This window comes from Schistocerca serialis, chromosome 1 (genome assembly GCF_023864345.2).
Source record: "Schistocerca serialis cubense isolate TAMUIC-IGC-003099 chromosome 1, iqSchSeri2.2, whole genome shotgun sequence".
Lineage (NCBI taxonomy): Eukaryota > Metazoa > Arthropoda > Insecta > Orthoptera > Acrididae > Schistocerca > Schistocerca serialis.
This window is the reverse complement of record NC_064638.1, coordinates 1177092393-1177380750: the sequence shown is the minus strand read 5'-3', so window position 1 is coordinate 1177380750 and position 288358 is coordinate 1177092393. Positions and strand designations below refer to the sequence as shown.

At 41.8% G+C, this 288358-nt stretch overlaps 1 protein-coding gene across 1 annotated transcript; it reads right to left on the bottom strand.

Annotated features, from left to right (window-relative positions):
* Positions 1 to 156019: 156019 nt before the first annotated feature.
* On the bottom strand, positions 156020 to 264861 carry LOC126456430 (trypsin-1-like). The gene is made up of 8 exons (XM_050092183.1): positions 264776 to 264861; positions 248853 to 248875; positions 209406 to 209491; positions 204552 to 204652; positions 186338 to 186473; positions 178177 to 178293; positions 166171 to 166326; positions 156020 to 156220 (listed from the first exon to the last, which is right to left on the bottom strand). Exons 1-8 carry the CDS (start codon positions 264859 to 264861, stop codon positions 156074 to 156076), a joined length of 852 nt encoding a protein of 283 aa, XP_049948140.1. The 3' UTR covers positions 156020 to 156073.
* Between the last annotated feature and the right edge of the window lie 23497 nt (positions 264862 to 288358).

Genomic DNA, 288358 nt, shown 5'->3' with positions numbered 1-288358 from the left:
GTAAATTCCGGCGCATCCAAAAGACCCCATTGCTTCTACTGTTTGAGAGGAATTTCGTAGTTTCAAGCGTGAATCACGTATTATTTAACAGAAGTTGAAACGAAATGACAAATTTTTTAATGGTGTACTTCTGGGAGTTCTCCAGAGCTATCTTCATTTCATGTATAAAATAGGAACAACAACAGCGAGGTACACGCAGAAGTACACCATTAATCGTAATGGACTAGCTATCGAGATAAAGAGTTCTCCCTTTATCAGTCTGAATTAATTTCGTCAAAATATTACTTTTCTGTCTGCTTAAAACACTCAGTCGCTGTCATTCTCTATCGTTGCTTTCGATATGGAGTTCCAAACTGTCAGAATATTAACATATCAGCGTTGATAGACATTGCAATAACTCATAGAGTTATCTCTAAGCACTCTCACTGAGTCTCTTTTCACATAAAAACACAGTAACAGCGTTTAACCCGATTGAATACCGTTCGTTAATTATCAAACGAAATCTGTATCTTTGTCGTCCAAAGATAAATTCTCGATACATTTTTGTACTCATCGGTCAAAATAAACCATTCTATTATTTCACACCAATCTGAATACTACCGGCTGGTCCCGGCGGAGGTTCGTGTCCTCCCTCGGGCATGGGTGTGTGTCTTTGTCCTTAGGATAATTTAGTTTAAGTAGTGTGTAAGCTTAGGGACTGATGACCTTAACAGTAAAGTCCCATAAGATTTTACACACATTTGACCATTTTTTGAATACTACCGATCACTACCAACTGACAGAGCATAGTTATAAGGAAGACATAATTATCTTATGGCCAATGTTGCAGTCCGTGTAGTCAGTAAACTCAAATTACTAGTGATTTTCGTAGGTTTTAAATCGAAGGTAAACAGCCTTTCTCACAATACGGTAAGAACAAAACAACTAAAACAAAACAAAGTCCAAAACGCCACCGCCACTTTGTACCATAACCTTACATTAACATCCATTCAAACAGAGCGATTCTAAACATCTTCAACCGTTGTCGATACGCATCCCCTCATAATCATCAGTTAAACATTCAAGCAGTAACTCGACTTTTTTAAATTGCTATGCATTTAGTACTGGTGATTCCCTGAGGTGTATAAACTTTCAAACAACCAAATCTGTCAAAGGTGCAATTTCAGTTCCTTAAAGGTAACAACTTGAAAGCGAGTAAGATAAATTTGTGAATGTGGTTGTTAGCGCCACACCTAAACCACAACCGCAATGGAGACATTACCTCACGCAATGCATCAGTACATCACATAACCCAGTAACATAAATTTTCATCCACCCTGTTACCTCTGGCAGTGTGAAAATGCGACCTAAAAGTTCATCACAGAAAATTTGACCACTGCGATACCATAAAATACCATTCCAATAAGAAACACTAACATTTGTACTAACTATCATATATACGTGACTCTCCGTCACTATAAAAATTGATGTACCCCCTCACCAAATTAAAATCTCACAAATGGCCCTTGCCACTACTAAGATATTTCGTAGGAGCTGAACTTTATTTTTCAAACATAGACAAGTAAAAATTAAACATAGGTCTTCACCGGATATCAATCCAAGTAACTAAAATCATTGGTACTCATCTTAATTTCGACTTGCCACACAGTGTATCTGCACTATAACTTGTTTGACCCCAACAGATGTCAACTCCAAATATCTGCTGAACTTCTGCCTACGATTAGCGACACACGCAATTCTACGAAATTACGCTGAGCACCCCTCTCGCGGAGGGAAACCATCAAAATTGACCAACGCATAGTACAACTTCGCTTTTTGACACTCCATTAACTATTAGAATCAGACGTCGGTGATTTCGTGAAGGGGTCATCTGTTCGGCAGTGTTGTATCATCTCTGGAGTCTGCGCTGTCCAGTGGGTGATTTCTGCTACGTCTTGCGTTTCACAGTGGACAAGGTAAAGGATGGCGGATCTAGAACATGCTCACATCCATACAGTAAACTACTTATGAGCATAATTGCGATCATACCACAGCGGTTTTTCGCAAGCGAATGTCAAAGAATTTCTCATATGTCCTTCACACAGCACAACGGATGGAGATGAACGCTGAACGCGGACCACTTAACACATTTTTATTTATCTATTTATTTCTTATTAGCCTGACCAGATCTGGTTCTTAGATCTGAAAAAGCAAACACGTACAAAAAAATTACATAAAAACACAATAATGTTAACGAACTATTAAAAAAATTATAGTAGGAATGCTAATAATAGTAGTAGTACAACTAATAATGATGATCAATAATGGACGAATTAGGAATCAGATTAATTAGCTGTTACACAACAAACTCAATAACAGAATTATTAACAAAAATAATAATTCTAAATAACAATAATAATATCACTGACAATAATAATAAATCAATGGAGGTATTAAAATGTTAATGAGTAGTATAGCCTTTTTGAAGCCTTGTTTGGTATTGGAGGAAGTTGAATGGATAATAAAAGAGGAGAGGATTGAAATTAAAGTGTCACTGGATACTAGAAATGAAGAAAATTTCAATAGAGAACTCTGTAGACAAGGGATGAGGAAAGTGATGGAGGAGGGAGCGTTGATGACCGAAGATGGGCCGTTAGCTCTCTTTATAAATTTGAAAGCACTTTAATTTCTCTCATATTTTGAGGGAGATGGTTCCAAAACCGAGTTCCTGATATACGAAATTAGTTAGAGAATGTGGAAGTGTTGTGTACTGTTACAGAGAGGATTCTACTGTGTTGAGAACGAGTATTGCCGTTGTGTTGCTCAGCCAGTAGTCAAAGATATGAAGCTAAATATAAAGGTACGTAGCGATTGACAAGAACCTGCACCAAACACGGCGTGTAGTCATGATAAATGTTCATAGCCAGGAGTGATACGGTCCGAAGTATCGTACTTCACAAATGTATCCCATGCTAGCATTCATTGCCAGTTCCAAACGATATGAACTCTCGTGTGAAAGTCCTTGGAGAATAGGTTCACCATAAACAAAAATCGGGAGTATTTGTGTTACCTACCGCGTTTCTCTTTTAAGCTAGAGACGAAATACTTTTCTATATTAGTGTAATGAATAATGTGATGCCGACACCATCTTACAGACTGCAGATGTGTTTTCAGCCCAGTGTAGGTCCTGGTCCAAAATCATCCCCAAATTCTCTGCAGAAGAAGAAAAGTCAATTTTGTGCTTATCGGGATTTGGACTGGAATAGATTCACTGAGCTGAGGAGTTATAAGTCTTTTTTGAGAGACTAAGATTGCTTGCACCTTAGATGGGTAAGTCTCAAAACTACGTTCTGCGCACTTTCTGATAAAGCAAGTAAATCAACTTTCACATTCTGGATGGCTGTGTGCCGTTTTTTTAGGCTTGCGCGTAGGTCTAACTCTAGGTCGTCAGCGAATATATGATATTTTCAATGGGAAAAAGGGTCATCACTTAATTAGCACATAACAAGAACAGTAATGACTTCAGTACTAACTCTTGTGGGAGCCCTGATAACTACATTCCTAAACTGCGACCTCTTTATCCCAATCATTACACACTGCTGGCGATATGTAAGGTATGAGTGGGACAGTTGCATAGAATAAGGCGTTACAGCGATTCATTTTCCAAAGGAAAAAGTCAGTGCCATGTGCAAGCTTTTTCCGCATCAAACTAGGCAGCCTAGTCTCAGTTACATGTATCACAATATCGCAAACATTTCGTAACGTTCACACACTTTCACAAGAGATAATATTAGATATAAGCAGATAGAGTGCACATATTCCGTCACCTGGAAGGAGGGGGACGGGCCAGCGAGAGGTGGCGAGGAATACAGCCAGTCAGCCTCTACCTGTAACATTGACGTTTTTTTTGAGCCATCAGTCTTCTGACTGGTTTGATGTGGCCCACTAAGAACTCCTCTGCTGTGTGAAACTCTTCTTCTCTGTGTAGCACTTGCAACCTACATCCTGAATTACCTGCAGAGTATATTCCAATTTCTTTCTTCCTCTACAGTTTCTGAACTCTACAGCTTCATATACAACCATCGAACTCATTCCCTTCCACTTGTCAGTGTTTTCCACATATTGCTTTCCTATCCCATTCTGCACAGACCCTCCTCATTCGTTACCTTATCCGTTCCACCAATTTTCTACATTCTTCATACTTCTGAAGCACCACACCACAAATGCTTTGATTCTCTTTTGTTCCAGTTTTCCAACGGTTCATGTTTCACTACCATACAGTGCTGTGCTCCAAACGTACATTCTTAGAAACGTATACCTCAAATTATGGCCTATGTTTGACTTTAGTTGATTTCTCTTGAATAGGAATGATCTTTTTCCAGTGTCGGTCTCTTTTTGATGTCCTTCTTGCTCCATCCATCACTGGTTATTTTGCTACACAGGGAGTAGAATTCCTTAACTTCATCTACTTCGTGACCATCAGTCCTGATGTTAAGTATATCGCTGTTCTTATTTCTGGTATCTCTCATTACGTTCGTGTGTGTCTTTGGTTTCCTCTCAGTCTATTTTCTGCGCTCGTTACACTGTTAATTCCATTCAGCAGACTGTGTAATTCCTCTTCACTTTTATTCAGGATAACAATGTCTTCAGCGAATCCTATTACTGATATCATTTCATCTTGATTTTTAATTACGATAGTGAACCTTTCTTTTACTTCCATTATTGTTTCTTGTATGTACAAACTGGACAAAATAGACGAAAGCTTACATCCCTATCGTACCCCGTTTTAAATTCGAGCACTTCGCTCTTGGTTGTTCACTATTATTAATTCCCTCTTAGTTCTTGTACATATTGTACACTACCCGTCTCTCTGCATAACCTACTCCAATTTTTCGCAGAATTCCGAACGTCTTGCACCACTTTACATTGTAGAACGTTTTATCCAGGTCGACATCCTAAGAACGTGTTTTGGTTTTTCTTTAGTCTTGTTTCCATTATCAACCGCAATGTCAGAATTACCCGTCCGGTGCCATTACGTTTCCTAAAGCCAAACTGCTAGTCGTCCAACACATCCTCAGTTTCCTTTTCCGTTCTTCTGTATATTATTCTTGTCAGCTACTTGGATGCATGAGCTAATAAGCTGGTTGCGCTATAATTCTCGCACACGTCAGGTCTTCCAATCAACCGAATTGTGCGGATGATATTTTCCCGGAACTCTGATGGTATGACGTCAGACTTACACTTTTCGCTTTCCTGTAAGCTGAGGCATCCTTCGGAAAAAACATTTATTTTTCGATTTCGTCCCATTTTTCATGTAGCCATTTTGTCTTAGCCTCCATGCACCTCCTGTTTATTTCATTCCTCAGCGACTTGTATTTCTGTATTCCTGAAATTCACTGAGTATTTTGTTACTTCCTTCTTTCATCGATCAGCCTGAGTATTTATTCTGTTACCCGAGTTTTTTCGCAGTTACTTGCTTTCTATCCATCTTTATCTTTCCAACTTCTGTGATTGCCCTTTTTAGACATGTCCCTTCGTTTTCATCTCTACTACATAGCGAGCTATTTCTTACTGCTGTATCTATAGCCTCAGAAAACTGCAAACGTATTTCATCGTTTCTTAGTAATTTCGTTTCATACTTCTCTGCAAATTGACTCTTCCTAACTAAACACTTAAACTTCAGCCGACTTTTCATCGCTACTACATTATCTGATCCTGGCTGCGCCTTACAATCCACTATTTTATTTCGGAATCTCTGTTGACGATGACGTAATCTAACTTAAATCTTCCCATATCACCCTGTGTTTTTCAAGTATACGTCCTCCTCTTGTTATTATTGGACAAAGTATTCACTACTTCTAGCTGAAGTTTATTACAGAAAGCATTAGTTTTTCTCCTCTCTCATTTCATGTCCAAAGCCCATTCTCTCCTGTAACTTTTTTCATCTACTCTTTCCCTACAACTGCACTCCATTCCCCCATGACTAATAAATTCTCATCTCCCCTTGTGTACTGTATTACCATTTCAGTACCATCATATACCTTCTCAATCTCTTTATTTTCAGCTTGCGACGTTGCCATGTATACCTCAACTGTCGTCGTTGCTGTTGGTTTGTTGTCGATTCTGATAAGAACTGTCCTATCATTGAACTGTTCAGAGTAACACAGTCTCTTCCCTGCCTACCTATTCATAACGAATCCTACTTCCGTTACATCATTTTTAGATGGTGATGAAATTACTCTATACTCATGTTACCAGGTGTCCTTCTCTTCTTTCCATTTCACTTCACTGACTCCTACTACATCTAGATCAAGCCTTTGCATTACCCTTTCAGGACTTTCTAGCCTCCCTACAACGTCCAAGCTTCTGATATTCCAACTCCCGACTCGGAGAACGTTATGCTTTCATGGTTACTCAGCCATTTTTCTCATGGTCACCACCCCCTTGACAGTCCACACCCACAGATCTGGATGGAGGACTTTTCCGGAATCTTTTGTCAATGGAGAGATCATCATGACACGTTTTTAATTACAGACCACATGCCCTGTGGCTATTCATTAAGTCATTTATTGACTCTGTTTCAAAGGACACTATCGTTTGAATCTTGTTTTGACGTTGACACACTATTGTTTTGTACGTATTTCTCTTCTGAAGACGACGGTCGGAACCGGTAAAGAGAAACAAATACGGTTTTCCTGTCCATCTGACGACTGACCTTTTTGTCCTCGTGGTAAATTACAACAATGGTGACAATCGATCTGCTACAGTGTCCATGGGCCCTGGGCTATCATTTAAGTTGAAGAAACCTACTCTCTGAGAAATATGGTATGGGGATGGTTTCTAGACTCCGTTGTGTTTCACGTTAAATATATCGTTCACACAAAATTTCTAAACGAACTTTGGGACCAAACTACAAGGTGTAAGACTTTGCTTCCGCCGTTTTCTCCCCAATATTGAAGGCTTTAATGAAAAAAGTGGTTACACATATATCATTCAAAGTATTTTCCATCGTTGGTCACTACCTTCTCCCATCTTTCGGGCAGTGTACGAATCCAGCGTCGAAAAAATTGTTCATCTTTTGAAGTGATCCACAAATTAATCCGAATTGTGACATCTTCATAAGATGGGAAGTGTAGGTCAGCCAGGCCACGCGCCATTGATCTAAACAGGTGATAGTCAGAGGGAGAAATGTCTGGAAAATACGGCGGGTGGGGTAGGACTTCCCATATTAACGTTTCCAAGTAGGTTTTGATCTCTTTTGCAACGTGGGTCGAGCGTTGTCGTGCTGCAAAATCACTTTATCGTGCCTCTCGCTGTATTCGGCCGTTTGTCTTTTAATGCTCTGCTCAAACGCATTAATTGCATTCGATAACGAGCACCTGTGATTGTTTCCCAGTGTTTTAACACCTCATAGTACACGACGCCGAGCTGGTCCCACCAAATGCAGAGCATGATCTTGGAGCCGTGAATATTCCATTTGTCCGTCGACGTGGAAGCATGTCCGGTATATCCCCACGATTTTTAGAGTTTTGGGTTATCGTAATGAAACCATTTTTCGTCCCCCGTCACAATGCGATACAGAAATCCCTTCTGTTTTTGCCTCTGAAGCAACTGTTCACAAACACACAAACGCCGTTTGATGTCTTCTAACATTCTGCGTGGTGTCTGTTGTTCTAAGTCGTGTCCCCCTACCACTTTCGCGCAACGACGCTCTCAGTGTGTTTTTTTAGGGAATTGACTAGTTTGAACCTGGGACCTGTTGCTGGTAAGGAGACGCCAGACCACACATGACATGTAGAGTTCAGAAGAGTTCAGTGAGACTAGCGATGATATAACCAAATACTTAATGAATTCAGCGTCAGCTCCACTGCACTCCCTGTAAAAGAATCTTAATACTAATTGAATTTAGTGGAAGGGGTTCAAGGCTTTCCTATTTTTAGTTAGCTGGTACAATAATGTCGAAAAAGCAGTTAAGTTTACCATTTGAAATTTTATTCTACTCACAAAACATTGTTTATAAATTGCACTATTGATAAAAGGAAATGTTTTAATACAGGATGATAAAAACCAAGTGCGTTCAACAAAAATGTGAACGAATATTTCCTGAATGGGTTTCCAAGTTCTACAATGGATCGAAGGATGACCTATGCCATATCACATCTATAATCTCGGTTTAAATTAAGTTTCACGTAAGAGAAAACTCTCAAAATGGTCTGCAGTGACCCTCAATTATCTTTAATTACTCATCTAACTTGTCGTAAATTACAGTGGCTGATGTGGCTTCTCAATAATTATAAAACAGAAAAATCATCGCGTTTCAGATTTTAACTTACGTAGCAAATGTGAATACCATGAGCTTCAATTGACGATGGACACTAGTATTACGTAAAAAGGGGATGTAACAGATGAGCCTTCTGCAGTTCTGAGTGAAGCCTTATCCGCTCAAAAATGCGGCATCCGGTGCGTTCATTACCTTGTCGGTGTTCGTCAGGGGGCGGTGGCCGGCGCAGCTCCATTCAGCTCACCGTCTCCGAAGCAACTCTCTCCTAACTTCTCGTTACTACTATTTACCGAAGTTGGTTTAAAATAACTATCTGGCTGTGTTTTCATCTGACCAATCGGGGTCTCAATGTTAACCTTAAGCTCTACCTACAAAAATTCTGTCTATCCAATGAGAAACGTTATACTTTTCGTGGTGGGGCAATGTTTTTAAAGTTTGCAACGTAACAGAGACGCGAAAAAGTCTCACGCTAAAACTTGCAGCTGGTGTGGCCCTTTTAGTGTTATCGTAAGATCTATACTGTTCTTCTGGAGGGCACTATCTTTTAACATGGGCTGGGGGGTGGTCCTGGACGTTACTTTTGGTGGTGGGGCAATGTTTTTAACGTTTGCAACGTAACAGAGACGCGAAAAAGTCTCACACTAAAACTTGCGGCTGGTGTGGCCCTCTTTGTGTTATCGTAAGATCTATACTGTTCTTCTCGAGGGTTCTAGCTTTTAACATGGGCTGGGGGGTGGTCCTAGCGGTTAGCTGGCGACGTGGGTGTCCGTCCCTTATCGTAGGGCCTTCTAGCTTAACACAGTTCTGCTCTCGGCTTCTGTTCTCGTTTCTCCCCTCGGAACTGCGTCTGTCTCACCGTGGGAAGGTATGACATGCATTTAGGCATTCTTGTGTTAGTCTGTGGTATTCCATTTGCTCACTCGTTACTCGTATTACTTTGGTTAATTTAATGTCACGATTTATTCGGAGCTATGTGACATATTACTGGATTTGCTTATCATGTCAGGGTTTTCATGGAAGGTGTGGGATTTGCCTGACACCTTACAGTCTCTCGGATTCAGATCACACGGGACCCAAGTTGCTTCTTTCTGAATCCTGCCGATAGCATTGAGATGTTTCGATATAGCTTGCTGTGTCACTCCTACTAATCGTCCCAATTTTTATTTAGTCTGACGCGAGTCTTGTCTCAGCAATGTCTTCAATTCTGCATCTTCGAAAGCTTTCTCTGTTCAGTCACTACTCCGGTCTTCGACGTTAAAATCGCCGTTCTTGAAGCGTTGAAACTACTCACGACCCGTTCTTTCACTAATAGGGTCCATACCATACGTACTTGAGAGCATTCGATGAGACTCAGTCGCTGTTTTCTTCATATTGAAACAAAGAGTAGTACCTCCCGCAAACGACGAGAATTAGGCTCGTAAACTTACATTTTCAGTAAAGTGCTGCAACAACTCACTCTACTTGAAACAATAATATCCCTATTCAATAAATACGTGTAACTTTGCTAGTAAGCGCTGCTGATTTGCTCTGAGGTCAAGGCGTGGTTTTTGTAAGAAAATATTTAATGTCGACCAACATCATACATTAACCAGAAATTCTATAACTTTCATAGCTTCGCGTAGCATGTTGATGAGGCGTGGATTTGTCGTAAAACGCAGTCGCAGCACCCATCCCAAACATTGAGATTGGCTTACAATCCACCTCTGCGCCGCAGGCATTCTGCTCGGCTAATTTATGAATCTAGGGCAACACTTCATATATGTTTACACTTCTTTTATCTTCGCAGATGTTCCGCAGAGCTCTCGCCTTTTTCTGTCTCCCTTGTGGACGGGAGACAGACACCGAAGATCTTCGCGTCGTAGCGGTCTGCGACGACGACGCAGACCCTGTACTGTTGGACCCACAGGTGAGCAGCGTCAAGGAGTGTGAAGAATGTAACACAGGCTTAGGGGAACACGGATTCTACACAATCACAGTGGTGATTAATAAACTCATCACATTTGAGATTACCGCGAGAACGTCTGCATTTTCTAAAGTTGGCACAAGTATCGCTAGCTAAAAGCGGGCAGTCACTTACTGATAGCTCTAAGGTTTACTTCTGTACTGGGCTAGAACTTAATTTTACTGGGTTACTGTTACCAGGGCTAATGGGTAATTAGATGTATCACACGGAAAACCTCGGTACAGCTTCCGGGATTCCAGCGAACTTTCTTTGATGGGAGGACGGGAACGGGTTACTCAACCTCCAGAGAGCAATTGAGGAATTACTGAGACTGAGAAGTGGGGGTTCCAACACATGGAAGCTAACAATAACTTGGAAAGCGGTGTGCTTATCCCACTGCTCTTCACACCGCATTCAATGACGCCAAGTCAGAGGATGGCTCGGCGATTGGACGGTATCCACGATCTGGGGGTGGAATCACTGTGTCGGCACGGAGGGGTGTCGGACGTGATGGAGGTACCTCTCGCCACAGGTGAACCCTGAAGAACTTCCGTCTACTATATGACCATACCGTACATTTTTGTCTTTTATACAGTCATTTATTATCTTTGGCGTCGATATTACTCTCCCAGCCTCGATTTTACCATTCCTACCACATTCTCCCACTCCTGTTAGATTACATCTTAGCTCCAGATGGACCATGTAATGCAAACGTGAATAAAGACTGACTGTTTACGAATTGCCAACTAACCACACATCTTTAACCTGAAGCCGACTATTCATTATCTGTGTTACTTTAATCTCAATTCTGATGCAACAGAACAGTAATTTCATCCACACTTAATGAAACATGATCAGAATTTGTTGAAGGATAAATGTATAGATCTTGAGGAGTGGGGGTGGGTGGGTAAGGCACGTTAAACAGCTAATCAAAATTACGAATTATTTTTTTATCACTTTGCTTTGTGGACACATTGCCGTGAGAATGAGGGTTCATGTTGCTTCATGGGACTGCACGTTCCCTTGCTGATTAGTGTCTTCAGCACAGCAGCACGTCATGTCGTGTGACCTCAGCCGCGGTCCGCCATTGACTCCCTGTCCGAACTAAACTGAAAATCGTGAAACGGATTATTCGTGTATCGGTTTCCTCGTTAAGCATCGACATATAAATGGACATGATTGAACCGAACCAGGGAGTGACACCAGTATTGAGTCAACAGTTAATATTAGCTGGTCAACATACCCGGCATTTAAGACTTCGTGTTGGCTGGGTTTGCCGTTAATTTTTCACGAAGTCAACGAGATGCTCTCGTCCGCATTGCCATAAAAACCCTTCAGCATGCCGTGTTAACCTGATATATCTCTTACACAGGAAAACGGACTTTTATGGTATCCACTGAGAAAATTACATTACTCTAGATACGTAATGATAAAAACACAGTACCTTGTATAGGAAAACATGAGTGTCTTAGACTATGGTTAAATATTGATAAATAAATAAAGTGAAAAACAATAAATGAAAACATGACGACTAAAACCAAACTCCCACAGGATTTCAACGTGGTGTGGATGCGGTTCCGTTTGGGCCCCGGTCAAGAGGAAGGTGTTCCTCCGAGGCCAGAAGAGCTGCAGAAGGTGCCGATGTCAGCTGATGCTGCAGACGTCAGTCCTGGGCTACAGGACACACAGCAGGAGAAGCGCACCATGGGAAAGGTAAGACGACATTATGGTTACCAGGGAGGGCAAGAATATTGAAGGTATTTTTTGAGCAACCTTGTTTCTTATCAGTCCACCTAATTCTTAACATTCTTCTATACCACCACATGTAAAACACTTAGATTCCTTTCCATTTCAGTTTTCGTTCGGTGTATGATTCACTGCTGTCCTCCAAATGCACATTCTTTTTGTTTGTCACCAGTGGACTTCTCTTGACCACATTTGCCCTCTTTTACTATGCTGCTTTGGTTTCTATGTCCTCCTGCAGTCTTTCATCATGGGTTATTTCCCCTCCAAAGCAGCAGCAACGCCTAAAGTCACCTCCGTCGTAATCGTGAATTTTGACGTCAAGGTTCTAGGTATTTTCATTTCCCCACTTCTCATTATTTTTCTTATTTTTCGGTTTACTCTCAATCCACGTCCTGTACTCATTAGACTGTTCATTCCATGCAACAGATCTAATCTTCTTCTTCATTTTCACTGAGGATAGCATTGTCATCAACGATATTGTTATTCATATCCTTTAATCTTGAATTTTAGACCAACTTTCGAATCTTTCTATAATTTCCGTTATTGGTTCTGTGCTGTAATGATTGTAAAGTGTGGCTGTAAGTCAGCGTCCTTTTTTACACTCTTCCTAATCCGAGACCCTTGAGATCTGTCTTTCAACTTTGGTTTATGGTTTATTCCTATGTCTCTCAGAATTTCGAATGTCTTACACCATTTCACATAGTTTTACGATTTTTCCACGTTTAATTACCCTGCGACCGTGTCTTGATTTTTCTTCAGCCCTTCTTCCGTTGTCAATCAAAATGCCAGATATTCCTCTCCACTTTTCGGTATATTATATCTATATTCTCGTCAGCTGCTTGGATTCACGAGGTGTTGAGTAAATTGTACGGTAGCTCTCGCACTTATTTACCCTTGATGTCCTCGGAATTTTATGGATGACATTTTTCCATATATCGTGTTCTTGTAAGGAGCCGATAGCATTAGAATGCACATCTACACTCTCACGAAATTTAAAGTTAGTACGATGGAGTATTTCCTTCAATGAGCGTCTTCCGCCAACGCATAACGGAGGAAGTTCTTCCACGTACTTTATGCTTCTTTAAGAATTGTAGGGAATTGTACGCACTGTCTTAGAGCAATGAATTTCATTGGTTTAGAGCTGAAATGGAAAAAAAAGAGGGCCAGGAACTTTACATTCACATCTCTTGTTTGAAAGCGCTGTTTGTGGAACACTGTTTTTACTGTTTGTAGAAGATCCTCCTAGTTGTTTAGAACCTTGTACTGCAATGTATTAATACTATTAATGTCATCTTAAACTTACGGTTTCTTCTACTTTATTTACTATTTGAGTATTTGTTATTGTTGTGTTATTCAGTACGAAGATTGGTTTGATAGAGCGCTCCGTGCTATTCTATCCTGTGCAGGAACCTTCATCTCCGAGTAACTACTGCAACCTACAACCTTCTGAATCTGCGCATCGTATTGATCTCTTAGTCTCCTCTACGATTTTTACCCCCCGTGCTCGCCTTCATTGGTGAATTGGCGATCCGTTAATGTCTCAGAATGTGTCCTAGCAACCGATCACTTATCCTAGTCAGTTTGTGCAACGAATTCGTTTTCTTCTCAATTCAGTACCTCCTCATTAGTTACGTGATCTACCAATCTAATCATCAGCATTTTTCTGTAACACCACATTTCAAAAGTTTCTACTCTACTTATTTCTTCTATTTTATGCGATTTTGGAAGTACCTCATTGTATGGCCAAGTAGTTTTCGATGTCAGTGTACCATGGAATGTAACGAATTACATTAAAACAGAAAAGAGTAATGAAGTCGACCACTCACAAGTATTTAAAGAAGATCAAAGACCGAGTGATATTACATTTCTTTTTCAGAAATAGTAGCCGTTTGAAACAGGCATTATTCCTTTCGCGTACGACGTAATAGACTCTGCACAGTGTTGATCACTCATCACTCGGACAGGGTCATCAGCACTCGACCGTTAACGATTCCGTTCTAAAGAGCGGGGGAGCGCAGTGGTTAGCACACTGGACTCGCTTTAGGGAGGACGACGCTTCAAACCCGTTTTCGGCAGTCCTTATTTAGGTTTTCCGTGATATCTCTGAATCGCTTAAGGAAATGCTGGGGTGGTTCCTTCCAAATGGCACGGCCACTGTCCTCCTCCATCCTTCCCTAATCAGAGCTTGTGCTAGGCCTTGTAACGAACCCTCTCTGTTATTGCTTTTTTTTGTTTGTTATTGCTTTTTGTTATTGTAGTTGTAGAGATATGAAATTATTGTAGCGATTTGCTTAGTCAGCCGTACTTCGGAATTTTTTGACATTAAATGGAGCCCGGAACTTGCGTAACAAATACTTCGCGTGACGTGCGATTTGCGGTATAAACAAAAATTAATTGCGGAGATGCAATCCACAGAATATTAACAGAAAAGCTTTAGAACAATGCGCACGACTGACTAGACATCTCCAGAGGATACGTACATTCGCGTACGAGTGGTTGCGATCTGATGAGAAAGATCTATCTTAATTTCTTTGTGTAAAATAATTACGTCGTAACACACTCGGAGATTGCGAACGTACAATCAGGGTAGAGGCACGTACTTTCTATTACTCCCCGTGGCCTGGGTAAAAGAATTGCAATTATTTAAATTTAAGAATATTTCTTTTTCAATCGGACTCCTATTTTTATACGAAAAGGAAGATTGCAGGTTCTGAATGTCTCGGCAAAAACACATCGAAATTAATCTTAGCGGCCACCAAAGGAAAGTAGTGAGCACAATCACGTACCTCTATTGTTGAGCAACGCCGTCGTAGAGATCGTCACCTCCATCTACAATTCGCCTTCTCGAATTAACAGAATAATTTGTACTCCATTGGTATGGGATTTAGGCTTGATCTTGACAGAAACTATAAAACACATTTTTCTTCATTTAACATCCTCATTTAACACAGACATAGACATGAAACTATACAGTACGTATTTACGCCAGTACATTTAGGCTTGATCTTGACAGAAACTATAAAACACATTTTTCGTCATTTAACACCTTCATTTAACACAGACATAGACATGAAACTATACAGTACGTCTTTACGCCAGCACATCAGAACAGGTAGTTAATACTAGAAGTAACAAGAGAAACTCGAAATTAGTCCTTTGTCTCTCAATGATAAAAAAGCTTTTTAGAGTATTCCTCTGGTATGACAGTCGAACAAATTTTCTTCTTGTATCTTTGAGATTAAATTACAACATTTTTTAGTTCCTTTTCAGCCTCTAATGACCTCGTTCTCGACAGGATGTTAAACACTAATCTCCTATTGCTCCTCCTCCTCCGATTCAGGTCTGAGCCGCGAAACAATCTATTGCACGGAAATGCAGAAATATTTTACCACTATTTCGTACCGCGATCTAAATGGCCAGTATCTCCGAGTGCAGTGAAATACCTGATAATCCACACAAGAATCGCGAACTACAAGACAGTTGTCAACATCTGGAGACATAAATAGTGTCTAGTCAACTGATAGTAATAACGCAAGATTTGCGTATTGTATTCTAAATTCAACTTACGGTCTTAGAGGAACACCCACTGCTAATCTGAAGTAGATCCTCAGCAGTGTCCTATTGCAAAGTCAAATATTCCCTTTGTCCAGAACGCTTCTTGTGTTGTACCTACATAAAATTACATATTCGCGGACAGTCTACTATTAAGCATTTCAATGTGAGTATCCGTTTTCTGTGCAGGTGGGTGACGCGACTGCTGTCTCGACGGTCGCCGTGGTGCACTCCGCCCCAGACGATGGCGCTTCCAGTGAGGGGGAGGTGCCGCCCCCAGGTCGCCGCAGACGCGGCTGCCGCCGTTGCTGGGCGGAAAGACTGGGCGAGAAGGTGGTCGTTCTGCCACACGGTCGCCAGGGCTACCGCCTGAGTAGGAGATAAAACTTTGTCATGGGGAAGGAGAACTGAAATCCTGCAGAAACTGCAAATTTATGGTCGTGTCAAAATGATACAGTTCACAACAACAACGGGGATGAGAGCTTCTAAATCTTTCCATGACATATTATGGAATAATATTGTTCGGCCGGACGCTAATAAAGAAATTATTAAAGTGTGTCGGAGAACATAGTTCAGTAAGGAGCAGAAATGTGGCCTCAAACGGGGAGATTTAGGGAGATAATTAGAACACTGGAATGGGACTATATGAGAAGACGTCTGCAGGTAACGCGACAAGATAAATTTCGAAATAAAGTGTGGAGACCAATAGAGATAACGTGCTCCGCTGCAAAATCTTTGAAGAATACAGCCCTCCACTGGTACCGGTACGTTCGAAGATTAATCAAAATTTGCGCCGAGGAAGATTTCAACGTGGAAGCCGCGCGGAAGAAAGAGGAGAGACAAGCGTTAAAATGGGAAGAATACAGACAGGAAGCACTGGGAGACCGGAAGACTGGGACAGCAGCAGCCTGTCGAGGTCGAAAACGGCCAACTGTTGGGATCATGCAAAGTCTAAGAAGAGAATAACTTTTTCGCTGCTCAGCTTCGATTTATCGTGCAAATTGGAAAAATGATACTGAAGGAAGAAAGGGTGATTTTGTGAAGTGTTTGTCACCGGTTCGTTGTTTGTCATTGATGAGGTAATTGGCAACCAGTTATGGATGACATTAAATCCAAGCCACAACGTAACAGTTGAGCTTTCGTGTATGCAGCAAGCAGTTAAACGAAGGAAATTGGTGCAGTGGAGCGTCCGTTGTTACTGGAAAGAAGTCAAAACATTTTTGGTTTTGGTGCCGCTTTCGGGGCAGTCATGTAAATTGATGTTCCTAAAGTCAGTTTTTTCTGTACTAACAAACCATTTGCTAAACACTCAATAAAATTTTCATGGTGATATAACATCAAAGTTTATTACTGGTTTTTGTAAAAATATTAATAGAGTCTTACAGCATTGGTTGTTTATGACAATGTGTTGCTATTGAATATTCTGTGAGCTAGTTCAAATGTTCAAATGTGTGTGAAATCTTACGGGACTTAACTGCTAAGGTCATCACTCCCTAAGCTTACACACTACTTAACCTAAATTATCCTAAGGACAAACACACCCATACCCATGCCTGATGGAGGACTCGAACCTCCCCCGGGCCCAGCCGCACAGTCCATGACTGCAGCGCCTTAGACCGCTCAGTTAATCCCTCGCGGCTGTGAGTTAGTATGTAACTCTCCTTCATACGGGCTAGGCGAGTCAAGCTGACAAAATGTCTATGGATTTTAAGACTCTATGACAGAGAATATCACTCTCTCGGAATAATTGCTTTGGCTTCATCCTTTCGCACCTATATGAATTTGGAATGTTTCAACTGTCATAATTTAATCGGAAATCGGCTGTCGGCATTACGTTCAATTAAATGAAGAGAATGTTCTAAACAATTACACTAAAATACGTAATTATGGCTTCAATGGCCCCTATACAAATTTCGCGCAATTCGGTTACTTCGATTTATAAAACAGCACCCACCCAACTTTCACTTAGTAATCTCCTAATAACATAAGAGAGAGATTAATTTTAAGAAAATTAAAATACCAGTCATTACTAGTAGGGTACAGATAATTATTCGCACCAACACATTTTCAAAGATATGTACATCCTATCACACCAGAGCCAGGTGGAGGAAAGAATCGAGGGAGCTGACAAAGAAGGAAGACAGGCAAATGATAAACAGCACTTCAAAGATATAAACTCGACCCACTCTCTTGAAAACAGTATGGATTTCTTTCACCAACAAGACTCCTTTCTTGGTTAAATTGCTTAGCGTATAATTCATCAGAATAATTACCAAAGTAAACTTATTAGGACAGGAAACGGAAAAACGTTAGTACTTCGTTATAAGTACTAGCTGAGAATATATTTACAGATAGGACCAGTTATTTAATTGCTGATGCTAAACTCTGGAAACAAGATATGTAGAAATTAATGAACCACTATCAGTTCACAATCCGAAAACCGTTTAATTTATAGTCAAAACCTTCGATGAATTTTAAATTTGGTACGAACCACACAGAGGTTTAGAAAGAAGGTATCACATTAAAATTGTGGGATGATACAAGATATCTTTACTTCGTGTCAAAACAAACGTGAAAAATCGCTGCGGCTAAATAAATAATTAAATTAATCACTTCTCCCTGTGTAGCAGGGCGCCAATAAAATATTTTTGAATTCCAAGGAGGAACTTGGCGATTGAAATTTCATGAAGAGATCCTCCCTCACCGAATAACGCCTTTGTTTTAATGAAAGCTATCGAAATTTGTGTGATATCCGTGACACTCTCGAACCAAAACTCAAGTAAACTACCTAGTTTTTTTCAGTGGAATTACCTACTAACACATAGTAGCACTGCATACCATCCAGTTCACCCCACCTTAGACGCGCATAGTTACAAACACGAACACACACCATTCATAGGAATTGTTATAGCTGCTAACACCTTAATTTACGCTGCATGGTTTGAAATAGGTAATCTATAATTTGGGATTACTGAAGAATAGGATACTACCCGTCGGCTTTACCAACGATTTCAGAAGTTATCACAGATAATGTATCTCACAGATTTAACAGCAGCGACGAACGTTAAGAAACAAAAGAATGCAGGACACAGAAAACAGATGGTAGACATATAACTTGTACATTCATATTGCGAACATAATGTTAAGTATATTGCTTCTTTGAGTCCTAGCACCCCATTCTTCTGTTGACCTATATAGCTCAAGTGATGAATGGGACAAGAGTTCAAAAAGGAAAAAGAAAGACGTAACGTTAGCATGGTGCACCGTAGTTGACATATACGAGTTGTATCCTGAACTTCAGCTGACCCCTATAGGTTATCTGCAGTACGGGATACAAATTTAACGCATGTCGAGTTTTCCGCCTTCGCTAGTATCAACTGAAGAATGGTCTTCAGTTGATCTATAATTATAGGTCGACTGAAGTACGGGATACAAATTTTACAGGTGATGCTTCTTTTGCCTCCGGTACTACTGACATCCTATTGTTCACCTATGCACCTGAACTATATAGGTCAACTGAGGTACGGGATAAACGACTCAAAACTATCGCAATAATAGCAGTGCTAGCGAAGGCACGGGAAAATACCATAGCAATTGTAGTCATAGCGAAGGCGAAGAAAAGCGACAACTGCAAAATTTCTATTCCGTAATACAGTTGACTACCCCTGCTTCAAGTTTTCCATATTCATAGGAACAGATAAATCCGAACCCACAAACAGAAATCAAACAACAAAAATTGTCAAGAAATAAAAACAAATCTTCCAAAATATCTCAAACTCACTAAGAATGAGAATCAGCCTTTTAGAAACACATTCATTTATTTCACTTTACAATGATAATGCTATGCCACAAAAGATAACCGATTTATTATCTACGGTTCGAAAATAAAGACACAAATATCTATGAGTAAAATATGACGTCATTGTTCAAAGCTGACGGGTTGTACCCCATTTTTCAGCTGACCCGATAATTTTGATGCAGTATTCTGCAAATAAATATTTATACTGGATAATACCACTAGTACCATATTTCCACCAAATTGTTCTATAGGTCATCGTTACACTTTTCATGTAGATGAACCAAATTTTCGAAATTTGAACTATTCATACAGAAACGAATTGCAAGCCAGCATTTCGTGGTGACACGCCTACAGTCGTGAACAAATATTTCAAAGTTGAACTATAGTGACCTGAGTTTTCAAGGCTTTTTATTTTAAATAACGTAAGGACGTATTATAAAATAAATAAAATAAAATAAAATAAAATGAAATATTAATTATTTTTATCTGTCTGATTGGCTCTCCTATGAGTCGTCAGGTTTTGATTATTCGGTATCAGACGCTTGACAATGGCTTTTTCGTAAAGGCAATGTTACTCGTAGTTGACCGTGAAATAAAACTGAAATAATCGGACTTCGTAATTAAATCGTTTCCAAAGACTGCTGCGGTAGGTGCGGACTCATAATCTAAATCTCAATATTACAATAATTTGCCAGCCATGCCAAAACGTCGTACAGAGGTGATTGTCTACTAAACAAAAAATTACACAGTTAGTTAAATCAGATATATTCAATGAATAAGCCTACAGTTCATAATCCTACTTACTTTTATAAATATAAATTCTTTTCAGAATCGAGTGCCTATTATGGTTGCAACTCGCAGTAATTTTCTATATCATGAAATATGGCGGTGTGCCAGACAATAAACTAAAATACGTGCTTCTCGCACCACTTCAACGAGAGCTCTCCTTTTTTTTTTTTAATCAAACATACGACTAACGAAAATGTACTTTTGTTTTATCAGCGACACAGCGCTGCAGTTGTGTGCCATAGGCTTTATTTATTTGTCACTGATTATTTATTTAATTAATATCTCGCGTTTCCGAGGAAACTCACGCTCGGCATGCAAATGTGCCTTTATATTGCCCCCTGAATTGCGAGGCGAAAGGACACACCTGCAGGCGAGCAATTCACCTAAAGGCACAAGAAAATCTAAGTTATCTACAACTATTTACATGACTTACATTATACTGTATATTATACACAAAATTTGAATGACGCGCGTGCGCCGAAAAAGTTCTTATGTTGGCAAAACAGAGTGCGCGCATGCGCAGAAGCGTCTGTGTAACTACGGCACTGCCGTTATTTCGTAAATTTAGATCACGCGGCACAGTATTGCAGTTCATATTGTTCGTGTGCGCGCGCATTTCTTAGTCGTTGCACAAAGAAAATATTCCACCAAGATTACATATGAAGACTACATTCTATGACAGGTAACTTAGTTTTAAAATTACAATATTTGTTATAATACAATACAACTTTAGATTGTTGAATGTTCTTAGTTACATAGCATTGCAATGAAATGCTTCAAAGAAAAATGTCCGTATTTTTCAGGTGCGTTGACCTATACACATGGTGTCGTTATCACAGTTCATATTCATCTGCTGCACAATAATTTTTTACAGGTTAGTATCGTCGTGGTAAAGTTTTTTTTTTTGATCACAGTAACATCGTTGTATAACAACGTGATTGATACATAAGCATGTCCATTTCCTATTTCCATTATAGTCGTTGTGATGCAGTTCGTTGTGACAAAAAGCATTGTTTATTACAGATCAGACGTGACCCGTCGAGTAATTAGTCCATATGCAGTTCGTTTTCGATATTCCGTGGAAGCTTGGTTGCAGAACCTCGGACGGCACATAGCTGGCGTCGATCCTTGGACAGTCCAGGTAAGCGTGTCCGTTACATTTCGAGAACATTTCATTCCCTGAAGTTCCAACCAAAATTCTTCCACCCGTCGTGTTGTTTTCTGGACAGGCACTTTGTGTCCATTTAATCCAGTTAACATCTTGAAGTTGGGTACTGTAGTAATGTCACTAGACGATGCACGAATTATGCACTTCACATATTCAGTTTTTTTTTTTTTTTTTTTTTTAAATATAGCTCACCTAAATGTTCGTGGTTACTCATCGAAGAAATCGTTCATCGCGTTAACAAAGGTACGATGCATCATGAATGTCATTAACAGTTTCTTTCACATAGGTTTCTGCGTAGTTGCAGACTTAGTAATGTACGTTAATGTCCGTGAATAGTGGTTCACTACGCAATTTTTTTTTTTTTTTAAAAAAAGTTTTTCACATTTTGGCACTCGTTATCGTTCAAATTTTCACACAGTAACAGTTACATTATACATCAGTTTAAAAAAAACATAAGTAATAATACATACACACGTCACATATTTTCTTAGCATAAACATAATACAGTTGCACATAAACATGTTTACATCATCATTACATAGCTATAGGTTATTACATTGTGTCATATTTGATTACATGAATTGCAGATATTTACATCCTCTTTAGCGGTTTTGCTGGGATATTATCGATGTTTTTTGTGATGTCATCTGAAATTAAGATAGGTTAGACACAACATTCATTACATCAGTAGGCAAGACCAGGCGTTTTCACTACTCAATAAATATTCAAAATAGTAAGAGAGAGAAAATGTTCGATTCCTCGCGTTTTGTGCGTGTGTGTAGTGTGTCTGTGTGGCCTTGACTACTGGTAGATGCTTTTCTTGCTGAGAGATGTGCGTCTAATCTATTTCTCGAAGTAAAAGATCGCTTCACAGATGACGTCTGTCGGTTCGTCAGGTGTCATAGCAAGTCAGTGGTACCTACAGTCACAAATGTTCCGTGAAAAATTTATATATCATTCACTGCTACGTAATCATAAATTTTACTTTAATATTCAGTCTTCTCGGTGGAACCGCGGCGTTGAAAGAAAAGTTCTTCTGTCTTCAACTGCGACACTGGAACCGCTGAAATGAAAATTTCTATACTACTTATAATCTATGTTGTAATTTGTTTTAGTTCTTGCCACACAGCAAGTCGTTGAGATAACGGTACGTTATATGTCTTATGGTAGAAGATCTTGTGAGGCTTAACTTCAATCTTGTACACATACGTGTTGATAACACCTAATCGTTTGGTAAAAACTTGTAAATATTTGGATAACATTTCCTGTAGTTTTATACGTTCATGTACACTGAGAGCTGTAGCTTCACTTATCTTATGATCAAGCAATGTTTTCAAGTCCATTAGCTCTGTGTCAGATGAGTGTGTTTGCATGTCTTGAATGTCTTTGTCAAGTACTAACTGAACCTTGTACCCTGTACAGTGTTTGTCATGCTTTAGAGTTCTCCTGTCCAAATCAATAATAATTACACTGCCTTTATCATTTAAAATACATTTACCTTTGGAGAAGTCTATAATGCAGTCCTTCTCGCTCATAATATCTATTCCTAATATGCAATTTGTCACAAGGTTTTGTACAACCAGGAATGGCCATTGTACGGTTCCATTACCTATTTTAACGTTTACAAAAACTTGCTTCGTAACCCTACATGACTTATTACCTAGTGCAGTAGTTATTTTACAGTTTTGGGCAGGAAACTCAGGCACAGGTTCCAATTCACACATCTTTTTATAAAAATTAAAAGATAAAACGCTCACAGCTGCACCTGTATCTAGGATAATAGTAGTTGGAATCCCACCTACTACACCAGTAGTGGATGCTAAAACAATTTCATTTGTGTTTAAACGACATTGTGTACTGTCTTGTAAAAGTTCATCTGATATATTGTTATTGTGGTTGTATCTTATAAATAAAACAGGTAGTTTTTGTTTAGAATTACTCGGCATATCATTATTCTGTTGTTCAAGTGTGGTGTCAAATAACTGATTAACATTGAAGCCGCCCCCCAAGGATTCTTCAGCCACGACCTGGGGCAAAGTAGTGACTGTTTCTAGTTTGTTGGATTATCATTTGTACTAGGTACTGACACAGATTGAGGTTGTGCATCAGGTGTCATTTCTATTATATTCACATTCGGATATTGCCTATTATGATCTCCAAACTTTTGCGGTTGTTGTTGCTGTTGCGCATTATAACTTACCTGTCGGTCGTAAGGTATGCTCCAATTTTGACCTGGTGGCTGCTGTGGTAAAGCAGAGTTTGAATGAAAGTACTGATCGTTACGAGTCCAACCTTGATGCTGTCTTGGCTCGTAGTTATTATTATTTCTATTTCTGTTTGTGTTTTTGTTATTACCTTTGTATCCGTTGTTACCGTTGCAGTTATTACCGCGGTGCCTTTTGTATGGATTGCCGCATGAAATGTTATTACTGTTGTAACTATTGTTCGTATTGGAATACGCGTGTTGATTTTGATTTCCGTACTGAGACGGCATGTGAGTTTGCTGTTTTTGTTGTACCGCGTATCCAACTGTGGGCGCGCCAGAATTGTGTTGGCAAGCCTGCATGTTTTGCATACCACTAGTGTAAACATTGTGGCTGCTGTTTTGCCGCGCGAAGCGCTGATCTTCAAGTAACATGTCAACCGAATCTAAAGCTGTTAAAAAATAATCTGAATCGTCATCCGGGATATGTAGAAGTTTTTCCTTAATGTTGAAAGGCAATTTGGCCTTCAACGCTCGGAGTATATCACGTGTTGCGACTGGTTCGTCTAAAAAATGTCCCATGTTCAAGTATTTTTCAAAATATCTGCGTAAGTTACCATTTTTACTGTTAAAAGTTTCAGGTTCTAAAATTTGTCTCCTGAGTCGCTCCTGGACGGATTGCGACCAGAATTTGTTCAGAAAGGCACGCTCAAACTCACTGTACGTGGTACATACGTCAGCTTGACTGTATGCCCAGACAGCTGCATCGCCTTGGATGTAACCGACAATATATGAAATCTTTTTCCGGTCACTCCAAGTGCGTGGAAATGCGTTACTAAAAGATTTAAGAAAAATCACCGGATGAATGGTTCGTTTCTCTGGGATAAAAGCCTGAAATTGCCTGTGTTTTATTAAGCTTTCGTCTTCCTTTGCATTATGATATGGATTTGTTCCACTGTAATTACTGCAATGCTCAGCTGGCGAGTAATTACGATAATGTTGCTGTGGTTTACCATGATAATAGCTTGTGTTTGTGGTTGCACGTCGTGGTATGTGTTGTAGTCGTGGTGTGTTTTGTTCTTGTGTGTTTGTGGTGTGCGGTATGTGTGCGTCATACTCGAATGTATATTGATTTCTGAACTGTACATTTTGACTGATATTTTCGTTACATTCAGACTGTGGTTGATCGGTGAATTGTCTCATGGGTGCAGTGACGGATTGTACTGCGTCACTAATCAGCTGTTTGTTATTAGTGATGTATTCCGCTACGGAGTCGTGCACAATTGTTGGTAAATTTTCACGTATGCATCTATCAAAATGTTTGTCTTTGTTCTCTACCCAATCATGAAATTCTTTATTAATATTTTGAAAATGAGCTGTGGCATCAGATTGTAAGATGTCAGTCAGGTGTTGTTCAACATCGTCAAATTTATTCTGCACGTCAGTAATTCGTTTTTCAAGGTTGTCGTGTACTGAAGGATATGTTTGAATTTGTTCAGTAAGAGCTTCACACGTGACATTAAGGTTTTTTAATTGTTTCTGTAAAAGTGCTACGTCATTTGTAGTCTTTTCTTGTCTCGTATTAAGCTTGGAAAATTTCGTACTGAGTTCAGTCATCTGTTCGGTCAGTGTGGCGTCTATAAGTTCCACACGTTTACACAAAGTGTCATTACATGCCTTGATTGCTATGAGATCAGATTTAATTTCGTCATTTTGTGTCTTTAACTGTTCATTTTGTGTCTTTAAGGTTGCCATGTTTTCCGCGTTCTGCATCCTTAAGGTTGCCATATTTTCTGCGTTTTGTTTCATTAGCATTTGTAACATGTTGGCAATGTTTACTGTTTGCAAGGTCTCTGCCCCCGCCGCGTCATTAGACGTGACGTCATGTATTAACATGGGCTCTGACTGAGACTTTGAAATTTTTGTGGTGGACGGCCTATTGTCAAAATTTCCGTTGACACTTGCGTCAATATTTGATGTATCGTCACTACCGGTTGCTGTCGTAAAGTCATTTTCTAACATTTGTCTCTCGTCCGAGTCGGATTGCGTCTGAATAGTACGTCTTTGCTGTTCCATTTTTGCGTATTGTTTTCTAGTTATTACCATGCCACACGTGCTATATATTTCAAGAAATTAATGTTTGACACTGGTTTTAAAATAAAATGCAGTTGAGCATGAATCGGTCGTAGCAACAATGGCTGTCTGTTAATTTAAAAATATAAACTGAATTTGAGATTATTGGTAATGGCTGCTGGCCATGTTACATGATATCGTACAGAAGTCGGCCATATTGTACACTCGTGTATTGGTATTGTTGCATACGTTATTGTTTAAGGAAAAATACTGAGAATGGAATTTATCACTAAAACTGTTATGCGGAAAAGAAACACTACAGAATTTTACTGAAAAGCTAATACACTGAATTATACGTCTGGTCAAGCCTGCTAATGCAAAGATGCTGCGTCTTACCTTATTTTGCTGGAAGCTTCTTTGCGTCTTCCCGCAAAATTTTATAATTGGCAAATATCTTCTGATTTTTTTTTTATTTCTCATATAGTCAAGTCCAGGACCAGAAGGTTGATTTTTCACATGAAACAAAGAGAACAATGTAACAAATGACAAAATAACAAGTCCGACACGCAGTCGCCAATATAAAATAAATAAAATAAAATATTAATTATTTTTATCTGTCTGATTGGCTCTCCTATGAGTCGTCAGGTTTTGATTATTCGGTATCAGACGCTTGACAATGGCTTTTTCGTAAAGGCAATGTTACTCGTAGTTGACCGTGAAATAAAACTGAAATAATCGGACTTCGTAATTAAATCGTTTCCAAAGACTGCTGCGGTAGGTGCGGACTCATAATCTAAATCTCAATATTACAATAATTTGCCAGCCATGCCAAAACGTCGTACAGAGGTGATTGTCTACTAAACAAAAAATTACACAGTTAGTTAAATCAGATATATTCAATGAATAAGCCTACAGTTCATAATCCTACTTACTTTTATAAATATAAATTCTTTTCAGAATCGAGTGCCTATTATGGTTGCAACTCGCAGTAATTTTCTATATCATGAAATATGGCGGTGTGCCAGACAATAAACTAAAATACGTGCTTCTCGCACCACTTCAACGAGAGCTCTCCTTTTTTTTTTTTAATCAAACATACGACTAACGAAAATGTACTTTTGTTTTATCAGCGACACAGCGCTGCAGTTGTGTGCCATAGGCTTTATTTATTTGTCACTGATTATTTATTTAATTAATATCTCGCGTTTCCGAGGAAACTCACGCTCGGCATGCAAATGTGCCTTTATAGTATGGACAGTGAAACTGATTTATTTTGTAAAACTCACTGAGTCACAAATTAGTTATTGGTGCCATTAAATTTTAACCACATAGTATCTGGTGCCCAAAGCATCGGCAGGTACTTTCTGGTACGTATTAGGAGATATGAATCTCACACCTATAACGAATATTTTGTAATAGAAAAACAGAGATCCAAAATACACGCCTAACGAAACTAAAGAAAAAGATGGAATGGTAGTCTTGTAGGGCGCCTGACTCTTATATGGTGCAGAGAAATGTAGATCCTGTTATTTCCACAGGCTTACTACATCTATATTCACATAAACGTCAATATTTATGTTATCAAAAACGGTTAAGCTCACTCTCAGATTATTATTATTTGACACGTTCTCCTAAGGTGGTGAGACGTAACAGACTCTGCTTCCCGAGTGGACACGATTCGTCATGGTGTGCGTTTGGCTACTAAGAGGTCCATACGCATTCAAGTCTTTGTATTCCTCTACAATACTTTTAGTCAAGTTATGCTGCACTATTCTTTGTACCCACTTCGGTTCAGTACGTTTTCTTTCGTTATTCGATCTACAGAATAAATTTACAATATTCTTCTGAAGCACAAACATCAAAACTTTCAATTCTCATTTCGACTAACCAATATATAGCGAAGATTTCACTTCCGTACATAGCTGTAATACAGACGAGTACCTTCGGAATAAACTTCGTGATATTCAAATTCATCCTTTTCAGACATAAGATTCTTGCTGCTGTCAGTCTACATTTTATATTGTCTCGACTTCGGCCACCATCAGTTACTTTGATGCTCGTGTCAGAGAAGCACCCAGAAATGGAGCCGAAAACGCAATGAAACTTCACTGGTTGAGAGAGTCCCTGGTGTTATTTCAGAGATTACGTAATGGAGTTAAATTTACAAAGAACTTTCCGGTACTATACGACTTTTCAGTTGACTTTACACATCTTCTCGTCTGGATATAGGCGCTACTTTTCTTGGAAATGTGTCATGAAGCCGTTGAAACCTCAACTGAGGCAACGCTGGCCACAACTGCTATACCTGGTCCTTGATGTTCTATGTGCTGACACATAGAATAACTTGAAGCTCGAGTTGGTCCCACATATTTTTTTGTAAAAGCCTCGTCGGCAGATTTGTAAAGGAGTAGTCACTGCTACTGTGGAATCGGATGTTGTGAGTTCGCGAAACGGCTTCTGGTGCAGTATAACGCAAAGACAATTTCTTCCTGCCACTATTACACAGCTGTGCCCCAGGATCAGGTAAGATGTTAGAAGAACGGAGGGTCTACAACACTCCAATGAATCACTAACAAAATCACACAAATGAGTGTAGGAATACATATTTAAACACAGAGATATGTACACTGGCGGAATACGGCACTGCGGTCGGTGTGGTGTCACCGCCAGACACCACACTTGCTAGGTGGTAGCTTAAATCGGCCGCGGTCCATTTAGTACATGTCGGACCCGCGTGTCGCCGCTGTGTGATCGCAGACCGAGCGCCACCACAAGGCAGGTCTCGAGATACGGGATAGCACTCGCCCCAGTTGTACGACGACTTTGCTAGCGACTACACTGACGAAGCCTTCTCTCATTTGCCGAGAGACAGTTAGAATAGCCTTCAGCTAAGTCCATGGCTACGACCTAGCAAGGCGCCATTAGCCTTACATAGTTGGATAGTTATCCTATGAAATGTCTCATCAAGAATGCTGTATTCACATCAAAGAATAAAAGATAAGTATTCGAGGAGCTGCATACTTTTCTTATTAGAGTTCACTACTTATCCTGTTCCAGAATTCACGCCCGTCTGCGTTAGATAGCGTGCATCTCGGCCTCCGCTATCTACAAGGTGTTGGCACATTTACCAACACATCAGTCGGCATCGCCTATATATGCCAACGACTGTCTGTTGCAGTTGTTAGATCAGTTACTGCCGTTACAATGGCAGGTTATCAAGATATAAGTGAGTCTGAACGTGGTGTTATAGTCGGCGCTCAAGCGATGGGACACAGCATCTCCGATGTAGCAATAAAGTGGGGGTTTTCCAGTAGGCCCATTTCAAGACTATACGGTGAATATCAGGAATCTGTTAAAGTATCAAGTCCCCGACATCGCTGTGGCCGGATAAAGAGCCTGCAAAACGGGACCAACGACGACTGAAGAGAATCGTTCAATTAGACAAAAGTGCAGCGTTTCCCCAAACTGTTACACATTCAAAGCTGGGCCATCAACAAGTGTCAGCTTGCGAACCATTCATCGATATGAGCTTTCGGAATCGAAGGCGCACTCATGCACCCTTGATCATTGCATGACAAAAAGATTTACGCTTCTCCCGAGCCCGTCAACACCGACATTATACTGTTGATGACTGGAAACATGTTGCGTGTTTGGACGAGTCTCGTTTCAAACTGTATCGAGCGGATGGACGTGTACGGGATGGTGAAAACCTGATGAATGCATGCACCCTGGATATCAGCAGGGGACTGTTCAACCTGGCGGTGGCTCTACAAGGGCGTGGCGAGTGGGCAGTTTGAGTAGTATGGGATCCTTGAAACGTCTAGATACGACTCAAACATGTGGCCCTTATATAGGCATCCTGTCTGATCACCTGCAGCCTTTCATGTCCATTCCGACGGACATTGGCAATTCCACGAGGACAATGCGACAACCCGTACGTCCAGAAAAGCTATAGAGTGGCTCCAGGACAACACTTCTGAGTTTAAACACTTCCACTGGCCGCCAAACACCCCGGAGATCAACATTACTGACCGTATCTGCGATGCCTTGCATCGTGCAATGTGTGGTTTCAGGAAAAGAAGAACCGAAGATGGCGATTGAGTAAAAATTAAAGAGTAATATATTGCTAAGCAATCCCAGTTTTGATTTTATGCCCTCTGCGTTATCTTCCTCCGCTTTGCGAAGGTAGTATAAAAGTGAAACAATGACAATATACAATTTTAGTAGGCATTCAGATGAATTCCCAAAAGTACGCATCTTCGTCGTGCTCAGAAGCATCTGACTTACTTCAATTTTTGCAGATTGTTCAAAAGGTTTTAAGGCAAAACTGTCAGGAATGGTGCATCTTGCAGTATTCCGACATCGGAAATGTGTCAACAGTGCATACCACACAAGCACACACACACATAATGTTACACCACGAATTATGTGTTAATGGAATAAGGCACAGCAGAGCCTCAATCTACTTTCCTCACCTAAATTCTTCTATCATGCTTACCAAGGGTCACGCTGATCTTTCAAAATGTATAAATTTCGAAGAAATGCGTCAGCAATACAAAGAATTCAGTGTTTATGTCAAATGTACAATGTTATTGCCCTCATATTAAATATTTTCCACATCTAAACCGTTTTATGGAGCTCGTGAAGCGTCACAATGAACTTTCAACACCTCAAACTCTGCAGTAACACGTCTGCAAGCAAAAAATGTGACGATCACCTCAAGTGTCACATTTTTATTTTACACAAACGCACACACACACACACACACACGTCAAACTGATGCATAAAACATCATTCGTGACTGTCTAAGTAGGAGTCTCAATGTTATTTCCATGCCCGAACACTAGCGGCAATAATATCTTGCTAAACAGACGCTGACATTAGAAGTTAGGCCTAACTAACGCTTGATACGTAAAATACTACGCTAAGCAGGAAAGCACAAAAACAAATACTCAGTCTGAAATAAGATCAGCCACTGGAAGGAGGTAAATAATTCCGTTACATTGGCTTACCTGCACCTCAAAATTAAGTACTTAAACATATTACTAGTTCTGTTGTAGTTGGTGAGCATTACAGCAGTACTTTTACATACAGAATACGTTAAAAGTGTTCTCAATCCAATCTGAGGTTCATAGAGCTGTTATCACCTGTCAGCTTAGAAAGCTTTTCAGTAATGTTTCAGCTAAGCAAACCATTAGAGGATGGGGAGTTGTGGTTCTTGTTTTAAGTAGACAATATAGTCGACGATATTGATATATATTAATTACTTTTTGTTACAATTGTTAGGACCTAGTAGACAAAAGCAACATCTAAGAAAGGCTACAATATAAAAAAATCAGAAATGCGGCGTCAGAGCTCTCTAAACCTGCATTACCCACAGTCAGCTATTAAATAAAACCAAAATTTGATCAAAATACGCAGTGTAAAAAAATACTCTTACTTTCAACGTAATTATAGAGAAACTGACTAAACAAAATTTAAGGACGGGAGTTCGAAACTGTTTTGATTAGATTTTTTAATGAGATACATCATTTAACGTCGTAATATTTCCATAATGCACAAGGAGCACTTCTGCTGTCTTTACATTCATCAGAAGACTGCCAAAGACAGTACCGGATCAAGAGAGAGATGAAGCATAGCCACAGATGACTGTGCAACAAAACAAAGATGGAAAGTCTATAATTCGAAAATTACAGTTGGTAAAAATATAAAACTATTTGTTATTTATCGGGCACAAACACAAACACACACACATACACACACACACACACACACACACACACACACACTTCAATGAATGTTGCTTATCCTATGTATAATTACAGATCTGTGATCATAAGCGAAAATTTGTATCTAAATGAAATAATTACGTTGTTTCTCGTATGGAAGACTTCCAATACAAAACGTACGTGGTACTACAGTTGTAATTTAATTAATCTACAAAATTAAAAAATACGCGCAACTTGTGTGCTGGCACTACTGATAAAAATTTCGGATTAAGCAGCACTTGTTATCGACCTAACTTTCTTGAACCGTTCGGCTCTCAAACACCAAAGACGTGCAGTGTGACTGGCCAGCGTTACTGCGATATGCTTCGCCATCATGTCATACCCGCCCTACAGGAGACAGAGTCATTGATCTCAACGTATATCATGCAAGGTACGGCCCCACTTCAATTCGCTTCTGAAGTTCCCATGCATCTCTGAAATACATTTGGAAACTATCGAATTATCAGCCGATAGTTTCCAAATGCTTGGCGGGCACGGTCACCTGCCTGTGTTTTCTGGTTGCGGGGCTACCTGAAGGGCAGGGCTGGGTTTACCATGGGAACATTCAAACAAGAGCTGATCTGAAGCGCAGAATATCAACAGCGGTAGCCACCATACCTACGGACATGTTTTGTTCTGCTGTGAAGAACGCAATACTGCACTTTCAGACTCTTCTGGGCACTGATGGGAGCCTTATTGAGCCCACTTTGTGTAGCAGTAATGGTACCGGAATGTAAGTGTGTGATGTACCACTGCAGCACATTGAAAGTGTTTCAATTGAATTGATCTTGCATTACTTCTCTTCCCCATGCTCTTGACATTAAAGCTACCGAGTTCGGTACTCGTGAAGTAATTATTTTCCTTGTTATATGGAAAGTTTAATGATAACCATCCGGTACAGGTAAAATTTTCAAAACACCCTACGGTGAGGGCGTGAATCCATCCAGAAGTTGTCAGCTGCACTGGTGGAGGAATGTAACACCCAGCCACAAGAACTTACCAGCCTCTTGGACAGCGTGGGAGCAAGTTGCAGGGCATCTGTTGCTGTCTGTGGTGATCACACACCCTATGAAAAACAACATCTTGTCATTTTTAATGTCCAGGGCAGGGACGGAGGGATAACCGGAGTCCAGACCCAGCCACCAAAGAACAGCACACAGTGGATGTCCACAGCTGTTGTCCCTATGTTGCCGCGTTCTGTCAACTGTGTGTGATGGTTACCCTCGGCTTGGGCAAAGTTAAACGCTACCTTATGAGTCGGCGATTGTTCTTTCAGGCCCGACCTGCCTTGGTTGGCATTTGAAGCCAAGGGGTCCGAGCCTTGAACAAAGGAAAAGTTTGAATGGTGAAATTACAAGGCAAACTGCGTCTCGTTCTTAAAAATACAGTTGTGAAGCCGTTCTGTGCCTCCACTGACGGCGCCGCGCCAACATGTGAGACATTTTTCCCATATAATGAGGAGATCTCGACATCAGTTTCCCTTGTTGCACACTACGTCCTTCTCACTCCTGTTTCGCTCTTGATAAAGCATTCCTTTGGGTTAGCAAAAGTGGTAGGGGAATGTGCTGTTTCTAGGTTTTCTGTAAAATGCGTGCCACACGCACATGTTTGTGTCTGTGTGCGTGTGTGTGTGTATGTGTGTGTGTGTGTGTGTGTCTGTGTGTGTGTGTGTGTGTGTGCGATGCAATCACGCGCTCCAATCTATTGTTCCAGTTAAATTCAAGGTACCCGTTGCCCGCAGGTAGACGCTATGTTTAGTATAACGAATACGGCTGTGATAGCCCAGTATCAGTTACGTTTTCACTGCTACAGGCGTTAATAACCTCAACACATCCGCACGGATGCAACTCTCATGCGCCATGACAGAGAGAACAGAGAGCATTAAGTGAAATACGACGAAGCAAAACAAAATTTTTCAGTTATACTCAAGGTTTCTCATGACCGTTACACGTAACAAAGGAAGTAGTACAGCAAGAAACAAACGAACTACAACATCCAGAACTAACATCAGTTTCTAAATTGACAAACTGATATTATATGGGAAGACATAAAAATAAACAGGCAGACAATATGTGGAGACATAACGGACTTGTCCCAGTAGACAGGTTCACACAAAAGCTGAGTAACCTGTACTATCATGCGCCTGACTGACAGAGAGGAAATTCGCAGAGGCTTACAGAGTGTGGATGTACATATAGACTTGGTATGACTGTAGAGACCGAGATATGAAGGTGGGAAGGACACGTCACTTTAAAATTAATAAATAAATTCTTTGATAGATTACAACATGTATGAGAATACGTAGATGAAAACCTAATGAACGGTGAATAGATGACATTCGAACAAATGCACGGACAGTCTCGACGTAAATACTTGAAGACAAATACATGGGAAAGTCTGAAGCACGACTACATGGAGCAGTGGATGTTGCCTGTTAATTCGTATCACAATATGTAGTGCAGAATTAGAATTTCTAGAAACGTTTTTGTCCTGGCTGGATGTTATGCACATTTAATAGACAGTTCTAGAGTTGTAGGGAAGAAAGATAACGCAGCGAATATATTAACGTAATATTACATATGAGCAAACAGCAGGCAGATACCAGGCTTCAAACAGTCACTACAAGGATTGTCAGTGAAGATTTTTGCAAATTGCTAGAGACATCGGCAATGCTTTGCATTTAATATTTGAAATAATGACTAAGGTGCATAGCGAAAAACAAGTTTCTTAATTATAAAATTCACAGATTTAATTCAACTGACACTAGCCATAAAAGCCTCCTCACATACACCAAGCAGTACAGACGATATTGTGCGTGGAATACGTGAGGTTACGAAAAAAATTAGGGACAGATAAGAACACACGAGGTCAAATCACTCGAAAGTCAGTTGGATTAAAAACAGTAACAGCAAACTACAGTCCTTCAGTACCGTAGCACAAGTGCATCTAACGCGCTGTCATATTCCTCCGATCTCGAAATCTTGGTCATGTAGTCTGCTTACACCAAGATCCAATGGCTCAGGTAGATTTCGGTTGATGTTGCAAGATTTGGATTTTTCAGTTGCATAAAACATTTTCAAAGGCGAAGTTTGTGTTAACTAATGGAAATAGGTTTGAACTCTAAAGTCTCGGACCTGTTTCAATTTCAATCGATAATTATAATTTTTATATTACTGACGCTGACAATCTCAAGGTGGAAAATAATTTTAATAAGTGAAGGTAGTAAGTAATAGTAAATGTAGCCCGCCCGGCTAGCCGCGTGGTCTAACGCACTGCTTCCCGAGTGGGAAGGCGTGCCAGTCCCTGTCACTAACTCGCCCGGCGGATTAGTGTCGAGCTGCGGTGTGCCGGCGAGCCTGTGGATGGTTTTCAAGGTGGTAGTCCATCTGCCTCTGCGAATGCGGGCTGGTTCCCCTCATTCCGCCTCAGTTACACTGTGTCGGCGATTTCTGCGCAAACACTGTCTCCACGTACTAGTACACTGTAATTACTCTACCATGCAAACATTGGGGTTGCACTCATCTGGTATGAGACGTTCCCGATGGCTCCACTGGGGGCCGAACCGCGCAATAACCCTGGGTTCGGTGTGGGTCGGCGGTGGGGTGGGTGAACTGCTGTGGCGTGTTGTGGGCTTGTGAACCACTGACGGCCACGGCGGGACTAAGCCTCTCCGTCGTATCTAGGTCCCCGGTTCAATACACAATACACTAATAGTAAGTGTACAGAAACAGAATATGAGTATGTCGAAACAGTAAGAAAACTTAAATGAGAGAAAGAAGATGATACCAGTTGAATGTTTTACAGATTTGGTGAATGTTTTACAGATTTGGTAAAGGGCAAGTGATACTGACATGGACGTATCTTGCCTAATAGTTTGTGATAATAGTAGAGTTTGACCATTACTATCTTGAAGAACCTACTTGAGTACCTCTTTACTGATGGATGAAGGTCAGTTTGTCTTCTTATCCCGTTATTTACGTGGCGAGTCAGTCGGGATCACAGTATAGAAATTTTATTAAATAGCGCTGTAAACTGAAACTGTAAATGATACTCTATGGAAGAAATGACTTTTTCTGCTGTTCTTTTTCCTAATAGACTGCTTGTTAAGAATTAACAGTAATGGTCGCAATAGTACCTGCTGACACTATGCAGTACCTACGGTTGCACGCACGCTTGTCCTTACGACGATAGCTACATACAAAGCATTGACGAAATGACGCTTCTCATGTAAGGACACAAGTGTTGCTATCGGAAGTTGATGTATCAGCTGTTCCAAAAGGGTCCAGTACAGTAATTATTTTTGTATGTTTCTAAGTCTCCTGTTGTTGTTGTGGTCTTCAGTCCTGAGACTGGTTTGATGCAGCTCTCGATGCTACTCTATCCTGTGCAAGCTTCTTCATCTCCCAGTACCTACTGCAACCTACATCCTCCTGAATCTGCTTGGTGTATTCATCTCTTGGTCTCCCTCTACGATTTTTACCCTCCACGCTGCCCTCCAATACTAAATTGGTGATCCCTTGATGCCTCAGAACATGTCCTACCAACCGATCCCTTCTTCTAGTCAAGTTGTGCCACAAACTTCTCTTCTCCCCAATCCTATTCAGTACATCCTCATTAGTTATGTGATCTACCCATCTAATCTTCAGCATTCTTCTGTAGCACCACATTTCGAAAGATTCTATTCTCTTCTTGTCTAAACTATTTATCGTCCTTATTTAACTTCCATACATGGCTACACTCCATACAAATACTTTTAGAAACGACTTCCTGACACTTAAATCTATACTCGATGTTAACAAATTTCTCTTCTTCTGAAAGGTTTTCTTTGCCATTGCCAGTCTACATTTTATATCCTCTCCAATTCGACCATAATCAGTTATTTTGCTTCGCAAATAGCAAAACTCCTTTACTACTTTAAGTGTCTCATTTCCTAATCTAACTCCCTCAGTATCACCCGACTTAATTCGACTACATTCCATTATCCTCGTTTTGCTTTTGTTGATGTTCATCATATATCCTCCCTTCAAGACACTATCCATTCCGTTCAACTGCTCTTCCAAGTCCTTTGGTGTCTCTGACAGAATTACAATGTCATCGGCGGAACTCAAAGTTTTTATTTCTGCTCCATGGATTTTAATACCTACTCCGAATTTTTCTTTTGTTTCCTTCACTGCTTGCTCAATATACAGATTGAATAACATCTGGGAGAGGCTACAACCCTGTCTTACTCCCATCCCAACCACAGCCTTTCATGTCCCTCGACTCTTATAGCTGCCACCTGGTTCCTGTACAAATTGTAAATAGCCTTTCGCTCCCTGTATTTTAGCCCTGCCACCTTCAGAATTTGAAAGAGCGTATTCCAGTCAACATTGTCAAAAGCTTTCTCCAAGTCTACAAATGCTAGAAACGTAAGTTTGCCTTTCCTTAATCTAGCTTCTAAGATAAGTCGTAGGGTCAGTATTGCCTCACTTGTTCCAATATTTTTACTGAATCCAAACTCATCTTCCCCGAGGTCGGCTTCTACTAGTTTTTCCATTCGTCTGTAAAGAATTTGCGTTAGTATTTTGCAGCAGTGACTTATTAAACTGGTAGTTCGGTCATTTTCACATCTGTCAACACCTGCTTTCTTTGGGGTTGGAATTATTACATTCTTCTTGAAGTCTGAGGGTATTTCACTTGTCTCATACATCTTGCTCACCAGATGGTACAGTTTTATCAGGGCTGGCTCTCCGAAGGCCGTCAGTAGTTCTAAGGGAATTGTTGTCTACTCCCGGGGCCTTGTTTCGACTCAGGTCTTTCAGTGCTCTGTCAAACTCTTCACGCAGAATCATATTTCCCATTTCATCTTCATCTACATCCTCTTCCATTTCCATAATATTGTCCTCAAGTACATCGCCCTTGTATAGACCCTCTATGTACTCCTTCCACCTTTCTGCTTTCCCTTCTTTGGTTAGAACTGGGTTTCCATCTGAGCTCTTGATATTTTCCTAAGGACCAAGTAAAGTTTTGTAGTATATATAACGACCTTTTAAGAGTTATGTTGCTAGATCAATACCTAACACTAGTGGTTATTTTCTGTACAAATTTCTCTTCGATTAATAACATCAGCCTCTTCTAAGCCTCCACACAGTCCACCTTGAACACCACAGCTACCGATCGGATATGAGTAATGGTGGGTACCTAACGTAAAGTCATGCTCATCTTTGCTTCGTTCAGTCTCTATGGACCTCAATGTTTGACTGTTTTGTTCTGTGTTCCACTGGACCCTTTGACATAACGATATGATTCAGTATTGTGAATATGGAAATGCAATTGTTACATTCTTCCAGATCCATCATGAAGGAGAGTGTTCATGTGAACCAATTATCAATAGAAGTATTGTAATAAGTATTGGAAATTTAGACTTTATAGCAGTGTAAATCTAGTGTGACGTCTTTTTGGGATTCGTCACGTCACATACAAAGGAACCTGCATATATATTTTTATATATTTTTATTTTTAATTTATCGGCATGCTTCTTTCTCTCAGGGATATTGTCTTTTCTTATCACTTTTACTTACGTGCATAAGTAAATATGAAACGGGTTCTTGAAGGGCCTCAGTTATTCATGTACCAACTTTAGATTTTGTACGTGATGACTAATATATAGTTGCCGTTAACTGAATTGGATGTAATTTTGATAATTTCTATTTATTGATTGCAAAGCAAGGCTTGAGAGAATTTCGATTGTCGCCGTGGAGCGGCCAAGATAAAACTTACTGAACTCATGGAATCTGTATAGTTTAAAAACATGAACTTTAACGTAAATTAATTACCTGTTGCGATTTAAAAAGGTTCTTATAACGAAATCTCTCGCATTTACAGTTACTGTTAACACTGAAAAATAAATTAATACTTCGGTGCGTAATGGCCGACCAGAGGCTGCATCGTAAGATGAGCTTCTCGTAGCGCAAATTACTGAATTAATGCTTATTAAAAATAATTAGCCACTGCGAGCATATGAGTTGACAACTATTACAAGGAAATTCTTTTTGTAATAATAATAACAAGTTTATTTTAGCAATAAATACGAATAACATACATAAAATATGTGTAGCCGCTCAATGGCTGCCTTCCGTGTAACAAAACAAAACAGTGTGTGTACCACCAAAGACAACGTAACGTTAGCGACAGCCCCGGACGGTGCACAAGTCCCGCCCAATCACTCCCCTCCACACCAATCCATATCCTAAGCCCGCCCATGGTCTGCCACATGTTCCAATATCAGTCATAACAAGGGAGAAAATCAGTAGTTAGTACGAAATGCAGTTTTGCCGGTACCATTGTGAAAAGAATTAGAAATATGTTCATTGAATATGCGATTTGAAAAATCATCAATAAGAAAGAAAAAGAAAAATGGTATCCCCACTGTCTTTTTTATTTCATGAGCTTTCATCTGCACTATATCAAAAAATCTGATATTTGTTAACTGCAGTGAGCGCAAATTTCCGTCACCACGCGTAGTGCAATAAATTCTGTCGGGAAATATTAATTGGTAGTATCGCCAAGGATGCAGTCCATTATCTCGATTGTCTAAAGTCAATGTTGTGCATAAACAAGGCAAAGTCGATGTCTTGGTTTGTTTCTGATTACCTCATTAAGAGTAAAGAATATAAGAATGGAATAATGTAGAAATGCGTAATGCAAGCAGTCAGATATTTGTACAGTGACATTCTTCACTAATATTTGCCTGTGTAATGGGTGAATTTTTACTTGTGAACTCTTATGACTGCTTGCTTATAGCAGACACGAGATTACTTTGAGTTCTTTTTCAGTGTTTGAGAGCTTTAGAGCTGCCTATTGTTAAACATATGTACATAATTTCGTCAGTGTCATTCGAACACATCTTCATTTTGACAGTATTACACAAACTGCTAAGAAGTACTAACAGCACAACACTGCTAGTATGAACAACCGCGGTAAAACAAAAAACGACTAAAAGAAACACGACAAGGACGAGGACTACCAAAGATCATATTGATGCGCTCTTGGTTGGTGTGGCGGGGGGGGGGTAGGTGTGGAGGGGGGTAAATGGGCGTGGTTTGTGCAAATGTCCGGGGCTGTCGCTAACGTTTCCTCAAATACGTCCTTCCTCCTTGGCCGTACAATCGCGTCTCTTTCGATACTTTTTTATTTTCATAGACATTAAATAAAGATGCTATCGCTGCATATCAGTTGTTTCAAGAACATTAACAGTATCTTTTACACTAATTATATTCATAAAATACGTAAACTACGATTTACAACCGCTAAAAATGTCAATACTTATGTGGCGTAGCGCCACACTAGGGACCGATGACCTCGGCAGTTTGGTCCCTTAGGAATTCGCACACACATTCTCATCCACAGCGGTGCTTCCTCCATTCTTATGAAATGATGACCAAGCCATCCATGTGGTTCAGTAGTCAGCTGAAAAAATTCTAGGTCCGTCGCTTTTGTGACATGTAGAATAGCACGGCAGTATTCCGTGGCGCCAGCACTGTCGTTCCTAGCTACGCGGCACTGGCGCCAGCAGACGGCAGCCATTGTGAAACATGCGGCGGATGGGATCACCACAGTGGCCACAGAGCCATATTGGCGGACTATGGGCCTAAATTCTGACAGGCCTTGAAACATATAGGAAAATCTCCTTTCCTTCCCTTTTAATGGACACAAACCCAGCACTCCTAACGACCAGTAGTACTACTACTACTGCTACTACTAATACAGTAATAATAACGAAATAATGACACTCATTTTAATTTACAAACAATCTGGTAGTGTGGGCGTATCAGTGTTGTTAGTTGTAAAACAAGTTAACTCGACGCTCCCACTTTTTCCGGCTCTTCTGATGACATTTACATCTACATCTACATGATTTACTCTCCAATTCACGTTTAAGTGTTTGGCAGGGGGTTCATCGAACCACAATCATACTATCTCTCTACCATTCCACTTCCGAACCGCGCTTGGGAAAAACAAACACCTAAACCTTTCTGTTCGAGCTCTGATTCCTCTTATTTTATTTTGATGATCATTCCTACCTATGTAGGTTGGGCTCAACAAAATATTTTCGCATTCGGAAGAGAAAGTTGGAGACTGAAATTTCGTAAATGGCTCTCGCCGCGACGAAAAACGTCTTTGCTTTTATGACTTCCATCCCAACTCGCGTATCATATCTGCCAAACTCTCTCCCCTATTACGTGATAATACAAAACGAGCTGCCCGTTTTTGCACCCTTTCGATGTCTTCCGTCAATCCCACCTGGTAAGGATCCCACACCGCGCAGCAATATTCTAACAGAAGACGAACGAGTGTAGTGTAAGCTGTCTCTTTAGTGGGCTTGTTGCATCTTCTAAGTGTCCTGCCAATGAAACGCAACCTTTGGCTATGTGGTCTTTCCATCTGAAGTTATTCGTAATTTTAACACCCAGTTGAATTGACAGCCTTGAGAATTGTACTATTTATCGAGTAGTCTAATTCCAACGGATTTCTTTTGGAACTCATGTGGATCACCTCACACTTTTCGTTATTTAGCGACAACTGCCACCTGCCACACCATATAGCAATCTCTTCCAAATCGCTTTGCAACTGATACTGGTCTTCGGATGACCTTACTAGACGGTAAATTGCAGCATCATCTGCGAACAATCTAAGAGAACTGCTCAGATTGTCACCTGGGTCATTTATATAGATCAGGAACAGCAGAGGTTCCAGGACGCTTCCCTGGGGAACACTTGATATCACTTCAGCTTTACTCGATGATTTGCCGTCTATTACTACGAACTGCAACCTTCCTGACAGAAAATCACGAATCCAGTCGCACAACTGAGACGAAACCCCTTAGCCCCGCAGCTTGATTAGAAGTCGCTTGTGAGGAACGGTCTCAAAAGCTTTCCGGAAATCTAGAAATACGGAATCAACTTGAGATCCCCTGTCGATAGCGGCCATTACTTCGTCCGAATAAAGAGCTATCTGCGTTGCACAAGAACGACGTTTTCTGAAACCATGCTGATTACGCTACAATAGATCTTCCCTTCGAGGTGATTCATAATGTTGGAATACAGTATATGCTCCAAAACCCTACTGCAAACCGACGTCAATGATATAGGTCTGTAGTTCGATGGATTACTCCTATTAACCTTCTTAAACGCTGGTGCGACCTGCGCAATTTTCCAATCTGTAGGTACAGATCTATTGGTGAGCGAGCGGTTGTATATGATTTCTAAGTAGGAAGCTATTGTATCGGCGTAATCTGAAAGGAACCTAATCGGTATACAATCTGGACCTGAAGACTTGCCAACATCAAGCGATTTGAGTTGCTTCGCAACCCCTAAGGTACCTACTTCTAAGAAACTCTTGCTAGCAACTGTTCGTGTCTCAAAATCTGGAATATTCCATTCGTCTTCCCTGGTGAAGAAATTTCGGAAAACTGCGTTCAATAACTCCGCTTTAGCGGCACAGTCGTCGGTAACAGTACCATCGGCATTGCGCAGCGAAGGTCTTGACTGCGTCTTGCCGCTTGTGTACTTTACATACGACCAGAATTTCTTCGGATTTTCTACCAAATTTCGAGACAATGTTTCGTTGTGGAACCTATTAAAGGCATCTCGCATTGAAATCCGTGCCAAATTTCACGCGTCTGTAAATTTTAGCCAATCTTCGGGATTTCGCGTTCTTCTGAACTTCGCATACTTTTTCCGTCGCCTCTGCAACAGCGTTCGGACCTGTTTTGTGTACCATGGGGGATCAGTTCCATCGTCATATCTTGGGTCTCGGCTTTCAAGAATTCGCAGTACTGGTTTTTCAGCTGAGGTACAACAAGAGCCGATAAGCGGCTGGACCATACCGTTCTTCACACATGTTTCACACACGTTTTAGACAAGGAAGTCTCATTTCAGCTGAAGTACTTCTTGCAGGAATATTAGCAATTTGGCAAAATAGTTTGATGGCTTCTGGAAGTATTTGATCCGTTTCATTCTCAAACATTCTTTTCAAAACGGCTCCCACACTGACGGAATGAAGTATTTATGCTGGGAAGAAAATACAGTCTCCATTTTGTAAGGGGATGTAAGGGGTCCGTAGGCCTTTACTATAACTTTGCACTCGGCACAGGTCGATAGGGCGAACAAGCGATTGTGACGTGTTGCGAGAGCGAGTGTCAAGATGCGCCAGAGTGGTTGGCGGGAGTGGTGTGTGTGTGGAGGCGATTATTCGAATACAGGTTTTTTTAACTGAGAAGGGTGTCACCATCGCCGTGGTTAGACCCCTAAATAATAAATAAATACCGGGAAAGTGATGAAGTATCTTTATAAAAGTGATCAGTGAAGTTACTAGTGCCGATATTTAGTTTCGCGTCTACCACGCCGACCTAACCTTGAATTGCAGTGTTGGATGCAGTGATGGATTAGCGTGTGGCGATAAATGAAGACACCCTGTGCTGAGATTAGCCGTAATTAGATATGTATGACGAAGGCAGTGGCTGTCCCCTTTTTGTGTTTTGAGAAGGAGATAAGTTCGTAATTAGTAAAACTGCGTTGGTGTTCCTTATTACCATACATTCAGTATTATAGTGTTGAACAGGACGAACTGGAAAGTAACAACTTCCGTAGCAGTCAATTCTGATTACCAGCGCCAATAGGTTCACGGTCATGTTAATAATAAATACTGGGCTGCTATTCGATCAGATCAGGTCGGGATAAACACGGAGGTGTTACAATTTCTATACGCAACAGTGAGCGACTGAAGCACGTACAGTATGTTAGCAATAATGAATCCGCACCGTCTTGGCAGAAATGCTGATAATATTGGCGGACCGAGTAGTATCGCTTAATTTAAGAAAAAGCAGCTTATCACAATGTGAAAACCTTGTTCCCAGTTGTGACACAATATTACCCAGTTCCAAGAGTTACTCGGGTTGTAGTTTGACATCAAGAGATTCCCAATGTTTTCTTCCATCATTTCAGCTCTATTCATGCAAGCTTCAGCTAGCGAAGTACTCAAGTGCATCGTGGAATTTAAAAAGTCAGTCAATTTATGTTCATTTCTTGAATTTTTTATGTAATCTATGCATCCTGTGAAAGAATTGTTGCAAAACTGTTCTTCACTTTTTTATTTTTCCGAACAAGCCTTTAAATCTTTAAAACTAAGGTTTCATAACGGAGAGAAGAAAACAAATTCAAAGTCTAGGAGCTATTTTTCAAACCACAGGCTTCTGTTGAAGTTGTTGGTCTATAAAGTCTGGACTGCTCGATAATTGCAGTTAAAACCTAAATTAGTCCAGGACTGTTTTCGTGAATGACAGATTTTTTTGGCGTTGCAGTTCCATATTGATCAACTATTTGAAGAATGCGTTTACGAACAATCTTGTCAACAATTGCTGTGCGTTTGGAAGACAGATGGAAGAACGGAGGAATATCTTGAATCATCAAGAAAAAAATTCTAACTATTTCTGTACAAGAGCAGTTCTACCCGAAAGCTGACTTTAAACGATGTGATAAACAATAAGTAAGAACTGCTTGTGGGTCAGTTTCTCAGATCTTAGCCCTCGGGCCATTTAATTCTCCTGCCAGAACTAAAGTACTATCATTTGTTTGAGCCACGAGTTAGTTCTTCATATCATAATTCCGAAACACGCCATTCAGGATAGTCAATAAAGCAGGATCAGTTCTATGCCCGGTAACGTAGTGAAATCCAGGAACATGTTCTGAATGTCGCCGTTGGAGTTCACTACTCTCTCAACAATAAAGCTATGTGACTTGTCTGAAGCGCCAGTTGCTAGTCCTTAACGCAGACATAAAATAAGGTTCAATCCTTACCTGGTTATTTTTTTATGAATTTGGCCAGCTATGGACGCATACGCTTAAGATTTATGGTCTTCCTTTTTCTTCCTTTCTTGCCAGTACATCATTTTCCCTCCAACTGCTCGTCTCTGTTCATCAGTCCACACTCTCTTGGGTCGAGGTTATGGATCATCTCCTTCATAGTTCGCGTTTTCTATCAGCAGCCTGAAGTGATTCCAGTCACGTATTATTTCTTCTGTAAAATATATCTTGTTGCCATGTTTCCTTATTGCTTCTATCCATCCTACAGTTTTTTTCAGCTTACTAACGTAATTAAAATTTTGTAATCCTTGTTTTTTCCTTTCTTTTCAAATGTTCATAAACTTTTATTCGTCTCTTCCTCAGTGTATCTGTCATCTTTTCTGTATTTTTGTATAAATCTTCATTTCTCCTGATAATCCACCTATTTTCATTGTTTTTTTCAGAACCTAGAATTTTTATTACTCTTTTTCTCACTCTTTTTTCTAGTTCCCTTAATTCGCCTTTCTTATTCTGATTTAGGCACTCTCATCCATATGTTTCTTCTGTCCTAATAACTGAACTATAATGTCTAATCTTAGCTTGTATGGCTTGATTTTTAATTGTAGTTGTTTTGTGTTAATTTTTACGCAAATTCTTTTTTATTCTTTCTTTATGTGTTGTGTTATCCAGTCCATTGGCTTGGATCCACTCTCCAAGGTATTTGAATTTATCAACTCTTTTAATTTTTATATACTTTGTTTTCATACACTTTTCTATAATATGTTTGTGTACTATATACTCGCGTTTATCATAGGATATTTTTAGCAAAGACTTTACGGCAATCTCATGTAACAGATCAAGCATAACTGTGTCGTCAGTTCGGTTTTCAGTTATCAATGCCATATGATCTGCAAAGGCTAAACATTTCACTTCAAGTTTGTTTTTTCCTTAGCCCATGCTTATACCCTTTGTGCCTCTGTTTTTTAAGGTGCTTTCCAATGGTTTTACTATTTTATCTAAAACCAAGTTAAAGAGAATTGGGACAGTCCATCACCTTGTCGAACTCCTGTTCTATTTTGAATAGTTCAGAACTATCGCCTTGAAACATAAGCCTTGATGTTGCATCTGTGAGCGTTTGTTCAACAAGTCTCTGGTGTTTTCATGTATCCCTCATTCATAAAGTATCTGGAACAGTGTTTGTCGGTCATTTGAGTTGTAGGCTTTCTTGAAGTCTAAGAAAGACACTACTGTATTATTATTTTGTATAGCTCTCATTCTCAAAATTGTTTTTAAATTAAGAATCTGTTGTGCACATGATCTACCTTTTCCAAATCCTGCTTGATAATCTCCTGTATTAGATGCTACTTGTTCCTCTACTCTTTTTAAAAGTGCTTTAGACAGTATTTTTATGTTGCTGGTAACAGGGAAATACTCCTGCAGTGAATGGTGTCAGTTTTGTCTCCTTTTTATGGAGAGGATGGATCATTGTTTGTTTCCAAACACTGGGTATGATTCCTTTTGTCCAAATGTCTTTAATTACTTTGAGAATTTTCTCCCATGTGGATAACCCCATTAGTTTCCGCATTTGTGCTACTACCCCATCCTCTCTGGGTGCTTTGTTAATCTTCAGTGCTTTCATAATCTTTTCAATTTCTTCTACTGTAGGTGGTTCCGATGGTGGAGTTTCATATTGTGGATTTGAAATTTTAATGTCAGTAGGCTCTTCACAATTTAATACATTATCAAAGTATTCATCTAAGATTTGGCAGTTCTCGTTATTGTTTCAAAACATTTTCCATTTTTATCTTTAAAATGTAAACTGGGTGACTGGAATCCTGTGAAAACTTCTTTGAAAGTCATGCAGAAGCCTGTAGTGTTGTTCCTTTTAAAGACTGAATCCATTTCTTGTAATGTGTCTTTGTCATATTTTCTTTTCACTGATCTGATGATTTTTGCTGTCTTTTACCTTTCTTCTTTAAACTCTTCCCAGTATTCACGTTTCTTAATACAGTTCCATTTTTTCCACGCCTTTAGTCGATAGTCAATTGCTTCATCACACAGCTCGTTCCTCCATCTGTGTCTTGGTATTGTTGGTGGTTGTCCCATTTCCTTAATTGACTCTATCATAGTTTCTTTAATTTCTTCCCAGCGCTTTTTTTTTCTTTTCTTTAATATGTCACAGAATTGGTCCTGATATTGCATGGGAATTTTAGTGTTTACCGTTGGATATCTTCTTGGTTTTTGTTTAGGTTTTTTTGCTTGGAACATGGTCTTTATGTCTGTAAGATAATGGTCTATGTTTACACCCTTCCTCCCACTGACATCCAAGATTTCCTTGCAGTTACGAGTCGTTATATTCACATGATCTAATTGATATTCACCTTGATTTAGATTATGTGATTCCCACGGTTTTTTCTTTCCTGCAAGTTTCCTGAAAAATGTCGACATCAGTTTTAGGTTAAATTATTTACAAAAATCTATGAGTCTTTCCCCATTTCTGTTTATATATATAAATTCACAAATATCCTCATTTATGCATTCAGCCAGTTCGTCCTATATGGAAATCCCCAGATATAGACCATTTTCTTCCAGTGTACTTTCAGATCTTCGTGTTAGTTTAGTACAACTTTAAAAATGGATTTCTGGGGACAGGCGGTTCTCCATCATAATTCAGCATGGGACCAGTAGGGTAATGGTTGTGGCCGAGGTTGGAGGCTCACCTCCTCTCGGAGATGAACGATCAGTGATGGGTATTTCTGGAGAGACACCAAAGAAAGGAGTTCTGCACGAAGATAATCTAAGACTCTCACCGCATTTTCATGTGTATCGACTCTAGATTAACCATGCTGAGCATGGTCAGATCTGGCGTGTGGACAACAACCTGTTGGAGCAGGTACCGATTTTCCTGCTGGCACACACAGCATTACAGGAGGTTGAGGAGCAGCTCCAGCAGGTCTCAAGGAGCACAATCAGAGCGATTTTCCAGTCAGTCTGGTATGCAGGTGCTCTGCTGTTCCTGCCGATACTCAGTGTAGCATGCATGGGTGCATTAAGTGGAGCTACTTGTAGTCCGCATCATAAAGAGAGTTGTGAGTGTTGAGTTGCGGCTTGTTGTATCTGTTGCACCTGCGGCTCTCCTGAGTGAATACTGCGTATTGCACGTAGCGTAGGCTGAAGTGAATATTGTGTCCCAAAGAAAGTTGTGTTATTGCGCTACACACAGCGCACGCGATTAGGCAAAATTAAAACATAAATTAAAAACTCGTTGCAACTGTGGATCTCTTCCATACTCTGTGGTATTAATGTTGATTCAGTACGGAACTTTTTATTGAACCTGCGGTTCAGTCGTATGTATTGTGATTTGGTGTATTATCTTGTAAGAATGACTTCTTTATACAAAGTGAATATGAGGAGTTTGCTAAATTGTGCCATAACAAAACGAAAACAAGACCAACAAGTAAAGTACCTTTACTGGCGTTCAAAGTAATCACCATTAGCTACAACACACTTCTGACATCAGTTTAAAGATGTTGGAAACTGTCATTACTTGTGGAATAGCTCGAAGCACCGTTGCCACGCGTTGTCGAACCTCCGCATCATCACTGATGTTGTGACGTAGTTGGGTTCCTGTGGGGGACTTGTCTGAATTTCTTGAATTAATTATTGTTATTCTTTTAAGACGATATTTTGTGTTATTCAAGGCATTTTGAAGTTTGTTCGAGCCACAAATGACAATTGGCGTTAGAGGACTGTTTTGAATCTTGGTACTAACATTACAATCCTGAGACAAAGTATTAGTCAGTGGCATGGTGTTCATCGCCTTGCCCGCCATTCAGAAGTATCGTTTGACAAAATTAAATATTATGGTGATGATTATTTCCTTTTTGGTTGACCAGGGTTTGATACATCTTCAATTTTTTACCGGGGAAGGCGTGGAAGGTGATGAATAGCATGTCACTAGTAGTAGGAAAGAATGACAATCTATTTCTTTAATTGATCACATGTGCACTCCCGCAACATACATCCCTATATCCAATTTGGTGAGATCTATGAAACGAATGATTGTATGGTCGTCTGCTAACCGCAGATAGTGAATGAGCAATATATGATCATCTTTGAGACGGTCCTTTGGTCACCTTTGGTGGAACCAAAGAGATGAAATTTACCTGAGCTTTGAGCACCTGAAATGTGGATGGCCAATACGGTAGCATGGTGGTCCCCCACCTTGACGGAGGTGCGAGATAACCTGAAGAACGGCCACGTTTCAGCACTCTGGCGCTGGATCTTGTGTTGGTAAGACCTGTCTTAGGTGTGCTCTGTAAAGACAAAAGAGTGGAGAAAATTGTATGCATGTGAAATACTTAAGAGTAGTTTGGTATAATTATTTCTGTATTTCAGGAAATTTGAAGGAGGGGGGGGGGGGAGAATTAAATGACAGGCAGGTATTATTAAGGGGATCGTAGTAATCTTCAGAAGTGACCAACGGTCACAGTGGAACCATATGTAGCAATAAGTTTAAATTCCTGCCAGTGATGGTACTAAGTTGAAATACTTCCGAGTGTCAACGTTAAGCTGAATTACTGGCGTGTGTACTATAAGTTGGAAATATTTAAGTAATGGTGTGTGCAGGACTTGAAATTAGAGACGAGTACTTCCACGTGATGAGTACTGTGTGAGTCTCAATCTGTGTATGAGATAAAGGATAAAGAGAAGTACTCGTCCATGGTACAATTTGAGGACTCACATGGGTGACGAATATGTTCTTAATATTACTTTGCAAGTTATGTTTCCGTGTGACGCTGGATTCAAACTTTAATACTCTGAGAGAGAAGCAAGGTGAGTCAGCCGTCTATCCAGCAACGTCACTTGGCTTGCATTGCACAGGAAGACGTGCATATATCCTCCAGAGTTCGTAGTAGGAAAGAAAAAAGTTACGAGTGGGGCAGTGTCGTGTGAAAGTGAGATGAATACTAATTGAAGTGGGAAAGCTGAAAGTAAAGTGATTCTAACGTTGTGGCTACTCTTTTCTTCTTCTTCTTCCGTACCCGGATGCACCAGTTATATCTTCCCTTCCCATTAATTAGCAACGTAGTTTGCTTTGTCATTGGCTTTCAAAATGTCAAAAAAATGGCTCTGAGCACTATGGGACTTAACATCTATGGTCATCAGTCCCCTAGAAGTTACAACTACTTAAACCTAACTAACCTAAGGACATCACACAACACCCAGCCATCACTCAAAATATCATATTTAGTGCATGTTATAGACATATCTGGGCAAATCAGTAGGTGGTCCAAGTCCTATATTGCTCCGCATGCACACCTATCGCTATCGCTGTAACCCCATTTAAATAGGTTTGATTTGCACCCAGTTATTCCAGTGCGCAGCCGATTTAATGACCTCCAAGTTGTAAATGGTAGTTGAAATCCTGCAGATCCCTCCTCAAGTAGTTCCATTGTGGAGTGTGGCACCATTTCTTCCGAAAGAGATAGCCGCCTTGCGACGGTCTTGGTGGCGAGTTCTTCAGTAGTTTCAATGAAACTCCTGCGGGATTTCAGCCGAACACGTTGTTTTCGGTGCATATGCATCGGGTGTCGAGGATCATCCTTTTGTTTTGATCTTTCGATCTCGGCGGCTACTTGTCTGCGGATAGTGGGTGGTGCTGTGCCCATGATGGGATAAATGGTGTCTGTGGGAGTTGGTTTGAGGCATCCTGTGGCAATACGTACAGTTTCGTTTACGGCGACGCCAACTTGCTTAGTGTGAGCAGAATTCCTCCAAACTGGCGCCGCATATTCCGCTGCTGAGATACTCAGCACCAGACCCGTGGTGCGCAAAACATGTGGTTGAGCTCCCCACGATGAACCTGTTAGCTTCAGCAGTATGTTGTTCCTGACACAGCCCTTTTTTTAGTGTTGTGACGGTCCTGCTTAAAAGTAAGTGCTCTGTCCAATGTTACTCCCAGGTATTTTGGGCTGTTTGTATGTTTCAGCTCTTCCCCTTGCCTCATGACTCGGAGTTTCCGTTTGGCTTGTTTGTTCCTAAGATGGAAGGCGGATACTTGAGATTTACTGGGGTTTGGTTTGAGATTATTGCCGTCGTAATAGGTAGCAAGTTCTGTTAAGGTTCCTGTGAGATTCTCCTCCACTTGTTCAAAGGTTTTATCCTGTGTGGCCACTGCTGCATCATCAGCATATATGAACATTCGTGTCTGGTGGCTGATGGGAAGATCAGCTACTCATTGTGATGTATGTTGCCAATGTGATGTATTTCATGTAATTTAAGTATGTGTGGTTTGCATGGGAGAGTAGCAAGAAAGGTTCAGAGGCAGTGGGTAATGAATGTTCCTTTTTGTACCGCTCGGTCTGGAGGAAATTTTCGTGAAGATGGGTGTGAGAGTCGAAGTGTGAGATATAGCAAAAGATCCACCATTCTATCCAGAAAGTGCACTGTAGCGTTAGATCATTACGAGACCATAAGATAGAGAATCACCAATGTAAAGCCATGTCCACTTGGCGGAGTTTCTCATGTGTAATTGTTGTATATAATGTAATGGTGTGTTTAGGTTATCTTTGAATCATAATAGAATTTATCGGAATAATAAAAGGTAGTGAAAAGAAAATGATTGGTGGCCTTGTTCTTCGAATAGTGTGTAATCGTGATACCCAGAGTTTATAATGTGTGCGCCATTCACATTCAGTGCGATGGCCACGTGTTGATCAAAGCCATTGGGTAAGAAAGAAAATGTATTGCCAGAGCGTAGTAAACAATCAGAGTTGTGTAAATTACTAATAGTCAGATGTGCGTTATCCGTTTCAGTAGCGTAATATTCAAACAGGAGAATAATTTGTAGCTTAATTGTGAGTACTAGAGCTCACAATCAGTCCACTCGCTTGGCAGACCACTCATCTTGCAGTCCTGACTGCTTGATGCCACAGTATGCGCATGGCATGTGGGTGCCTCTCAAGATGATTATTGTGAAGCGGAATAAAAGTTTTTGTTTATAACTCTGGTTTATTTTATTTTCTGAGACTACTCACCGAACGTTTCAGATGCACCTTGCATATGTAACTTGTACACTGGTCACGTAGACGTAAGAATGGTGAGTTGAGTAGTGTATTGATAGGTGATGTGTAGGTGATTGGGAGACGTTAGTAGCAGACAGGCTAGAAGTAGCTAGTAGAGATTTTATCCAGTATTCAGTAACAGATAACTCAATTTTCTCTTTTAAAATAAGCGACTATTGTCATAATTACTTAGGACTGCAGGCCCTAAATCGCAAGACATTACACTGTGTAAAAGCTGCCTGTGTGGGACAGTATTTAATTGTTCGTATTACTTATTATTATTATTTTAAGAGAACGTTTCGTTTTATTACACATCCGTTCAAGTTTCTTCGAACCACGAATAAGTGCTATGTCGTATGTAGTTGTCTGTGTAGAGATAGATTGAATTGTTTGTATTATTTATTACTATTATTTTAAGAAGAAATTTTATCTTATTCAAGCTCTCTTCACGTTTATTCGTGCCGAAAAGGAACTTTGGTTTTACAGTAATGTTTTCCATCTTGTTAAGTTAGTGTTTTGCATGGTAAATAAAGCCTTAATAAACTATCGAGCTCCATGTCTGCACAAGTCACAGCCACAGCCCGAATAACACTCGTCTTAAATCCCCCACTACATCCTTAAAGACTGGGTTCGTTTCGCCTTTCAGGCAGCCATTTTTAACGAGTGCAAGCAGACGCTCTTCACCTATGGTAACATCAACTGAACAACGTAGTGTGGTGCAGTGGTTCCAAATATATATTAAACTTGATGTGCCTTAGCTACCAATCTCCTCAAGGTCTCCATGAAGGGCACGTGTCTGAGTAATAATCGTGAACCAGCACAAAAAAATTCATCTCCTTATTTCAGTCTGTAGCACGCGCATACCTAATCACACATGGAAAAATTACGATCCTTAACGTATCTCCAAGCTCTGACAATTATAACGACTAGTGATAATTTCGACTTCCAGTCATATACAAACTTTACATCACATCGTTTTATATTCAGACTACTGCTAACTGCTACTGGTGAAAAATATTTCGATAGTTACCGTCTCTTCGTGTGCAATCAAGAACAGTGATATCTAGATGTTCAACTCCGGGTCATCACAGAACTTCAAACGTACCCACACCTCGCTCCTGGTTAAATAAATCGATGTTTTAGTGATATCTATTCTGACTAGAAAAGATCCGGGGTGGTTGCCAAGTTCAAATATCTTGGTGAGTCAAATCAATTTTGTTTCGTCATATCGGCTCAGTTATGTCGGTGCTGGCAAAAATTTTGATATCTAACATTTGATGGTGCTTAATTAATAATCGTTTCGGTTCTATGTTCAGGTACTCGACCAGCACAAAAGTTCACGCCAAGTCATTTCAAGTTAAGCTTGTGCACACTCTGTTACTTGTGAATCAACAGTATTGAAGACTACGTCATTTCAATTGTCTTGCTGCCTGATATTTGCACTATCAAAATGTTAACTAGCATAGCGACTCATTGTCGTACAGAGGATTAATATCTGATGGTTTCTTGTAGTAACCACCATTTTATACAGTCAAATGACTGTACCAAAAAGAGATTATAAGATTTGCAAGGAAGTCAGGTTCTGATGATGATGATGTTTGGTTTGTGGGGCGCTCAACTGCGTGGTTATCAGCGCCCGTACAATTATCCAATCTTTGCTCAGTCCAATTTCGCCACTTTCCTGGATGATGATGAAATGATGAGGACAACACAAACACCCAGTCATCTCGAGGCAGGTGAAAATCCCTGACCCCGCCGGGAATCGAACCCGGGACCCCGTGCTCGGGAAGCGAGAACGCTACCGCGAGACCACGAGCGGCGGACGAAGTCAGGTTCTGTTGGTTGCATAGAAATCAAGTGGAAACCAATTCGGGTCGTTCTGATACTTTTGACTACGATATAACCGTACATTCCTAGACACAGCGCCGTTCTGTTATTTATGAAAAAGCCTGGAATTAAAGCAACAGGCCTCTATTCTATCACTGTTGTAGTGACACACGTAATTTTTTCCTCCTGAACTTTTAAGTCAAATTTAGTAAGCATGTCAAGTGAACCGTTACAATGAAGTATAGAATATGGAAGAGACAGAATTTAGACAAAGTTTACATTGAATACCAGCTTGTTTAGTGATTCAGGTGAGACATTCCCGCGTTAACGATTTCTTAATCTACTGTTGTTAATAGTTTGAAAAATCACGATCGTGGTAAAGCAGTGACATATAACGTACGATCAATAAAAAGCTGTGGTACCGGCAAAACGATTGCAATTTTTTATTATCGGTCCAGGACAACATTCTCAACAATGAATCATCGCGTGATACGTCACGAGCAGTTGCCTGGCATCATTGCGATACTTATTCGTGACGAGTGAACTCTTTCTGAGTTGCTACTTGTGCTGTGTTAAGTGTCGTGAGCTATTTAACTAACATCTTACAGTGGTACTTGGTTTCTAAGCGTCTGTGAACTTTCTAGGGTTCCAGGAAGAAGACAGAAAACCAGTATCTCAGGAGATTCTGTCGAGGAACAGGTAAGCGAGCAGTCATTTTTACTTTCCCCTACGTACAGATGGACTTTTTCGTTGTCAGGTTAACTTGGCGGTCGTGGTGCTGTTGTAAAATTGTACCAGGTGTGGGTACGCAGCCTAAAATGGTATGTCATTTCTGCGAGTACGCTCTCATTCGTCAGCTACGTGTTACGTCACTTTGCAGCCAGCGTTGGCGTCATAGAGCACTCGCTAACGGGATTCTCGCGTCTCTTTTCATTCGATTTTCGAAACTTCATTGACGGGGTTCAAAATGAATCGAAAGAATTAGGATCTGAAATATTTGAAAGCAAATGTAAGACGGTATAAATAACATTTTTCAATATCCGAAGCTAGCTGCTGATGCTCATGACAAACACTTACAGCTTAAGAACGTCACTACGTCGAATATTTTATAGTTTTTTGTGCTACTTCGTTCAGACGAGTTTAGAGAATATTAACATAGAGATGACGAATTTTACCTCCTGATGGTGACCTGGATAACTTTACTCAAATTTGCTGACGTGGAGGCAATCCAGATAACATATCTTTTCGCGAAAGCCCGATTCATTTCATTCCACTTGGCCTTTAACTCAAAAATATAACACTCATCAAAGTTCTCCTACTTGATGAAATTAATGACTTTTATTCTTTAGACTTCGGGATACCTTGATTGTACAAGTACTGTATTGCGGATGAGGAGGCAGTCCAGAGATTATGTCTTTTCGCAGAAGACCGCTTCATGTCATTCCATTTGTCTCTTTAACTAAAAAATCTAACGCCGATGAAAGTTATCCTACTTGCATGCAAATTACAGATTTTTTTCTTTCGGTTTCATGATATCTTGATTGTACATGTACTCTTAATGATTCTATCTCACGTTTCCAACATGATATACTTGCTCCATGAAAACATGCAAAAATAATTTCCAAATATGATATTGTAGCAATCTACTCAGGTGATTGAGACGTACGTCCACCTGGATCTAGAGGAATGTTCTGTACTAGCCGTCAGTTTTCACCTGTGACGTAATGGCTGCTATGGCGTCACGTTTTGGTGCGTATTCTGAAATGAATTTGTGTGTAGCCTTACATTCTGTCTATCGTAATCTCGTTGACTAATACAGAAAGTAATTTATTAATCTCTGAGCGGGATTTGAAACTTCTCTTCAAATATTAGTAACGTCGCTAAATATGTGCCAAAAAACAGTGGGACCGAGCGGGGTGGCGCAGTGGTTAGACACTGGACTCGCATTCGGGAGGACGACGGTTCAATCCCGCGTCCGGCCATCCTGATTTAGGTTTTCCGTGATTTCCCTAAATCACTCCAGGCAAATTCCGGGATGGTTCCTCTGAAAGGGCACGGCCGACTTCCTTCCCAATCCTTCCCTAATCCGATGAGACCGATGACCACGCTGTCTGGTCTCCTTCCCCAAACCAACCAACCAACCAAAAACAGTGGAGTTTTTGTTTTGGGACAGAGGTGCAATCTTCTTTTTTGTTTTAATTTTTGCAGCTGCTCCTGTTTCGTTAATTTTGTTTCATGTTAGCTTTTAAATTATTAGATGGTTACCTGTGAACTATTAGAAGTTCATAGGTAGCCTCGATTTCTTGAACGTCAACCTATTGGCGATACTAATCCGCAACTAGTCAGCACTGATGCGTACACTGTTACCGTAATTTTAATTTCTGTGCTAGTTTTGTGTAACAGTGACTTGCTCTACGGTGATTCTTTCATTGAGTGCTGCTGTAGGCAATTATTTGACGTAGGTGTTAGCGAATTTGTAGATAGCAATTGAGTACATGCCGAGGAGGAGGTGGAGTAAAAAGAGAAATGTATTTCTTGGAATTATTGAAGAACTTCCGAACTTCCGAGTGCGTAGCTACCTCGTGAGAACAGCTTAATGTCGAAATAATGGATTGGTTTTGCCGGAGGTCTAGGTTAGAATGTAACGTGATGAGTTGGATGTGAGTTGGCAAAGCTAACGAATCCTACTGTTGTGGCACACTGATCTGTAGCGTAACCTGGTTTAGATCACACTGCAACCGTTTGGTTCGAAGTTGGCCAAGCCAACGACCGTAGCAGTGGAAAAGATTCCAGTGGTGACAGACTGTTAGGTAGCGTTGCCCGAGATCTAGGTTAGGTTGGATTCCAGCAATTTGGTTGTGAACTGGTGAAGCCAACGAACCTGGCAGCGGAAAACCTTTCTGTGGTGACAGATTGATCTGTTGCTTAGTACGAGGTCTAGGTTAGTTTATAATTAACAGTTTTCTTGTTATAGCCGAGAAAACGACAAGAGACTCACCTGTAGTGTAACATGAGATACGTGTTAGGTGTCATGTGCAAACTTCGCTGAGGTGTCGAAGAAAACGAATGCCAACGAGGATGTATGGTGTCTGGTTGATCTGTATCGTATACCATGGTATATGATGCCCTTCGCAGTATCCTACTTGTATTTAACACTTTGCTGAACATCTGGACTACGTGGTTGAGTTACGAGTTATTAGCAGTAAACTGCAGGTGATGTTATCTACGAATGAGTATTGTCATTGGCTAACAACATACTAACGGTTTAACGTTATCAGATTGTTCTGTGTGATGCTTGTTTAGCTTAATTCCAAATATGAGTCGATTCACTGTTCCCGAGTACACTAATTATGAGCTACAGTTATTCCTGAAGCAAATATTATTTACGAGAGTCATGGGAGCTATTGTAAACGGCAGCAGACTTTCGAAAAGTTGTTGTTCCTGTGAGTGTAATTCTAGTTCACTTTTTCATCATATTTTTGAGGTTTTCGTTTAGCAGCATGGTTTTTTTCCGATTACACAGGCTGCCTTTTGAGAAAATTAATGTGTATTTCTTACGTTGGTAGTTTCTGACTTTTTCAACAGATACCGGTAGTTATAGTACTCGGTAACGCTTCAATTTATTTTCCAACACTTCACCTACAGTATTTGTAAATTCTTATCGAAATCATCTTTTGTTACAAATATAGCAGAAGTGTACTTCGGAGTGGTCTCCATTTTTACCAGAATCACTTCGTTCCACTTCATATTTTACGTTCTGACGTCCATTATAGCGACAGAGCGTGATTTTACGATGAGGCCTACTGGATGACATTTTCGTTCTAAAAACTATTTCTTTCATTAGAGTATTCGTAATCCGAAAGTTTGTTTTACTTTTCATTTCTTTTCTTTCTTTTTTTCACTTTCTTGTTCTGTCCGTTACGTTGAAGAAATCTATATTGATATGAGGTCACATTGCGCATAATATTTACAGCGTTTGTCGCATGTTTCTTGTGTTTCTTAAGCCACCCGCCAAAGCCAACGACTCCAATCGAAGACCCCTCTTTATCTGCTCGCCTTTCAGAGGTTCAGCTATCCATTCTTGTTTCGCTGTTAATTTTGTATCGGCATGGCTTTTTGCTGTTGTAATTCCTAATGAACTGTCTATGTTTTCGCACCTGAATGCGATGTATTCTAACAAGTATCTGAGCGCATGGTGAGTAACGTCTTCACTGGATCTCGCTGAATCACTAATATCGCAATCTCCAAGAAAATCTTCTTCATCTGAAATATTGTGATGTCAAGTTTCGGCTCCTTTGTTTCGTAACTCACTAGGGAAAATTCCCAAATTTGGTCATTATTTCTTCTGCAGAATTTTGGTCTTTGTCCTCTTCAATGGACGCATCAAGGGACACAGGTAGATTTGTCGCATTGTCAGCAATACTAGTAGGCGTATTCTACTTTTCACCTCAAAATGGCATAGGATTACTATAAAATGCACAAAGATCATTAATTCTAGAAAAAGAATTTCGAGACTATGTTAACTCAGTCTGGCAGTCAGGATGTAGGTTGCCCCGTCGTTTTTTACGTCTGCGAAAAGTCCAAATAATTAGCTTATTAATGAAGCAAATCCTTTTTGGAACGGTTTGAGACTATTTCTGTACCCTTCTCGCATATTCGAGAAAATTTCCCAAAACTTCTTCAGGGAATTCTCTTGACTACTGAGATTGAAACCACAACTTTTAAGGGGTGTATTCTGATCATGAGTGTAACCAGAGTTCAACATATGTAAATAGTCGTTTATCAGTTCTATCATGCTTACTTCACAAGCTTTATGGAGGACAATCTCACAGATTGGGCAGTGGGGCGTGAAAATAGCCGTGCAGCCATTCTAACGTTTTGACGTGCACGACCACTCACGTTCATGTGAGCTTCCAACATGTGGCAGGTGACCGAAAGATCATTTGTCTGATGGTTAGAAGATCTTCTGTTACAGTTTTTGTAAATACAATACCGTTAGACAATGTGATTCCATCGGCAAAATAGCGATTTCTTAATAATTTTAGAAAATGCAGTATGTCGTAAAAATCATTATGCTGATCACTACTCGATTTATTGAAACGTTTTTTATTTCATTTTATGCTACATCATCATCATCATCATTTAAGGCTGATTATGCCTTTCAGCGTTCAGTCTGGAGCATAGCTCCCTTATAAAATTCCTCCAAGATCCCCTATTCAGTGCTAACATTGGTGCACCTTCTGATGTTACACCTATTACTTCAAAATCATTCTTAACCGAATCCAGGTACCTTCTCCTTGGTCTACCCCGACTCCTCCTACCCTCTACTGCTGAACCCATGAGTCTCTTGGGTAACCTTGCTTGTCCCATGCGTGTAACATGACCCCACCATCTAAGCCTGTTCGCCCTGACTGCTACATCTATACAGTTCATTCCCAGTTTTTCTTTGATTTCCTCATTTTGGACGCCCTCCTGCCATTTTTCCCATCTACTAGTACCTGCAATCATCCTAGCTACTTTCATATGCGTCACCTCAACCTTGTTGATAAGGTAACCTGAATCCACCCAGCTTTCGCTCCCATACAACAAAGTTGGTCGAAAGATTGAACGGTGCACAGATAACTTAGTCTTGGTACTGACTTCCTTCTTGCAGAAGAGAGTAGATCGTAGCTGGGCGCTCACTGCATTAACTTTGCTACACCTCGGTTCCAGTTCTTTCACTATGCTGCCATCCTGTGAGAATATGCATCCTAAGTACTTGAAACCGTCCACCTGTTCTAACTTTGTTCTTCCTATTTGGCACTCAATCCGTTTATATTTCTTTCCCATTGACATTACTTTCGTTTTGGAGATGCTAATCTTCATACCATAGTCCTTACATTTCTGATCTAGCTCTGAAATATTACTTTGCAAACTTTCAGTCGAATCTGCCAACACAACTAAGTCATCGCATATGCAAGATTGCTTATTTTGTATTCACATATCATAATCTCACCCAGCCAGTCTATTGTCTTCAACACATGATCCATAAATAATATGAACAACAGTGGAGACAGGTTGCAGCCTTGCCTTACCCCTGAAACTACTCTGAACCAAGAACTCAATTTACTGCCAACTCTAACTGCTGCCTGACTATCCATGTAAAGACCTGTAATTGCTTGCAAAAGTTTGCCTCCTATTCCATAATCTCGTATAACAGACAATAACTTCCTCCTAGGAACCTGGTCATATGCCTTTTCTAGATCTATAAATCATAGATACAATTCCCTGTTCCACTCATAACACTTCTCCATTATTTGCCGTAAGCTAAAGATCTGGTCCTGACAACCTCTAAGAGGCCTAAACCCACACTGATTTTCATCCAACTGGTCCTCAACTAGTACTCGCACTTTCCTTTCAACAATACCTGAGAAGATTTTACCCACAACGCTGATTAAAGAGATACCTCTGTAGTTGTTACAATCTTTTCTACTTCCATGTTTAAAGACTGGTGTGATAACTGCTTTTGTCCAGTCTGATGGAACCTGTCCCGACTTCCAGGCCATTTCAATTATCCTGTGTAGCCATTTAAGACCTGACATTCCACTGTATTTGATGAGTTCCGACTTAATTTCATCCACCCCAGCTGCTTTATTGCACTGCAATCTATTGACAATTTTCTCCACTTCCTCAAATGTGATCCTATTTCCATCATCATTCCTATCCCAATCTACCTCGAAATCTGAAACATTACTGATCGTATTTTACCTACATTGAGCAACTCTTCAAAATATTCCCTCCATCTGCCCAAGGCATCCACAGGATTCACCAGGAGTTTTCCTGACCTGTCCAAAATACTTGTCATTTCCTTCTTACCTCCCTTTCGAAGACTGCTCATTACACTCCAGAATGGTTTTCCAGCAGCTTGACCCATAGTCTCCAAACTGTTTCCAAAGTCTTCCCAAGATTTCTTCTTGGATGCTGCAATTATCTGTTTGGCTTTGTTTCTTTCTTCAACATAACTTTCTCTGTCTACCTGAGTTCTAGTATGTAGCCATGTTTGATACGCCTTCTTTTTCCTTTTTACAGGCTGCCTTGACTGTGTCATTCCACCAAGCTGTTTGCTTCATCCTACTTTTACACACTACTGTTCCAAGACATTCTTTAGCCACTTCTAGTACTGTGTCCCTGTACCTTGTCCATTCCTTTTCCAATGACTGTAATTGACTACATTCAACTAACTGGTACCTTTCTGAGATCTATGTTATGTACTTGTGCCTGATTTCCTTATCCTGAAGTTTCTCCACTCTTATCCTCCTACATATGGACCTGACCTCCTGCACTTTCGGCCTCACAATCCCAATTTCAATGCAGATTAAATAATAACCAGTGTCATCAAAGAATCCCCTGAAGACATGTGTGTCCTCACAGCCTTCCTGAATTCCTGATTTGTTATTATATAGTCAATGACAGATCTGGTTCCCCTACCTTCCCAAGTATACCGGTGAATGTTCTTATGTTTAAAAAAGGAGTTTGTGATTACTAAGCCCGTACTGGCACAGAAATCCAAGAGTTCTTTCCCGTTCCTGTTGGCCTCCATACCCTCTCCAAATTTACCCATAACTTTTCATACCCTTCTGTTCGATTTCCAATCCTGGCGTTAAAATCACCCATGAGCAGAACACTGTCCTTGTCCTTTACTCTAACAACTACATCACTGAGTGCCTCATAAAAACTATCCATCTTATCTTAATCTGCCCCTTCACAATGCGAATATACTGACACAATCCTAATTTTCTTGCTAGACACTGTCAAATCTATCCACATCAGTCGTTCGTTTACATACCTTATTGCAACTACGCTGGATTCCATTTCTTTCCTGATGTAAAGCCCTACACCCCATTGTGCTATTCCTGCTTTGACTCCTGACAGGTAGACCTTGTATTCTCTCACTTCCTCTTCTTTCTCACCCCTTACCCGAATGTCTCTAACAGCTAAAACGTCCAGCCCCATCTTACTTGCAGCCTCTGCCAGCTCTACCTTCTTCCCAGAATAGTCGCCATTGGTATTAATAGATCCCCATCTCATTACCATTTGTTTGCCAAGTCGTATCTTAGGAGTCCCTGGTTTGTCAGTTAGAGGTGGGACTCCGTCACCTCCAAAGGTCCGAGGCATTTTGCACTGATTGTTGCCAGCATCATATTTAAAGTACCTGGGAAGCAGGTTGCTAGCCTTACTTGGCCCGAGTCCCATTGGGTTTTACCCCTAACGGTAGAGGGACTAACCGGTGGATTTGGTAGTCTTTGCCGTATGAGCACAAAGGTGACCACGACTCAGAATATGTCCGAGATGCCCAGCCTTATTCCAAAGTAACTGGTATCCCGACTGTCGGGACCACTTACTTGGCCACTCCTACGTTGCCCGTTGTTCATGAACTAGGACATGACTACAGGAACCCACACCATGAACTACATGATTTTATAAATTTAGTACTACTTGAATGATATGTATAACTTGTGCTTCTTTCTTTACGTGTAATTTAACACATAGCTGTATGTGCTGCGTGGTTATAAAAAGGAGAAATTTTAATATCTTATGCGACAGATATTGAACAGTGTGTGCACTTCCGATTTTCCCTCAAGAATGAATCACTAAGTTTGCAGCCATTTGTTTGCTGTAATAGAATGACCAGTCAAGCTGAAACCATGTACAAAGCGTTAACTCAAAACTACGACAGTGTCCTCAGCCGGCGACGATGTTGCCACTTATGTTGTCCGAGTAGGATCCTGGCTAAACTTATTACTTCCGTTTCAGTCTCCCTCACTCCAACATTTTGTCGTTGTTTGTTGTGGTCTTCAGTCCTGAGACTGCTTTGATGCAGCTCTCCATGCTACTCTATCCTGTGCAAGCATCTCCATCTCCCAGTACTTACTGCAACCTACATCCTTCTGAACCTGCTTAGTGTATTCATCTCTTGGTCTCCCTCTACGATTTTTACTCTCCACGCTGCCCTCCAATGCTAAATTTGTGTCCCCTGATGCCTCAGAACATGTCCTACCAACCGGTCCCGTCTTCTTGTCAAGTTGTGCCACAAACTCCTCTTCTCCCCAATTCTATTCAATACCTCCTCATTAGATATGTGATCTACCCATCTAATCTTCAGCATTCCTCTGTAGCACTACATTTCGAAAGCTTCTATTCTCTATTGTCCATACTATTTATCGTCCATGTTTCACTTCCATACATGGCTACACTCCATACAAATACTTTTAGAAACGACTTCCTGACACTTAAATCTATACTCGATGTTAACAAATTTCTCTTCTTCAGAAACGCCTTCTTTGCCATTGCCAGTCTACATTTTATACCCTCTCTACTTCGTCCATCATCAGTTATTTTGGTCCCCAAATAGCAAAACTCCTTTACCACTTTAAGTGTTCTCATTTCCTTATCGAATTCCCTCATCATCACCCGATTTAATTCGAATACATTCCATTATCATCGTTTTGCTTTTGTTGATGTTCATCTTATATCCTCCGTTCAAGACACTGTCCATTCCGTTCAACTACTCTTCCAAGTCCTTTGCTTTCTCTGACAGAATTACAATGTCGTCGGCGAACCTCAAATCTTTTATTTCTTCTCTATGGATTTTAATACCTACTCCGAATTTTTCTTTTGTTTGCTTTACTGCTTGCTCAATATACAGATTGAATAACATCGGGGAGAGGCTACAACCCTGTCTCACTCCTTTCCCAACCACTGCTTCCCTTTCATGCCCTCGACTCTTATAACTGCCATCTGGTTTCTGCACAAATTGCAAATAGCCTTTCGCTCCCTGAATTTTACCCCTGCCACCTTTAGAATTTGAAAGAGCGTATTCCAGGCAACATTGTCAAAAGCTTTCTCTAAGTGTACAGTTGCTAGAAACGTAGGTTTGCCTTTCCTTAGTCTTTCTTCTAAGATAAATCGTAAGGTAAGTATTGCCTCACGTGTTCCAACATTTCTACGGAATCCAAACTGATCTTCCCCGAGGTCGGCTTCTACCAGTTCTTCCATTCGTCTGTAAAGAACTCGCGTTAGCATTTTGCAGCTGTGACTTATTAAACTGATAGTTCGGCAATTTTCACATCTGTCAGCACCTGCTTTCTTTGGGATTGGAATTATTATATTCTTCTTAAAGTCTGAGCGTATTTCGCCTGTCTCATACATCTCGTTCATCAGATGGTAGAGTTTTGTCAGGGCTGGCTCTCCGAAGGCCGTCAGTAGTTCTAATGGAATGTTGTCTACTCTCGGGGCCTTTTTTCGACTCAGGTCTTTCAGTGCTGTGTCAAACTCTTCACGCGGTACCGTATCTCCCATTCCATCTTCATCTACATCCTCTTCCATTTCCATAACCCTGTCTTCAAGTACATCGCCCTTGTATTGACCCTCTACATACTCCTTACACCTTTCTGCTTTCCCTTCTTTGCTTAACACTGGGTTTCCATCTGAGCTCTTTATATTCATACTAGTGGTTCCCTTTTCTCCAAACGTCTCTTTAATTTTCCTGTAGGCAGTATCTATCTTACCCCTAGTGAGATAAGCCTCTACATCCTTACATTTGTCCTCTAGCCATCCCTGCTTAGCCATTTTGCGCCTTCTGTCGATCTCATTTTTGAGATGTTTGTATTCCTTTTTCCCTGCTTCATTTACAGCATTTTTATATTTTCTCCTTTCATCAATTAAATTCAATATTTCTTCTGTTACCCAAGGATTTCTACTAGCCCTCGTCTTTTTACCTACTTGATCCTCTGCTGCCTTCACTCCTTCATCCCTGAGAGCTACCCACACTTCTTCTACTGTATTTCTTTCCCCCACTCCTGTCAATTGTTCCCTTAAGCTCTACCTGAAACTCTGTACAACCTCTGGTTCTTTCAGTTTATCCAGGTCCCATCTCCTTAAATTTCCACCTTTTTGCAGTTTCTTCAGTTTTAATCTACAGTTCATAACCAATAGACTTTGGTCAGAGTCCACATCTGCCCCCGGGAATGTCTCACAATTTAAAGCCTGGTTCCTAAATCTCTGTCTTACCATTATGTAATCTATCTGATACCTTCTTGTATCTACAAGATTCTTCCATGTATACAACCTTCTTTTACGATTCTTGAACCAAGTGTTAGCTAAGATTAAGTTATGCTGTTGGTAAAATTCTACCAGACGACTTCCTCTTCTGTTTCTTACCCATAACCATATTCACCTACTATGTTTCTTTCTCTCCCTTTTCCTACTCTCGAATTCCAGTCACCCAAGACTATTAAAATTTTGTCTCCCTTTACTACCTGCATAATTTCTTTTATCTCATCATACGTTTCATCCATTTCTGCATCATCTGCAGAGCTAGTTGGCATATAAACTTCTACTACTGTGGTAGGTGTGGGCTTCGTGTCTATCTTGGCCACAATAATGCGTTCCCTATGCTGTTTGTAGTACCTTACCCGCATTCCTATTGCTTTATTCATTATTAAACCTACTATTGCATTACCTCTATTTGATTGTGTAATTATAACCCTGTATTCACCTGACCAAAAATCTTGTTCCTCCTGAAACCGATCTTCACTAATTCCCACTATATACGCCATCATCATTTAACCATACAGTAAAGCTGCATGCCCTCGGGAAAAATTACGTCTGTAGTTTCACCTTGCTTTCAGCCGTTCGCAGTACCAGCACAGCAAGGCCGTTTTGGTTAGTGTTACTGTGGTGTCACCGCCAGACACCACACTTGCTAGGTGGTCGCCTTTAAATCGGCCGCGGTCCGATAGTATACGTCGGACCCGCGTGTCGCCACTATCAGTGATTGCAGACCGAGCGCCGCCACACGGCAGGTCTAGAGACACTTCCTAGCACTGGCCCCAGTTGTACAGCCGACTTTGCTAGCGATGGTTCACTGACAAATTACGCTCTCATTTGTCGAGACGATAGTTAGCATAGCCTTCAGCTACGTCATTTGCTACGACCTAGCAAGCCGCCATTACCAGTTACTATTGATATTGTAAAACATGTACCGTCGAGAGCGATGTTCACCAATTGTGGATTAAAGTTAAGTATTCCAGCAGCTACGTACGTTTTTTGTTACTCTCATTTGCTTGACCTGTTCCAGACCTCACGCCAGCCTGCGTGAGCTAAAACGCGTGCCTTTCGGCTTCCTTTCATAGTGGCCTGGCTCTCTTGCCAATCCACAACAGTTACAAGGCCAGATCAGTCCATCATCCAGACTGTTGCCCCTCTTGAGTAACCACACGTTTTTCTAGTCTCTCAACAGATACCCCTCCATTGTGGTTGCACCTGCGGTGTGGCTGTCTGTATCGCTGAGGCACGCAAGCCTCCCCCCCCCCCCCCCCCCATGGTTCATGGGGGGCGAAGCAAATTTTAGTTTCGTTTCTATCCTTTTCCACAAGAAGACATTTACTCACTGTCGTTGCGAAAAGGGAAGTATCTGTGTTGAAATAATCGTGGGGCACTCGCAGTTTTAATATGCCTTGCAGTACCAGTAACTTTTGCCTTCATTTGTAGACTGGCGTCACTTACTGAATGTTAACATGAGCAGAATTCAATGCTGTAATTTCAAGTCGCCAGAGATATAACCACCATTTTCTGTGTTCTGTGTTAACGATTGTCTCGTGACAGAGTGATCCAGTTTCCCATAGACTTCAACAAAATGTTTCCTTTATGTGTGTAACGGAAGTTGTCATGCGTTGTCCTGCTACATAGTACCATGTGAGCTGTGAAACAGTAGACAGCACGGGTCTAGTGCAGGACTTTTTCACACATTTGACTATCAGACTAATTAATTTGCACGTATAGTTACATTTAAGTTTGTTTTATGTGAAAAAGATGTTATATGGGGGTTAGTAGCTCCTACCTACCATCTTTTATACATTACTACAACAGAAATTGTTCTACGGAATATAAGTAGTTGTTGAGAAGATGTTTCCTCCGTTTGTCTCCAAATGTTACTTTGATTTATGTCATTGGGTAAGTGACCAAATATTTTCATTTCATCCCAGTGCGCCCTTTTTGTAATAAAGGCAACATTAATGTCTATTAATGAATATGGTTTACTTCTCTTCTGGGAGTGTATTTATGTTTGTCATTGCTCCATTTAATGTGTAGTGGATTCCTTACAACAGGCTTCATGACTGTGAAGAAGTAGTCAGAATTCCTTAAAGAACATGATATTGGGTGAACACTACATGTTATTCACACAATACGTTTAGGAGCTACGAGGATTTTGTTTCTTAAAGAAGAATTATCCCAGAACATTATTCCATATTACATTATTGAATGAAAATGTGCAAAATATGTCAACATACTGATTTGTCTCTCACCTAGATCTGCGGTGACCCTAGGTGCAAATTTGACTGAACAAAGTTGGTTCAGGAGCTACAAGATGAGCTTTTTCCAGTTTAATATCTCATCGATAACGACATTTAAGATTTTCAAAGTTTCTACCCTGTTTACTATTTCCTTACATGTGTTGTATTTATAAATGGTATAGTATCACTAAATGTGCAAAACTAAGCATTTTGTGTCTTTTTAAAATAAAGAGGACTCGCAGGGAAAGCGTTTTTTTTCCGGCCATCAGTCTTCTGACTGGCCTGATGCGGCCCGCCACGGATTCCTCTCCCCTGCTAACCTCTTCATGTCAGCCTATGTCCTCAACCTACGTCCTCAATTGTTTGCTGGATGCATTCCAATCTCTCTCCCTCTACAGTTTTTTTTCCCTCTACAGCTCCCTCTAGTACCATGGAAGTCATTCCCTCATGTCTTAACAGATGCCCTCTCTTCCTGTCCCTTCTCCTTATCAGTGCTTTCTACATATTCCTTTCCTCTCCGATTATGTGCAGAACCTCTTAATTCCTTACCTTAACAGTACACCTACATTTCAACACTCGTCATTAGCACCACATCTCAAATGCTACGATTCTCTTATGTTCCGGTTTTCCCACAGTCTACGTTTCACTACCATACGTAGCAGACCTACATTTTCAGAAATTTCTTCCTCAAATTCAGGTCAATATTTGATATTAGTAGAGATCTCTTGGCCAGGAATGCCCTTTTTGCCATTGTTATTCTTCTTTCGATACCCCCTTGCTCCGTCCGTCATTGGTTGTTTTACTGCTTAGGTAGCAGAATTCCTTAACCTCATCTACTTCGTGACCATCAGTCCTCATGTTAAATTTCCCGCTGTTCTCATTTATACTACTACTCATTGCGTTTTTTCTTCGATTTACTCACAATCCATCAGACTGTACTCATCAGACTGTTTATTCTGTTCAGCAGAGCATGTAGTTCTTCTTCACTTTCACTCAGGATAGCAATGTCATCAATGATTCGTATCACTGATAATCTCTCACCTTGAATTTTAATTCCACTCCTGAACCTCTCTTTTATTTCAGTCATTACTTCCTCGATGTACTGCTTGAAAAGTGGTAATAATCCTTTTAGCAACTTTGTTTATCATTCCTTCTTTTTCTGGATGCATGCTTGAACTGATTGCAATACTAGTGTCATCTCCCAAAATAACTACTTCTGTTTGTTGAATACTGGATGGCTGTTCCCTTACTTATATAATGAACAATAGTGGACCTAAGACCGAGTTGGCTAGCCCATACATGATTTCTCCCCAGTCAGAATCATGTCCTCAGAGCAAAATGGTAGAATTGCTATGTTCTACTCTCTATATTCTTTTAGTAAGATATATTATCCATTGGTTGCTTATATCATCAGTCCGAAACAACATATTTTATGTGGGAGAATACTATGATTCACATAGTCAATAGCTTGAGATAGGTCACAAAAACAGCAAACAGCACTGTTTTCTTATTTTATGCCCCTAAATTCTGGTGAGTCAACATGTAAATGGCATTCTTAGTACAGCAACTCTTCTGAAAATCATACTGTGATTTGATGCGGATATCATTGTTGGTAGGGTTCTATTCTACTGCTGTTATAGAATATATCCTCTTCTCAAAACTTTTTGAAAATAATGTCAGCAGTGAAACAGTTCAGTAGCTTTTGACAGCTCTCTTATCATCATTCTTAAAAGAGGTTTAACAGTGGCATATTTCAGTCACTCTGAATTTGATGAGAGGTATTTATCCAGCTTGCTAGTGAGATTTTCTCTTGGAGTATTCGACCCTAAACTTTCTACTATACTTATGAAATGAATACATTTGCCACCTGTGACTCATAATTTATAGCCCTTCCATTTAGTGCGATGGTGATGTTATCCTGTTCTGTGCAAATACATTTGCTACCTGTGACTCATAATTTATAGCCCTTCCATTCAGGTCAATGGTCATGTTATCCTGTTCTGTGGCTGGTTGTCCTGTCACACGTAACCCTACGTTCCGTATAGCCCTCAGTCTGCTGATGAAATTAGTGAGTTCTAAAATTATGTACATATTCCTTTAATTTTAATAAGATTTTCATTAATTCTCAGTTGTTTTTGCGGTGTGCAACAGTTGAAGGATTTCTACTTCTTCTTGCCAGAACATGAATTTCATTTTTCGTTTTAGAAGATAGTTCCTCTCTCTATTGGTCCATGGTTTTTTAAATGGCTGTTTAGTGTCATTTCTGATTAGCTTATGCAGAAAGTTAATTTCGGATGATCATTTGACTTTATCATGGAATAGATTAAATTTAATGTTACGATTTGGCTCATTATAAATTTCATCCCATGTTACTTCAATTATTCTTAAGAAAATTTGTCCTTGAGTCACTAATTATTCTGATTTCCACTGAGCTGTATCGATGCTCAAAGGTGCTGTGTTATTGATCCTAACTAAATGTTCATCACCTAAGAGAGGGCATGTCTTACTGGGTGAACAGATATTTTCTTCCTTTCAGCTTCACCAAACAAAATATAATCCATTAGTGTTCTATTGTTGGATAGCTAATTTTTGAAACCAAATTGTAGGATATAATATGGTTTCCAGGTCATTTTTCTAACATAATCGTTTAGAAAATCTACATTAAGTTCACCAAAGACTATTAACTGCTTGCTGTTGTCTGACATACAGACTCCCCAGTTCAAAATCTCCCAGTATGCATCTATATGTAGTTACAGTTGTACATAAACCAGTTTTCTGTTTCTGAAATTCTATTCTGTTTTAATACATGTATCAACTACTTTTTTCTTGTATTAGTTCTGCATGAGTAAGCCGCCAGAGTGTAAGTTTTTTGTACATAAGTTACCTAACCCTTTGGTTATATTTTGCTGATACAGGCACAGGATGTTTATCTTTCCATTGCTCTCCAAATTTTCCAAACTCACAAGAAGCTTCTAACTTGTTACTCAGTTCTCTAATATTTTTATGAAATAAGCTAATCTTACTTTTATGTGTATTATTAGGCATTTTTTGGGGCGCCTCTGACATCAGAAACCACTGAGATCTTAATTTGTGTGATGGTGCCACCCTTGCACCCCTGTATATTGTTGTCAAGAAGTTCAAGCAATCTGCCTTTCCCTAGCAACAGCCATAGCATTAATATGAGATTTCATTTCAGTCAACAGCACTTCCCAAATCTGCATTCAAATGGTTCAAACGGCTCCAAGAACTATGGAATTAACATCTGAGTTCATCAATCCCTACAGTTAGAACTACTTAAGCCTAACTAACCTGCCCAGGGCAGGATTCAAACCTGCGACCGTATTAGCAGCGCAGTTCCTCACTGAAACACTTAGAACCGCTCGGCCACAGCGGCCGGCCTCTGTATTAACACAGCTTACAGCAGTGTTAACTCACGGCTGGATATGGTGCAGCAGGACCTCCACAATGCTTTTCCTTACACTTGCAAGATTAGTTGCTACTCCCGTTTAATCCAACTCACTACTAATGCTTTAATTACCCTTCTTAGCCAGGCTCTTCTTTTATCTGCCTATTACAATAACCTGACCCTCTTTGCCAAAACATTTGCACAAATGCAGTATGTTTCATGTCACCTGATTAACGCTAGCACTTGGCTTCACAATATTTGTGACCGGGTACCCTTCTATTAATTTGACAATTTGACCTGTACCATTTCGCCTATATCCATCCCACGGCTATTACCTGGCAGGAAGCCTCTCTTCTCCCTACTGTTCTTGATACTGGCCTACATTGAGTAGATGAAGTTGAAGAGCTCTTCCCATTTCGCCCATTGCTTGGTACCTTTACCGTGTCCCTGTCCCCCTGCTTTATTTTGCCCATTAACCTAACTTGTACAAATTTCGCGCCATCTGCTTGGGCCTGAAGACCACCAATCTTTGCCTCCTGTACAGCGATTCTCTTCTCTTTTTTGAGAGTCTACAGTTTCATGTGAAAGCGTGTTTGAGATACCCATTAATGTCCATCCTAAAATCACGCCAGTGAAATTAGAAGCACAGTCTGGAGATACCACTCTTTCTCGGAGTATCCGACAGTATTATCAAAATTTTCGAAAGCTACAACACAGATGTCCCGCTTAAAAATAGAATGAAATCACTGAACACACTTTACACTACATGAATTTTTATAATTTATTAACAGCATGTTAGCCTTCGGATCTACGTTATAACGAAAAAAGTATTTATTTACTGTATCAGCAAGGCCTTTGTGCTCACTTACACGAAGTATTTGTTAATTATTCACAGTAGGATGTAATTTTACTGTAGACATACTGTATATAAACAAACGAATAGTGATAAAGTTTCCAAATCAAATAACTTAAGACTTACGCTTTTTTTCCTGAAATATGAACTTTGTAATGAATGGACACGCTCAAATTAAATTGTTGAAAAGAAACAGAACAATTCAACGGGATTCTCTGCATTAACCGTACCAAACCGTAAATGAAAGTGTGATGGCAACCGGATCTTACGATCTTTTCACGTTTTGTGGACTAATACGTAAAGGAAAGTGATGCCTTTAGTAGTAAACATAAAAACGCACTAATAAACGTATTTATGATTAATTTGTCTAAACTAATTCTTATTACATTCTAAGTAACTGATCTTTACGAGGGCGTTAAACATCGGCAGTCTCGCCTCGCGTTGGGCTGCCACCACATGAAGATAATTACGTGTATTTCTGTGAGAAAAGAAGGGTAATCATTTATTGTGCTGCCCGACTACGTCTCTTATCATCTTTTATCGGTTGCTTTTGACGTGTAGACATCAGTGCATATGAGGTGAACCTCAGTACCAGATATGGGTACTCGTAAATTCCGGCGCATCCAAAAGACCCCATTGCTTCTACTGTTTGAGAGGAATTTCGTAGTTTCAAGCGTGAATCACGTATTATTTAACAGAAGTTGAAACGAAAGGACAAATTTTTTAATGGTGTACTTCTGGGAGTTCTCCAGAGCTATCTTCATTTCATGTATAAAATAGGAACAACAACAGCGAGGTACACGCAGAAGTACACCATTAATCGTAATGGACTAGCTATCGAGATAAAGAGTTCTCCCTTTATCAGTCTGAATTAATTTTGTCAAAATATTAATTTTTCTCTTTGCTTAAAACACTCACTCGCTGTCTTTCTCTATCGTTGCTTTCGATATGGAGTTCCAAACTGTCAGAATATTGACATATCAGCGTTGATAGACATTGTAATAACTCATAGAGTTATCTCTAAGCACTCTCACTGAGTCTCTTTTCAAATAAAAACACAGTAATAACGTTTAACCAGATTGAATACCGTTCGTTAATTATCAAACGAAATCTGTATCTTTGTCTTCCAAAGATAAATACTCGATAAATTTTTGTACTCATCCGTCAAAATAAACCATTCTATTATTTCACACCAAACTGAATATAACCGGATGGTCCCGCCGGAGTTTCAAGTCCTCCCTCGGGCATGAGTGTGTGTGTTTGTCCTTAGGATAATTTAGTTTAAGTAGTGTGTAAGCTTAGGGACTGATAACCTTAACAGTTAAGTCCCACAAAATTTTACACACATTTGACCATTTTTTGAATACTACCGATCACTACAAGGTGACAGAGCATAGTTATAAGGAAGATATAATTATCTTTTGGCCAATGTTGCAGTCCGTGTAGTCAGTAAACTCAAATTACTAGTGATTTTCGTAGGTTTTAAATCGAAGGTAAACAGCCTTTCTCACAATACGGTAAGAACAAAACAACGAAAACACAACAAAGTCCAAAACGCCACCGCCGCTTTGTACCATAACCTTACATTAAGATCCATTCAAACAGTGCGATTCTAAACATTTTCAACCGTTGTCGATACGCATCCCCTCATAATCATCAGTTAAACATTCAAGCAGTAACTCGACTTTTTTAAATTTCCAAGTCTAAATATTGCTATGCAGTTAGTACTGGTGATTCCCTGAGGTGTATAAACTTTCAAACAACCAAATCTGTCAAAGGTGCGATTTCAGTTCCTTAAAGGTAACAACTTGAAAGCGAGTAAGCTAAATTTGTGAATGTGGTTGTTAGTGCCACACCTAAGCCACAACCGCAATGGAGACATTACCTCACGCAATGCATCAGTACGTCACATAACCCAGTAACATAAATTTTCATCCACCCTGTTACCTCTGGCAGTGTGAAAATGCGACCTCAAAGTTCATCACAGAAAATTTGACCACTGCGATACCATAAAATACCATTCCAATAAGAAACACTAATATTTTACTAACTATCATATATACGTGACCCTCCGTCACTATAAAAATTGATGTACCCCCTCACCAAATTAAAATCTCACAAATGGCCCTTGCCACTACTAAGATATTTCGTAGGAGCTGAACTTTATTTTTGAAACATAGACAAGTAAAAATTAAACATATGTCTTCACGGGATATCATTCCAAGTAACTAAAATCATTGGTACTCATCTTAATTTCGACTTGCCACACAGTGTATCTGCACTATAACTTGTTTGACCCCAACAGATGTCAACTCCAAATATCTGCTGAACTTCTGCCTACGATTAGCGACACACGCAATTCTACGAAATTACGCTGAGCACCCCTCTCGCGGAGGGAAACCATCAAAATTGACCAACGCATAGTACAACTTCGCTTTTTGATACTCCATTAATCAGGCGTCGGTGATTTCGTGAAGGGGTCATCTGTTCGGCAGTGTTGTATCATCTCTGGAGTCTGCGCTGTCCAGTGGGTGATTTCTGCTACGTCTTGCGTTTCACAGTGGACAAGGTAAAGGATGGCGGATCTAGAACATGCTCACATCCATACAGTAAACTACGTATAAGCATAATTGCGATCATACCACAGCGGTTTTTCGCAAGCGAATGTCAAAGAATTTCTCATATGTCCTTCACACAGCACAACGGATGGAGATGAACGCTGAACGCGGACCACTTAACACATTTTTATTTATCTATTTATTTCTTATTAGCCTGACCAGATCTGGTTCTTAGATCTGAAAAAGCAAACATGTACAAAAAAATTACATAAAAACACAATAATGTTAACGAACTATTAAAAAAATTATAGTAGGAATGCTAATAATAGTAGTAGTACAACTAATAATGATGATCAATAATGGACGAATTAGGAATCAGATTAATTAGCTGTTACACAACAAACTCAATAACAGAATTATTAACAAAAATAATAATTCTAAATAACAATAATAATATCACTGACAATAATAATAAATCAATGGAGGTATTAAAATGTTAATGAGTAGTATAGCCTTTTTGAAGCCTTGTTTGGTATTGGAGGAAGTGGAATGGATAATAAAAGAGGAGAGGATTGAAATGAAAGTGTCACTGGATACTAGAAATGAAGAAAATTTCAATAGAGAACTCTGTAGACAAGGGACGAGGAAAGTGATGGAGGAGGGAGCGTTGATGACCGAAATGGGCCGTTAGCTCTCTTTATAAATTTGAAAGGACTTTAATTTCTCTCATATTTTGAGGGAGATGGTTCCAAAGCCGAGTTCCTGATATACGAAATTAGTTAGAGAATGTGGAAGTGTTGTGTACTGTTACAGAGAGGATTCTACTGTGTTGAGAACGAGTATTGCCGTTGTGTTGCTCAGCCAGTAGTCAAAGATATGAAGCTAAATATAAAGGTACGTAGCGATTGACAAGAACCTGCAGCAAACACGGCGTGTAGTCATGATAAATGTTCATAGCCAGGAGTGATACGGTCAGAAGTATCGTACTTCACAAATGTATCCCATGCTAGCATTCATTGCCAGTTCCAAACGATATGAACTCTCGTGTGAAAGTCCTTGGAGAATAGGTTCACCATAAACAAAAATGGGGAGTATTTGTGTTACCTACCGCGTTTCTCTTTTAAGCTAGAGACGAAATGCTTTTCTATATTAGTGTAATGAATAATGTGATGCCGACACCATCTTACAGACTGCAGATGTGTTTTCAGCCCAGTGTAGGTCCTGGTGCAAAATTATCCCCAAATTCTCTGCAGAAGAAGAAAAGACAATTTTGTGCTTTTCGGCATTAGGACTGGAATAGATTCTTTGAGTTGCGGAGTTACAAGTCTTTTGGTTGGTTGGTTGTTGTGGGGAAGGAGACCAGACAGCGAGGTCATTGGTCTCATCGGATTAGGGAAGGATGGGGAAGGAAGTCGGCCGTGCCCTTTGAAAGGAACCATCCCGGCATTTACCTGGAGCGATTTAGGGAAATCACGGAAAACCTAAATCAGGATGGCCGGACGCGGGATTGAACCGTCGTCCTCCCGAATGCGAGTCCAGTGTCTAACCGCTGCGCCACCTCGCTCGGTACAAGTCTTTTGTGAGAGACTAAGATTGCTTGCACTTTAGATGGGTAAGTCTCAAAACTACATTCTACGCACTTTCTGATAAAGCAAGTAAATCAACTTTCACATTCTGGATGGCTGTGTGCAGTTTTTTTAGGCTTGCACGTAGGTATAACTCAAGGTCGTCAGCGAATATATGATATGTTCAATGGGAAAAAGAGTCATCACATAATTAGCATATAAGAAGAACAGTAATGACTTCAGTACTAACTCTTGTGGGAGCCCTGATAACTACATTCCTAAATTGCGACCTCTTTATTTAGATCGTTACACACTGCTGGCGATATATAAGGTATGAGTTGGACAGTTGTATAGAATAAGGCGTTACTGCGATTCATTTTCCAAAAGAAAACGTCGGTGCCATGTGGAAGCTTTTTCCACATCAAACTAGGCAGCCTAGTCTCAGTTACATGTATCACAATATCGCAAACATTTCGTAACGTTCACACACTTTCACAAGAGGTAATATTAGATATAGGCAGGTAGAGTGCACATATTCCGTCATCTGGAAGGAGGGGGACGGGCCACCGAGAGGTGGCGAGGAATACAAGCAGTCAGCCTCTACCTATAACATTGACGTTTTTTTTGAGCCATCAGTCTTCTGACTGGTTTGATGCGGCCCACTAAGAACTCCTCTGCTGTGTGAAACTCTTCTTCTCTGTGTAGCACTTGCAACCTACATCCAGAATTACGTGCAGAGTATATTCCAATTTCTGTCTTCCTCTACAGTTTCTGAACTCTACAGCTTCATATACAACCATCGAACTCATTCCCTTCCACTTGTCAGTGTTTTCCACATATTGCTTTCCTATCCCATTCTGCACAGACCCTCCTCATTCGTTACCTTATCCGTTCCACCAATTTTCTACATTCTTCATACTTCTGAAGCACCACACCACAAATGCTTTGATTCTCTTTTGTTACAGTTTTCCAACGGTCCATGTTTCACTACCATACAGTGCTGTGCTCCAAACGTACCCTCTTAGAAACGTATACCTCAAATTAAGGCCTATGTTTGACTTTAGTTGATTTCTCTTGAATAGGAATGATCTTTTTCCAGTGTCGGTCTCTTTTTGATGTCCTTCTTGCTCCATCCATCACTGGTTATTTTGCTACACAGGGAGTAGAATTCCTTAACTTCATCTACTTCGTGACCATCAGTCCTGATGTTAAGTATATCGCTGTTCTTATTTCTGGTATCTCTCATTACGTTCGTGTGTGTCTTTGGTTTCCTCTCAGTCTATTTTCTGCGCTCGTTACACTGTTAATTCCATTCAGCAGACTGTGTAATTCCTCTTCACTTTTATTCAGGATAACAATGTCTTCAGCGAATCATATTACTGATATCATTTCATCTTGAATTTTAATTACGATAGTGAACGTTTCTTTTACTTCCATTATTGTTTCTTGTATGTACAAACTGGACAAAATAGACGAAAGCTTACATCCCTATCGTACCCCGTTTTAAATTCGAGCACTTCGCTCTTGGTTGTTCACTATTATTAATTCCCTCTTAGTTCTTGTACATATTGTACACTACCCGTCTCTCTGCATAACCTACTCCAATTTTTCGCAGAATTCCGAACGTCTTGCACCACTTTACATTGTAGAACGTTTTATCCAGGTCGACATCCTAAGAACGTGTTTTGGTTTTTCTTTAGTCTTGTTTCCATCATCAACCGCAATGTCAGAATTACCCGTCCGGTGCCATTACGTTTCCTAAAGCCAAACTGCTAGTCGTCCAACACATCCTCACTTTCCTTTTCCGTTCTTCTGTATATTATTCTTGTCAGCTACTTGGATGCATGAGCTAATAAGCTGGTTGCGCTATAATTCTCGCACACGTCAGGTCTTCCAATCAACCGAATTGTGCGGATGATATTTTCCCGGAACTCTGATGGTATGACGTCAGACTTACACACTCCACACACCAACGTCAACAGTCATTTTGTTGTCATTTCTGATGGTATTTTATCCATCCCTTCTGCCTCCTTTCATCTTAAGTCCTCCAAAGCTCTCTTAAATTTTCATTCTAATACTGGATCTTCTGTCTCTTCTAAATCGACTGCTGTTCCCTCTTCTATCAAATTAGACAAAACATCTGTCTCATAGAGGCATTCAATGTGTTCTTTCCATCTATCTGTGCTCTCCCTTGCATTTAACAGTGGAGTTCCCTTTTCATGCTTATTGTTACCATTCTTGCTTTTAATTTATCGGAAGACTGTTTTCGCTTTCCTGTAAGCTTAGGCATCCTTCGGAAAAACATTTATTTTTCTATTTCGTCCCATTCTTCATGTAGCCATTTTGTCTTAGTCTCCATGCATGTCCTGTTTATTTCATTCCTCAGCGACTTTTATTTCTGTATTCCTGAAATTCAGTGAGCATTTTGTTACTTCCTTCTTTCATCGGTCAGCCGGAGTATTTATTTAGTTACCCGAGTTTCTTCGCAGTTACTTGCTTTGTCTTTCCAACTTCTGTGATTGCCCTTTTTAGACACGTGCCTTCGTTTTCATCTGTACTACTTAGCGAGCTATTTCTTATTGCTGTATCTATAGCCTCAGAAAACTGCAAACGTATTTCGTCGTTTCTCAGTAATTTCGTTTCATACTTCTCTGCAAATTGACTCTTCCTAACTAAACACTTAAACTTCAGCCGACTCTTCATCGCTACTACATTGTCTGATCCTGGCTGCGCCTTACAGTCCACTATTTTATTTCGGAATCTCTGTTGACGATGACGTAATCTAACTTAAATCTTCCCGTATCACCCCGTGTTTTTCAAGTATACGTCCTCCTCTTGTTATTATTGGACAAAGTATTCACTACTTCTAGCTGAAGTTTATTACAGAAAGCATTAGTTTTTCTCCTCTCTCATTTCATGTCCAAAGCCCATACTCTCCTGTAACTTTTTTCATCTACTCTTCCCCTACAACTGCACTCCATTCCCCCATGACTAATAAATTCTTTTCTCCCCTTGTGTACTGTATTACCATTTCAGTACCATCATATACCTTCTCAATCTCTTTATTTTCAGCTTGCGACGTTGCCATGTATACCTCAACTGTCGTCGTTGCTGTTGGTTTGTTGTCGATTCTGATAAGAACTGTCCTATCATTGAACTGTTCAGAGTAACACAGTCTCTTCCCTACCTACCTATTCATAACGAATCCTACTTCCGTTACATCATTCTTAGATGGTGATGAAATTACTCTATACTCATGTTACCAGGTGTCCTTCTCTTCTTTCCATTTCACTTCACTGACTCCTACTACATCTAGATCAAGCCTTTGCATTACCCTCTCAGGACTTTCTAGCCTCCCTACAACGTCCAAGCTTCTGATATTCCAACTCCCGACTCGGAGAACGTTATGCTTTCATGGTTACTCAGCCATTTTTCTCATGGTCACCACCCCCTTGACAGTCCACACCCACAGATCTGGATGGAGGACTTTTCCGGAATCTTTTGTCAATGGAGAGATCATCATGACACGTTTTTAATTACAGACCACATGCCCTGTGGCTATTCATTAAGTCATTTATTGACTCTGTTTCAAAGGACACTATCGTTTGAATCTTGTTTTGACGTTGACACACTATTGTTTTGTACGTATTTCTCTTCTGAAGACGACAGTCGGAGCCGGTAAAGAGAAACAAATATGGTTTCCCTGTCCATCTGACGACTGACCTTTTTGTCCTTGTGGTAAATTACAACAATGGCAACAATCCATCTGTTACAGTGTCCATGGCCCCTGGGCTATCATTTAAGTTGAAGAAACCTACTCTCTGAGAAATATGGCATGGGGATGGTTTCTAGACTCCGTTGTGTTTCACGTTAAATATATCGTTCATACAAAATTTCTAAACGAACTTTGGGACCAAACTACAAGGTGTACAACTTTGCTTCCGCCGTTTTTCCCCAACATTTAAGGCTTAAATGAAAAAAATTGGTTACACATATATCATTCAAAGTATTTTCCATCGTTGGTCACTACCTTCTCCCATCTTTCGGACAGTGTACGAATCCAGCGTCGAAAAAATTGTTCATCTCTTGAAGTGATCCACGAATTAATCCGAATTGTGACATCTTCATAAGATGGGAAGTGCTGGTCAGCCAGGCCACGCGCCATTCATCTAAACAGGTGATAGTCAGAGCGAGAAATGTCTGGAAAATACGGCGCGTGGGGTAGGACTTCCCATATTAACATTTCCAAGTAGGTTTTGATCTCTTTTGCAACGTGGGGTCGAGCGTTGTCGTGCTGCAAAATCACTTTATCGTGCCTCTCGCTGTATTCGGCCGTTTGTCTTTTAATGCTCTGCTCAAACGCATTAATTGCATTCGATAACGAGCACCTGTGATTGTTTCCCAGTGTTTTAACACCTCATAGTACACGACGCCGAGCTGGTCCCACCAAATGCAGAGCATGATCTTGGAGCCGTGAATATTCCATTTGGCCGTCGACGTGGAAGCATGTCCGGTATATCCCCACGATTTTTAGCGTTTTGGGTTATCGTAATGAAACCATTTTTCGTCCCCGGTCACAATGCGATACAGAAATCCCTTCTGTTTTTGCCTCTGAAGCAACTCTTCACAAACACGCAAACGCCGTTCGACGTCTTCCAACATTCTGCGTGCTGTCTGTTGTTCTAAGTCGTGTCCCCCTACCACTTTCGCGCAACGACGCTCTGAGCGTGTTTTTTTAGGGATCTGACTAGTTTGAACCTGGGACCTGTTGCTGGTAAGGAGACGCCAGACCATACATGACATGTAGAGTTCAGAAGAGTTCAGTGAGACTAGCGATGATATAACCAAATACTTAATGATTTCAGCGTCAGCTCCACTGCACTCCCAGTAAAAGAATCTTAATACTAACTAAATTTAGTGGAAGGGGTTCAAGGCTTTCCTATTTTTAGTTAGCTGGTAAAATAACGTCGAAAAAGCAGTTAAGTTTACCATTTGAAATTTTGTTCTACTCACAAAACATTGTTTACAAATTGCACTATTGATAAAAGGAAATGTTTTAATACAGGATGATAAAAACCAACTGCGTTCAACAAAAATGTGAACGAATATTCCCTGAATGAGTTTCCAAGTTCTACAATGGATCGAAGGATGACCTATGCCATATCACATCTATAATCTAGGTTTAAATTAAGTTTCACATAAGAGAAAACTCTCAAAATGGTCTGCAGTGACCCTCAATTATCTTTAATTACTCATCTAACTTGTCGTAAATTACAGTGGCTGATGTGGCTTCTCAATAATTATAAAAAAGAAAAATCATCGTGTTTCAGATTTTAACTTACGTAGCAAATGTAAATACCATGAGCTTCAATTGACGATCGACACTAGTATTACGTAAAAAGGGGATGTAACAGATGAGACTTCTGCACTTCTGAGTGAAGCCTTATGCGCTCAAAAATGTGGCATCGCGTGCGTTCATTACCGTGTCGGTGTTCGTCAGGGAGCGGTGACCGGCGCAGCTCCATTCAGCTCGCCGTCTCCGAAGCAACTCTCTCCTAACTTCTCGTTACTACAGTTTACCGAAGTTGGTTTAAAATAACTATCTGGCTGTGTTTTCATCTGACCAATCAGGGTCTCAATGTTAACCTTAAGCTCCACCTACAAAAATTCTGTCTATCCAATGAGAAACGTTATACTTTTCGTGGTCGAGTAATGTTTTTAAAGTTTGCAACGTAACAGAGACGCGAAAAAGTCTCACACTAAAACTTGCAGCTGGTGTGGCCCTTTTAGTGTTATTGTAAGATCTGTACTGTTCTTCTGGAGGGCTCTATCTTTTAACATGGGCTGGGGGGTGGTCCTGGAGGTTGCTTTTGGTGGGGGGGGGGGGGGGGGGGCAATGTTCTAACGTTTGCAACGTAACAGAGACGCGAAAAAGTGTCACGCTAAAACTTGCAGCTGGTGTGGCCCTTTTAGTGTTATTGTAAGATCTATACTTTTCTTCTGGAGGGCTCTATCTTTTAACATGGGCTGGGGGGTGGTCCTAGCGGTTAGCTGGCGACGTGGGTGTCCGTCCCTTATCGTAGGGCCTTCTAGCTTAACACAGTTCTGCTCTCGGCTTCTGTTCTCGTTTCTTCCTTCGGAACTGCGTCTGTCTCACCGTGGGAAGGTATGACATGCATTTAGGCATTCTTGTGTTAGTCTGTGGTATTCCATTTGCTCACTCGTTACTCGTATTACTTTGGTTAATTTAATGTCACGATTTATTTGGAGCTATGTGAGATACTACTGGATTTACTTATCATGTCAGGGTTTTCATGGAAGGTGTTGGATTTGCCTGACACCTTCCAGTCTCTCGGATTCAGCTCACACGGGACCCAACTTGCTTCTTTCTGAATCCTGCCGATAGCTTTGAGATGTTTCGATATAGCTTGCTGTGTTACTCCTACTAATCGTCCCAATTCTTATTTAGTTTGACGCGAGTCTTGTCTCAGCAATGTCTTCAATTCTGCATCTTCGAAAACTTTCTCTGTTCAGTCACTACTCCGGTCTACGACGTTAAAATCGCCGTTCCTGAAGCGTTGAAACTACTCACGACCCGTTCTTTCACTAATAGGGTCCTTACCATACGTACTTGAGAGCATTCGATGAGACTAAGTCGCTGTTTTCTTCATATTGAAACAAAGAGTAATACCTCCCGCAAATGACGACAATGAGGCTCGTAAACTTACATTTTCAGTAAAGTGCTGCAACAACTCACTCTACTTGAAACAGTAATATCCCTATTCAATAAATACGTGTAACTTTGCTAGTAAGCGCTGTTGATTTGCTCTGAGGTCAAGGCGTGGTTTTTGTAAGAAAATATTTAATGTCGACCAACATCATACATTAACCAGAAATTCTTTAATTAACATAGCTATGCGTAGCATGTTGAAGAGGCGTGGATTTTCTCGTAAAACGCAGTCGCAGCACCCATCCCAAACGTTGAGATTGGCTTACAATCCACCACTGCGCCGCAGGCATTCTGCTCGACTAATTTATGAATCTAGGGCAACACTTCATATATGTTTACACTTCTTTTATCTTCGCAGATGTTCCGCAGAGCTCTCGCCCTTTTCTGTCTCCCTTGTGGACGGGAGACAGACACCGAAGATCTTCGTGTTGTAGCGGTCTGCGACGACGACGCAGACCCTGTACTGTTGGACCCACAGGTGAGCAGCGTCGAGGAGTGTGAAGAATGTAACACAGGCTTAGGGGAACACAGATTCTACACAATCACAGTGGTGATTAATTAACACATCACATTTGAGATTACCGCGAGAACGTCTGCATTTTCTAAAGTTGGCACAAGTATCGGTAGCTAAAAGCGAGCAATCACTTACTGATAGCTATAAGGTTTACTTCTGTACTGGGCTAGAACTTAATTTTACTGGGTTACTGTTACCGGGGCCAATGGGTCATTAGATGTATCACACGGAAAACCTCGGTTCAGCTTCCGGGATTCCAGCGAACTTTCTTTGATGGGAGGACGGGAACGGGTTACTCAACCTCCAGAGACCAATTGAGGAATTACTGAGACTGAGAAGTGAAGGTTCCAACACATGGAAGCTAACAATAACTTGGAAAGCGGTGTGCTTATCCCACTGCGCTTCAGACCGCATTCAATGACGCCAAGTCAGAGGATGGCCCGGCGATTGGCCGGTATCCACGATCTGGAGGTGGAATCACTGTGTCGACACGGAGGGGTGTCGGACGTGACGGAGGTACCTCTCGCCACAGGCGAACCCTGAAGAACCTCCGTCTACTATGTGACCATACCGTACATTTTTGTCTTTTATACAGTCATTTATTATCTTTGGCGTCGATATTACTCTCCCAGCCTCGATTTTTCCATTCCTACCACATTCTCCCATTCCTATTAGATTTCATCTTAGCTCCAGATGGACCATGTAATGCAAACGTGAATAAAGATTGACTGTTTACGAATTGCCAACTAACCACACATCTTTAACCTGAAGCCGACTATTCATTACCTGTGTTAGTTTAATCTCAATTCTGATGCAACAGAACAGTAATTTCATCCACACTTCCTGAAACATTATCAGAATTTATTGAAGGATAAATCGCTAATAGGCGATTGATTCCCTGTCCGAACTAAACCGAAAATCGTGAAACGGATGATTCGTGTATCGGTTTCCTCGCTAAGCATCGACATATAAATGGACATGATTGAACCGAACCAGGGAGTGACACCAGTATTGAGTCAACAGTTAATATTAGCGGGTCAACATACCCGGCATTTAAGACTTCGTGTTGGCTGGGTTTGCCGTTAATTTTTCACGAAGTCAACGAGATGCTCTCGGTCACATTGCCATAAAAACCCTTCAGCATGCCGTATTAACCTGAAATATGTCTTACACAGGAAATCGGACTTTTATGGTATCCACTGAGAAAATTACATGAATCTAGATATGTAATGATAAAAACACAGTACCTTGTATAGGAAAACATGAGTGTCTTAGATTATGGTTAAATATTGAGAAATAAATAAAGTGAAAAACAATAAAGGAAAACATGATGACTCAAACCAAACTCCCACAGGATTTCAACGTGGTGTGGATGCGGTTCCGTTTGGGCCCCGGTCAAGAGGAAGGTGTTCCTCCGAGGCCAGAAGAGCTGCAGAAGGTGCCGATGTCAGCTGATGCTGCAGACGTCAGTCCTGGGCTACAGGACACACAGCAGGAGAAGCGCACCATGGGAAAGGTAAGACGGCATTATGATTACCAGGAAGGGCAAGAATATTGAAGGTATTATTTGAGCAACCTTGTTTCTTATCAGTCCACCTAATTCTTAACATTCTTCTATACCACCACATGTAAAACACTTAGATTCCTTTTCGTTTCAGTTTTCGTTCCTTGTATGATTCACTGCTGTCCTCCAAACGCACATTCTTTTTGTTTGTTACCAGTGGACTTCTCTTGACCACATTTGCCCTCTTTTACTCTGCTGCTTTGGTTTCTATGTCCTCCTGGAGTCTTCCATAATGGGTTATTTCCCTTCAAAAGCAGCAGAAACGCCTAAAGTCACCTCCGTCGTAATCGTGAATTTTGACGTCAAGGTTCTAGGTATTTTCATTTACCCACTTCTCATTATTTTTCTTATTTTTCGGTTTACTCTCAATCCACGTCGTGTACTCATTAGACTGTTCATTCCATGCAACAGATCTATTCTTCTTCTTCATTTTCACTGATGATAGCATTGTCATCAACGAATATCCTTTAACCTTGAATTTTAGACCAACTTTCGAATATTTCTTTAATTTCCGTTATTGCTTCTGTGCTGTAATGATTGTAAGGTGTGGCTGTACGTCAGCGTCCTTTCTTACACTCTTCCTAATCCGAGACCCTTGAGATTTGTCTTTCAACTTTGGTTTATGGTTTATTCCTATGTCTCTCCGAATTTCGAATGTCTTACACCATTTCACATAGTTTTACGATTTTTCCAAGTTTAATTACCCTGCGACCGTGTCTTGATTTTTCTTCAGCCCTTCTTCCGTTGTCAATAAAATTCCAGATATTCCTCTCCACTTTTCGGTATATTATATCTATATTCTCGTAAGCTGCTTGGATTCACGAGCTGTTGAGTAAATTGTGCGGTAGCTCTCGCACTTATTTATCCTTGCTGTCCTCGGAATTTTATGGATGACATTTTTCCATATATCGTGTTCTTGCAAGGAGCCGATAGTATTAGAACGCACATCTACATCCTCACGAAATTTACAGTTAGTACGATGGAGTATTTCGTTCAATGAGCGTCTTCCGCCAACGCATAACGGAGGAAGTTCTTCCACGTACTTTATGCTTCTTTAAGAATTGTAGGGAATTGTACACACTGTCTTAGAGCAATGAATTTCATTGGTTTAGAGCTGAAATGGAAAAAAAAAGAGGGCCAAGAACTTTACATTCACATCTCATGTTTGAAAGCGCTGTTTGTGGAACACTGTTTTTACTGTTTGTAGAAGATCCTCCTAGTGGTTTAGAACCTTGTACTGCAATGTATTAATAATATTAATGTCATCTTAAACTTACGGTTTCTTTTACTTTATTTACTATTTGCGTATTTGTAATTGTTGTGTTATTCAGTACGAAGATTGGTTTGATAGAGCGCTCCGTGCTATTCTATCCTGTGCAGGGACCTTCATCTCCGAGTAACTACTGCAACCTACAACCTTCTGAATCTGCGCATCGTATTGATCTCTTAGTCTCCTCTACGATTTTTACCCTCCCGTGCTCGCCTTCATTGGTGAATTGGCGATCCGTTAATGTCTCAGAATGTGTCCTAGCAACCGATCACTTATCCTAGTCAGTTTGTGCAACGAATTCGTTTTCTTCTCAATTCAGTACCTCCTCATTAGTTACGTGATCTACCAATCTAATCATCAGCATTTTTATGTAACACCACATTTCAAAAGTTTCTACTCTATTTATTTCTTCCAGTTTATGTGATTTTGGAAGCACCTCATTGTATGGCCAAGTAGTTTTCGATGACAGTGTACCATGCAATGTAACGAATTAAATTAAAACAGAAAAGAGTAATGAAGTCGACCACTCACAAGTATTTAAAGAAGATCAAAGGCCGAGTGATATTACATTTCTTTTTCAGAAATAGTAGCCGTCTGAAACAGGCATTGCTCTTTCGCGTACGAAGTAATAGATTATGCACAGTGTTGATCAGTCATCACTCAGACAGGATCATCAGTACTGGAAATGCTGGGGTGGTTCCTTCCAAATGACATGGCCCCTTTCCTTCTCCATCCTTCCCTAATCAGAGCTTGTGCTAGGCCTTGTAACGTACCCTCTCTGTTATTGTTTTTTGTTATTGTAGTTGTAGAGATATGAAATTATTGTAGCGGTTTGCTTAGTCAGTCGTACTTCGGAATTTTTTGACATTAAATGGAGCCTGAAACTTGCGTAACAAGTACTTGGCGTGAAGTGCGATTTGCGGCATAAACAAAAATTAATTGCGGAGATGCAATCCACAGAATATTAACAGAAAAGCTTTAGAACAATGCGCACGACTGACTAGACAAATCCAGAGCATACGTACATTCGCGTACGAGTGGTTGCGATCTGATGAGAAAGATCTATCTTAATTTTTTTGTGTAAAATAATTACGTCGTAACACACTCGGAGATTGCGAACGTACAATCAGGGTAGAGGCACGTACTTTCTATTACTCCCCGTGGCCTGGGTAAAAGAATTGCAATTATTTAAATTTAAGAATATTTCTTTTTCAATCGGACTCCTATTTTTATACGAAAAGGAAGATTGCAGCTTCGGAATGTCTCGGCAAAAACACATCGAAATTAATCTTAGCGGCCACCAAAGGAAAGTAGTGAGCACAATCACGTACCTCTATTGTTGAGCATCGCCGTCGTAAAGATCGTCGCCTCCATCTAAATTTCGCCTTTTCGAATTAACAGAATAATTTGTACTCCATTGGTATGGGATTTAGGCTTGATCTTGACAGAAACTATAAAACACATTTTTCTTCATTTAACATCCTCATTTAACACAGACATAGACATGAAACTATACAGTACGTATTTACGCCAGTACATCAGAACAAAAAGGTAGTTAATACTAGAAGTAGTAAGAGAAACTCGAAATTAGTCCTTTGTCTCTCAATGATAAAAAAGCTTTTTAGAGTATTCCTCTGGTATGACAGTCGAACAAATTTTCTTCTTGTATCTTTGAGATTAAATTACAACATTTTTTAGTTCCTTTTCAGCCTCTAATGACCTCGTTCTCGACGGGATGTTAAACACTAATCTCCTACTGCTCCTCAGTTCTGAGCCGCGAAACAATCTCTTGCACGGAAATGCAGAAATATTTTACCACTATTTCGTACCGGGATCTAAATGGCCACTATCTCCGAGTGCAGTGAATTGCCTGATAATCCACACAAGAATCGCGAACTACGAGACAGTTGTCAACATCTGGAGACATAAATTGTGTCTAGTCAACTGATAGTAATAACACAAGATTTGCGTATTGTATTCTAAATGCAACTTACGCTCGTAGAGGAACACCCACTGCTAATCTGAAGTAGATCCTCAGCAGCGTCCTATTGCAAAGTCAAATACTTTCTTTCTCCAGAACGGTTCTTGTGTTGTACCTACATAAAATTACATATTCGCGAGCAGTCTACTTTTAAGCATTTCAGTGTGAGTATCCGTTTTCTGTGCAGATGCGTGACGCGACTGCTGTCTCGACGGTCGCCGTGGTGCACACCGCCCCAGACGATGGCGCTTCCAGTGAGGGGGAGGTGCCGCCCCCAGGTCGCCGCAGACGCGGCTGCCGCCGTTGCTGGGCGGAAAGACTGGGCGAGAAGGTGGTCGTTCTGCCACACGGTCGCCAGGGCTACCGCCTGAGTAGGAGATAAAACTTTGTCATGGGGAAGGAGAACTGAAATCCTGCAGAAACTGCAAATTTATGGTCGTGTCAAAATGATACAGTTCACAACAACAACGGGGATGAGAGCTTCTAAATCTTTCCATGACATATTATGGAATAATATTGTTCGGCCGGACGCTAATAAAGAAATTATTAAAGTGTGTCGGAGAACATAGTTCTGTCAGGAGCAGAGATGTGGTCTGAAAAGGGGAGATTTAGGGAGATAATTAGAACACTGGAATAGGACTATATGAGAAGACGTCTGCAGGTAACGCGACAAGATAAATTTCGAAATAAAGTGTAGAGACCAGTAGAGATAACGTGCTCCACTGCAAAATCTTTGAAGAATACAGCCCACCACTGGCACCGGTACGTTCGAAGATTAATCAAAATTTGCGCCGAGGAAGATTTCAACGTGGAAGTCGCGCGGAAGAAAGAGGAGAGACCAGCGTTAAAATGCGAAGAATGCAGACAGGAAGCATTGGAAGACCGGAAGACTGGAACAGCAACAGCCTGTCGAGGTCGAAAACGGTTAACTGTTAGGATCATGCGACGTCTAAGAAGAGAAGAACTTTTTCGCTGCTCAGCTTCGATTTATCGTGCAAAATGAAAAAATGATACTAAAGGAACAAAGGGTGATTTTGTGAAGTGTTTGTCACCGGTTCGTTGTTTGTCATTGATGAGGTTATTGGCAACCAGTTATGGATGACATTAAATCCAAGCCACAACGTAACAGTTGAGCTTTCGTGTATGCAGCAAGCAGTTAAACGAAGGAAATTGGTGCAGTGGACTGTCCGTTGTTACTGGAAAGAAGTCAAAACATTTTTGGTTTTGGTGCCGCTTTCGGGGGAGTCATGTAAATTCATGTTACTAAAGTCAATTTTTTCTTTACTAACAAACCATTTGCTAAACACTCAATAAAATTATAATGGTCATATAACATCAAAGTTTATTATTGGTTTTTTTAAAAATATTAAGAGTCTTACAGCATTGGTTGTTTATGACAATGTGTTGCTATTGAATATTCTGTGAGTTAGTTCAAATGTGTGTGAAATCTTACGGGACTTAACTGCTAAGGTCATCACTCCCTGAGCTTACACACTACTTAACCTAAATTATCCTAAGGACAAACACACCCACACCCATGCCTGAGGGAGGAGTCGAACCTCCTCTGGGACCAGCCGCACAGTCCATGACTGCAGCGCCTTAGACCGCTCAGTTAATCCCTCGCGGCTGTGAGTTAGTATGTAACTCTCCTTCATAAGGGCTAGACGAGTCAAGCTGACAAAAAGTCTATGGATTTTAAGACGCTATGACAGAGAATATCACTCTCTCGGAATAATTGGTTTGGCTTCATCCTTTCGCACCTATATGAATTTGGAATGTTTCAACTGTCATAATGTAATCAGAAATCGGCTGTCGGCATTCCGTTCAAATAAATGAAGAGAATGTTCTAAACAATTACACTAAAATATGTAATTATGGCTTCAATGTCCCGTATACAAATTTCGCCCAATCCGTTTATTTCGATTTATAAAACAGCACCCACCCAACTTTCACTTGGTAATCTCCTAATAACATAAGAGAGAGATTAATTTTAAGAAAGATAAAATACCAGTCATTACTAGTAGGGTACAGATAATTATTCGCACCAACACATTTTCAAAGATATGCACATCCTAACACACCAGAGCCAGGTGGAGGAAAGAATTGAGGGAACTGAAAAAGAAGGAAGACAGGCAAATGATAAACATCACTTCAAAGATATAAACTCGACCCACTCCCTCGAAAAGAGTATGGATTTCTTTCACCAATAAGACTCATTTCTTGGTTAAATTGATTAGCATATAATTCATCAGAATAATTACCAAAGTAAATTTATTAGGACAGGAAACGGAAAAACGTTAGTACTTCGTTATAAGTACTACCTGAGAATATATTTACAGAAAGGACCAGTTAGTTAATTGCTGATGCTAAACTCTGGAAACAAGATATGTAGAAATTAATGAACCACTATCAGTTCACAATCAGGAAACCGTATAATTTATAGTCAAAACTTTAGATGAGTTTTAAATTTGTCACGAACCACATAGAGGTTTAGAAAGAAGGTATCACATTAAAATTGTGGAATGATACACAAGATATCTTTACTTCGCGTCAAAACAAACGTGAAAAGTCTCTGCGGCTAAATAAATAATTAAATTAATGTTTCACAGTTATTGCAGAAGTATGATACAGGAACACCTTCATCTATATTATTACTTTGTAAATTTCAATTAAGTGACTAGCAGAGGTTTCATCGAACCACCATCAAACTATTTCTCCATTACTCCAGTCTGCTCTTGGATAGCGTGAGGGAAATAAGAACAGCTAAATCTTTTCGTGCGAGCTCTAATTTCTCTCACTTTATTATAAAAATCACTTCTCTCTATGTAGCAGGGTGCCAATAAAATATATTCGAATTCGCAGAAGGAACTTGGCTATTGAAATTTCATGTAGAGTTCATGCCTCATAGAATAACGCCTTTGTTTTAATGAAAGCTATCTAAATTCGCCTGTGATATCCATGACACTCTGTACAGCTACACTTCTTTGAACGTTCCCTACGTACTCCTTCAGTCTCATCCGGTACGGAGCGCACACCGCATAGCAAGACTCGAGAAGAGGACGAACAAGCGTAGTGTAGGCAGCCTCTCTTTGGCATACCTGAGTATGGCACTGGGTACACATCACTATAACTGGTATGTATACTGCTTGATGATCAGATTCGATAACACTCAAGGGGCACGTGCAGCAGAAGTTGTGGATCTGGAAAGCATGTGATACGAAATGAGTATACTAATAGCAGCGATGGTTTCCCATACTGCCTAGGGCTTCTTGATAGTTTACAGAAATTAATTCGAACCAGAACTCAAGTACACTACCTAGTCTTATCTACTAACACATAGTAGCACTGCATACCATCCAATTCCCCCCACCTTAGACACGCATAGTTACAAACACGAACACACACCATTCATAGGAATTGTTATAGCTGCTAACACCTTAATTTACGCTGCATGGTTTGAAATAGGTAACCGATAATTTGGGATTACTGAAGAATAGGATACTACCCGTCGGCTTTACCAATGATTTCAGAAGTTACCACAGATAATGTATCTCACAGGTTTAACAGCAGCGACGAATGTTAAGAAACGGGCCGGCCGGAGTGGCCGAGCGGTTAAAGGCGCTACAGTCTGGAACCGCACGACCGCTACGGTAGCAGGTTCGAATCCTGCCTCGGGCATGGATGTGTGTGATGTCCTTAGGTTTTTAACCACACAGTATCTGGTGCCAAAACTATCGGTAGGTATTTTCTGGTACGTATTAGGAGATACGAATCTCACCCCTAAAACGAATATTTTGAAATAGAAAAACAGAGATCCAAAATACACGCCTAACGAAACCAAAGAAAAAGATGGAATGGTAGTCTTGTAGGGCGCCTGACTCTTATATGGTGCAGAGAAATGTAGAGCCTGTTATTTCCACAGGCTTGGTACATCTAGATTCACATAAACGTCAGTATTTATGTTATCAAAAACTGTTAAGCTCACTTTCAGATTAGTATTATTTGACACGCGCTCCTAACGTAGTGAGACGTAAGAGAGTCTGCTTCCTGAGTGGACACGATTCGTCATGGTGTGCGTTTGGCTACTAAGAGGTCGTTGTTGTCTTCAGTCCAAAATTGACTGGATGTTAGCCTACCCTGTGCGAACCTTTTTATCTCAACATAATCAACATCATCTCCATCCATATGCATTCAAGTCTTTGTCTTCCTCTACAATACTTTTAGTCAAGTTATGCTGCAAATTTCTTTGTATCCACTTCGGTTCAGTACGTTTTCTTTCGTTACTCGATCTACAGAACAAATTTACAATATTCTTCTGTAGCACAAACTTCATAACTTTCAATTCCAATTTCGACTAACCAATATATGGCGAAGATTTCACTTCCGTACATAGCTGTAATACAGACGAGTACCTTCGGAATAAACTTCGTGATATTCAAATTCATCCTTTTCAGACATTAGATTCTTGGTGCTGTCAGTCTACATTTTATATTGTCTCGACTTCGGCCATCATCAGTTACTTTGATGCACATGTCAGAGAAGCACCCAGAAGTGGAACCGAAAACGCAATGAAACTTCACTGGTCGAGAGTGTCCCTGGTGTTATTTCAGAGATTACGTAATCCAGTTAAATTTACAAAGAGCTTTCCGGTACTATACCACTTATCAGTTGACTTTACACATCTTCTCGTCTGGATATAGGAACTACCGTTCCTGCAAATGTGTCATGAAGCCGTTGAAACCTCAACTGAGGCAACGCGGGCCACAACTGCTGTACCTGGTCCTTGATGTCCTATGTGCTCACACAGGGAATAACTTGACGCACGAGTTGGTCCCACATATGTTTTTGTAAAAGCCTCGTCGGCAGATTTGTAAAGGGCTAGTCGCTGCTACTGTGGAATCCGAGGTTGTGAGTTCGTGCAACGGCTTCTGGTGCAGTACAACGCAAAGGCAATTCCTTCCTGCCACTATTACACAGCTCTGCCCCAGGGTCAGGTAACATGTTAGAAGAACGGAGGGTCTACAACACTCCAATGAATCACTAACAAAATCAGACAAATGAGTGTAGGAATGCGTATTTAAATACAGAGATATGTACACTGGCGGAATACGGCGCTGCGGTCGGCAGCGCCTATATATGCCAACGACTGTCTGTTGCAGTTGTTAGATCAGTTATGCTGCTACAATGGTAGGTTATCAAGATATAAGTGAGTCTGAACGTGGTGTTATAGTCGGCGCACGAGCGATGGGACACAGCATCTCCGATGTAGCAATTAAGTGGGGGTTTTCCGGTAGGACCATTTCAAGACTGTACTGTGAATATCAGGAATCTGTTAAAGTATCAAATCCCCGACATCGCTGTGGCCGGATAAAGAGCCTGCAAAACGGGACCAACGACGACTGAAGAGAATCGTTCAATTGGGCAAAAGTGCAGCACTTCCCCAAACTGTTACACATTCATTTTCAATTTTTGCAGATTGTTCAAAAGGTGTTAAGGCAAAAATCTCATGAAGGGTGGATCTTGCAGTATTCCCACATCGGAAATGTGTCAACAGTGCATACCACACATGCACACACATACATATGTGTTAAGCAGTAATAGCGAACTCTAAGTATGATCTGTTAATGGTATAATGCGCAGCAGAGCCTCAATCTACTTTCCTCATCCAAATGCTTCTATAATGCTTACCAAGGGTCACGCTGATGTTTCAAAATTTATAAATCCCGAAGAAATGCGTCAACAATACAAATAATTCAGAGTTTACGTCAAATTTACAATGTTATTGCCCTCATATTAAATTTTTTTCCACATCTAAACTGTTTTATGAAGCTCGTGAAGCGTCACAATGAACTTTCAACACCTCAAACTCTGCAGTAACACGTCTGCAAGCAAAAAATGTGACGATCACCTCAAGTGTCACATTGTTATTTTACACACACACACACACACGCACGTCAAACTGATGCATAAAACATCATTTGGGGCTCTCTAAGTAGGAGTCTCCATGTTATTTCCATGCCCGAACACTAGAGGCAATAATATCTTGCTAAACAGACGCTGACATTAGAAGTTACGCCTAACTAATGACGCAGGAAACGCTTGATACGTAAAATACTACACTAAACAGGAAAGCACAAAAACAACTACTCAGTCTGAAATAAGATCACCCACTGGAAGGAGGTAAATAATTCCGTTACATTGACTTACTCTTGGTGAAAGATAAAGTGCACCTGCAAATTAAGTACTTCCACATATTACTGGTTCTGTTGTAGTTGGTGAGCATTACAGTAGTACTTTTACATCCAAAATACGTTAAAAGTGTTCTCAGTCCAATCTGAGGTTCATAGAACTGTAATCACCTGTCAGCTTAGAAAGCATTTCAGTAACGTTTGAGCTAAGCAAACCATTAGAGGATGGGGTGTTGTGGTTCTTGTTTTCAGTAGACAATATAGTCGAAGATATTGATATATATTAATTACTTTTTGTTACAACTGATAGGACCTAGTAGACAAAAACAACATCTAAGGAAGGCTGCAATATAAAAAAATCAGAAATGCGGCGTCAGAGCTCTCTAAACCTGCATTAACCACAGTCAGCTATTAAATAAAACCAAAATTTGATCAAAATACGCAATGTAAAAAACATAAACTTACTTGCAACGTAAATTATAGAGAAACTGACTAAACACAATTTAAGGACGGGAGGTCGAAACTGTTTTGATTAGATTTTTTAATGAGATACATCATGTAACATCGTAATATTTCCACAATGTACAAGGAGCACTTCTGCTGTCTTTACATTCATCAGAACACTGCCAGACAATACTGGAACAAGATAGAGATGAAGCTTAGGCATAGATGACTGTGCAAGAAAACAAAGATGGAAAGTCTATAATTCGTAAATTACAGTTGGTACAAATATAAAATTATTTTTTATTTATCGGGCACAAACACACACATACACACATACACACACACACATACACACACACACACACACACACACACACACACACTCACACTTACATGCATGTTGCTTATCCTATGTATAATTACAGATCTGTGATCATAAGCGAAAATTTGTATCTAAATGAAATAATTACGTTGTTTGTCGTATGGAAGACTTCCAATACAAAAACATACGTGGTACTACGGTTGTAATTTAATCATTCTACAAAATTAAAAAATACGTGCAACTTGGGTGCTGGCACTACTGATAAAAATTTCAGATTAAGTAGCACTTGTTATCGACCTAACTGTCTTGAACCATTCGGCTCTCAAACACCAAAGACGTGCAGTGTGACTGGCCAGCGTTACTGCGATATGCTTCGCCATCATGTCATACCCGCCCTACAGGAGACAGAGTCATTGATCTCAACGTATTTCATACAAGATATGGCCCCACTTCATATCGCGTCTGAAGTTCCCATGCATCTCTGAAATACATTTGGAAACTATCGAATTATCAGCCGATAGTTTCCAAATGCTTGGCCAGCACGGTCACCTGCCTGTGTTTTCTGGTTGCGGGGCTAGCTGAAGGGTAGGGCTTGGTTTACCATGGGAACATTCAAACAAGTGGTGATCTGAAGCGCAGCATATCAACAGCGGTAGCCAGCATACCTACGGACATGTTTTGTTATGCTGTGAAGAATGCAATCCTGCACTTTCAGACTCTTCTGGGCACTGATGGGAGCCATATTGAGCCCACTTTGTGTAGCAGTAATGGTACCGGAATGTAATTGTATGGTGTACCGCAGCAGCACATTGAAAGTGTTTCAATTGAATTGATCCTGCATTACTTCTCCTCCCCATGCCCTTGACATTAAAGCTACCGAGTTCGGTACTGGTGCGGTAATTATTTTCCTTGTTATAACGTGTTAAACACGGAAAGTTTAATGATAACCACCCGGTACAGATAAATTTTTCAAAACACCCTACGGTGAGGGCGTGAATCCATCCAGAAGTTGTCAGCTGCACTGAAGAACTTGCCAGTCTGTCGGCGAGCGTGGGAGCAAGTTACAGAGCATCTGCTGCTGTCCGTGGTGATCACACACCCTATGAAAAATCACATCTTGTCATTTTTAATGTCCAGGGCAGCATCACAAATGTCGGTGACTTCAGTGTAATGATTGTCCTTAAATTAACAGTAATGTAGCACATACTGGCAGGACAGGGATCCTTCGAAAGTCTTGTTGCGGTAAAAAGGGCGCCATTTGCGGCTGTTGGACGGAGAGATAACCAGACTCCAGACCCAGCCACCAAAGAACAGCACACACTGGATGTCCACAGCTGTTGTCCCTCTGTGGCCGTGTTCTGTCAACCGTGTGAAATGGTTACCCTCGGCTCGGGCAAAGTTAAACGCTACCTTATGAATTGGGGATTGTTCTTTCAGGCCTTGGTTGGTATTTGGAGCCAAGGGGTCCGGGCCTTGAACAAAGGAAAAGTTTGAACGGTGAAAGTACAAGGCAAACTGCGTCTCGTTGTTAAAAATACAGTTGTGAAGCCATTCTGTGCCTCCACTGACGGCGCCGCGCCAACAGGTGAGCCATTTTTTCCATACAATGAGGAGATCTCGTCATCAGTTTTCCCCGTTGCACACTACATCATTCCCACTCCTGTTTCGCTCTTGATAAAGCACTCCTTTGGGTTAGCAGAAGTGGTAGGGGAATGTGCAGTTTCTAGGTTTCCTGTAAAATGCGTGCCACACGCACATGTTTGTGTGTTTGTGTGTGTGTGTGTGTGTGTGTGTGTGTGTGTGTGTGTGTGTGCGATGCAATCACGCGCTCGAATCTATTGTCCCAGTTAAATTCAAGGTACCCGTTGCCCGCAGGTAGACGCTATGTTTAGTATAACGAATACGGCTGTGATAGCCCAGTATCAGTTACGTTTTCACTTCTGGAGGCGTTAATAACCTCAACACATCTGCACTGATGCAACTCTCATGTGCCATAACAGATAGCATTAAGCGAAATACGAAGAAGCGAAATAAAATTTTTCAGTTATACTCGCGGTCTCTCATGACCGTTACACGTAAGAAAGGAAGTAGTACAGCAAGGAACAAACGAACTACAACATCCAGAACTAACATCAGTTTCTAAACTGACAAACTGATATTATATGAGAAGACATAAAAATGAACAGGCAGCCAATATGTGGACACATAACGGACTTGTCCCAGTAGACAGGTTCACACAAAAGCTGAGTAACCTGTACTATCATGCGCCTGACTGACAGAGAGGAAATTCGCAGAGGCTTACAGAGTGTGGATGTACATATAGACTTCGTATGACTGTAGAGACCGAGATATGAAGGTGAGAAGGACAAGTCACTTTGAAAATGAATAAAGAAATTCTTTAATAGATTACAATTATGAGAATACATAGATGAAAACCTAATGAACGGTGTATAGATGACATACGAACAAATTCACGGGCAGTCTCGACGTAAATACTTGAAGACAAATACATGGGAAAGTCTGAAGCACGACTACATGGAGCAGTGGATGTTGCCTGTTAATTCGTATCACAATATGTAGTGCAGAATTAGAATTTCTAGAAACGTTTTTGTCCTGGCTGGATGTTATGCACATTTAATAGACAGTTCTAGAGTTGTAGGGATCAAAGATACGCAGCGAATATATTAACGTAATATTACATATGAGCAAACAGCAGGCAGATACCAGGCTTCAAACAGTCACTACGTGGATTGTCAGTGAAGATTTTTGCAAATTGCTAGACAAATCGGCAATGTTTTGCTTTTAATATTTGAAATAACGACCAAGGTGCATAGCTAAAAACAAGTTTCTTAATTATAAAATTCACAGATTTTATTCAACTGACACTAGCCATAAAAGCGTCCTCACACCAAGCAGTACAGACGATATTGTGCGTGGTATACGTGAGGTTATGAAAAAAATTAGAGACAGATAAGAACACGCGAGGTCAAATCACTCGAAAGTCAGTTGGATTAAAAACAGTAACAGCAAACGACAGTCCTTTAGTACCGTAGCACAAGTGCATGTAACACGCTGTCATATTCCTCCGATCTCGAAATCTTGGCCATGTAGTCTGCTTACACCAAGATCCAATGGCCCAGGTAGATTTCGGTTGGTGTTGCAAGATTTTGATTTTTTCAGTTGCATAAAACATTTTGAAAGGCGAAATTTGTGTTAACTACCGGAAATAGGTTTGAACTCTAAAGTCTCTGACCTGTTTCAATTTCAATCGATAATTATAATTTTTATATTACTGACGCTAACAGTCTCAAGGTGGAAAATAATTTTAATAAGTGAAGGTAGTAAGTAATAGTAAATGTAGCCCGCCCGGCTAGCCGCGCGGTCTAACGCACTGCTTCCCGAGTGGGAAGGCGTGCCAGTCCCTGTCACTAATCCACCCGCCAGATTAGTGTCGAGCTGCTGTGTGCCGGCGAGCCAGTGGATGGTTTTCAAGGTGGTAGTCCACCTGCCTCTGCGAATACGGGCTGGTTCCCCTTATTCCGCCTCAGTTACACTGTGTCGGCGATTGCTGCGCAAACACTGTCTCCACGTACGAGTACACCATAATTACTCTATCATGCAAACATTGGGGTTACACTCGTCTGGTATGAGACGTTCCCGATGGCTCCAGTGGGGGCCGAACCGCGCAATAACCCTGGGTTAGGTGGGGGTCGGCGGTGGGGTGGGTGGACTGGTGTGGCGTGTTGTGGGCTTGTGAACCACTGACGGCCATGGCGGGACTAAACCTCTCCGTCGTATCTAGGTCCCCAGTTCAATACACAATACACTGATAGTAAGTGTACAGAAACAGAATATGAGTACGTCGAAACAGTAAGAAAACTTAAATGAGAGAAAGAAGATGATACCAGTTGAATGTTTTACAGATTTGGTGAAGGGCAAGTGATACTGACAAGGATGTATCTTGCATAATAGTTTGTGATAATAGTAGAGTTGGACTGTTACTATCTTGAGGAACCTACTTGAGTACCTCTTTACTGATGGATGAAGGTCAGTTTGTCTTCTTATCCTGTTTTTTTACGTGGCGAGTCAGTCGGGAACACAGAATAGAAATTTTATTAAATAGCGCTGCAATGTAAACTGATACTGTAAATGATATTCTATGGAGGGAATGAGTTTTTCTGCTGATCTTTTTTCAAATAGAATACTTGTTAAGAATTAACAGTAATGGTCGCAATAGTACCTGCTGACACTATGCAGTACCTACGGTTGCACCCACGCTTGTCTTTACGACGATAGCTGCATACAAAGCGTTGACGAAATGACGCTTCTCATGTCAGGACACAAGTGTTGATACCCGAGGATGATGTATCAGCTGTTCTAAAAGGGCCCAGTACAGTATTTATTTTTGTATTTTTCTCTAAGTCTCCTAAGGACCAAGTAAAGTTTTGTAGTACATATAACGACCTTTTAAGAGTTACGTTGTTAGATCAATAACTAACACCAGTGGTTATTTTCTTTACAAATTTCTCTTCGATTAATAACATCAGCCTCTTCTAAGCCTCCACACAGTCCACCTTGACCACCACAGCTACCGATCGGATATGAGTACTGGTGGATACCCAACGTAAAGTCAAATTCATCTTTGCTTCGTTCAGTCTCTATGGACCATAATGTTTGACTGTTTTGTTCTGTGTTCCAATGTACCCTTTGACATAACGATATGATTCAGTATTGTGAAAATGGAAATATAATTGTTTCATTCTTCCAGATCCATCATGAAGGAGAGTGTTCATGTGAACCAATTATCAATAGAAGTATTGTAATAAGTATTGGAAATTTAGACTTTCTAGCAGTGTAAGTCTAGTGTGACGTCCTTTTGGGATTCGTCACGTCACATACAAAGGAAATTGCATATATATTTTATATATTTTTATGTTTAATTTATCGGCATGCTTCTTTCTCTCAGGGATATTGTCTTTTCTTATCACTTTTACTTACGTGCATAAGTAAATATGAAACGGGTTCTTGAAGGGCCTCAATCATTCATGTACCAACTTTAGATTTTGAACGTGATGACTAAAATATAGTTGCCGTTAAACGAATTGGATGTAATTTTGATAATTTCTATTTATTGATTGCAAAGCAAGGCTTGAGAGAATTTCGATTGTTGCCGTGGAGCGGCCAAGATAAAACTTACTGAACTCCTGGAATCTGTATAGTTTAAAAACATGAACTTTAACTGAAAAATAAATTAATACTTCGGAGCGTAATGGCCGACCAGAAGCTGCATCGGAAGATGAGCTTGCTGCAGCGCAAATTACTGAAAAAATGCTTATTAAAAATAATTAGCCACTGCGAGCATATGAGGTGACAACTGTTACAAAGAAATTCATTTTGTAATAATAATAACAAGTTTATTTTAGTAATAAATACGTATAGCTTACATAAAATATGTGTAGCCGCTCAATGGCTGCCTTCCGTGTAGCGAAACAAAACAGTGTGTGTACCAACAAATACGTCCTTCCTCCTCGGCCGTACACTTGGGTCTCTTTCGATCCTTTTTTTATTTTCATAGACATTAAATAAAGATGCTATCGCTGCATATCAGTTATTTCAAGAACATTAACAATATCTTTTACACTAATTATATTCGTAAAATACGTAAACTACGATTTACAACCGCTAAAAAGTCAATATTTATGTGACGTACCGTCACACTAGGGACCGATGACCTCAGCAGTTTGGTCCCTTAGGAATTCGCACACACATTCTCATCCACAGCAGTGCTTTCTCCATTCTTATAAAATGATGACCAAGCTATCCGTGTGGTTTATTAGTCAGTTGAAAAAATTCTAGGTCCGTCGCTTTGTGCCATGTAGACTAGCACGGCAGTATTCCGTAGCGCCAGCACTGTCGTTCCTAGCTACGCGGTACTGGCGCCAGCAGGCGGCAGCCATTGTGAAACATGCGGCGGAGAGGATAGCCACGGTGGCCGTTGCTATAGAGAGGCACGGACAGAGCCGCATTGGCGGAGTATGGGCCTAAATTCTGGCAGGCCATGAAACATATAGGAAAATCCCCTTTCCTTCCCTTTTAATGGACGCACATCCAGCACTCCTAACGACCAGTAGTACTACTACTACTGCTACTACTAATACAGTAATAATAACAAAATAATGACACTCATTTTAATTTACAAACAATCCGGTAGTGTGGGCGTATCAGTGTTGTTAGTTGTAAAACAAGCTAACTCAAAGATCCCACTTTTTCTGGCTCTTCTGATGACATCTGCATCTACATCTACATCTACATCTACATGATTACTCTGCAATTCACATTTAAGTGCCTGGCAGAGGGTTCATAGAACCACAATCATACTATCTCTCTACCACTCCACTCCCAAATAGCCCGCGGGAAAAACGAACACCTAAACCATTCTGTTCGAGCTCTTATTTCTCTTATTTTATTTTGATGATCATTCCTACCTATGTAGGTTGGGCTCAACAAAATATTTTCGCATTCGAAAGAGAAATTTGGAGACTGAAAAAATGGTTCAAATGGCTCTGAGCACTATGGGACTTAACAGCTATGGTCATCAGTCCCCTAGAACTTAGGACTACTTAAGCCTAACTAACCTAAGGACATCACGCAACACCCAGTCATCACGAGGCAGAGAAAATCCCTGACCCCGCCGGGAATCGAACCCGGGAACCCGGGCATGGGAAGCGAGAACGCTACCGCACGACCACGAGCTGCGGGCTGGAGACTGAAATTTCGTAAACAGATCTCGCCGCGACGAAAACCGTCTTTGCTTTAATGACTACCATCCCAACTCGCGTATCATATCTGCCACACTCTCTCCCCTATTACGTGATAATACAAACCGAGCTGCCCTTTCTTGCACCCTCTCGATGCCTTCCGTCAACCCAACCTGGTAAGGATCCCACACCGCGCAGCAATTTTCTAATAGAAGACGAACGAGTGTAGTGTAAGCTGTCTCTTTAGTGGGCTTGTTGCATCTTCTAAGTGTCCAGCCAATGAAACGCATCCTTTGGCTCGCCTTCCCCACAATATTATCTACGTGGTCTTTCCAACTGAAGTTATTCGTAATTTTAACACCCAGTTGAATTGACAGCCTTGAGAATTGTACTATTTATCGAGTAATGGAATTCCAACGGATTTCTTTTGGAACTCATGAGTATCACCTCACACTTTTCGTTATTTAGCGTCAACTGCCACCTGCCACTAAATCGCTTTGCAACTGATACTGGTCTTCGGATGACCTTACTAGACGGTAAATTACATCATCATCTGCGAACAACCTAAGAGAACTGCTCAGATTGTCACACAGGTCATTTATATAGATCAGGAACAGCAGAGGTCCCAGGACGCTTCCCTGGGGAACACCTGATGTCACTTCAGTTTTACTCGATGATTTGCCGTCTATTACTACGAACTGCGACCTTCCTGACAGGAAATCAGGAATCCAGTCGCACAACTGAGACGATACCCCTTAGACCCGCAGCTTGATTAGAAGTCGCTTGTGAGGAACGGTGTCAAAAGCTTTCCGGAAATCCAGAAATACGGAATCAACTTGAGATCCCCTGTCGATAGCAACCATTACTTCGTGCGAATAAAGAGCTAGCTGCGTTGCACAAGAACGATGTTTTATGAAACCATGCTGATTACGCTACAATAGCTCGTTCCCTTCGAGGTGATTCATAATGTTGGAATACAGTATATGCTCCAAAACCCTACTGCAAACCGACGTCAATGATATAGGTCTGTAGTTCGATGGATTACTCCTACTACCCTTCTTAAACACTGGTGCGACCTGCGCAATTTTCCAGTCTGTAGGTACAGATCTATTGGTGAGCGAGCGGATGTATATGATTGGTAAGTAGGAAGCTATTGTATCAGCGTAATCTGAAAGGAACCTAATCGGTATACAATCTGGGCCTGAAGACTTGCCCGTATCAAGCGATTTGAGTTGCTTCGCAACCCCTAAGGTATCTACTTCTAAGAAACTCTTGCTAGCAGCTGTTCGTGTCTCAAAATCTCGAATATTCCATTCGTCTTCCCTGGTGAAGAAATTTCGGAAAACTGCGTTCAATAACTCCGCTTTAGCGGCACAGTCGTCGGTAACAGTACCATCGGCACTGCGCAGCGAAGGTCTTGACTGCGTCATGCCGCTTGTATACTTCACATACGACCAGAATTTCTTCGGATTTTCTACCAAATTTCGAGACAATGTTTCGTTGTGGAATCTATTAAAGGCATCTCGCATTGAAGTCCGTGCCAAATTTCGCGCGTCTGTAAATTTTAGCCAATCTCCGGGATTTCGTGTTCTTCTGAACATTGCATGCTTTTTCCGTCGCCTCTGCAACAGCGTTCGGACCTGTTTTGTGTACCATGGGGGATCAGTTCCATCGTCATATCATGGGCCTCGGTTTTCAAGAATTCGCAGTACTGGTTTTTCAGCTGAGGTACAACAAGAGCCGATAAGCGGCTGGACCATACCGTTCTTCACACATGTTTCCTACACGTCTTAGACCAGGAAGTCTCCTTTCAGCAGAAGTACTTGTTGCAGGAATATTAGCAATTTGGCAAAATAATTTGATGGCTTCTGGAAGTATTTGATCGGTTTCATTCTCAAACATTCTTTTCAAAACGCCTCCCACACTGACGGAATGAAGCATTTATGCTGGGAAGACAATACAGTCTCCATTTTGTAAGGGGTCCGTAGGCCCTTACTATAACTTTGCACTCGGCACAGGTCGATAGGGCGAACAAGCGATTGTGACGTGTTGCGAGAGCGAGTGTCAAGATGCGCCAGAGTGGTTGGCGGGAATGGTGTGTGTGTGGTGGCCATTATTGGAATACAGGTTTTCTTAACCGAGAAGGGTGTCACCATCACCGTGGTTAGACCCCTAAATAATAAATAAATACCGGGAAAGTGATGAAGTATCTATATAAAAGTGATCAGTGACGTTACTAGTGCCGATATTGAGTTTCGCGTCTACCGCGCCGGCCTAACCATGGATTGCAGTGTTGGATGCAGTGATGGATTAACATGTGAAGATAATGGTAAATGAAGATATCCTGTGCTGAGTTTAGCCGTAATTAGATACGTATGACGAAGGCAGTGGCTGTCTCTTTTTTGTGTTTTGAGAAGAATGTAAGCTCGTAATTAGTAAAACTGCGGTTGTGTTTCTTATTACCATACATTCAGTATTATAGTATTTAACAGGACGAACTGGAAAGTAACAACTTCCGCAGCAGTCAATTCCGATTACCAGCCCCATTAGGTTTACAGTCATGTTAATAATAAATATTGGGCTGCTATTCAGTCAGATCAGGTCGGGATAAAAACGGAGGTGTTACAATTTCTATACGCAACAGTGAGCGACTGAAGCACGTACAATATGTTAGCAATAATGAATCCGCACCGTCTTGGCGGAAATGGTGATAATATTGGCGGACCGATTAGTATCGCTTAATTTAAGAAAAAGCAGCTTATTACAATGTGAAAACCTTGTTCCCAGTTGTGACACAATATTATCCAGTTCCAAGAATTACTCCGGTTGTAGTTTGACATCAAGGGATTCCCAATGTTTTCTTCCATCATTTCAGCTCTATTCATGCAAGCTTCAGCTTGCGAAGTACTCAAGTGCATCGTGGAATTTAAAAAGTTTCTTGAATTTTTCATCTAAGCTATGCATCCTGTGAAAGAATTGTTGCAAAACAGTTCATCACTGCTTTATTTTTCCGAACAAGCCTTTAAATCTTTAAAACTAAGGTTTCATAACGGAGAGAAGAAAACAAATTCAAAGTCTAGGAGCTATTTTTCAAACCATAGGCTTCTGTTGAAGTTGTTGGTCTATAATGTCTGGACTGCTCGATAATTGCAGTTAAAACCTAAATTAGTCCCTGACTGTTTCGATGAATGACAGACTTTTTGGCGTTGCAGTTCCATATTGATCAACTATTTGAAGAATGCGTTTACGAACAATCTTGTCAACAATTACTGTGCGTTTGGAAGACAGATGGAAGAAAGGAGGAATATCTTGAATCATCAAGAAAAAAATTATAACTATTTCTGTACAAGAACAGTTCTACCTCAAAGCTGACTTTAAACGATGTGCAAACAACAAGTAAGAACCGCTTGTGGGTCATTTTATCAGATCTTAGCCTTCAGGCCATTTAATTCTCCTGCCAGAACTAAAGTACTATCATTTGCTTGAGCCACGAGTTAGTTCTTCATATCATAATTCTGAAACACGCCATTCAGGATAGTCAATAAAGCAGGATCGGTTCTATGCCCAGTAACATAGTGAAATCCAGGAACATGTTCTGAAAGTCGCCGTTGGAGTTCACTACTCTCTCAACAATAAAGCTATGTGACGTGTCTGAAGCGCCTGTTGCTAGTCCTTAACGCAGACATAAAATAAAATTCAATCCGAACCTGGTTATTTTTGTATTAATTTGGCCAGCTATGGACGCATACGCTTAAGATTTATGGTCTGCCTTTTTCTTCCTTTCTTGCCAGTACATCATTTTCCCTCCAACTGCTCGTCTCTGTTCATCAGTCCACACTCTCTTGGGTCGAGGTTATGGCTCATCTCCTTCATAGTTTGCGTTTTCTATCAGCAGCCCGAAGTGATTCCAGTCACGTATTATTTCTTCTGTAAAACATATTTTGTTGCCATGTTTCCTTACTGCTTCTATCCATCCTACAGTTTTTTTCAGCTTACTAACGTAATTAAATTTTTTGTAATCCTTGTTTCTTCCATTTTTGTTAAATGTTCATAAACTTTTATTCGTCTCTTCCTCAGTGTATCTGTTATCTTTTCTGTATTTTTGTATAAATCTTCATTTCTCCTTTTAATCCATATATTTTCATTGTTTTTTTTCAGAACCTAGGATTTTTCTTACTATTTTTTTCTCTCTTTTTTCTAGTTCCCTTAATTCGCCTTTCTTATTCTGATTTAGGCACTCTCATCCATATGTTTCTTCTGTCCTAATAACTGAACTATAATGTCTAATCTTAGCTTGTATGGCTTGATTTTTAATTGTAGTTGTTTTGTGTTAATTTTTACGCAAATTCTTTTTTATTCTTTCTTTATGTGTTGTGTTATCCAGTCCATTGGCTTGGATCCACTCTCCAAGGTATTTGAATTTATCAACTCTTTTAATTTTTATATACTTTGTTTTCATACACTTTTCTATAATATGTTTGTGTACTATATACTCGCGTTTATCATAGGATATTTTTAGCAAAGATTTTTCAGCAATCTCATGTAACAGATCAAGCATAACTGTGTCGTCAGTTCGGTTTTCAGTTACCAATGCTATATGATCCGCAAAGGCTAAACATTTCACTTCAAGTTTGTTTTTTCCTTAGCTCATGGTTATACCCTTTTGTGCCTCTGTTTTTAATGTGCTTTCCAATGGTTTTACTATTTTATCTAAAACCAAGTTAAAGAGAATTGGGACAGTCCATCACCTTGTTGAACACCTGTTTTGTTTTGAATGGTTCAGAACTATCGCCTTGAAACATAAGCCTTGATGTTGTATCTGTGAGCGTTTGTTCAACAAGTCTTCTGGTGTTTTCGTCTATCCCCCATACATAACGTATCTGGAATAGTGTTTGTCGGTCATTTGAGTTGTAGGCTTTCTTGAAGTCTAAGAAAGACATTACTGTATTATTATTTTGTATAGCTCTCATTCTCAAAATTGTTTTTAAATTAAGAATCTGTTGTGCACATGATCTACCTTTTCCAAATCCTGCTTGATAATCTCCTGTATTAGATGCTACTTGTTCCTCTACTCTTTTTAAAAGTGCTTTAGACAGTATTTTTATGTTACTGGTAACAGGGAAATACTCCTGCAGTGAATGGTGTCAGTTTTGTCTCCTTTTTATGGAGAGGATGGATCATTATTTGTTTCCAAACACTGGGTATGATTCCTTTTGTCCAAATGTCTTTAATTACTTTGCGAATTTTCTCCCATGTGGATAAGCCCATTAGTTTCCGCATTTCTGCTACTACCCCATCCTCTCTGGGTGCTTTGTTAATCTTCAGTGCTTTCATAATCTTTTCAATTTCTTCTACTGTTGGTGGTTCCGATGGTGGAGTTTCATATTGTGGATTTGAAATTTTAATGTCATTAGGTTCTTCACAATTTAATTCATTGTCAAAGTATTCATCTAAAATTTGGCAGTTCTCGTTATTGCTTTAAAACATTTTCCATTTTTGTCTTTAAAATGTAAACTGGGTGATTGGAATCTTGTTAAAACTTCTTTGAAAGTCTTGCAGAAGCCTGAAGTGTTGTTCCTCTCAAACACTGAATCCATTTCTTGTAATGCGTCTTTGTCATATTTTCTTTTCACTGATCTGATGATTTTTGCTGTATTTTTCCTTTCTTCTTTAAACTCTTCCCAGTATTCACGTTTCTTATTACGCTTCCGTTTTTTCCATGCCTTTAGTCGATTGTCAATTGCTTCATCACACAGCTCGTTCCACCATCTGTGTCTTGGTATTGTTGGTGGTTGTCCCATTTCCTTAATTGACTGTATCATAGAGTCTTTAATTTCTTCCCAGCGCTTTTTTTCTTTTCTTTAATATGTCACAGAATTGGTCCTGATATTGCATGGGAATTTTAGTGTTTACCGTTGGATATCTTCTTGGTTTTTGTTTAGGTTTTTTTGCTTGGAACATGGTCTTTACGTCTGTCAGATAATGGTCTATGTTTACACCCTTCCTCCCACTGACATCCAAGATTTCCTTGCAGTTACGAGTCGTTACATTCACATGATCTAATTGATATTCACCTTGATTTAGATTATGTGATTCCCACGGTTTTTTCTTTCCTGCAAGTTTCCTGAAAAATGTCGACATCAGTTTTAGGTTAAATTATTTACAAAAATCTATGAGTCTTTCCCCATTTCTGTTTATATATATAAATTCACAAATATCCTCATTTATGCATTCAGCCAGTTCGTCCTATATGGAAATCCCCAAGTATAGACCATTTTCTTCCAGTGTACTTTCAGATCTTCGTGTTAGTTTAGTACAACTTTAAAAATGGATTTCTGGGGACAGGCGGTTCTCCATCATAATTCAGCATGGGACCAGTAGGGTAATGGTTGTGGCCGAGGTTGGAGGCTCACCTCCTCTCGGAGATGAACGATCAGTGATGGGTATTTCTGGAGAGACACCAAAGAAAGGAGTTCTGCACGAAGATAATCTAAGACTCTCACCGCATTTTCATGTGTATCGACTCTAGATTAACCATGCTGAGCATGGTCAGATCTGGCGTGTGGACAACAACCTGTTGGAGCAGGTGCCGATTTTCCTGCTCGCACACACAGCATTACAGGAGGTTGAGGAGCAGCTCCAGCAGGTCTCAAGGAGCACAATCAGAGCGATTTTCCAGTCAGTCTGGTATGCAGGTGCTCTGCTGTTCCTGCCGATACGCAGTGTAACATGCATGGGTGCATTAATTGTAGTTACTTGTAGTCCGCGTTATAAAGAGAGTTGTGAGTGTTGAGTTGCGGCTTGTTGTATCTGTTGCACGTGCGACTCTCCTGAGTGAATACTGCGTATTGGACGTAGCGTACGCTGAAGTGAATATTGTGTCCCAAAGAAAGTTATGTTATTGCGCTACACACAGTGCACATGATTAGGCAAAATTGAAACGTAAATTAAAAACTCGTTGCAACTGTGGATCTCTTCCATACTCTGTAGTACTAATGTTGATTCAGTACGGAACTTTTTATTGAACCTGCAGTTCAGTCGTATGTATTGTGATTTGGTGTATTATCTTGTAAGAATGACTTCTTTATACAAAGTGAATATGAGAAGTTTGCTAAATTGTGCCATAACAAAACGAAAACAAGACCAACAAGTAAAGTACCTTTACTGGCGTTCAAAGTAATCACCATTAGCTACAACACACTTCTGACATCAGTTTAAAGATGTTGGAAACTGTCATTACTTGTGGAATAGCTCGAAGCACCGTTGCCACGCGTTGTCGAACCTCCGGATCATCACTGATGTTGTCACGTAGTTGGGTTCCTGTGGGGGACTAGTCTGAATTTCTTGAATTAATTATTGTTATTGTTTTAAGACGATATTTTGTGTTATTCAAGCCATTTTGAAGTTTGTTCGAGCCACAAATGACAATTTGCGTTAAAGGACTGTTTTGAATCTTGGTACTAACATTACAAAAAAATGGTTCAAATGGCTCTGAGCACTATGGGACTTAACTACTGAGGTCATCAGTCCCCTAGAACTTAGAACTACATAAACCTAACTAACCTAAGGACATCACACACATCCATGCCCGAGGCAGGATTCGAACCTGCGACCGTAGCGGTCACGCGGTTCCAAACTGAAGCGCTTAGAACCGCACGGCCACACCGGCCGGCTACTAACATTACAATCCTGAGATAAAGTGATAGTCAGTGGCATAGTGTTCATCGTCTTGCCCGCCACCTAAAAGTATCGTCTGACGAAATTAAATATAAACATAATGATTATTTCCTTTTTTGGTCGACCAGGGTTTGATACATCCTCAATTTTTTCCCGGGGAAGGCGTGGAAGGTGATGAATACCATGGCACTAATAGTCTCCTAGTCTCTAGACCACACTGCGAGCAACAAGTCTCATCTCCTGTGATATTCCGTGACCACTGTGCTTCCAGCGTTTCCACAAGAAGCTTCACTGACAGTTTCCAAGCGCTTTACAAGCGATATCAGAAGATGTCCTAGCTAAAGGTTGAAAGCGTACAGTACCGCCCGACATTGAAAATAGGTACAACATTCTTCGTTATTCTTGTCAGAACAACATACTTTTTGTAATAATAACTCAATTTCACTTAAGACACCGAAGCCGGATACCAGTGTAGGAAAGAATGACAATTTATTTCTTTAATTAATCACATGTGCACTCCCACAAAATAAATCCCTATATCCAATTTGGTGAGATCGGTGAAATGAATGAATGTACGGTCGTCCGCTAACCGCAGATAGAGAATGAGCAATATATGATCATCTTTGAGACGGTCCTTTGGTCACCTTTGGTGGAACCAAAGAGATGAAATTTACCTGAGCTTTGAGCACCTGAAATGTGGATGGCCAATACGGTAGCATGGTGGTCCCCCACTTTGAAGAACGGCCACGTTTCAGCACTCTGGCGCTGGATCTTGTGTTGGTAAGACCTGTCTTAGGTGTGCTCTGTAAAGACGAAAGAGTGGAGAAAATTGTATGCATGTGGAATACTTAAGAGTAGTTTGGTATAATTATTTCTGTATTTCAGGAAATTTGAAGGAGGGGGGGGGGGGGGGGGGGATTAAATGACAGGCAGGTAATATTAACGGGATTGTAGTAATCTTCGTAAGTGACCAACGGTCACAGTGAAACCACATGTAGCAATAAGTTTAAATACCTGAGAGTGCTAGTATTAAGTTGAAATACTTCCGAGTGTTAACGTTAAGCTGAATTACTGGAGTGTGTACTATAGGTTGGAAATATTTAAGAAATGGCGTGTGCAGGACTTGAAATTAGAGACGAGTACTTCCACGTGGTGAGTACTGTGTGAGTCTCAATCTGTGTATGAGACAAAAGATACAGAGAAGTATTCGTCCATGGTATCAGTTGAGGAGTCGCGTGGGTGACGAATATGTTCTTAATATTACTTTGCGTGTTACGTTTCCGTGTGACGCTAGATTCAAACTCTAATACTCTGAGAGTGAAGCAAGGTGAGTCAGCCGTCTATCCAGCAACGCCACTTGGCTTGCATTGCACAGGAAGACGTGCATATATACTCCAGAGTTCGTAGTAGGAAAGAAAAGTTATGAAGTGGGGCAGTGTCGTGTGAAACTGGGATGAATACTGATTGAAGTGGGAAAGCTGAAAGTGAAGTGATTCTAACGTTGTGACTATTCTTTGTGATGTATGTTGCCAGTGTAATGTATTTCATGTAATTTAAGTATGTGTGGTTTGCATGGAAGTAATGGTGTGTTTAGGTTATCTTTGAATCATAATATAATTTATCGGAATAAAAAGAAAATAGTGAAAAGAAAACGATTGGTGGCCTTATTCTTCAAATAGTGTGTAATCATGATACCCAGAATTTATAATGTGTGTGCTATTTACATTTAGTGCGATGGCCACGTGTTGATCAAAGCCGTTGGGTAAAAGAGAAAATATGGTATTGCCAGAGCGTAGTGAACAATAAGAGTTGTGTAAATTACTAATAGTCAGATTTGCGTTATCCGTTTCCGTTGCGTAATATTCAAGCAGGCGAATAATTTGTAGCTTAATTGTGGGTACTAGAGCTCACAATCAGTCATTGACGTTTTGCGACAAATAAGAATCAATCCACTCGCTTGGCAGATCACTCATCTTGCAGGCCTGACTGCTTGATGACTCAGTATGAGCAAGGCTTGTGGGTGCCTCTCAAGGTGATTGCTGTGAAGCCGAATAAAAGGTTTTGTTTATAACTCTGGTTTATTTTATTTTCTGAGACTACTTGGATATGTAACTTGTATACTGGTCATATAGACGTAAGAGTGGTTAGTTGAGTAGTGTATTGATAGGTGATGTGTAGGTGATTGGGAGACGATAGTAGCAGCCAGGCTAGAAGTAGCTAGTTCAAATGGCTCTGAGCACTATGGGACTTAACATCTTAGGTCATCAGTCCCCTAGAAGTTAGAACTACTTAAACCTAACTAACCTAAGGACATCACACACATCCATGCCCGAGGCTGGATTCGAACCTGCGACGGTAGCAGTCCCGCGGTTCCGGACTGCAGCGCTAGAACTGCACGACCACCGCGGCCGCCGAAGTAGCTAGTAGAGATTTTACCCCGTATTCAGTAACAGATATTTCAATTTTTTCTTTTAAAATAAGCAACTATTGTCATAATTACTTAGGACTGCAGGCCCTAAGTTGCAAAACGTTACACTATGTAAAAGCTGCCTGTGTAGAACAGGATTTAATTTTTCGTATTACTTATTATTATTATTTTAAGAGGACGTTTCGTTTTATTGCACATCCGTTCAAGTTTCTTCGAACCACGAATAATTGTTACGTCGTATGTAGTTGTCTGTGTAGGGATAGATTGAATTGTTTGTATTATTTATTACTAATATTTTAAGAAGATATTTTATCTTATTCAAACTCTCTTCACGTTTATTCGTGCCAAAAAGGAACTTTGGTTTTACAGTAATGGTTTCCATCTTGTTAAGTTAGTGTTTTGCATGTTAACTAAAGCCTTAATAAACTATCGAGCTCCATGTCTGCACAAGTCACAGCCACAGCCCGAGTAACACCCGTCTTAAATCCCCCACTATATCCTTAAAGACTGGGTTCGTTTCGCCTTGCAGGCAGCCATTTTTAACGAGTACAAGCAGACGCTCGTCACCTATGGTAACATCAACTGAACAACGTAGTATGGCGCAGTGGTTCCAAATATGTATTAAACTTGATGTGCCTTAGCTACCAATCTCCTCAAAGTCTCCATGAAAGGCACGTGTCTGAGTAATTATCGTGAACCAGCACAAAAAAATTCATCTCCTTATATCAGTCTGTAGCAAGCGCACACCTAATCGCACATGGAAATATTACGATCTGTAACGTATCTCCATTCTTTGACAATTATAACGACTAGTGATAGTTTCGACTTCCAGTCATATACAAACTTTACATCACATCGTTTTATATTCAGGCAACTGCTACTAACTTCTGGTGAAAAATATTTCGATAGGTACCGTCTCTTCGTGTGCAATCAAGAACAATGATATCTAGATGTTCAACACCGGGTCATCACAGAACTTCAAACGTACCCACACCTCGCTGCGGGTTAAATAAATCGAGGCCGGCCGGTGTGGCCGTGCGGTTCTAAGCGCGTCAGTTTGGAACCGCGTGACCGCTACGGTCGCAGGTTCGAATCCTGCCTCGGGCATGGATGTGTGTGATGTCCTTAGGTTAGTTAGGTTTAAGTAGTTCTAAGTTCTAGGGGACTGATGACCTCAGTAGTTAAGTCCCATAGTGCTCAGAGCCATTTTTTGAAATAAATCGATGTTTTAACGATCTCTATTCTGACTAGAAAAGATCCGCGGTGGATACCGAGTTGAAATATCTTGGTGAGTAAAATCAATTTTGTTTCGTCATATCGGTTCAGTTATGTCGGTGCTGGCAAAAATTTTGATATCCAACATTCGACGGTGCTTAATTAACAATCATTTCGGTTCTATGTTCAGGTACTCGTCCAGCACAAAAGTTCACGCCAAGTCATTTCAAGTTAAGCTTGTGCACACTCTGTTACTTGTGAATCAACAGTATTGAAGACAACCTCATTTTAATTGTCTTGGTGCCCGATATTTTCACTACCGAAATGTTAACTAGCACAGCGACTCATTGTCGTACGGAGGATTAATATCTGATGGTTTCTTGTAGTAACCATTTTGTACAGTCAAACGACTGTACCAAAAAGAGATTATAAGATTTGCAAAGAAGTTAGGTTCTGTTGGTTGCATAGAAATCAGGTGGAAACCAATTCGGGTCGTTCTGATACTTTTGACTATGATAATAGTTTTAAGAATCACGATCGTGGTAAAGCAGTTACATATAACGTACGATCAAAAAAGCTGTGGTACCGAAAAAGCGATTGCAATTTTTTATTATCCGTCCAGGACAACACTCTCAACAATGAATCATCGCGTGATACGTCACGAGCAGTTGCCTGGCATCATTGCGATACTTATTCGTGACGAGTGAACTCTTTCTGAGTTGCTACTTGTGCTGTGTTAAGTGTCGTGCGCTATTTAACTAACATCTTACAGTGGTACTTGGTTTCTAAGCGTCTGCGAACTTTCTCGGGTTCTAGGAAGAAGACATAAAACCAGTATCTCAGGAGATTCTGTCGAGGAACAGGTAAGCGAGCAGTCATTTTTACTTTCCCCTACGTACAGATGGACTTTTTTGTTGTCAGTTTAACTTGGCGGTCGTGGTGCTGTTGTAAAATTGTACCAGGTGTAGGTACGCAGACTAAAATGGTAGGTCATTCCTGCGAGCACGCTCTCATTGGCCAGCGACGTGTTACGTCACTTTGCAGCCACCGTTGGCGTCATAGCGCACTCGCTAACGGGATTCTCGCGTCTCTTTTGATTCGGTTTTCGAAACTTCGTTGACGGGGTTCAATATGAATCGAAATAATTAGTATCTGAAATACTTGAAAGCAAATGTAAGATGGTAAAAATAACATTTTTCAATATCCGAAGCTAGCTGCTGATGCTCATCACAAACAATTACAGCTTAAGAACGTCACTACGTCGAATATTTTATAGTTTTTTGCGCTTCTTCGTTCAGACGTGTTTAGAGGATATTAATATGGAGATGACGAATTTTACCTCCTGATGGTGACCTGGATAACTTTACTCAAATTTGCTGACGAGGAAATTTCCGCGAAAGCCTGATTCATTTAATTCCATTTGGCCTTTAACTCAAAAATCTAACACTCATGAAAGTTCTCCTACTTGATGAAATTAATGACTTTTATTCTTTAGATTTCGGGATACCTTGATTGTACAAGTACTGTATTGCGGATGAGGAGGCAGTCCAGAGATCATGTCTTTTCGCAGAAGACCCCTTCATTTCATTCCATTTGTCTCTTTAACTAAAAAATTTAACGCCAATGAAAGTTCTCCTACTTGCATGCAAATTACAGATTTTTTCTTTCGGTTTCATGATATCTTGATTGTACATGCACTGTTAATGATGCTATCGCACGTTTGCAACGTGAAATACTTGCTCCATGAAAACATGCAAAAATAATTTCCAAATATGATATTGTAGCAATCTACTCAGGTGATTGAGACGTAAGTCCACCTGGATCTAGAGGAATGTTCGATACCATCCGTCAGCTTTCACCTGTGACGTAATGGCTGCTATGGCGTCACGTTTTTGTGCGTATTCTGAAATGAATTTGTGTGTAGCCTTACATTCCGTCTATGGTAATTTCGTTGATTAATACAGAAAGTAATTTATTAATCTCTGAGCGGGATTTGAAATTGCTCTTCAAATATTAGTAACGTCGCTAAATATGTGCCAAAAAAGGGTGGAGTTTTTGTTTTGGGGCAGAGGTGCAATTTTCTTTTTTATTTTAATTTTTGCATTTGCTCCTGTTTCGTTAATTTTGTTTTGTGTTAGGTTTTAAATTATTTGGATCGTTACCTATGAACTGTTAGAAGTTCATAGGTAGCCTCGATTTCTTGAACGTCAACCTATCGGCGATACTAATCTGCAAATAGTAAGCACTGGTGCGTACACTGTTACCGTAATTTTCATTTCTGTGCTAGTTTTGTGTAACAGTGACTTGCTCTACGGTGATTCTTTCATTGAGTGCTGCTGTAGGCAATTATTTGACGTAGGTGTTAGCGAATTTGTAGATAGCAATTGAGTACATGCCGAGGAGGAGGTGGAGTAAAAAGAGAAATGTATTTCTTGGAATTATTAAAGAAGTTCCGAACTTTCGAGTGCGTAGCTACCTCGTGAGAAAAACTTAATGTCGAAATAATGGATTGGTTTTGCCGGAGGTCTAGGTTAGAATGTAACGTGATGATTTGGATGTGAGTTGGCAAAGCTAACGAATCCTACTGTTGTGGCACACTGATCTGTACCGTAACCTGAAGTCTGGTTTAGATTACACTGCAACCGTTTGGTTCGGAGTTGCCAAGCCAACGACCGTGGCAGTGGAAAAGATTCCAGTGGTGACAGACTGTTTGGTAGCGTTGCCTGAGATCTAGGTTAGGTTGGATTCCAGAAATTTGGTTGTGAACTGGTGAAACCAACGAACCTGGCAGCGGAAAACCTTTCTGTGGTGACAGATTGATCTGCAGCTTATTACGAGGTCTAGGTTAGTTTATAATTAACAGTTTTCTTGTTATAGCCGAGAAAACGACAAGAGACTCACCTGTAGTGTAACATGAGATATGTGTTAGGTGTAATGTGCAGACTTAGCTGAGTTGTCGAAGGAAACGAATGCCAACAAGAATGTATGGCTCCTGGTTGATCTGTATCGTATATCATGATATATGATGCCCTTCGCAGTATCCTACTTGTATTTACCACTTTGCCGAATATCTGGACTATGTGGTTGAGTTACGAGTTATCAGTAGTAAACTGCAGGTGATGTTATCTACGTTTGAGTATTGTCATTGGATAACAACATACTAACGGTTTAACGTTATCAGATTGTTCTGTGCGATGCTAGTTTAGCTTAATTCCAAATATCAGTCGATTCACTGTTTCCGAGTACAATAATTGTGAGCTACAGTTATTCCTGAACCAAATATTATTTACGAGAGTCGTTCTAAAAACTATTTCTTTCATTAGAATATTCGTAATCCGAAAGTTTGTTTTGCTTTCCATTTCTTTTCTTTCTTTTTTTCACTTTCTGGTTCTGTCCGTTACGTTGAAGAAATCCATATTGACATGACGTCACATTGCGCATAATACTTACAGCGTTTGTCGCATGTTTCTTGTGTTTCTTAAGTCACCCGCCAAAGCTAACGACTCCAATCGAAGACCCCTCTTCATCTGCCCACCTTTCAAAGGTTCAGCTATCCATTCTTGTTTCGCTGTTAATTTTGTATCGGCATGGCTTTTTGCTGTTGTAATTACTAATGAAATGTCAATATTTTTGCACCTGAATGCGATGTATTCTAACATGTATCTAAGCGCATAGCAAGTAACGTCTTCACTGGAGCTCGCTGAATCACTAAGATCGCAATCTCCAAGAAAATCTTCTTCATCTGAAATATTGTGATGTCAAGTTTCGGCTCCTTTGTTTCGTAACTCACTAGGGAAAATTCCCAAATTCGGTCATTATTTCTTCTGCAGAATTTTGGTCTTTGTCCTCTTCCACGGAAGCACCAAGGGACACAGGTAGATTCGTCGCATTGTCAGACAATATAAAATGCACCAAGATCATTAATTCTAGAAAAAAAATCCCTTGATGCCTCAGAACATGTCCTACCAACCGATCCCTTCTTCTAGTCAAGTTGTGCCACAAGCTCCTCTTCTCCCCAATTCTATTCAATACCTCCTCATGATCTGTCCATCTAATCTTCAGCATTCTTCTTTAGCACCACATTTCGAAAGCTTCTATTCTCATTTCCTTATCTAATTCCCTCAGCATCACCTGACTTGATTCGACTGCATTCCATTATCCTCGTTTTGCTTTTGTTGATGTTCATCTTATATCCTCCTTTCAAGACACTGTCCATTCCGTTCAACTGCTCTTCCAAGCCCTTTGCATTCTCTGACAGAATTACAATGTCATCGGCGAACCTCAAAGCTTTTATTTCTTCTCCATGGATTTTAATACCTACTCCGAATTTGAAAGAGCGTATTCCAGTCAACATTGTCAAAAGCTTTCTCTAAGTCTACAAATGCTAGAAACGTAGGTTTGCCTTTCCTTGTAAGATAAGCCGTAAAGTAAGTATTGCCTCACGTGTTCCAACATTTCTACGGAATCCTAACTGATCTTCTTCGAGGTCGGCTTCTACCAGTTTTTTCATTCGTCTGTAAATAATTCGCGTTAGTATTTTGCAGCTGTGACTTATTAAACTGATAGTTTGGTAATTTTCATATCTGTCAGCACCTGCTTTCTTTGGATTTGGAATTATTATATTCTTCTTAAAGTCCTCCTCACCAGATGGTAGAGTTCTGTCAGGAATGGCCCTCCGAAGGCCGTCAGTAGTTCTAATGGAATGTTGTCTACTCCCGGGGCCTTGTTTCGACTCAGGTCTTTCAGTGCTCTGTCAAACTCTTCTCGCAGTATCGTATCTCCCATTTCATCTACATCCTCTTCCACTTCCATAGCACTGTCTTCAAGTACGTCGCCCTTGTATAGACCCTCTATATACTCCTTACAGCTTTCTGCTTTCCCTTCTTTGCTTAGAACTGGGTTTCCATTTGAGCTCTTGATATTCATACAAGTGGCTCCCTTTTCTCCAAATGTCTCTTTAATTTTCCTGTAGCCAGTATCTATCTTGCCCCTAGTGAGATAAGCCTCTACATCCTTACATTTGTTCTCCAGCCATCCCTGCTTAGCCATTTTGCACTTCCTGTCGATCTCATCTTTGAGACGTTTGTATTCCTTTTAACTTAACTTAGGCCCCGGTTAAGTTAAAATTCGTTGTTTTTAAAAAGGCCTATGATTGCATATATCGCAAGAGCATACTAAATTTTTTAAGGGGGTTTGGCATAGCACAGAAACTCATCTATCTGATAAAGATCTGTCTGAACGAAACACGTGCAAAGGTGAAGATGGGAAATCGCGTAACTGAGGAGTTTGAAATTGTGACAGGACTCAGGCAAGGAGAAGATCGTACGCTAGACCTTCCAAGAGAACGAAGGGATTGAAATCGAAGGAAAGAGACTGGCATACTTAGACTATGCAGACGACATTTGTTTACTCTCTAGGTCGGAAGAGGAGTTGGAGTAAATGACCAAAACACTAAAGGAGGCTGCCAGCAAATTTGGGCTAAACATAAAGAAAGCCAAGACAGAGTACCTCGTTACGACGCTTGGTCATTGTCAGACTGCTGATCATCTACAATCACTGCAGGTTGGGGACCATTCCTACAAGAGAGTGCAAGATTTCAAATACCTAGGGGCACTTTTCACTGAGAACTCGTCACGTGAAGCAGAGATCAATGCCAGAATACAACAGGAAATCGATCTTACCACAGCCCAGCACAACTGCTTCGGTCCAAATATCTCTCCAGGCAATTCAAGATTCGACTGTACAAAACCCTGATTCAGCCTGTTGTTCTACATGGCTGTGAGACATGGAGTATCCGGAAACAGGACTTCCATAAGCTCCTTGTTTTTGAGAGAAAAGTGCTTCGGAAGATCTTCGGTTCGGTTCTAGATGCAGATACAGGGGAATAGAGGATCAAATACAACCAAGAGCTTGAGGAACTATACCAGCAGCCCAGCATAGCAGGAACTGCCAAAGCCAAACGAATGCAATGGGCCGGCCATGTGGCCCGCATGGAGGATGACAGATGGCCTCGGAAGCTCCTGGATTTCACACCTACAGGAAAGAGACCGCCAGGGAGACCCAAGAAGCGTTAGAGGGACGGGCTCCATGAAGGTTTAAACCAAGTGTCAGTAGATGTGGACGAATGGCGGATAGCAGCAATGGACAGAATACAGTGGAGGAGGAAACTTGTAGATGCGTGCCGTCCACTGGGCCTGATAACGTAGTAGTAGTAGTAGTTGTATTCCTTTTTGCCTGCTTCATTTACTGCATTTTTATATTTTCTCCTTTCATCAATTAAATTCAGTACTTCTTCTGTTACCAAGGAATTCTACTAGCCCTCGTATTTTTACCTACTTGATCCTCTGCTGCCTTCACTACTTCATCCCTCAGAGCTACCCATTCTTCTTCTACTGTACTTCTTTCCCCCATTCCTGTCAATTGTTCCCTTATGGTCTCCCTGAAACTCTGTACAACCTCTGGTTCTTTCAGTTTATCCAGGTCCCATCTCCTTAAATTCCCACCTTTTTGCAGTTTCTTCAGTTTTAATCTACAGTACATAACCAATAGATTGTGGTCAGAGTCCACATCTGCCCCTTGAAATGTCTTACAATTTGAAACATGGTTCCTAAATCTCTGTCTTACCATTATATAATCTATCGGATACCTTCTAGTATCTGCAGGGTTCTTTCATGTTTACAGCATTCTTTTATGATTCTTGAACCAAGTGTTAGCTACGATTAAGTTATGCTCTGTGTAGAATTCAACGAGACGGCTTCCTCTTCCATTCCTTACCCCCAATCCATATTCACCTACTATGTTTCTTTCTCTCCCTTTTCCTACTCTCGAATTCCAGTCACCCATGACTATTAAATTTTCGTCTCCCTTCACTACCTGAATAATTTCTTTCATCCATTTCTGCATCATCTGCAGAGCTAGATGGCATGAAACGTCTACTACTGTAGTAGGCATGGGCTTCGTGTCTATCTTGGCCACAATAATGCATTCACTATGCTGTTCGTAGTAGCTTACCCGCACTCCTACTTATTTATTCATTATTAAACCTACTACTGCATTACCCCTATTTAATTTTGTATTTATAACCCTGTATTCACCTGACCAAAAGTCTTGTTCCTCCTGTCACCGAACTTCACTAATTCCCACTATATCTAACTTTAATCTCTCCATTTCCCTTTTTAAATTTTCTAACCTACCTGCTCGATTAAGGGATCTGACATTCCACGCTCCGATCCGGAGAACGCTAGTTTTCTTTCTCCTGGTAACGACGTCCTCCTGAGTAGTCTCCGCCTGGAGATCCGAATGGGGGACTATTTTACCTCCGGAATATTTTACCCAAGAGGACGCCATCATCATTTAACCGTATAGTAAAGCTGCATGCCCTCGGGAAAAATTACAGCTGTAGTTTCACCTTGCTGTCAGCCATTCGCAGTACCAGCACAGCAAGGCCGTTTTGGTTAGTGTTACAAGGCCAGATCAGTCAATCATCCAGACTGTTGCCCCTGCAACTACTGAAAAGGCTGCTGCCCCTCTTGAGGAACCACACGTTTGTCTGGTCTCTCAACAGATACGCCTCCGTTGTGGTTGCACCTGCGGTATGGCCGTCTGTATCGCTGAGGCACGCAAGCCTTCCCACCAACGGCAAGGCCCACGGTTCATGGGGGGAAGCAAATTATAGTTTCGTTTCTATCCTTTTCCCCAAGAAGACATTTACTCACTGTCGTTGAGAAAAGGGGAAATAATCATGGGGCACTCGCAGTTTTAATATGCCTTGCAGTACCAGTAACTTTTGCCTTCTTTTGTAGACTGGCGTCACTTACTGAATGTGTGAATGTTAACATGCGCAGAATTCAATGCTGTAATGTCAAGTCGCCAGAGATACAACCACCATTTTCTATGTTAACGGTTGTCTCGTGACAGAGTAATCCATTCTCCCATGGACTTCAACAAAATGTTTCCTTTATGTGTGTAGCGGAAGTTGTCATCCGTTGTCCTGCTACATAGTACCATGTGAACTGAGAAACAGCACGGGTCTAGTGTTGGACTTCTTCACACGTTTGACTATCAGACTCTGAGCAGTTACTTAGTTAGAAATTTATTTCGTTACTTTCGTGTTCCATGGAACAATTTGCATGATAAACCATAAAGATGTCATACATTTCATTTTACATTCTCACTGCAAATTAATTTATACATATAGTTACTTTTCAGTTTGTTTTATGTGAAAAAGATGTTATATGGTGGTTAGCAGCCCCTACCTACCATCTTTTATACATTACTATAACAGAAATTGTCCTACGGATTATAAGTAGTTGTCGAGAAGATGTTTTCTCCGTTTGTTTTCAAATGTTACTTTGATTTATATCATTGGGTAAGTGACCAAATATTTTTATTTCATCCCAGTGCGCCCTTTTTGTGATAAAGGCAACATTAATGTCGATTAATGAATGAGGTTTATTTTTCTTCTGGGACTGTATTTATATTTGTCATTGCTCAATTTAATCTGTAGTGGATTCCTTACAACAGGCTTCATGAATGTGAAGAAGTACTCAGAATTCCTTAAAGAGATGTCTACAACATGATATTGGGTGAACACTACATGTTATTCACACAACACGTTTAGGAGCTACGAGGATTTTGTTTCTTAAAGAAGAATTATCCCAGAACATTATTCCATATTACATTATTGAATGAAAATGTGCAAAATATGTCAACATACTGATTTGTCTCTCACCTAGATCTGCGGTGACCCTAGGTGCAAATCGGACTGAACAAAGTTGGTTCAGGAGTTACAAGATGAGCTTTTTCCAGTTTAATTTCTCATCGATAAGGACATCTAAGAATTTCGAAGTTTCTACCCTGTTTGCTATTTCCTTACATGTGTTACATTTACAAATGGTATAGGACCCCTAAATGTGCAAAACTAAGTATGTTGTGTCTTTTTAAAATAAAGACGACTCGCAGGAAAAGCGTTTTTTTCCCGTCATCAGTCTTCTGACTGGCCTGATGTGGGACGCCACGAATTTCTCTCCTCTGCTTCCACTTCATATCAGCCTATGTCCTCAATTATTTGCTGGATGTATTCCAATCTCTCTCCCTCTACAGTTTTTTCCCTCTACATCTCCGTTTAGTACCATGGAAGTCATTCCCTCATGTCTTAACAGATGTCCTATCTTCCTGTCCCTTCTCCTTATCAGTGTTTTCTATATATTCCTTTCCTCTCCGATTCTGTGCAGAACCTCTTAATTCCTTACCTTATCAGTACACCTATATTTCAACACTCGTCATTAGCACCACATCTCAAATGTTACGATTCTCTTATGTTCCGGTTTTCCCACAGTCTACGTTTCACTACCTTACGTACCAGACGTACATTTTCAGAAATGTTTTACTCAAATTAAGGCAATTATTTGATATTAGTAGACTTCTCTTGCCCTTTTTGCCTTTGCTAGTCTGCTTTCGATACCCCCTTGCTCCGTCCGTCATTGGTTGTTTTACTGCCTAGGTAGCAGAATTCATTAACCTCATCTACTTCGTGACCATCAGTCCTGATGCTAAGTTTCCCGCTGTTCTCATTTATACTACTTCTGATTACGTTCTTTCTTCGATTTACTCACAATCCATACTCTGTACTCATGAGACTGTTCATTCTGTTTAGAAGATCATGAACTTCTTCTTCACTTTCACTCAGGATAGCAATGTCATCAGTGATTTGTATCATTGATAACCTCTCACCTCGAATTTCAATTCCACTCCTGAACCTCTCTTTTATTTCAATCATTGCTTCCTCGATGTACTGATTGAAAAGTGGTAATAATCCTTTTAACAACTTTGTTTATCATTCCTTCCTTTTCTGTATGCATGCTTGACCTGATTGCAATACTAGTGTCATCTCCAAAAATAGCTACTTCTGTTTGTTTAATACTGGATGGCTGTTCCCGTACTTATATAAGGTATAATAGTGGACCTAAGACTGAGTTGGGTACCCCATACATGATTTCTCCCCAGTCAGAATCATGTCCTCAGAGCAAAATGGTAGAATTACTATGTTCTACTCTCTATATTCTTTTAGTAAGATATATTATCCATTCGTTGCTTATATCATCAGTTCGAAACAACATATTTTATGTGGGAGAATACTATGATTCACATAATCAAATGCTTCAGATAGGTCACAAAAACAGCAAACAGCACTGTTTTATTATTTAATGCTCCTAAACTCTGGTGAGTGAACATGTAAATGGCATTATCAGTACAGCAACTCTTATGAAAATCATATTGTGATTTGATGAGGATATCATTGTTGGTAGGGTTCTATTATACTGCTCTTATACAATATATCCTCTTCTCAAAAATTTTTGAAAATAATGTCAGCAGTGAAACAGTTCAGTAGTTTTTGACAGCTCTCTTATCATCTTTCTTAAAAGAGGTTTAACAATGGCGTATTTCAGTCCCTCTGAATTAGATGAGAGGTATATATCCAGCTTGCTAGTGAGATTTTCTCTTGGAGTATTCGACCCTAAACTTTCTACTATACTTACGAAACGAATACATTTGCCACCTGTGACTTATAATTTATAGCCCTTCCATTCAGTTCAATAGTCACGTTATCCTGTTCTGTACAAATACACTTACCACCTGTGACTCATAATTTATAGCCCTTCCATTCAGGTCAATGGTCATGTTACACTGTTCTGTGGCTGGTGGTCCTGTCACACGTATCCCTACGTTCCGTATAGCCTTCAGTCTGTTGATGAAATTACTGAGTTCTCAAATTATGTGCATATTCCTTTAATTTTAATAAGCTTTTTCATTAATTCTCAGTTGTCTTTGCAGTGTGCAACAGTTGAAGGATTTCTACTTCTTCTTGCCAGAACATGAATTTCATCTTTCCTTTTAGAAGATAGTTTCATCTCTCTAGTAGTCCATGGTTTCTTAAATGGCTGTTTAGTGTCATTCCTGATGAGCTTATGCAGAAAGTTAATTTCGGATGATCATTTGACTTTATCATGGAATAGATTAAATTTAATGTTACGATTTGGCTCATTATAAATTTCATCCCATGTTACTTCAACTGTTCTTAAGAACATTTGTCCTTGAGTCACTAATTATTCTGATTTCCACTGAGTTGCATCGATGCTCAAAGGTGCTGTGTTATTGATCCTAACTAAATGTGCATCACGTAAGAGAGAGCATGTCTTACTGGGTGAACAGTTATTTTCTTCCTTTGAGCTTCACCAAAGAAAACATAATCCATTAGTGTTCTATTGCTGGATAGTTAATTTTTGAAACCAAATTGTAGGATATAATATGATAATATGGTTTCCAGGTCATTTTTTTCTAACAGAATCCTTTAGAAAATCTACATTTAGGTCACCAAAGACTATTAACTGTTTGCTGTTGTCTGACATACAGCACATTAAAGTATCCAGACTCCTCATTAACAGTTCAAAATCTCCCAGTATGTATCATCTATATGCACTTACAGTTGTACATGAAACAGTTTTCTGTTTCTGAATTTCTATTCTGTTTTAATACATGTAACAACTACTTTTTTCTTGTATTAGTTCTGCATGAGTAAGCCGCCAGAATGTAGGTTTTTGAATATAAGCTACCTAACCCTTTGGTTATATTTTGCTGATACAGGCACAGGATGTCTATCTTTCCATAGCTCGCTAAATTTTCCAAACTCACAAGAAGCTTCTAATTTGTTACTCAGTTCTCTAATATTTTTATGAAATAAGCTAATCTTACTTTTATGTGTATTATTAGGCATTTTGTGGGGCGCCTCTGTTAGTTTGACTTCCTTCAAAACAGGCTGCCTGAATCCTAATTATAACCCACAGAGATCGATCTCTGACATAAGAAACCACTGGGATCTTACTTTGTGTGATGGTGACACCCTTGCACCCTTGTAAACTGTTGTCAAGAAGTTCAGCCAATCTGTCTTTCCCTACCAACAACCATAGCACTAATATGAGATTTCATTTCAGTCAACAGCACTTTCCACCTCTGCATTCAAATGGTTCAAATGGCTCCAAGAACTATGGAATTAACATCTGAGGTCATCAGTCCCCTACAGTTGGAACTACTTAAGCCTAACTAACCTAAGGACATCACACACACCCATGCCCGGGGCAGGATTCGAACCTGCGACCGTATTAGCAGCGCAGTTCCGCACTGAAACACCTAGACCCGCTCGGCCACAGCGGCCGGCCTCTGTATTCACACAGCTCACAGCAGTGTTAACTCACGGCTGGATATGGCACAGCAGGACCTCCACAATGCTTTTCCTTACACTTGCAAGAGTAGTTGCTACTCCTATTTAATCCAAGTCACTCCTAATGCTTTAATTACCGTTCTTAGCCAGGCTCTTCTCTTATCTGCCTATTACAATAACCTGACCCTCTTTGCCAAAACATTTGCACAAATGCAGTACGTTTTATGTCACCTGCTTAACGCTAGCACTTGGCTTCACAACATTTGTGACCTGGTACCATTTTATTAATTTGACAATTTGACCTGTACCATTTCGCCTATATCCATCCCATGGCTATTACCTAGCAGGAAGCCTCTTTTCTCCCTACTGTTCTTGATACTAACCTACATTGAGTAGATGAAGTTGAAGAGCTCCTCCCATTTCGCCCATTGCTTGGTACCTTTACCCAGTCCCCATGCTTTATTTTGCCCATTAACCTATCTTGTACAAATTTCGCGACATCAGCTTGGGCCTCAAGACCACAAATCTTTGCCTCCTGTACAGCGATTCTCTTCTCTTTTTTGAGAGTCTACAGTTTCATGTGAAAGCGTCTTTGAGATACCCATTAATTTCCATCCTAAAACCACTCCAGTGAAATTAGAAGCAACGGACACGCTCAAATTAAATTGTTGAAAAAAAAAAACAGAACAATTCAACGGGATTCTCTACATTTACCGTACCAAAACGTAAATTAAAGTGTGATGGCAACCGGATCTTACGATCTTTTCGCCTTTTTTTTTTGTGGACTAATACATAAAGGAAAGTGATGCCTTTAGTAGTAAACATGAAAACGCACTAATAAACGTATTTATGATTAATTTGTCTAAACTAATTCTTGTTACATTCTAAGTAACTTATCTTTACGAGGGCGTTAAACATCGGAAGTCTCGCCTCGCACTGGGCTGCCACCACATGAAGATATTTACGTGTATTTCTGTGAGAAAAGAAGGGTAATCATTTATTGTGCTCCCCGACTACGTCTCTTATCATCTTTTATCGGTTGCTTTTGACGTGTAGACATCAGTGCATATGAGGTGAACCTCAGTACCAGATACTGGTACTCGTAAATTCCGGCGCATCCAAAAGACCCCATTGCTTCTACTGTTTGAGAGACATTTCGTAGTTTCAAGCGTGAATCACGTATTATTTAACAGAAGTTGAAACGAAATGACAAATTTTTTAATGGTGTACTTCTGGGAGTTCTCCCGAGCTATCTTCATTTCATGTATAAAATAGAAACAACAACGGCGAGGTACACGCAGAAGTACACCGTTAATCGAAATGGACTAGCTATCGAGATAAAGAGTTCTCCCTTTATCAGTCTGAATTAATTTTGTCAAAATATTAATTTTTCTCTTTGCTTAAAACACTCACTCGCTGTCTTTCTCTATCGTTGCTTTCGATATGGAGTTCCAAACTGTCAGAATATTGACATATCAGCGTTGATAGACATTGTAATAACTCATAGAGTTATCTCTAAGCACTCTCACTGAGTCTCTTTTCAAATAAAAACACAGTAATAACGTTTAACCAGATTGAATACCGTTCGTTAATTATCAAACGAAATCTGTATCTTTGTCTTCCAAAGATAAATACTCGATAAATTTTTGTACTCATCCGTCAAAATAAACCATTCTATTATTTCACACCAAACTGAATATAACCGGATGGTCCCGCCGGAGTTTCAAGTCCTCCCTCGGGCATGAGTGTGTGTGTTTGTCCTTAGGATAATTTAGTTTAAGTAGTGTGTAAGCTTAGGGACTGATAACCTTAACAGTTAAGTCCCACAAAATTTTACACACATTTGACCATTTTTTGAATACTACCGATCACTACCAAGTGCCAGAGCACAGTTATAAGGAAGATATAATTATCTTATGGCCAATGTTGCAGTCCGTGTAGTCAGTAAACTCAAATTACTAGTGATTTTCGTACGTTTTAAATCGAAGGTCAACAGCCTTTCCCACAATACGGTTATAACAAAACAACGAAAACAAAACAAAGTCCTAAATGCCACAGCCACTTTGTACCATAACCTTACATTAACATTCATTCAGAAAGTGCGTTTCTAAACATCTGCAACCGTTGTCGATACGCATCCCCTCACAATCATCAGTTAAACATTCAAGCAGTAACTCGACTTTTTTAAATTTCCAAGTCTAAATATTGCTATACATTTTGTACTGGTGGTTCCCTGAGGTGTATAAACTTTCAAACAACCAAATCTGTCAAAGGTGCGATTTCAGTTCCTTTAAGGTAACAACTTGAAAGCGAGTAAGCTAAATTTGTGGATGTTACTGTTAGTGCCACACCTAAACCACAACCGCAATGGAGACATTACCTCACTCAATGCATCAGTACATCATATAACACAGTAACATGAATTTTCATCCACCCTGTTACCACTGGCAGTGTGAAAACGCGACCTAAAAGTTAATCACAGAAAATTTGACGATTGCTAGACCATAAAATACCATTCCAATAACAAACACTAACATTTGTACTGACTGTCATATACACGTGACCCTCCGTCACTACAAAAATTAATGTACCCTCTCACCAACTTAAAATCTCACAAATGGCCCTTGCCACAACTAAGATATTTCGTAGGAGCTGAACTTTATTTTTGGAACCTAGAAAAATAAAAATTAAACATAGGTCTTCACGGGATATCAATCCAAGTAACTAAAATCATTGGTACTCATCTTCATTTCGACATGCCACACAGTGTATCTGCACTAAAACTTGTCTGACCCCAACAGATGTCAACTCCAAATATCTGCTGAACTTCTGCCTACGATTAGCGACATACGCAATTCTACAAAATTGCGTTTAGCACCCCTCTCGCGCAGCTGTAGCGAACAACTCTGTAGTTTCCATGCTAAATTCAAAAGGAAACCATCAAAATTGACCAACGCATAGTACAACTTCGTTTTTTGACACTCCATTAACTATTAGAATCAGACGTCGGGGATTTCGTGAAGGGCTCATCTGATCGGCAGTGTTGTATCATCTCTGGAGTCTGCGCTGTCCAGTGGGTGACTTCTGCTACGTCTTGCATTTCACAATGGACAAGGTACAAGGATGGCGGATCTAGAACATGCTCACATCCATACAGTAAACTACTTACACGCATAATTGCGATCATACCACAGCGGTTTTTCGCAAAAGAATGACAAAGATTTTTCATATGTGCTTGACACAGCACAACGGATGGAGATGAACGCTAAACTCGGACCGCTTAACACATATTTATTTATCTATTTATTTCTTATTAGCCTGACCAGATCAGGTTCTTACATTTGAAAAAACCAAACACGTACAAAAAAATTACATAAAAACACAATAATGTTAACGCACTATTAAAAAAATTATAATAGGAATGCTAATAATAGTAGTAGTACAACTAATAATGATGATCAAATAATGGACGAATTAGGAATGAGATTAATTAGCTGTTACACAACAAACTCAATAACAGCATTATTAAAAAAAATAATAATTCTAAATAACAGTAATAATAATAGTATCACTAACAATTATAATAAATCAATGGAGGCATTAAAATGTTAATGATTAGTTTAGCCTTTTTGAATCCTTGTTTGGTATTGGAGGCATTGGAATGGATAATAAAAGAGGAGTGGATTGAAATGAAAGTGTCACAGGATGCTAGGAATGAAGAAAATTTCAGTAGAGAACTCTGTAGACAAGGGATGAGAAAAGTAATGGAGGAGGGAGCGTTGATGAGAGTGAGCTCAAGAAGAGAGAACCATTCTGACCGAAGATGGGCCGTTAGCTGTCTTTCGAAATTTGAAAGGACTTTAATTTCTCCACATGGTTCCAAAGCCGGGTTCCTGATATACTAAATTTGTTAGAGAATGTGGAAGTGTTGTGTACTGTTACTGAGAGGATTGTACTGTGCTGAGAACTAGTATTGCCGTTGTGTTGTTCAGCCAGTAGTCTAAGAGATGAAGATAAATAGAAAGGTACGCAGCGATTGACAAGAACCTGCAGCAAACACGGCGTGTAGTCATGATAAATGTTCATAGCCGGGAGTGATACGGCCGAAGTATCGTACTTCACAAATGTATCCCATGCTAACATTCATTGCCAGTTTCAAACGATATGAACTCTCGTGTGAAAGTCCTTGGAGAATAGGATCACCATAAACAAAAATGGGGAGTATTGGTGTTACCTATCGCGTTTCTCTTTCAAGCTAGAGACGAAATACTTTTCTATATTTGTGCAATGAATAATGTGATGCCGACACCTTCTTACAGACTGCAGATGTGTTTTCAGCCCAGGGTAGGTCCTGGTCCAAAATCTGCAGAAGAAGAAAAGGCAATTTTGTGCTTTTCGGGATTAGGACTGGAATAGATTCTCTGAGCTGACGAGTTATAAGTCTTTTGTGAGAGACTAAGATTGCTTGCACCTTAGATGGGTAAGTCTCAAAACTACATTCTGCGCACTTTCTGATAAAGCAAGTAAATCAACTTTCACATTCTGGATGGCTGTGTGCGGTTTTTTTAGGCAACCACGTAGGTATAACTCAAGGTCGTCAGCGAATATATGATATTTTCAATGGGAAAAAGGGTCATCACTTAATTAGCATATAACAAGAATGACTTCGGTACTAACTCTTGTGGGAACCCTGATAACTACATTCCTAAATTGTGACCTCTTTATTCCGATCATTACACACTGCCGGCGATATGTAAGGTATGAGTGGGATAGTTGTATAGAATAAGGCGTTGCTCCGATTCATTTTCCAAAGGAAAACGTCGGTGCCGGTGGAAGCTATTTCCACATCAAACTAGGCAGCCTAGTCTCAGTTACATGTATCACAATATCTCAAACATTTCGTAACGTTCACACACTTTCACAAGAGATAATATTAGTTATAGGCAGGTTGTTGTTGTTGTGGTCTTCAGTCCTGAGACTGATTTGATGCAGCTCTCCATGCTACTCTATCCTGTGCAAGCTTCTTCATCTCCCAGTACCTACTGCAGCCTACATCCTTCGGAAGCTCCTTAGTGTATTCATCTCTTGGTCTTACTCTACGATTTTTACCCTCCACGCTGTCCTCCAGTACTAAATTGGTGATCCCTTGATGCCTCAGAACATGTCCTACCAACCGATCCCTTCTTCTAGTCAAGTTGTGCCACAAACTCCTCTTCTCCCCAATTCAATTCCATCTAATCTTCAGCATTCTTCTGTAGCACCACATTTCGAAAGCTTGTATTCTCTTCTTGTCTAAACTATTTATCGGACATGTTTCACTTCCATACATGACTACACTCCATACAAATACTTTCAGAAACGACTTCCTGACACTTAAATCAACACTGGACGTTAACAAATTTCTCCTCTTCAGAAACGCTTTCCTTGCCATTGCCAGTCTACATTTTATATCCTCTCTACTTCGAACATCATCAGTTATTTTGCTCCCCAAATAGCTAAACTCCTTTACTACTGTAAGTGTCTCATTTCCTACTCTAATTCCCTCAGCATCACCCGACTTAATTCGATTACATTCCGTTATATTCGATTTGCTTTTGTTGATGTTCATCTTATACCCTCCTTTCAAGACACTGTCTATTCCGTTCAACTGCTCTTCCAAGTCCTTTGCTGTCTCTGACAGAATTACGATGTCATCGGTGAACCTCAAAGTTTTTATTTCTTCTCCATGGATTTTAATACCTACTCCGAACTTTTCCTTTGTTTCCTTTCCTACTTGCTCAATATACAGATTGAATAACATCGGGGATAGGCTACAACCATGTCTCACACCCACTGCTTCCACTTCATACCCCTCGACTCTTATAACTGCTATCTGCTTTCTGTACAAATTGTAAATAGCCTTTCGCTCCCTGTATTTTACCCTTGCTACCTTCAGAATTTGAAAGAGAGTATTCCAATCAACATTGTCAAAAGCTTTCTCTAAGTCTACAAATGCTGGAAACGTAGGTTTGCCTTTCCTTAATCTTTCTTCTAAGGATAAGTCGTAGGGTCAGTATTGCCTCACGTGTTCCAACATTTCTACGGAATCCAAACTGATCTTCCGCGAGGTCGCCTTCAATCAGTTTTTCCATTCGTCTGTAAAGAATTCGCGTTAGTATTTTGCATCTGTGACTTATTAAACTGATAGTTCGGTAATTTTCACATCTGTCATCACCTGCTTTCTTTGGGATCGGAATTGTTATATTCTTCTTGAAGTCTGAGGGTATTTCGCCTATCTCATACATCTTGCTCACAAGATGTAGAGTTTTGTCAGGACTGGCTCTCCCAAGGCTGTCAGTAGTTCTAATGGAATGTTGTCTACTCCCGGGACCTTGTTTCGACAGTGCTCTGTCAAACTCTTGACGCAGTATCATATCTCCCATTTCATCTTCATATACATCCTCTTCCATTTCCATTATATTGTCCTCAAGTACATCGCCCTTGTATAGACCCTCTATATACTCCTTCCATCTTTCTGCTTTCCCTTCTTTGCTTAGAACTGAGTTTCCGTCAAAGCTCTTGATATTAATGCAAGTGGTTCTCCTTTCTCCAAAGGACTCTTTAATTTTCCTGTAGGCAGTATCTATCTAACCCCTAGTGAGATAAGCCTCTACATCCTTATATTTGTCCTCTAGCCATCCCAGCTTAGCCATTTTGCACTTACTGTCGTTATCATTTTTGAGACTTTTGTATTCCTTTTTGTCTGCTTCATTTACTGCATTTTTATATTTTCTCCTTTCATCAATTAAATTCAGTATTTCCTCTGTTACCCAAGGGTTTCTTCTAGCCCTCGTCTTTTTACCTATTTGATCCTCCTATCCCTTCACTATTTCATCCCTAAAGCTACCCATTCTTCTTCTACTGTATTTCTTTCCCCCATTCCTGTCAATTGTTCCCTTATGCTCTCCCTGAAACTCTGTACAACCTCTGCTTTAGTCAGTTTATACGGGTCCCATCTCCATAAATTCCCACCTTTTTGCAGTTTCTTCAGTTTTAATCTTTAGTTCATAACCAATAGATTGTTGTCAGACTCCACATCTGCCCCTGGAAATGTCTTACAATTTAAAACCTGGTTCATAAATCTCTGTCTTACCATTATATAATCTGTCTGATACCTTCTAGTATCTTCAGGATTATTCCATGTATTCAACCTTCTTTTATGATTCTTGAACCAAGTGTCAGCTATGATTAAGTTATGCTCTGTGCAAAATTCTACCAGACGGCTTCCTCTTTCATTTCTCCTCCCCAATCCATATTCACCTGCTATGTTTCCTCCTCTCCCTTTCCTACTCTTGAATTCCAGTCACCCATGACTATTAAATTTTCGTCTCTCTTCACTACCTCGATAATTTCTTTTATCTCATCATACATTTCATCAATTTCTTCATCATCTGCAGAGCTAGTTGGCATATAAACTTGTACTACTGTAGGAGGCATGGACTTCGTGTCTATCTTGGCCACAATAATGCGTTCACTATGCTGTTGGTAGTAGCTTACCAGCACTCCTATTTATTTATTCATTATTAAACCTACTCCTGCATTACCCCTATTTGATTTTGTATTTATAACCCTGTATTCACCTGACCAAAAGTCTTGTTCCTCCTGCCACCGAACTTCACTAATTCCCACTATATCTAACTTCAACCTATCCATTTCCCTTTTTAAATTTTCTAACCTACCTGCCCGCTTAAGGGATCTGACATTCCACGCTCCGATCCGTAGAACGCCAATTTTCTTTCTCCTGATAACGACGCCCTCCTGAGTAGTCCCCGCCCAGAGATCCGAATGGGGGACTATTTTACCTCCGGAATATTTTACCCAAGAGGACGCCATCATCGTTTAACCATACAGTAAAGCTGCATAGGCAGGTAGAGTGCATATATTCCGTTACCTGGAAGGTGGGGGACGGGCACGCGAGATGTGGCGAGGACGACTGCCAGTCAGCCTCTACCTGTAACACTGACATTTTTTTGAGCCATCAGTCTTCTGACTGGTTTGATGTGGCCCACTAAGAACTCCTCTGCTGTGCGAAACTACTCTTCTCTGTGTAACACTTGCAACCTACGTCCTGAATTTCGTACAGAGTATATTCCAATTTCTGTCTTCCTCTACAGTTTCTGAACTCTACAGCTTCATATACAACCATCGAACTCATTCCCTTCCACTTGTCAGTGTTTTTCACATATTGCTTTCCTATCCCATTCTGCGCAGACCCTCCTCATTCGTTATCTTATCAGTTCAACCAATTTTCTACATTCTTCATACTTTTGAAGCACCACACCTCAAATGCTTTGATTCTCTTTTGTTCCAGTTTTCCTACGGTCCATGTTTCACTACCATACAGTGCTGTGCTCCAAACGTACATTCTTAGAAACGTATACCTCAAATTAAGGCCTATGTTTGACTTTAGTAGATTTCTCTTGAATAGGAATGATCCTTTTGCAGTGTCGGTCTCTTTTTGATGTCCTTCTTGCTACACCCATCACTGGTTATTTTGCTACATAGGTAATAGAATTCCTTAACTTTATCTACTTCGTGACCATCAGTCCTGATGTTAAGGATATCGCTGTTCTTATTTCTGGTACCTCTCATTACGTTCGTGTGTCTTTGATTTCCTCTCAGTCTATTTTCTGTACTCGTTTCACTGTTAATTCCATTCAGCAGACTCCTTAATTCTTCTTCACTGTTATTCAGGATAACAATGTTTTCAGCGAATCATATTACTGATATCATTTCATCTTTAATTTTAATTCCGATAGTGAACCTTTCTTTTACTTCCGTTATAGCTTCTTGTATGTACAAACGTAACAAAATAGGCGAAGGATTACATCCCTGTCTTACCCCGTTTTAAATCCGAGCACTTCGCTCTTGGTTGTCCACTATTATTAATTCGCTCTTAGTTCTTGTACATATTGTACACTACCCGTCTCTCTGCATAACCTACTCCAATTTTTCGCAGAATTCCGAACATCTTGCACCACTTTACATTGTCGAACGTTTTATCCAGGTCGACAGATCCTAAGAATGTGTTTTGGTTTTTCTTTTGTCTTGTTCCCATTATCAACCGCAATGTCAGAATTACCTGTCCGGTGCCATTACGTTTCCTAAAGCCTAACTGTTAGTCGTCTAACTCATCCTCAGTTTCCTTTTCCGTTCTTCTGTATGTTATTCTTGTCAGCAACTGGGATGCGTGAGCTAGTAAGCTGGTTGTGCTATAATTCTCGCACACGTCAGGTCTTGCAGTCAACCGAATTGTGCGGATGATATTTTCCCGAAACTCTGATGGTATGACGTCAGACTTACACACTCCACACACCAACGTCAATAGTCATTTTGTTGCCATTTCTGATGGAATGTTATCTATCCCTTCTGCCTTCTTTTATCTTAAATCCTCCAAAACTTTCTTAAATTTTCATTCTAATACTGGATCTTTTATCTCTTCTAAATCGAGTGCTGTTTCCTCTTCTATCAAATTAGACAAAACATCTGCCTCATAAAGGAATTCAATGTGCTCTTCCCATCTACCCGCTCTCTCCTTTGCATTTAACAGTGGAGATCCCGTTTCACGCTTATTGTTAGCAACCTTGCTTTTAATTTAACGGAAGCTTGTTTTCGCTTTCCTGTAAGCTGAGGCATCCTTCGGAAAAACATTTCTTTTTCGATTTCGTCCCATTATTCATGTAGCCATTTTGTCTTACTCTCCATGTACGTCCTGTTTATTTCATTCCTCAGCGACTTGTATTTCTGTATTAATGAAATTCACTGAGCATTTTGTTACTTCCTTCTTTCATCGGTCAGCCGGAGTATTTATTCTGTTACCCGAGTTTCTTCGCAGTTACATGCTTGCTATCCATCTTTATCTTTCCAGCTTCTGTGATTGCCCTTTTTAGACATGTCCCTTCGTTTTCATCTGTATTACTTAGCGAGCTATTTCTTATTGCTGTATCTATAGCCTAATAAAACTGCAAACGTATTCCGTCGTTTCTTAGTATTTTCGTTTCATACTTCTCTGCAAATTGACTCTTCCTAATTAAACACTTAAACTTCAGCCGACTCTTCATCACTACTATATTGTCTGATACTGGCTGAGCGTTACAGTCCACTATTTTATTTCGGAATCTCTGTTGACGATGACGTAATCTAACTTAAATCTTCCCGTATCACCCTGTGTTTTTCAAGTATGCGTCCTCCTCTTATTATTGGACAAAGTATTCTACTTCTAGCTGAAGTTTATTACCGCAAGCATTAGTTTTTCTCCTCTCTCATTTCATGTCCAAAGCCCACACTCTCCTGTGACCTTTTTCATCTACTCTTCCCCTACAACTGAACTCCCTTCCCCCATTACTGAGAAATTCTCATCTCCCCTTGCGTACTGTATTACCCTTTCAGTAACATCGTATACCTTCTCAATCTCTTTATTTTCAGCTTGCGACGTCGGCATGTATACCTCAACTGTCGTTGTTGCTGTTAGTTTGTTGTCGATTCTGATAAGAACTGTCCTATCATTGAACTGTTCAGAGTAACACACTCTCTTCTCTACCTACCTAATCATAACGAATCCTACTTCCGTTCCATCATGTTTAGATGGTGTTGATATTACTCTATACTCATGTTACCGGGAGTCCCTCTGTTCTTTCCATTTCACTTCACTGACTCCTGCTATATCTAGATCGAGCCTTTGCATTACCCTATCAGGACTTTCTAGCCTCCCTACAATGTCCAAGCTTCTGATATTCCACCCACCGACTCGGAGTACGTTATGCTTTCTTTGGTTACTCAGCCTTTTTCTCATGGTCACCACCCACTTGACAGTCCACACCCACAGGTCCGGATGGAGGATTTTTCGGAATCTTTTGCCAAAGGAGAGATCATCATGACACCTTTTTAATTACAGACCACATACCCTGTGGCTATTCATTAAGTGTCTTTTATGCGGTGGTTTGCATTGCCTTCTGCATCCTCATGCCGTTGATCATTGCTGATTCTTCTGCCCTTATGGGCAATGTCCCACCCCAAGGACAAGAGAGTGCCCTGAACCGCTGTCTGCTCCTCCGGCAGCTTTGACAAGGCCGTTGGCATAATAACCGTGAATGCTTATGCCGAAGTCTTCGTCCGCCATTGCTGATTATTAATCAAAATTTAAGCGGCAGCTGTACCGATAACGTTTTGATTTCTAATCAAAGTCATCAGCCCTAGACCACAGGGGCCTCTCACCATTGCCGTATTCACATTAATTTTCCGACCCAGTAAACACACGCGATAAGCCTGAGACAAAAGAAGAAGAATTCGAAACTTGCAAGCTTTAGTTAGAGATAAATTTAAACAACCTTAATTGCCATTTCAAATTTTGCTACTTGCATTAAAGGCGTTCTAGAGCTTTCTTAAAATTTCAGCCAAATCGCAGACTGTGGTGTCAACATTAGAGGTTGCGATAATCGATAGTGGTCCAGCACTTGCAACCTCTCTGGACTCGCTGGCGCTTGCAGCGCCGCGGTCTGGCTCCGACAGAGACTTGCAGATCGCACCGGTCGAGTAACCTACTGGTCGTGAGCGAAGTCAGATTAGAATAGCCTTCCGCTCGCTAGGTTCGCAGCCTCTAGGTCGCACATGTATTACGCACTTAATAACGGGATTGCGTTATTTTGCTTGTTGTATAATGCAGTTAATGTCTGTTAATGAGTCATTTGTATTCAAAAAGCTGGCCGCGGTGCCGAGCGGTTCTAAGTGTTTCAGTCCGGAGCCGCGCGACTGTTACGGTGCAGGCCCGAATCCTGCCTCAAGCATGGATGTATGTGATGTCCTTAGGATAGTGAGGTTTAAGTAGTTCTAAGTTCTAGGGGACTGATGACCTCAGATGTTAAGTCCCATAGCGCTCAGAGCCATTTGAACCATTTTGTATTCAAGAAAGATAGTTGTTATTAGTTATGTTCCTGGAGAGCAGTAGCAGGACAAAGTTAAGTAAATACTAAAGTATTCCAGTACTAATAATTACGGAATGTTCCAGAACCTACAACCACCCCACTCGTGCTAGCCTCTATCATCGCACTGCAAATCCCAGGGGTACCGATCGTAAAGCATCCAGCAATTGTGTGAGGTCATGACATGCTGCCATCGACCTTCACATCACAGACCTGTTGACAAGAGAAAGGGAAACTGGGATGTGCTCCATACCCACGGTCTGACTGGACAACGAAGTGACAGTAAATGGGACACATCTCTTTTGAACCCAATTCTAAATTAATAAGAGATGTATGTGCCAACCATCTTACCACAGTACTATCTGTTCTTTCTCAATCACAACACAATAAATACGCCACACCGTGGTTCTGATTCATTAATAAGATGGGGCTGGTGCGTTTACAACAGGTGTCTCGGTTTTCTTTTGGTGTAATTTTGGGACAGACAGACCATAATGCTTTTACGTATCATAATTGCTTTTTACTGGCAAGTCTAACTGAAATGAATCTTCTCTTTTTCTTAATGACCAAAACTCAACGTGTTGTTGTTGTTGTGGTCTTCAGTCCTGAGACTGGTTTGATGCAGCTCTCCATGCTACTCTATCCTGTGCAAGGTTCTTAATCTCCCAGTACCTACTGTAGCCTACATCCTTCTGAATCTGCTTAGTGTATTCATCTCTTGGTCTCCCTCTACGATTTTTACCCTCCACGCTGTCCTCCAGTACTAAATTGGTGATCCCTTGATGCCTCAGAACATGTCCTACCAACCGATCCCTTCTTCTAGTCAAGTTGTGCCACAAACTCCTCTTCTCCCCAATTCAATTCAATACCTCCTCATTAGTTATATGATCTACCCATCTAATCTTCAGCATTCTTCTGTAGCACCACATTTCGAAAGCTTGTATTCTCTTCTTGTCTAAACTATTTATCGGACATGTTTCACTTCCATACATGACTACACTCCATACAAATACTTTCAGAAACGACTTCCTGACACTTAAATCAACACTGGACGTTAACAAATTTCTCCTCTTCAGAAACGCTTTCCTTGCCATTGCCAGTCTACATTTTATATCCTCTCTACTTCGAACATCATCAGTTATTTTGCTCCCCAAATAGCTAAACTCCTTTACTACTGTAAGTGTCTCATTTCCTAATCTAATTCCCTCAGCATCACCCGACTTAATTCGACTACATTCCATTACCCTCGTTTTGCTTTTGTTGATGTTCATCTTATACCCTCCTTTCAAGACACTATCCATTCCGTTCAACTGCTCTTCCAAGTCCTTTGCTGTCTCTGACAGAATTACAATGTCATCGGTGAACCTCAAAGTTTTTATTTCTTCTCCACGGATTTTAATACCTACTCCGAACTTTTCTTTCGTTTCCTTTAGTACTTGCTCAATATACAGATTGAATAGCAATGGGGAGAGGCTACAACCCTGTCTCACTCCCTTCTCAACCACTGCTTCCCTTTCATGTCCCTCGACTCTTATAACTGCCATCTGCTTTCTGTACAAATTGTAAATAGCCTTTCGTTCCCTTTATTCTACCCCTGCCACCTTTTGAATTTGGAAGAGAGTATTCCAGTCAAACTCAACGTGGTCACGTGTTATGGCGGTTCTCCAACTCTACAGGCTCTTAGGTTCGTTCAACCGACTGACCCTGGGTGCTTCGAGACGTACTCACCAACTTAGGGATAAGCCACACAAAACGGCGCCTTAATATGAGTTCCCGAGACTACTACGGTATTACTAATTACTAATAAGCCCTGACTTGACTTACTGAAATGTGCCTAAGCAGAAGAAGTGGAGTGGGAGAAATTTCATAACTATGGCAGTATTCGGAAAATTCACGGCTAACACTCATTTAAAAGACTTTCTGTAAACGTGACTTGGTTTTGACGTCACGCACAATAACGAAAACAGTAGTAACTGCTGTGGACATTCGGTAGCGTTCGATACGGGGCTCTTAGACGACTTCATGTACGTGTATCCGAGATTTATGAAAATACGACGCTCTATGTACGATTTTTTATAATTATTGTTGCAATTAAACTTCATACAATAGTTTTTCGAAGGTTATCTCCTTCATGCAAAACTTTTCTCTCAGGAGTAAGCTGTTGTCAATAATAATTTACAAATGAGACACACTTTTGTTATAATTGCAGTATTTCATTTAAAGAAACGGTCCATTCATAATTTATCACAAACATGTCACCAATATTGTTAAATGGCAGTTAATAGTGCATCAACGATATAAGCCTTCAAGACATAGTAAGATAACCAAGAGAGGAGACTAAAACTCCATGACAAACTGCGAGCGTAATAGATAATGTGGTGGTATATGGAGTCGCAGGATGTAGGAACGCATCCCACTACACGTAAATATATGTATATATTTTTTTCCTTTTAGTGTTGTTAACACATTTTGTGACATTAATACAAGTATGTTCTGCGATAGTCGATTATATTTACATTTCCGTTTGATTACAGAACGAAAAATGAAGTAAATATCTGGTGATTTCCGAGTGCGTGGTTAGGCAGGAACCGAAGAGAACAACCAAAACTGCTGGGCGGGAAATGAGGAGCATTAACATTTATATTCATCCTTGTGGCAAAGACGATAGCTGGTCTTGCGGTTGTCGATGCTGCGCGTGGTATATTTGCAGAACGATCTGTAACATGAGTGTTACCCAAAATTCACCAAAGTCCAAGAGTAACATTTTTAGTTAAGTTCGTATTTATTCATCAGAAGAAATCACCCAAGTCCAAGTTATTAATCACTTCCAACCGAATTAAAAATCAACATTTCTTTATTTTCTGGCCACGAAAACATTATCGTGGAACTGAAAATCCTAACTATATTTCAGTTTCAGTGCAACATTCAAGAAGAAACCCGTATTTATAATTGGGCTGTGTATGGATTCGAACATGAACTAATGCAGCACAGCACTGAATTTTATTTTTCTAACATATTATGAAGTCCAATCTGCGGCATAGGCGATTATTTGTTCTTTAACGCTCGCCACATTCTCGTTCGGCCGTGGGCTATCCGCGGATGGTGGGCAGTTGCCGGTAGTAAGTCTGAAAGCGGTGCTTACTGATACAAACTGTGCTTTCAGCAACGTATATTTCGCATTGATTAAACATAGAATCTCCCGCATTTTTGACCTTGGCTGCGCTCTCAACTGTCCCTTTATCAACCGTCATCTCCAAACGAGCAAGTCACAGGATTGGCTTAAAATGTAAATTACGTCAGTTTGGTGGTTCACTTTTCTCGCGCATATTACATGCCATGTGAAATTAGTCAGGTATTTGGTTGCCACTCATGACAAATATGACATATTTTTTGAGATGTCTCCCGGTTTCATTGACTCTGTTTCAAAGGACACAATCGGGTGAATCTTGTTTTGACGTCGACACACCATTGTTTTGTACGTATTTCACTTCTGAAGACGACAGTGTAAACTGTCGAAACCGGTAAAGAGAAACAAATATGGTTTTCCTGTCCATCTGACGACTGACCTTTTTGTCCTAGTAGTAAATTACAAGAATGGCGACAATCGATCTGTTACAGTGGCCATGGCCCTTGGCTACCATTTAAATTGAAGAAACCTACTCTCTGAGAAATATGGTATGGAGACTCCGCTGTGTTTCACGTTAAATATATCGTTCATACAAAATTTCTAAACGAACTTTGGGACCAAACTGCAAGGTGTACAGCTTTGCTTCCGTTTTTTCCCCAACATTTGAGGCTTTAATGAAAAAAAGTGTCGGTCAGCCAGGCCATGCGCTATTGATCTAAACAGGTGATAGTCAGAGGGAGCAATGTCTGTAAAATACGGCGGGTGGGGTAGGACTTCCCATATTAACGTTTCCAAGTAGGTTTTGATCTCTTTTGCAACGTGGGGTCGAGCGTTGTCGTGCTGCAAAATCACTTTATCGTGCCTCTCGCTGTATTCGGCCGTTTGTCTTTTAATGCTCTGCTCAAACGCAATAATTGCATTCGATAACGAGCACCTGTGATTGTTTCACTTGGTTTTAACACCTCATAGTACGCGACGCCGACCTGGTCCCACCAAATGCAGAGCATGATCTTGGAGCCATGTCTATTCGGTTTGGCCGTCGACGTGGAAGCATGTCCCGCATATCCCCACGATTTTTAGCGTTTTTGGTTATCGTAATGAAACCATTTTTCGTCCCCGGTCACAATGCGATACAGAAATCCATTCTGTTTTTGCCTCTGAAGCAACTGTTCACAAACACACAAACGCCGTTCGACGTCTCTCGGATCCAGCTCACACGGGACCCAAGTTGCTTCTTTCTGAATCCTGCCGATAGCATTGAGATGTTTCCATATGGCTTGCTGTGTCACTCCTACTAATCGTGCCAATTCTTGTTGAGTTTGACGCGAGTCTTGTCTCAGCAATGTCTTCAATTCTGCATCTTTGAAAACTTTATCTGTTCAATCACTATTCCGGTTTACGACGTTAAAATCGCCGTTCTTGAAGCATTGAAACCACTCACGACCCGTTCTTTCACTAATAGGGTCCTTACCATACGTACTTGAGAGCATTCGATGAGACTCAGTCGCTGTTTTCTTCATATTGAAACAAAACAGTAACACCTCCCGCAAATGAGGAGAATTAGACTCGTAAACTTTCATTTTCAGTAAAGTACAATTTTATGATGCAGACACAGATCGACTAATTTTTGAATGAGTTTATGTTGACCGAGGTCCTAGCTAATTGCTTGACATCGGCGATATGTTTCTTTCGACCGCTAGGTACCGTTGTCGCCACCTATTGGCAAGTGGCGGAAGCAAAGTTGTGCACCTTGTATCTTTACGTGAAAATAGTTTGTTTTTCCATTTATTCGTTAGTATAGTGCTGCAACAACTCACTCTACTTGAAACAATAATATCCCTATTCAATAAATACGCATAACTTTGCTAGTAAGCGTTGTTGATTTGCTCTGAGGTCAAGGCGTGGTTTTTGTAAGAAAATATTTAATGTCGACCAACATCATACATTACCAGAAATTCTTTAGTTTTCGTAGCTTTGCGTAGCATGTTGATGAGGCGTGGAATTTCTCGTAAAAGTCGCAGCACCCATCCCAAACATTGAGATTGGCTTACAATCCACCTCTGCGCCGCAGGCATTCTGCTCGGCTAATTTATGAATGTAGGACCACACTTCATATATGTATACACTTCTTTTATCTTCGCAGATGTTCCGCAGAGCTCTCGCCTTTTTCTGTCTCCCTTGTGGACGGGAGACAGACACCGAAGATCTTCGTGTCGTAGCGGTCTGCGACGACGACGCAGACCCTGTACTGTTGGACCCACAGGTGAGCAGCGTCGAGGAATGTGAAGAGTATAACACTGAGGGTTAGGGGAACATAGACTATACATAATCAAAGTGATCATTAATTAACACATCACATTTGAGTTTAGCGCGAGAACTTCTGCATTTTCTAAAGTTGGCACAAGTATCGGTAGCTAAAAGCGAACAATCACTTACTGATAGCTCTAAGGTTTACTTCTGTGCTGGGCTAGAACTTAATTTTACTGGGTAACTGTTACCGGCGCTAATGGGTAATTAGATATATCACACGGAAAACCTCGGTTCAGCTTCCGGAAATTTCAGCGAATTTTCTTAGACGGGAGGACGGGAACGGGTTACTCAGCCTCCTGAGACCAATCGAGGAACTACTGAGACTGAGAAGTGGAGGCTGCAATACACGGACACTGACAATGACCTGGAAAACGGTGTGCTTATCCCACGCCCATCATACCGCATTCAGTGACGCCAATTGCAGAGGATGGTCCGGCGATTGTACGGTATCCATGGTCTGTGGGCGGAATCAGCGTTTTTACTGTGTTGCCACTTTGTCGGCACGGAGGGGTGTCGGACGTGATGGAGGTGCCTCTGTCCACCGGTGATCTCTGAATAACCTCCGTCTGCTATATGACCGATCCGTACATTTTTGTCTTTTATACAGTCAGTTATCTCCCAGCCTCGATTTTACCAATCCTACAACATTCTCCCACTCCTGTTAGATTTCATCTTAGCTCCAGATGGAGTATGCAATGAATGCGTGAATGCAGACTTGCTTTTTACGCACTTAATTGCCAGCTAACCACACATTTTTAACCTAAATACGACGACTATTCATTGTCTGTGTTAGTTTCCTCTCAATTATGATGTAACAGAGCAGTAATTACATCCACACTCTTTGAAACATGATCAGAATTTGATGCCGGATAAATGTAAAATCTTGAGAAAGGGGGGGGGGGTAAGAAAAGCTAAAAAGCTAAACTAAATCACCATTTATTTTTGTTATCACTTGTCTTTGTGGATAGAATACATATCAAGCACGTGTTGTAATCGTTGAAAATGATATTTATCGGCAATGGACCCATTTCCGTGAGAATGAGGGTTCATGTTGCTTAATGGACAAATGACTCCACGTTGCCTTGTTGATTAATGTCTTCTGCACAGCAGCACATCCTGTCGTGTGACCTTCGCCGTGGTCAGGTCATTGACTCCCTGTCCGAACTTATCTGAAAATTGTGAAACGAACGATATGTGTTTCGGTTTCCTCACTAAGCAAGGACGTATAAATTGACATGACTGAAAAAAAAAGGTTCAAATGGCTCTGAGCACTATGGGACTCAACATCTGAGGTCATCAGTCCCCTAGAACTTAGAACTACTTAAACCTAACTAACCTAAGGACATCACACACTTTCATGCCCGAGTCTGGATTCGAACCTGCGACCGTAGTGGTCGCGCGGTTCCAAACTGTAGCGCCTGGAACCGCTTGGCCACACCGGCCGGCGACATGACTGAACGTAACCGGAGAGTGACATAGGTACTGAGTCCACAGCTAATATTAGCAGGTCAACATACTCGGCGTTTAAACTTCTTCTTGTCTAGGGTTGCCGTTAAGTATTTCACGGAGACAACGAGCGGATGCTCTCGTCCACTTTGCCATATAAACCAGTCAACATGCCGCATTAACAAGATATATGTCTTACACAGGAAGTCGGACTTCCATGGTATCCACTGAGAAAATTATATGACTCTAGTTACATGATGATAAAATCACAGTATCTTGTATTGGAAAATATGAGTGTCTTAGATTATGGTAAAATAATTGGAAACAGCTGGCCAGGGTGGCCGAGCGGTTCTAGGCGCTACAGTCTGGAGCCGCGCGACCGCTACGGTCGCAGGTTCGAATCCTGTCTCGGCCATGGATGTGTTTGATGTCCTTAGGTTAGTTAGGTTTAAGTAGTTCTAAGTTCTAGGGAACTGATGACCTCAGAAGTTAAGTCCCATAGTGCTCAGAGCCACTTGAACCATTTGAAAATTGGAAACAAATAAAGTAGAAACAATAAATCAAAACATGAACACGAAAACATAACCCCCACAGGATTTCAACGTGGTGTGGATGTGGTTCCGTTTGGGCCCCGGTCAAGAGGAAGGTGTTCCCCCGAGGTCAGAAGAGCCGCAGAAGATGCCGATGTCAGCTGATGCTGCAGACGTCAGTCCTGGGCTACAGGACACACAGCAGGAGGAGTGCACCATGGGAAAGGTAAGACGACATTATGATCACCAGGGAGGGCAAGAATATTGAAGGTACAATGAAAGTAAGGGCAGTCAAATTCCAATTCTGAATTCGTGCACGCTGGGGAGTAAGCTGTTCTTCTATCTCGTATTTACTGTGAGTGCCTCCCGCTTGGGTCACGACCACATTATTCGAAAAGCACGTTGGTAGCTCTCGTAAACATAATAACTTTAAAAAGGGATCCTCGGAAATACAGTTCAATGTCACTGTCCGGAGCATCTTGCTGACGCAACATTTTAATGCAACAGAGTCATGAGATAATTATGGAAGTTTCTTTTACGACAGGGTACAAATATAAGAGACTAATTTGGGAAAAGTTCTTTATTTTTGAGTATCTATACCTTGAACTGCAGGGGAGCAGAAACTAAAGAAATACCGTTTCTAAATCTAAACCATATCGATTTAATGTGACACAAAATCTAGAAGAGAACCAAAGCAAATTTTTTATGTTTGAAAGTGTGCATCCCTGAAATCAAAATGTGCTACTGAATGAGTCTACATTGCGCAGCTGAACTGTCTATTGTACGTTGCTAGGAACATCCTAGGTATGCTGTCCAGAAGATGGTCGTAATATACCTGCATAAGCCTCTGGCAGTCCTCAACATTGTTCATCCAGACGTCATACAGTGTTTGGAGACAGTACTTCCAAACGGTCGCTGCACGTTGCAACACGTCCCAAGCATGTTCTACTGTTCTGAATTAATAGTCTACTGACTGCTTTGCTGCGGCGCTCCACGAACTCCTCTTCTGCTATAACCTCCTCATGAAGAAGCAGGATATGCACCCAACGCCCAAAATTTTTCGCTGAATGTACCCCACCTTCTATCTTCTACAAGGATTCTGTTCTTTTCCGCACTGGTTTTCGTACAATGTATGATTCACTACCATGACAATGCTGTCCTCCAAACGCACATTCTTTTTGTTTGTTACCAATAGACTTCACTTGGCTGTATTTGCCCTCTTTGACTGTGCTATTTCCGTTTCTATGTCGCCTTGTGGTCTTCCATCATGGGTTATTTCCCTTTCAAAGTAGCAGAACCCCCTAAATTCACCTACGTCGTAATCCCGAATTTTGATGTCAGGTTTCTTGGTACTTTCATTTTTCCACTTCTCATTTTTTTCTCATTTTTCGGTTTACAGTCAATCCACGTTCTGTGCTCATTTGACTGTTAATTCCGTGCAACAAATCTGTTTTCCTTCTTCACTTTCACTGATGATAGCATTGTCAGCAGCGAATATTCTTATTCATATCGTTTTACCTTGAATTTTAGACCAACTTTTGAAGCTTTCTTTAATTTCCATCATTGCTTCTGTGCTGTAATGATTGAAAAGTATGGCTGAAAGACTGCGTCCTTTCTTATACTCTAAACCGAGACCTTTAAGCTTCGTCTTTTAATTTTGGTTTATGATTTATTCCTATCTCCCTCAGAATTTAGAATGTCTTACACCACTCCACATAGTTGGACAATTTTTGAATGTTTACTTACCCTACGACCGTGTCTTGATTTTTCTTCAGCCCTCCTTCCGTTGTCAATCACAATACCAGATATGCCTCTCCACTTTCCTGTATGTCATTCCCGTCAGCAGCTTGGATGCAAGAGCTGTTGAGCATATTGTGTGATTTATCAAGCACTTATTTACCCTTGCTGTCCTCGGAATTTTATGGATGACATTTTTCCATATATCGTGTTTATGTAAGAAGCATATACCATCAGAATGTACATCTACAACTATCATGAAATTTGCATTTAATATGACGGACTAATTTATTCAATGAGGGATTCCGACGTTGCATAAAGGAGCGAGTTTTGCCACTTACTGAAAGCTTTTATAACAATTGTACGCAATTGTATGCACTGTCCTAGAGCAATTAATTTCAGCAGGCTTAGAGCAGAAATGAAAAAAAAAGAAGGCTTCAACTTTACATTCACATTTCTTGTTTGAAATCTCTGTTTGTGGGTCACTGGTTTTATTGTTTACAGACTCTCCTTGTATGGGTTTAGAATCTGCCACTGTAATGTATTAATAACACAAATGTCATCCTAAACTTACAGGTATTTTATTTACTATTTCGGTGTTTGTTGTTGTTGTGGTCTTCAATCCGAAGACTGGTTTGATGGAGCTCCTCAAACTACTCTATTCTGTGAAAGGACCTTCATCTCACAGTAACTACTGCTACCTACATCCCTCTAAATCTGCTTATCGTATTGATCCCTTAGTCTCGTCTACGATTTTTACCCCACCCCCCTCTCAAAGCTCCACACCAGTGGTAAACTGGTGGTAAAATTTATCCTGTGCAACAAATATGTTTTCTCCCCAATTCTGTTCAGTACCTCTTCATTAGTTACATGATCTACCCATCTAATCTTCATCGTTTTTCTGTAACACCACATTTCAAAGCTTCTACGGTATTTATTTCTTCTATTAAAGCGATTGTGGGAGAACCTCAAATAGTTGTCGATGACAGTGTCCCAAGGAATACATCGAATTAAAAGAAAAAAGAAAAAATTAATGAAGTCGGCAACTTACAAGTGGTTTGAAGGAGACCAAAGGCCAAGCGATATTACATTCCTTTTTCAGAAACAGCACTAGTTTGAAACAGATCTTGCGCTTTTCGCTTACGACGTAATAGACTATGCTCAATGTGGATCATTGATTACTCAGACAGAGTCATCATCACATAACCATTAACGATTCCTTTGTACCGTGCAGAGTAGCACAGTGGTTAGCACACGGGACTCGCTTTCTGGCCGTCCTGAGTTACGTTTTTCCTGGTTTCTCTAAATCACTGAAGGAAATTCTGGATTGTTTCCTACGGAAGGGAACGGCCGCTTTTGTCCTCCATCCTTCCGTAATCAGACCTTGTCCTCGGCCCCCGATGACCATGTTCTCGACGGGACGTTAAACACTAGTCTCCCGTCATCCCTCCTCCTCTGATTCCGTTCTGAGCTGCGAAACCATCTCTTGTACGGAAATACAGAAATATTTTCCAAAACACTTCTTAAGCCGTGCGCACATCAAATTACATCTTCGTGAACATTCTACTACTAAGCATTTCAAAGTGAGTACTCGTTTTCTGTGCAGGTGGGTGACGCGCCTGCTGTCTCGACGGTCGCCGTGGTGCACTCCGCCCCAGACGATGAAGCTTCCAGTGGAGAGGAGGTGCCGCCCGCAGCTCGCCGCAGACGCGGCTGCCGCCGTTGCTGGGCGGAGAGACTGGGCGAGAAGGTGGTCGTTCTGCCACACGGTCGCCAGGGCTACCGCCTAAGTAGGAGATAAAACTTTGTCATGGGGAAGGAGAACTGAAATCCTGCAGAAACTGCAAATTTCTGGTCGCGTGAAAATGATACGGTTCACAACAACAACGGGGATGAGAGCTTCTAAATCTTTCCATGACACATTATGGAATAATATTGTTCGGCAGGACGCTAATAAAGAAATTATTAAAGTGTGGTGGAGAACATAGTTCTGTAAGGAGCAGAGATGTGGCCTGAAACGGGGAGATTTAGGGAGATAATTAGAACACTGGAATATGACTATATGAGACGTCTGCAGGTAACGTGACAAGATGAATTTCGAAATAAAGTGTGGAGACCAATAGAGATAACGTGCTCCACTGCAAAATCTTTGAAGAATACAGACATTCACTGGTACCGGTACGTTCGAAAATTAATCAAAATTTGCGCCGAGGAAGATTTCAACGTGGAAGCCGCGCGGAAGAAAGAGGAGAGACCAGCGTTAAAATGGGAAGAATACAGACAGGAAGCATTGGAAGACCGGAAGACTGGAACAGCAGCAGCCTGTCGAGGACGAAAACGACTAACTGTTAGCACCAAACGCTGTTGAAGAAGAGAAGAAATTTTTCGCTGCTCAGCTTCGACTTTGGTGCAAATCGAAAAAAAATTATACTAACGGAAAAAGGGTGATTTTCTCAACTGTTTCTCACCTGTTCGTTGTTTGTCTTTTATGAGGTTATTGGCAACTGGTAACGGAAGACATTAAATCCGAACAATTACGTAAGAGTTGAACTTTCGCATATCCAGCAAGCAGTTAAACTATGGAAAATGGTGCAGTCCGGTGTTACTGAAAAGAAGTCAAAACGTTTTTGGTTTTGTACCGTTTTCGGGAGAGTCATGTAAATTGATGATACTAAATTCAGTGTTTTGTATATTCACAAACCATTTGCTTAACACTTAATAAAATTTTAAAGGTGATATAACATCAAATTTTTTTGTTTTTGTAAAGTATTATTAGTCTTACAGCATTTACGGTTTATGAAAATGTGATGCTATTGAATATTCTGAGAGTCAGTATTTAACTCTCCTTCATAAGGACTAAGCGAGTTAAACTGACGAAATGTCTACGGATTTAAAGATCCTAGGACACAAAATAACACTCTCGGAATAACTGTCTTTTCGCACCTGTATGAATTTTTAATGTTTCTACTGTCATAATTTACTCTGCAATCGGCTGTCTGCGTAAGTTCAATTAAATGAAGGCAATTTTCTAAATAGTTACGTAAATATGTAGTTATCTCGTTGAAATGGCCACAATGGCGGCTGTACTAATTTCACCCAAGCCGGTTATTGCGGTTTATGAAACAGCTTAACCCACTTTTCACCTGGTAATCTCTTAATAACTTAAGAGAGAGATTAATGTTAAGAAAAATAAGATATCGGTCATGACTGGTACGGTACAGATAGTTATTCGCACCAATACATTTTCTAAGATATGTAGAGTCGTGCTCAAAAGTATCCGAACGACCTGAATTGCATTTCGCCTGATTCACATGCAACCCACATAACGCAGGTGTCTGGCAGGTCCTCTAATCGCTCCTCGGTACAGTCGTTTGACTATTGAAAATGGTTCCAACAAGTCACCACTAGAAAACACTGCTCTGTATCGCAATAACTGTCTAGCAGGTCATCTAATCGCTCCTCGGTACAGTCGTTTGACTATTGAAAATGGTTCCAACAAGTCACCACTAAAAACACTGCTCTGTATCGCAATAACTCAAGATGTAAAGTAATACCAAGGCACTACAAATATCAGGGAACACCTTACCACAGATAAGACTGTTCTTAAGGCTTGTAAGCTCACATTTATTACAATAAATGACACACCTAAAATGCTACCACTCTCATCATTATGTCAGATAGGTAATGCACATAGTAAGTTCGTCGTATCCATGATTTTCTCTTCAATGTGACATACCGTACTTATTATTTAACACAAAATGACATTAAAAATTTAAGCTATTCACGAGGAGCTAGTTGAGAATATGTATGAACTTCAAATGACACGACGAACCGTCTGTTCTGCATATGGATTCAAACCCAGATCATGCAAACTAAGCGAAGACCTCGCGACTGACGAAAACTAACAGTCATTCCTGACTAGGCATACAGAGAGTGATATATATCTCGATTTCAGACAGTATCAACTTAAAATAACATAACGTAAACATTTTTAACGGACGCGAAATTATACGTAGCATCTACTGTCCTTTTAACGAACTACGAAAGATCTTAAATATTGCTTCTTCTCAAGTAACTTACTTGAGATGCCGTGAGGTAAAGCTTTGTGGTGGACAGGGATTCGAACCCAGAACTTAATCGGATTGTTATCGAAGCACAATCTACTGTGCCATATCGGATTTTCTCGGCAGTAGCTAGATGTTCTAACTGAAATGACGAGACGAAACATAAATTTTTTCCTTCCCAGGACTCCAACGTGGCACCTATCTCTGTTATATTCCAGAGAAAACGAACGTTAAATATGGGTTTACTACACCAGCAGTGACATGTGAGCATGTTTGAACTACAAAAAATTTGACGAAGAGTTCAGTGGTGACTGGGAATCGAACCCCACAAATATCGTTCTTGATTGCACACAAAGAGGCGTCAGCTACCGAATTTTTCTCCACCAGCAGCTCGGAATAACATCCTTGAACTTACAGTGATCTCGCAAATAGTTCTGTGTCTCACTGGGAGTCAAAAACGTCATATATCGTTAGTGTTGATGTTGAGGAATCTGCAGTTTTAAACAAACAACAAATTGTAGTCGACCTCTATTGTCACGAAGGGATCAAATTCCGCGTTAAGGGCGAGCTGAGTTGCATTCCCAGTGTTCCGTCACTAGAAATAAATAACTAGTATAAGGAAGGTTACTGCTGATAGAGTTTCTACATGTCGCCACTCATGACTTTATTGTAGTTCAACCTAACGTCTACTTCGTAGAGAAGGAATATCATGATTAATGTGAATTTCAGACCACAATGCCATTATACCTTCTTCACTTGGAGTAGCCAGAAGAGAATAGAATCTGTCTCTTCTTATCAAAAATCATCAGTAGAGGTTGGCATCGAACCGATACCTTGAAAATATGAACCTATCATCAATCCAACAGACCAGCAAAACTTCTTCCGTATGGCTCATTTTTCTATCAAAACACCGTTGCGCCACACTGGATGAGAATTCTGACACACAGGCTCCCTGTAGTGGTATGCAGCATGTTCAGTAAATTCATTTACTTGGTTGACCGAATCGCCATGAACTTGCTGCCTCAGCTACCCAGTGCATACTTTGGACTCTATTTTGTAATCAACGAAATAAAATCATATAACTGAAACCTACACAGAACTGTCAGCAGTGCAGGATGATGAAATTTAAATAGGAAGTGTTCCTTTCCAGTCTAGTGCGCTTACTGTTTGTTGAAAACGTCGTGCATTGCAAAAGAAAAGCTGTAACTGTCTGTCTCTCAGAAGTCTAGATCCGACCATATGCATTATCTCACAGCACTGTGGTATGCGGAAGTTCTGGAGAAATTGTTGTTGACTTCTGCAACTGCTGTAGCTACATCTGGGCTAGTAGCTTAACGGTCGCCGGACGGCATAGTGTTAATGTACCTCGCTCGCCGCTAGACCAGCCGAAACGAAACTGCACGACTCACCTGCACTTTGTTAAAGAACTGCGCTACCTTGTTGCTGGCTGGGGTGGCCGAGCGGTTCTAGGCGCTACAGTCTGGAACGGCGCGGCCGCTACGCTCGCAGGTTCGAATCCTGCCTCGGGCATGGATGTGTGTGATGTCCTTAGGTTAGATAGGTTAAAAATGGTGGCACGGTAGCTCAGCGTGTTCGGTAAGAGAGCCGGTTTGCCTCTGTAATAAAAAAAAACTGAGTGGAAGGATCAACCACCGAACTTGAACAGGATATCTTGCGACGTATGCAACGACCAAGCACAACGATCAATAACGAACAAAATGAAAAAAAAAGAACGGTAAGTGTCGGCCACTGAAGATGAGATGTCGTGAGTTCGAGTACATTCACTGCTACATTTTTTAAAACGCAATGCTGCTGTCTGCTGAAGTTATCAGTTTAATGGAACTTTGAACATAATTCTCTTCACTTCTCAACACAAAATAGTCGCATGTGGAAAAAGGGCTAACTTCTGCGACATTTTGTTCTTTTCAGGTTTAATAGACTACCAGGCAGCAGATGCATCTCGAAACTTTGGTAATATGTATGGCGAGAACGCATCGTGCCAAAATACGTCAGAAAAGTATTTTCTACATTAGCTGTCGTATGCTTGTGGCATTTTATTCTTCATCAAACCTTGTTTGACAGCTTTAACTCAGAACAAGTTTTCTACATGCATGTAATCAATAAACTGCATGTGCATTGTCAGACTGTTATAGATAACATCAGAGAATTCGCATATATCGTTGATGATTAATTTCTCTCTCGTGTTTACTATTGTTTTAACAACACTAAAAGAAACCTTACGAAAATTTTGAACTGCATTATAAGAAATGGAATAAAACTACCCACGATAATCGTACGGCGAAAGTCTGTTTCAATAAAACTGAGTATCTGTACACAAGCTTGCCTCTATCGCCACGAATTAGTAAAATACTACTCACTAAGATTTCGACTGAGTCTGTGTTTGATTGGTATGCTGTGTCATACTCAAGTGGTATGCAAATGTGGCATTTCATCAATAAAGTTATGTGTTCCTACAAAACCAAAATTTGCTTGTCAGCAGCGGAGAGAGGCGTTGCCTGTTATGCAGCATTGTAAGTTTTTCAACATTTCACTATGAGCCGAAAGTACTTCCTTGCGATTTCCTTATCGATGTTTGATCTGACTGCTTGTAGCTCTTTCACAGAAGAGATAGAAACGTTACACTCCACAAAACTGGAACGACAAACCACAACAAACGATTCTTCGCAAGTCAGCACGTTACCACATAGCTAGGGAAGAGGCCTGTGCCTACATGTCCTCTTACGAGGCCAATAGTGCCTAGAACTCGTAAACCGCTACTTAAAGGAAGAGATTACTTGCGATTTACGCGTGCAACGACTTTCCTGGGCTGAAAACCATAAATTTACAATCTTTTGTTACACCTCAAGCGGTAATAACTCAGATCATTCAATGGAAATGACAGGAAAAATCAAGTGAACTTTGAGGCTCAATTCCGTGCACACCAGGAAGTAACTCGTCGATCACAGAGTTGCCAAACATACCTTGCCTTGTTGCCAAATCTTAGTTACATTGCCTGGAGGAAGAAGACAAACCAATGTGATCCTGCAGCGGGCTGGGAAGTGACCATAGCTGGCGTCTCAAAGGTGCTATGGCCTGGAATACGTAATCCGACTGATTCACATTTCTGTAACTAGGTTTAGGGACTGGAGCGTAGTTACTAATAATACTCAGAATTGACTGCAAACTAAGCATCATAAATCAGTAACTCTCATAGTTGTTTTTATATTTCTTTCGTAAGTCTACTCAAAACTAAGAAACTCATTGACGGACGTTTTCGTGCCTCGCAGATAGTCCAGCACAACAAACAAATAAAAATAAGAATGTGCGAGTGTGTGAGAGAGAGCGAGAGAAAGAGAGAGAGAGAGAGACAGTAAAAAAATTGTTGTAAAGAAATTGAATCATGGTATGTAAAGAAATCTTTCATTAAAATGACACATTCCACATCATTACGAAATGTCGTATTCATGATCTATGGAACAAGTACAACAAGTACTAATCTAATCAAATCTAATGTAATCTAGTCATATCATATTGCTGACTAGCCATGAAGAGGCATGAATTACCGAAATTTTTGCCAATATCAATAATCAAATCTAAACTTGAAAATAAAAGGCGACAGTTTTTGTAATGACTCCTATCAAGACCCTTTCGTCCCTGTTAACTAACCACAAAAGATTTCTGATATACCTCCATTCAAAAGTAACAATGTATGCTTGCATTTAAGGTTGAATCGCATGGTGTGAAGTTCTGTGAGGGAGATACGAACCCAACACGTAATTGGATTGTTAACTAAGTAAAATCAAATGTTACATACTGGTTTTTCTTACCAGCTGCTAGGTATTTGAATCTAAAGTAAGGATACAAATTTTTGTGCCTGAGCGACAATCGAACCGCACACCTACCGTCCTTCTTTATCATACACGAATATAATTTAAGTATCAATTGCTTACTCACCAACAGTAAGATGTGTGCGTGTTTGACCAGTAATAACGACACCTATTGCAAATGTTGGCAACACATGAACAGACATTAAAAATGCACGTTAGTTTTCAGTAGCGGGCCGGTGTGCACGTGATAGGGCTTGAAATGAAATTATCAATATTTTTGTACTGGATCATGATTCGGACCCATATACTTACCTTTGGAGGATTGCAATCTTGGGAAAAGGAACGAAAAGATTGAACTATACTGTTCCGAGAGATTCATATCCTCGAAAGAGGAGATACGAATTCGAATTACAGTCCAGCACCAAATTTTTAAACGTCTCTAGTTGAATCAAGTACGAGTAAAATAAGAGCCCTGTTCCTTTAAATGGCAATCGGTTCATCAAATAAAATAAAATTTTCTAATGTAAGTAAGTTTATTGGCGACTGTATTTCTGTGTACCATGACTTCCGCCTATGTCATTCCCCAGTTGGTAAAGAGGGAACGTGATGTTTAATGCGGATTCTGGATTATAACGTCTTTCTCTTGAGTTTACCAGAGGTAAAGTAAATCTGTTTGTGCCTCTTAAAATTAAACGCCTGAACCCACGCATTGCACCTGTGACAGTTCGTTCCACCAGACCATTTTGGCCACATTTCCAAGCCCCAGGAGTGTGCTGTAACGGATGATCTGCTTAGCTTACGAAATTAGTCACGGTGGAAAACATGCGAGTCTATTAAATGTTTAAGTAGAAGCAAGCTTTTGACGCGCGGATTATGCTATTCTCATGTCAGCAGGATGTAAAGACTCTTCTAGGCATCATAGCCTCGATGTGAGGCCATTTGGAAATTTTCACTAATTCAGCAAATTTCGAGAAAATCCACTGTGAAGCGTGAAGTTACCCGATAATTCGATTAATACCGTCGTTATTACTATCATTTTCTTCATACCGCTGCTGAAACACATGTGTTTGAAGATCATTTAATGCCTTTTGGTCATTATAGAAGTAGTTGTGCCCAAGAATAGGTTCTTTTCCTGTCACGGAATCCTTTCATCTTAATATCAAGCGTCAGAAATTACTCATAGATTACATTAAAACTAAAGTAATTGATGAAGACTTTACTTGAAAACAAAAACGCGTTGCCTTTCTTCATTTACTAGCGCCTAGAAATGGCTGTCGAATACTGCCAAACCAAAAGCCAAGGAATCTTACTGCCTTCCCATATACGTCGCTGTCATTTCTCCCACATGATTAGGCCGACGTTACCTGCTGAAAAACACGCATCTGATTCATTGACCATACACTTAGTCGCTGACCATAAATTCTAGCTCAGAGTGACACCAGTATAAGTTTTCATTATGTATTATTAAGCTCTAGCATGAGGACACCTATCTGCTGGTGGATAATAATTTTGAATTTTAATGTATTTTCTTTCGTTGTCAACACTATCGATATATGACGTTTTTGACTCCCAGTGAGACACAGAACTATTTGCGAGATCACTGTAAGTTCAAGGATGTTATTCCGAACTGCTGGTGGAGAAAAATTCAGTAGCTGACGTCTCTTTGTGTGCAGGCAACAACGATATTTATGGGGTTCGATTCCCAGTCACCACTGAACTCTTCGTCATATTTTACCTAGTTCAAACATGCTCACATGTCGCTGCTGGTGTAGCAAACCCATATTTAATGTTCGTTTTCTCTGGAATATAACAGCGATAGGTGACACTTTGGAGTCCTGGGAAGGAAAAAATTTATGTTTCATCTCGTCATTTCAGTTAGAACATCTAGCTACTGCCGCGAAAAACCGATATGGCACAGTAGATTGTGCTTCGATAACAATCCGATTAGGTTTTGGGTTCGAATTCCTGTCCAACTCAAAGCTTTACCTCACGGCATCTCAAGTAAGTTACCTGTGAAGAAGAAATATTTAACATCTCTCGTAGTTCGTTAACAAGGACAGTAGATGCTGGGTAGGAATTCGCGTCCGTTAAAAATGTATACGTTATGTTATTTTAAGTTGATATTTAATAACTGATACTGTCTAAAATCGAGGTATATCACTCTCTGTACGCTTCGTCAGGAATGACTGTTAGTTTCCGTCAATCGCGAAGGCTTAGCTTAGTCTGCATGACCTGGGTTTGTATCCATATGCAGAACGAGACGGTTCGTCGTGTCATTTGAAGTTCAGACATATTCTCAACTAGCTCCTCGTGAATAAGTTAAATTTTTAATGTCATTTTGTGTTAAATAATAGGTACGGTATGTTACATTGAAGAGGAAATCATGAATACGACGAACTTACTATGTGCATTACCTATCTGACGTAATAATGATAATGGTAGCATTTCAGGTGTGTCATTTATTGTAATAAATGTGAGCTTATAAGCCGTAAAGACAGTCTTATCTGTGATAAGGTGTTCCCTGATATTTGTGTTGCCTTGGTATTACTTTACATCTTGAGTTATTGCGATACAGAGCAGTGTTTTCTAGTGGTAACTTGTTGGAACCACTTTCAATTGTCAAACGACTGTACCGAGGAGCGATTAGAGGACCTGCTAGACACCTGCGTTATGTGGGTTGCATGCGAATCAGGCGAAATGCAATTCAGGTCGTTCGGATTCTTTTGAGCGCGACTATACATAAGTAGCTTTAAAATAACCTGCTCGTCGATTTCTCCTGTGTTTCTCAGCAAAAATTCTATATTTTTTGTAGTTTTCTAATATTACATGTTAAGTAACGTTTGTTCTACGCAATAACGAGACTGCTTAGTAAAATAGGATGACGTGTGATGTGTAAGTGGTGGAACACACTCTTGACTGAACTGAATTACATTTTGTATTTTATTGTCAGTTGTTCACATCTTTGTACTTATGACAAGATGATATACGCAATACATTAAAACTTTGCTGTAATCAGGAAGCGACCCACAGCCACTGTTAGGCGGTGATGTACTGGTTGATCCAGTCCACATAGCTGGACACGCGCGTGAATACGTCTGGATAGGGTGGCTCGCCGCAGTTGTAGGACCACGACACGATGCCCACCAGGACTCCCTCGTGGAACAGCGGCCCTCCAGAATCAGCCTGTAGGTATCATTTCCAATGTAAAATTTTCAATATTTCAAAGTGCATAATTTTGCTGTATTTATATGTGGTGTCTGTTCTTTCTGACATCATTCTAGTTCTGAAGCCACTGTGAGTCAAAGCACACAGGAATTAAAGACATTAGCTGCCAATAGTCACTGATTTATATCAATGGGGCAAGCTGAAAATTTGTGCTGGATCGGGCTTCGAAGCAGGGTCTCCTGTTTACTAGGTAGATTCGCTGACCACTACGTCGTCATGGCACGGACTATCCTACCCCACCTCCTGTCGGACCCAAATTCTCAGCTTATCCACACATTCCCCATTATCCTCATTACTCGTGACATTTCTCTGATTGCTGTAAGCGTACGAGCTTGGTGTGCATCTATACTGAAGGAATCATTGGCTTTTCTCGCCTTAGTTACATAGAGGGTGACAATTACAGAACCATATAAGGAAAAACGTAAATTAGTTACAAACTGCGGCGTACACACACCTTATCTAACATGTTAACGACACTACAGATATTCAGATTTAGGTTATGACATGCTCGATATGCCTGCCATCATTGGCAATGATGTAGCGCAGATGAACAGCGAAATTCCGCATGACCCGCTGATGTGTCGGAACATCGATACTCTCGATGACCTCCTGAGTGGCCGTTTTCAGTTCAGCAGTGGCTTTGGGGCTATTGTTGTACACCTCCTTTTTAATATAGCCCCACAAAAAGGAGTCGCGTGTGTTCAGATCTGGAGAATATGGCTGCCAATCGAGGCCCATGCCAGTGGCCTCTGGGTGCCCCAGAGTCAGAATGCGGTCGCCAAAGAGCTCCTCCAGAACATCAAACGATCTCCCGCTTCGATGGGGTCGAGCTCCGTCTTGCATGGACCACTTTTTGTCGAAATCAGGGTCACTTTGGATAATGGAGATGAGATCATCTTCCAAACCCTTCACGTACCGTTCGGTAGTCACCGTGCCGTCGAGAAATATCGCACCAATGAGTGACTCGACATTACACGCCACATAGTCACCCGTTGAGGCTAAAGAGATTTCTCGGCCGCGAAATGCGGCTTCTCAGTCCCCCAATGTGCCAATCTGGCTAGTGACGAACCCATCCAAATGAAAGTGGATTTCGCCGCTAAGGCAAACCATACGGCGCATACTAATTCCCAACACGCCCCGCGGCCAACCGTGCAGTTTGAACGTCCAATGCAAAACGTTCAGAAGTTATGACGATTTTACTTCATGTAGTTCAATAATTGTCACCCTGTATGTCTGAAAGACATATATAGGGTGGTCGATTGATCGTGACCGGGCCAAAAATCTCACGAAATAAGGGTCAAACGAAAAAATTACGAAGAACGAAACTTGTGTAGCTTGAAGGGGAATGGCGCTTTGGGTGACCCGCTAGATGGCGCTGCCATAGGTCAAACGGATATTAACTGCGTTTTTTTAAATAGGATACCCCATCTTTTATTATATATTCGTGTAGTACGTAAATAAATATGAATTTTTTAGTTGGACCACGTTTTTCGCTTTGTAATAGTCACAAACATATGGCTCACAATTTTACACGAACATTTTATTTCGGTTGTTCAAAAAAATGTTCAAATGTGTTTGAAATCTTATGGGACTTAACTCCTAAGGTCATCGGTCCCTAAGCTTACACACTACTTAACCTAAATTATCGTAAGGACAAACATACACACCCATGCCCGAGGGAGGACTCGAACCTCCGCCGGGACCAGCCGCACAGTCCATGACTGCAGCGCCGTAGACCGCTCGGCTAATCCCGCGCGGCTTCGGTTGTTCCAATGTGATACATGTAGCTTTGTGAGCGCATGCTGTTACAGCGTGATTACCTGTAAAACCCACATTAACGCAATAAATGCTCAAAATGATGTCCGTCAACCTCAATGCATTTGGCGATATGTGTAACGACATTCCTCTCAACAGCGAGTAGTTCGCCTTCCTTAATGGTCGCACATGCATTGACAATGCGCTGACGCACGTTGTCAGGCGTTGTCGGTGGGTCACGATAGCAAATATCCTTCAGCTTTCCCCACAGGAAGAAATCCGGGGACGACAGATCCTCTGAACTTGCGGGCCATGGTATGGTGCTTCGACGACAAATCCACCTGTCATGAAATATGCTATTCAATACCGCTTCAACCGCACGCGACCTATGTGCCGGACATCCATCATGTTGGAAGTACATCGCCATTCTGTCATCCAGTGAAACATCTTGTAGTAATATTGGTAGAACGTTACGTAGGAAATCAGCATACATTGCACCATTTAGATTGCCATCGATAAAATGGGGGCCAATTATCCTTCCTTCCATAATGCCGCACCATACATTAACCCTTCAAGGTCGCTGATGTTCCACTTGTTGCAGCCATCGTGGTTTTTCCGTTGCCCAGTAGTACATATCATGCCGGTTTACGTTATCGCTGTTGGTAAATGACGCTTCGTCGCTAAATAGAACGCATGCAAAAAATCTGTCATCGTCCCGTAATTTCTCTTGTGCCCAGTGGCAGAACTGTACACGACATTCAAAGTCGTCGCCATGCAATTCCTGCTGCATAGAAATATGGTACGGGTGCAATCGATGTAGATGTAGCATTCTCAACACCGACGTTTTTGAGATTCCCGATTCTCGCGTAATTTGTCTGCTACTAATGTGTGGATTAGCCTCGACAGTAGCTAAAACACCTACTTGGGCATCATCATTTGTTGCAGGTCGTGGTTGACGTTTCACATGTGGCTGAACACTTCCTATTTCCTTAAATAACGTAAATATCCGGCGAACGGTCCGGACACTTGGATGATGTCGTACAGGATACCGAGCAGCATACATAGCACACACCGGTTGGGCCTTTTGATCACAGTAGCCATACATCAACACGACATTGACCATTTCCGCAATTGGTAAATGGTCCATTTTAACACGGGTAATGTATCATGAAGCAAATACTGTCCGCACTGGCGGAATGTTACGTGATACCACGTACTTATACGTTCGTGACTATTACAGCGCCATCCATCACAAAGTGAAAAAAGTGGTTCATTCATATTTCTTTACGTACACCATGAATATGTAATAAAAATGGGGGTTCCTATTTTAAAAAAACGCTGTTGATATCCGTTTGACCTATGGCAGCGCCATCTAGCGGGCCATCCATAGCGCCATCTGGTTTCCCCTTCAAGCTAGACAAGTTTCGTTCTTTGTAGTTTTTTCGATTGATGCTTTGATGCTTATTTCGTGAGATATTTGGCCCTGTCACTGTCAATGGACCAAATGGACCACCCTATATATACATATATATATATATATATATATATATATATATATATATATATATATATATATAAAGCTCGAATTCTTACAGGAATCAGAGAAATGTAGCGGGTAATGAAGATAGGGGGACTACATGCGTAATGTGTGGATAAGTTGAGAATTTGGGTGCTAGGGTAGTCCGTGCCGTTACGGCGTAATGGTCAGCGGATCTACGTAGTACACAGAAGACCCTGCTTTGTATCTGCTCCATTGATATAAATCAGTGCCCACTGGCAGCTAATGTCTTTCATTCATTAGTGCCTTTACTATTTTTGTGTCATCAAAGATGTTGACAATTAACTACCTTACCCATGGCAGTAACATATTTTATTTATTTACTTATTCTACTAATGCATTTATCTTAACAGAAGTGATTAGGGCGCACATGCCCTTTTTTATATCCAACCGAACTACCTGGTGGGTAAACGTTACAATATGTATAGAACTGTATAATATACAGGCTGATTCAAAAGTAACTGTACACGTTTTGTGGATGTAATGTATGCATCAAAGTAAGAGTAACACTTAAAGCAACTATTTCAGAGTTATGCAGTAGAATAGGGATCACAAGTGCAACGGAAGCAACACAGAATTGATTCTTTTCAGAAAACAACGACGCGAAGAGACTTGAAATTCAGTTCAACTACGTACTGTATGTTTACCTCAGGACACGTTCAGAGTGATGCCCATAGAGATGAAGACACTGACGTGCTTGAAGTCTTACCGCTCCTGGGGGCTCCGCTCATCCCATTCCGCACAGTTCACTGCCGTAGTTGTGCTACATTCTCGATTACAGCACAATACACGAGCTCCTTACAACAGCCCCGAGGGTAGAAGCCCAGGGGTTAAGATCCAGAGATTTGGCGGCCCCAGCATCTGGTCCTGCGCGACTTGTCCACTTATCGGGATAAGCAACTTTGAGATATTCTCTGGCACTCGTCCGAAATATGCAGGGACACTATTGACAAAGCAACATCAGTCGATACGCAGGCGTACACGACACGCCAGAGCCTTTACTGGCCCATGGTCTAATGTCTACCACAAATGACATTATGTGTCATAACTCGGAAATAAGGTAATTTCAGGCAAAACTTTATGTAACATTTTATTCTTATATTGAACCATACATTACACCAACGAAGAGCTTACGGTTACTTTTGAATCGCCCCGCATAATGATAATAACAATAGTGAACTCATCTGCTGTGATTACTGTTTCAAGCAATATGTATAATAATAATAATCCATAACATATAGTAGTGAATATCAGGAATTTAAAAAATGTCGCCGATTCATCCCTCCTGGACTATATGTTGTATAGTGATATAATTGCATAGGCACATTCAGCAGCATACGTGAATACTGTCTGAAAAATGTGTTACGAATAGAGTCAGTAGCAGCGAAGAAACAACTTTTAACGTCATGTACGATGCGGTAGTTTTTCACGTATCTCATTGTTTATTACGGCATATCTCCTAAACTATGTGACGTACAATGTTATAATTTTTCAAATAGTTCAAATGGCTCTGAGCACTATGGGACTTAACTGCTGAGGTCATCAGTCCCCTAGAACTTAGAACTACTTAAACCTAACTAACCTAAGGACATCACACACACATCCATGCCCGAGGCAGGATTCGAACCTGCGACCGTAGAGGACGTGCGGTTCCAGAATGTAGCGCCTAGAACCGCTCGGCCACTCCGGCCGGCTATAATTTTTCACTTATATTAAGTGTGCTATAGTGCATACCGTCTGTAAAATGTGTCGCGAACATATTTAGTGGTAAAGAATTAATAAATTATAACGTCATGCCTCATACGGTACTTTCACTGTATGAACAGCGGAAAAGTAGCATGTGTTAAAAAAATTTCCTGTCGAAATAATTCAAATGCCAAGATCGCTTAAATACTGTTTACTAGATGACCGGTTTTAACACACTAAAGGTGCCATCATGGGATCTGAATGTAGCTTAACATGTATAAATGATTTGGATATAACGATACATTTATACATGTTAAGCTACATTCAGATCCGATAATGGCATCTTTAGTGTGTTGAAATCGGTTATCCCGTAAACACTATTTAAGCGATCTTGGCTTTTGAATTATTTCTGCAACAGAGTGATCGCCCCACAACACACTATGTGTTCACTGCAAAATTTTTCCTGTCGTCATTTAGTAGGGATTGTCAGCAATAAAAAGTTTCGTTAAGGTTTGAAATTATGTGTAAAGTTCGTTGAAAGTCGCTAAGTGCTCTCATTCTGAAATATTGGACGAATAAAGTCTGGGAATTCATCCACTACGGGTTATGCTCCTTTTACACCCCCCACCCTTATTATAGGTACGTGGTTCTTACCACCACAGCGATATTCGCCTGACAGTAAACTATATGAGTATCAAGTATGATTGAAAGCGGTCCATAGGCTTAGGAGGAGATGAGGAACACACACACACACTCACTGACACACACACACACGCACACACACACACACACACACACACACACACACACACACACACACACACACACACACACATACATTCGTACATTTTTATGATATGTATGGACTAGAGTTGGTTCTTATCCAATTTGTTGGGGGGGGGGGGGGGGGCATGATTACTCAGAAATTCACAGTTAAGCTCCTGGCAGAGGCTTCCTCGAACCACCTTCAAACTATTTCTCTACCGTTCCACTATCGAAAAGTGTTTGTGAAAAACGAACCCTTAAATCTTCCCGTAAGAACCCTGACTTCTCTCATTTTATTATTATGATAATTTCGCCCTATGTATGGTGATAATTTCGCCAACAAATTATTTTCACGCTCTTAGAAGAAAGTTGGTGAATGAAATTTCAAGAGAACATACTGCTGCAACGAAAAACGTTTTTGTTTTAATGATTGCAACCCTAACAAGCGTATCATATCTGTGGCACTCTCCTCCCTATTTCATGGTAATACAAACCGAGCTGCGCTTCTATCAACTTTTTCGACGTCCTCCGTCCGTCTGATTTTGTCATATTATGTGACCAATCTGCTCATATCTCCTTCGATTTATTTATTTCCGCTGACTGAATCAACTGAACTCCGACGGTCACTGTGCTTACACCTAAGTGTGACCTGCCTGCACCATTTTGTTTGTCTCCACAAGCTGAAGTACGAAACGAACATGTGGGTGTGAGGGGTGTTCGTCGCCATGGGATGAAAGAATTGGTTGACGAGTAGGAAAAGAGACACAAAGTGGAATTAAGTGAATGATATATGTTTCGTATGCGTCGTAGTATTGGGCATTAGTCAGTTACAAATGTGTAAATAAGAGAGCCACAGAAAATTACTGTTATGGTCGTGCGCAGCAGGCACAAGAACTGTATATATAACGTATACATAATCATTGTATTCCGGTTAATTATATGCTCCACTATATAACTTACTTTATACTATCACAGATCTGATTATGACTTCAATAGAGACATATTCGCTTTTAGAGTCAATAAACAGCGATGCTTACAGAACAATCGTTTGCAAGTCATAGGCCGAGAACGCCGAATAAGGACTATAGAATGTATCGTACTGGAAGTAAAGACGAAGAGTTTGATTCAGGACACTTGTGATCTATAAAACCGGGAAAAAACCTCAATTTTTCCTGCAGGGGCCACCTAAGCTGACCACATGAGCATCATGCGACATTTTGAATACCCTCTCGCCCTCTTTATGCAATCGGCTTAGTTGGCCAGATTTTTGAATTTTTTTGTTTAGTTTGTTAAGTAGTTTAAACTTTCCCAAGAGGGTAACGAGGAGAAAAAAGACATTTGTAAACATAATGCAAAAACTAATTAAGAAACAAAACGGTTTAGCTGACATAAAGTTTACGCAAAAAGTCAGTTGTACAATTTGTTAGCGCAACAACAACGTGTGCTTAACATTCAAGGATGATTTTAGCGAGAAAAAGAAATGAGCTTCAAACAGTTAGGACTGGCTAAGCTGGTGACGTAAGAGGTTCTAGAGCATTTTAAAATCTCGCTCAGAGTACATGCGCCGCAGTTTAGGTGCATTTTATAGGCGAGTTCTGTGCTGTTTCCCTGACTTGATAGACCACAGTGTCCTATATCAAATTGCTTCTTACGACTTATCCGACATCATAGTGGTACGATGTTCTACAACTGATACAGTGAAAACTTTCAAAAAAAAGGAAAAAGATACACCATCACCTATTCAAAAGAAAGCCGTACCTATGACTAACGTTCCTAGTGTTATTACACTGCCATTATTTACGAACATCTAGTCAAAATTCGTTTTTCAATTAGAAATTTCACGTTGAAGCTAAAAAATAGTTTTCACAAACAGCACATATAGACTGAAAATAAATGTGCACACAGCTCTAGAACATTTGCCATACTTGTTCAAATACTGAATGTGTAGCCACCAAATTTATGTTATATACACAGAGAACTGTACTCTATCTGCTGAGTTACTCATTATTGTCACATTTACTATATGGAGGTAATTATAAAGCAGTCAATATAATCCTTAAACACGATACGATCCATTCAAAAATTCACACGCACTGTTGCCTATGGTTAGGCCACCAACCACACAATGGTGTAGTGCTGGTTGCCGCCATTCGCATACGCCAGCCGCACTAGCGCGGGAGACCGACCACACCTGCGGCAGTAAACCCATCGCTGTAAAAAGAAAAGCCTCCCAACAAAAAAGGAGTAAAAAACAAGAGAGCCAGAAAACTATGCCTGTGACCAAAGCTGTGGCAAGTACACAAAAAAAAGCAAATATGAGGAGACTGACTCCGATTCTGACATCTTTTTAAAAATGGACGAAAGCATGGAGGTTCGCTTCAGAAATTCCACACCATAATCAGCACATGTAGGTGGAGGAAATTATATCTGCCTAAATTTAGAGGGGGAAAGACGAATTAATGCAGCTACAGAGATGTCCGTACCACACAAAAAATACTGGAAGATTACCTAGAAGTTATGTCTCTAAAGCCTGTGGACAAGGACAAAATAGTTTTCCAGTTAAATTAAAAAAGATATTTCTCTTATCAATAAGAGTTATGTGATAGGGAAATGGTCAATTCCTCATATTGGTACTGGGGGTGAGAAATATCAAACGAGGACTCTACTTTGTGCATAATGGTTCTGCTGATTTTCATGAAAGAATACAAGTCAGTGATTCTCTTTTGCGTATGTCTTTTTTCTATATTATTGTCAATATATTAAGTAGAATTGTAAATACTTCTTGCCCATTTCTGGTTGAATTCATAGTTGTATTTCTCTCCGACGTACGTTTCGCACCATAAATATTCTAGAAGCATCGCCCACAAAAAAAAAAAAAAATCCCTGTTATACACATGTATTATTTCGTGTATTCTCTACCTTATTTATAAGATCTCAATTTTCTATCTTTAGTGTACATAATGATATCACACGTATATTATATATTTGATGAAACATTATTAAGAATTTCTGTCCCAAAAAATACACTGCTACTATTTTTTCTAGTCTTCATTTGTAACTTCAGAAATTAAATACTCTGTAATAATTACAATTTTTCCCCAACAGTTACTCTTTTACTTTCAAAAATACAGAATAATTTTTTGATTTTGCATCATATTTAAGAGGGGAAAGGACGTCAAACGGGCCGACTTGGAGCACGAGAGGTACCACAGGACATTTTAATTTCCACTGTCTATGCTTTTACAATAAATTCATAAAACTTTGTCAGGATGACCAGGAAGGATTTACGATTCACACTCATAGCAGTGGAAGTTCAAAACCATAGTAAAATAATTTTTTTACATGTCAAATTTCATCATTTTTTCACTTACTATTGGCTGCATTTGTTGCTATAGGTACACTATTCTTCATAAGTAAGAGAAATTCTTCTATGAATTTTGCACAGCATCCAAAACATACTTACAGGTGTACGAAACTCTAGAATTTTTTAATTTATGAAAAAGTGAATGAGCTGTTACATTTTAAACTTAATGGTTAGAAAAAGCTCAAATTTTATAGTCTGTTTGTAAACACAGAGCGATAAGCAGGTGCGTAATCACTGAGGTCAACGCTCACACAGAGTGACTCCCATGTGGCTGATGCAACACGCTCAATAATTAAGTAAGCAATGAGTAGTTTTTTGTAAGGGTAAGAGGAAGGGAATAGGCCTACTTTATTTGATAGGTTTGGAAAATTCTAGAGTTTCATACACCTGTAAGTATGGTTTGCATGCTGTGCAAAATTTATTGAAGAATCTCACTTACTCATGAAGAAAAGTGTACCTATAGCAACAAATGCAGCCAATAGTAAGTGAATAAATGATGAAGATGCACACGTAAAAAATTTATTTTGTTATGTGTTTGAACTTCCACTGTTATGAGTGTGAATTCTGAATCCTTCCTGGTCATGCTGACAAAGTTTTATGAATTTATTTGTAGAAGTATAGACAGTGGAAATTAAAATATCCTGTGGTGCCTCTCCTCCTCCAAGTCGGCCCGTTTGACGTTCTACCCCCATTAACTGACCTTGCCCTGTACACCCTGAAATGTAGAAACTTAAGCTACATTTAGGCAACGTTTCCACACTAGTATCTGTGCACACTCACATTGCAGGAGCCAGCTTGCTGCTCGACGCCACCTGCGCAGATCATGGTGGGGTAGACCGGGTACTCGAAGCCGTCCCAGTAGAGAGACGAGCATAGCTCCTGGTTCCACACCACGATGTCCACTTTCTGCAGCTCAGCCGGAGAGCTTCCACCGAACTGTAAAATGTGTTACTTCTCGTTAGAGCGTCCCGAAACTACAATGAAACTGTTTACAGCTCGAGCCGTGGTAAAATTTGCTGTTTTGAAGAGCGCGCCACAGCGCGTAGTGTGTAGCAGTCGCCCTCCGTTTCTGGCGGTGGCACCGCTGTGGCAATCACAGCTTTGGTGTCTCCCTCTGGTGGAAAGCGGGAAAGTTTGCCTGTTCACGTGCATTTAAGGGGCGCTATAAGCTCGCCAGGAGATCCCTCCAAAACCCAGGCAATCATTGTAGGCAAAACCACCCCTTCCTTCCGCCTCCTTGATTTCTACATCACCATATATGGCCGTCCTATCGACCTCACTCCCACCCTTAAGTACCTTGGCGTCACCCTTGACCGTCGCCTCTCCTGGACTCCCCACCTCCAGACAATCCAAGCCAAGGCACGCTCCCGACTCAGTCTCCTCAAGCTCCTCTCCGGCCGTACGTGTGGTCTGGACCCCTCCACCATCCTCCACACCTATAAATCCCTCATCCGCCCTATCGTTTGTTATGCCCATCCGGCTTGGATCTCCGCCCCCCCTCCCTTTTATAAATCCCTCCAAATCCTTGAACGCCATGCTCTCCGCCTCGCCTATCGCATCCGTCTCCCCTCCCCCACGCGGATCCTGTATGATCTCATCCCCTTCCCCCACCTTCTCCTTTTCCTTGAAAGGATACAGATCCTGTACACCTCCCGTAAACTCGACCCTCCTCACCCGCTCGTCTCCCCGATCCTCACCCACCCCCGCCCGCTGCCGCGCCTGTATTCCCATGTCCCACCCGGTCTCCATCTCTCCACCCTCCTTACCCTCTCCCAAGGTGGCTTCCGCCAGCTCGCCCTCCCTGATGATGTCCTCCTCCCCTGCATCTACCCCTCCTATCAACTTTGATCCTCCCCCCCACCTCCTGTGTCCTTTCCTTTAGGCACCCTCCCTCCCCCCCTTTCCCTTCCCTTCTCTTTCCTTTCCCCCCTCCCTCCTCCCCTCTCCCCCGGGCTTCCCCTCCCCCTTCCTCCCTCCCCCTCCCTCCTTTGCCCATGGCATCTCTGCTCTCCCCTCTCCCATTTCCCCTTCCTCCTCCTCCACCTCCTCTCTTGGCAGGTCCCCGGACTCGTACACGCTCAGTGAACATTCGCGCGCCGGAGATCATCGCCATCAGTGTTTAGTATGTGTGCATCGTTTTGTGTTTCGTGCAGTTACAACTCAACTGTTCACATGTGCCGTCGCCGTTCTCCGTGTTTTGTGCGCCGTGTCTCCAAGTGTTAGTGTTTTTTTTCGTCCAACGTGAACGGCTTCTTGTTTGTTTTTTTTCTTTTTTTGTATCTCCATTTTTTTGCCCGCCGTTTTTTGTATTGTATATATCGCCTCTCTGTCATGTTTATTGTTCCACTTAAGGCTGAAGAGCAGCGTACTATGCTGCTGACAGCCCGCCTGTATAGGTGTTTAAAATTACAATAAAGGAAAAAAAAAAAACTCGCCAGGAGTCAGTTTGGACTCTCGGCTAGTATAGGCAGTTGGTCAGTCACTCGTCACCGGTTGCTGGTCTGTCTCTCGTTCGCATTTGTGCGGCAGTCAGTGTCTGGCTGTCGTCCGGAATGCTAATATGTGTTAGGCCGCCAGTCTGCTCGAGTTTGTTCAGGCAATGGCCATTGGCGGTTGGATCGATCGGTTGGTGGGTCGCGCAATGGGACACAAGATGACTTGTCCGTCTTGAGCGTCGGTGCATGTGAGGTCGCCACGTGAGTCCAGTGGGCCGCGCCGTATAGCGTGGGGTAGTAGCTTCGCGGCCGACACGAGAGCAACAGGAGCCAACCTACGACATCGGTCTGGCCGGTGCGAGCTGCGACGCCGTGAGATGGGAGATCGGCGCGCCTTCCTGCGTCCGTTGAAGCAGCTAGCAGCGGACGGTTCGGGAGAGCGTTTTGGGGGTGCTGTGCCATGTCTTCGCCAGACATCGCAATTTATTAGAAGTGATTCGAGATATGTTGTTTCATTAACTTGTTAAATTCTACTTGTTCTCTTGGTCAGTCTCTCGTCCCCAGCTTGCTCGTCTGTCTCCCGTCCGCATTCGTTAGGCAGTTGGTGTCTGTCTGTCTGTTTGTCGATCTGCCGTACGTTAATAGCTGCCTCTGTCATGTTTGTCGGATTCGGTGTTAACGAATTTATTGCTTAAGGTGTAAAGGCCGAATTCCTGAAATATGTTTTATCTTGCTTATCATCTTGAGAGGCGGTATATGTGTAATATAGAACATGTTTGTACATTTTATGTAAGACTGCATTTCATGGGTTTTTATTCGCCACCCTTCCACCATAAGAGTTTTCTTTAAAATCAAGTACCACCTTCGGTGGCAAGTTAATTTTTTAATGATAGTGTTTTGTACCATTTCCATCCCTCTTACGGTGTGCATAGTTTGTGTTTGTGTGAGTTGTTAAAATTTTTAGTTTAAAGTAATCTGGTGTGTTGCAGATTTGCATCAGTGTAGTCTTTCAGAGGTTGTTGTACGCGGTCGTGACTACGGCCGTGTTAAAAGGGAGCGGCAAGGTTCTCAGCCCAAAAGCTCATACTATATAAAAAAAATTGTTATTTCTGCCTCTGAATAAATTGTAACTTGATATTTACAGGGTGCTTTCTGATTATAATTTTAAATCTATTAAAAAAAGGGCTTTTATGAATATAATTTCCATTTATTAACAATTATTTTTTTAATTTGATTCATCAGTTACCAATTGGCAAATACTTCCACATTCACATAGTGTGATTAAATGTGTTAATGTTCTTGATGAATCGCTAGTAAATAAATTCTTAAGAAAAGGTTTTGAAATTAAAATTCACGGTTCAAAGCTATCGAACACTCACACTCAAAAACAGTTTCACTCCAAAGAGCTGAGTAAAACTGTCAAAATGTTTTGAGTAATTCACAAATCAATCGATATTCAACCCATCCTTGTAAACTGTTCGCTATTCAAAACCAATTTACACAACATCTATATGTGTGACAGCTTGTAGACTCAGATTGAAAGAAAACGGAGTCTGAAAACATACTCTTTATGAAACACAATAGATATTACCATGAAGTGAATATCAGAAACATGCACTCCAGAACACTTCTTAGAGGATATTAAAATGGGGTGCGTCGACCTTTCACCTTTGTGACGGCTTGAATGCTGCAGGGTACACTCTCAACGAGGTGCCGAATGTATGTCGAGGAACGGCGGCCCGTTCTTCCTCATAAGCTCAAACCAGAGAGCGTAGTGATGTTGGTCGCTTGGGGTTTGGAAGAAGTCGAAGTTGCGACTCATCCTAAAAATGCTCCATTGTGTTCAAGCCGAGACTCTGGATAGGCCAGTCTAACTCAGGAATGTTATTGTCTACAAGCCATTGTCTCAGTAATGCCTTTTTATACAGTATACGTTGTCATATTGATACAAACCATATCGTCTCCGCACTGTTGATATACTGGATGCATCACACAATGTTGTAAAATGTGTTCTTATCCAGTTTGTTTGCTTGGTGATCAGCTGATCTGAGTTTTGATTTAAATGTTCTGTGGAGGGGTTCGTGGACAACTGAGTGAAAAAGCGTCGGGTGATATTATTATTATTATTATTATTATTATTTTCTTTTGGAATTTAATTCTATTATTTTATTTATAAATGTAAACAATGAATTGTTTGGCAGCTGTACTTGATCATTCAACAGGGTTTTTCGTTCTGCTGATAAATCATCAAGTATACAGGCCGAACAATTCATTGTTTACACTAATAGATACAATAATAGAATGACACTCCAAACGAGGATTATTACTGTAGTAATAATAATAACACCGAAAACCTTTTCACTCACGTGTCCTTGAACCCTCTACAGAACATTTAAACCAAACTCAAAGCTGATCACCAAGGCTTTCAACCACTCTCTAACAGCTATTACATTCACATTCAACACTGTAAAACACAAACCATCAAACCCACCCCACACACATTATATATGTATACCGGGTGATCAAAAAGTCAGTATAAATTTGAAAACTTAATAAACCACGGAATAATGTAGATAGAGAGGTAAAAATTGATACACATGCTTGGAATGACATGGGGTTTTATTAGAACAAAAAAAACAAAGTTCACAAAATGTCCGACAGATGGCACTGGACAGCAAAACGTCAGTGACTACGCATGACAATCGTGTATAAAGTATAAAAGCAGCTGTAATGAGAGAGAGAATCAGATGCGCCAGCAGTCGTAACATGTTGACATTACCTGAAAAGGCGCTTTTAGTAAAGCTGTATTATCAGAATGGGGAATGTGCCAGTTCAGCGTTACGATCCTATCGCCATAGGAAGGGGATTCGAACGGGTAATAGGTCTGTCTGATCTCTTGTAAAGTCGTTCGTTCTAACGCGCCAAACACATCCCGGCTTGGAGGAAGAGACCAAACAGCGAGATCATCGGTCTCATCGGATTAGGGAAGGACGGGGAAGGAAGTCGGCCGTGCCCTTTCAAAGGAACCATCCCGGCATTTGCCTGGAGCGATTTAGGGAAATCACGGAAAACCTAAATCAGGATGGCCCGACACGGGATTGAACCGTCGTCCTCCCGAATGCTAACCACTGCGCCACCTCGCTCGGTGCGCCAAACACAAGCGGGACCGAGTGACATATTTTAACGTCATTCGTTCAAATTATTTAATTGAGCTCAAGGTTACTGTTTAATAAGAAATTGTTTTTATCATTATCTGAATTACAGACTCAACAGTTAGTTTTATACTATGACACTTGTTCACTCAGGTATGTGTATATCCAAAATTTTCATTTCTACAGCATTTTTCACATGAGTGATCGACTTGTTTTTGGAGCTATTGCCCTGGCAGTGACATTAAATCTTTGGATTAGGACAGAACGACGATGAAAACGAAAAACCAGACGTTGTTGAGTTCGACCCTGACTGAAACGAATGAACGAAGGCAGGGGATTATATTCACTGCTTAAGAAAGAACTGAGGCCCGAAGTTCAGCAAGAATTTCGGAACTTCGTGAGGATGGACATGGCCTGTTTCGAGAAGCTGCTGTCTATGATAGAAGATGGGATTAGCAAGTGAGACACAGCCATGAGGGAAACTGTCTCACATTCTCGAAAGTAAGAATTAAATCATTTGTTTAAACGTACCAGCCATGATCACGAATAAAATACCGATAAATGCACTGTTACGATGCAGGCTGGTTGAAACATTGCGTTTCCTGGGGAATCTTTTACAAGCCTGGTTTTTGGCCACATTTCATTTGGCCACAATTTCAGAAGTTGTTGTGCATGTACGCACTCGTCGATCACCGCCAATTTCTCTTTTCTGGTGTGCTGAAATAAAGCAAGAGATGCAATCAAATCAAATAAGAACTTACATAGGCTAAGGCATTACGATACAAAGCGAAAATCAGCGTGTAACTTTATATATACATTTCTCAGAAAGAAACGACTGTTGACTGGCAAAGAAAAAGAAACTTTTTTCTGCATTTATGTTATCCTACTTACTGAAAAAAAAAACCAACACAAAAGTCTGAAATTAGTCACTAGTCACTAATAATAAGCAAATAACAAGAAGAAAGCACTGCGGTGCCCCTGCTATTCACGTGCGAGTTATCGCTGCCTAGTGTGCATGCGCGGATTGACGGCAGTTTAGAACTGCTCTCTGTTCCGGCGCGCAGATAATGTGTCTGCTAGATGGCTGTTGCGCTAGACCAGTATCGTTCGCGCCGGATCGTCGTGTAATACTCCCTTTACTGGCCACTGGAGTCCCTCAGCATCACGCAGACAGCTCATATAGAAACCTATCATGCATGGACGTCCGTTATCATGTTGGAAAATGGCACGACGATACAAGCACAAGAGGAAACACGGGATGACTCAGCATGTCCGTGACGTACTGCTGTGCCACCAAAACCCCTCAGTAATTATCAGCTCTGACCTGAAGTCATACTCGATTGCTTCCCGCTCAGTGACGTCAGGAGTAACATCTCAGTGTCTCTCCAAAACAGCTGAAGTACGGAATCTCTCCCCAGGTCCCTGATATACCCGACGACAATGGTCATCCGGGATAGTACAGGAACGAAATGCGACGCCGTTCATCAGCAGTCCATGCTTCCCAATCACAGGACCACTCCAAACGCAGCCAATTGTATTGTGGTGTTAATGACAGGCTCCGCGCTGGGTAGTAATATCCTAGTACAGTTGCTGCCAGTCTCTAAACAACAGTGCGAAATGGCGCAGAATTTTGCAGCGTGACCATTACTTGTTCTCGGATGGCAGGCGCACCTGTGAAGGAGTTACGATTGCTCTTCGGGTCTGGTCAGTTGCGAAATGGAAACCACATTGAAAAATCCGATGAAGCTTTGCACAGATGCGTTGCCCAATGTCTCTAGTACGCCCATCGATCGCGTCGCGTCGCTCTTTTCAGTTCTGAGTGCACATTGAGCACGTAAACATGCCTAGAAAATAGCATCTACAACCAAATATGAGGGCCTTGTGGGAGATTTCGCCTGGTGTCATGCAACCCACATAACATAACTGTCATGTGTTTTCTTATTCATGACAACTCTCGAACGCACGCTGCAGGGGCAATGAAGATACTCGTGCAGCGTTTTCGACTGGAGGTTTGATCACTCACCACACAGCCTGTAATTGGCTCCCCCTGAGATTCATCTCTGCTAGCACGAATCGGTGACTATGACGACAATATTTTCGCACAGACAACGAGCTGTAGACCAGCGTAGATGATTGGTGGAAAGCACAGGCGGCTGGCCTTCTGTGACAGGGGTTGGTACAACCTACGACAAATGTCTAAGTTGGAGCGGCGAGTATGTAGAGAAGCAGCTAGAAGGTGTAGGTAACTGCTGCAAATAAAACCTTTTTGACTTTCATCGTGGTTTATATTTCGCGACCGATAGGACCTTGCTTTCCGAATAGCCCTCGTACGACGTGCTTGGTGCGCAGTAAATGTGAGAGTACTCTTGAGTACACACATTACTACTTCAAACAATTTGTAAAAACATGTCAGTTGTGGAATTAGACGATAATTGTTTAAATCTTCTCATAAACAGGAGTATTTTAACCAGTCTGGAAAAATTACCTGTGCCAGTGAGGCCTTACATACGTTATTAAGGACATTATTTACTCATTTAGAACAACTTTTCAGAGCTCTGTAATTTCAACAACACCACATGAATCTTTGCTTTTGTGGAAGTCTTATAAATCTGTTAATTTTACTGAAAGATGTTGATGCTACTTCTAGTTGCTTAAAGTATTGTGGAAAGACATTTTTAGTATAGTCTGTTGTTCTTCAACTGAACCATTTTATCTTTCTTTTGCTGCTACATTTAGAAAGAGAAAGTGTTGTATTTTAACCGGGAACCTAGAAACGACGGCGAGGCTCCGTCCCCGCCTCAGCCGCAGTGGTCCACAACCCCACGACGACTACCGCAGTCCTCTTCACCCCTCCACCGCCCCACACCGAACCCAGGGTTATTGTGCGGTTCGGCCCCGGAGGACACCCCCCCCTTCCCCCCCCCCCCCCCCCCCCCCGCCCCCAGGGAACGTATCACACCAGGCGAATGTAACCCCTATGTTTGCATGGGTGGAGTAATGGTGGTGTACGCGTACGTGGAGAACTTGTTTGTGCAGCAATCGCCGACATAGTGTAGCTGAGTCGGAATAAGGGGAACCAGACCGCAGTCGCCGAGGCAGATGGAAAACCGCCTGAAAACCATCCACAGACTGGCCGGGCTCACCGGACCTCGACACAAGTCTGCCGGGCGGATTCGTGCCGGGACCAGGCGCTCCTCCCCGCTCCCGAAAGCCATGTGTTAGACCGCTCGGCTAAACGGGCGGGCAAGTGTGAGCAGCCTTTACTTATGAGTGTGTTATCGTAAATACGAACCTGGAAATGTTAATTGGCAACGTAAATGTGCTACTGCGCCCAAAGCCACATCACTTACATGAAACTGAAATAACTCCTGTATGTGTGAAAACTGACTTTATTCATAAGCAAATAAATAAACAAACCAATAATTTCATCCTCAGTAGACTTCCTCAGTGCGAACTGTTTGAAAAAAAACGTAACTGCATAAAAAAGCACACCAAATTATAATCTCGACCTGTATAAGAATGTGCCCTGTAACACACGAAAATTTCTGCATTGACATATGGTTCCGGTAAAATAAAGAAACTGACAGAACCTACATTGCGCAAAGGAAACGAAACTATCACGCATTATGAATCTGACCTGCAAAATAAAGTACTGGCAGAAACAGCAACATAGAAAGAGTCCGCAACAGCTAAAACAATACTGCTAACACTTAACTACAGTTGGTCAAGGGAAATTGGGCTCATAATCTTGAGACAGAATGCCAATCAAACACATGACCCAACCTTAAAGTACTGAAATTTCAGTTAAGAATGAACCTATCAAAAAAAAAGTTATAGAATATGACAAACATAGAATATGAAAATTCATTTAATCTAATAATTTCTGTGGTACAGTAAATTAACTCAGAAGATCAATCAATATAATAATTATCAAAAACTCGACTGTGACGAAGGTGAAGTGACCAACAATACAAGTCTACAAAAATAAAAATAAATTTTTTACATTATCAAATAATACTTTTTTCTTCATTTATGTTTTTTATGCTATCTGTCCATTGTTCTGAGTCATTATTCCTCCTCGTAATATATCTGCAACTCACATAGTTCCAAAAGTAGGTTCATGCACTATACTGTACACTCAAGGAATCGCGCCTGCTGCACACCGCAGCTTTCCACTGCTGACTGCCAAAGATTTTAAGACTCCACAGTGCTGCCATCGCAGACACACATAGTGTTGGCTAACAATTGTTTCTCTGACCACAATTCTTCAGACACATCATTTTTTTTACAAATATTAATACATCCAATAACATCATCCTAAATAGCCATCTTACAAAATTGATTGTTACAACCACTTGCAACTTGTCACTAATCAGTCACAACATTGTCAGTTAGTTTAATTGTTATGGTACCTAGTTCACTGACTGGCTGCCCTATCTCCCGTTTTACAATATCTCATACAGATCTGATGTAATTAAATTTTCCTTGATAAATTTGAGTCTCATTGTTATCTGCGATAAAGACAGAAGCTAAAGAAATGAATTGCTGTTATTTGCGCCATGGCCAGGACTTAAACCCGAGTTTCCCTACAACTAGCTGGGAAATATACCCGTTACACCACTGTAGCAATACAGGTAAAAGAGATGCACAAATTTTAATTAATTTCTTCAGCTTTAGTCATTATGGTAGATAAAGTTAAGACTCAAATTCCTCAACGAAAATTAAATTTTATCAGACATATAAACCACCTACGCTTGAGGTACAGGCAGGATTACCCCATTATTTCGAGTGGTGGTGTGCTATTCCAGAGACTCGACAATAGTGAGGACTTAAGAAGGCGAAAAGTAAGCTGAAGACTAGAAGTTTGTGTTGGAGGAGGGGGGGGGGGGGCATTGGACTAGGCTAGTCCGTGCAGCAGTATTACCTATAGTGCAATAGGGCCGTAATGGCTACCTCCACTTCCCTAGTAAGCAAGAAATTTCAGGTTCAGGTCCTAGACGCGACACAAACTTCAGCTTCTATCATTATTGTATATCTCATATAGTTTTAATCTTACGATCTGCGTTATTCATTTCTGCCAGGACCCGTATACTTCTGAACCTTTTAATAACTTTCCTTAAAACATAACAGCATTATCTGTAGTACGCAAGTAAAATCGGATCTTGACTTATTCTGGCCTTTATATAATTTCCCTCATCCTCTTACACGAGATTTTAATTCCAATAGTTATCCGTGGCTTAATTGTTGGTCTAATGAATTTTCTGGCTAACTCTTCAGGAAAGCTACTTTCAAATACGGACACAAATTTACGATGGAATACACTGAATTTGACATTAACGTCTCTTTCTACATATACTTTATCCCACAACACCTTTTTAACTGAAGGTGGCCCAGACTCCTGTCGAATCCCCGCGGCGCATTCACGACCGTGTCTGAAGTACTGGCCAGCCTGACTGCGGTTTTCCGGTCGGTTCCCACGCCCGTTGAAGCAAATGTTTCGTCTCAAAATACACGATGGACCAACAGTTAAAAAATACTATTACACAGAGAGCAATGTTTTCGCTGTTCATCGATAGGGGTCACATACAGTGATGAGCCAAAAGATTATGACCACCTGCTTAATGGCTTGTTTGTCCGTCTTTGGAACGAAAGACATCACTGATTCTGCGTATCAGGAATACCACAGTTTGTTGGCAGGATTTTGGAGGTATGTGGCATTAGATGTCTACGCACAGCCATGTAATTCGCGTAAATAAGCCGCCCCTGACTTTTGTACGCGGTGATGGTGCAAGATAGCGACCCAGGTGGATTCCATAGGATTTACATCAAGCAAATTTGGTCGCCAAGACATCAACGTGAGTTCACTGTTATACTCCTCAAACCACTGCAGCGCGGTTCTGCCTCCGAAACACGGACAATTATCCTATTGGAGGATAACATCACCGGTGGGGAAGACATCAAACATGAACGGATGCAGGTGGTTCGCAGCCGTCAGCGTGTCTTCGATTACCACCACAGGTCCAATGCAAGCGCAGGATAATGTCTCATGTAGCATAATCCTACTCCCAACAGAATCCGTGCGTGGCGCGCTCCATGTTCCGAGCCGCCGTTTATCTCGATGACGGCGTTTGTGGAGACGACCATCGACCTAGTGTAGCAAAAGTGTGATTCAACCGGACAGCCGACACGTTTCCATTGATCGACGGTCGAATCCTGACGGACCTGTGCCCACTGCATTCGTGATTGACGACATCGTTGGGTCAACATGTGGACACGTAGAGATAGTCTGCTGCAGAGCTCCATGTTCAACAAGGTACGGTGAATGGTGTGCTCCAAAACACTTGTGCGTGCACCAGCATTGTGCTTGGTTCAAGTGGCTCTGAGCACTGTGGGACTTAAAATCTGAGGTCATCAATCTCCTAGCACTTAGAACTACTTAAACCTAACTAGCCTAAGGACATCACACACATCGATGTCTGGGGCAGGATTCGAACCTGCGACCGTAGCGAGCATTGTGCTTTTTGGACAGGGATACCACAGATCACCATCTATCCTACTTAACAGAGCAAACAAGCCTCCGAACCACGCATTCTGTGAGAGTCGTGGACGTCCGACCATTTAGCGCCTCTTGGCTGCCTCTTTCCGAACATCCTCACGACAGTAGCACGTGAACATTTGACCAGCTTCACCGTTCTCGAGATACTCGTTCACAGTCACTGCTTAATAATAATCTGCCCTTCCTCAAAGTCGCTTGTCTCAATTTATTTCCCCCATTTACAGCCCATATCTTCGCTAGAGTGATCCCACGTCCGTCTCTGGTCCGCTTACACACTTTTGTTACCGCGTCACGCGCCCGCAACACCAGCAAGCGACATCCAATGTCGCGGTGGGCAGCCCTCAGAGATTTTTGGTGATCATTGTATACAGAGACTGCCCTCCCTTAGCTTACTGATCAAGGCGGCAACAGGAAGACATTCGGCCACAAAGTTAAATGAAATACATTTGTGTAAAATTGAGTACAGTGGAGACTGTCCTAGATGGGGTGGGGGAACGCTAACGAGAAGAGGAAGATAGGTACCTCGTTGGTGATAATCCAACAACATTTTCTTTGATGATTAACGTCAAAGGCTTCCACAGTTTCCTACTCACCACAAAGTGATGAATCGCAATGAAAGAGCAGTAAGGAACACACTACGTACGGAGGTTGTACCCCAGCCGATGACAGTGACACTGGAGCCCTCTGGAGTCTCCTGTCCTTGCGCTGGAAGCCGTATAGTTCCCATCGTGGTGCCGTCCAGGACAAAAGGTGTCGCTACCTGTAAAAATATTATCGGGTCAGATAATGGTAGACAATAACTGGACACAGAATACGGAGGACAACAGACTGCAGCTAGCACTCAGAAAGGCTGGCTCACCTTTTAAATAAAATCGCCGTGTAACATATGAAGGCTGTTCGGAAAGTGAGTTCTGGTCGGACGCGAAATGGAAACCACTGTGAAAATCGGATGAGGTTTGGCACAGATGTGTTGGGTAGTGCCTCTCTAGTACGTCCGTCAATTGCGCCACTTCGCTCTTTTCAGTTCTAACCGTGCAGTGACCACGTAAAGATGCCTAGAAAGTAGTGTCCCCTGCCAAGTGCGGAGGCCTGCTGAGAGATTTCAACTAATGGCGTGCAGCCCACACAACGTAACTCTCATGCATGCCCTTCTTGATGACAATTCTCGGCCGCACTCTTAAGGAGCAATGGGAACGGTTGGTTGGTTGGTTGGTTTGGAGGAAAAGGAACTGAACGGCAAAAAAAATGCTCCTGCAGCGTTTTCGATGGGAAGTGTTTGGTCAGCCACGACACAGCCCGTAATTGGCTGATCCTGAGTTTCATCTCTGCTCACGTGAACCGCTGGCTATGATTCAAATGGCTCGGAGCACTATGGGACTTAACATCTGTGGTCATCAGTCCCCTAGAACTTAGAAATACTTAAACCTAACTAACCTAAGGACATCACACACATCCATGCCCGAGGCAGGATTCGAACCTGCGGCCGTAGCGGTCACGCGGTTCCAGACTGAAGCGCCTAGAACCGCACGGCCACACCGGCCGGCCGCTGGCTATGATGACAACATTGTGACACAGACAACGAGCTGCAGACGAAAGTAGAGAAATTGGCGGAAAGCACAGGCGGTTGCCTTCTATGAAGGAGTATTGGAGAGTTGGTACAACACTACGACAATTGTCTAAGTCGGATCGGCGACTGTGTGGAGAAGTAGCTGTAAGGTATAGCTAACTGTTGGAAAGTTTTGGTTTTCAGAGTGGTTTCTTGTTTCGCGACCGATCGATTAGTCCTCGTATTGGTAGCACGCAAAAATGGCACAGCGATCGCTAGGAGCGCTGTGGGTGGTGTATAACTGGTACCTGGTCACGTGACACAAAACCGTTGGCGTAAATGACAGTGAAATGCAGCGTGCGTGTCGTCCGGTTGTATGGAATCACAGCAGTACGATTGGTCGAAAATGGCTCTGAGCGCTAAGGGACTTTTAACATCTGAGGTCATCAGTCCCCTAGATCTTAGAACTACTTAAACTTAACTAACCCAAGGACATCAGACACATCCATGCCCGAGGCAGGGTTCGAACCTGCGACCGTAGCGGTAACGTAGTTCCAGACTGAAGCGCCTAGAGCCGCTCGGCCACACCAGCCGGCTACGATCGGTCGACGTGACAGGGAGGCAGAAAGAAGCTTTCGCATTTGGATCATACTGCAAATGAAGCTGCCCGATTTGTTGCTGTACCAGCGCGGAAAATCCATTTATCTTCGAGCGAACATTAACAACTGAACTGCATGCTGGTTTACATGTTGCCAAGGCTCTTCGGAGTACGCTCCAAAAGTTTCGCTGGGAACACGACAGCCTATTGTAAAGGGAAGACACACTTTATTCAATCACCAAACATGCGACTGCGTACGCACAGGCGGCGGCTAATATCTGGTCATATTCGTGTTGACAGATGAAATCATCTACATCTACATCCACACCCACATGGATACTCAGTATATCACATTTAAGTGCTTGGCGGACGGTTCATCGAACCATCTGCACAATAATTCTCTAGCATTCCAATCTCGAACAGCGGGCAGTAAAAACGAACACCTATATCTTTCCGTGCGAGCTCTGATTTCCCTTATTTTATTACGGTGATCATTCCTTCCTATGTAGGTCGGCGGCACCTGAAATAAGTTTGCAACCCAGCGGCCCAACTTCCCCGAATGGGGTCTCCCGGCAATGAATGCCACACGACCATTTCTCCATAACGTACACCTACTTCTGTTCATTCTTCTCCTAGTTCTTTCAAACTTCCACCAGTAACAGGATTACAAGGCCTGAGCTTCTTAGCACATATTGCAACATACTTTGCTGTTACACAACTTTTTTATTACTCTAGGTATACTTGAAGGAGCTCTATCAGTGTGTCCTTTTTTTTTTTTTTTTTTTTTTTTTTTAGGACCAAATTGAGGAGCAAATCTTCATGGTTATGGAACGGGTTATTACATGAAATTACAACCTAAAAGTAATAACAAATAAAATAAAACGTTAAGGAACCCAAAAAATACAAGCCATAAGTATATACACTCCTGGAAATTGAAATAAGAACACCGAGAATTCATTGTCCCAGGAAGGGGAAACTTTATTGACACATTCCTGGGGTCAGATACATCACATGATCACACTGACAGAACCACAGGCACATAGACACAGGCAACAGAGCATGCACAATGTCGGCACTGGTACAGTGTATATCCACCTTTCGCAGCAATGCAGGCTGCTATTCTCCCATGGAGACGATCGTAGAGATGCTGGATGTAGTCCTGTGGAACGGCTTGCCATGCCATTTCCACCTGGCGCCTCAGTTGGACCAGCGTTCGTGCTGGACGTGCAGACCGCGTGAGACGACGCTTCATCCAGTCCCAAACATGCTCAATGGGGGACAGATCCGGAGATCTTGCTGGCCAGAGTAGTTGACTTACACCTTCTAGAGCACGTTGGGTGGCACGGGATACATGCGGACGTGCATTGTCCGGTTGGAACAGCAAGTTCCCTTGCCGGTCTAGGAATGGTAGAACGATGGGTTCGATGACGGTTTGGATGTACCGTACACTATTCAGTGTCCCCTCGACGATCACCAGTGGTGTACGGCCAGTGTAGGAGATCGCTCCCCACACCATGATGCCGGGTGTTGGCCCTGTGTGCCTCAGTCGTATGCAGTCCTGATTGTGGCGCTCACCTGCACGGCGCCAAACACGCATACGACCATCATTGGCACCAAGGCAGAAGCGACTCTCATCGCTGAAGACGACACGTCTCCATTCGTCCCTCCATTCACGCCTGTCGCGACACCACTGGAGGCGGGCTGCACGATGTTGGGGCGTGAGCGGAAGACGGCCTAACGGTGTGAGGGACCGTAGCCCAGCTTCATGGAGACGGTTGCGAATGGTCCTCGCCGATACCCCAGGAGCAACAGTGTCCCTAATTTGCTGGGAAGTGGCGGTGCGGTCCCCTACGGCACTGCGTAGGATCCTACGGTCTTGGCGTGCATCCGTGCGTCGCTGCGGTCCGGTCCCAGGTCGACGGGCACGTGCACCTTCCGCCGACCACTGGCGACAACATCGATGTACTGTGGAGACCTCACGCCCCACGTGTTGAGCAATTCGGCGGTACGTCCACCCGGCCTCCCGCATGCCCACTATACGCCCTCGCTCAAAGTCCGTCAACTGCACATACGGTTCACGTCCACGCTGTCGCGGCATGCTACCAGTGTTAAAGACTGCGATGGAGCTCCGTATGCCACGGCAAACTGGCTGACACTGACGGCGGCGGTGCACAAATGCTGCGCAGCTAGCGCCATTCGACGGCCAACACCGCGGTTCCTGGTGTGTCCGCTGTGCCGTGCGTGTGATCATTGCTTGTACAGCCCTCTCGCAGTGTCCGGAGCAAGTATGGTGGGTCTGACACACCGGTGTCAATGTGTTCTTTTTTCCATTTCCAGGAGTGTATAAACGCAATCAACAATATAAGATAGGAACGAGCTTAATTTTTCAGGGAACTCCTCGTAAGAATAGAAGTGACACATGAGCAAACTCTTCAGTTTAGATTTGAAAGCGCATGTATTACTGCTAAGATTTTTGAATTCTTGTGGCAGCTTATTGAAAATGTATGCAGCAGTGTACTGCACACCTTTCTGCACAAGAGTCAAGGAAGTGCGATCCAAATGCAGATTGGATATATATATATATATATATATATATATATATATATATACGACAGAATAAAATTCAGAAACATCATTAAGAAAAGTAAACTACATGAGATACAATGTGACAAACGAGCAGGCATAAAATGGACCGAAGAACGCAAGCAAGATCACAGCCAGAAGATGAAAGAAATATGGGCAACCAAAAAGGCAATCAAGATGAAGCCGAAGACACAAATCCGACAAGAAGCATGGACAGAGGACCGGAAACAGAAACACAGCGAGCGAATGAGGGAAGTTTGGGCAGCAAGGAAGGCAGCAAAAGGAACTGGCCATGTAGTTCAGTCCAAATGCGCTCTTTGAGGGCAAAACACCAATAATAATAATAATAATATATATATATATATATATATATATATATATATATATATATGGTGTTACAAAAAGGTGCGGCCAAACTTTCAGGAAACATTCCTCACATACAAATAAAGAAAAGATGTTATGTGGACATGTGTCCGGAAACGCTTAATTTCCATGTTAGAGCTCATTTTAGTTTGTTCTGCCACCTACGCTCAATGGAGCACGTTATCATGATTTCATACGGGATACTCTGCCTGTGCTGCTAGAACATGTGCCTTTACAAGTACGACACAGCATGTGGCTCATGCACGATGGAGCTCCTGCACATTTCAGTCGAAGTGTTCGTACGCTTCTCAACAACAGATTCGGTGACCGATGGATTGGTAGAGGCGGACCAACTCCATAGCCTCCATGCTCTCCTGACCTCAACCCTCTTGACCTTCATGTATGGGGGCATTTGAAAGCTCTTGTCTACGCAACCCCGGTACCAAATGTAGAGACTCTTCGTGCTCGTATTGTGGACGGCTTTGATACAATGCGCCATTCTCCAGGGCTGCATCAGCGCATCAGGGATTCCATGCGACGGATGGTGCATGTATCCTCGCTAACGGAGGACATTTTGAACATTTCCTATAACAAAGTGTTTGAAGTCACGTTGGTACGTTCTGTTGCTGTGTGTTTCCATTCAATGATTAATGTGATTTGAAGAGAAGTAATAAAATGAGCTCTAACATGGAAAGTAAGCGTTTCCGGACACATGTCCACATAACATCTTTTCTTTCTTTGTGTGTGAGGAATGTTTTCTGAAAGTTTGGCCGTACCTTTTTGTAACACCCTGACATCGCCCACGAGGCCGATGTCAGGGTACCCACACTAGTGAATGGGTGTCGAACAGGGGTTCGCGAAGTGACACCACTAACTGCCCGAACCGCCAGTTTCTGAGTCAAAAATATCCTTTGAGAATGGGAAGAATTATCCCAAAACTTATAAGCGAATGAAAATAAACAAAGTAGACTACTTTTCGTGTCGAACTATTACATACTTCAGATACCGTTCGAATAGTAACTGGCAGCATGAAGTCTCTGAACAAGATCCTGAACGTGGGCTTTCCACGACAAACCCGATCTACTGGTAGACTCAACTGGCGCTACTGCAATGTGAGCCATGCCCTCCGCCATCAGTGCCTTCTCCAGCCCCATGTTAACACACCTAACAGCAGCATTAAGATGAGGCCGACGCTGAAACACTTGCACGGAGTGAACATTAGTGCCACTAATCTGAGTAGCTATCTTTACCAACTGTATTTTTTTACATGAGTCCTTTGCCACGCGGAGTGGCCGCGCGGTTTGAGGCCCCATGTCACGGGTTCCGCGGCCCCTCCCGTCGGAGGTTCGAGTCCTGCCTCGGGCATGGGTGTGTGTGTGTGTTGTTCTTAGCATAAGTTATTTTACGTTAATTTAAGTAGTGTGTAAGTTAAGTACCGTTGACCTCAGATGTTTGGTCCCTTAGGAATTCACACAAATTTGAACGTTTTGAACATGAGTCCTTCCCGACAACTACGCAAAGCAGTTTGTGCGCTATACGTTTCCATTAGACTTCCGGTTTTCGTATACAACCAACAGAAATTTATTCATTCGTCGCTTGTTAGATCCCTTCCGCCCCTTCAGCGTTCACACATTGGTTCCTGTCTCGCTTCATAGTTTACTGATTTCCTCACGCTACACGATTACAGACACACACAAACCATGAATGAGGAACTTGTGCTGGCTGTTGTTGTACACGAATAACGACGCGATTAAGGTCTTTGGAGTCAAACATGACCTTGGATTTGGTCATGGCTCCTACGCTCCGCCACGAGAATTAGTGCGGGCAGCCTAGCAAATTAGGATGTGTTCGGCCCTCCTTGTATATTGTGCTCGTTTACTCGATCATACAGGGTTTTAGTTCAGCTACTACAGTTATTATAGCAGTGGATGTGCACATTCAATATTTTTAACTGCTTATATGGATGTTGATATCAGAAAACCTCGTAAAACCAGGTCTCAATGTAACAAATCTTCCTGAAAAAGAAAGTGGGATACGTTTCTGGGCATTATACACATCTCAAGCTATAGACTGTGACGCTACAACGCAGTCCTTGCTATGAATTTTTTCCCTTACTTAACACATGAAACTGTTTGTATACGATGTATTGCCTAGTGTAAATATGTATTGTAAATACTATGTTTAAATTATGTAATATTTAACACTGGCAAGTCAGGGCATATTTAGTTAACGTTGAAGTCAGAGAGATTGTTTTGTCGTGCCGTTGGGCGCGGGAGCGCGCCAGCGGGTAGTAGTAGCAGTAACGCCGTGCTCGGAGGAAGAAGTACAGTTGAGTGCTGCTAGTCCTAGCTGTGTTACTCGTACATCTAACGGCTAGTGTGTGGGTCTAAGTACGACGGGAAAGTAATGGTCGGCATATCTCGAAGCATGGCCGGGCAAGTTATTATGGATTAATGGGCATAGTGCTGAAGAAACGAGGACTTAAATGTGAAGCGCACTGTGGGCCCAAGTCGCAACAGTAAAAGCCCGATGCCACATTGTGTCGCAGCCGTGGACTTCCGTCGATCCACCGAAAACGAGGGAAGTAAGATCTACGTAATTTTCGAAGGGTAAAATTGTAGAAGGCTTGCCAGTGACTGTGCTTTTCTCTAAAGTTGAACAATTAATAACAAGCACTTTATAATCGAAGTGTTGCAGTTACATTCCGCACGACAATAACACCAAGTAGGTTCCTTCCAATCCTTACGTTATTGAACCGAGGGTGTCACACCATTATCAAGAGAAACTACGTTAATTATCAAATTATTTGCATAGACGGTGAAGAGTAAATTTCAGACTGATTATCGTAGTTAATTGTTGCACTTAATAATCTTACGCCAACCGTAGCAACTTAATAATAGACTGAAGTAATAAATTTGATTATTAAGATTTATTTCAACGCATATTCAGCTGAAATTAATTCAAGGATATTTCATGAAACTATAAAGCTTATTCCACCTGACGATACCCCAATTAATGAATTATTATCACTCAAAACATAGTTAATCCATTATTGGCAATATATTTCATTATTAGTAGATTAAACTGTGCAAAGCACCTAATTTTAAAGACAGAATGACAGTCCATTATTCAAAATCTCGATAGATAATTATCTGTGTTGCCAGCATTGCACTTAGCTGACAAATTATGAACAAAATAAGTGTAGTTAGATTGTTATGACATTGTTTTATATGACTACTGAGCCTGACACAGCACTTACGTAAAAGTCCCCGTTCCACCTGCTGCGCTACAAGCAGGTAAACTTTATTTTTGACACAATTATTCACGCACTTAACAGTACTGTCGCTCATCAGTTGAGCTGGCGACCGATTTTTTAATTGCTTTTAGAACTTAATCATTTCTTTCGGCAAAATTTCCACTGGCAAAATGTATTTCCAAATTATTTCCATTATCTCATTTACCGATCGTTATTGAATGAAATTACTCATTCAATAAAGATCAAGTTATAACGTCTCCTGTTTCCCGCGGAATAATCATTATTTATTTCAGATTCGGATGCCTTATCCCGACACTGGTCAAAATTCATAATTCACGGTCATTGTCAACTTGCAATTTCGCAAATCCCGGGAAGCAGGGGGGTGTTATAAGACCAACGGCGAAACTTAATCTAATAAAGATTTTGTCTTACCGTCAGATGTTAAGTTCTGTGCCTACCTTGATTAAGGCGATGTCGTTGATCCAGGAATTAGAACTGTCGTATTGAGGATGGATTATAGTCTCACTGATGTTTATCATGGAACCACCCTGCACGAGACTGGTTGTTCCTGCTAGGATCGCATAGTAGCCACCCCTACAAACAAGAAAACAAGACATTACAAGAGAAAGGAGATTGCCACACAGTGCCGAAATTTGTTACTTCGCTACGATATTGTAAGATTTGTATCATAATTGACAGTCCAGAGATCCACCGATCATATGCCGAATTTCTCTCTTTGATGATGGAAATGTTACGTCTCGTGTATATTTGTGCATAAGTACATACTGATCGTTTGTTGGTGTGACTGTATATATTACATTTAATTTTACGTTTGTTTTATCAAATAAAACACACACACACACACACACACACACACACACACACACACACACACACACACACACACACACTACCTCCTAAAATATGTATAGTGTGTACAGAGATGACCATCAAAAATGATTTCAGTTAATTTGACAGATTTTTATTCTTGACTATCTGCACATCACGTACTCATAACACGCTAGGTTCGTGTGTGGGCCCCTTCTGCCTGTCATTTGCGATATGCACTCTTTCATCAATTTGACGGCCCTGTGGCCTCTATTCTACTTCGCAGCTGTTGGTATGCATAACCCACTGCAATCCAGTCCACACCTGACAGTAACATGGCGCAGAATATTGCACAAAACTAACTTTCCCTATCCTAAACAGTGGTGGCGCTACACTGTAAAGAAAAGGTGTCATCGTTGAAACTTGTTGTAATACTATATCTTTCATAGCATTTGAGCTGTTATTTATTCATCAACACTTCTCAGCATCAAATGGTCATTAACGTCATTGTCTGGCCAATTTCAATTTCGGATTAATTATACAATAATTCGAAGCTATTTGGACACTTACCTAAATACCCGGACATTGACGCTGCTTTCTGCTTTACTTAATTGTCCAAAACATATACTGGGCTGTTATAATTAAACTTTCCCTATATAACACGTTATAACACGGAAACTAATTACTGTACGAGTACCAGACTTGGTAGCATTAACGTCCAGAATATAGGGTGCACGATTTCCATGCATCACAGCGCCACTGTCCAGTTCCAACTATGGCCACCAAATGCCGTGATTAGTCATCGTGATTCATAGTCTCACACACCCTACCAGTCGCAGTGCACATGTTGATGTGTCCACATGGGCTTGAACGAAAGGAGGAGGGCATTATTGCTAAAGCTCTATTATCAAAACAAAGTAATGCTGCAGCTGCAGCTGAGAATATCGCCGGCTGAAAGGATTATGGAAGGGTCCTCTTTCTCCACCTGCTGTGTGCAGCATGATGAAGAAGTTCGAATCCACAGGAGAACTGGGCGTCGCTCCGAGAAGAGGCCGACGACTGGTTGCACCACAGGTGTTTGACAAAATCGCTGTTACTATGGCAGACAACGCTGCGCGTAATTCCCGATTGTCAGGCAGGGCTCGTGCTGTTGAACATCCCGTGGTCCACTGTACGGAAGGTGCTTCGAACCATTCTCAAATGGTGTCCGTACAAGATCCATGTCGTACAGCAGCTTGCACCACAGGACGCACAACGATGTGTTGACTTCGCTCTCCATTTTCTCGCAAGGATTGAAACTGACTAGGGCTGCCCCTGGACAATCCTATGGATAGACGAAGCTCTGACAGGTGAGGTGCACTCATAGAATTTCCGAGTGTGGGGGTTCTTCACCTCCAGTCACTGTTCATGAAGTACCTCTGCATGATGAATGTGTCACTGAATGGCGTGGATTCAGAGCTACGTTCATCGCTGGCCCATTCTTTTTGGAAAAAGTTGGTGCTCAGAAACAAAAGATGTGCAGTGCGACTGGCCAGCGTTACTTCGATATGCTTCGCCAGCATGTCATACCCGCCCCACAGGAGAGAGACACATTGAGCTCAACAGTTTTCAAGCTAGGTACGGTCTCACCGCACACCACTCGTGAGGTTTACCTGCTTCTCCAATACACATTTGACGGTACGATCACCTGATCTCACTCCCTGTGATGTCTGGTGGCGAGGCTACCTGAAGGACAGGGTTTACCAGGGAAACATTCACACATGTGCTGGTCTGAAGCGCAACATATCAAGAGAGGTAGTCAGTATACCTACGAACATGCTTGGTACTGCTGTGCAGAATGACATCCCGAGCTTACAGACGCTTCTGGACACTGATGGGCGCCATATCGAGTCCCTTTTGTAGCAGTAACCGTACTGGTGTATAATGGTAGATGTACCGTAGCATCACATTAGAAGTGTTTCAATTGAACTGATTCTGCATTGTTTCTCTTCCCCATGTCTTTGACATTAATGCTACCGAGTTTGTACAGTAATTAGTTTCCGTGTTATAACGTGTTAAATAGTGAATTTTTAATTATAACCACCGGGGTGAAAAGTATTTTAACCGACAAACTCTGAGAAGTTATAGGGGGCATCAAAACAAATATTTTTCCCTAATGTCATTTTCTCCTATGATGAGTACTTAAACCGGTAGAGGAAGATTCCTCTGGCGGCAAATTAATTAAACCAGCAAACACTTTTCAATTTTTTAACGACCAAGAGACAACACATTAACACAACCCAATTTCAATTACAGTATATTTTCAAAATTGCTCCATTGACACGTAAACAAAGGTTACACCGTCGGATCATGTTCTGTCTGACAGGGCAAAAACCCTCGGGAGTATCCTGAATTGTTCCTGCTGCTGCTACTATCCGGGCTACCAGGTCCTCTTTTGATGCAACAGGAGTTGAGTAAACAAGGTTGCGCATCTCTCCCCACACAAAAAATTCCAGAGGGGACATGTCTGGGGATCGAGCAGGCCATGGTACAGGACCACCTCTGCCAATCAGCGTTTCTCGGAACCGTCGGTCCAGGAATCGACGCACACGACGACTGAAATGTGCCGGCGCCCCGTCATTTTGGAACCACATGCATTGTCTTGTAGGGAGCGGGACGTCTTCCAGCAATTCTGGCAATGCTCTGGCGAGAAAATTGTAATACTGCCTGCCATTTAATTGCCTAGGTAGCAGATACGGCCCAATTAAACAGTCCCCAACAACACCGACCCACACATTAACGAAGAACTGTACTTGACGAGCGCTAGTAACTGTGGCCTGTGGGTTATCTTCACTCCAAACATGCGAATTGTGCATGTTGAAGACTCCATCACGCCCGAACGTTGCTTCATCGGTAAACAACACAGGACGCATTTCACATTGTTCCAGGTACGACTGCGAAAACTGTGCTCTGGTTGGACAATCAACTGGTTCCAGGTTGTGGACACGCTGTAAGTGAAATGGACGTATCAATTGCTCTCGAAGGACTGTTCTTACATTCGTCTGATTCGTCCCCATGTTAAGTGCAGTTGCACGAGTACTGATCGAAGGATCCCGCTCCACATGCTGCAAGACAGCTTCCTCAAATTGCAGCGTTCTTACCGTGCGACGGCGTCCGTATCCAGGCAATCTGCTAAATGACCCGGTCTCAAGCACCAACCATATCAGAGTACTCACTCCAGGTGTATCGCTCCATTAGTAAACAGAGACAATGCACTACTACACTGTTTGACAGTAGTTGCCTACAACTGAAGAGCGTAATACGCCCTCTAATAACTGAAGATCGTAATTCGGCCTCTAACAGCTGAAGAGCGTCAAATCGAAGACTTGCACCCGGCGAACGGTCTACCCGACGGGAGGCCCTAGTCACACGACATTTTTAACAGATGTTTGAGATTTCGCGTTTGCACTGTGTAACTGGAGTCAGCCCCAAGAAATGTCAACAGAAAGAGTCGATTTGTTTCCCATTACAAACAAAAAGTTTGTAAAAACCGGAATATTACGTGCCCATTCGATAGAACGCTCCCAAATTAGTCTATTCCGACATTCGTTTCAGCGATATATATTAGCAAGTACAATAAAAAACACGAAGAAAGCGATCCACCAGCGATTCAGTACTGCTGCGTGCAGTCATCGCGGGCCAAGGCAGTGTCGTCATTGCTCGAGTACTGGATAGTCTTCGAGTTTTACTGTTATTTGGATGGGCGTCTAAATTCCAATTTACAAATCATTTTGTTTCTAACGGGAAATAGTCCGACGCTTTCCGTGGACACTGGGCGATGCATGAAAGACGTGATAAGCGGTGTTTGTTTGGGCTGACTTCATCTACGCAAAGCAAAAATGAAACTGCAAATATCTGATAAAACACCGCAGAAAATGCGCCTGGCGTCTATCAGGAGAGACACCCCGAATATATATGTTCTTATCCCGTCTATATATACAGAAGAGCTAAAGAAACTGATACACCTGCCTAATATCTTGTAGAGCCCCGCGAGCACGCAAAGGTGCCTCAACACGACGTGGTATGGACTCGGCGTCGTATGAAGTACTGCTGGAGAGAACTGACACCATGACTCCTGCAGGGCTGTCCGTAAATCCGTAAAAATACGAGGGGCTGGAGATCTCTTCCGAACAGCAAGTTGCAAGGCATCCCAGATATGCTGGGTAATGTTAATGTTTGGGGAGTTTGGTGGACAGCGGAAGTGTTTCAACTCAGCAGTGTTCCTGCAGCCACTCTGTAGCAATTCTGGATGTGTGGGATGTCGCATTGTTCTGCTGAAATTGCCCAAGTCCGTCAGAATGCACAATTGACTTGAATGCATGCAGCTGATCAGACAGGATGCTTACATGAATGTCACCTGTCAGAGTCGTATCTACACGAATCAAGGGTCCCATATCACTCCGACTGCACACGCCCCACACCATTACAGAGCCTCCACTAGCTTGAACAGTCCCCTGCTGACATGCAGGGTCCAAGGGTACACGAGTGGGCCCTCAGCTCCGAAAGCCCATATTGATGATGGTTTGTTGAATGGTTCGCACGCTGACTCCTGTTGATGACCCAGCTTTGAAATTTGCAGCAATTTTCACTTATGTCACGTTGGACGATTCTATTCAGTCGTCGATGGTAACGTTCTTGTAGGATTTTTTTCCGGACGCGGCGATGTGAAATGGTCGTACGGGAAAATCCCCACTTCATCGCTACATCCAAGATGTTGCATCCTATCGCACGTGTGCCGACTATAATACCACGTACAAAGTCATTTATATCTTGATGACCTGCAATAGTAGCTGCACGATGGTCACGGGACGTGGTAGGAATTGGTATGCACTGTATGGTTCGGTTTAGCGACGAAGCCCACTTTCATTTGGATGGGTTCGTCAATAGCAAAACCTGCGCATCTGAGTGTCTGAAAATACGCATTTCGCGATCGAGAAATCTCTTCACTCTCAATGGGTGACTGTGTGGTGTGCAATGTCCAGTCACAGAATAATCTGTGCGATGTTCCTTGATGGCACGGTGACTACCGAACGGTATGTGAAGGTCTTGGAAGATGATTTCATCCCCATTATCCAAAGTGATCCTGATTTCGACAAGATGTGGTTCATGCGAGACGGAGCCGGACCACATCGAAGCAGGTAGTGTTTGATGGTCTGGAGGAGCACTTTGAGGACCGCATTCTGGCTCTGGGGTACCCAGAGGCCACTGGCATGGGCCTCGATTGGCCACCATATTCTCCGGATCTGAACACTTGCGACTCCTTTTTGTGAGGCTGTACACGAATAACACGAAAATCATTGATGAACTGAAAACAGCCACTCACGAGGTTATCGACAGCATCGATGTTCCGACACATCAGCGGGTCATGCAGAATTTCACTATTTGTCTGCGCCACATCATCGCCAATGATGGCAGGCTTATCGAACATGTCATAACCTAAATCCGAATCTTTGTAGTGACGTTTACATGTTGAATAAAGTGTGTGTTCGCCGCAACTTGTAATTAATTTAGGTTTATACACTCCTGGAAATGGAAAAAAGAACACATTGACACCGGTGTGTCAGACCCACCATACTTGCTCCGGACACTGCGAGAGGGCTGTACAAGCAATGATCACACGCACGGCACAGCGGAAACACCAGGAACCGCGGTGTTGGCCGTCGAATGGCGCTAGCTGCGCAGCATTTGTGCACCGCCCCCGTCAGTGTCAGCCAGTTTGCCGTGGCATACGGAGCTCCATCGCAGTCTTTAACACTGGTAGCATGCCGCGACAGCGTGGACGTGAACCGTATGTGCAGTTGACGGACTTTGAGCGAGGGCGTATAGTGGGCATGCGGGAGGCCGGGTGGACGTACCGCCGAATTGCTCAACACGTGGGGCGTGAGGTCTCCACAGTACATCGATGTTGTCGCCAGTGGTCGGCGGAAGGTGCACGTGCCCGTCGACCTGGGACCGGACCGCGGCGACGCACGGATGCACGCCAAGACCGTAGTATCCTACGCAGTGCCGTAGGGGACCGCACCGCCACTTCCCAGCAAATTAGGGACACTGTTGCTCCTGGGGTATCGACGAGGACCATTCGCAACCGTCTCAATGAAGCTGGGCTACGGTCCCGCACACCGTTAGGCCGTCTTCCGCTCACGCCCCAACATCGTGCAGCCCGCCTCCAGTGGTGTCGCAACAGGCGTGAATGGAGGGACGAATGGAGACGTGTCGTCTTCAGCGATGAGAGTCGCTTCTGCCTTGGTGCCAATGATGGTCGTATGCGTGTTTGGCGCCGTGCAGGTGAGCGCCACAATCAGGACTGCATACGACCGAGGCACACAGAGCCAACACCCGGCATCATGGTGTGGGGAGCGATCTCCTACACTGGCCGTACACCACTGGTGATCGTCGAGGGGACACTGAATAGTGCACGGTACATCCAAACCGTCATCGAACCCATCGTTCTACCATTCCTAGACCGGCAAGGGAACTTGCTGTTCCAACAGGACAATGCACGTCCGCATGTACCCCGTGCCACCCAACGTGCTCTAGAAGGTGTAAGTCAACTACCCTGGCCAGCAAGATCTCCGGATCTGTCCCCCATTGAGCATGTTTGGGACTGGATGAAGCGTCGTCTCACGCGGTCTGCACGTCCAGCACGAACGCTGGTCCAACTGAGGCGCCAGGTGGAAATGGCATGGCAAGCCGTTCCACAGGACTACATCCAGCATCTCTACGATCGTCTCCATGGGAGAATAGCAGCCTGCATTGCTGCGAAAGGTGGATATACACTGTACTAGTGCCGACATTGTGCATGCTCTGTTGCCTGTGTCTATGTGCCTGTGGTTCTGTCAGTGTGATCATGTGATGTATCTGACCCCAGGAATGTGTCAATAAAGTTTCCCCTTCCTGGGACAATGAATTCACGGCGTTCTTATTTCAATTTCCAGGAGTGTATATGAAAAAAGTGTATATATCCAATTATTGAACAACATCGAAAAAATGTAAATTGGTTACAAACTACGGCGTGCACACAATTTATTCAACATGTAAACGTCACTAGAGAGATTCAGATTTAGGTTACGAGATGTACGATATGCCTGCCATCACTGGCGATGATGTGGCGCACACGAATAATGAAATTCTGCATGACCTGTTGACGTGTCGGAACATTGATGCTGTCGATATATACATACTTACTTAACACAGTACACGACAGATATTGGGTTCCAGACATATCGTTATAGTAACTTTTCTTCTAGTTTTGACCAATACTACGTCCTATAGAAATGTGTGACATTTTTAAACTCCCTTTGTATGCAGGCAGAGATTATCAAAACAAATAAATTTAGTTATAGCATGCGGTCCTCCCTCCCCCCATGAACCATGAACCTTGCCGTTGGTGGGGATGCTTGCATGCCTCAGCGATACAGATAGCAGTACCGTAGGTGTAACCACAACGGAGGGGTATCTGTTGAGAGGCCAGACAAACGTGTGGTTCCTGAAGAGGGGCAGCAACCTTTTCAGTAGTTGCAGGGGCAACAGTCTGGATGATTGACTGATCTGGCCTTGTAACACTAACCAAAACGGCCTTGCTGTGCTGGTACTACGAACGGCTGAAAGCGAGGGGAAACTACGGCCGTAATTTTTTCCCGAAGGAATGCAGCTTTACTGGAATACTCTCTTTCCAATTCTGAAGGTGTCAGGGGTAAAATACAGGGAGCGAAAGGCTATTTACAATTTGTACATAAATCAGATGACAGTTATAAGAGTCGAGGGGCATGAAAGGGAAGCAGTGGTTGGGAAGGGAGTGAGACAGGATTGTAGACTATCCCCGAAGTTATTCAATCTGTATATTGAGCAACCAGTAAAGGAAACAAAAGAAAAATACGAAGTAGGTATTAAAATCCATGGAGAAGAAATAAAAACTTTGAGGTTCGCCGATGATATTGTAATTCTGTCAGAGACAGCAAAGGATCTGTAAGAGCAGTTGAACGGAATGGACAGTGTCTTGAAAGGAGGGTATAAGATGAACATCAACAAAATCAAAACGAGGATACTGGAATGTAGTCGAATTAAATCGGGTGATGCTGCCGGAATTAGATTAGGAAATGAGACACGTAAAGTAGTAAAGGAGTTTTGCTATTTGGGGAGCCAAATAACTGATGATAGTCGAAGTAGAGAGAATATAAAATGTAGACTGGCAATGGCAAGGAAAGCGTTTCTGAAGAAGAGAAATTTGTTAACATCGATTTTAGATTTAAATGTCAGGAAGTATTTGTATGGACTGTAGCCATGTATGGAAGTGAAACGTGGACGATAAATACTTTAGACAAGAAGAAAATAGAAGCTTTCGAAATCTGGTGCCACAGATGAATGCTGAAGATTAGATGGGTAGATCACATAACTAATGAGGAAGTATTGAACAGAATTTGAGAGAAGAAAATGGTTCAAATGGCTCTGAACTCTATGGGACTTAACATCTATGGTCATCAGTCCCCTAGAACTTAGAACTACTTAAACCTAACTAACCTAAGGACATCGCACACATCCATGCCCCAGGCAGGATTCGAACATGCGACCGTAGCAGTCGCGCGGTTCCGGACTGAGCGCCTAGAACCGCGAGACCACCGCGGCCGGCTGGAGAGAAGAGAAATTTGTGGCACAACTTGACTCGAAGAAGGGATCGGTTGGTAGGGCATATTCTGAGGCATCAAGGGATCACCAATTTAGTATTGGAGGGCAGCGTGGAGGGTAAAAATCGCAGAGGGAGACCAAGAGGTGAATACACTAAGCAGATTCAGAAGGATGTAGGTTGCAGTAGGTACTGGGAGATGAAGAAGCTTGCACAGGATACAGTAGCATGGACAGCTGCATCAAACCAGTCTCTGGACTGAAGACCACAACAACAACATGCGGTCCTCAAAGTGCTGCTCCAGTCCATCAAACACCGCCTGAAGGCAATTTCTGAAGCTGGGGACGAGTTACACAGAAGGCAGTTTAGCATGCTAGTTACAGCAATGGTATTCACAGGAACTGTTCGAATGCGCGACCATTGGCCTTTATGTAGCAGTGCATCGTCAGACCATTGACTGTCCGTTGGAAGATACCTGGCATGTCCGCAATACTAGCAGCAAGGACGACAGTTCTAGCAAGAGAGGTGTTCTTCTGTTTCGAAAACAGCTTCATAAACCAGCTGCTTCATATGCCCTTAGAGGAAGAAATCCAAGACACGTGAGGTCACGTGACAAGTGGTGAGGCAATAGGGCCACTTCGGCCGATCCATCGATTGCCGAACGTGGTCCTCAGATGACTCCTCACAGAACTGCTGAAATGGTTTGGCACACCATCGCGTTCGTACATCCTTTGTCTAACATCCAGAGGTACATCCTCCAGCAGTTCTGGTAACACATGTTCCATAAAGATGAACTATCTCCGGCCGTTGAGGCAGAATGGAAGAATGTTTGGGCCAGTCAAGCTACCACCGAGAATGCCGGCCCACACACCACCGAATCGCTGTTGACGAGCACGAAGTCGAGTGCGTCATGGATTCACACGTGCTCAAACATGCGAATTGTGGACGCTGAGAAGCTAGTGAGTGCACAAGACCTCGGCTGTAAATGAGGCGTACAGCGCAGTTCGTTCTAAAAACAACTGTATGAACTGTACGCGTTGGTTGTGCTGCCACACACAGAATATGGAAAGCGTGAAGCTGCTGTTCATGCAATATGTTCCACACTGGGTTATGTCTGACGCCAAGAGTGTGTCAACACGTCGTCTAGGCTAATTGTAGATGCAGAGTTTTCAACATGTCGCAGAATCTCGTCTTCCATTTCTGGAGTTCGCACTGTTCGATTCCGACTTGCATCATACAGTATTGCGCGGAGAGTATTTGTTTCACGTAACAGGTGATGAACACGTCCAAACGTTTGGTGCTGTGGAAGCCGTCACTTTGGAAAGCGCTATCAAATGGCTCTGAGCACTATGGGACTCAACTGCTGAGGTCATTAGTCCCCTAGAACTTAGAACTAGTTAAACCTAACTAACCTAAGGACATCACAAACATCCATGCCCGAGGCAGGATTCGAACCTGCGACCGTAGCGGTCTTGCGGTTCCAGACTGCAGCGCCTTTAACCGCACGGCCACTTCGGCCGGCTAAAGCGCTATCGATACTGCCTCTCTGCATCACGTCCTTTTCCATTCACAGTCACGTATAAGAGATGCATGTCAGCCATTTCATCGTACGTGAACCGCTCCATGTACGCTGTTGCTGTCACAGGGCGATAATGACTGCGACTGAATTGGTTTGTTTACAAAATAAGTCACCGTTGTTATCCCAAGGCGGTGATGCCTGCGAATGAATCGATGTGTTTCCTAGCAGACGTCAGAACTAGTTTTGAATGACAGTACGCATTTCCAGCCAGCGACATCGACACAACACTTTACTTCAAAACCACTAACAAAATATTCGCTAACATTAAAAACTGACTTCAGAGACCGTACTTTCCTAACTTAAATACACTGAAGAACGAAAGAAACTGGTGCACCTGCCTAATATCGTGTAGGGCCCCCACAAGCACGCAGAAGCACGGTCCACGCTGCTCCCCCCGTCGCAGGTTCGAGTCCTCCCTCGGGCATAGGTGTGTGTATTGTCCCTAACGTAAGATAGTTTAAGTTAGATTAAGTAGTGAGTAAGCTTAGGGACCGATGCCGCAACACGATGTGGCACGGACTCGACTAATGTCTGAACCAGTGCTGGAGGGAATTGACACCATGAATCCTGCAGGGCTGTCCATAAATCGGTAAGTGGACGTGGGGGTAGAGGTCTCTTCAGAACAGAATGTTGCAAGGCATCCCAGATATACTCAATTATGTTCATGTCTGGAAAGTTTGGTGGCCAACGGAAGTGTTTAAACTCAGACGAGCCACTCTGTGGAAATTCTGCACGAGTGGGGTGTCGTATTGTCCTGATGGAATTACCCACGTTCGTCGGAATGCACAATGAATATGAAAGGATGTAGGTGTAGGTGTCCAGACAGGATGCTAATGTACCTGTCCCCAGTCAGAGTCGTACCTAGACGTATCAGGGGCCACAGATCTCTCCAATTGCACTCGCCCCACACCATTACAGAGCCTCCACCAGCTTCAACAGTCTCCTGCTGAGATACAGGCTCCATGGATTCATGATGTTGTCTCCATACCGTACACGTAAATCCGCTCGACACAATTTGAAACGAGATTCGACCGACCAGGCAAAATGATTCCAGTCATCAAGAGTCCAATGTCGGTGATAACCGGCCCAGGCAAGGCGTAAAGCTTTGTTTCGTGCAGTCATCAAGGGTACATAAGTGGACATTCGACTCCGAAAGCCAATATCGATGATGTTTCATTGAATGCTTCCCAAGCTGACTCTTATTTATGGCCCAGCACTGAAATTTGCAGCAATTTGCGGAAGGATTGCACTTCTGTCTCGTTGGACAATTCCCTTTAGTCGCCGTTGGTCCCGTTCTTGCAGGATCTTTTTCCGGTCGCAGTGAAGTCGTAGATTTGATGTTTTACCGGATTCCTGATATTCACGGTACACCCGTGAAATGGTCGTACGGAAAAATCCCCACTTCATCGCTACCTCGGAGATGCTGTGTGCCATCACCTGTGCGCCGACTATAGCACCATGTTCAAACTTGCATAACCTGCCATTGTAGCAGCAGTAACCGATCTAACAACTGCGCCAGACACTTCTTGTCTTATATAGGCGTTGCCGACCGCAACGCTGTATTCTGCCTATTTACATATCTCTGTATTTGAATATTAATGCCTTTACCAGTTTCTCTGGTGCTCCAGTGAATATAACTGTGCTGTTGTTCTCTACTTCCTACATTAATTTGAACGAATAGTTTCACAACGCCATGTATAATCTTTATTAAAAAAAATTGTGCCATGTCCTTACAAGAGATACACCGGTCAAAAAGTAGAAATAAAGATTCTATGAATTATTGCCCAGGAAAAATAATCGTTGACACACAGGCCAGTCATGATAGCCACCCGTCTATTGACGCTACAGGAGCTGCCCGTTGTGCTTACTATTCGTTCTTACATATCCTCAAGCCCTTTTCCTCAATGACTCACAAAATAGTGTGAAAAACTGGCTGCCCTCGAATTTGGTCGCATGCTTGGGAGACTCCGTGATGTGAGTTGTGCACTTTGCTGACGAGCATGGAATTTACCAGTGTGTTTACAATGTCCCTTCAACAATAAATTTAATGGATTAGGATCAGGTGAATGGGGAAGCCATGCTTTTGGTTTTCCTCGATCAATCCATCCCTCATTAAATGTTTGTGTTGAGTACTGTCGTACTAGGCGTAGAAAATGGGATGGCGCCTCTTCGTCCGAAAACCACATCCATTGACGTTCTGCAAGGGTACCGTTCTCGAATAGCCGTGGTAGAATGTCGCATAGCGCTTCGTGATAAGCAGCAGCGTCTGCTTTCTTGTCTGCTAAGGTGTATGGCTCTGTAAGTCTGTCGCACAATTAGCCCGTGCCTACTCATCAATTTTGAAGCGATCCTGATATCTTGCTTCCATTATCACGCAGCATTTTGCATTTTCCCACACGTCGTTGCTGTGAGAAGTTATTATATCTATAAATGTTCTTTTGTGGGTTATTTTCTCCGTCTTCCAAGTTTTTCCCGTCTTAAGCTTACTGCAAATAAAGTGTACTTTTCACTAGATACGTTTCGCTTTCACTGATGAAGCACCTTCTGTGGTCATTCTGAAATTGTAGTATGAATAAAACATCTGTACATTTTGGTATTTCCGGATTAAAAACAGTCATCCAATAAAAGGCATTTTTAGCGATCTTGACTTGTGATGTTACATTGCTGATCGTCCCCAGACTGACCATGTAAGGAATAAATTACTTACGTTGTTTTTGCCTCTTGTTTATATTGTATGAAGGCCATTGTTTTTCCTTCAATGTTAGCGAAACTTAGAAACCTGTTGGCACATTCACTTTTTTCAGTTTTTCGCCCTTTATGAACCCACATTTACTTACACAGATTTTTTTTTTGCTTCTTCTTACTGTTGTAAAATTCATAAGAGAAATAGTACCATAGTTTAGTTTCACGTATTCTACACTCGACGTTATGTTTTACGTTTATTCATTTGTGTTCCGTCTAGGTTGTGAATATCGCCAACTTGTAAATGAAACTGTTTCTTCTTGTTGTACGTGTATGTGTGTGTGTGTGTGTGTGTGTGTGTGTGTGAGAGAGAGAGAGAGAGAGAGAGAGAGAGAGAGAGAATTTTGTATGTATTTGTTCATTTTGTTATCGAACATAAAGTAGCTGCGTACAAGAAAAAGGTCAACATTAATTGTATTAATTCTAATCGTGAAGCCTTCTTTTGCTGACTTTTTTTTGTAAGTCCTATACAGGGTGACGTATGTAACGCCAGTCTGCGGAGGTTGTCATCACAATAGAATTTAGCGTACCACATTTAGCGTACCATGCCAGCAAGGTCAGCCAGTGAATGACTGAATTCAGTTAGCAGATGAAAACCATTAATGGGAGAAGAACAAGGGTGACTGACAAGGTAGACGAAAAATCCACCAGTGATTTTCACTAAGAGAATCAGACCACTTCCCTTAGGGGCAGATTTTTATCTGTTTGGCTTCCCTCTTGTGCACTCTCTGAGATAACATCGCTCTTCCAGTTTTGTGCCCTTGGTCGTAACTAATCCAGTTTTCTCCCAGTGGTTGAACCTGTTACTGATAATTAAGTTAGTTCGGCACTACATGTTCCTTAGATTTCTGTTATTTCTTCCGAAATAATATCCAATCACATACATGATATGTTGCTGTGTATGGCTCCCTTCTTGCAGATGACTAAGTAGCGCACAGTGGCTTTACACCTCGACTGGGCCCGTTAACACCGATATTGGACTGTTGATGACTGGGAACATGTTGCCCGGTCGGACGAGTCCCGTTTCAAATTGTATCGGGCAGATGGACGTGTAAGGGTATGGAGAAAACCTCAGGAATCCATGGACCCTGCATAACCAGCAGGGGACTGTTCAAGCTGGTGGAGGCTCTGTAATGGTGTGAGGCGCATGCAGTTTGAATGATATGGGATCCCTGATACGTCTAGATATGAGTCTGACAGGTGACACGTACGTAAGCATCCTGCCTGATCACGTGCGTCCTTTCATGTCTATTGTGCATTCCGACCGACCTGGGGTAATTTCAGCAGGACAGTGCGACACCCCACACGTCCAGAACTGCTACAGAGTTGCTCCAGGAACGCTTTTCTGAGTTTAAACACTTCCACTTGCCAGCAATCTCCCCAGACATGGACGTTATTGTGTATATCTGGGATGCCTAGCAACGTGTTGTTCAGAAGAGATCTGTACCCCCTTGTATTCTTACGGATTTATGGACAGTGCTGCAGAATTTAAGGTGTCAATTCCCTCGAGCAGTACTTCAGACATTAGTCTAGTCCGTGCCACGTCGTGTTGCGCCACTTGTGCGTGCTCGCAGGGGTCCTACACAATATTAGGCAGGTGTACCAGTATATTTGACTCGTCAGTATATGTAAATGATCTTTTTGGACCATGAGTCTTCTGATCGGTTTGAAGCGGAGCGCCACGAATTACTCTCCTGTGCCGACCACTTCATAGTATAACACAACCGACGTCTTTAAATATTCTCCTACAGTTTTTTACCTTCCACAACTCCCTCAAGTACCATATAAATTATTCATTGGTGTTGTGAAGCATGTTATGTCGTTCTGTCCCTTCTTCTTGTCAATGTTTTTGTACAGCCGCGCGGAGTGGCCCCGCGGTTTGAGGCGCCGTATCACGGATTGCGCGGCCCCTCCCGCCGGAGGTTCGAGTACTCCCTTGCGCATGGGCGTGTGTGAGTTCTTCTTAGCATAACTTAGTTTAGCTTAGTTTAAGTAGTGTGTAAGTCTAGGGACCGATGACTCAGCAGTTTGCTCCCTTGGGAATTCACACACATTTGAACATTTGTTTCTCTACATGTTCCCCTCCTCAACGATTCGACGAGTTACATCCTTATTGTTAATCAGTCCACATAACTTTCAAGATTATTCTATGCAACCTACCCAAACTCTTCGATTGTCTTCTTTTCCGGTTTTCCTATAGTCTGTGGTTCAGAGCCGGCCGGAGTGGCCGAGCGGTTCTAGGCGCTACAGTCTGGAACCGCGCGACAGCTACGGTCGCAGGTTCGAATCCTGCCTCGGTCATGAATGTGTGTGTTGTCCTTAGGTTAGTTAGGTTTAAGTAGTTTTAAGTTCTAGGGGACTGATGACCTCCGAAGTTAAGTCCCATAGTGCTCGGAGCCATTTGAACCATTTTTTGTGGTTCAGAATCATCGAACACTGTGCTCCAAGCGCACATTTTCAGAAACTTCTTCCTCAATTTAAGGCCGATGTTTGATACTAGCAGAAATCCCTTGACCGGGAATGTCCTCTTTGCCTGTGCTAGTGTGTTTCTTATGTCCTGCTTGCTTCGCCTGTCATTTGTTATTTTGCTTGTAATGAAACGGAATTCCTTCACTTCGTCCTCATCGTGGTCATCAATTTCAAAGTCAAGCACATCAGTAGTCTCATTTCTGCTATTCCTGATTACTTTCGGTTTACTCTCATTCAATATTCTGTACTCATTTGTACATTCTATCGAACAGGTCCTGTAATTCTTCTTCACCTTCACTGAGGATAGCAATGTCATCAGCTGACATTATCATTGATGTCTTTCCATCCTGAATTTTTCCACTCCTAAATCTTCCTTTTATTTCCATCATTGGAACTTCGATGTATCGACTGAACGGTAGGGATGAAACTTTTGTGTCTTATTCTCTTTCTAACCCGAGCACTTTTTTCTTAGTCTTCTTATTTTTCCCTCTTGGTTCTTCTATCTATTACATGTCCCCCGTCTTTATTCGTAGCTTACACCTATTGCTTTGAGAATATCGGTCTTGCGCCATTTTTGCATTGTCTAACGATTTTTCTTAGTCAACAAACCCTATGAACGTGTCTTGATTTATCTTAAGTCTTGTATCCGTTATCTAGAACAGTTTCTAAATCATATCTACTTTAATTTATCCATTTTTAAAATCTTTATTGTTACTTCCAGATTAAAAAGATTTTTATATTCACATGCACAACTTACCTATTCCTTCTTTTTTAGTGGTTCCTTGGAGTTCTTCACTTACGCATTCTTTTTCGTAGTTCTTCATTTGTAGTTCAATTCTTTTATCTCGGCGGTTCGCGCATACCCGCCCAGACGCGGGATATTGCTGCGTTGCCAGTTGCACGCGCCAAGAGAAGCAGCGCCATAGTTTAGTATAGTTCGCAAGTTTAAGTTTAGGTGGGAGCGCGCAGTTTATGAAGTAAAGCCACCACGGCCGCATTAACCCTTTCGCTGCTACAGAGACGTGCTCCCCGCATTCCGCGCTGAGCGCGATTTTGTCATCACTGCACTGCTTGCCTGTGCAGACACATGGTGCTTCGACTGCTTTGACACACTTTATCATTCAATTTCACAAAAACTATTTGGCCCAAAAATTTGATTTTTACACATCTTCTTGACTGATACCTACCCCCCATAAATGACTTAATTTTGTTTCGATGTTCAACGCAATTTTTGTGCAGCATTAGATGTAGTAAATCATTGCACGAAATTTTGAAGAGTTTTCAGAGGTGAGAGTGCATAGTGTATACTTTCCGTATGGTCGATTTTAGTTGCCACTAGAAATTTCAAAAAATGAAATTCAAAGGAATAAAATTCATGAAGTAAGACACATCGCTATTGTTTTTAAATAAAGAAAATACTAACAGGGTTTGATCTCAGAACCGTTCATTTTTTTTTTTTTTTTTTTTTTTTTTTTTTTTTTTTTTTTTTGTCAGCGTGACAGACTGTTAATCCTAAGGGCCCGGGTTCGATTCCCGACTGGGTCGGAGATTTTTCTCCGCTCAGGGACTGGGTGTCGTGTTGTCCTAATCATCATCATTTCATCCCCATCGACGTGCAGGTCGCCGAAGTGGCGTCAAATTGAAAGACCTGCACCAGGCGAACGGTCTACCCGACGGGAGGCCCTAGCCACACGACATTTCCATTTTTTAGCGACACTTTAACCATTACACTATCGCAGCTCGTCATGCAATAACTCTCCCAGAGGACTTTAAAATATCACACAAAATACCGACGAACACTGTTGGTATGACTATGAATTACTCACGTTTCGTCGAAGTACTATAGGAAATAAACAATTACCGCTGTTCTTTATTGCGAAAAAGCGGTTCGTGAGAATGATACAAACAGCTTTCCTTGCTATCGCCTGAGTTAGGAGGCATATTGCTTGTTTGATTTAATTAATTAATAGAATATGAAGCAATTGGTATAAAGAATGCTTTTTCCAAACTTTCTATCAAAGAAAGTATGCTATCAAGACATTGCTTTTGTCCAATTACTTTATTTATGACTGAATGTTTCTGAAACTGACGACACTCGTCCGTGCTCTGCACTGCAGCAGAGCTCTGGCAACGCCGTTCTCTGTTCATTGGCTGACTGCGTTTTGTGACGTCAGATGCGCAGAACGAACCTAAACTCGGCCGCCATCGTAAATGAAGCGCACTTTAATGCTCTGTCGGCCCCCACAGTTCAGTGCAATTGGCTACCATCCTGACATGCTCTTGCACTGTTTCCCCACTCTTTCCCTTTCTCTTTCGCGTACACGAGACTATATCACATACGATTTGGAAATCAATCTACTGACTATGTTTGTCGTTTCGTTTCACACATACTTACATTTCGAAACAGTGGGCGGCGGTAACAGCCCAGAACTCATTGAGGATAGACGCGCCACAGGCGTGGATGTAGGTGCCGAGAAAATCAAGCTGCACCGACAGCTGCAACAAAACACAACGCATTCTAATAGCTCAGTTCTTGCTACCTACCAGGCTGCGAAGCAAAAATAGTGACAAATGCATTTCTGAATGCTGAGTGCGAGCTGAAGGTCTCTGTACGTCTTTGAAACCCTATCAAGATCTGAGGGAATATTTGTGCAGCTTTTTTTAGGACTGTATTTTTTTACAGATAACTGCATTATCTGCAAAAAGTCTGAGGATTCTATCAATATTGTCTGTCAGGTCATTATTATTCAGTATGAATAGCAATGGTCCCAACACATTTGCCTGGGGTGCTCCTGAAGGTACTTCCGCATCTGTCAATGACTTTTCATACAAAATAACACATCAACCCTCGTATAGTAAACCTCTGTGGCTTTCAATACAAACTGGTGTCCAAGATTAAAGCAACTAACTGCTATTTCCCTGCCCCATGTCTAATTCACGATATAACCATGTAAACTGTCAGCAAATGTCCGTACGATCATGTTGTGCACGGACTACGGCATTCCGAACAACAGACAACCACGCCAGCAATGACGTCAAGGCACCTGTGTACACAGTCGCAGACGATGCTTTGTGGCACAGAGAAGACGCCTAAGACTACCTGCTGTGAAGGTCCAAACCAAGTGGCCCGATGGCTTAATGTGAATTGTCCTGTTGTTTCACGGATGAGGTGCTGTTTGTAGAGACCGCAGTTGTATCCCGGAGACCAGGACAGGGCCAACCTCGTGTGACATCAGAAAGAGTGGGTCGTTATTTGCCTGTAAGGGCATGACGGTACCGCCTTACTACTGCACTGCAACTGGCATCTGACCTCGGAGCATCCTCTGGACGTGTCGTATAGAGGCAAACAGTGTACAGAAGGCTTCACAAGAGTGGCCTTTACTGTTGGAGACCTGCTGTCTGTTTACCCTTCTCGTGCCTTCACAGAAGGGAACGTCTATATTGGAGCTGTTAACCTGTCGCCTGGACGGATTCGCATCTGGAGAGCACGTAAAACACCTTTTCTGCACTCAAACATTGTGGAAAAGAGACCGATATCGAGGAGGATCCCTACTGACATTGGCAGGGATTATGTTGAAACTTCCTGGCAGATTAAAACTGTGTGTCGGACCGAGACTCGAACTCGGGACCTTTGCCTTTCCCGGGCAAATGCTCTACCAACTGAGCTACCGAAGCACGACTCACGTCCGGTACTCACAGCTTTACTTCTGCCAGTGTGTCGAAGTTCGAGTCTCGGTCGGGCACACAGTTTTAATCTGCCAGGAAGTTTCATATCAGCCCTGCAGAGTGAAAATCTCATTCTGGCCACTCGAATACTTCTTCATGAAATTGTACAGGTGAATCAGGAAGATTCAACTGCTGTCAGGTACCAGGAGATCTTAGTATATCACCCACGGTTGTTGCGAGGTGCTGTGGGCCCAGACCTGACTTCGTACTGATGAAGGATAATGTTCGACCTCATAGAGCAATAGTGGTTCATGCTTTGTTGGACACTGAATGCATGGCGCAGGCTGCTCGCTCTCCCGATTTGAATCCCATGGAGCATGTCTGGGATGCACTAGAGAGACAGGTTGCATCACGTCAGTATCCATCAACCACTCTCTAAGACTTGTGAGCAGCTCTGCAGGAGACTGATGACGCAATTCACAACATGTCCCGTGGTTGTCAAATGGTTGAAATGGATCTGAGCACTAACTTCTGAGGTCATCAGTCCCCTAGAACTTAGAACTACTTAAACCTAACTAACCTAAGGACATCACACACATCCATGCCCGAGGCAAGATTCGAACCTGCGACCGTAGCAGTCGCGCGGTTCCGGACTGAGCGCCTAGAACCGCTAGACCACCGCGGCCGGCTATGTGCAAGGTACAAATTAGGTGCGTCGATAAGACATTCCTATCACATGACACACTTACTGTCACTAATGCCATGTATGACAAACCAGACGTGTTTTCTGGTAGAGGATTCGGTTGACTTGTCGCCTCGTCATCAAACGTTTGCGGTTCCCACTCGAAAGCCGCTTCCGTTCGGCTACTAGCGGAGTAGTTCTGCATAATCAGCTGTCATTATAGGTCCCCTACCTTACATCTCGCTGTTGCAACGGACATTGCACCACGACACAGACCTGAATAAAGGGAACACTGAAAAAAAAAATTGGTAGAAGGGAGGTTTGAACGCGTCTCGCCCGCCTAGCAGTCCAACACAGCAATCCCTTAACCACGACGCCATTTAACTTCCCGCTTGCACCATATTGCACTTCTTATTTTTGAAACGTACACTGTTTCTGTTCCGCCTTTTTTTCACTGTTTAGTATGTCAGCTTATTGTTTTCATGTCTGATCTGAATTCAGTTTCTGACGGGCTGGCCAATGGGCTCTCTTACCACTAAATCTGAAGAGGGTTGCAATGGGGAACTTCCCTTGTGAGAACTGGCGATGAACATGTGCACTGCTGCCATATTTTGGTTGTGTTGGCAGTTCGTACATCAGCGTGTTCGATGGGTCCCTTTCTGCAGCTCGATAAGGGCGATACGAGGAAGTACCAGAGAAACACTGAAGCCAATGTTTCAGCACAGTCCCTCAAAGGTTCACATCCTCCTTGACTAGTGAACAGTGCCAAAACCGGCTCTCCAATTAGGAATCGGTGTAATTTCTCTGGACCAGCGTGAAAACTAAACAAATGCAAGTTATATGTAGTATATGTATATGTTATATGTTATATGTAGTATATGTAGAAGCCAACCTCGAGGAAGATCAGTTTGGATTCCGTAGAAACACTGGAACACGTGAGGCAATACTGACCTTACGACTTATCTTAGAAGAAAGATTAAGGAAACGCAAACCTACGTTTCTAGCATTTGTAGACTTAGAGAAAGCTTTTGACAATGTTGACTGGAATACTCTCTTTCAAATTCTAAAGGTGGCAGGGGTAAAATACAGGGAGCGAAAGGCTATTTACAATTTGTACAGAAACCAGATGGCAGTTATAAGAGTCGAGGGACATGAAAGGGAAGCAGTTGTTGGGAAGGGAGTAAGACAGTGTTGTAGCCTCTCCCCGATGTTGTTCAATCTGTATATTGAGCAAGCAGTAAAGGAAACAAAAGAAAAATTCGGAGTAGGTATTAAAATTCATGGAGAAAAAATGATAACTTTGAGGTTCGCCGATGACATTGTAATTCAGTCAGAGACAGCAAAGGACTTGGAAGAGCAGTTGAATGGAATGGACAGTGTCTTGAAAGGAGGATATAAGATGAACATCAACAAAAGCAAAACAAGGATAATGGAATGTAGTCTAATTAAGTCGGGTGATGCTGAGGGAATTAGATTAGGAAATGAGGCACTTAAAGTAGTAAAGGAGTTTTGCTATTTGGGGAGCCAAATAACTGATGATGGTCGAAGTAGAGAGGATATAAAATGTAGGCTGGCAATGGCAAGGAAAGCGTTTCTGAAGAAGAGAAATTTGTTAACATCCAGTATTGATTTAAGTGTCAGGAAGTCATTTCTGAAAGTATTCGTATGGAGTGTAGCCATGTATGGAAGTGAAACATGGACGATAAATAGTTTGGACAAGAAGAGAATAGAAGCTTTCGAAATGTGGTGCTACAGAAGAATGCTGAAGATTAGATGGGTAGATCACATAACTAATGAGGAAGTATTGAGTAGGATTGGTGTGAAGAGAAGTTTGTGGCACAACTCGACCAGAAGAAGGGATCGGTTGGTAGGACATGTTCTGAGGCATCAAGGGATCACCAATTTAGTATTGGAGGGCAGCGTGGAGGGTAAAAATCGTTGAGGGAGACCAAGAGATGAATACACTAAGCAGATTCAGAAGGATGTAGGTTACAGTAGGTACTGGGAGATGAAAAAGCTTGCACAGGATAGAGTAGCATGGAGAGCTGCATCAAACCAGTCTCAGGACTGAAGACCACAACAACAACAACAACAACATGTAGTGACTGCTAAAGTCACGGCATTTGACGCTGTGGTTGTTAGCTTCAACTATGCAGTTTAGCAGAGTCCTAGACAGTCATGGCCAGATCTCAGCGAGAATTCTGTGATGACTAAAAATCCTGTTCCTAGATTCTTCCAGCAGTGGCCAAGAGCACCCTCTTTCCTTCCCTTTTGGACGCCTATGATATCGAACGATTTCTATTTGTGACTGTGAGAGACAATAAAGCCTTTGTTGAAAGAAGCTGTGATCGTAATATTCTTCTACATGTTAAGCCTTTTGCATAATTTTTAAATGAACACACCGCCATTTGACTGTATTATTTTCTATTTAATTACGACCCAGGCTCGGCCTTTTATGCCATTTTCAAGTGATTGAGTGTTTGACATTAACATACGAGTATACTGCAGGACATCAAGCTCGAAATTGGCCATAATTTAAGAAAAATATTGGTTCCCCACGAAATGCCAAAAGTAAAATCACCATCTTGTTAAAAGATCATTTTCTTAATTTATGGCCAATTTTGAGCTTTATGTCCTGCGATATATGTTAACGACATAAACGTAGTCACTTGAAAATGGCATAAAAGACCGAAATCTGTGTCGTAATTAAATAAACAATAATACAGTCAAATGGTGATATGTTTCCCAAAAATTATTGTATGACTGTTGCTCAGCAACATCAAAAACTGTCTTTTACATATTATGTGTGGTTTAAAAGAGCTTTCAATTAAAGTTGTCACACTAGCCATGCAATATATAAGCTGCATATTTTGTTATATTTATGTGGCTGGGGACCTTGACCTGGAAAGGGAACTCTCCTGGGGCTGCGTCCACGCCGTTGATAATTCGCCCCCGCTCTGTAGACACCGTCCGTGGTACAGCGCCACCTGCAACACACAAGAAGTAGAGCTACAACCTAACATAATATTATACAATTGCGATGCGCGCTGCGTTGAAAGCTGTCGCCGTCCGGCAGCTGGAGCGACGCTAGCGCTGCAGTTGGCGAGAAGACCAACCATACTTTAACGCCATACAAGCTGTAAAGACAATGTTTGTTTTTATTTCTGTTCTCCCTGATTTACGAAGTAATTATTGTACACGATGTATCAAAAAGAATCATCCGATTTTTTACAAAAATCATAACTATTATGCTATGTGAGATATGTGCGTGAACAACGTACTGGTAGAAAGAGCAGACTCTCGGGTTTTACATGGTTCCCGCTATGTAGCAACACTGTGTGCCCACTTCAGTTCTAGTAAAAATGGTATCGGGAGAACAATAAGCGTTTTGTGTTCTACGTTTTGCACAGTGAGAGTCAGTAATAACTGATGACTAACTGACACCCTCAGCTGCCGACAGGTGTTGTTGTTATACTCGTACCTCGATGTGGACAGCTGAAAATGTGTGCCCCGACCGGGACTCGAACCCGGGATCCCCTGCTTACATGGCAGACGCTCTATCCATCTGAGCCACTGAGGACAGAGATGAATAGCGCGACTGCAGGGACTTATCCCTTGCACGCTTCCCGTGAGACTCACATTCCCAACTGTCCACAATTCTACATATTTATTGTTCCTTATAGACCTTTGCCCACCCACTCGTTACTCGCGCACGCTTTGGCGATTCCCGTAAGAGTTTGGGCAACCTGTGTGCATTCGCACAGACGAAGGTCAATAGCTGGGTAGCCTTTAAGGCTACCACGGATTCGTCTCCTGTGCCAACCTTTCCATCTTGGAGTAGCAGTTGGAACCTACGTCCTCAATTATTTGCTGAATATATGGCTCAAATGGCTCTGAGCACTATGGGACTTAACATCTTAGGTCATCAGTCCCCTAGAACTTAGAACTAGTTAAACCTAACTAACCTAAGGACATCACACACATCCATGCTCGAGGCAGAATTCGAACCTGCGACCGTAGCAGTCGCGCGGTTCCGGACTGCGCGCCTAGAACCGCGAGACCACCGCGGCCGGCTGCTGAATATATCCCAGTCTCAGTCTGCCTCTATAGTTTTTAACCTCTGCAGCTCCCTCTAGTAGCATGGAAGTCATTCGCTGATGTCTTAACCGATGTCCTATTGCCCTGTCCCTTCTTCTTGTCAGTGTTTTCCACATATTCCTTTCCTCTCCGATTCTGTGCAGAACCTCCTCATTCCGTACTTTACCAGTCCACCTAACTTTCAACATTCGTCTAAAACGCCACATCTCAAATGCTTCATTCTTTTCTGTTCAAGATCTACCACAGTCCACGTTACGCTACCGTACAATGCTATGCTCCAAACGTACATTCTCAGAAATCTTTTCCTCAAATTAAAACCTAAGTTTGATACCAGTAGACCTGTCTTGGCCAGGAATGCCCTTTTTGCCAGTGCTAGTCTTCTTTTGCTGTCCCTCTTTCTCCGTCCGTCATTGGTTATTTTGCAGCCTTGGCAGTAGAATTTCTTAACTTCATCTACTTCGTAACCATCAACTCTGATGTTAAGTTTCTCGCTGTTCTCATTTCTGGTATTTCTCATTACTTTTGTGTTTCTTCGATGTACTCTCCATACATATTCGGCACTCATTAGACTGTTCATTCCACTCAGCAGATCAAGTAATTCTTCACTTTCACTCAGGATAGCAATGTCATCAGCGAATCTGGTCATTGATATCCTTTCACCTTGAATTTTGATTCCACTCAGGTGCCTTCTTTTATTTCCATCACTGCTTCTTCGATGTATAAATTGAACAATAGGGGTGAAAGACTATATCCCTGTCTTACACCCTTTTTAATGCGAGCATTTCCTTCTTGGTCTTCAACTCTCATTGTCCCCTCTTGGCTCTTGTACATGTTGCGTATTATCCGTGTCTGCTGATACATTACCCTCAGAATTTTGAACATCTTGCACTATTTGTCCTCGTCGAACGCTTTTTCCAGGTCGACGAATCCTGTGAACAGAGGCAACATTTATTTACACAGGGCGATAACTGATTTGAATGTTTTTCGAAAAACCGTTAAAAGACAGCGCCTAAGCCATTAATCAATGACAATGAGGCCCTCTCACACACACCATCGGCGCATGCGCAAAGCCTCGCCAACGTCCGCGGTTCTAGACAGGAGTCTTTGCCTTCGTTCATCTTCTAAATCTAAATCGCAGGTCCCACTCACACCACTCTATATTGGCGGCGGTGCTGAGCGGTGTTTCAAACTTAAATTCTGCATAAGACAGCAATCAACTTGATGCTCGAAACTGAGACATCTTACACCTTATAACAACTGCTTAAGCTCTTAATAACAATCCAAATTCACGATCGCCTAAGTGGCAAAAATTTTATTTCGACGCTCTCATATTGCCGCGCGTTTAGGGCCGTCATGTCACGGACTGCGCGGCCACTCCAGCCGGAGGTTGGAGTCCTCCCTCGGGCATGGGTGTGCGTGTTGTTCTTGGCACAAGTTAGATTAAGTAGTGTGTAAGTCAAGGGGCCGATGACCTCAGCAGTTTGGTCCCTTAGGAATTCACACACATTTAAACATTTTTGGTCTCATATTTTATCTGTCATACAATGAGACAGTCAGTTAGTAACATAGAAAATAGCTGCTCATCAGTATTTTTTTGGCTTTCACAAGCCAAAGACTTCACATAGCCCTATCCTGCGATTGGAATATCTGTTGTTCACGTGCTCATGGATATAAATATCGAAGTGGGGTGATGCATTGCCGTGTTGAAATCTCATCCTCTCGCAGGCAACGACTTAAGCTCGTAGCAGCGATCCATAGTCAACATCGCCCAAGTCTCCAAACTTTGTGGAAGCGCATCTAGAATGAACTGCAGGTAATAAGATACCATTTCTTTATCCTGTGCAATTCCTGCAAACAAGTTTATAGAGAATCATTGCAGATCATCTGAAACGAGCATGTCGTACTGGTTTTTACCACTCCACACGAGGATTTTGCGGTAGTTGAAAATGCCGAGGCGCCCTCTGTGAAGTTGCTTTCACTGCAGTCCTACACTGGATAATACTTTGAAATGTGGAATCGTTTGGCTGCACTGCTAGAGCACCCTAATTGGGATACGGACGTACTGTATTTTCAGTGTGTGCATTTCACGGACAAGGTGACTGGTACATTTTGATCCAGTACAGTCTCCTCAAATGTTATTGTTTGAACGATCCTTTGTGGAGACGTTTGGACAGCATTTAGAAACTTGCATGACACAGTTCCTGTGGTGCTTTACATGAATGAACAAGAAAGATAATCGTCATTTCTTTCTGTTTTCCGTCGTTCCTTAGTTGCTTAAAAGTTGGTGGAGGTATGTTCCGTCCATGCAACTAGCTGAAGACAGTTTGTTTATTGCCATACGCGTTCCGCTTCTTTTATTTGTGAAGCAGCTTCAGTGGCCTGTAACAGATATTTCTATTTATACATATAATAAATGTATTATCTGGTAGTTACAGTGTGTTAATATGTCACATTTTCTCATGTTTTTCTCTTGTTTCTTAGGTCAAAATTAACTTCTGCAGCACAAATCTCATGATGTGAAATTATCGTTCGTTGTTACTTGCGACTTCCAGTGTCATTAGGCCACTTGTGTGAACCTGGTGATGTGTTCATTAGATTCCATGCTCCATTTGGCGGATTTCCAGCTTCTATCACCCACATTTGATTCAAACACGTCGCATACATCACTTACACGTTATATTTGTGTTCGACGTGTATCTGTTTTCAGCGTGTAATGTTGCCAACTGTGGCTATGTGTTTATCCCTCGCCTTTTGTTTGTGCCGTATGTGTGGTTTGATATTTTCATTTGTTTTGTGTGTGTGCGTGTGCGTATTTTGTTGTGTGTAAATGTGTCGTTCTTTGTGAGAGTATAATTTTGATTTCTTATTAATTAAACGGATATTTGTGTGCGTATCTGTGTGTGTGTGTGTGAGAGAGAGAGAGAGAGAGAGAGAGAGAGAGAGAGACAGAGAGAGAGAGAGAAAGACGATCAACATAATATAAAAAACTGAACACATCGCAGCAAGAGCACCGCAATATACACAGAACAAACACAAATCATAACACTCTCTAACAAAAACAGATAGAAAAGCACGAAAAAGTACAACACTCACACCAACATAAACTTCACACAAAACTCATAAATCCTACAGATACAGAATTAACAGAGAAAGAAAGACACCTAATAGAGGAAGGGCTCAAACACGACAGCAGTACAAAAATAGATACCCACTTCATATAAAATCTGATTCTAGGGACAAAAAGAAGGGACAAAAGAAGAGAAAAAAGAAAATAACACTATAAATGTTGGGCTAACACGAGAACTAGTGAAGAAATTAATAAACAACATAATCACCATGTTAAAGAACGAGCAAAACAGGAAACTTCAAGCAGAAAACAACACCACTAAGAAATTAAAAGAACAACTACAAGCTGACAACATCATTGTTACAAGAGCTGATAAAGAGAACAGCACAGTATTGATTAATAAAGAAAAATATAAAGAAAATAATTAAAGATTTCATCTCCTCTAACAATATCACACAAGTGGAATCTGATCCACCAGCACGTTTCCAGACATACATAAAGAACAAACTCAAAGACACCAAAGACATACTCACTGATAGACAAAAATAACACATCACACAGAAGAACCCAAAAGTACTGACACTCAGAAACCAACCCAAGGTCCACAAACCCCTCATTCCATTTAGGTCTGTCATTAATTTCATGAATGCACCACCATGCCATGTGGCAAAACACTTGAACAAAATTATAATGCAACATTATGAAATGAAGGACAGCAGAACACAAAAGTTCTCATAACACATCACACAGACAGCATCGCCTATTTCTTTCGACACAGAGAACATGTACATTTTAACAACCATTGCTGACACAATAAACTAATTCAAGAAAACTTACTGACATACAACAAACTACCTACAAACAATGTTAATGAAATACCTAAAACGCTCAAAGCAGTCACATCCTAAAATTACTTCCAATTTGAAAAGGTTTTTCTCACACAAGAAATTGTGCTTCCAACAGGAGCCCCAGTATCAGGAACATTGGCAAAAATATTCATCAGCCACGTAGAAAACACAATTTTTGATACAGTCGTCACAAAGAAAGGATGCAAAATTGTTCAGTAGTACAGATATGTGGTTGACATAATCTGTATGGTAGATGAACCAACAGAAAAAATTGATAAACTTCAAACAGACATAAACAATATACATAAAAATTTCAATTCACCATGGAAAGAGAAACACAAAAGCAAATACATTTCTTGGATATAACAATAAAGAGAGACAACAACAAACACACATTGGACACCTTCAGAAAGCCTACATCCACAGACGCAATTGTACATGCTTCATCCAACCACCTGCAAAATCAAAAATTAGCACTCCTACGACACATATTACACGGACTAAATAACATCCCACACCGCAAATAAACCTATGAAAAACCAATACAACTCATAGCCATAAACAGTGGTTACAGCACCCAAGTAGCAAGAAAACTCAACCTCAACATTACAATACAATTAAAGAAAAATGAAAACAAGCAGAGAAAACAAACACCTAACAACCCCACAGACACTGCAGCACACGGAAACACAAAATAGTAACACAAACAACAGACAAACCAGATAAATACCAAAGAGCAGATATATACAAGCTAGAGCGCCAAGAATGTAAGTCATTATATCTAGAGATGACAGGTAGGAACTTAAAAACTAGATACATGTATAAAGAACATATAAGAAGTTGGAAACACGAAAACAGCGATTCTACCTTCGCCGAGCACCTGATAAAACATGGACATGAACTATCCAACATTGAACTTATGACGGTTGTCAGATTGAATAATCACAACAAAAAGCTCCTGACATTGCAAGAAAACTTTCACGTTCAAAGAGCCATCGCATGAAAAAGAAGGTACTCGATCACCAAAATCATATAAACAATATCTCAATGATCATGTTAGCCACATAAACAATAACAAAAAGAGATCTTGAAATAACCAGATTAAATAATTAATTAATCTTCCTCTCTTAGCCCCTTCTCACCCTCCCTCCTCTCTCTCTCTCTCTCTCTCTCTCTCTCTCTCTCTCTCTGTCTCACACACACACACACACACACACACACACACACACACACACGACACAAACAAAAAACAAAAGACAAGAGGTAAACACACGGAGAAAGTTGGTAACGCTATACACCGAAAACACACACACATTCAGTACAAATATAAAGTGTAAGTGGTGTATGTGATGTGTTGAATAAAATGTTGGTGAAAGAACGTCGGAAATCGGGCAACTGAGCATGGAAACTAATGAACACATCTCCAGGAACACAGAAATGGGGTAAATACGCTGTGAATCGTAAGTAACAGCGAACGATAATTTCACATCACGAAATATGTGCTACAAAAGTTGATTCTAACCTAAAAAAAACAAGAGAAAGACATGACAAAATGTAACACAGCAACATAATGTAACTACCACATAATATATTTATTGTATGTATTAAAAGAAATATGTATTACAGGCCGCTGATGATGCTCCACAAGTAAAAGAAGCGAAACGCGTATGGCAATAAACAAACTTCCTCAATTAGGAATTGGGAAGAAGTGATGAATAAAGCAGGAAGAAAAGAAAGATTTTGTTTTGTTGCCTCGGACTGGGGAAGGAATTGGAAGAACTGATGGTGTCTTTTGCAGAGGAAACATCGCGACATTTGATATAAGCAGTTTACGTCATCTACATCTAAGTTTACATCTCGAATATATATCTAAGTCTACATCTACATGATACTCAGCAGTTCACAATTAAAGTACCTGGTAGTTGGTTCAACGAACCACCTTCAACTTATTTCTGTATCGTTCCACTCTCGCACAGAAACTTGGTGACTGACATTACTTGAGAAGATCCTGCCGCAACGGAAAACGCCATTGTTTTAATGATTGCATTCCTAATTCGCGTATTATGTCCGTGGGACTCTCTTCCCTATTTCGCAGTAATACAAAACGAGCTGACATTCTTTGAACTTTTTCAATGTCATCCATCAGACCTATCGGATACGTATCCCACATTATGCAGCAATATTTCAACAGAGAACGGACAAGCGTAGTGTAGGTAATCTCTTTAGTAGACCTGCTGCATTTTTTGTTCAACCAATTAATCGCAGTCATTGGTTCGCTTTCCTCAGAACATAACCTATGAGATCGTTCCAATTTAAGTCATCCGTAATTTTAATCTCTAAGTATCTAGTTGAATTGACAGCCTTTAGATTTGCTGGCTTCATCCTGAAACCGAAATTTAACGCAATCTTTTTAGTACTCATGTGGATGACTTCAGTCATCTGATGAATTTATAGGATGATAAATGACAGCAAAATCAGGAACGGTAGAGGGCCTGTAATACTTCCTTGGGGAACTGCAGAGATCACTTCTCTTTTGCTCGATGACTTTCGGTCAGTTACTACGAACTGTGACCTTTCTGACAGGAAATCACAGATCCAGTCGCGTAACTGAGGCGATACTCCGCAGGCGCGCAATTTTATTAGAAGTCGCTTGTGAGGAACGGTGTCAAAATCCTTCTGGAAATCCAGTAATATGGCATCAATTTGACGTCTCCTGTCGATAGCAGTCATTACTTCGTGAGAATGAAGACCGAGTTGTGTTTCACAAAAACGATTTTTTCTGCATCCCTGTTGCCTATTTGTCAATAAATTCTTTTCTTCGAGGTAATTCATAATGTTCGATAACAGTACATGTTCCAAAATCCTGCTTCAAATCGACGTAAGTGATATGGGCCTATAATTCAGCGGATTACTTCTATTTCCTTTCTTCGGTACTGGTGTTTCCTATCCAGCTTTCCGGTCTTTAGTTAGGCCTACGAATCTTTCGACGAGCGAGCTGTTGTAAATAATTGCTGAGTATCCGCAAGAGACCTAATTTGGATATATGAACAAGGTTACCCCCAACGCAACAGCAGTGTCTCAATGTTCTAGCAGTGATCGAAAAATATGTGGATATTCCAGCAACTCGTCAATGGTCTCTGGTCAAAGTACTTGCAAGCGTGCAACTAACCACACGTAACAAAAAGTTATTTAGCCCTACGAGACATCACAGTAACACCGCGTAACACCAACTCTAGTTTAGATAACAGCTTCAGTTCGTCGAGGAAGAGAGTCCACAAATTCTTCAGCTGTGTCATATCGAGCTAAAGTAACTCATCGATGATTGCACCCTGTAGAGGTTACAAATTGCGGGTATATTAATTGCTACGTTTCGCCCGTTGTTACCAATAGTTCGAGGCGTTTATTGGCTCTGAGCACTATGGGACTTAACTTCTGAGGTCATCAGTCGCCTAGAACTTAGAACTAATTAAACCTAACTAATCTAAGGACATCAGACACATCCATGCCCGAGGCAGGATTCGAACGTGCGACCGTAGCGGTTGCTCGGTTCCAGACTGTAGCGCCTAGAACCGCACGGCCACTTCGGCCGGCCGAGGCGTTTATTCTGGGGTTGAGGTCGGGTTAATTGGGGGACTCAGACGATGTGCGCTAACGTGCGAGAGTGTTTGGCGACCAGAAACGGATACTTAGTCCTGTGAACAGATCTCTTCCGAAGACAGGAATGTCCACAGCCCACTCATCATGAGGATGAGAAGATTTAGAAGAATACTCAACATATACTCACCGAAGCGCTCACTGTTAACGGCAACCTAGATTAGATTAGATTAATACTAGTTCCAGGGATCATGAATACGATATTTCGTAATGATGTGGAACGAGTCAAATTTTCCAATACATGACATAATTAAGTTAATTTAACAACATAATTAAGTTAATATAACAACTTTTTTAATTTTTTTGTTTTTTTTATTTTTTTCTTAATTTATATCTAAAAATTCCTCAATGGAGTAGAAGGAGTTGTCATTCAGAAGTTCTTTTAATTTCTTCTTAAATACTTGTTGGTTATCTGTCAGACTTTTGATACTATTTGGTAAGTGACCAAAGACTTTAGTGGCAGTATAATTCATCCCTTTCTGTGCCAAAGTTATATTTAATCTTTAATAGTGAAGATCATCCTTTCTCCTAGTCTTGTAGTTATGCACACTGCTATTACTTTTGAATTGGGTTTGGTTGTTAATAACAAACTTCATAAGAGAGTATATATACTGAGAAGCTACTGTGAATATCCCTAGATCCTTAAACAAATGTCTGCAGGATGATCTTGGGTGGACTCCTGCTATTATTCTGATTACACGCTTTTGTGCAATAAATACTTTATTCCTCAGTGATGAATTACCCCAAAATATGATGCCATATGCAAGCAATGAGTGAAAATAGGCGTAGTAAGATAATTTACTAAGATGTTTATCACCAAAATTTGCAATGACCCTTATTGCATAAGTAGCTGAACTCAAACGTTTCAGCAGATCATCAATGACGAGTGCCGATATTTTTATTTCATATCATACACTGAAGCACCGAAGAAACTGATATAGGCATGCGCATTCAAATACAGAGATATGTAAACAGGCAGAATACGGCGCTGCGTCGGCAACTCCTGTATAAGACAATAAGTGTCTGGCGCAGCTGTTAGATCGCTTACTGCTGCTACAATGGCAGGTTATCAAGATTTAAGTGAGTTTGAACCTGGTGTTATAGTCGGTGCACCAGCGATGGGACACAGCAACTTCGAGGTAGCGATGAAGTGGGGATTTTCCCGTACGGCCCTTTCACGAATGTACCGTGAATATCAGGAAACGGTAAAACATCAGACCTCCGAAATCGCTGCTACCGGAAAAAGATTCTGCAAGATCGGGACCAACGACGACTGAAGAGAATCGTTCAACGTAACAGAAGTGCTATCTTTCCGAAAATCAGTGCAGTCTTCAATGCTGGGCCTTCAACAAGTGTCAGCGTGCGAATCATTCAACAAAAGGTCATCGATATGCGCTTTTGGAGCCGAGGGTGCACTCGTGTACCCTTGCTGACTGCACGACACAAAGCTTTACGCCTCGCCTGGGTCCGCCAGCACCGACTTTGGACTGGAAACATGTTTTCTGGTAGGACAAGTCTCGTTTCAAATTGTATCGAGCGGATGGACGTATAGGGGTATCGAGACAGCCACATGAATCCATGGATTCCTGCATGTCAGCAGGGAACTGTTCAAGCTGGTTGAGGCTCTATAACGGTGTGGAATGTCTGCAGTTTGAGTGGTATGTGATCCCTGATATGTCTAGATACGACTCTGACAAGTGACACGTACGTAAGCACCCTGTCTGATCACCTGTATCCATTCGTCTGCGTTCCGATGGACTCCGGTAATTCCAGAAGAACAATGCGACACGCAAAACGTCCAGAACTGCTACAGAGTGGCACCAGGAACACTCTTCTGAGATTAAGCACTTCCGCTGTCCACCAAACTCCCCAGACATGAAAATTATTGAGCGTTTATGGGGTGCCTAGCAACGTGCTGTTCAGAGGGGATCCTCATCCCGTGGTATACTTACGGATTTACGGACAGCCCTGCAGCAATCATGGTGTCAGTTCCCTCCAGCACTACTTCAGACATCAGTCGAGTCCATGCCACGACCTGTTGCGGCACTTCTGCGTGTTCGCTGTGGCGCTACACGATTTAGGCTGGTGTACCGGTTCTTCAGTCTATTTTTTTTCCACAATTTTCGGTAAGTATTTGAAGTTGTTCTTTTGAAATTGTAGTAGATCATAATTTTACTGTCACTGTATGAAGGAGTCTTACCACTTTTTTAGCTTTCATCAGGTCCGACCTTTATCTTTGACTGCGTGAAGCAAGTATATGTGGCACAAATGAAGTGCGATTGCACTGGGCGGTGGCGGTATGAATGGGATAAGATTTCCAATGTGAAGAAATTGTACAGCAGCTGCATTAAAACAAAAACTTTTAACGCAGCTAGTGTGCTATTTCTTCACGTCGGCATTATTCGAAAACAGTTGCTGAAAGCGATGAACAAAAATGTAAATGACAAATGTGGGCTTTTATGTGGGTGGAGACGTGTGAGGGGAAATGCTGACGTAAACTGCGCTCGGTGCTACCACCAGAAACTGTAATGTTTAGATTCTCCGCGACATTTTGACACTACAGCTGCTAGGTCGTTGGCGTTGGCAGGAATGAAAAAAACAGGAAAGTCGACGTGCAAGTGTTCCGGACACATACGACATGTGACGAAACCGAAGAACGGTCCCATCGGACTTATTTTGTTGAGCCACTTATGTGCAGCTGCTATCGCTAGGAGAGTGGTTATCGCCGAAGCGTGAATGTGCTTCCTTTTTCTTTCGATTCTTGCTCTAAGGGGGATAGGCTGGTTGCCAGCTTGTCGATGTACAGAATATCTAGTAACAAATCAATGCTTAAATACACAGCTCTAAAAGCGGCAGTATGTCTACAATCTGGTGCCGATATTTGTATCGCCAGGGTCGCCGATACTTTTTTCATCGATGTATCTATGCTATTCTTCCATACATCAAGAGCAGATAACGTTGTTTTTTAAATATCGGTGTATCTGATTCCCGATAATTTTTAAAATATCAACAGTCCTAACAGGAAGATTCGCGTATTCAATGCGCCAAACCACACATAAAATGGACACTAGCCGACCGAAGGACTGTAATGGGGTAAGATGAATTTCGATTTTGCCTCTTTTCAAATGATGCGAAGCGTATAGTGTAACGGCGGGCTAGTGAGGTGTCTAACTCACAATGTGTGGAGGGTCTAGTTCGAGCTGAAGTCGTTCAGTGACGTTTCAGTGTCGCTTTTCTTACCGTGACTGACTCAGTTATATGGGTCCTTTGTTGTTCTTAATATATATTAATGACTTGCCATTCTATATTCATGAAGAGGCAAAGTTAGTTCTCTATTACACCGCCATCTATCACAGAGCGAAAAAAGTGGTCCAACTAAAACATTCATATTTCTTTACGTACTACACGAATATGTGATAAAAATGGGGGTTCCTATTTTAAAAAACGCACTTGATATCCGTTTGACCTATGGCAGCGTCATCTAGCTGGCAAACCATAGCGCCATCTGGTTTCCGCCTTCAAGCTAGACAAGTTTCGTTCTTTGTTGTTTTTTCGTTTGACGCTTATTTCGTGCGATATTTGGCCCGGTCACGATCAATGAGCCACCCTGTATACATATTTTTTGGAAAAATCATCGACATTTTATCAACAGCCCTACCTTATCTGGTGCTGTGAGCAACGCCTTTTGCGACATACGTGACAAACGATGTCCACAGCAAGCAGTTCACTTAGAAATCTCCTCTCGGAAACTGGTTGAGACGGAGCGCATGTGCTGATAGCAGCGGTTCCTGTCCGACTGCCACTGACGAGGCGTGACTCCGGCGTGGCTCCCATTCTCCGGTCTATATCGGTTCTTATCTTTTTACGACCATTACTCTTACGACGTGTCACATGGCCGCTGTCGTTCTGTCACTTACCATCGAAGACCCATCTCACTGTGCTGATACAACGCAGCACAGTGTCAAGTACACACCACTTCACTCACATGACTTGCATCACCGATGGAGCGTCACGCGACCACCTGGTACATCTACATCTACACGGATACTCTGAAAATCACACTTAAGTGCCTGGCAGCGGGTTCATCGAACTACCTTCACGTTAATTTTCTATTACTCCTCTCTCCAATAGCGGCGCGTAAAATACGAACACCTATATCTTTTCGGGCGAGCTCGGATTCCTTCGTTTTACTATGATGATCGTTTCTCCCTATGTAGGTCGGCGTCAGTAAAACATTTTCGAATTAGGAGTAGAAAGTTGGTGATTGAAATTTCGTGAGAAAATTACGCCTCAACGAAAAACGCCTTTGTTTTAAGGGGAGATTTACTATCTTTTGGTTCAAAAAATCGATTTTTTAAATTGCATTTTTGGATCCATAAAAGTGTTTAGAATCCACCCCTGAAACGGTTTTTCCGAATGCGTAACGTAAATGTTTGTTATTCGCGGTTGAACAAAAAAATGCACCTGCCTGAAATCGGCCTTTTTCACAACCAGTTTTTTTCGGGAATGTGCTTGCCCATGACTGAAACTGATAAAGTGATCAAGTAGCTTGCCAATCCGACGGCATTCCAATTCGGAGGAACAGACAGGCAATTTGGGCTACGTATTTCCACAAGTGTTCCACGGATGACCACCCACAACACCAAAATTGTCCGGGCCGGCCGAAGTGGCCGTGCGGTTAAAGGCGCTGCAGTCTGGAACCGCAAGACCGCTACGGCCGCAGGTTCGAATCCTGCCTCGGGCATGGATGTTTGTGATGTCCTTAGGTTAGTTAGGTTTAACTAGTTCTAAGTTCTAGGGGACTAATGACCTCAGCAGTTGAGTCCCATAGTACTTAAAAAAAAAAAAAAAAAAAAAAAAAAAAAAATTGTCCGGCTGAGGCAACTAGTTGGTGCAAGTGGCGCACTGCAGAGGCTACTGGACATATGGACGAATATGAGCACGACCAGCCGCTTTCCAAAGAGATTCAAAAAGTGGTTCATCCGATCTACGAGGCCCTTTCGGAGGACGAGTTGTTGTGTGGGTGCCTGGGAGAAAACACACAAAATTCAGATGAAAGTTTGAACGCATGTGTTTGGAAGTTAGCCCCCAAGCATTTGCATTCTGGTGCGAAGACTGTGGAGATTGCGACTTTCCTGGCAGTGAGCAGCTTCAATGAAAGGTATTCAGCAATTCTGAAGACCATTACAACGATGGACGTCACACTAGGACTCTAATCGACGCAGTTCGCCAAGCATTCGAACGACCACCGGACTCAAGCGGCCGTAAACCGCTTGTCACCGGCCGTGCGAGCGACTCTGGAGCAGCGCAGGATCGCCCAGATCGAGCAGAACGCCCTCTGTGAGGGAGAGGAAGGACTAGTTTATGGACTCGAATAGCAGATTGAACGTAAGTTGCATAATATTGCATTTATATGCAGTCGAAACTTCAAACGCGTTTTTCTCGAAATGACTTTTTTTTATCGTGCGGTATGGTAACTTCAAATCTACTGAACCGATTGGCATGACTATTTGTTTCCGACCAAGGCTAAATAAATTGTCAAGGAGTTGTACAACTTTTATGCCGATCCATCAACTATAAATATTATTACTTGGCCGGCGAAGTCGAAAAATCGATGAAAAAAACCCTATTTTTTCAAATGGCCGCCATTTTGTTCCCTATGATCCAAATAACTTAAGCGAGGTACAACTCCAATAGAATCTTATCTACTTCGCTAACGTCAACTCAATTTTGATTTATGACGACCCGGCTGACCTGTGACATACCGCGCGTGGAAGTCTACATCGAAATTTTGTTTCGTTCCGACAGCACTTCCGCCTTTGCTCGTTGACATTTCGGATCGAAAAAATTCCAATTTGTAGAGGAAATATCAATAAACATTTTGACCAAATTTGACATTGATATCTATAACACATCCCGAGAAAAAATTCTCATTCTTATCCTTTTTTCGGGCCAAATATAGTAAACCTCCCTTTAATGGTGTCCATCCCAAATCCTGTATCATGTCCACGACACTCTCCTACTTCGCGATAATGCAAGACGTTCTGCTCCCCTTTGTAATTTCTCGATGTACTTCGTTAATCCTATTTGGTAAGGATCCCAGACCGCGCAGCAGTACCCCAAAAGCGGACGGGCAAGCGTACTGTAGGCACTTTCTTTAGTAGATCTGTTACATATTCTAACAAGGGAACCTCCCCATCGCACCCCCCTCAGATTTAGTTATAAGTCGGCACAGTGGATAGGCCTTGACAAACTGAACACAGATCAATCGAGAAAATAGGAAGAAGTTGTATGGAAGTATGAAAAAAAAGCAAAATATACAAAATGAGCAGTCCATGTGCAAGATAGGCATTATCAAAGACAACATGAACTAATGTGCGCCGTGGTCCCGTGGTTAGCGTGAGCAACTGCGTCACGAGAGGTCCATGGTTCAAGTTATCCCTCAAATGAAAAAATTTTTATTTTCAGACAATTATCAAAGTTCAGGCACTCACACATAATTAACTTCGCTCTCCAAAATTCCAGGACATGTTCATATTTGCTTGGACATATGCAGGATTTGACGGTCTACACACGGAAAATTTTGAAAACTTTAAAAACATATGTTTTGACAGAGCACAGAGAAAACTGTGCGACTGTGAAACTGTTGCATTCATTTGTTGCAGTTTATGTGACAAACTCTTATGTTTTAATCACTTTTTTGGGAGTGATTATCACATCCACAAGAAAACCAAAATCGGGCAAGGTAGAAGAATCTTTTTACCCATTTGCCAAGTGTACGAGTTAGGTGGGTCGACAACATACTCTTGTCATGTGGCGCACATGCCGTCACCAGTGTCGTATAGAATATATCAGATGTGTTTTCCTGTGGAGGAATCGATTGACCTATGACCTTGCGATCAAATGTTTTCGGTTACCATTGGAGAGGCACATCATTTCGTCTACTAATCGCACGGTTTTCCGGTGCGGTCGCAAAACACAGACACTAAACTTATTACAATGAACAGAGACGTCAATGAACGAAGGGACAGATCATAACTCTGCGAAAATAAAGAAAGTAAACTCTTCACTCGAGGGAAGACTTGAACCAAGGACCTCTCGCTCCGCAGCTGCTCACGCTAACCCCGGGACCACGGCGCTCCTGCGCTCACGTTATCCTTGATGTTGCCTATATTGCACATGGACTACTCAGTTTATATATTTTGCTTATTTTTTCATAGTTCCACACAACTTCTTCCTGTTTTCTCGATTGATCTGTGTTCAGTTTTTCAAGGCCTATCCATTGTGCCAACTTATAACTAAATCTCAGGGGAGTGCGATGGGGAGGTTCCCTTGTAAGTATTCTGCCAATAAGACGCAGTCGTTGGTTTGCTTCCCCCCCCCCCCCCCCCACAACATTTTCTATGTGTTCTTTCCAATTTAAATTGTTCGTAATTGTACGAGGGTCGTTCAGTAAGTAATGACCCAATTTTTTTAAAAAAAAAGTCATTAATATACATAAACAAACGTCCTTGTTGGTGCTTCACATTTTATGTTTCTTGTGTGCGCCGGTGAAGTTTCGAACCGTTCTGGTAGATGGCAGAGTCATAGTACAGCGTCAAAATGGCGTCTACATACGACTCACGTTACAAGCATCGTGCTGTTCCCGTATTCTTGTGTGCAGAAAAAGAAACCGTGGTGAATACCCATAAACGTTTCTGTGCACCGTATGGCGATGCTGCAGTTGATAGGAGTACAGTTGGGCGGTGGGTAAAGGAAGTTACAGCCACAGGAAATGCAGAAACTGAGCTCCATGATCAGCCACGCCAGGGACGTCCTGTCGCAGCCACTACTCCAGGAATGCTGAATCATGCGGATGCCATTATTTGTGCCAACCGGCGGGCTCATCACAACCGTTTTGAGATGCTCTACGGCAGGGGTGGGCACGAGAGCTGCCCGCATGGTTGCCGCGAGGGCAACGCGGAGCAAACGTGAGGGCACGTACTGTGGATAGCAGAGCTGTGCGATGTGGTTGGCCGCTTGGGTATTCGCAATGCACGGGGGCAACCGTCCCGCTGCGAGAGCGCGTCGGGCACACAGCTGAGTATGGACCAGCTAACGTACGTAGAGCAGGTGGAGCACACACACGTCAGAGGTCGTTTCACGCATATGTGGCGTCCGTAAACTCGGCACCGATACACGGTTGTCGGGGGGCCTATCATATGTGCACAACATGCGTGTGTGGGACGTAAGTGTAAAATGTTGAAACCTTCCCGTCTCCTTATATCTCTTTTGCTACGCAACCTTCCCTTCTACAATAACCTATGAAACCTTCCCTTAGGATTTATATCTCTTGCTTAATAATAACAAATGAAATCTTCCCTTTGAAATTAATTCTCTTTCTCCATAATAATAAGTGCAGTCTTCGCATGCAAATTTAAATGCTGCTTATTAAAAGTGATTTGCTGATTATTTCGACGAAACATAAAATGTGTCGTCGTCGTGGCCCTCAGTCGTTACCTACAATAACCCAAAACTGTTCCTTACCCTTTTTACTGTTACTGGATCGCCATCTGACTGCTACATCGAACTGCGGCATGAATATAGTTACTCTGTTTTACTATACTATATTAGCTGCTGGTGGGCTGTCATAATAAGTGGCTGTATTTATTACCAAAGCTGACGTTTTTCTTTAATAGCAAAGCTGACATTATTCTTTAATTAATTTGACTGAAGTTACGTAATTCATAATTAAACTTTTTCTTGACAACAATAAAATTTTGCAAAGTTTTAAGTTGATGGTTTTTGGGATTGATCATAATCAGTAATGCAATATTGCTAGCAAATATTAATTATAGCCCGCCGCGGTGGCCGAGCGGTTCTGGCGCTGCAGTCCGGAACCGCGGGACTGCTACGGTCGCAGGTTCGAATCCTGCCTCGGGCATGGGTGTGTGTGATGTCCTTAGCTTAGTTAGGTTTAAGTAGTTCTAAGTTCTAGGGGACTTATGACCTAAGATGTTGAGTTCCATAGTGCTCAGAGCCATTTGAACCATTTTTATTAATTATATTCTGAAAACGATGCTTCAAATATTTACTGTTGGTAATGAAATGATTTTAGAAACGTTGAACTGGGACTTACTTTTTACAATAATCTTACAACTAGCAATGCACAAACATACCTTCAGTAGACTAGAGTTTCTCAAAAAAAAAAAAAAAATTCATTAATATTAGTTCCTCTTATGACAACAGTTAGCTGATGTCTCTGTACATCGCCGCCATGGATTAGCCAAGCGGTCTAGGGCGCTGCAGTCTGGAATCGCGTGACCGCTGTGGTCGCAGGTTCGAATCCTGCCTCGGGCATGGATGTGTGTGATGTCCTTAGATTAGCTAGGTTTAGGTAGTTCTAAGATCTAGGGGACTGAGGACCTCAGAAGTTAAGTCCCATAGTGCTCAGAGCCATTTGAACCATTTTTCTCCCGCTAACAATGCTTTCTGGTGCAGACAATCCCTGCTACCATTACAAAATGTATCAATGCGCGGCCTTTCACGCTCTTTTTAAAATTATATTAATGTGCGGTCTGTCCCGCCAACAATACTTTGGTACAGACATTCCCTGCTACCACAATTATTTCCAAAATGACAAATATTAATTATTCCTACTTAAACCTATTAATAAAATATAAACATCTTTCATAAATTGTGGTTTGACAATAGACAATAGAAATATACACGTCTTACAATGTGCTTACCCGAAGTTTGTGTATCCTGTGCCATGCAACGGTTGGCCATGTACGGATGAAACACAGTTTCGAACCATTGTGTAGGATACAGATATAAAGATTAAGAAACGAACAAACCTGTATCAAAATGTTACGTTATATTTACACAAACGTGTGTAGTTCAGAAGAGGGGTGCTACGTACGAATAGAACACAGGCATTAATTTATATCATCCTGGATGTTGTTAGAATGACTTTGAGCTAGCATCGCGATATTTGGTGTGAAACTACTGTTCATTAGGCGCACTGCACCAGTCAGATGAACATCAATTAGACTACTACTAAGCTTCGATTTTGTCAGTTTCATTATGGAGAAAACACTTTCGCACAGGTATGTTGTTCCAAGAAAACTATACACGCAAGCAGTTATTTTAAGTAACAATGCAAACTGTTCAAATGGTTTAAATGGCTCTGAGCACTATGGGACTTAACTTCTGAGGTCATCAGTCCTCTAGAACTTAGAACTACTTAAACCTAACTAACCTAAGGACATCACACACGTCCATGCCCGAGGCAGGATTCGAACCCGCGACCGTAGCTGTCGCGCGGTTCCAGACTGTAGCGTCTAGAACCGCTCGGCCACCCCGGCCGGCCTGCAAACTGTTCACGTGCGAAATATTTGTAGAAGTTTCCCAACGTTTCTGCAGTGCGAAATTTCTCCTTCAGCACCCGTTTGCATTGAAAGTCAATGAGTTCCAACTGAATTTCAGAAGGCACATTTTCAACGTAAACTGCAAAAGGCGTCACAAAAAGGTTGACATCGCATTCCAGTTGATCTAAGTCCTCAAATCGACTATCCAAAATGCCTTCGAGATACTATAGCACGGTTACATCAAAATGTTCTTTGAGCCTCTCCTGTTCCAAATTGTTTTCACTATTAACGAGTGCAACGCTCGGGAAGCGTACACACGACATTTCTGACAGTTGCTTTGCCCACAAAAGCAGTTTACTCTTGAATGCCAAGACAGTGTCAAACACTTCGCTCATTGCCTTATTTCAACTTTGCAAAGCTGCTTTCACGCTATTCAGATGCGAGGTTACGTCAGTTAAAAACGCAAGGTCTAAAATCCACTGTGGGTCGTCCAATTCTTTCGCCGATTTTCCTTTGGCATCCATGAATAACGCTATATCTTTATGTAAATTAAAAAATCGTTCTAAAACAACATCTCCACTCAACCAGCGTACTTCACAAAAATATGGAACATCGCCGTATTCACACTCGACATCTGCCAGGAACGATTTGAATTGTCTGTGTCACAAACTCTGCGATCTGAGAATGTTAACTGTTTTTGTAACCACGTCCATGACGCCAACTAGTTTCGCGCATTTTGCTAGAAAATTGAGACGGTGAAGAACGAAATGTATTACTGGTAATTCCTGCTGGACACCGACGACTTTCAACTTTTCTCGTATCAAAGCAACCAGACTTATGACCAATAATTGCAGGAGCCCCATCTGTTGCAGTCGATGAAAGTTTTTCCCAACATAGCTCGTATTTCTCTACTAAATGTTCAACGCACGAAAATATATCGTCGGTTATTGTTGTGTAATGCATTGACACTAAATTGAGGAGTTCCTCAGTCACATTAAACTGAACATCAACTCCTCGCAAAAAGACTCCAAGTTGAGCAACATCACATACATCAGTGTTTTCGTCCAATGCTAATGAAAAGAAAACCAAATCTTTGATCTTGTTTCTCATATGAACTTTCACATCGTGTGGCATTTCTACAATGCGCCTGTAAACGGTTCTCCGTGAAAGAGAAACAGTACCAAAAACAGGAAGACATGCCGGGCACAAAATTGTTGCGGCAGCAACAAAACATTATTTCACAAATTCTGCATCGCCGAATGGCCGTGCTGTTTTAGCTACACACATGCTCATAAATTTAGGATAATTGCAGAATGTGGTGCCACACACGTGGCACTACACAAAACTGGCGCTAATAGCATAGGCACATACGGAACACACACGACACAGATTTGTAAGTCCACGGTATCGGTGATAAGTTGAGAAAACCATCCCGAAACACATGTGCTACAAAACGCCACTGTTTCCTGCGCATGTACTCCGACAACAATATGGGATATGACCACCACGCACACGTGCACAGGCCGCACAAGGGGTTGGCGTACTCTGGATCAGGTGGTCGAGCAGCTGCTGGAGTATAGCCTCCCATTCTTGCACCAGTGCCTGTCGGAGCTCCTGAAGTGTCGTAGGGGTTTGAAGACGTTGCCGATGGGGTTTGGGTCTGGAAAATAGGCAGGCTACTCCATTCACCTCATATCTTCTGCTTCATCAGGAGGTGGGACACACTGCAGCTCCGAAAAGGCGGACATACCGGTGCAAAATGACGTCCCGATACATCTGACCTGTTACAGTTCCTCTGTCAAAGACATGCAGGGGTGTACGTGCACCAATCATAATCTCATCCCACACCATCAAACCACGACCTCCAAACAGGTCCCTTTCAAGGACATTAAGGGGTTGGTATATGGTTCCTGGTTCACGCCAGATGAAAACCCGGCGAGAAGCACTGTTCAGACTATACCTGGACTCGTTAGTGAACATATCCTGAGACCACAGTTCCAATGACCATGTACTGTGTTCTTGACACCGGGCTTTACGGGCTCTCTCGTGACCAGGGGTCAGTGGAATGTACATTGCAGGTCTCCGGGTGAATAAATCATGTGTGTTCAGCCGTTTGTAGACTGTGTGTCTGGAGACAAGTGTTCCAGTGGCTGCGGTAAGGTCCTGAGCAAGGCTACCTGCAGTACTCCGTAGCCGCCTGCGGGCACTGATGGTGAGATATCGTTCTTCTTATGGGGTTGTACACTGTGGACGTCCCGTACTGTGGCGCCTGGGCACGTTTCCTGTCTGCTGGAATCATTGCCCTAATCTTGAGATCACACTTTGTGGCACACGGAGGGCCCGTGCTACGATCTGCTGTTTGACCAGCCTCCAGTCGCCCTAATATTATACCTCTCATAACGTCATCAATATGTGTTCTTTGAGCCATTTTCAACACACAGTCACCATTGATACGTCTGAACACTTACTCGCTGCACTGTACTCTGACAAGCACCAACACACCTCTGAGAATGTGGACTGCTGCCAGCGCCACCGTGCGATGACCGCAGGTCAGATGCACCGCATGGTCATACTCCGAGGTCATTTAAACCCGCAAACTGCCCACCAGAGCGTTGTTCCACCATATATCAGCATTATCCTTAATTTATGAGCATGAGTGTATTTTAAGAGCTACATGATAGCTTAGTGTCATCGCTTCATCGTTGTGGATGATGAGATTTTCGTCCTGTACATACGTACAGGAAAAGGTAAAAATGATGGAAATGCACATAACATATTATTAATAACAGTAATAATGTGAATCAATGTCATAATTATCTACATGTATTCGCACGTCTTTCTCCTTTTTCTGGCCGGCCACGATGGCCGAGCGGTTCTAGGCGCTTCAGTCCGGAACCGCGCGACTGCTACGGTCGCAGGTTCGAATCCTGCCTCGGGCATGGATGTGTGTAACGTCCTTAGGCTAGTTAGGTTTAAGTAGGTCTAAGTTCTAGGGGACTGATGGCTTCAGATGTTAAGTGCCGTAGTGCTCAGAGCCATTTGAACCATTTGAACCTTTTTCTGCTTCGGTTCGATAAGATTGGCTTTTCTTTCTTCATTATTCAAACCCACTGTATCCTTCTCGTGAGCAGGTGTCGCTTCACATTGTACATCTTCCGTGAAAACAATGTTGCATTGCACATAAGTACCGAGGTCCTCTTTGCGTTCAACAAAAAAGTACTCTTCTTCCCACTGTGGATTAAAGATCAAAGGACTTTCGTTTCGACGATTTTACTCCTCCTCAGCCATTTTCCACCCACTAGTTCTGTTTCATCACAAACACAGAATGCGAAGTAAACGGACCTAGTGGCTCCGTGCGGCGCAGTGACGTGCGTGGGTGGCAAGGCGAGTAGGTGGTGGGGGTACTGCTGGCTGGCGGAGTGGGGGAGAGACGCGGGCAGGCCATGCGGGGATCCGCGAGCGCCCGTGCTCGCGAAACGGTATTTGCACAGCCCTGCTCTACGGGGAACACACTTAGAAGATGACGAGAGTGTCAGTCATGCAGTGAAAACATGGCAACGCACATAGCACAAGAGCTTCTCTCTTCCACGGCGTACGTCCCCATAGAATGTGATGGAGACTGTGTAGAAAAATAGGGCATGGACAAGACATATTGATGCATACACCAAATTCTGTTTCTTAACAACAAATATGTTCCGAGGGCATTGCTTATTGAACGACCCTCGTAGTTTCTAGGTACTGAGTTGAATTTACGGCCTTTAGATTAGACTGATTTATCGTGTAACCGGAGTTTACAGGATTACTTTTAGTACTCATATGGGTGACTCATAGTCATGGGTGACTGGAATTCCATAGTAGGAAAAAGGAGAGAAGGAAAACTAGTAGGTGAATATGGATTGGGGGGAAGAAATGAAAGAGAAAGTCGCCTGGTAGAATTTTGCACAGAGCATAACTTAATCACAGCTAACACTTGGTTCAAGAATCATAAAAGAAGGTTGTATACATGGAAGAAGCCTGCAGAAACTGACAGGTTTCAGATAGATTATATAATGGTAAGAAAGAGATTCAGGAACCAGGTTTTAAATTGTAAGACTTTTCCAGGGGCAGATGAGGACTCTGACCATAATCTACTGTAGATTAAAACTGAAGAAATTGCAACAAGGTGAGAATTTAAGAAGATGGCACCTGGATAAACTGAAAGAACCAGAGGTTGTAGAGAGCTTCAGAGAGAGCATTAGGGAACGATTGACATGAATGGGGGAAAGAAATACAGTAGAAGATGAATGGGTAGCTTTGAGAGACGAAATAGTGAAGGTAGCAGAGGATCCAGTAGGTAAAAAGACGGGGGCTAATAAAAATTCTTGGGTAACAGAAGATATATTGAATTTAATTGAAGAAAGGAGAAAATATAAAAATGCAGTAAATGAAGCAGGCAAAAAGGAATACAAACGTCTCAAAAATGAGAGCGACTGGAAGTGCCAAATGGCTAAGCAGGCATGGCTAGAGGACAAATGTAAGGATGTACAGGCTTATCTCACTAGGGGTAAGATAGATACTGCCTACAGGAAAACTGAAGAGACTTTTGGAGAAAAGAGAACCACTTGCATGAATATCAAGAGCTCAGATGGAAACACAGTTCTAAGCAAAGAAGAGAAAGCAGAAAGGTGTAAGAAGTATATAGAGGGTCTATACAAGGGCGATGTTCTTAAGGACAATATTATAGAAATCGAAGAGAATGTAAAAATGGGAGATACGATACTGCGTGAAGAGTTTGACAGAGCACTGAAAGGCCTAAGTCGAAACAAGGCCCCGGGAGTAGACAACATTCGATTAGAACTACTGACAGCCTTGGGAGAGCCAGTCCTGACAAAACTCTACCATCTGGCAAGTAAGATGTATGAGACAGGCGAAATACCCTCAGACTTCAAGTAGAATATAATAATTCCAATCCCAAAGAAAGCGGGTGTTGACAGATGTGAAAATTACCGAACTATCAGTTTAAAAAGCCAGTGCTGCGAAATACTAACACGAATTCTTTACAGACGAATGGAAAAACTGGTAGAAGCCGACCTCGGGGATGGTCAATTTGGATTCCGTAGAAATGTTGGAACACGTGAGGCAATGCTGACCCTACGACTTATCTTAGAAGATAGATTAAGGAAAGGCAAACCTACGTTTCTAGCATTTGTAGAGTTAGAGAAAGCTTTTGACAATGTTGACTGGAATACTCTCAAATTCTCAAGGTGGCATGGGTAAAATACAGGGAGCGAAAGGCTATTTACAATTTGTACAGATAATAGATGGCAGTTATAAGAGTCGAGGGACATGAAAGGGAAGCAGTGGTTGGGAAGGGAGTGAGACAGGGTTGTAGCCTCTCCCCGATGTTATTCAATCTGTATATTGAGCAAGCAGTAAAGAAAACAAAAAAAAATTGGAGTAGGAACTAAATTCCATGGAGAAGAAATAAAAACTTTGAGGTTCGCCGATGACATTGTAATTCTGTCAGAGACAGCAAAGGACCTGGAAGAGCAGCTCAATGGAATGGACAGTGTCTTGTAAGGAGAATATAAGATGAACATCAACAAAAGCAAAACAAGAATAATGGAATGTAATCGAATTAAATCAGGTGATGCTGCGTGAATTAGATTAGGAAATGAGACGCTAAAAGTAGTAAATGTGTATTGCTATTTGGGGAGCAAAATAACTGATAATGGTCGAAGTAGAGAGGATATAAAATGTAGACTGACAATGACAATGAAAGCATTTCTGAAGAAGAGAAATTTGTTAACATCGAGTATAGATTTAAGTGTCAGGAAGTCGTTTCTGAAAGTATTTGTATGGAGTGTAGCCATGTATGGAAGTGAAACATGGCCGATAAATAGTTTAGACAAGAAGAGAATAGAAGCTTCCGAAATGCGGTGCTACAGAAGAATGCTGAAGATTAGATGGGTAGATCACATAACTAATGAGGAGGTATTGAATAGAAATGGAGAGAAGAGAAATTTGTGGCACAACTTGACTAGAAGAAGGGATCGGTTGGTAGGGCAAATTCTGAGGCATCAAGGGATCACCAATTTAGTATTGGAGGACAGCGTGGAGGGTAAAAATCGCAGAGGGAGACCAAGAGATGAATACACTAAGCAGAGCCAGAAGGATGTAGGTTGCAGTAGGTACTGGGAGATGAAGAACCTTGCACAGGATGGAGTAGCATGGAGAGCTGCATCAAACCAGTCTCTGGACTGAAGACAACAACAACAACATGGATGACCTCACACTCTCACACTTTCCATTATTTACGGTTAGTCGCCAATTTTCACGCCTTTCAGATACCTTTTCTAAGTCGTTTTTCAGTATGCTTGGATCTTCTAAGGAGTTTAGTAGACGATAAACGACAGCATCATCTGCAAACAATCTAAGAAGGCTGCTCAGATTGTCTCGTAAATCGTTTATATAGATACGATACAGCAGAGGGCCTGTAACACTGACTTGGAGAACGCGAGAAATCGCTTCTGTATTACTGGATGACTTTCCGTCAGTTACTACGAACTGTGACCTTTCTGACTTGAAATCACGAATACAATCTTATAATTGGTACGATTGCTACTGGGTGGTAACGAGTATAATTAAATTTTCGCTACTTGAGACGTCTCCTACGAAAAAGGAGTGATTGTACGGCAAAGAAACTTTGTGGAAGCAGTTGTAAGGAGATTCGGAAGAGAAATAACAAATAAACCATTAACAAGGAACACATTGTAATTTCCACTTGAGAAGGTAACATTCGTTAATTGAGAGCCATGGTTACCTTCCAGGTGACAAACTTTGCTCAGTATGACAACCATCTCCATTCACGGCAGCCTGGAACCACACTAGAGACTGCTCTACTGCTGCCCGAAACGTCTCAGTTGGGATATTGGCTTTCTCCCTCACTATGCCCATGTTCCATCTACAGCATCTCTTAGCGTCTCGTTGACGAACCCTGTCTTTCAGGCCATCCCACTGCCAGAAGTCATATGGTTCCAAATCCGACGATCTTGATGGCCACGCAATTTGAGACGGTAGGCCAATGATTCCGTTATCTACATATGTTTTACGTATTAACCGAGCGACGTACGAGCAATTTGAGAGGAGCTGCTTCGTGCATCAAAACAGTTGAGTCCAAGGCACCTCTCTGCCATAGATCAGGGATCACATGTTGTGAAAGCAAAGCTGCATGTCGTTGGTCATTGGGGTCCGAATTCCTCAAAGAAAATTGGAACAATCAGGAACTATACCGTGAAGCCACACCATACAGTGACGCGTTCATCATGCAAGAGAACGTGACGAACGTTCGTTGGCGATGACGATCCAAAAATGCAACAATTGTTAGTGTTCACTGCCCCATTGAGCGTAAAGTGTGCTTCATCACGCCACACAATTTTCCAAGGCCACATGATTGTCGTCAGCTTCAGCCCTTGCAAGAAACGTAAGAACAAAGTCTACTCGAATGTGTGCGTGACGTGGCGAATGTTGACTGGTAATCTGAATTTTGTACTGATACTGTGCGGCGGTGGATAATACGCACATCAAAAAACGTTTTGCATCACCCTAGTTTCCAGAACTCCTGAAGATAGACGTTGACTGTGGATACTGTATCACAGACACAGACCCTTTGCTGTTTAGGGATGTCACTAAACCCACCCAAAAATGTGAACAACAGTGCAAGAGCAGCACCTATTAGACGGAGTAGGTCGGACAGCCGATCAGTTCCAGTCATTCCACCAGGAAGGAGGTACACGGCTCGTGTTGTCTGTAGTTCATCCATGCCTAGACGGTCAATACCGCGGTTCTATCGCGTCCTCAGTGTTACTTTGTGCCAGGAAGGGCATTGAACAAGGGAAGTGCCCAGGCGTCTCTGTGTGAACCAAAGCGATGTTGTTCGGACATAGAGTAGATACAGAGCGACAGGAGCTGCCGATGACATGCCTCGCTCAGGCCGCCCCAAGGGCTACTATTGCAGTGGGTGACCGATACCTATGGATTATGGCTCGGAGGAACCCTGACAGCAGGCCACCATCTTGAATAGTGCTTTTCGTGCAGCCACAGGACGTCGTGTTACGACTCAAACTGTGCGCAATATGCAACTTTATTCCCGACGTCCATGGGGAGGTCCATCTTTGCAACAACGACACCATGCAGCGCCGTACAGATGGGCCCAACAACATGCTGAATGGACCGCTCAAGATTGGCATCACGTTCTCTCCACCGATGAGTGTCGCAAATGCCTTCAACCAGACACTCGTCGGAGACGTGTTTGGAGGCTACTCGGTCAGGCTGAACGCCCTAGACACACTGTCCAGCGAGTGCAGAAGGTAGAGGTTCCCTGATGTTTTGGGGTGCCATTATGTGGGGCCGACGTACGCCGCTGATGGTCATGGAAGGCGCCGTAACGGCTGTACGATACGTGAATGCCATCCTCCGACCGATAGTGCAACCATATCGGCAGCATATTGGCGAGGCATTCGTCTTCATGGACAACAATTCGCGCCAGCGCACATCTTGGGTGAATGACTTCCTTCAGGATAACGACATCGCTCGACTAGAGTGGCCAGAATGTTCTCCAGACATGAACCCAATCGAACATGCCTGGGATGGATTTAAAAGGGCTGTTTATGGACGACGTGACCCAACAACCACTCCGAGGTATCTACGCCGAACCGCCATTGAGGAGTGGGACAATCTGGACCAGGAGTGCCTTGATGAAATTGTGGATAGTATGCCACAACGAATACAGGCCTGCATCAATGCAAGAGGACGTGCTACAGGGTATTAGAGGTACCGGTGTGGACAGAAATCTGGACCACCACCTCTGAAGTTCTCGCTGTATAGTGGTACAACGTGCAATGTGTGGTTTTCATGAGCAATAAAAAGGGTGGAAATGATGTTTACGTTGATCTCTTTTCTTATTTTCTGTACAGGTTCCGGAACTCTTGGAACCGAGGTGTTTTATGTTTGTAGTAAGAATTGAATTACTGTATTTGATCGTTCGTCGGTGTCTTTTACAAGACGCGGTCAGCCACAAAGCGATGGAGAACATGCTGACGATATTTTCCAGTCTGCACGTCTCCATTCTTCTTGTGCTCACTGAAAGAAATGTTTCTATTCTCTAATTATTGCATGGGATCAGGAACTATGGTTATAAATACAAGTTTTGAGTTCTAACTGATTTTTATATTCAGTAAAATTTCACACTCACAAACACAGTAATCTCTCTGATAATAATAATAATAATAATAGTAATAATAATAATGATGATGTCTCTATCATAAACAGCATTATGAGCATTTCGGAAGCGACCTCTACGGCAAGTTCCAGTTAAGTAGGCTTTCGCCCTGACTTCTAATCATCAAAGTTAATTGCTCACCACAAAAGTGGAAACTAATCTCACCACTTGTGACGCGGGTTTGCTAACATTATGGGCGGCACACAATTATTCCGCAAAATCTAAGCGACAGTGTACAGTCCTGGCTAGTTCGCTTCCTGTTTTTATCGAAAAACAAGCGTTTAGCAGCAGACTGCCTGTGACGTCATTCGTGGCATTGCGTAAGCGGCGATTGGCTGACGCGGACCGGCTGATAGCTAGGTGTGCAGTGTGTCTCTCACTGCCTCTCAGGTCGTATTTATACAGGGTGATGAGTTGATCGTGACCGAGCCAAATATCTCACGAAATAAGCGTCAAACGAAAAAACTACAAAGAACGAAACTTGTCTAGCTTGAAGGGGGAAACCAGATGACGCTATGGTTGGCCCGCTAGATGGCGCTGGCATTGGTCAAACGGATATCAACTGCGTTTTTTTTTAATAGGAACCCCCTTTTTTATCACATATTCGTGTAGTACGTAAAGAAATATGAATGTTTCAGTTGGACCACTTTTTTCGCTTTGTGACAGATGGCACTGTAATAGTCACAAACATATGGCTCACAATTTTAGACGAACAGTTGGTAACAGGTAGGTTTTTTTAAATTAAAATACAGACCGTAGGTACGTTTGAACATTTTATTTCGGTTGTTCCAATGAGATGCATACACGTGGGTCTGCACCTCTGGTGGCCCACCAATACCACAATCTCTACCAGGACTCCAGTGGGTCTGCTCTGTGATGACCTACCTACCAATATTCTTCAAAACTTCGAATGACTGCTGTGGGTTTGCTCCATTGTGGCCCCTTACCTGTCAGCATGCCAAGAGTCAGCACTGTCTTTCCATTGGAAGGACAACACTACTTCTTCAAGACTGCATGGAAATCCACTACTTCTGTGTGCATTGTCTTTTACTGCTCAGACTTTGAGAAAAGAAACGGCAGTTTCACTGTGATGAACAATGTGGACTGTCTTTATGGACTGTGAGAAATTTTTAGCTTTTGACCAACAATGTATCAATAAGTGTGTGCATTTTATATCTTTGTTACTGTAATTGTGAAAAATTTTTGTCAAATCTGTATTGGCCAGTGCCCAACACCATTTGTAAAAAAATTTTTGTGGGGAGCATGGGGGCTATGTAAGTAGGCTGTTTATGTTTTCTTATTGGCAACGTTACGTAGCGCTCAATATGAAAATCACTGGCTGTGCTGTGTGCAGTATGTGGCTAGTTTGCATTGTTGTCTGCCATTGTAGTGTTGGGCAGCGGCAGCTGGATGTGAACAGCGCGTAGCGTTGCGCAGTTGGAGGTGAGCCGCCAGCAGTGGTGGATGTGGGGAGAGAGATGGCGGAGTTTTGTAATTTTTCATGAACTGATATATTTATATATGATGATATCAAGGTAAATACATTGTTTGTTCTCTATTAATATCTTTCATTTGCTAACTATCCCTATCAGTAGTTAGTGCCTTCAGTAGTTTGAATCTTTTATTTAGCTGGCAGTAGTGGCGCTCGCTGTATTGCAGTAGCTTGAGCAGCGAAGATTTTTGTGAGGTAAGTGATTTGTGAAAGGTATAGTTTAATGTTTGTCAGGGCCATTCTTTAGTAGGAAATTTTGAAAGTCAGATTGCGTCGCGCTAACAAAATATTGTGTGTCAGTTTAAGCACAGTCCTGTATAATTGTTGAAAGGGGACGTTTCACCTTCTTTAATGGTCGCACATGCATTGACAATGCGCTGACGCATGTTGTCAGGCGTTGTCGGTGGGTCACGATAGCAAATATCCTTCAGCTTTCCCCACACAAAGAAATCCGGGGACGTCAGATCCGGTGAACTTGCGGGCCATGGTATGGTGCTTCGACGACCAATCCACCTGTCATGAAATATGCTATTCAGTACCGCTTCAACCGCACGTGAGCTATGTGCCGGACATCCATCATGTTGGAAGTACATCGCCATTCTGTCATCCAGCGAAACATATTGTAGTAACATCGGTAGAACGTTACGTAGGAAATCAGCATACATTGTACCATTTAGACTGCCATCGATAAAATGGGGGCCAGTTATCCTTCCTCCCATAATGCCGCACCATACATTAACCCGCCAACGTCGCTTATGTTCCACTTGTCGCAGCCATCGTGGACTTTCCGTTGCCCAATAATGCATATTATGCCGGTTTACGTTACCGCTGTTGGTGAATGACGCTTCGCCGCTAAATAGGACGCGTGCAAAAAAATTTGTCATCATCCCGTAATTTCTCTTGTGCCCAGTGGCAGAACACCTGCTTGGGCATCATCATTTCTTGCAGGTCGTGGTTGACGTTTCACGTGTGACTGAACACCTCCTGTTTCCTTAAATAACGTAACTATCCGGCGAACGGTCCGGACACTTGGACGATGTCGTCCAGGCTACCGAGCAGCATACATAGCACACGCCCGTTAGGCATTTTGATCACAATAGCCATACATCAACACGATATCGACCTTTTCCGCAATTGGTGAACGGTCCATTTTAACAAGAAGCAAATACCGTCGGCACTAGCTGAATGATACGTGATACCACGTGCTTATACGTTTGTGACTATTACAGTGCCATCTATCACAAATCGAAAAATGTGGTCCAACTAAAACATTCATATTTCCTTACGTACTACTCGAATATGTAATATAAGTGGAGGATCCTATTTAAAGAAAAAAAAGCAGTTGATATCCGTTTGACCTATGGAAGCGCCGTCTAGCGGGCCAACCATAGCGCCATCTGGTTTCCCCCTTCAAGTTAGACGAGTTTCGTCCTTTGTAGTTTTTTCGTTTGATGCTTATTTCGTGAGATATTTGGCCCGGCCACGATCAATGGACCACCCTGTATACGGGCGCAGCGGCCGGCCAAACGAAACATCTGCCATCATCTGCTCTATGCCCAGGTAGCAGCATCTGAATGGCCACTTTCTCGGACACTTTATTTCATAACACTGTTATGTTCAGTTTACAATCTTCATGTTTTTTGTATGAGTGTAGTTAAGTTGGCTTTAGTTACAGAAAAAGTTCCAGCTCTACTGCATTTAAACTTTGCAGCTAGAATTTTTAGAACGGAAACGATAGCAGAATATGACCTTTCAACAACATGTTTAAGAGACCATGTATTGATTGGTATTTGCATCAAAGTTTGGAAATTTGTAATATCTTTATTATTTAATGGATGTAATCAAGTGTTCTAATCAGAACTTTCTATCATTAGTATAAATGATACAAAACTATTAAAAATAAGGAAGTTTTTGTTCCAGATTTAGTTTTTAGTAAATTACTTGAAAACTATTAGGGATATCTTAATGGGGTCACACAGTTAACGTTTTTACATCAAACTGAAGCTTCATAAGAATTTTCATATTTCTGAGTCTAATATTTATGCCTTCAATTTTTCGTAAAAAACTCGGACTTTAACAAATATGCTGCTGCGATCAAGTTGAGACTGGAAACATTTGATTTAGGCATACATTTGCCGATTCTGAGCAATTTTTGGTTTTCTAACTTCATTATTTGCCGCAACGTAGTTTTTATTTAAAACGATGTATTTAGGGAAACATCTTCATCTGATCACATAAATATACTGAAGCATATGTTGACAAAGTTTGGAAAAGCTACTTTAATTTTTTATTTCATTCCTTGATTATGGCACAATACTCCTGTATCCTACGCACAGGCGCGTTCTGATCATGTGGCGCTAGTGCCAGTGAACTGGGGTAAGTCCCCGTGCACTCGCTCGCCTCTGAATCTCCCAAATGATAACAGCGCTTGTTTCATCATAACACCATTTCATAGCAGGGGCGTTTGAAAAGTCAGAGAGATTGCACCACCGGTGCCTATCGAGGTCATGTTTAGTTAGTAGCATCTTTGGAAAGAACTCACACCAAGTTTCAGCCATATTGGCCTATTTCTTTGTGTTTGGCATTCGTGTGAATCAAGGAAGTCTAGTGATTGTCAAAAAATGGACGAAAAAGAATTTCGTGTGGTGATTAAATATTACTTTATGAAAGTCAAAACGTCTCAGGAGACTAAAGAGAAGCTCGAAAAATATTACGGTGACTCTGCACCTTCGATTAGAACAATTTATAAGTGATTTCAAAATTTGCGGAGTGGCCATATGGACACAAGTGATGCTGAACGTTCTGGACGCCCTGTGGAGGTTACGACTCCAAAAATCATTGATAAATTCCATGATATGGTGATGGATGACAGAAGAATTAAAGCGCGAGAGATTGATAGTGCTGTGGGCAACTCGAATGTATGGGTCAGAAAATTTTGCGTAAACATTTGGACATGAGAAAGTTATCCGCAAGTTGGGTTCCGCGATTGCTCACGCTTGATCGAAAACGGAATCGTCTGAAGTGTTGCAAGGATGGTTTGCAGCTGTTCAGAAAGAATCCGCAGGACTTTAAGCGTCGTTTCGTCACTGTGGATGAAACATGGATACATTACTATACTCCTGAGACCAAACAACAATCTAAACAATGGGTTACCAAGGGAGAATCTGCACCAAAAAAGGCGAAGACCATTCCTTCGGCCGGAAAGGTTATGGCGACTGGTTTGGAATTCGCAAGGAATAATCCTCATCGACTATCTGGAAAAGGGTAAAACTATTACAGGTGCATATTATTCATCGTTATTGGACCGTTTGAAAACTGACCTACAAGAAAAACGCCTGCGATTCGACCGCAAAAAAGTCATTTTCCATCACGGCAATGCACCAGCACACACCTCAGAAGTTGTGGTTGCAAAATTATTGGAAATAGGATTCCAACTCGTTTCACATCACCCCCTATTCTCCAGACTTGGCCTCCTCGGACTACCATTTGTTCCCCAATTTGAAGAAATGGCTGGTGGGACAAAGATTTTATTCAAATGAGGAGGTGATTGCAGCAACTAATAGCTATTTTGGACAATTCCTATCATTCGGAAGGGATCAATAAATTAGAACGGAGTGTATAAGTCTAAAAGGAGACTATGTCGAAAAATAAAAGAGATTTACCCCAAACAAGTAAGTAGTTTTTATTTTGCACCGACTTTTCAAACGCCCCTCGTAGTTGTTCGTAGTACTTTTCGAAAGCTAGACCATGGAATGTCCAGCTGTTTTGACAGCTCGAGCACTGCTCGAAGATCGCACATTGCGCTCAACATTCTCAGCCACGACAACAGTAAATTATTCAACAGTTTGTGGCGCAATGGGACGTCGGCATCTCTCAGGAGCGATTCACAAATCGCCAGTTGATTCGCATTCGCGCGTCATGTTCTTCAACCCCGAAGTGAAAAGAGGACTCTTACTACTCCTTTAATGCGTAGAGACTGGCGAAGAACAGCATCACCATTGGTGTTGTTTGGATAAAACAGTTTTACGAGTAAAGTCCTGTTTACCTTATCCAGGCCCACACTGACTATGTGCAACTGTAATGCACGTTGATGCTTGTGTTCCAACCCTACGTCGCCGTACCAGTATCGGCGCCTAACGACAAGTCAAGAGACTAACACTATTAACAACACAAATCGTGCAGCCCACAGTTTGAATAACATTCCTATAAAATTGGGTCCCCAAATGATAAAAAATCGAAAGACACCAGTGTGATTTTTTAAGGCAATCACTAATAAATGTCCGATGAGATTATCTACAGTCAGTGACACTGTGTCATACACTGAAGCGTCAAAGAAACTGGTATAGGCACGTGTATTCAAATACAGAGATATGCAAACAGGCAGTATACCGCGCTGCGGTCGGCAACGCCTAAATTAGAAAACAAGTGTCTGACGCAGTTGTTAGATCGGATGCAGCTGCTACAATGGCAGGCTATAAAGATGTAAGTTAGTCTGAACGTGGTGTTATAGTTGGCGCACGAGCGATGGGACGTAGCATCTCCGAGGTAGCGATGAAGTGGGAATTTTCCCGTACGACCATTTCAGGATTGTACCTTGAATATCGGGAAAAAGATTCTGCAAGAACGAGACCAACGACGACTGAAGAGAATCGTTCAACGTGAAAGGAGTGCAACCATTCTGATTTCAATGCTGGGCCATCAACAAGTGTCGGCATGCGAACCATTCCACGAAACATCATCGATATAGGCTTTTGGCCGGCTGCGGTGGCCGAGCGGTTCTACGCGCTTCGATCCGGTACCGCGCCACTGCTTCGGTCGCAGGTTCGAATCCTGTCTCGGGCATGGATGTGTGTGATGTCCTTAGGTTAGTTAGGTTTAGTAGTTCTAAGTTCTAGGGGACTGATGACCTCAGATGTCAAGTCCTATGGTGCTCAGAGCCATTTGATCCATTTGATACGGGCTTTTGGAGCCGAAGGCCTACTCGTGATCCCTTGATGACTGCACGACACAAAGCTTTACGCATCGCCTGAGCTTGTCGACAACGACAATGGACTGTTGATGACTGGTAACATATTGCCTGGTCGGGAAAGACTCGTTTCAAATTGTGTATGGGTATGGAGACAACCTCAGGAATCCATGCGCACTGCCTGTTCAAATGGTTCAAATGGCTCTGAGCACTATGGGACTTAACATCTATGGTCATCAGTCCCCTAGAACTTAGAACTACTTAAACCTAACCAACCTAAGGACATCACACAACACCCAGTCATCACGAGGCGGAGAAAATCCCTGACCCCGCCGGGAATCGAACCCGGGAACCCGGGCGCGGGAAGCGAGAACGCTACCGCACGACCACGAGATGCGGACAGGCACTGCATGTCATCAGGGGACTGTGAGGCTGTGTACTGGTGTGGGGCGTATGAAGTTGGAGTGATATGGGACACCTGATACGTTTAAATAAGACTCTGACAGGTGACACGTATGTAAGCGTCCTATCGTATCACTTGCATCCATTCATGTTCATTGGGCATACCCCGGACTTGGGCAATTCCAGCAGGACAATGCGATATTTAAAAGGTCCAGAATTGCTACAGAGTGGCTTCAGGAACACTCTTCGGAGTTTAAACACTTCCGCTGGCCACCAAACGCCTCAGACATGAACATTATTGAGCATAGCTGTGATGCCTAGCAACGAGCTGTTCAGAAGAGATCTCCACTCCCGCGCACTCTTACGGATTTATGGACAGCCCTGCAGGATTCATTGAATCAATTCCCTCCAGCACTACTTCAGACATTAGTCGAGCCCATGTCACGCCGTGTTGCGGCACTTCTGCGTGCTAGTGGGAGCGCTACACGATATTAGGCAGGTGCACCACTTTCTTTGGCTCTTCAGAATATATTGCAATGCGACAACCCACCTGCAGCGTAGTGTACTGCCACCAAGACCAACGTAAGCAGCGAAGACCTCGCCATAGTGTCTTCTTCAACCTAGTACGTCCACAGTGATTGTGCGCTTGCAACGTACGACGTTAAACTCGCTTCGGTTTATATACAGTTCCATTAATACGACTGAAATCGCGTCGTTTCATGATTATCGATAAAAGCACAAAGTTCAGAGATAATGACTTCGCCTCTCTGTAAACACTTGGAATAATTACCGTCGCTATAAAAGCGTTCATCTATATCTACATCCTATCAAATACGTTTATCCTCTTCTGATGAGCATCTATAGGGTCATCGAACGCAGAAGGGCTACATTTCGTTTGTTATCAAAAGTGCTTGTGCTTGTGGTCGTGCGGTAGCGTTCTCGCTTCCCGCGCCCGGGTTCCCGGGTTCGATTCCCGGCGGGGTCATGGATTTTCTCTGCCTCGTGATGACTGGGTGTTGTGTGCTGTCTTTAGGTTAGTTAGGTTTAAGTAGTTCTAAGTTCTAGGGGACTGATGACCATAGATGTTAAGTCCCATAGTGCTCAGAGCCATTTGATTTGAACCAAAAGTGCTTGTGTGATGTTAGGTGGACTTGCTGCAAACTATCTAGTGCGCCAGACTGTCTTCCCAGACAACATACGACCTACTAAATCACACTATCTACAAGACACAATTTATTTATGACTGAAGGCAGAAGTGCATGGTAATCAGAGAAGAGGAAACTCGAAGACCTTGTGATGTGGTGCCGTAGATGGATATGAAAGCCATGTCAAAAAGGAAAACACGAGATGAAGAAGTAGTGCAAAGAACGAGTGAGGACAAAAACTCAGACGAGCAGAAAGGAAAAAATAATGATACCTATGCGAGAGTTCCCAGACGAAACTGGCAGGAATAACATAAAAGAATAGTTTACTATGTGCGGTCTTATTGGATGGGGTCATGCCTTCATCGCTAAAAAATGAGAACTTCTTCACCCAGCCAATTATACAGGGATTTACAGCGTGAAGGCGAGAAGGAAAGCACCTCGAAGGATAATAATGTGCTATGCGAGCTTCTCGTGCAGTTTCAGTAGCCACTAGCCGCTTTTTCGGCCTTAAGGGCCAGCGATAGTGGACAATGAATCAACCATTCAACCATAGGGTCTCAAAATATACGATCGAACCAGAGCATGGAATACGAAGATCCTGACACAGATGTCAAATTTAGTCTGGAATGTCTTTTACAACGAGTATATTTAGCAAAAACGTGTTTTCTAGTGTAAGGAAAGAGGACACTACTCAGGAGACCAAAAAATTGTTTACAAATAATTCGATGGGCTAGATAAGGAACTGTACCGTAGTAAAGTTCTATGTAATGACTTGGCAGAAAATCCTAAGAGATTTTGGTCTTATGTCAAAGCGGTAGGCGGGTCAAAACACAATGTAGACACTCAGTGACCGAAATGGTACTGAAACAGAGGATGACAGACTAAAGGCCGAAATACTAAATGTCTTTTTCCAAAGCTGTTTCACAGAGGAAGACTGCTCTGTAATTCCTTCTCTAGACTGTCGCACAGATGACAAACTGGCAGACATCGAAATAGACGACAGAGGGATAGAAAAACGATTAAAATCGCTCAAAAGAGGAAAAGCCGCTGGACCTGATGGAATACCAGTTCGGTTTAACACAGAGTACGCGAAGGAACTTGCCCCCCTTCTTGCAGCGGTGTACCGTAGGTCTCTAGAAGAGCGTAGCGTTTCAAAGGATTGGAAAAGGACACAGGTCATCCCCGTTTTCAAAACGGGACGTCGAACAGATGTGCAAAACTATAGACCTATATCTCTAACGTCGATCAGTTGTAGAATTTTGGAACACGTATTATGTTCGAGTATAATGACTTTTTTGGAGACTAGAAATCTACTCTGTAGGAATCAGCACGGGTTTCGAAAAAGACGGTCGTGTGAAACCCAGCTCGCGCTATTCGTCCACGAGACTCAGAGGGCCATAGACACGGGTTCCCATGTAGATGCCGTGTTTCTTGACTTCCGCAAGGCGTTCGATACAGTTCCCCACAGTTGTTTAATGAACATAGTAAGAGCATATGGACTGTCAGACCAATTGTGTGATTGGATTGAAGAGTTCCTAGATAACAGAACGCAGCATGTCATTCTCAATGGAGAGAAGTCTTCCGAAGTAAGAGTGATTTCAGGTGTGCCGCAGGGGAGTGTTGTAGGACCGTTGCTATTCTCAATAGACATAAATGACCTTGTGGATGACATCGGAAGTTCACTGAGGCTTTTTGCGGATGATGCTGTGGTATATCGAGAGGTTGTAACAATGGAAAATTGTACTGAAATGCAGGAGGATCTGCAGCGAATTGACGCATGTTGCAGGGAATGGCAATTGAATCTCAATGTAGACAAGTGTAATGTGCTGCGAATACATAGAAAGATAGATCCCTTATCATTTAGCTACAAAATAGCAGGTCAGCAATTGGAAGCAATTAATTCCATAAATTATCTGAGAGTACGCATTAGGAGTGATTTAAAATGGAATGATCAAATAAAGTTGATCGTTGGTAAAGCAGATGCCAGACTGAGATTCATTGGAAGAATCCTAAGGAAATGCAATTCGAAAACAAAGGAAGTAGGTTACAGTACGCTTGTTCGCCCACTGCTTGAATACTGCTCAGCAGTGTGGGATCCGTACCAGATAGGGTTGATAGAAGATACAGAGAAGATCCAACGGAGAGCAGCGCGCTTCGTTACAGGATCATTTAGTAATCGCGAAAGCGTTACGGAGATGATAGATAAACTCCAGTGGAAGTTTCTGCAGGAGAGACGCTCAGTAGCTCGGTACGGGCTTTTGTTGAAGTTTCGAGGACACACCTTCACCGAAGAGTCAAGCAGTATATTGCTCTCTCCTACGTATATCTCGCGAAGAGACCATGAGGATAAATTCAGAGAGATTAGAGTCCACACAGAAGCATACCGACAATCCTTCTTTCCACGAACAATACGAGACTGGAATAGAAGGGAGAACCGATAGAGGTACTCAAGGTACCCTCCACCACACACCGTCAGGTGGCTTGCGGAGTATGGATGTAGATGTAGATCAGTCAATTGTAAGGACATGCAGGGGGAGAGAGACTTGGGAACACTTTACTGTTATACTTGATGTGAGGGATTTCAACTTCTGCTATAAAGTCTTCTACGTCTTTAGCTGTGAATACAATCACTGTCTATTACAGTCACTCCTAGTTAACACTTGGTAGTCGATGCGCTAACATACTCAAGTAAGTTTAATAAAATGGAACTCAAGTAAAAGTCCTCCTGCAGTTGTTCTGTTCATCATCGAAGTACTCGCAACCGTTAAAGTGACCATGAGAGTAACAGAATAGCGTGTTATTCATCTATTTCATGTCGATCCTCTTCTTCATTTCCGCCCCCTCATGCAAGACACTGTTTGACTGTTTTACTTGTCCCAAAGATATTACAGTATATTTTTGGGCTATTATCATTAGGATATTTTTATTTTCCACTCTGAAAATTATTGTAATATATTTACATTTGAATTTCAAACTAAAGTTGAAGGAGTGATAATAAGACATAATTTTGCATTGGTTTACGTATGTAGTTAATTGCACACGTCACTTAAATGATAATTCTAACTCACCTCCACGTGGTACACCCCGGGCAACGCTGCCAAGCGGCTAAAGAGTTAGAAACCTAGGCAATCCGGATTGTCTTACGACCTCCAGGATAACCGTACACAATGCAAGCGAAACAAGCGAATGGCCTTTCCCAAGACCCCAGGACAAAGACCGTGGGACCAATCTTGCACGTCAGCCAGTTCAATAAAGAAAACATAAGCGGACCAAAGAGTGAATGCTTATCGAAGCTTCTTTTAGACCATGACATTGACATCCTTTTAATACAAGAAACACACACTGCAGACGAAGCACAGCTCCAGTCGAGAGGAAAAATCCCAGGGTACAGATTGATTAGCGCAAAATACCACCCAAACTATGGCACCGCTACTTACGCAAAGACAAGTATTGATAATGCGAAGCTAGTCTCTACATCTCACAGCGATAACATCCGTAAAACTACAATAAAAGTGGGAGATTTAACTATCATTAACATCTACAAACCTCCGTCGTTTCCTGGCCAGCAAACCAGTCCCCCATCGTCGACCACCCTGCCCTAATTGCAGGTGATTTCAGTAGCCACCATGCTGAATGGATGTACAGGGAAAACGACGCAAACGGGCTCAGAATTATGGAATGGGCTGAGAGGCAGATCATGCACCTAATTTACAGCCATAAAGACATGGCAACCTTCATATCAGCCAGATAGGGTCGGAGACAAACCCCGAACTATGTTCTGTTTCCACCGACCCGAGGGCTTAGCCTGTCCCTGTTAACCGTCACATCGTTAAACACATCCCACACAGCCGACACAGACCAATCTTTCTTGAGGTGGGCATATAGATCCCCGTGATCCTTACTTCTCCAGTACACCGGTGGAATTTCTCCAAAGCTGACTGGTCTGGCTCTACTAGAGACCTGGACTTTAATATACGATTCATACCCCCTCATCCTCAGCATGACCAAAAATTTGCCGACACTGTTATAAAGACCGCTAAAAAACACTTTCCTAGGGGTATTAGACAGCAGTATATACCAGAATGGACTGAAGGTAGTGAACGGCTGTTTGAGGACTACGAGAAGAGCGGAAGATCTGAAGTCGCAGATGACCTCCTGCATAGCCTGGACATGGATAGTAGGGTCAAATGGAGGAACACCATCGAAAAACTGGATTTTAGACGCTCTAGCAGAAAATCATGGAGCGTTCTGAAGAAACTGGGAGCAAATGCACATTACCAGAAACTAAACCAAGTATTACACCAGACCAAATTGCCAACAATATCGCCAAAACGTCTAGAGAGACTGTCTATAAAGAACACTCACGTAAAATAAAGATAGAACTAAATACAACAAAGAAAAACTGCCTTGAACAACAAGACAAAACTGTTCACAGTCACAGAAACGCTACAGGCCCTACAAGGCATAAGAAACGGCAAGGCCCCTGGTCTCGACAACATACACCCACAATTCCTAACACTCTGTGGACCAACAACAAAAGAATGGCTGACGACTTTTTACTCCCACATACTCCAGTCAAGAGTTTTGCCAAAAGAATTCAAGGAGGTCAAAGATCATTGCCATCCTCAAACCAGGAAATCCAGACCATAACCAGAAAACTATAGACCAATCGCTCTCTTAAGCATAGCATATAAACTGCTTGAGCGTCTCCTTTACAACAGATTAAATTCAGTCATACTGGAGTCTCTGCCTATCGACCAAGCCGGCTTCAGACCCAGTCGAAACTGCGAAGATCAGGTCCTCACATTAACAACGTTCATTCAGGGGGGAACGCTTGGAAACTGGTGCGGTTTACGTCGATTTGACAGCGGCATATGATACTGTCTGGAGAGAGAGTCTAACATATTAGTTCCTAAAAGCTACTAGATGTAAAACGATCACGTCTCTTTTTGAGAACATGTTGTCAAATAGAGTCTTGCAAATCTCAATGGGTGGCTCTTTCAGCAAATCAAAACTCCTGAGTAGTGGTCTCCCCCAAGGATCAGTGCTTGCGCCTCTGCTGTTCAATCTCTATGTAGCCGACCTACCAACTACCGCATCTAGAAAACTTATTTACGCAGATGACATCACTCTTGCATGCCAACATACTAATATGACTGCTCTGGAACAGACTCTCACCCAAGATCTAGAACTGATGGCTGAATACTTCAGGAAATGGCGACTAACCCCAAGTGTACTTAAAACGGAGACCTCATGCTGCCATCTAAATAATAGGCTGGCTAGAACACCTCTACAGATATCGCTGAATGGTACTGCGCTTCCTTACAATTCACATCCAAAATATCTGGGCGTAACATTGGATCGCACCCTCTCTTACATAAAAAACACCTACCAACCTGGCGGGTGGTCAAAGCAAAGTGCTCTCAACTGAAATAACGCCGAACTGAGTACAGCAAAGGTAAAAGGGAACGCTTCTTTAATGATCAGTTTTTCATTAATACATTTGGCCAGCTATTTCAGATTGACACTGACCGGCCGGTGTGGCCGAGCGGTTCTAGGCGCTTCAGTCCAGAACCGTGCTGCTGCTACAGTCGCAGGTTCGAATCCTGCCTCGGGCATGGATGTGTGCGATGTCCTTAGGTTAGTTAGGTATAAGTAGTTCGAAGTCTAGGGGACTGATGACCTCAGATAAACAATTGAACGAATAAGCGCGTTATGAAAATGGTTGGTCATGAAAGAAGTTGTACAGTGTTGTGTAAAAGACTGAAAAGCAGCCGCCTTGTGGCGGCACACCTCGCTTCTTCCCCATTTACTCTGAAAAGTCGTACCTAAGAAGTTGACACCGTGCCGTGCTGCCTTCGAAGCTCGAGGCTACTTACAGGCGTAACTCAAGAAGTCATTCGAACATCGATTAGTAAAGGACCGAACTAGAATGATTACTATGGGAACAGCCCAAACGTGTCTCGTTAATTAAAATGTAGTAATCGTCATTAGGCTTCACATGCGATCAAATATCAGTTAAAAACAAAACTTAAAAAATATTGACGAAGCAAATATAGGGTTGAGACGAGCAAGACAGAGAAATACTAACAATGAGCAGTAACAGTGGAGGATGATGGCTTATTATCTACACTGTAGGCCGTAGCGCCTAGTAGCAGTAGTAGTAGTAGTAGTAGTAGTTCTATTTATCCGTAGATCTCTTTTACGATGTGTTTTGCTATTGCAATTTAAAAATAACAAAACTAAAGTAATTCACATATACAGACATTTACAGGTTTACGGGTATAGAATGACAAGGGTGGAACAGGTAACCTGCTGTGGCCTTATAGTAGGAACCATCCCGGTATTCACCTGAAATAATTTAGAGAAACCACGGAAAAACTAAATCAGTATGGCCGGATAAATACTGGAGCCCTCACCCTCAAGAATACGAAACCACTCTATCCTGGAAAACTGAGTCAGCATCCCTTTATGACGGGTGAGATGTTGAGCTCAGAAAGAGGATAAGCTGCTAGTATTATAAATTGAGGTGACAAAAGCCATAGGATACCCCCTATTATCGAGTCGGACCTCCTTTTGCCTGGAGTAGTGCAGAAACTCGACGTGGGAGGGACTAAACAAGTCGTTGGAAGTCCCCTGCAGAAAAACTGACCCATGCTACCTCTATAGCCGGCCATAATTGTGACTGGGTTGCTCTGCTCTCAGTCATTAAGTGGAGGCCGTCGGCCACTGCGTTGTCCGTGGTGAGAGGTAATGCCAGAAATTTTGTGTTCTCGGCAGACTCCTGATGCTGTGCATCTCGGACTACTGAATTTCGGAACGATTTCTAAAATGGGATTTCCCATGTGTCTAGCTCCAAGTACCATTTCGTGTTCAGAGTCTGTTAAATCCCGTCGTCCCTCCACAATCAATTCGCAAATTTTTTTACATCAATCCTCTGAGTGTAAATAACAGCACTGCTAATGCACTACCCTTTTACCTTTTTTCATGAATCACGTGAGTACAAATGACAGCATCGCTAATGCACTGCCCTGTTAAATCTTGTGTATGCGATACCACCGGCATCTGCATATGTGCATATCGCTATCCCATGCCTTTTGTCACCTCAGTGTGCATCGCACAGCTCTGGGAGTAACTATTTGCAGAAAAGAAAAAAAAAAGAAGAAAAAGTATAGTATGGAAGTGCTATGGCGAATGATAGATTTTATTTTCGGTATTATTATTATTTGTGTTACATTTTTTTAAGAAACCTGATACTCTTCAGTCTATGAAATCTATCCCCGAACAGGTACTTCGTAACTGTTTTAGCAGTTTCTTTAACCTCCTTTAGCAGCTTATTGTATCGTTTTATTTCTTGTTATAAAACGCTATTTTGATTTTTATGTTTATTCTTTATTCCAGTCTAGATTTTGTTCCAAGGACCTCGACATAGCTGTTTGTGCAGTAATTATCAATATTATCTTTTATGCACACAGCCGGCCGGTGTGGCCGTGCGGTTCTAGGCGCTTCAGTCCGGAACCGCGCTGCTGCTACGGTCGCAGTTCGAATCCTGCCTCGAGCATGGATGTGTGTGATGTCCTTAGGTTAGTTAGGTTTAATTAGTTCTAGGTTCTAGGCGAATGATGACCTCAGAAGTTAACTCGCATAGTGCTCAGAGCCATTTGAACCATTTTATGCACACAACTAACTGGTAAATGTACTCACACAGTGCAATTAAAATCTCCACTGTTTTGAACAGATCTTTACAATGAGCTCGACTAGTATTTTTGGTCATTGTTCTTATGAACTATTCCTGCAGTGCGAAAACTGTGTCCATACTTCCTGTACTCGCGAGGAAGGAATTCATAACTAATAATTGATTGTACATATGAATAGTACGTAACCAAAAATAACTGGCTGTTACATACGGACAACAGGATTCAAAGATTGTGATAATGTTGTTGGCATTCTTTTTGCAGATACCTTTGTGTATTCACACCACTTCAACAAAGAATCAATATTCATTACTAGAAATTTTACATTCATTACGAAATCTATAGAGGTTCCATCTACATTTAATTTAACGTGGCATTAGTTTTCTTAATATTCAGTTTTAGTTCATTGCTTATTGATCAATTGTAAACTTCGTTAAAGTTTTATTTTCTTTTTCTGCAAGAAGTTCTTCTGTTTCCGCAATGGCTATAATACTGCTGGCATCAGGAAAGAGAACTTTGTCCCAGTTACTAATACTACTGGCAGTTTCACTGATGTAGATCGGGAACAATATTGGTCCTCTTATACTACCTTGACGAACTCCTATGTTAACGTATTTTGGTTCTGATCAGTGTTTTACCAAAAATTTAGAGTTATTGAGGTATTTATTACCTCTGCTCTTTGTACCCTATCTACTAGGTATGGTCTCTCCCTGTGAAGCATATGGCAGCGGCGGTTGTCCTTGGACCACGTGCATCAGCTAGACTATTTATGCCTATTGAATAATAAACGTTCTACTCGATTTTCAAAGACTCTCACTACACCTTTAAGTGTGTGAGGCCTTACAGCCACGCTTGGAACCTACCAACGTGGCTCCTAGCACCAGGTTCTCTGCGATGGTCACTGATCACACGGACACTGCGTCCTGACTGCCCCCAAGACTCCGACCAAAGTGAGGCTGGGTGATGCTGCTGGGTCCTCTTCAAAAACTGGGTCCCAGATCGAAAACAGTACCATTTGCTTTTGCCACCTACTTGACCATTCCTGCAAAAAGCTATGCCCGTCTTACAAATGGCGTTTGTGGGAACCCACCAAATCTTCTAGGTTAACATAAATTTACACTTGTAAGAAGGGAAAGATTATATGTAATTTTCGTCTTACTTTCGGATTGGAATATACAGAAAATATGAAAGCAGCATTTATTTATAAAAATTAATTTGTAACTTCATTCCCTAAAATGAAATAATATGGTAAAGCATCCCGAGGCGTCAGACTCTATGTTGGATGGTGCTGATGAGACACTGCCGTGAGGACCTAACCAATTCACCACCTCTAGGTGCAGGTAACAGCGACACAGTCTGTGGCAGTCTGTCAGATGCTCAGAGGAGCCAGTGAGACGTCATTAGCAAAGTAAACATTTATTGCTTAAGGACGAACATTATGAAGTACCTCGAAGAAAACGATTTATTGACACATAGTCAGTACGTTTTCAGAAAATATCGTTCTTGTGAAACACAATTACCTCTTTATACTTATGAAGTAATAAGTGCTGTCGACAGGGGATGTCAAATTTATTCCATATTTTTAGATTTCCAAAAGGCTTTCGACACCGTTCCTCACAAGCGTCTTCTAACCAAATTGCGTGCCTACCGAGTATCGCCTCAGTTGTGCGACTGGATTCGTGATTTCCTATCAGAAAGGTCACAGTGCGTAGTAATAGACGGAAAGTCATCGAGTAAAACAGAAGTAATATCCGGCGTTTCCCAAGGAAGTGTTATAGGCCCTCTATTGTTCCTCATCTATATTAATGACATAGGAAACAATCTGAGTAGCCGTCTTAGATTGTTTGGAGATGATGCTGTCATTTACTGTCTTGTAGTCATCAGATGTCCAAAACTACTTGCAAAATGATTTAGTGGCAATTGACCCAGAATAAGGAAAAGTGTGAAGTTATTCACATGAGTACTAAAAGAAATCAGCTAAATTTCGATTACGCGATGAGTCGCACGAATCTGAAGGCTGTAAATTCAGTTAAATACTTAGGGATTACAATCACAAATAACCTTTTTTGGAACGATCACGTAGATAATATTGAGGGTAGAGCAAACAAAAGACTGCGATTCATTGGCAGAACACTTAGAAGGTGCAGCAGGTCTATTAAAGAGACTACTTACACCACGCTTGTCCGCCCTATTCTGGAGTGTTGCTGTGTGGTGTGGGATCCGCATCAGTTGGGATGACGGATGACATCGAAAAAGTACAAAGAAGGGCAGCTCGTTTCATATTATCGCGAAATAGGGGTGATAGTGCCACAGATAGGATACGTGAATTGGAGTGGCAATCATTAAAACAAAGGCGTTTTTCGTTGCGAGCTCACCTTCTCATGAAATTTCAAACACCAGTTTTCTCCTCCGACTGCGAAAACGTTCTGCCGGTACCCACCTACATAGGAAGAGATGATCATCACGGGAAAATAAGAGAAATCAGGGCTCGCACTGTAAAATTTAAGTGCTCGTTTTTCCCGCGTGCCGTTCGGGAGTGGAACGGTAGAGAGACAGCTCGAGGGTTCATAGAACTCTCTGCCAGGCACTTTATTGTGAATATCAGAGTAATCACGTAGATGTAGACGTTGATGAAGGATATGCAGTCATCTTGAGTCTCAGACTGCCTCCAGCTGAGGAGCAGGAGTGCCGTGCACCACGCCTGGAATGCGCTGATACCAAGCCGCGGCCCGCAGTCTCGTCCCGTGGCGGCTGACCATTTCACATCGTTGTATGAACTCCCTGTGAGTGGCCTTAAAAGTTATGAACACTTGTTCATTACAAAAGTTGTGTTCCAAAGTACCGAAGATCAACAGGTGCTCACAGCTGTTAAGGTATGCATTTTAGAGCACATGTTTACTGAACATTTTTTCTTGTTTTGGTCCATACTACCTCTTCCCAAAATATAGAAAGCAAAGGGCTTGCAGTAGAAGAGATTCACTTCACAATATTGAAAATCAAGAATATCTCATAGCTCTTCAGGTATGCGTTTTAAAGCCCATCTTTACTTGACATTTGTGCTTCTATTATCGTGTACTTTCAGCCGTGTAAGTTTGTGCCTCCTTCTTGATACACCCTGTACGTAGAAGGCTGCTGAACTCGTTCAGCGTCATTACTTCGTACAACTACTGAGCTAAAACACACTGTTGATTGGCGACTCCATGTTGTCTTGTGCACTGCGACCAGATAACAGGTATACTTGAAAAAAGAGACAGCATTGGTCGTATATTTTTTACTATTGCAAAATCGATTTTCTGTCACTGAGTGACCATCTTCAGTGCTATATTGTATAACTTAAATTGGGATGCACTGTTGTCACTAAGCTTACGGCAATCTCATGAGATTGCCGTAAGCTTAGTGACAACAGTGCATCCCAATTTAAGTTATATAATATAGCACTGAAGATGGTCACTCAGTGACAGAAAATCGATTTTGCAATAGTAAAAAATATACGACCAATGCTGTCTCTTTTTTCAAGTAAAACACACTGTCTGACAAAAAAAGTAAATCACCCATTAAGACAGGTGGGAACGAAACTTTAAACAGTGACAATGTATAGGATGTTAATGCAGTGATTACAAAATCGAGTGAAGTTTAGGAGTATGAGTTCACTTATCAGAAAGAAATTGCAACCTCTCTGGCTAGGACGCATGCACTGATTGCAACGGGAAATATGTCACTAAGTCATTTCATCCTCTCCTGAAGCGAGCTGGCCCACGAATCTCGTAGCTGCTCGTTGACATGGTGGATACTGCCACTGGGATGGAATTGCCATCCTAGCTGGCCCCATAGATGTTCTGTCGAGCCGGCTAGAGTGGCCGAGCGGTTCTAGGCGCTACAGTCTGGAACCGCGCGACCGCTACGCTCGCAGGTTCGAATCCTGCCCCGGGCATGGATGTGTGTGATGTCCTTAGGTTAATTAGGTTTAAGTAGTTCTAAGTTCTGGGGGACTGATGACCTCAGCAGTTAAGTCCCATAGTGCTCAGAGCCATTTGAACCATTTTGTTCTGTCAAGGACAGATCTGGGTATCTTGTTGGCCACAGGAGTACGGCAACAAGACGATAACAATTCATAGAAACACTTTTGGAAAAATGCCACCACCAACGTGCCGCACTAGAGATAACACATGAGGACGCAGGATTTCTGTGATGTACCGCCGTACCCTCAGAATTCCCTCAATCACTACCAGCCGCAAACAGAAGTCATAACTGATGGCTCCCCACACCGTGAAGCCAGCGGCAACACCGCTGAGCCCCTCTAAAACATTGGGAGACTTGGACCTCTCACCAGGTCGCCACCATATTCGCCGACGATGGTCATATGCCGTATTATACCCCGCGTCATCATGCTGGCCTGCTGATTGCTGTCAAATGGAACTTGTGTACATCCCGGTCAAGGCGGAGAAAACAGTGCGCTGTTTATAGTCAATTGGCCTCGCTGCGTAGCGCTAAAGGGAAATTGAAGACATGCGCGGAAAAACGGGCTAACTCTCAAATATGAATGCTTGAGGACAAGTGATACCATCTGTTGTTGGGTGCGGGACCTATCAAAATCGACATTAGTCTCACCACTGAATATCACATTAAGATATTTAGGGGCGAGACCAATGTCAATTTTGATAGTTCCCGTACCCAGCAACAGATGGCAACACCTATACGTAAGTTTTTACATTTGAGGATTAACAAGTTGTTCTGCGTGTGTATTCAATTCACGACGAATGAAGGGCAGACGGAAGGCAATTTTTATCCCTACACTGCCAATGCTATTTCACTCTTTGTATGGGTGCACTTTACAAAACAACTATAAGTGTCAAAACAGTGAAATTTTTGCTGAATGTATGTAATATAGATGCCTGCATTTACAAAGAAAATGAAGAAAATACCTCTCAAGCATTTGAAGAAAATTTTTTTAGTCTTTCACTAATAAAATTTCACGACTTTTAATACATAAGCTATTAGAAAACAGTTTTTGTTGTGTTGTAGATCTCAATGTATTTGTAATAACTTATTACCATCCTGAGCACAAACTGACCAAATTTCTATTTCTAACCCAATTACTTTAGAAAGTAATGGTACCTGAAAATCAAAAAATATAGTTTTGAGAAAAATCAATTTAAAGTTTAGCATTGCTAATTGATGACAATTTTTGTATTGTATTGTATTGAACTGGGGACCTACAAACAACGGAGAGGCTTCGTCCCCGCCATAGCCCTCAGTGGTTCACAACTCCGCAACAGGCCACAGCAGTCCACTCACCCCCACCGCCGCCCCACACAGAACCCAGGGTTATTTTGCGGCTCGGCCCCAGTGGACCTCCACAGGAACGTCTCACTCCAGACGAGTGTAGCCCCAGTGTTTGCGTGCTACAGTAATTATGGCGTACGCATACGTGTAGACGGTGTTTGTGCAGCAATCGCTGACATAGTGTAACTGAGGCAGGATAAGGGGCACCAGCCAGCATTCACCGAGGCGGATGAAAAACCGCCTTAAAAATCATCCACAGACTGCCCGGCACCCCGGACCTCGATACTTATCCGCCGGGCGGATTCGTGCCGGGGACGGGCACCGCACGCCTTCCCGCCCTGAAAGCAGAATTACTTATCACTAGTACCTTCCTGCACCGTACTGAGAATCATCTGAATCATATTGATCGTCTTTTCTTCTCTTGGACCCTCTTGTTTTCTGTCTAGTTTCTTTTGTGTATTTTAAATTAGCAATTTCTACCTTACTGATTCTCTCTTAAGATCAAATAAGGCAGAATGGATAGATAACATTCCAACAGAATTTCTAAAGTCATTGGGGGAAGTGGCAACAAAATGACTATTCACTTTGGTGTGTAGAAAGTATGAGTCTGGCGTCGTACCATCTGACTTTCGGAAAAGCATCATCCACACAATTACGAAGACGGCAAGAGCTGACAAGTGCGAGAATTATCGCACAATAAGCTTAACAGCTCATGCATCCAAGTTGCTTACAAGAATAATATACGGAAGAATTGAGAATGCGCTAGATGACGTTCAGTTCGGCTTTAGGAAAGGTAAAAGCACGAGAGAGGCAATTCTGACGTTACGGATAACAATGGAAGCAAGGCTAAAGAAAAATCAAGACACGTTCATAGGATTTCTCGACCTGGAAAAAGCGTTCGACAATGTAAAATGGCGCAAGACGTTAGAAATTCTGAGAAAAATTGTGGTACACTATAGGGAGAGATGCATCATATACAATATGTACAACAACCAAGAGGGAATAATAAGAGTGGACGACCAAGAACGAAGTGCTTGTACGAAAAAGGGTGTAGGACAAGGAGGTAGTCTTTTGCCCTACTGTTCAATCTGTACATCGAGGAAGCAATGATGGACATAAAAGAAAGGTTCAGCAGTGGAATTAAAATTCGAGGTGAAAGGATATCAACGATACGATTCGCTGATGACATTGCTATCCTGAGTGAAAGTGAAGAAGAAGTACATGATCTGCTGAATGGAATGAACAGTCTAAAACGCACAGAATGTGGATTGAGAGTAAATCGAAGAAAGGCGAAGTTAATGAGAAATAGTAGAAATGAGAACAGCGAGAAACTTAACATCAGGATTGATGGTCACGAAGTCAGTGAAGTTAAGGAATTCTGCTACCTAGGCAGTAAAATAACCAATGACGGACGGAGCAAGGAGGACATCAAAAGCAGACTAGCTATGACAAAAAGGGCATTCCTGGCAAAGAAAAGTCTACTAACATCAAATATCGGGCCTTAATTTGAGGAAGAAATTTCTGAGAAAGTACGTCTGGAGTACAGCATTGTATGGTAGTGAAACATGAACTGTGGGAGAACGGGAACAGCAGAGAATCGAAGCATTTGAGATGTGGTGCTACAGAAGAATGTTGAAAATTAGGTGGACTGATAAGGTAAGGAATGTGGAGATTCTGTGCAGAATCGGAGAGGAAAGGAATATGTGGAAAACACTGATAAGAAGAGGGACAGGATGATAGGACATCTATTAAGACATGAAGGAATGACTTCCATGGTACTAGAGGGAGCTGTAGAGGGCAATGACTGTAGAGGAAGACAGAGTTTGGAGTACATCCAGCAAATAACTGAGGACGTAAAACTTCCTGGCAGATTAAAACTTCGTGGCAGATTAAAACTGTGTGCCAGACCGAGACTTTGCTCTGGTAGAGCACTGGTAGAGCACTTGCCCGCGAAAGGCAAAGGTCCTGAGTTCGAGTCTCGGTCCAGCACACAGTTTTAATCTACCACGAAGTATATCCTTCTCTACTCTCAATTGTTCTCATTTATTTTTTTATTGGGTCATCAGTCTTCTGACTAATTTGATGCGGTCAGCCACGAATTCCTCTCCTGTCCTAACTTCTTCATCTCAGAGTAGCCCTTGCAACCTACGTCCTCAGTTCCCAGAATGAGATTTTCACTCTGCAGCGGAGTGTGCGCTGACATGAAACTTCCTGGCAGATTCAAACTGTGTTCCGGACCGATACTCGAACTCGGGACCTTTGCCTCTGTAAAGTTTGGAAGGTAGGAGACGAGGTACTGGAAGAAGTAAAGCTATGAGGACGGGGCGTGAGTCGTGCTTGGGTAGCTCAGTTGGTAGAGCACTTTCCCGCGGAAGGCAAAGGTCCCGAGTTCGAGTCTCGGTCCGGTACACAGTTTTAATCTGCCAGGAAGTTTCATGTCAGCGCACACTCCACTGCAGAGTGAAAATCTCATTCTGGGAACTGAGGACGTGGGTTGCAAGTGCTACTCTGAGATGAAGAAGTTAGCACAGGAGAGGAATTCGTGGCTGACCGCATCAAATTAGTCAGAAGACTGATGACCCAATAAAAAAATAAATGAGAACAATTGAGAGTAGAGAAGGATATTCTATGTCAGTCTCTATACTTCTGTACGGAGAAAGCACTCAAAGCAGAAATTGCTTAGCAATCGATTTTTCATGAGAGCAATGATAAACTCCTTTTCCTAACAACGGAGTTCGTTTATGGATGTTGGTGCTACTGCAACCAGTACCCCCCCGAGTGCCTTCTAACCAATATAAACCAGAGATAAGCATGTAATCAGTTCAAGGACGCGTCATCAAACATCTGCCGCCAATACGATAAATTATTACTCGATAACGTTTATTTCATTGCTTCAAGGCCACCGAGACACAGTGAGATTGCGCTATGCACATGATATGATAGAGATCTCGAAAAGAGCGATTACATTTAAGTCTCTTCATTGACGATCAAGTTCGGCACTTATCAATGTCATTAAAGACAGTAAGTAAACATATAACTTGTGTTTTTATCAAGACACTTGACACTAAATCCTACTTTGAATGGAACTTAGATCTATCATCGCCTGCAGATCCATTCACAAGTAGTAGTGCAGTGTGCTGTCTCGTCTCGGAGCATTCCAAAAACAAGTCGTAATTTCTCTCTCTCGACTAATAATACCAGCAGAAGTTGGTACATCTCGCCTCTGTCAGTCATTATGGCCGGTGGGACGTCGTCTAGTACGTATTTCTTGATTCAAAAATCTTTACCAACAGTCGTATGTTTTGGTTTATTTTATTTTATATCTGAAATGCTACCAGTTTCGTCAACTCAGTATTACCATATTCAGGCCCCATACGCTTTTATCGTATTAACATTCTAATCGAATGGTACCATAAAAATGGAATCGTAAATCCGATCGTTATGCAACAGATTCCTGTGATCGGGTGACGCTGACTGAGCCTACATACAGTCCTCGAAAAGAAAAGCAGTTGGTACATGGTCGATCTAGTCAAGCCATACTTATAAAAAGTATCAGTAACTCCCGGAAATTCGTAATACAGTGCAGGTGCACTGCTAAAAGACTGTTTTAGGTAGATTCCCTCGACTTCAGTTCCTAAATTTGACCTAGCCTCCTCGCTGCTAGTTTGTCCCTTAATATACCCTTTCGGAGTACGACACATCTATGAGCACTTCTTTTTTGGCAGAGGTATCACGTTTTACTTTCAGAGTCAGGGTCCCAATTAGTACATTTATAGCAGAAACAGTGCGGCCAAATACTTCTTCTACATAGACCCAACAATTCACAGAACAAATCGACAACATTTTGTTGCAAATCCTACAATTGAAGCCACAGAGATGTGGCTGTTTTGTGATCTAGTTGCGGACAGTCTCTGATACTACTGAAGCGCCACGGAATAATATGCTTTGTATAGTGGAGTAAAATTTTGAAGCCTTTCTCTAGTAGCCCAAGGAGTGAGCAAAGTAAGACAGTGCGCAACATATGGGCAAGGAAGGATCACTGATGTTGCTTGTAATACGGCTGCAAGACAGAGTTAATTGCTGCACGTTGTAAGGGCTGTACCTGCAAGATGCCAATGCATCAGATTGTCATCAGAGGGAGAGAGGGATACTTTCATTGTGATGACCATGCAGACTGGAGTAAGAAGGCATTAGTCAGACACAAAGATTCTATTCAGTACACTGACTTCGCAAAATACGAGTACCATCCACCATCGCACCTGAAAGACGAGGTCGAGATACCTTTCCAACCAGGGCAACTAAAAGAGCTGACCAGAGAAAAAAATCAGGCCAAGTGATTTCACTGATGACTCACAGTAGCAGAGCATACGGGCCAGTCCTGCATAAATATCAGTACTGTTTTAGTCTAGTCGGGAAGCGACTCGGTTCACAGCCATCCAGCCTGGAGGTTGGACCTGTCTCGGTTTATTCCTGCACGCCTAGTCGTCTACAACCTTGCACGGAGCAGCGAGTCCCACCTGGAGGACATAGCCCCCACAGCTGACTAGTCGAATACAAATCCACTGTTTGCAGTTGTAAGTTCAGGTTCTCAGCATATCTAACTGCACTGGTGTCAGTTGTACCCAGGAATAGAATCAGTCTCGGAACGTTTTGGACGGAAGATGTAGTCTATCATGTGCAAAACACTTTATGTCACGAATAGTTACTGCTACCTACGTCCACCTGTGACTGTTTACTGTATTCAGTCCTTGGTCTCACTCTACAATTTTTTACCCCCCTCCCCACACTTCCAGCCGGCCGCGGTGGCCGAGCGGTTCTAGGCGCTTCAGTCCGGAACCGCGCGACTGCTATGATCGCAGGTTCGAATCCTGCCTCGGGCATGGATGTGTGTGATGTCCATAGGTTAGTTAGGTTTAAGTAGTTCTAAGTTCTAGGGGACTGATGACCTCAGATGTTAAGTCCCATAGTGCTCAGAGCCATTTGCACCATTTGAACCCACACTTCCCTTCATTACGAAATTGAGTAGTGCTTGTTGCCTTCTTCGGTCTACCCGTCTCAACTTCAACAGCCTTGTGTAGCACCACATTTCAAAAGCTTCTATTCACTTCTTGCCTGAACTTCTTATTATCCACGCTTCGCTTCCATACAACGCTAAACTCCAGACAAATACCTCCAGCGAAGACTTCCTGACACTTAGATTTATATTAAATTTTAACAAATTCTTCTTTTTCAGAAATGGTTTCCTGCTACACCCAGTCTACATTTTATATCCTCTCTCGTTCGTCCACCATCAACTATTTTGCTGCTCAAATAAGTAGGAGAGGTGGATGGGTTCTGTAACAAAGGGTGCATTGTTATTTCTTGTACACAAACTTGACACTTGCCCTAGCGTTCTTATATAAACAAATCGCTCACTTGAGTTCTTGTTCTGTTTATTTAGGACTGATTAACCGCCTATAGCTGTCTTTATAATTACCTTAATTTATGACCCAAGATGGCCCCCGAGTAGAGGACTTTCGCTCTTGTTCATCCATGTGGTACTTAATGGTCCAAATCTTTTAGTGTAAAGTGATAACTGTAATCTTAATTATCATAATTTGCTGCCCAAAAATGTCGGTCTAATTGTCCCTCCTAATGTAACGTACTCCTTTTGGTCCCCCGTCATAAGTTCTATCCACTCTCTCCTCGTATGGAGCGCAGAAAGCAGAAACGATGACTATTTAAATGTGTATGTGTGTGCTGTGATTAGTCTACACATGTCTTTGCTGTTCCTACAAGAGTGTTGTATATGGAGCTGCAATACATTCGTACTGTAGCTTGCTCACTTAACACTAACTACGGGAACTCTGTTCTGCAAAAAGCATCATTTTACTATCATGAATTTTTAAAACTAGTCGCCAATCTTTGGATAACTTTGACTTATTGTTAATATACACTACTGGTGTGGTTACGTCAGAAGCCATGTTGGTACAAAAGTGAAAAACAGTAAGTGGATGCAGTGAACTACTACGCACCAGGCTATGTCTTTATTGGGTACATCTGAGGAAGGTGGTCGATTCATTTGTTCCTTTGACCACGTATGATTTCGCACCCGTGGCATAGGGGTAGCGTCTCTAACTTGTAACCAAAACACCTTCAGTCCCTAGTTCGACCCTCGCCGGTGCAGAGATTCAGGGAATTGTCTTGTCCTTGAGGTAAAAAACTGCTCCTAAAAAGAAGAAGAATCAGCAATGATCAAAGGCATGAGACTACAAAAATCAATGGAAACCACTACATTACACCCACATAATGTGCACCCACAGGACACGTGATCTGTGGTTGAAAAATGTGTCATGATGATCTGTCCATTGGCAAAAGATTCGGGACTAATCTCCCATTCGGATCACCGAGAGGGGACTGCCAAAGGGGAGGTGACCAGGAGAATAGGTGCAGAAACTCGGTCTAATTATAGTGGGGGTCAGTGAAGTGAACTGGAAAGAAGACAAGGATCTGGTCATATGAGTATAGAGTAATATCAATAGCAGCAGAAAGTGGTATAACGGGAGTAGCATCCGCTATGCATAGGAAGGTAAGGCAGAGAGTGAGTTATTGTGAACAGTTAAGTGATAGGATTGTTCCCTTCATAATCGACAGTAAACCGACACCAACAACAATGGCTCAGGTACACATGCCGACGTCGCAAGAACAGGATGAAGAGATAGAGAGAATATTCCGCCGCAACGAAAAACGCCTTTGTTTTAATGATGTCCACCCCAAATCCTGTATCATTTCAGTGACACTCTCTCCCCTATTTCACGATAATACAAAACGTGCTGACCTACTCTGAACTAATTCGATATACTCCGTCAATCCTATCTGATAAGGATCCCACACCGCGCAGCAGTATTGCAAAAGAGGACGGAAAACCGTAGTGTAGGCGATCTCTTTAGTAGATCTGTTACATTTCCTAAGTGTCCCGACAATAAAACGAAGTCTTTGGTTACCTTTTCGCACAACATTTTCTATGTGTTCCTTCCAATTTAAGTTGTTCGTAATTGTAATTCCTAGGCATTTAGTTGATTTTATAGCCTTTATATTTGACTGATTCATCATGTAACCGAAGTTTAACGGATTCGTTTTAGCACTCACGTGGATGACCTCACACCAAACTTTTCGTTATTTAGGGTCAACTGCCAATTTTTCCACCATACAGATACCTTTTATAAACCGTTTTGCAATTTGTTTTGATCTTCTGATATCTTTACTAGACGATAAAGGACGACATCATCTGCAAACAACCTAAGACAGCTGCTCAGATTGTCTTCTAAATCGTTTATGTAGATAAGGAACAGCAAAGGGCTTGTCACACTACCTTGGGCAACAACAGAAATCACTTCGTTTTACTCGATGTATATCCGTCAATTACTACGAAATGTGACCTCTGACAGGAAATCACGAATCCAGTCGGATAACTGAGACGATATTCCACAAGCACGCAATTTTACTACAAGCCGCTTGTGTGGTACAGTGTCAAAAGCCTTCTGGAAATCTAGAAATCTAGAAATACGGATTCAATTTGAAATCCATTGTCGAAAGTACTCAACACTTCGTGTGAGTAAAGAGCTACAGTAGTTGTGTTTCACAAGAACAAAGTTTTGTAAATCCGTGTTGACTATGTGTCAGTAGACCATTCTCTTTTGAACACAACATATGTTCCAAAATCCTACTGCACATCGACTTTAGATGCGGGCCTGTAGTTTAGTGGATTACCCCTACTACCTTTCTTGAATATTGATGAGTCCTGTGCAACTTTCCAGTCTTTGGCTACGACTCTTTCGTCGAGAGAACGGTGTATATGATTGTTAAGTATGGAGCTATTATATCAGCATACACTGAAAGGAACCTAAGTGGTATACAGTCTGGACCGGAAGATTTGCCTTTGTTAAGTGATTTCAGTTGCTTCGGTACTCCGAGGATATCCACTACTACGTTAATCATGTTGGTAGCTGTTCTCGATTCGAATTCTGGAATATTTACTTCGTCTTCTTTGGTGAAGGTGTTTCTGAAGGCTGTGTTTAATAACTCTGCTTTGGCAACACTGTCGTCGATAGAATTTCCATTGCTATCGCGCAAAGGACGCATTGATTGTGTCTTGCCGCTAACAGACTTCACATACGACCAAAATCTCCTTGGATTTCCTGCCAGGTTTCGAGGCAAAGTTTCGTTGTGGAAAGTATTAGAAGCATCTCGCATTGAAATCCGTGCTAAATTTCGAGCTTCTGTAGAAGATCACCAATCTTTGAGATCTTGCGTCCGTTTAAATTCGGCATGTTTTTTTCATTGTTCCTGCTAGTGTTCTGACCAGTTTTGTGTATCAGGAAGGATCAGCTCCGTGCTAAGTGCGATATTCGGTAGCCGGTTGCCGTACTTTACGTCTAAATTTGACAGAAGGGTTAGGGTCGACATAGTTGCATTCTCTCATTCCACTTGGCAGTGAAGAGAAACTTGTATTTTAACTCAAGATATTGCTGGACAAAAGGTAACCGTGTCTCCTCCACTTGCCGTACAAATTCTGGCCACACCAATTTGTTTCACAGCCAGGATTCGAAACGGTTACCTCTAAGACGAGTGCTACCGATCAGGTATGAGATAGCGACTTCTGTTACGGAGTCTAGGGTGTTAAGGAAATCACCTCAGTATTTGCATTTAGGGAAATCACAAAAAAATTAAAAAATCGCAATGATTGGACGGGTTTGACCCCCAGTTCTCTCGACTGCCGCTAAAAAAAATAAGTGTCATGTAATATTTTGTGTAATGTAATATCTTGTATAGACACCTTTTATTAACCTGACACGTTCTTTCACCCCTACTGTTCAATCTGCAATGATGCAAATAAAAGAGTTTCTGGAATTGAATTAAAAATCCAAGGTGAAAGGATGTCAATAGTATATCGCTGGTGGCATTGCTATCCTGAGTGAAATTGAAGAAGAATTACATGGAATGGACAATCTAATGAGTACATAATATGGATTGAAAGTAAATCGAAGAAAAACGAGAGTAATGAGAAGTAGCAGAAGTGAGAATAGCGAAATCTTAACATCAGGATTGATGGTCACGAAGTAGATGACGCTAAGGATTTTTACTACCTAGGCAACAAAATAACCAATGGCGGACGGAGCAAGGAGGACATCAAAAACAGGCTAGCACTGGCAAAAATGGCATTCCTGGCCAATAAAATTCTACTAGTATCAAACATAGGCCTTAACCTGAAGAAGTAATTTCCGAAAATGTGCGTTTGGAGCACAGCATTCTATGGTAGAGAAACATGGAAAAAATGGTTCAAATGGCTCTAGGCACTATGGTCATCAGTCCCCTAGACTTAGAGCTACTTAAACCCAACTAGCCTAAGGACGTCACAGACATCTATACCCGAGGCAGGATTCGAACCTGCGACCGTAGCAGCGCCGCGGTTCCGGACTGAAGCGCCAAGAATCGCTCGGCCACAGTGGCCGGCAGTGAAACATGGACTATGAGAAAAGCAGAAAAGAAGAAAATCGAAGCATTTGAGATGAGGTGTTACAGACTCATGTTGAGAATTAGTAGGATTGATACGGTAAGAAATGAGGAGATTCTGCGCCGAAACGGAGGAGAAAGGAATATGTGGAAAACACTGACAAGAAGAAGGGACGGGATGATAGGACATCTGTTAAGACATCTGTGAAATAACGTTCATTATACTAGACCGAGCTGTAGAGGCAGAAACTGTACAGGAAGACAGAGGCTGGAATACATCCATCAAATAATTCAGGACGTAGGTTGCAAGTGCCACTTTGAGATGAAGAGGTTGGCCCAAGATAGAAATTCGTGGCGGGACGCATCAAACCATTCAGAAGACCGATGACTCAAAAAAATAAAAAAAATAAAAAACGGAGCCTCCGGAGACCGTGGGTTCCTTGTACGAAAATACTCAGATGGTATCCCTTGAACACCCTCTGAAAGTTTTTCGGTGAATTTCTAGTTCACCCTGGACATGTAATGAACTGATAATTAGAAGAGCTGGCGCAATAAACACGAAAAACATCTGAAGCAATCAGCGCAGTTCAGACAGCACGTGTGTTTTGCTGTTGTCATTATGCTCCAGGTGTCGTTTGGTAGCGCAGACTGCTAATGTATCTGGACGGATATCGGAGGGCCTCCGATTTCAGTACGACTTGTTATTGTGTTTTCCACAGGCACTTAATGTGGTTTTCACATGTACCGGAGACTGGGGGAGTCAAGAATGCGAAGCTCTTCCGTGCTTAGGATCCTGCGTGAGGTGGAGATTCTTTGCATCCACTTTCGCAAATCTAATGGACTATAGTAACAGAGAACTGGAAGAACCTACCGTTCTGTTACTGTGGTGTAGAGGAAAAAACTAACCACATTGTTATCCCATATCATCTGCAATCAAAAAAAAAAAAATCGTTGACTACAGCTTCTGGTCAACAGTCGGACGGGGGGGAGGGGGGGGAGAACTTTGCATTTGTATGAAGACTTCGTAAGTAACAAATGATTTATTTTTATTTAATTTACCCGTCAAGTTCCGTAGCATCAAATTGAGGAGCAAATCTCCAAGGTCATGGAACGTGTCACTACATGGAATTACAATATAAAAGTAATAACAGATAAAAATAAATGTTTATGAACCCAAAAAAGTCAGTCCATAAGTATAAGTAAACGCAATGAATAATACAACAAGAATCAGCTTAATTTTTCAAGGAACTCCTCAACAGAACAGGAGTGGACATAAAAGTTTTCTGGGTATGGCACCCAGAAGAAGGCCGCTGCAACCGTGGCCGAAACGTTGGCTTTTCTCCAGCAACAGTAGTTTTTTTTTACATTATGTCGCGGTACCACACCCAGAAAACTTTTATGTCGACTGACTCTGGCCGCGGAAGCCTATGCAACAAGAATAGTAGTGATCCATGAAGAAACAACGCGTGGATTACTGCTAAGATTTTTGAATTCGAGTGGTAGCTTATTGAAAATGGATGCAGCAGTATACTGCACATATTTCTGCACAAGAGTTAAGGAAGTCCGATCCAAATGCACATTCGATTTCTGTCGAGTATAACTGAGTTGAAGCTGCTTATTCTTGCGAATAAGATAATATTGTTAACAAGAAATGACAGTAAGGAATATATATATTGAGAGGCCTATGTCAAAATACCCAGACTCGTGGACAGCGGTCGACAAGAGGTTCGTGAACTTATACCACTTATTGCTCGAACCTCCCGTATCTGAGCCAAAAATATCATTTTAGAATGGGAAGAGTTACCCCAAAATACAAGGGTTGACTGAAAAGTAATGCCTCCACCTTTGTAACTATTCATCAGTTAACAGCATTGGTATGCGGCAAATACTGGCTTCTTCCGTAGCCTCTTCTCTACAGCTCCAGTTGGCGGGAAGCCTTAGCATTGAACGGTTGTGTTGTTACCGTGTAAAGTATGGAACCCTACGCAGACAGTAGGTCGATGCTATTGAAGCAACGTGCAGTCGTTGAATTCTTGACAGCAGAAGGCGTCACCCCAAAGAAGATTCATGAGAGAATGAAAGCAGTTTATGGTGATTGTGTTGATGTGAGTACTGTGCGTCTTTGGTCGAGTAAGTTTGAAGATGTTGAGGCGGGAACATCTGACCTGCGTGACAAACCAAGGTTTTACGTCCTGTGACAGCAACCACCGGGTTTCAAAAACGAAATGTTGACAGATTGATTCAGGACCATCGTCATATCACTCAGAGAGAAACTGCAAGCACAATCGGCATTTCACAAGAACGTGTGGGTCACATTATTACTTTGCTTGGCTATCGGAAGATCTGTGGACCACAGCAGAACTTCAGAGACTGAATCACAACCATACGGCATCCTCCATACACTCCAGATTTACCACCATCTGACTTCCATCTGTTCCCGACAGTGAAATACGGTCTACAGGGACATCATTATGCTCCTGATGAAGACGTTGAGAGAACTGTGAGACTGTGGTTGCGGAAACAGAGTGTCGACTTCTTCGGTGACCACTTCAGAAAACCTGTTCATCGTTGGCAGAAGTGTATCCAATTGGATGGTGATTATACGGAAAAGTGAATATTGGTAATTAATGATCATATTCTAAGGATTATTTCTGCGTTTGGTTTTTTAAAATATTCCCATCCAAGCTCAATTAACGAATGTGGAGCATTACTTTTTATTCAACCCTCGTATAATACCATACGACATAAGCGATTTAAAATAAGCAACGTAGACTAATTTTCATGTCGAATGATCACTTACTTCAGATACTGTTCGAATAGTAAAAATGGCAGCATTAAGTCTCTGAACAAGATCCTGAACGTGGGCTTTCCATGACAGTTTACTATCTGTCTGAACACCTAGAAATTCGAACTGTTCAGTTTCACTAATCATATGACCGTTCTCTGAAATTAAAACGTCAGGTTTTGTTGAATTGTGTGTTAGAAAATGTAAAAACTGAGTCTTATTGTGATTTACCTTTAGTTTATTTTCTACAAGCCACGAACTTAGGTACTATTTGAAACCTAGCCAATGTTGCAGTCAACATCCTTTACTATGAAGCTGATGTCATCAGCAAACAGAAAAATTTTAGAGTTACCCATAATACTAGAGGGCATATCATTTATATAAATAAGGAACAGGAATGGCCCCAATACTGATTCCTGTGGTACCCCTCACTTGACCGTACCCCACTCAGACCCCACATCACAGCCATTATCAACATTGTGAATAATGACCTTTTGCTGTCTCTTGCTAAAGTAAGAGGTGAACCAATTGTGAGTTACTCCCTGTATTCAATAATGGTCGAACCTTTGGAGCAATATTTCGTGATCAACACAATCAAATGCCTTAATTAAATTAAAAAATATGCCTAGCGTTCGAAACCTTTTGTTTAATCCATCCAGTACCTCACAGAGAAAAGAGAATATAACATTTTCAGTTGTTAAACGACTTCTAAAGCCGAACTGTACAATTGATAGCAAATTGTGTGATACAAAATGATCAATTATCCTTACATACACAGCCTTTTCAATAACTTTATCAAACACTGATGGCATAGAAATAGGTCTAAAAATATCTACATTATCCCTTTCTCCCTTTTTATAAAGCGGCTTTACTACTGAGTGCTTTAATCGTTCAGGAAATTGACCATTCCTAAAGCAAAACTTACAAATGTGGCTAGACACAGGGGTAACATGTGCAGCACAGTACTTTAATATTCTGCTACACACTCCATAATAACTATGAGAGTCCTTAGTCTTCAGTGATTTAATTATTGACTCTATCTCCCTCTTGTCTGTATCACAGAGGAGCATTTCAGACATCAATCTCGGAAAGGCATTTTCCACGAAAGTTATATGATTCCCTGTAGAAACTAAATTTTTATTTGATTCACCAGCAATGCTCGGAAAGTTATAGCTAAATGCTATACATACATCTGATTTATCAGTAACAGAAATATTTTTACTACGGACTGACTTTATATCGTCGACCTTGTGCTGCTGACCAGGAACTTCCTTCACAACTGACCATATGGTTTTCATTTTATCCTGTGAATCAGCTATTCTATTTGCATAACACATACTCTTTGCCTTCCTAATAATTTAAGTATCTTACAGTACTGTTTGTTATGGGCTACTGTGGCTTGATATTGACTACTTCTAACATTTTGATATCATTCCCGCTTTGTTCTACAATATATCATTATCCCACTAGTCAGCCACCCAGGCTGCCTGTTGCTGCTAGTACCCTGTTTAGAACGTTGTAATGGAAAGCAACTCTCAAAGAGCATGAGAACTGTGTTAAGGAAAGTATTATATTTATCATCTATGTTATCAGCACTATAAACATCCTGCCACTCTCGTTCCTTGGCAAGGTTTAAAAAACTTTCTATTGCTGTTGGATTAACTTTCCTACACAGTTTGTAATTAAATAATAAATTGGTTTCAGTAGTAAAGCCTTTTAGTGTTAAAATCTGTGCATCATGGTCCGAAAGGCCATTCACCTTTTTACTGACAGAATGACCATCTAGTAATGAAGAATGAATAAAAATATTGCCTATGGCTGTGCTACTGTTCCCCTGCACCATAGTTAGAAGAAACACAGTCTGCATCAGATCATATGAACTTATGAGCTCTACCAACACCCTTTTTCTTGCACCATTATATACAAAATTAATATTGAAGTCACCACATATAATTAATTTCTGGTACTTTCTACAAAGTGAATCAAGAACCCTCTCTAGCTTGTGCAGAAATGCTCTGAAGTCGGAGTTAGGGGACCTACAAACAAAAACAATTAGAAGTTTAGTTTCACTAAATTCAACTGCCCCTGCACGATATTCAAATATTCGTTCAGTGCAGTGTCATGATACGTCTGTGGACTCAAATGGAATACTGTTTTTTGGTACATAGCCACTCCCCCACCCCACAAGGAATTCCTTGAAAAACAGCCAGATAATCTGTATCCTGGTAAAGGAAGCCTCTGAATTGTCAAATTATTTAAGTGGTGCTCTGATATACCAATATTTCAGAGTCAACATCTATAAGCAGTTCACTAATTTTATCTCTAAAACCTCTTATATTTTGATGAAATATGCTAATTCCTTCTCTGCTTGGAAACATTACATCCTCAGAAGGTGAGCCCTTAGTTAGAAGGACTTCCTTTAAGCAGTATACCTATAAGTTGACTTCAGTCTAAAAAATGTGCAGCTCTACCACCAACTACTATAGGAATTGTTCCATGAGTGAACCCACCACTACCACCACCCACTACCCTGTCACCTATAAGCTTTGCCAGCGTCCCCTTCCCATACCTATTGAGGTGCAGGCCATGCCTAGTGAATCCCGATCTACTGATAGACCCACTGGCACCACTGACATGTGACCCAAGCCCTCTGCCATCAGCGCCCTCCCCAGCCCCATGTTAACGCGCCTAACAGCCGCATTAAGGTGAAGCCGATCATGACGCTGAAACAGTTACACGAAATGCGCATTAGTGCAACCAGTTTGAGTAGCTGTCTTTACCAGGTCACCACCTACATCATATTCCCCGTCCCTATCAAGACTGTTCCCTGCTCCACCAACTATCACTACCTGATCCTCCTTCGTAAAATTCCTACATAACTCCCCTACGCTGTCAGTCACTTGAGCGAACCCTGCACTAGGCTTCACAATGCTGGTGACCTTTTACTCACTCGCCCAGACTTCCTGCAACTGCTGGCCCACACCTCTACTGTGCGAACTACCTAGCAGCAGAACCTTCTTCTTTCTGTTAGACTTTGCAACTGTCCTAGGCTTCCTAACAGCTGAGAACTGCTGCATGTTCCCTACAGCTACATGAAGCTTCTCTCCATTCATTTCTGACAGTTGGTCAAATCTATTGCATATACGTAAAGCATAACTGTCTGAATACCTCCTCTTACTAGCTACCATCCTGCCAACTGCCAGTTCCCATTCCCCTTCACCCTCCTCAACCTATCTAGTGATATGACGGTATACGCAAACATATTCAACCTTTTAGCCACTGGAACTTCACGTTTGTAAAATTAAAAGCAATGGAGGTAACATTAACAGCACAAGCAGAATTCCACCGTTAAACGCAGAGGAGAGAGCAAATAGGTGGAAAGAGTACATTGAAGATGGCCTCTATGAGAAGAAATTAGAGCCATTGAGGATATTATAGAAGATCCAGTATTAGCCATAAGTTAAAACCTCTGTGACTCTTGTGATCAAATAAGACAGAAGGGATGGATAAAATTGAAATTGCATCGCAATTCCGAAAATCATTGGGGGTCGGGGGGGGGGGGGGTGAATCTATGAGACTGGTGAGCTACCATTAGATTTGCGGAAAACCATCATCCAAACATTTCCGAAGATAACAAGCGTAGACAAGTGCAAGAACTGAAACTTCCTGGCAGATAAAAACTGTGTGCCGGACCGACACTCGAACTCGTGACCTTTGCCTTTCGCGGGCAAGTGCTCTACCAACTGAGCTACCCAAGCACGACTCACACCCCATCCTTACAGGTTTACTTCTGCCAGTACCTCGTCTCCTACCTTCCAAACTTTACAGAAGCTCTCCTGCGAACGTTGCAGAACTAGCACTCCTGAAAAAAAGGATATTGCGGAGACATGGCTTAGCCACAGCCTGGGGGATGCTTCCAGAATGAGATTTTCACTCTGCAGCGGAGTGTGCGCTGATATGAAACTTCCTGACAGATTAAAACTGTGTGCCGGACCGAAACTCGAACTCGGGACCTTTGCCTTTCGCGGGCAAGTGCTCTACGAACTGAGCTACCCAAGCACGACTCACGCCCCGTCCTCACAGCTTTACTTCTGCCAGTATCTCGTCTCCTACCTTCCAAACTTTACAGAAGCTCTCCTGCGAACCTTGCAGAACTAGCACTCCTGAAAGAAAGGATATTGCGGACACATGGCTTAGCCACTCAAAAACTCATATCTGCAGATGTCTTCTTGATTCTGCGTTCTACATTGTAATATTTATCTAACAGTCGGGAGATGATGTTGGAACAGATCGTTGTATCAAGTAGAAATCTGTAGACATCAGTCTTTGAACGCTGGCCCCTATTTTGACAGGAACCGAGGTTGGTATCTTCCTACACCTCGGTCATGGGGCCTGAAGATGGCGTAACATATAGCCGAAACTAGTAGCCCAGTAAAATAACAGTTTGCAAATTTAGACGGCTGAAAGATGTTTGATTTGACATTCTGTACTGAACAGCCAAGGTCCCGCATCCATCTCTGAAAAGATAGACGTACAGACATTTGTTAATAATTCTGATGATTTTTTTGTTTTCAATTTCTTCGTCTTCTTCGATCTAGCAAACACATAGTTCTATTACTTTGCTAGATCATGATTTGCATCTGTCTTGGCCATTATAGTCCGCCCTGCATGATTTTCATAGTAGTAGTTTACACACATTCTATTTTTCATTATTGGATCTGCTCCTGCATTCTTCTCGTTATCATTCATAGTCTTGTTAGTCTAAGCATTTATCTCGGTTATATCTGACAGCTTTACTTTTTTCTACTGAATTATAACGGTGATAATTCTTTACAGACGAATGGAAAAACTGGTAGAAGCCGACCTCGGGGAAAATCAGTTTGGATTCAGTAGAAATATTGGAACACGTGAGGCAATACTGACCCTACGACTTATCTTAGAAGATAGATTAAGGAAAGGCAAACCTACGTTTCTAGCATTTGTAGACTTAGAGAAAGCTTTTGACAATGTTTACTAGAATACTCTCTTTCAAATTCTGAAGGTGGCAGGGGTAAAATACAGGGAGCGAAAGGCGATTTACAATTTGTACAGAAACCAGATGGCAGTTATAAGAGTCGAGGGATATGAAAGAGAAGCAGTGGCTGTAAAGGGAGTGAGACACGGTTTTAGCCTCTCCCCGATGTTATTCAATCTGTATATTGAGCAAGCAGTAAAGGAAACAAAAGAAAACTTCGTAGTAGGTAAAAATGAGGATAGTGGAATGTAGTCGAATTAAGTCGGGTGATGCTGAGGAAATTAGATTAGGAAATGAGACACTTAAAGTAGTAAATGAGTTTTGCTATTTGGGGGGAAAATAACTGATGATGGTCGAAGTAGAGATGATACAAAATGTAGAAGGGCAATGGCAAGGAAAGCGTTTCTGAAGAAGAGAAATTTGTTAACATCGAGTATAGATTTAAGTGTCAGGAAGTCGTTTCTGAAAGTATTTGTATGGAGTGTAGCCATGTATGGAAGTGAAACATGGACGATAACTAATGAGGAGGTATTGAATAGAAGTGGGGAAAATAGCAGTTTATGGCAAAACTTGACTAGAAGAAGGGATCCTTTGGTAGGATATGTTCTGAGACTTCGAGGGATCACCAGTTTAGTATTGGAGGGCAGCGTGGAGGCTAAAAATCGTAGAGGGAGACCAGGAGATGATTACACTAAGCAGATTCAGCAGGATGTAGGTTGCAGTAGGTACTGGGAGATGAAGAACCTTGCACAGGATAGAGTAGCATGGAGAGCTGCATCAAACCAGTCTCTGGACTGAAGACCACAACAACAACAACAACGTGTGAACGTCTGCCATAGTGCTCTTTTCTGTCAGTTTTAGTGTAGCTTGACATACTAATTTTTCTCCATCACAAATGATAATTTTGACGCAACGGCTAAATTTACCCCGATAAGCCAAAACATTATGACCGCTGCGCACCGCGAGTTTAAATGTCGCCTAGTGACGTTTCAGGAACGTGACGACACGGTAAGGAATGTACGCAAGTGGATCAAAGGCTGATGGGGAATCATTCTAGCGACGACACGGCCGCAATTTGGGACATGTACTGACATAAACGATTTTGATAAACGTGATATTATTGTTACCCAGAGCCTGTGAACGACTATCTCGAACACGGCGAAGCTGGTCGAATGTTCACGTGCTGCTGTCGTGCGAATTTTATGGACAGTGAAATTATCACTAGCGATATGTGCTTGGACACCCACGATTCTTCAAAGAACGTCGGATTTGGAGGCTTTCATGCTCTGTAAATCAGGATGGAGGATAGTCGGTGATCTGTGGCATCTCTGCCGAAAGAGCACAATGCTGGTGCATGCATTAAGTACATTGTTCTGCGTAGGGCTCCGCAAGCAGACAACCCCTACGTGTTCACATGTTGGCCCAACGACACCGTCAATTACGATTGCAGTGGCCATGTGATAGTCGAGATTGGACCGTATATCAATGGAAACGTGTCTCCTCGTCAGATTACTCACGTTTTTGCTACACCAGGTGGATGGTCGTCTCCACAAACGCCATCAGCCACGCGAACGGCGGTTCGAAACGTGCACTGCGCGGTTGTAGGCTGATGGGAGCAGTATTATGCTTTGGGAGACATTCTGATGCGCTTGCATGGGACCTGTGGTAGTAATCGAAGAAACGCTGACAATTGTGGACCACCTGCATGCCTTCATGCTTGATGTATTTCCCGCCGGTGATGTCATCTTCCAGCAGGAAAATTGACAGTGTCTCAAAGCCAGAAGCATGCTATAGTGGTTTGAGGAGCATGATATTGTAATCATGTTGATGTCTTCACGATGAAATTCGCTTGAGGTGAATTCAATGGCACCCTTTTGCGTCAACATCAGGCGCCATCACCGCAAACACAAATAGCGTCCTGCTGTTTAAGCAAATTACATGACTTGTGCATGGACATCTGGTGCGATATACCTCCACAAACCTTCCGACAAACTGTTGAATCTATAATACGCAGAATTGGAGGCGTATTGCGTTCCAAAGATGGACCTACAAGTTATTAAGCAGGTGGTCATAATGTTTTGACTCGTCAGTGTATATTTCATAGCCTCTTTGCTTTATAACATATAAACAATTTCTGCATTCGAATGAATGGAAACCCACAGTGTTAATCTGTTTACGGCGTAAATAGATATTTTCCACAAGCTACTTTTGTTGCAGACGAAAATCATGTCAGATCTGCTATTTAAGGGCAGTACTGACGGCCATAATCTGATGCGCATTCGTGTCGTGTTCGCTACCAAGGATAAACCTACATCCACAACTCAAACTGAGTTTTATCAAACAAGAAGTCCTCAATTTCGTCTCGGATACGCTTCGATTTTTAGTAAGTGTGCATATACACCTCATGAGACTGTATCAGCAGTCTTCTAAAATCAAGAAATGTGCTACACATCTGATCACCCTTAACTAATCTCGTGAATGAAGAGCTGGAAGTCACACATTTATTCGTTATATAGCCCCATCTCACCCCAACAGGGGTGGTAATCAGTCAAGGGAAATGCCAACAAAGAACGTGATCCATAATTCTACAAAAAACTATTACCATGGTAACGCTGTGCGTTTCTCCAAATCAGTCCCGTTCTCCAAATCCTCTTACCCTCTTTCAAGTTATTAGTTTTACCACTAGCATCACATCTTGCTATTTTATACAAAGGTTTCCATATTTACACATGTTTAACGTCAAACATCACAATATTGTATTTTACATATTGTTTTATCTGTGATTAGAATTTCTCTCTTTCCAGTGACAATTGTGCAATTAATAATGAAGAGGAAAGGCTTCCTATTGTTCTGCAAAATCGTATTTATTTGCCTCAGAAATCGTCTTTCCGCTTCTTAGTCCATCTTCAGGTGACAAGGGAAAGTCGCAAACACAGATAAAACGACATATGATTTGCACAGATATCCTTAATACAGAAGATACATAAATGATGACTTGTAAAAGTGCTTAGATTGGAAAGCATTATACAGGGTGATTCAAAAAGAATACCACAACTTTAAAAATGTGTATTTAATGAAAGAAACATAATATAACCTTCTGTTATACATCATTACAAAGAGTATTTAAAAAGGTTTTTTTTCACTCGAAAACAAGTTCAGAGATGTTCAATATGGCCCCCTCCAGACACTCGAGCAATATCAACCCGATACTAAAACTCGTTCCACACTCTCTGTAGCATATCAGGCGTAACAATTTGGATAGCTGCTGTTATTTCTCGTTTCAAATCATCAATGGTGGCTGGGAGAGGTGGCCGAAACACCATATCCTTAACATACCCCCATAAGAAAAAATCGCAGGGGTTAAGATCAGGGCTTCTTGGAGGCCAGTGATGAAGTGTTCTGTCACGGGCTGCCTGGCGGCCGATCCATCGCCTCGGGTAGTTGACGTTCAGGTAGTTACGGACAGATAAGTGCCAATGTGGTGGCGCTCAATCCTGCTGAAATATGAATTGTTGTGCTTCTTGTTCGAGCTGAGGGAACAGCCAATTATCTAACGTCACCAGATACTGTAGTCCAGTTACAGTAGCACCTTCGAAGAAAAAGGGACCAAAAACTTTATTGGCTGAAATGGCACAGAAAACGTTCACCTTAGGCGAGTCACGTTCATACTGAGTTGTTTCCCGCGGATTCTCAGTGCCCCATATACAGACATTGTGACGGTTGACTTTCCCGTTAGTGTGGAAAGTTGCTTCATCACTAAACACAATCTTTGCATCAACTGACGCTCACGCCTAGTCAACAGCGCCTCAAGCGAACAAATGTGCAACTAAATGAAACTTTATAGCTCCCTTAATTCGCCGACAGATAGTGCTTAGCTCTGCCTTTTGTCGTTGCAGAGTTTTAAATTCCTAAAGTTGTGGTATTCTTTTTGAATCACCCTGTATTTTTGTCACAAAATAATAGTTAGGTCTACTTTAACAGAAAAAGGAAACGAAGTTTTTTACATTGAGATACAGTTAACGAATTATGAAAAATAAAATTTAATTTACGATTTATTTGTAACTAAAAATGAATTTAAGAGAGGAGAAAAGGCAAACTAAGTTTGGTTAATATTAAGCTTGCATTTTGTGTCCTATGTTTGTAAATTTCCTGAATCTCCAATAGGTGTGGGATGGCAGGTAAAAATTTAAGGTTTTCCTTAGTTTAGACAGTTTTTAAGTTGAAATGTTTGAAAGTTTTACGTTCATGCGAATACCACTGCCTTTCGCAACGGCGTGAAAACGAATTGTGCAGATAGCCAGAAAGCGATGGAGAATGCGCTGTCCATAATCTTCACTCTACAGGTCCACAACTCATCTCACTGAAACTGAACTAAAATCTTTCAACTCTGTAAGAGTAATGCATAATGTGCAATCCTCAAGCATCGACTGCACACCGGTCACAGAAGCACCGTCAAACGGCATCAAGAAGACGCTGACCCCAGCGCCAGAGGAAAGAGTCGTATCTTGACGTATCAGGGGTCCCATACCACTCCAACTGCACACGCCCACACCATTACAGAGCATTCACCAGCTTGAACAGTCCCCTGCTGACATACAGGGCCAATGGATTCATGAGGCTATTTGCATAACCATACACGCTCATCCGCTCGATACAATTTGACGCGGTACTCGTCCGACCAGACAACATGTTTCCAGTCATCAACATCCAATGTCGGTGTTGGCGGGCCCAGGCGAGGCGTCAAACTCTGTTTCGTGCAGTCATCAAGGGTACACCAGTGGGCCTTCGGCCCTGAAAGCCCATATCGATAACGTTTCGTTGAATGGTACACACGGTGACACTTTTTGATGGCCCAGCACTGAAATCTGCAGCAATTAGTGGAAGGGTTGCACTTCTGTCTCGTTGAACGATTCTCTTCAGTCGTCTTACTTGCAGGATCCTTTTCCTCCCACAGTTTTACCACATTCCTGATATTGATGATGATGATGATGATGTTTGGTTTGTGTAGCGCTTAACTGCGAGGTTATCAGCACACGTAGAAAATCTCAACCTTTGCTCAGTCCAATCTCGCCACTTTCATGATGATGAAATGATGAGGACAACAGAAGCACCCAGTCACCTCGAGGCAGGTGAAAATCCCTGACCCCGCCGGAAGTCGAGCACGGGACCCCATGGAATTCCTGATATTCACGGTACACTCGTGAAACAGTCGTACCGGAAAATCCCCATTTCATCGCTCCCTTGGAAATGCTGTGTCCCATCGCTCGTGCGCCGACTATAAAAACCACATTCAAACTCACTTAAATGTTGATAGCCTGCCATTGTAGCAGCAGTAACCGATTTAATAGCTGCGCCAGACACTTGTCTTATATAGGCGTTGCCGACCGCAGCGCCGTGTTCTGCCTGTTTACATATCTGTGTATTTGAATACGTATGTCTATACCACTTTGCGCTTCAGTGTAATTGAATGTAGGTGGCACAAAAAACTCAGGAAGTCCCTCACCGCGAGAAGTTACGTTTTGTTTCTCTCTTTAACAGAAATATAAAGTTTTTTTTATAATTTGAAAATATGTTTGGGCAGGTGATCTTGGATTTCTGCCACCGGCCATCGCAAATTCTCTTCTTCCTTGCTTGTGTCGGTGCTGACTTCCACAGTAGCCGCCACAACATCTGGGAACGAGGATTCCAGAACCAACGCTGCCTTCGCTCTTAGCTGCTCCGTCACAGCGCGTCACTAATATTTCCCTCTTTTCTTTCAGAGGAGCATTGCTACCAATTGTGTTCTTTCTTGCAGATTAGCCGCAACGGTTGAGCTATTTTTATATTTTCATTGTTTCTAATTATTTTGTTGCGGCGCTCCTCTCAATAAAATGGCCTCTAACCTGCCTTCTACACCTCCTCCACCTGCGCCTATGCCTTCTGGCTTTGATCTAACACAGTTTATTCAGTTTCAGAACTACCAAGTGGCGCCGTTGATGAGGTTAGTCCAGCAGCTCATTAATGCACAAGACGCTGTTGCATCAACTCCACCATAATAGCCAGTCACATCCACAACATCGCCTCCATGCATTCCATCGTTCCAAGGTTTCGTGAACAAAAAGAGGAAAGGAGTGAGTGGTATGCTCAGTTCAACGCTCATTGTGCTGCAACGTACTGTGAAACTTTCTTAGTTCTTGTCAACAGCTGACGCAGGAGTTTACGGCCTCGCTCAGAAAGTTATTCCCGACTAGTAGGCTGGAGTTGCTAGTTGTTACAGATTTAGTTTCTGCCCTCACTAAGGATTACGAGGATGAGGTACAGATTGCTGCAGCTTGTTACAAGTTCTTTCAATTGCGGAGTATAATAACTTTTCTGGAGACTAGAAATCTACTCTGTGGGAATCAGCATGGGTTTCGAAAAAAACGATCGTGTGAAACCCAGCTCGCGCTATTCGTCCACGAGGCTCAGAGGGCCATAAACACGGGTTCCCAGGTAGATGCCGTGTTTCTTGACTTCCGAAAGGCGTTCGATACAGTACTCCACAGTCGTTTAATGAACAAAGTAAGAGCATATGGACTATCAGACCAATTGTGTGATTGGATTGAAGAGTTCCTACATAACAGAACGCAGCATGTCATTCTCAATGGAGAGAAGTCTTCCAGAGTAAGAGTGATTTTAGGTGTGCCGTAGGGGAGGGTCGTAGGACCGTTGCTATTCACAATATACGTAAATGACCTTGTGGATGACATCGGAAGTTCACTGAGGCTTTTTGCGGATGATGCTATGGTATACCGAGAGGTTCTAACAATGGAACATTGTACTGAAATGCAGGAGGATCTGCAGCGAATTGACGCATGGTGCAGGGAATGGCAATTGAATATCAATGTAGACAAGTGTAATGTGTTGCAAATACATAGAAAGATAGATCCATTATCATTTAGCTACAATATAGCAGGTCAGCAAGTGGAAGCAGTTAATTGCATAAATTATCTGGGAGTACGCATTAGGAGTGATTTAACATGGAATGATCATATAAAGTTGATCGTCGGTAAAGCAGATACCAGACTGAGATTCATTGGAAGAGTCCGAAATCAGAGGAAGTAGGTTACAGTACGCTTGTTCGTCCACTGCTTGAATACTGCTCAGCAGTGTGGGATCCGTACCAGATAGGGTTGATAGAAGAGATAGAGAAGATCCAACGGAGAGCAGCGCGCTTCGTTACAGGATCATTTAGTAATCGCGAAAGCGTTACGGAGATGATAGATAAACTCCAGTGGAAGACTCTGCAGGAGACACGCTCAGTAGCCCGGTACGGGCTTTTGATGAAGTTCCGAGAACATACCTTCACCGAGGAGTCAAGCAGGATATTGCTCCCTCTTACGTATATCTCGCGAACAGACCATGAGGATAAAATCAGAGAGATTAGAGCCCACACAGAGGCATACCGACAATCCTTCTTTCCACGAGCAATACGAGACTTGAATAGAAGGGGGAACCGATAGAGGTACTCAAGGTACCCTCCGCCACACACCGTCAGGTGGCTTGCGGAGTATGGATGTAGATGTAGATGTACATCCAGAACAAACATACCGTCAGTGTGTCACTGAAGTTCAGGGTTTTACACAACAGTGTCGTTTTCAATATGACTGTGGACTGAACTATAGTGACGCAATGATGCGTGATGCAATTGCGTATAGTGTGCCAGACAGCAGCTTGGTTGGTTGGTTTAAAAGTGGGGGAAACAGACCAAACTGCAAGGTCATCGGTCCCTTGTTCCCAGTAGAACAATTACCTAAAGGAAAGAAGAAAACAAAGAAGACATACGGCACAATAGGGACCGATGACCGTAGCAGTCTGGTCCCTTTAATCCCACAAACCAACCAACGGCACAATAACAGGAGAAAAGGAAGAGACAGAAGAACGACAGAATGACAATGGACAAAACAGAATGCGGCAGCGCGGTTCTTTCCGTCCCTTTATGACGGACCTGCACCTACCTGTGAACATTGTCTCAGCAGATCATCAGTAGGATAGCCGAGTAAAACCTACTGTACTTAGACGTGAACCAGGCAGCAATTAAAGTCACTAATCTACGTTTCAGGAGAAACACGAAATTAAAGGTTGGAAATTTTGTCCTCAATTAATATATTCTGAAACTTAGGTCAACAAGTATCACTGCCAAGCCCGTGCTAGTCTTAACACAGGCACTCACAATCCCCTTCACTCACGTTAGCAAGTTTATGGTGTTGCATTTCCCGAAAACGTAATAGCTACAAAAATACTGATTGTTTTAGATCGATAATGCTCGCCAAAGTCTGTCGGTACCAAAAGCAGTTACAGTTTTTTGCCACCGACCTGCTCAATACACCATGCGGAATATATGTCTTTTCTCGTCGCAAAATACACTTAAAAGTTCCGAAATTTCTACACACACATCGGAATAATTATGCCGTCACTTTCCAACACTTTTGACATATGAAACACTGCTAGATCCGGCAACTTATTATTTCCATCGGAACTACTACTGCACACGTCCGATCTCTTTCATGGCACCGAGCGAGGTGGCGCAGTGGTTAGCACACTGGACTCGCATTCGGGAGGACGACGGTTCAATCCCGTCTCCGGCCATCCTGATTTAGGTTTTCCGTGATTTCCCTAAATCGTTTCAGGCGAATGCCGAGATGGTTCCTATCAAAGGGCACGGCCGATTTCCTTCCCAATCCTTTCCTAACCCGAGCTTGCGCTCCGTCTCTAATGACCTCGTTGTCGACGGGACGTTAAACGCTAACCACCACCACCACCACCACCACCACCATCTTTCATGGCTAGACTTCGACTCCTCCCTAGAATACTTTAAGTCTTCTCTACCAGCAGAGAAAGGGGCGCGAAGAATATTGCTTTACCATTGGTCAGTTTAATCGACAGCCAATAGCAAAACAACACTCTCCCGCGTCAGTCCGCGCTTTTCATCCATAACCAATCGCAAAATAGTAGCCCTCACGACTGCACTTTTTACCGACGTAATTATCTAATATGCTGAAGTTTTGCTTATGCATAAAGTTATTTACTGTTGTTCTTTATACCTGAATTAACTTTCCCTTTACCATAAACTTACTTTACAAATCTATTCTACAAAAATCCCCTTTGTCCATATCCATACTTCTTCGAAATGTTCCCACACTATATCCTACTACATAACTCGTTAAACAATTATCTTCATATTAACCTTAAACCACACTCACGCATCATTCATACAGCTAAAACACATTTATTACATTTTACATACATAAAAAGACATAATAACACTTTATGAAAATACTAGAACAGTTTATGAAAAACATTCTATTACTTTAGTGCACTCTAGTGGGCACAATCGAAACTAAAATCTCAGTCCCCCTACCCAATATTGTCCTCTATCGGCTGATACATAAACTACGTGCGCGTCCAGTCTCGCGTCAGCATCTGTCACTATCCAGCTCTGAGACACATCTCCCACTTAACTGCCTCCAAGGCAGGATCGTTATACGGCGCTACACCTCAAGGACACCCTAAAAGCCCTAGGGTGGGGGACACAGAGGGACTAAAGACATGCGCTAAAACTTAGATCAAATGATAAAACCCACTCTCACGAATAAAACGTAAAACTAAAGCTGCTGTTGAGGCATTGCCCCCAACACCGAAAGTAGGGTGCTGGGGAAGTTAAAAGTCCGCCGCAGAACGGCTAAAAGTGGGCTGTCCGGCATGTTTGTTTTTTTCTTTGCCTGGAAGGGTTGTCCTAAGTGTTGGTTACAGACAACGGACCACAGTTTATGGCTCGGGACTTTGAATAGTTTTGTACAGTCAATGATGTCACACGCCTTACCAGCGCTCCATTTCATTCTCAGTCGAACGGAGAAGCTGAACGATTTATGCGTACGTACAAGCAACAGAGGACCAAACTACGTGCCTCTCACATACGGGAGCAAGCGCTGCTGCTCTTCCTCGCAACATACCGTCCCAGCCTCGAGACGGTCCGTGGCCGGCGGAGCTCCTACAAGGAGCTGTCACCAGATTCATATCGTCCCGGGATCTTGAGGCCACCGCTGTCCCGGAGGATACAGTAGAGAAATTAAGTTTTCTTTCTTCTCTTAATAGAAATAAAGTTTTCTATTAATTTAAAAGTGTTCTCTACCGCACGCCGCTCCACCTGCTGCACGCTCTGCAGCGCGCGGCATCTCCCACGTTCCACAAGTATCGCTTTGCGCCTAATGATTCTCTTCTTTTCAGAGATTTTGGTCGCACCCGGTGCTGGGAGAGAAGAACGATTCTTCGAAATTTGGGCGCTGGCATGTATTTAATTCAATGTCCCGCTGGGTTACTGCGCCGCCAACAGAATCAGATTCGTCCTTGTCGACTGCGAGATTCTTCTGCATATTTTCTGTCACCAGATTCATATCGTCCCGGGATCTTGAGGCCAGCGCTGTCCCGGAGGATACAGTAGAGAAATTAAGTTTTCTTTCTTCTCTTAATAGAAATAAAGTTTTCTATTAATTTAAAAGTGTTTTGTACAGATGACTTTGGATTCCTGTCACCGTGTAACCCCGGAAATGCATATCCTCCTATTGCCATCTATTGTACTATTTTTTTTCCTTATTTTGTTACCTGAAGGTATGACATTTCTGTGTCTTTATATATTATAATTGTTTTACTATTTGTAGACATATATTTATGTACTTATGCCGATATATAATTGGTTTGTTTTGTAAATACTATTTGTATTTTTATGCTGGATCTTGCCTAGCGAAAACTATGCTATCGAACGATTATATCGATAGGTCGTGTGGAGAACCAAAGTGTTTAGGATCTTTGGTAGTGTTAACTCTGTCGCGTGTAGCGCAGGCAGAGCGGAGACTGGCTGGAGTAGGGCGGTGGAACAGGTGAGTGACGCTTCCGCGAGTTGCCGCGCTTTCGGGGTTTGGCAGCATGTAATTGCGCTCGACTTGCTGGCACGGTGTCGCGGACGCGAAACATTAGCTGGCACACATCAAGAGCCCGTGTCGAGAAGAAGGCGCGCCAACATCCAGCTTCTGCAACAGCTACGGCCGACAATGAGTGATTGTCGCCACGTCCTCGATCGACGACTTCAAACCTTCAATCAACCAACAAGGAAGACTGAAAGCACGTAAAGTTTTAGAACTGTATGGCAGACCTCAGCTTTTCAAACTAATCCATTAGCATTACTAAAATACAGCAACTTAGCATGAACCTTTGTTGCTCATTGGCCCAATTGCTTTACCAAGCAGGGTCCCTTCCTTTTCCGAAATGAACTCGAGTGTAGTTGAAATTCAAACGCCAGCATTAAAGTAATATCATTCCATTTCACTACTTTAATTTCAAAGTTCAGTTGAGGTATTCATAGCTGGCTACAATATTTAGATTACACAAGCACAAATTAAGAGTGCGAGTTTTGTCACCATATTTTAGCTTACCTGTGACTGCAGCTCAGCTTGGTACGTACTAAATTTTACTATTGTTAATTGTTCAAAATCATTTAATTCAAGTTCAAAGTTAAATCTCTTATTTCTAAATTGCGTAGATTCAAGTAGCTTTTAAAATGATTGTTGCGGTAGCCATGGACTAATCATATATTGTTGCATTTCGTAGTGCTTCAGAAACAAAGTTCACTATTAATTTCAGTCACTAAATTAAGTTTCAACTTTACGGTTTTATTAATTCTTTTGCTAAATTAGGTCAGAGTGTAGCGAAATTTATTATTTCTGACAAACATTTAGTTTTCACACAACACGTGTCAACCTTCAGTTGCCACGCTTTTAGTGCTAATTATATGTGCAATAACCTTTCTTTTTCAGTTATTATTGTAGTTGTCCATAGGACTGGCGACCGTAATTTTCCCCAAATCTCAAGTATGTAATTAGCGCCAGTTAATTGTTAACGTAACGACCGCACATTTACTTTCTTTATTAACTTTCCCCCTTTTCAAAATTAATTTCCACCAGTTTCATTTGCATTTTTCCTTTCATTTAGATATAACCCTTTCATCCCTCTTTAAAGACAGATTAACTTCGGTGACCATTGCTTTTCCCAAATTTCCATTAGGTACACACGGTTTAATTTTTACTGTCATTAAGGTCGATAAGTGAGGGGCAGGTTACAACCAGCTACCACAACTTCTCTCCTTCCTTGTTTGTGTCGGTGCTGACTACCCCAGTAGCCGACACAATGCACAGGAGTCAGGAGCTACGCCGATACATAAGTCCACTGTCGTTTAAGGACGCTGTTGTTGTTGTGGTGGTGGTCTTCAGTCCAAAGACTGGTTTGATGCAACTC

Coding starts and splice junctions, on each gene's coding strand:
- LOC126456430 (XM_050092183.1), bottom strand. CDS start 264,861: ATGCCACGGGTGCGAAATCATACGTGGTCAAAGGAACAAATGAATCGA. Junction 204,653..209,405: donor CAGGAGAGTTCCCTTTCCAG/GTCAAGGTCCCC, acceptor GTTTTGTTGCAG/CTGTCGGTGCAGCTTGATTT. Junction 166,327..178,176: donor TCGGCTGGGGTACAACCTCC/GTACGTAGTGTG, acceptor CACATTTTACAG/TTCGGTGGAAGCTCTCCGGC.